This window comes from Eubalaena glacialis, chromosome 19, assembly GCF_028564815.1.
Source record: "Eubalaena glacialis isolate mEubGla1 chromosome 19, mEubGla1.1.hap2.+ XY, whole genome shotgun sequence".
NCBI lineage: Eukaryota > Metazoa > Chordata > Mammalia > Artiodactyla > Balaenidae > Eubalaena > Eubalaena glacialis.
This window is the reverse complement of record NC_083734.1, coordinates 61,410,588-61,698,945: the sequence shown is the minus strand read 5'-3', so window position 1 is coordinate 61,698,945 and position 288,358 is coordinate 61,410,588. Positions and strand designations below refer to the sequence as shown.

The 288,358-nt window shown below is 39.6% G+C and overlaps 3 protein-coding genes, 1 long non-coding RNA gene and 1 pseudogene across 4 annotated transcripts; 1 reads left to right on the top strand and 4 right to left on the bottom strand.

The window, feature by feature from the left end:
• The first annotated feature begins 52,208 nt into the window (after positions 1-52,208).
• LOC133079823 (uncharacterized) lies at positions 52,209-68,891 on the top strand. The gene is made up of 3 exons (XR_009698321.1): positions 52,209-52,357; positions 68,435-68,491; positions 68,745-68,891. It is a non-coding gene; the product is annotated as an uncharacterized LOC133079823 (long non-coding RNA).
• Positions 60,403-118,932, bottom strand: ABCA6 (ATP binding cassette subfamily A member 6). The gene is made up of 39 exons (XM_061175505.1): positions 118,734-118,932; positions 117,497-117,597; positions 115,813-116,017; positions 114,615-114,776; positions 113,320-113,423; positions 112,706-112,932; positions 108,721-108,862; positions 107,775-107,960; positions 104,729-104,876; positions 103,207-103,375; positions 99,657-99,715; positions 96,500-96,610; positions 95,924-96,099; positions 95,614-95,733; positions 93,898-94,036; positions 93,111-93,201; positions 91,746-91,885; positions 87,313-87,429; positions 85,916-86,084; positions 84,945-85,111; positions 82,676-82,809; positions 81,047-81,184; positions 78,097-78,204; positions 77,047-77,220; positions 76,707-76,820; positions 73,887-74,006; positions 73,513-73,590; positions 72,116-72,207; positions 71,319-71,436; positions 70,558-70,675; positions 69,330-69,421; positions 68,910-69,088; positions 68,021-68,096; positions 67,849-67,943; positions 66,659-66,778; positions 66,319-66,459; positions 64,466-64,545; positions 61,113-61,168; positions 60,403-60,980 (listed from the first exon to the last, which is right to left on the bottom strand). The coding sequence occupies exons 2-39, from the start codon at positions 117,590-117,592 to the stop codon at positions 60,879-60,881; spliced, it is 4,863 nt and encodes a 1,620-aa protein (XP_061031488.1). The 5' UTR covers positions 117,593-117,597; positions 118,734-118,932; the 3' UTR covers positions 60,403-60,878.
• Positions 118,933-125,267: 6,335 nt separating this feature from the next.
• LOC133080443 (spindle and kinetochore-associated protein 1-like) lies at positions 125,268-126,032 on the bottom strand (annotated as a pseudogene).
• A 6,326-nt stretch (positions 126,033-132,358) lies between these two features.
• Positions 132,359-149,399, bottom strand: LOC133080883 (ATP-binding cassette sub-family A member 10-like). Its single transcript, XM_061176961.1, is given in 18 exon segments — positions 132,359-132,489; positions 132,608-132,663; positions 133,578-133,674; positions 135,637-135,718; positions 135,912-135,991; positions 135,994-136,033; positions 136,585-136,679; positions 136,748-136,772; positions 136,774-136,821; positions 137,084-137,111; positions 137,114-137,261; positions 138,270-138,360; positions 138,740-138,858; positions 139,518-139,638; positions 140,342-140,430; positions 142,124-142,606; positions 142,809-143,162; positions 149,322-149,399. Coding segments are annotated over 18 exon segments (2,133 nt in total). The 3' UTR covers positions 132,359-132,390.
• A 22,542-nt stretch (positions 149,400-171,941) lies between these two features.
• On the bottom strand, positions 171,942-234,334 carry ABCA5 (ATP binding cassette subfamily A member 5). The gene is made up of 39 exons (XM_061175504.1): positions 234,241-234,334; positions 223,060-223,179; positions 221,790-221,994; positions 219,826-219,987; positions 218,835-218,923; positions 217,071-217,300; positions 215,341-215,482; positions 213,827-214,015; positions 212,248-212,395; positions 209,435-209,603; positions 208,244-208,302; positions 206,922-207,032; positions 205,521-205,696; positions 204,884-205,003; positions 203,685-203,823; positions 202,400-202,490; positions 202,073-202,212; positions 200,981-201,100; positions 198,022-198,223; positions 195,679-195,848; positions 193,229-193,356; positions 192,698-192,835; positions 190,417-190,530; positions 188,887-189,057; positions 187,804-187,917; positions 187,279-187,413; positions 185,702-185,776; positions 184,834-184,925; positions 179,389-179,515; positions 178,969-179,086; positions 178,776-178,867; positions 177,814-177,989; positions 177,362-177,437; positions 176,700-176,794; positions 175,857-175,976; positions 174,612-174,761; positions 174,151-174,230; positions 172,807-172,862; positions 171,942-172,288 (listed from the first exon to the last, which is right to left on the bottom strand). Exons 2-39 carry the CDS (start codon positions 223,159-223,161, stop codon positions 172,181-172,183), a joined length of 4,929 nt encoding a protein of 1,642 aa, XP_061031487.1. The 5' UTR covers positions 223,162-223,179; positions 234,241-234,334; the 3' UTR covers positions 171,942-172,180.
• Positions 234,335-288,358: the final 54,024 nt, after the last annotated feature.

Genomic DNA, 288,358 nt, shown 5'->3' with positions numbered 1-288,358 from the left:
GCAGGATCATATGGCAACTCTATTTTTAGTTTAAAAACTAAACTGATGTGTTTCATCTAGAATAACTAATTCATACTGCTATTTTCCTGTCATTATTTGAAATATTGATGTTTTTCTCAAAAAATCCTAGTCATGTTTGGAAGTGTGTCTTTCTTTTTTTTTTTTAATAATTTTTTTTTTTTTTTGGCTGCGCTGGGTCTTCGTTGCTGTGTACAGGCTTTCTCTAGTTGCGGCGAGCAGGAGCTACTCTTCGTTGCAGTGCGTGGGCTTCTCATTGCGGTGACTTCTCATTGCGGTGGCTTCTCTTGCTATGGAGCATGGGCTCTAGGTGCGCGGGCTTCAGTAGTTGTGGCACATGGGCTTAGTTGCTCCGCGGCATGTGGGATCTTCCCGGACCAGGGATCGAACCCGTGTCCCCTGCATTGGCAGGCGGATTCTTAACCACTGCGCCACCAAGGAAGTCCCTGGAAGCGTGTCTTTCATATCAGCTTTCTGTGTCTAGAATGGAAACTGCCAGATGGGATGTTTCAGTTATCTGAAAGACATCACGTTTCAGCAGCAGCTGTAAGTATGCATGACAAGTCCAACCTATTTCAGATTCCAAAAGTGCTGATGAATATTGTTCTGGTGAAGGCTGCTGGTCCCTTAAGAATGAAGGATATTCAGGGGTCCTGTTCTCCTTTACTCTTTTATCCGGAGGGACGTGGAACAGAAGGAGTTTTCAGGGCATCCCAGCATCCGGAGCTACATTGAGGCTGCTGCTCAAGGATGGGAGCCCTTCATACGGCGTCTTAGGACTCAAGAGTCTCAGGCTCAGCTCCTGAAGATTCTGGTCTTCCGCGAAGCGTAAGTACCTGGCGGATGTGGGCCTGTCTCCCTCCTGTGTAGACCTGCCTTCTTCCTGCTCTGTTCCACGCTGGGAAGGCTGGAATGGATGGTTTCACCTAGATTTTTTTGAGCTCCAGGAAGAAAGTTTGTTATTTTGGTGACTCTTGAACCTGGGTTCATTTTTTCTTGCCTCTTTTCACCCAGATTTTGGCTTAGATTAAGATGTGAGGGCTTCCCTGGTGGCGCAGTGGCTAAGAATCCACTTGCCAATGCAGGGGACATGGGTTCGAGCCCTGGTCCGGGAAGATCCCACACGCCGCAGAGCAACTAAGCCCGTGTGCCACAACTACTGAGCCTGCGCTCTGGAGCCCGCGAGCCACAACTACTGAGCCCATGTGCCACAACTACTGAAGCCCGCACGCCTAGAGCCCGTGCTCCGCAACAAGAGAAGCCACCGCAATGAGAAGCCCGCGCACCACAACGAAGAGCAGCCCCAACTCACCGCAACTAGAGAAAGCCTGAGTGCAGCAACGAAGAGCCAGCGCAACCAAAACTAAATAAATAAAATAAATAAATTTATTAAAACAAAAGATGCGAGTCAGGGAGGTCGTTCCACGTTGTGTCTTTCGGGCTCAGGGCAGAGGCACAAATGGAGTCCTGGGGGCTTATATGTAGAAAGTGGTCCACGCAGGGGCTTGGACCCAAAGCCTGTGTTGATAAGCAATGAGGTTTCTCTCCAGTGACTCCTTCACATGTAGCCTCGGTGAACCTTTGGGCATAATAAACAGATGGGGATTTGAGATCCTGGTTCTCTCTCTCCCTCCTTCTCTCAATCTCTGTTCATCAGAGTCACAGAAGTAGTTTTAAGTGTGTTCAGACAACTAAAAACCCAGTGGCTTATACATCTGATGATGCTGGCAGCTGAGAGCATTTTAGAAAGGCCCGGACTCGAGCCCCCTTTCCCGAGGGTAAACCTACATGACAGCGTAATGAGTAATTGCTCTTCAGTGGAAAGAGGTGCTTCCAAATAAATAAACATTGAACTTTTGAAACTGTCCCATGGTTTAATGTGAATGTAGTTCAAGCTGCCCCCTCCCAAGAGGCCCGGTGTAAATTCTGGGGAGATGGACCTTTCCTATCCTGCTACCCTGATGGCACGGACTCGGTGCCATGCTAAAAGCAAGTAAGGCATCTGCCATGTTGGTGTCCACATTTGACCAGAAGATGGCACAATCCGAAAGCCTATTTCCTCATTTCAGTAGAAGCAAGGCGTTTCTGTTGTTCACATTGAGGTCAAAGATCCAAAGCAGAACTGGAAGAAGACCAAATATTGTAAAAGGCCATAATTCATATCCTGAAGATTCCTGCTGTCCTTGGATGTTTCTTTGGGAGGGCTTGGGGGAAAAAGCAGACAAAAGAAACCTCGTATGTACATTCTGGGAATTTTAAAGACAATTTCCCATGTTCTTTTAGAGAAAGGTACAGAAACAAAGCATTTTTATGTTGTAAAGAACAAGTTGGGGTACAGATGGGGAGAAGAAACTTTTCATTCCTCTTCTAGAAAGAGCTTCATGATTCCAGTTCCATGACCTTTCTTGCTGCCCTGAAGGAATAGAAACTTCCTGGCTTCTACAATCAGACCACTTGACAATTCTTATTCGCATAGAATTTAAGAATTGGAAAGTTGTTTTTTTTTAAATTTATTTATTTATTTATTTATTTTTGCCTGTGTTGGGTCTTCGTTTCTGGGCGAGGGCTTTCTCTAGTTGCGGCAAGCGGGGGCCACTCTTCATCGCGGTGCGCGGGCCTCTCACTATCGCGGCCTCTCTTGTTGCGGAGCACAGGCTCCAGACGCGCAGGCTCAGTAGTTGTGGCTCATGGGCCTAGTCGCTCCGCGGCATGTGGGATCTTCCCAGACCAGGGCTCGAACCCGTGTCCCCTGCATTAGCAGGCAGATTCTCAATCACTGCGCCACCAGGGAAGCCCCCTGGAAAGGAGTTTTGAGAACATTTTGTCCAAGCTTTACCCAGCACAGCAATCGATCTCTTTAGTCGACAGTAGAAACTCTGTCTATTTGCAGACCTCACAAAGGTGGGTAGTACATTCACTCATGTTTCCGGTTCACCCTTGGACCCACTGGTGAGGTTGTTGTCTTAGTTGGGCTGTTGCCATGACTACTACTCCTAGGACTGCCTATTGAGTACTTTTCTCATTCTCAGTCCACTTATTAAATGAATATTCAGTTATTTAATTGGTATTTACCCATGGCTTCATGTGCCAGGCACTGAATGAAACAGGTGGTATATACGGCTTACCTTACTGAACCCTACAGCTAGCACCTGAGACAGATGCTGTTAGCATCTCCCGTTGCAGGGAAGGGAGCTGACACCCAGAAAGATTAAGTAACTTGTCCAAGGAAACAAAGCTAGTAAGTGGAAGTGTTCATGGCAGGGGACTCACTCACAACTGAGTTTTCCTAAACGAGTTCATACCCTGAACTACCACGCTCTTGCATCTCTCAAAGCGCACGTAGTGACCCCTCAGGGGTCCTGTTTTCTCGCTCTGCCACCTGAGCGTCTTCCTTTGAACGTCGACAGACACACGTGCCTTACAGAGCGCCTGGGTCCATCCTGTGGTCTTCGGCTCCCCGCTCTTCCCCATGATAACTCTTCAAATGTTTGAGTGCTAAGAGCGCGTCCTGGTCTTTCTTAAGGCTAAACAGACCCAGTGTCCTAACTGTTCCCTAAGAGACATGGCTTGCGACCTCTATCCTGTTGACTCTCTCTTAAGGTCATCTTTTGTCAAAGTTCCTCTTTAAAAAAGGTGCCCAGGGGGCTTCCCTGGTGGCGCAGTGGTTGAGAATCTGCCTGCCAATGCAGGGGATGCAGGTTTGAGCCGTGGTCTGGGAAGATCCCACATGCCGCGGAGCAACTAGGCCCGTGAGCCACAACTACTGAGCCTGTGCGTCTGGAGCCTGTGCTCTGCAACAAGAGAGGCCGCGATAGTGAGAGGCCCGTGCACCGTGATGAAGAGTGGACCCCGCTCGCCGCAACTAGAGAAAGCCCTCGCACAGAAACGAAGACCCAACATAGCCAAAAATAAATAAATAAATAAATAAAATAAAATAAAATAAAAAAAGGTGCCCACAATGGTGCGACCAGTCTAGAGAACAGTGGGTGTGATTGCTTTCCTTGATCAGCCTAGGGTTCTGTCCAGGGTAAGAGGATATGGGTTCTGGGTTACATTCCCACAACCAAACCAGCTATCATTTGACCCATTAAACCAGTTAATCCCTTTGGGGTTCGGTTCCCTGATGTGTAGGCCTCTTTTGTACCCGTTGTAACCGTTCTGAGGCGTGCTATTCCTCATTTGCTGGGCGTCTGCCGTCCGCATTAGACAGTGCTCTGTGAGGACAGAAGCCAGGGCTGCTCTGTTCACCACTGAACCCCTAGGGCTTGCTCAGGTCCCGGCACCGGGTAGCTGTTTAATTGGTAAAATAATGAATCAACCACATGGGAATACTTATATCTTCTTTTCCTCCTTTACTGGATGGTTGAGCAAACAAATGAAAAAATGCATGTAAAATTTCTCTGTCCTGCTAAAAATGCTGCTGCTACCATTACCAAGAAACTCCATCATATATGCTTTTTAAAGAAGTCCTACTGCTGACTTGTGTGGAATGCAAGTCTCCCCGGCAGTTTATTCCTTAATGTATACAGTTGGTCATTCCTTCTTTATTTATTTTATTTATTAAGAGTGTATGATGTGCTCAGATAATGTACTTTAGTTTAAAGTCCTATTTATAAGTTCAGCAAATTCTTCTCTCTTCAAGTTACACTACTTTCCTGGATCCTAATCTTGGCACTTTTTCTATTGTTCCATCTACTTATATCACTGACATGTGTGCGGTCTCAACATATTACTTTTATTACACATGCAATGAATTAGTTGGGTTTCTCCTTGCCTTAGTTAGATGCATGAAAGCCATGTGTTTGTTTTTGTTTGTTTGCTGGAAAAAATCATGTGGGTGGAAGAGGCTATAGAGCCTGTTTCAAATACAGGAAAGTGTTGACGTGTTTTACTCTGTTTCTACCGATGAAGAAGAAGAAAGCGTGGCTTAAAGTGATTTAATTACGCCAGGGAAAATTTTTTATCATGATTGAAGGTAATCAGTCCCTAGAGGAGTTTGTCCATTTTAGGCTGAAAGGAGCCTAAAAAGTAAAGACTTTAAGAGAAATTGATACTGATGATGATGGTATTCTTTTCAATAGAAGTCTTTTAAAGTAGGTGAAATTCTTTTCAACTTAACTAATGTTTCCTACAAATGTGTTCCATGGAACTTTATCAAATTAGATTCTCCACAAAAGACTTGTCTGTTATGTGCCCTTCTGGGAGATTTATAATGTACTGTCAAGAAGCCAATATAACATTGTTTAACCCATTGTTTTCCAATCTTTTTTTGCTTTTAATTTTATTTTTTTTAATTGAAATATAGTTGATTTACAAAGTTATGTTAGTTTCAGGTGTACAGCAAGGTGATTCAGTTATATATACATATTCTTTTTCAGATTCTTTTCCGTTATAGGTTATTACAAGATATTGACTATAGTTCCCTGTGCTATACAGTAGGTCCTTGTTGATGATCTATTTTTATATATTGTAGTGTGTGTAGGTTAAGCCCAAACTCCTAATTTATCCCTCCCCTCTCTTTCCCCTATGGTAACCATAAGTTTGTTTTCTAAGTCTGTGAGTCTGTTTCTGTTTTGTAAATAAGTTCATTTGTATCATTTTTTTAAAGATTCTACATGTAAGTGATAGCATATGGTATTTATCTTTCTCTTTCTAACTTAACTTCACGCAGTATGACAATCTCTAGGTCCATCCATGTTGCTGCAAATGGCATTATTTCGTTCTTTTTTATGGCTAATATTCCATTGTGTGTATGTACCACATCTTCTTCATCCATTCATCCGTTGATGGACACTTAGGTTGCTTCCATATCTTGGCTATTATAAATAGTGCTGCTATGAACATTGGGGTGTATGTATCTTTTCGAATTAGAGTTTTCATCTTTTCTGGATATATGCCTAGGAGTGGGATTGCTGGATCATATGGCAACTCTGTTTTTAGTTTTTTGAGGAACCTCCATACTGTTTTCTGTAGTGGCTGCACCAATTTACGTTCCCACCAACAGTGTAGGAGGGTTCCCTTTTCTCCACACCCTCTCCAGCATTTGTTATTTATAGACTTTTCAATGATGGCTGTTCCATCTGGCTTGAGGTGGTACCTCGTAGTTTTGATTTGCATTTCTCTAATAATTAACGATGTTGAGCAGTTTTTCATGTGCCTATTGGTGATCTGTACGTCTTCTTTGGAGAAATGTCTGTTTAGCTCTTCTGCCCATTTTTTGATTGGGTTGTTTGCTTTTTGATATTGAGCTGTATGAGCTGTTTGTATATTTTGGAAATTATTCCCTTGTCGGTGGCATCATTTGCAAATATTTTCTCCCATTATATAGGGTGTCTGTTCATTTTGTTTATGGTTTCTTTGCTGTGCATACATTGGTTTCCAATCTTGACGTCTTCATTCTTAGACATATGCTATTTGCAAAATTCTTCAGCAAAAATGAGAGAGGCTAAAAATGTCTCTTTCCTTCCTGTAATCTGTGTCTGAGATGCAGATATTAAATGAGGCCTCAGGATTCTCTATTACAACAATAATCATAAAGGTCACTATAAGCCTTGCCCACTCTCTGAAGATTTTTAGTGCCTTAGATATCTAAAGCACATTCATGGAGTTCTCCCCCAGCCATGGAGGCTCTATCCTTTAAGTTTGGCCAACATAGTCAAGGAAGCTACCTCTTTGGGGAAAGCCACCTGAGCTGAGGGAAGTGTTCCTTCCACCCCAGAAACTCTGCTTTGGTCCCTCTGCAGAAGGTGGGGCTATGACCACCCAAGCTTCAAGCCCCGGGGATCCCACACTCCCCAACACTCATGACATCTTTAACTCACGCACCTGGCCCAGAGTCATGCCAAAGGAAAAGTGGAGTTTCCGTTCCAGTCTGCATCACCTTTGCTATGGCGAACTCTATTGTTTTACTCTGCTTCTCCCTTGAGGGATCCCACCAGGCAGGATCATGTGGTCCTGTGATCTGTCTTTCAGGAAGAGGCAGCTGGAGCAGTGCACTTTGGGAGACTTAGTCTATTTAGGGCGGATCTCTCAGTTTCCCTGGTCTTCACCCCTGCCTACCGTGTCCTAGTCCCAAGACCACAGACTCAGTCCCTGACCCCTCCAGGACCAGAGCCCAGTCCTGCCCATCTGCTGATACGAAAGGTTTTTTTCTTGAGCATTCACACAGTGCTGGACCCAGGTCTCTCTGCTCCTAAACCACGGTCGGGGGCTCTATGCCAGGAACCCTACTGGGCTGAGTCTAATCTCGAACTTAACACTCCACTTAATAGAGAGGAGCTTCCAGGTGCCCCCCCTCAAAATTGGGCAGCCTGGTCCCTGAGTCTTTCCTAAACAGCATCAGTTACTTGACCATGATCTTGCCTGATCTTTTACCCTAGAAGACAGTGACATGCAATTGGACCCACGGAGCACACTCAGGACTTTACGAGATGGTAAAGCATGGAGGTTATTACATGGACCCTGGGACCAGACTGCTTTACTTCTGGTCCCACCTCTGATGCTTAATAGTCAGTGGCCTCTGGTAAGTCACCTAGGCTTCCCAAGCTTGGATGTCCTCATTATGAATACAAAACAGCAAACTCATACGATAGGGTGGTCTATAGGATAGGGTAATTGTGCAGATTAAATTAAATATTACACTTTAGCACAGTACCTAACACAAAACAGGTTCTCAATAAATAAAAAGAGAGGATGCATCAAAGAAAGAGATAGTGGCACCCCAAATTCTAATGCCTGGGGTCTGAGCTCCCTGGAAACAGGTTTCCTGTCAAGAACATTAAGTGCCATCCTATCATTAGACCAGCGTTTCTCCACAGTGGATGTATTGCTGTTTTGACCTGGCTAATTCTTCGGCGTGGTGGCTATTCTGTTTAGGGGTGTCACTGGCCTCTATGTACTAGATGCCAGCAGCACCGCCCTTCCCCAAGTGGTGATAAGAAAAAATATTTCTAGACATTTCCAAATGTTCCCCAGGGGACAAAATCCCTCCCAGTTAGGAACCACTTCATTAGAGCAGAAACAGTTTGCTGAAAGCCAAACAACTCGAAGGCACGACGGTATATTCAGCTGATCATTTGCTTCTAAGCAACACTGTGGTTTGTCATCGTTTTTTGTTTGTCCTTTAACTGCCACGATACTGAAAAACACTCGATCGCATATCAGCATAAGGACCTGTGTTACTAAGAAAACGAAATGTTTATTTAATAATAACAATAAAAGTAAATATTGAGTGAGAATTAAAAAAATGTGTGATAGTGTGAATTGATCCTAGAATTACAAAATAGAGGTAGGGACTTCCCTGGCGGTCCAGTGGTTAAGACTCTGCGCTTCCACTGCAGGGGGCGCGGGTTTGATCCCTGGTCGGGGAACTAAGATCCTGCATGCCACGTGGCCAGAAAATGTAAAAATAAATAAATAAAAAATTTAAAACATACCTAAATGCAATATTGTTTGTAAAAAAATAAAATAAAATAGATGTAGTCATTTATGGAATACTCTATTTTTAAGAAATTTTGTCATTTGTTATTTACATTGAAATCTTTAATGTAACTGATTTTGGTGTAAGATATGGGGTGTGAATTAGCTTTATTGTTTTTTTTTCCAGATGGCTAAACTTTGCCCCAACACTAATTATTGAATAATCTGTATTTTCCTTACTGACCTGAAATGGCATCATATCCTGTAAAAAATTCCCCTCTTTCCCTGGTCTGGTTCTGGACTTTCTGGTGCATTCTGCTGCTGTCTATTTATGGGCCATTTCAGTTGGTGACCCCTGATTTGGAGATTTATTGATCACTACTGTTCTATGTGTTTTTAAAAATTTTTTGCAATTAAAAGAATTAAGATATAATTCATGTAACACCACAGTCACCATTTTTAAGTGCACATTTCAGTGGGTTTTAGTAAATTCAAAATGTACCATTATCACTGTGTAATTCCAGAACATTTCCATCACCCCCGAAGGAAACCCTGTACCTGTTAGCCATCACTTTTAAGTCTACCTTCGTCTCTTCCCCCACCTTTCTCCGGCAACCACTAGTCTACTTTCTGCCTCTAGGGGCTTGCCTATTCTGAACATGTCTTACAAATGGAATCATACAGTTTGTAGCCTTTGTATTTGGATTCTTTCACTTAGCATAATGTGTTCAAGAATCATCCATGTTATAGCATGTATCAATACCTCATTCCTTTTTATGGCTAAAAAACATTCCATTTTATAGATATGCCACATTTTGTTTATCCAGTTGATGGACGTTTGCTTTTTCGCACTTTTTGGCTATTATAAATAATGCTGTTATGCACACTTGTGTTCGAGGTTTTGTTTGAACATACATTTTCAAATCTCTACTCCTGGGAGTGGAATTACTGGGTCCTATGGTAGCTCTATGTGTAACATTTTTGAGGAAATAACAAACTCCCACGACGTTAAACCATTTTGCTTTCTGACCAGGAATGTATGAGGGTTCCAGTATCTCCACATCATCACCAACACTTGTTATTTTGTGTTTTTCTTTCCTCTTTTTTTTTCCTTTTTAATTGCAGACGTCCTAGTGGGTATAAAGTGGTATCTCGTTGTGGTTTTGATTTGCATTTCCCTAATACCTAATAATGTTGAGCATCTTTTTATGTGCTTATAGGCTGTTTATCTTGTTTAGAGAAATGTCTATTCAAATCTTTTCCTATTTTTAAATTGAGTTATTTATCTTTTTAAGTTGAGTGCAAGATTTTTAAAATATATGTTTTGTGTACTGATCCTGGCCGTGTTTGATTTGCAAAAATTTTCTCCTACTCTGTGAGTTATCTTTTTCCTTTCTTGATAGTGTCTTTCGACACACAAATATTTTTAATTTTGAAGTCCAATTTATACATTTTTCCTTGTTTGCTTGTGTTTTGGTGTCATATCTAAGAAACTGTTGCCTAATTCAAGGTCACTAAGAAGTGCGTCTATGTTCCTTTTAAAGCGTTTTATAGTTTTCACTCTTACATTTACTTTTTGGATCCATTTTGAGTTAATTTTTGTATATGGTATGAGGTAGGGGTTCAGTTTCATTCTTTTGCATGTGAATATCATAGAATGTACTCTTGTCTTATACTTTCATGTTGGAAAAGGCCCAGTAAAGTCTTGGCAATTATACACTTTCCAAATCAGGAAACTGACTACTTAATTCCAGTTGCGATTATGTGTAGCTGGAGCCGTGATTTGAATGCCAACTGTTAGGGAGAGAATCGCATTCTAACAAACCCCAAGAGACTCTTAAATGACCATATAGCTTTTCTATATAAAATTCTGAGGCTTCAGATTATGTCCCTTTTTGGGGGGGGGGCATTGACTAAGGTGGAGACATCTTTTAGGCAGAAGGAGATTTTGGCTGTAACAGCACTTGGTTAATGGAATTTTGCTTCCAGGGATCTTGCAACATTGAGTTCTGGGTCTGAAAATGGATAATGTGATGACAGGGTCAGTTCAGGGCCAGTTTCAGGGAGGTCCAATTTCCTCTAGAGAGTGTCTCTCTTTTTTTCCTGTATGCCATAGGCTCAAAAATATGAGACATACCAGACCCCCTGAAATGCTAAAAATTCCATGCTTTCCACAAAGGTGGTTCAAAGATTAAAATGAGAAGCATGGAGAGTTTTTATTCCTACTTGGCAATGGATACACTTTTTTTTTTTTTACCCCCTAATGAAAAGCCAGGTTCTGTAGCGCTTTCACGAGGTGCCTCCTTTTTGGGACCATCTCTCCGCTTTTAGATTTGATTAATATTAAGTGTCCACAGGTTGAATTAGGATCAATATTTGTGACACGCTCCCTTCATCTCTCTTGGCAAAAGAATTGCCATTGGAGAACATTTAAAATGTGAAGCCCCCTTGACCCTGAGGTTTGGGCCAAAAAGTCCCACACAGACAGATCCTTTGAATTAGGTTAAGGGGTTATTTGTTGCTGGGAGTCACTGTGTTTCGTAGGAAACAAGTGTGGATTGTCCTGGCCCGTGTCGACAGTCTGGAATGGAATGTTGTGTCACCCCTCGGGGTGACAGGAGTTGGGTTTCCATGTAATGAAGACTGCCCGTCTGTCACCAAATGCCAGTCCTAAGGATGTAACCTCCTCCGAGAAGGGACTGCTTATTCCCTTGGTGTGGAGAAAGCCGAGGCTGTGTTTGTGTGGCCTTGTGTGCTAGTGTCCAGTGGCACTCGAGCAAACGTATCACTGTAGGACAGTGTCCAGGACACCTGCGGCCAGCCTCTTGTGAGCAGCCCGTGAGCACACTGGCTTGAAACACTGGATGGAAAGGATGCAACAGAATAAAGGGCCAGAGATGTTTTTCAGATAAAGCAAAGGAAGCTCCTGTCACTCTGAGAACTTGTCCCTTTGGCGCGGAGACTTTTTTCCACCCTATTTGTCCCACTCACTTGTTTGTTCACTGCAAGGGGTTGAAAGACAACAAACATCAGCGTGGGATTTATTCTGATTACAGTTCTGGGTTCCTGGTAGAAAACTCAGAATTGCAGCTTCAGGAAACCACCGCTGTGGAATAAGTGTTCATTATCTTTTTTAACAATTTTTAAATTTTATATTGGACTATAGTTGATTTACAGTGTCGTGTAAGTTTCAGGTGTACAGCAAAGTGATTCAGTTATACATATACACGTATCTATTCTTTTTCAAGTTATTCATTATCTTTATTCGAGGTACTGTAAGACAGCCTCTGGTCCTGGATGCCAACATGGAGGCCAGAGGTCGCCCCTGCCATTTGGGGCGTAAAGCAGCAGGAATAACAGTTCCGTTCTTCTCCAGTGGAGGATAAACACAATAGCACTTTGGGCTAAAATGCACATTCACCCCCTAACCCTCTTCCAACAAGTGAGGTTACTGAAGAAAAAGCATGCTCTGAGCATGGAGCACATTATTTAGAAATAGGATACTCATAGACAAAAATGTGAACAGAGACCCATACTATCGCCGAGAGGAAGCGAATCTGAATTTCCGTTTTACCAACCAGCATTTCGTTCCCCCTGGAGCACTCGTAGTACCAAAATCCCCTTTCCAGCCTGTCTGAAAGACAAAGCCCAAGATCTACTCCATGCAGATCAGATTAGATCTTTGACCCCAACTATCTTTTTTTTTTTTAAATACATTAGTCACAGGTAGTTAGGTTATCTTCATACAAGTTTCTTTTATGCTTTGGAATTTTAGATCCTGTGCTACAATTCACTGCTCTCAAGCCGCATGCAGCCAAGTTTAATGTTTACAATTTGTCCACCTGATTACATACAGCTTGAAATGCTTTCCTCACTTTTTCGGGCTCTATTTTCCTCCATTTAACTCTAACAGATTTATTAAATGAAATCAAAATGAACTAAAAACACCTGACAACGAAAAAAATATATCCGAGGCAGTTGGTGAGCAGTAACGTCTTTGCGGTACGTCCGCGGTAATGATGTTTCCAGGGTAAAAGCTTGAAGTGTCTGAACTGCCATGCATTGTTCTTCCAGTGGGTAGCGAAGGTGGCTTCTGGAGACGTTTACTGAGTGCTCCCCAGGGCCAGGTACATGCTTAACAACAGGCTTTCTGGCCCTCATCTCACTGAATCACTGTGACTGAGTTAGAAGGCAGGGACTCTTATTCGTCATCTGTGACTCACGAGAAAACTGAGGCTGGGCCGCCACGGGAACTTGACCCAATTGCCCAGGGAGGAAATGAGCGGGCCAGGGAGTCTGAAGTCAGGGCCTGACCTCTTAAGCACTAGTTCCTCAGGTATTCAACTTACTCTCTAGTTTATAAAGTGCTCTCTTCTTTTATTCCGCCCTTGACAAAGGACGATGTTTGGCCTTGTGTAAGCAAATACTGGTGACCAGAAACCCCATTAAGTATTTACCAATCAAACAAGTACAGAAAAGGAATTGTTCCAATAAGCCATGAGCTGTCTGCCAGCTGAGCTTCATCTGTGCAGGACTCGGGTGATGACCCAGCCCCGCGTCTGCTCCCCTGCAGCACCCTGGAAAAGTGCAGAGGTCCCTGCCAACATTCAGCAGCTGCCTGTGCCCGGATGGCAGGAGACCAAGCCGGACGGAAGTTGGAGAAGGTGAAGGCCACCTCGGCTTGTGAACACTGTCCTGTGGAACTTAAAAGTGGTCTGAAGGACTGAGTGGGCAGGCTAGGCTGGGTTAAGCTTTGTCTCCGTGTTTGGAAGTATGTCCAGGTGTCTAGAGGGGACACTGGTGCCCGTCTCATGGCTCTCATGCATCCTGGGCCATGAACGTCAGTGCGTGAGGAGGATACCTCCACAGCCCTGCCTGGGGATGGAGATCTACCAGCATCTCCTGCAGAGTGCGTGTGGCCAGCGGGTGACGGTCCTTGCCCAGCCCACATTCTTTTTGGGATTCTTTTATCAGCCAAGCCAGGGCAAAATACACAGGCATATAGACTTCGCTTTTTCTCTTCTTTTCTTTCTTTTCCTTTCCTTCCTTTCTTCCTCTCCCTCCCTCCCCACTCCCTTCCCTCCCTCCCTCCCCCTTCCTTCCTTCCTTCCTTCCCTTCTTCCTTCCTTTCCCTCCCTCCTTCCTTCCTTTCCCCTTCCTTCCTTCTTTTCTTCCCTCCTTCCTACCCTCCTTCCTCCCTCCTTTCCTTCTTTCCTTCCTTCCTTCTTCCCTCCTTCCCTCCCCTTTATTTTTTCAAAACACGTAGTCAAAGGATCCCAGACTTTGGAGCCAGCCAGCCCTCTATTCATCTCAAGCTCACACGCTCATGAGCTAACTTTCCTTCTTTGAGCTTTAGTTTCCTTATTTGCAAAATGTGGAATGACTCACCCGCCTCACTAAGGCTTCAAAGAACAGAACAGGACCGTCCCTGGTGCATCAGTCATGTTTCTTCCTTATGCTTTTCCTAAAACGGACTTTCTCGATGACAAATCTAACGTACACAGCAAACCCCTTTCTTTCAAATGAGGACCATTTAGTTCCACGTTCCCTCCACGTCCATGCAGTGAGAGACACTGGCGTTTGCAGGAATCGGAGAGTCAACCGAGAGGGACAGGGAGAAACAGAGTAGCTCAGACCGTCCTCCCGGTGTGTGAAGTGCAGCGGGAGCCCAGAGAACGGGGCCGAACCCCGCCCAAGGAATCAGGGACGCCTCCTTCAGCGCGAATCGCGGAGAATGAGCTGGAGTAGGGGGGAGAATGAGAAGAGGATGAGAAGAAGGGAGAAGGGGCGGCCAGGTGAAGGGGGGCGGCCGGAGGTGTGAAGCAGCAGGTCCTGTGCTGGAGAGAGTCATTACTGTAACACTCCTACGTCACCGTGAAAATGCTACCCCATAGCAAAATACGGCCAAAAGATGGTCATACAGTCCAGACGAGTGGGTAGGCGGCTCCCAAAGGGGAAGACCTTCAGCCGGAAGGGAGCGTGTAGGGGTGAAGACAGACATCATCAGAAAGCAATAAGCAGAGGATATTGGGTTGGGGAGACACAGATTTGCAGGTCACGGGAGGAGGACCCCATTCCAGTAGCCATGACGGTGCCCAGGAAGTCAGGTTTCATCCTCTCAAGTTGTCTAGTTGTTCATGGAATGTTCCAAAGTGGGGATCAGCAATTCTTGGAGCTAAAGCGTCAGCTGTGGAGGCCTGGCTGGAACTCGGCACAAGCAAACAGATCAAAAGTGGACCCATAGGGCTTCCCTGGTGGCGCAGTGGTTGAGAGTCTGCCTGCCAAGGCAGGGGACGTGGGTTCGAGCCCTGGTCTGGGAGGATCCCACGTGCCGCGGAGCAACTAGGCCCGTGAGCCACAACTGCTGAGCCTGCGCGTCTGGAGCCTGTGCTCCGCAACAAGAGAGGCCGCGATGGTGAGAGGCCCGCGCACCGCGATGAGGCGTGGCCCCCACTTGCCGCAGCTGGAGAAAGCCCTCGCACAGAAACGAAGACCCAACACAGCCAAAAATAAAAATAAATAAAATAAAGAATTACAAAAAAAAAAAAAGAGTAAAATATTAAAAAAAAAAAAAAGTGGACCCATAAATACCCTAAACTGCCCCCAAGAGTCCCAACAGACAGCAGAACCAGCCCTACCACTGAACCCCCTCTCTCTCAAGGAGAGGAGGAAGGATGCTGTCATTGGCCAGGTGAGAAATGTAGGCTTTGTGGAGAGGAGCTTCTCCTGTCCCCTCCCCTCATTAAAGCCGAGAATGAAAGAGGGTCCTCAAGAGAGAATCTTTAGTAAAGATGAGCGATGGGGGGCAGCTGCACTCCCATCCCTTTTGTGTCAAATATGCAGTTTCTGTGGGTCATGTGCTGGGGCACCAAGGAAGGAAGCTGGGCTGGCGCCATCTTGGCTCCCAAAAGCTTGCCTTCAGGATGAGGGCTTACCGGCAGCTCGAGGCTGCAGGCTGCACTGCTCATGGCAGACTTGGGATTGGAAGTTATGCCTCTTATGTTAGGGAACTGAACAATGGGGTCGGCCCTCTGGAACGCAGGTCGACAGCCAGCTTTTCAAAACGTGCCTCTCAGACAGCAACAAGGACCAACAATGTTGGCAAGAGATGCTTCGTCCACAGTTGACGGAATGAGGTCTACACAGCAGCTGCTTAAGTAGAGACACTCATGCCCACCCATCTCAGTCAGAATGCTAGTTCAGTCCTGTGTTCGGGTGGGAGGATTTTAAGGCTTGCGGAAGGAAAGGATAAATGACTAGCAGAATTCATATTCAAAGATGGAAATATGTTTGACAAGGATGACAGAATGACCGGAAATGGGACTGTTGTGTCAGACCCAGGGTACAGACTGGGACACTCCCCGTTGACTGAGTCAGGACAGATTTGTCCTGGTGTGCCTGGGACTTTTCCACTTTCAAAACATGAAGTCCTAAGTCCTGGGAACATCCGGCTTGGGGCAGTCCTGGCTGGTGGATCACCCACCCTGTCAGCTTTCCTGGAGTGACCCCCGCCAGAGGTAGGTTTCCCACTCCCCGTGTGACATTTTCTAGGGCTCGAAACGCGCCAGAGACGTCAGCTTATGCAACAATAGCACATGGACCCCTGGACTCTGCACTGCAAAGTGGGTAATTCAGAGGTGAGAGGAAGTCCTTCCTTTTGGTGATTTATCTCTAAAGTCTAAAAATGTATCAACAGCCACAGGAAATCAGCAAGTAATACCAAACATCTACCTAAAATGTCCAGGCTGGAAGAAATGTGCAAAATTCTAAATTCTAAGCTCAACACAGAGATCCCAGTGACCAGGTACAAAGAAAGTGGACTCATGTGCCATTGCTGGGCAGGATCTTGAACTAATCCTCATACTACAAGTAAGGAATTTCATTTGTTATCCGTGATTGATATTTTTGAGACTCAGATGAGGCATCGAAGAAAATACTAAATGTTTTATGGAAACATTTATAGGAAAGTCAACAGCTTCTGCCATGTTTTTTCCCTATCCTTTCTCCCTCATTTCAAAACAAATATGTTAATATCACTCCAAGAGTCAGAGCAGCTGCTTGAGTCATGTGAGGGGGGCGGGCATCGAATAATATTAGGAAAAAATGGATCAGTAATGGCCATACAATGAGGGGCAGAGGGAGTGAGAGAACAGAGAAGGAAGCCTAGCCATCTGGGTGTTTTATAATTTACAAACATTGCTTATCTTTTTCTCACACAGAGTTAGAAGAAGAGAGGGTAGCAAAGTGGGTGAAGAAAAGGTAAAAGCAGAGAGAAAGAGAATAAAATGTCTAGTGCTTCATCTCTGTAGAACTTAAATATATGGCAGTTGAAACACTCAGAATGCAAATGAGAATAAGCGAGCAAAAATGCTTTTCCCATTTGCCCCGGTGTTACAAATAATAGTAAGTGGCTAATTTTGTGTTGTTATTTCCATAAGTGTTGTCAACAAAAGGCTTTCATTTGTAATTAGAAACACAACAGAGGATTGTGTATTCCTCTTTCGTTTTGTGGCTCATAGACCACTGGACAAATTTATCCCTGTGATAAATCTTGAAGGAAAACCCCAAATTTTTAACCATACTCTTTGCCATCGTCTTTCCTCTCATAAAATAGAGTTGACAAAAAAAAAATTGACGATACACATCTTGTTAATTTTTCTGCATTCTTGGGCTTGGGGCACATTGTATGATGAAACCCTGGACTGTTCATTCTTTTTTCTAAATTTAGATTTTTATTTATTTTTTTCTTTTCCATTATGGTTTATTACAGGATATTGAATATAGTTCCCTGTGCTCTACAGTAGGACCTTGTTGTTTATCCTTTCTATATATAATAGTTTGCACCTGCGAACGCCAAACTCCCACTCCATCCCTCGCCCACTTCCCTCCCCATCCCTCGCCCACCCCCCTCCCCCTTGGCAACCACAAGTTTGTTCTCTACGTCTGTGAGTCTGCTTCTGCTTCGTAGGTAGGTTCATTTGTGACCTGGGCTGTTCATTCTATTTCATATTTCCTCCTCCATCAGATTTTACTTAAACCAGCCACGCCAAGAAAAGCATAATAAATGAAAGTTACAAAGGGCAGCTATTCCATGGACCTAGTCCCATTGCTAGGCAGATCATGCTTGCTGGGGAAGCCACATTCAGCATCTTTACCACTATTCGCCAAAACCATAAACATCAGGTCACACCCTTAGATTCCCCAAGCTTTTCGTCAGTAATCTTGACTTATCTCAGGGTTTCTCACAGTGACGATTGGAGTAAAAAGGACATCCAACTAGTATTACTAAATTTAAGAATAAATGATAGATTAAAAGTTTATTTTTTTCTAAAATTAAAAAAAAAGGAAGGCGAATGGGTAACTTCCACAATTGCCTTTTCACAGCAAGACATTAAAATACTGAGTGCTTTTTTAAAAAGCAAAACAAATTTTCCCTCCTTTGAGCATAACATTTAAGCACGTGCAATGTTGGTTTATTTTTTAGAAGACAACAAATGTCCATGCACCAGAGCTGCTTTCTCCCTCACGTGGAAATTCTTTCCCCTGAGTATTTCTCCAGTGCAGTATGGGTCATTATGGATTCTGGCTGCAAAAGGGTACAGAGCATCCCAGTAAGAATATTTTTAAAACATGTGCCAACCACCCTAATAGTTCCCTGTTCCTTGTTCCCAAGTCTCTCAGATGTACCAGAAGGTGGGAGCCTGGACCTTCACCTGACAGGTTATCTGATTCCCGTGTGAGAGCCTAAAGTTGTAAGTCTGCAGTGTGGAGCTCCAAAGCGAAGACGCCAGCTATGTGCTTGGAGATGTCTTGCAAGTAAAAATGCTCCTTGGCCTTTAAAAAAAAAAAAGAAGGGGGAAATGCAACAAAAAAGAGGAAACGTGAATAATCCCATTCTAAGCCACTCGTGTTTGGGTGAGTTTGGGTGAGTTTGGATCAGGGTCATGGAGCCTGTGGGCCCATCCTGCTGTGTTGGAAGGGAAGTTTCAGGGCTTTGCAAACAAGTCGTCACAGAGCTAGGACTCCGTGCACAGTGAATTGTTTGAATCCTTTACAATTAGAGACCCACTCCAGGAAACTGGCCACGTTTGCGACAGACTGGCCTGGCCATCCAAACAGCACAGGACTACAGCAGTCACCAGCACTGTGAGACATTCCATTTTGATACGGGGGTCACTACCCCTGGGCTGTCCTGGATTCTCTCCTAGGGCTCACATCACGCAAACTTCTGCGAGTGACGAACTTCATTCTGCAGCGTTGTTTCATTTAAATCAAGGACCTTTTCCTTGGATGTACAGAGCGGCCAGGAGAGCACATGCTACAGGCTGACAGGAGAGGGAGCGCTTGTAACTCTGTAATGACAAAAACAATGGTTTTCCCTTTATATAATAGGGCTTTGTCTATTTTTAAAAAACAGCTCTTTCTACAGCAGCGCGTAGCACTAAACGTTCTCCTTGTGAGGTTTCGGCACGGAAACCTTTCTGAGGCCCAAGCACATGTTGTTTCCAGAATCCCCACCTACGCTCTGTTTTTCCACATTATTTACCCGGAACAATCCAGTATTCTTACCACCATGCAACCTGGAAGCCTGTGTAATCCCTTAAATGTAGAAAAAATAAACACACGCCAACTAGAAAGAAGAGGATGGAAATAAGGTAAAGAGCTGGTAAATCCAAAAGTAGGGAAGGAAGACATGTCGGAAAAAGCTGGAAACAGGGCGGAGGAAATGTTTACGCCTGGTGAAGATAATTGGCTGAAAAGTAAAAAACAAACAAACAAACGAAAAGCAAATAATGCCTGCAAACCCTAACTACTCATGTATTTTGTTTCCATTATGCAAATCATTAGGCTTGATGGGCTTTAATTTTCCATCCAAACAACTTATTTACATCTTACAGATGCAAGCACAAAGGGGAAAGAAGATGATGGGAAATCCATGTCACAGCTTGTGTGTCTTTACTATTAGATAGAACCACATGAAATTGCCAATATTTGACGGTTTTTGACCTACAGAAATGGCAACTTCATACAGTTCAAACTCATATTCTTGCCAACGAGACAAGGTTGGGTATAGAATGTGTACACACATCACAAACTGATTTTAACCAGTTCGGTTATTACAATGATTAACTTCTTCCTAGGAAATATCATAATGAAGGTGGTGACTTGGCCTGTAAGTCAAATCTGGCCTGTTTTGTGTGCCAGTTAAGAGTGGTTTTTATCTTTTTAAAAGGTTGTAGAAAAAAAAAAAAAGAATATGCGACTGAGACCATGTTTAGCCTGCAACGCCTAGAATATTTATGATCTGACCCTTTAAAGAAAAAAGGTTGTGAACAATAAACTCCCCAGAAGGACCAGAACCCACACGGCTTTATCTCATTTTGTCTTATAATATCTATTTTAGTTTTCTCTTATCATGGTAACCACAACCTAGTAACTATTGCGGACTAACCAACCATGTATCAGGCACCGTTCTAAAAATGTATATGTTAGTCTCTTTAATCCTAACACAGTTCTGCAAATAGGTACTATTATTATCCTCATTTTACACAACTGGGAAGATTTGAAACAGGGATTTGAACCCAAGGACCTGACACTGCCAGTAGAAAATGTAATACGATTTCCTTCTCCTGGTGTGATTTCAGACATGATGACATGTAGTTTCAGACAAACTACAAGCTAGTGGTTTGTAAAGTAGGGGCATAGGAAGGGAGAGAAATTAATTTTCTAAGCAAATGAAGTCTTTTTATTCATTTGAATTTCGGTTGCTGTGCCAGCGTATCTTGCTTAATGTTTAATTCAGCAATTGACCAAATTATTTATTAGTGATTATTTTGTCCTAGGAGTTTGGGAGCTTTAGGTGGTTCTGATAAGGACTGCATAAAAGAAAAAGCAAAAAATGAAAAATCAAGAGCCCAGCAAAGCAGTTACTGTAGGTAAGCCCTTCCCCCCAGAGTACTGTCGGTTGTATGCTCATTAGGTACTCTGGTAATTAATGGTCCATTTAATGCATTTAGGTAGCATTGACCTACATTCAATCTACTTCTGTGCATGATTTCTGAAAAGGATGAAAGAAAGAGCACATGACCCATCCAAAGAACTACTGGATGAAATCAGGTTGGATCAAACACTGATAGTCAGGAGGCTTCTCATGTGCCCTTTGCCGGATCAATAGTCAGCCTGGGACGTGGCCAGTGTGACTTTAAGGTGGAAGGCAATGGTGAAGCTATGTCTGGAACATGATCGAAATGTTAGGTTTTCTCCTAAATATTTTTATAATTCGTGGGGTTTTTGTGGATAGGTTTGTAATCCATGTAGGGCTTTTATTTCTGAAAAATGTGAGGTATAGATCTATATTTCCTTTCCCCAAAATTTTTGAAATGGAACTCTTTCCATTTTTCCAGTACCATTTATTAATCATTCTCTCCTCCACAGAAAAAATACTCCTGTTTGTGCAGAAATATGTGTAAGAGAATGTTCATAACAGTTATTTTTGTCATAATAAAAAGTAGAACTTAATTTAAATGTCTATCACTACGTAGATGTGTTTACATTGTATTTATGCTGCTTTCGCTTCCGGAGGGTCTTGAAAATGTAGTTTGATACTTTCATCAGTTTGGGAAAATTCTCTGCTTGTCTTTCTTCTGATACAGCTTCTGCCCCATTCAGTCTGTCCTTGCCTTCTGGGAATTCCAATTGCATGTATGTTAAACCTTTTGACTACATCACACGTATTTCTTGTGCTCTGTCCCAGCTTTCCTTCCTTTTTTTCTTTTTGTGCTTTAGTTTGGATATTTTCTGATGACTCGTCTGTGAGTTTACTAATCCTGTTTTCTGCTGTGTCTCATCTGTTGTTAAGCCTGCTGAATAATAATCAGTATCAAGGTTGCAAAGAACAAAGAACTTTATTTAGGGTCTTAGGAATTGCAATTTGAGAGACACAGACTCAGGTAAAACTGAAAGAGGTTTTCAGGGAAGAGAAAGTGGCTTATAAAGGTAAAAGTCACAAGGTATTTAAAACTGTCTGGTGAGAATTGTGATCGACTCTGACACAAGAAAGGAAATATTTATCCTTAAGGGACAGGCGACCATGAGTTATTTAGGGTAAGGTTCCAATAAGTATCTTGAGTTTCTGGAACATTATGCAGATGTTCTGGATCCTACGTTAAGACAATAAATGGTCATAATTCAGATTCCATCTGGGCTGAGACATGCATGAGTCTCACTACCTCCAGAGCCTCCAGGCTCCGTTCAGAGAGCTCTTTTTGCAATACAGACTCTGTTTTGATTTTCCTTTCACAAGCCTATGCAATGAGTTACTAATTTCAGATATTATATTTTTATTTATAAAATATTCATTTGATCAAAAAATTCTAGTTCTTTATGTAAATTGTGATTTGTTTATCTGTTCTTTTTTCAAATTTTTATTGGAGTATAGTTGATTTACAATGTTGTGTTAGTTTCTGCTGTACAGCACAGTGAATCAGTTATACATATACATATATCCCCTCTTTTTTAGATTCTTTTCCCATATAGGTCTTTACAGAGTACTGCGTAGAATTCTCTGTGCTCTACAGTAGGTCGTTATTAGTTACCTATTTTATATATAGTCGTGTGGATATGTCAATTCCAATCTCCAATTTACCCCTCCCCCCTTCCCCCCCGGTAACCATAAGATTGTTTTCCTTTTTTTCTTTTAATATTTATTTATTTATTTAGTTGCAGCATGTGGCACCTAGTTCCCTGACCAGGGATAGAACCCAGGCCGCCTGCATTGGGAGTGTGGAGTCTTAACCACTGGACCACCAGGGAAATCCCCATAAGTTTGTTTTCTACATCTGTGACTCTATTTCTGTTTTGTAAATAACTTCATTTGTACAATTTTTTTTTTTTTGGTTTCTGCATATAAGTGATATCATATGATATTTGTCTTTCTCTGACTTACTTCACTCAGCATGACAATCTCTAGGTCCATCCATGTTGCTGCAAATGGCATTATTGCATTCTTTTTCATGGCTGAGTAATATTCCATTATATATACACCACACCTTCTTTATCCATTCCTCTTGCTTGTCTATTCTTTCTTTTTCAGTTCAGGGTGGACATTAAGGTCCTCATCTGCTAACTTCAGTATCTGAAACTCTTGAGGTTCTAGTTCTCTTGTTGGCTGTCTCACTTAGCTGACAGTCAACTGACTCCCTTTTTATCATTGACTGAATGATAAGTTATAGGGGCTCTGGTTTTCCTTCCAGATGGGTTAAGTTTTCTTTTGGCAGCAGACAGAGACCCAGCAGTCCCCCCTTGACCATGAGCTGTGTAAGAGCTTGTCTACTTAAGTTTTGCCTTTCTGTTTTTCAACAGAAAACCCCTCTAACTTGGCAGACTTTGCAAGTATAAGGCAGCTTCTGAAATCTCTGTGAGCAATTTCACCCCCCTCTGCTCCTTTCCACTAGATTTCTTGGAGTTCCAGTCTACACAGAAGCTGTTCAGGTATACACCAACTATTAATATTCCAGGGAAATTTGTGTGTAGAACTTGGGGCTCACATTTTGTGGTTCCCTCCTTTCTAGGATTAATTTCCAGCCACTATGAAAGCCATGAACTCTGCGCTCTGTCTCCTGCATTCAGTATGACTGCTACCTTCCACTTAGGCTGTATTCCCAGAATTGGTAAGTATTGGAAATTTCCCTTAGGAGAAAAGCTGGATACATATGGAGCTTGCCTAGCATGTGTCCCTTTTTTTAAGGATTATATTCTATCCAGTTTTTGTATGCTTTGGTTGTTCTCCACCGCTTTTGAATAATTTCCCTCAAGTTTTGTAATGGTTATCATCAGGAGGTTTACTCTGACATAAAACTATTTTGTCATGGTGGATCTGGCACACTCTTGTATGGATTTAAGTGTACATTGCCCTCAGAAGAGTAAGACAGGACTTTAAAACTTGACGTGATATGGAGGAGGGGTTGGGGGAGAGATGGAGTGGGAGGCTGGTATTAGCAGATGTAAGCTATTATACACGGAATGGATAAACAACAAGGTCCTACTGTAGAGCACAGAGAACTATATTCAGTATCCTATGATATACCGTAATGGAAAAAAATATTTAAAAAAGAATGTATAAATGTATGTATAACTGAATCACTTTGCTGTACAGGAGAAATTAACACAACATTGTAAATCAACTATACTTCAATAAAAAAAGCTGCAAAAGAAAATTTGACGTGATAAATTATTTAGTGACTCAAATAAATAAGAGAAATTACAGTATATTGTGTTGGAATAAGCTTCAGATTCCAGGGTTGATGCCATTTTGAATATGTATGAGAGCTGGAAAATACATGGTGTGTGGACTTTTCGTTCCTTTTGGCAGGAAACAGCACTACGGGGCAGCAAACTGTCCCTGGTGTGGAGACTAACTGTATTTGTAGGACATAATGTTGACACTTAAAAGCGCCTTCAAATCTGCAAGCATTACACTTTTGCAATGCTCATCCTGTAGGAATGCATTTCCAGCCCGTGCTTGTCAAGAAGCTTGGGTCAGATTCTCAGAAGATTTGAGACATTTGATGCCACCCAGGTGGCGGGAAGTAGAAAGCAAATATTTCTCTATTAGTGCAGGGACAATGCATAGTAAGCTTCTAGAAGCATTCCAAAGTGGAAGTCCATGGATATTTAAAAAATCAAACCAGAAGATGGCACCCTTTGAAAATTTAGCTTGGCAAATAAAAGGAAAAAATACAGAAAGGTATTCCATCAATTCCAAGATGTAATGCAAGCTGGGAAAAGAACAGCATTTTATTAATGACCTTAAATGACATCTTAATGATGGTTTGAGGGATTTTTCTTGTTAAATTGTTTTCGGTTTTGAAAAAATTCGCAACAGAATCTCATGTGCTTTCTGGGAAAGTTGCAGACGTTTCACAGTGCTCTAAAGAACGTTTCAAACGAAAGTTTTTTGTTGATGTAAATAACAGGATGGAGTCAGAGGCACCTTTTTTTTCATTCTCTCTTTACTAAGGAAGAATAGCTACTAGCTAAAGAGGCAGGAAGTGAAATAAAGCTGTCAGCCCTGAGACTTCTTGTACTAATGTTACATGTAGGGGTAATTGACTTTCTAGCATCAATACCTAGCATTAAGGTTAATTACTTCTTAGCATCAGGAACCAAGACTGGCCAGTATAAGAACTCAGTTAAAATCCTGCCATGTTTAGAAGCTGTAACACATAGAAATTTCTTTTGCTCTCAGATGGGATTCATATTTTGCATATATCTTGAAAACACGATAAGTCCCAAACACAGGAACACAGAATTTCACATTTACTTGGGTTGCTGCTATAGGAAATTGGAAAATGTTTTCTTTCTTCCACATTTCCATATTCCTAGCCTTAACAGTGCTCTTCGTTGACTTTATTTCTGATGATGGAGTTTCATCTCTTAGGGCACTCTGCCTCATCGACCATTTTTCCGGGACCCAGGAGAAAATTTTAAAAAGTAATATGTTGTTCCCAAATTTTGGGAACCCACCCTCTCAGTTTATAGTCTTCAGATATCCTTCTCTGCTCCAGGGATCCCTCTGGCTTTGCTTGGACATCAGCACATTGGAAAAGAGAATCTTAGTTTCATTATTATTCCTTCTCCAAATAAATCCACGTCCCTTTCACCCAAATACCTACCTTTGTTTGTTGCCAGGGAGCAAAGCGTTATTTGCTGATGGCTCACAGTATGTGTGTTGAAAGCGAAGGGAACAGGATATCTTATGAAGAAACCAGAATAGAAAGCGGGGCACGTAGTCCAACTCGGTCATTGATCCCAAAGGACAAGGATGAGAGGGAAATGCAGCTGAGAAATAAAAGACAGAGTCCAAAGTCAAGAGTGGAAGGCTAGAGCTTGGAGAGATTGTCTGGATGTAGGAACACTTTATAGATTTTATAAGTTGCCTGGACCCTGGCATACAGGCAAGAAGTTCTCAAGGGCGCTTATCTGGCTCAAGGTGGGAAGGTCAGAGTAGGATGATGAGGTCAGTTCATGTCCATATGTTGCCACAGGTTGACTATAAAGATAGGATTTGCCGGGGAATAGGGCGGGGAATACTTTTCTTCTCTCCCATCGATATCAGGCAATTTTCCGAGTCTCTGGTTACTGTCTGTTTCAAACGATTTTTGCTTGGATATCAAAGGAGTTCAGTTTTCCACCCTTGAGACTTACAGTTTACTGCTCACACCACAGTGAGAGGGTCCCTTTCAAAACATGTGCCAGCTTGAGTTAGGGCTCAAACTCTTCTGTGACTCTCCACTCCTCCCCTCTCCAAGTCCAAGTCTAAGCCCTTACAGCCGCCCCTCCTCCTGCATCTTCCCTGACCTTGGTTCCTGCTTCTCTCCATTGCTCCGTCCATTTCAGCCCCCCAGCTGTGTCTTTTGTTCCTTGCATATGCCCGGCATGGTCCCATGACTACATCCTTCCCCCACTCCTGTTTCTCCTCCTGGAAGAGTCCTGCTTGCGATTAATTTCCTCACCACCTTCCAGTCTTGGCCCAGATCGCACATGGTGGTCTAACCACTCTATTTAAAAGGGCGATTCACTTTCTCTTGGCTCTTCATTCTCAATCCCCCTTTCTCTGCCTCCTGTTTTCTCTTCATACTTATCACCATCTAAGGTATCCTTTACTTATTATGCTTATTTAATTGATTGCCTGAAATAATTTAAAAATGATGGCAATCAAGACATGGAAGCAACCTAAATGTCCATTGACAGAGGAATGGATAAAGAAGGTGTGGTACATATATACAATGGAATATTACTCAGCCATAACAAGAATGAAATAATGCCATTTGCAGCAACATGAATGGACCTAGAGATTATCATACTAAGTGAAGTAACTCAGACAGAGAAAGACAAATACCATATGATATCACTTATATGTGGAATCTAAAATATGACACAGGGACTTCCCTGGTGGTCCAGTGATAGAGAATCTGCCTTCCAATGCAGGGGACACAGGTTCGATCCCTGGTCGGGGAACTAAGATCCCACATGCTGTGGGGCAACTAAGCCAGCACGCCGCAACTACTGAGCCTGCACGCCACAACTAGAGAGAAGCCCGCATGCTGCAATGAAGAGCCCGCGTGTCACAACTAAGACCTGACGTGGCTAAAAATAAAAATAAATAAATAAAATTTAAAAATAATAAAAAATAAATAAAATAAAATATGCTTTAAAATATGACACAAATGAACTTATCTATGAAACAGAAACAGACCCACAGACATAGAGAACAGACTTGTAGTTGCCAAGGGGGAGGGGGGAGGGGGATGGATGGAGTGGGAGTTTGGGGTCGGTAGATGCAAACTATTACATTCAGAATGGAGAAGCACCAAGGTCCTACTGTAGAGCACAGGGAACTGGATCCAATCTCCTGGGATAAACCATAATGGAAAAGAATATTAAAAAAGAATGTACATATGTGTGTAACTGAGTCACTTTGCTGTACAGCAGAAATTAGCACAACATTGTAAATCAACTATACTTCAATAAAAAAAATTTAGAAAATGGTGGCAATAATTATTGTTCCATTGGAAGGAATACTTTTAGGCAATGGGATAACTTATCTTGAAGTTTATGTCTTTTTGAATATTTACAAGAGGGTACAGGGACCCAAATTGTTTTGCACAACAGATAAACAGGAAAGACAGTTTCTGAATGGCTAGAATCTGCTTATAGTGAAACACAGAACCTTCCTGTGGGATCTGGAGGGAACAGTGGTTCTCAAGCTCAAGCAAGTGAGTGTATTTTAGCCCAAAATAGAAAATCATCAGTTTTGAACTGAAAATGAGCTTAGAGATAATACTGTTATCTCTTAATTTTAAAAGTCAAGAAATCACCATGCTGCATCCTCTGCAGTCACATGAAGTTGGATGTGTGTTTTGTTCAAAGAGCAGAGGCTCTGGGACCCATCTCCTGGGTTGGAATCCTGGCTCCGCTTTTACAAACTGTGTAATAGACGCTCTTGGTACCTGCCCGGATCTCCTTCTATGAGCTCGTGCTCTCATCTCCCAGCGACGGTGAGTTTTGTCTGCCTCTGGCTCACAGCTACTCTCTTCTCCCAAGAACTATTTTTGGCCAAATGCGAGCCATTCCACTACCCCTTGGGACGGCCAGCAACCACTGGCTAACTGACACGGGGTACAAAAGACCGGCACACTTGTCTCAAACGGCACCAGCTCTGGTGGTGCAATTCATTCTCCAGAACTCCTCCTGGAAGCAGGCTGCATCCATTCTCCAGCCGAGAACAATCCTTGCTTAGTTCTCTCCACTTTTCTGCCCTCTTTCCCTCGCTCTCTGTCAAAATTTTAGCTAAGCCACCCCATGGCATTGCTACCTCAGCATCCATGTTTTTGGCCAAGTGGCTGGCGGGGACCTGAAATTGACACCCCCCCCATGCAAGCACATGCCCCAGATAACAGCTCATATCACATAACAAAGGCCCCCTTTACATCAAGCCACAGGCCCTGTTCCATCCTTCAAACTGTTTATCCTCCTCATCTTCAATCGCCCAGGTTCTGACCTTCATGATCTTTCTTCTATTTTATTCTTTGAATTTAGGTCCCATCTCTCTTTTCCTCTAACTTAGAATTATATATATATAATGATATATAATATATATAATTTTATTATTAATTATATTAAGTATAAACATATACTCCATCTTTATATTTATATGCTATTATATAATATATAAATTATAATTGTATATTATAAATATATACTTCCATACAAATATAAATATATAATTACATATAAATTATACCAAATATATTATAAATAATTACACAAGTATTATTATATATCTTGTAACAGAGATACAATTCTAAATTGTCGCTAGGAAAAAAGAGATGGGTATCTAAGTCCAAAGAATAAAATATAATTTATACATACTATATATAAATATGTATATAAAGAATCTTAACATGATATGCATAAAATAAGGATAACCTTTATCTGCATCTTATAAATATAATATGATTTATCTCTAAAACTATCTGGATCTGGGGATTTGGGGGTGTGAAAGATTCAATTATTATTTCAATATCATTAATTATTATTGTTCTATCCAATTTGTTTTATTGATTCTTATGTGTGTCAATTTTGGTATTTTAGATGATTTTTCCAAGGTTTTATTTACTTAATCCAGGGTTTCATTCTCTTTTGTTTGCTAACAAATTAGCAGTAACTCAATATGACTCAAACATATATTTATTTTTTACTACCAATTAAGCTTGTCATTTCTATGTTCTCTGCTAAAGAAGATAAGCATCTTGACCTACCCCTTCTTGTGTCTGGTCTCCTCCTCCTCCCCCTCCTGCCTCATTGGCACCCTGACTTTAGTTCTGCAATGTTATGAATAAACTTGTTGGGGTGAGGGTGTTATTGCTTATTTAAATTTAAAAAAATCACATGAATTTACTGTTTTTTTCTTACTTCTGATATCTTTTGCTTCATCCTGTATTATTTTTCTCTTCTGGTCTAATCCTTTGTCCAAGAATGTTTCAAGAAACCGTTTGTTGGTAGACTTTCTTGGATGACTAAGAATATCTTTATTTCAGTGTCACATTTAAGTTATAGTTTAGCTGGTATAAAATTCTAGCTTCTGAGTTCTTTATGTTCAACACAATGAAAATATCACCCCATTCTTATTTCATGTCCAATATTCCTATTGAAAAGATCCTTGACAATAGGGTCTTTATACTCTTGTGTTGGATCCGCTTTTCTTCTCATGAAGCTTTAAAATTTTCTTTTTGTATTTGATGTTCTGAAATTTCATGACAATGTGTTTAAATGTGAGTTCATTTTTCATCTCTCTGCTGTTTAATGCTTTATGCACTTTAATTTGAATCTTTCACCTTTCCTTAATTCTAGAAAATTTCAACTAGTATTTCTTCAAATATTTCATCCCATTTATTTTTTCCTTCTTTTGAGGACCCAATTATATTATTTTGACATTTTTCATCTTACAAATCTCCCAAGTTTCATTTTATTTACTTTTATCTGTTTATTCTTTTTTGGGGCTTTGTGAGAGTGTTCCTTCACTTGACTCTCTATTCTTCAGCTGAATTCATTCTGGAGTTCTAGAGCCTGAGGTCTGAGTTCAGGGTACCAGCCTGGTTGGGCTCTAGCTGTTACCGAGTCCAAACGCGTTCTGCTCACTGCACGACAGGCCAACAAATCTGGAGATGAGTTGTTGGGGCAAGGAAGAGCAACTGTATTCAGAAAGCCAGCAGACCGAGAAGATGGTGGACCAGTGTCCCAAAGAACCCTCTTCCCCGAGTTAGAATTCAGGCTTCTTTTATACTAAAAGGGGTGGGGGCATGGTTGGTTGTTGCAGACTTCTTGGTGTCAGAATCCTTTGTTCTTGCAGCTGTCCCCATAGGTCAGGTCACTCCAAAAAGACAAATGTTATTCTCTGTTCTGTAACTCTTTATATGAATGGAAGAGTGTTATACCTTTTAAAGGTCAGAGCCTTGAGAATGGGCTGTTCTGTATATTTCAGGCTCTAGGCAACATTCTTTTACAAAAGGTGCAGTCAGCATGACTAAGCACAGGCACAGAGCACAAAGGTAGAAGTAAAAGAAACAGATACAACATGGAGTCAGATTTGTTCTTCCCTATTATAGGCCACCTGTCCTATCTGATTAGGACCCCACCCTTATGACCTCATTTAACCTTAATTACCTCCTAAAAGCCTTGTCCCCAAATATATCACATTGGGGGTTAGAGATTTCACATAAGAATTTGGGGGGGGCACAATTCAGACCATAGCCCTACCTTTTATAACACATGCAATTGGAGGTAACACAGACAGTAAATACCTTTTAAAAATCACACTATATTAATTCTGTTAACTGCTCTTAAACAGTGGTATAGATGTGCCAAGTGGCATTATTTTGAAATTTGACATTTTGTATTGAGCTGTTGTTGTTTTTTTCCTTAAAGATCACGACTTCGGTTGTTCTTGATGTTCCTTAGGATTTGTAACAGTAAAACTATGTCGTTGGCAGACAGAATACTATTTATCTTCATATTTGCTAGGGCAGAGTTCATGGTTTACAGATTGCAACATCTGTGCAACATCTGTGCATCCCAGGAAACGTGTAGGGATTTGAAATTCAGCTATATACAAGTTTGGTTCTGTCACTTAGCTTTTGACTGTAGGGAAAACTTAAATGAAAACTTTTTAAGCCAAGCCTCAGTCTACTCATTGCTAAAGGAGAATTGCTTATTAGGTGATGTGGGTAATCAAGTAATATACAGACGCTCTTAATAAAATATAAGATATTTTACACATCAGTTGGTAGGAGTAAGGATCCTATTTCCTGTAGTAAGAGAAACTAAAGAAAGTGTTCTAGCTGTGTTGAATTCCGAATTCAAATGCAGAGGCTGCCTGACTCCTTGTGAAAGGTGGTTTAATGAGCTAGATCCTGGGAACAAGGCTACTAGCCTGGTACAGCCTATTGCATCATTTCAGCTTTCTTAGTACTCCCTCAAGGTTTTAGAAGTGAAGAAAAATATCTTTTTAGGTAGAGAATTTAAATTCAATAATTTTATAAAATGAAATGTTCCTTCACTAAAGTTGGGTCTCACAGAATCTCAGCTCTACGGGAAGCTCAGGAGAATGAGTATCAAAATGAGGGGAGAGAGGTAGCAAATAGCTGTCACAGACTAAGCACAGACTGCACGTGTTCCAGACATTTTACATACATGTTAAAACATTTTTTAGAATCGTGGTAAAATATATGTAACATAAAATTTGCCATCACAACCATTTTTAAGTGCACAGTTCAGTGACATTAAGCTCATTCCTATTGTGCAACCATCACCACCATCCATTCCCACGACTCTTTTCATCTTGCAAAACTGAAATTCTGCACCCATTAAATGCTAATTCCCCATCCCTCCTCCTGCATCTTGAAGTCCGGGGAATTTGGATCCCAGACAACCTGAGACTGGCTTTTTTTTAGCGTTGTGATCCTGAGCAAATCCCCCCATCTTGCTAAGCCTTAGTTACCTTCTACATCCTCCTCCCCTGAAGGGTTGCTATGGGACTCAAATCTGCAGTAGGAGCCCTTGGGAATCCTGGCATTCTTTACACACAGCGCCTGTAGAAGCAGAAAGCCATGTGTCGCTGTGTGCAGTGTTTGAAATGGGCTGAACACAGTCTAATAGAACCTAAACTTCACGGTCAAACAGGTCACAGCTCATGAAGTGTTCAAATTCCCACTGTGCAGATTTCAGACATGGATTGACTGATTGATAGATTTTTCCAGAAGAGTAAATCAACATTCAGAGAAGACTAGTAACGTAACCAAGATCATACAACTACTAATTAGCCCAGCCAGGATTAAAAGCCAGGTTGATCTCACATCAAGCCCGTGGTCTCCCCACCACCCCAAGCTTGCTGAGCCCTTGCCAAGCACTGAATAAGAACACAGTGGACCTAGAAAACCCAGTTCTTTCCCTTAATTTCCTCACAATTTTATCAAGAAGACAAATTATAGATACTTAGTGTAAATCAAGGAAGAGGGCAGAACAACACACCATCAAGTGTTTGACTGCCTACTTCCCACAAGTGTGCCATCGGTGAGAATATTAGGAAGAGAACTCCATCATGAGCCAGGCAGAACTGACGAAGATTTTTGCTAGGTAGTTAGACATTAGGGCTCGACTTTGAGGAAAACGTACAATCGGGCGGGGAAAAGACAAAGATAAACTAGTGAAGGAGAAGCCAAAGAGCACAAGAGCTGGTCGTCATTCTGCAGGAATATTAAGGACGATTTTCTCTGAGTCTATAACAAAGCCCAAAACACGATTCTTATGCTAATGAGGTTTTAATCCAGGTAGGGAGAGAAAAAAATGGTCTTTAAGAAACAATTCAGGGCTTCCCTGGTGGCGCAGTGGTTAAGAATCCTCCTGCCAATGCAGGGGACACGGGTTCGAGCCCTGGTCTGGGAAGATCCCACATGCCGTGGAGCAGCTAAGCCCGTGCACCACAACTACTGAGCCTGCGCTCTAGAGCCCACGAGCCACAACTACTGATCCCACGTGCCACAACTACTGAAGCCCACGCGCCTAGAGCCCGTGCTCCGCAACAAGAGAAGCCACCACAATGAGAAGCCCGTGCACCACAATGAAGTGTAGCCCCTGCTCGCCGCAACTAGGGACAGCCCGCGTGCAGCAACGAAGACCCAATGCAGCCAAATAATAATAATAATAAAAAATAAATTCATTAAAAAAAAAAGAAAAGAAACAATTCAGGATCCCATTACATCACTGAATATATTTCTTGGATGAATGAAGTCCAGTTCTTAGTTGTACCATTCTGAAAAAAAAAAAAGCAATTCTGGTCCTAGAACAACCTTCTAAAGATAACTAATATAATAACTATGGCAATGGTACGGTCTCAAAATTTCCCCTAAGATAGATGCCCTCTTTCCTCCATTCTTTGACGACAAGCATTTGGAAGACACACTTTGAGCTTTACATAAAGGAGGACTTTGAAAATACCTCTTTGGCTTACTGAGCTAAGAAGTCCAAAGAGGCTTGATGTGCATAAGAGAAGGGCAGTCAGAGCTGGAGTCTGATCTGGGGTGAGGACCTGAGGGATGAGGATGGAGACCAGAGTTCTGCCCTGGCTGGGGCGACAGTGTGGTTGGATGAGAATCGATCTTGTATAAGATCATTTTCAGGACTCTTTTGGATCAGCTGAGTTCCTTCTTTTACCTCCACGTTTTCAGTGTCCATCCTTCAACACGATTTTGACTGTGTTGTCTGCTCCATCAAGTGTCTTCAACAGTATTTAATCTTCATCAGCAATCGCTTGAGACACACAGACGAACAAGCCCCATCCAGGACCTCAGTGGGGTTATAGTTAAGTGGCACAAGCTTAAGGTGTCAATGAACGAGGTTTATTACTGACAAAAATTCATAATTGCCACGCTTGGAGAACACTTAACTGGCAAAGGTAGGTAGGTGATGGTAAATTCAGAGGATACTGATCCCAGGAACGTTGGTCACATGCATCTTAGAACAAAGACTAACAGCAAATGATAAATGCTTTTCCTTAAGGGCTGTGTCGTCCTAAATTAAAAATAAATCCCAGAAAAGAGTCAATGTTGTCTTAAAGCAAAAGGAGAGCTTTATTGTTTGCAAGGTTTGCAAACTGGGGTTGGGGAGGGGAAGGAGGGAAGGGATTTTTAAAAGCAAAACCACAGAAGTCACCGGTGGGAGACTTGAAAAGGGGACAGAATGACCCTCTCAGCCTGACCACAAGTCCCGGCAGCTTGACCTCAAGTTTTCGATGATTGGCTGTCATCGGAGCTTCTCTTTAGGGGCTTTCCCAGGTAGGATTCTTAGCAGAATTAGAAGTCCTTATAGTTGTCTGTTCGTGGCTTTGCTAAGAACACAGAGTATGTGACGAAACCCCAGATCTGTCATGACTGCCCGGCTCCATTTTATTTTGGAGCCACACTGGCTCCATTTTCTACGTTCTTTCCACAGGGAATTCCTCTTATTTTACTTTTCCTTAGGGGATTTTGTTTTATTTTTACAGATGCTCCAACAAGCCTCGGTCACATGACCTTTAGGCATCACTACGGATGTAACTGCATTACTCCCTTCAGTACCTTTACATTTTATTCTCACATTCCTGATGGTAGAACACAGAGGCCATATTTTCCCGTTCTCCAAGCAAAATTTTTTAAAGTTAATTTTGAAGCAAAATGGGATGATCATTTTGTTCAACTGCCTTGTTAAATTGGAATGACATGAATTTGGATTTGCAAACTTTCAAGTGGCCAAACTGGCTGGAGATGTGGATTTACTTATCACTTCCATGTAGCACTGAGATGCAAACTACTAAGAGGAGGGCCCGACCTCTGATGATTCGAGCCAGTGTTAATGAGAGATTTTTTCGACAGTTGCAGGAAGTCAACAGCTTAATGGGAAACATCACAAGTGTTTAATCTGCCCAGGGTGACCACGGCACTAAATTCCCACACCAAAAGACAGACCAACAAAACGTTTTCCGATTCAAGCATTGTGAATCAAAGCAGTTGCTAGCCTCTGCCTTTCCAAGCAGTTCAGAGATTCAGGACTCCAAGCCAATACGAGGCTCCTCTTGGTTGCATAGCAATTTAGTCGAGTGTCAGAGGCCAAGTTGTTCATTTATTTCTTGCAAGGTGGAGGCAATATTTAACCCTAGTTAGATTTCTGAATCCAATAAGACAACCACAGACTCTTGTGATCTTCTCTAAGCCAGTACTTCATCATACCCCAAAGCTCAAATGTAACTGGATTCACATTTTAACAGAGAATATTAATTGTGAGAGGTAGGTATGTTCTGTGCAAAAAAATATCAGGTGGTGTCAGCTTAGAGATACACAGGAGAAAGAATAAGTTAATAAGAAAGAATGAGTTAACAAAATTGGAATTTACTATTTTATAATAATTGAAGTAACTATACTTTATGGGAGCTGGTAGGTAATTTTTTTAGGCAAAAACTACAGATAAAACTTAAGTATAATCACATCTGGTAGTAAAATTATTTTACTTATTTGCCCCAAATGCTTTGGCGATTTTTAAAAAAATCCTAGGCTATTAGTTCTCAAAGATATTTGTATAAGTAAAAAATAACCTCTAAATTCACTTTTTATTTTAATTTGGGTTGAGTATTATGAGACTGTATTCAATAAGATAGCGTGTAATAAGATTCACACTCTCTTTCGATTGTACAGCCAGTTAGGAGAGAGATGGGGGAGGGGGAGAGGAAAGGCTCCCAGGAAGAACTATTAGCCCTTTCTTCTTTGCTTTCACAACACACTAGACACACATTAATTATCACGTCTATTACATTTTATTGGAGTCATCTAATTTGTCTCTCTCTCCCACTCAGCTGAGTTTCTTGAGGGTAGAGAGTATATTTTATTCATCTTTACATCCCCAGAATTTAGCAGATGTTAGTGACCCAATAAAGATTAATTGAATTAATGAAAGAAGTGGTTGAAACATGGCAGAAGTAGAAATAATGGTAGATGTACATGTAAGCATAGAGAATAGAAGATTTCGTGGAATAAGAAACTTGTAAAAATGCCTTGATGTGTTAGAGAGAGTCTTTTAAAATTGTGCTGTGATTTTGCAAAAATAGGCATAGTTGATACTTATATGTTGTATAAAGACTGGTACTGCTTGTGTGATGTGGTTTCTCACCCCCAGATTTATGATGACCCTCCTGAAAGTTAAGGCTTTGTGTGGGACCTTGGCATTTATCCCAATGATTGCTAATTCTCTGTCTTCCTGGCCTCCATTCTTTCTTTGGATTCTGAAATAAAATTACTGAAAATACAATTGGACTGTTAAAATTGGTAAATATTTTCAAATAACTATAACTATTTGATAAAGTTATGAAAAATTAAACTCTTTGCCATTGTAAAGAAAAAAATCTTTTACTCTTCATCATCTGAAAGATAAAATGATGATAACACTCTTAGGGAGAGACCCAGAAATCTTTGATGGGTTTTAAATACTTAACTAAATAATGGCACTGGATATTTTAATATATAATTTACATTTTACTAAAAACAAAGTTCTTCTATAAACCACACACTAACACGGCCTAAGGCAAATCATTAAAACCTAAAGAACTGGTCTAACATTTGATTATGTAATATAGTCACTTAATATTCCAGAACCCAGATTATTTCAAAATAAGTGAAGGGCCCAAATTCTTGATGAAGCTAATACAATGCTTAATCACAAATCAATTCCCCTTTGATCAGGATCGTTGCTCATGTCCTCAAGAAAACCAGCTTTAAAATTATTCTTTGTCTAATTACATAGTAGTGGAGAGTATATTTATTATGAGCTCTAGACTGCTTTAATTCTAACCTATTTGTTCAATGTCACAATTGACATACTAACGAAAATGACTGCATTTGATCAAAATACCATGTCTGTTAATATTATAGAAATACAGGCACTTCTTTTTTTTTTTTTCCTATTTTATGCATCAATAGTGAAGGGAACATTTTTTTATTAATTTTTATTGGAGTATAGTTGCTTTACAAAGTTATGTTAGTTTCTGCTGTACAGCTGTATTTCTATAATATTAACACACTGAATATTATATTTTTATATATTTTGCCAATATCATGTGCTTAAAAATATTTTCTCTCTTGAAAATTGTAAAGCACTATAGAATTTAAAGACTCTTTCATTCAATAAAAAAATAAAAATTTAAAAATTTAAAAAATAAAATAAATTAAATTTAAAACAAACAAACACAAAAAGTAAAACAAAACAAAACAAAAATACTATGTCTGAATAAGAGATTTTGTTTTAGTACAAACATCTTTCAGATCATACCCATTGCCACAGTTGACAGGAAATATCACACACTGGGTCTTCCTAGCTCATTTCTCTCCTTTCTGTTTATCCCAATAGACACCATGTTTCTATCTGTGTCCTTGTATTACTTGAGCCTGTTAGGCATAAAAAATTCCAATAACAGGGAATTAATTCCGTGGAAATTCACCCTTTTGGAGTAGAAGGCAGTGGCAGACACATGGCCAAGAATGTGAGCCCCTGGGGATGCCAGGGCCAGAGATGTTAGCAGGCAAAATGGTACCATGCCAGGTCAACCTGCCCAGGTCAGGAAGTGATGTGTCGTGAGCAGCTTCTTCAGGGAAATCAAAGCTGGAACATCCCTGATGAATCAAACAACCCTTGATAAATCAGACCTGATTTAGCTAAAAGGAAAGAGGATCAGGCTGGGGAGAGAAAAATTAATGACAAAGTTTAATGACTTCAGTGAGGAAGAATTTATCACTAATGTAGCATAAACAACCCATGATTGTGGAGAACAGATGTGGCTTCATTTAAGTAAATATCAAACGAAGTGCAAAGCTCTCAGGATGATGGATTCAGGACTAATTTATCAGAAACGCAGTTTTGGTGGCAATACAACTTTTCACCTCTTTCTTGTTTTATCACCCATTGCCCTCTTTTCTCTAACCTTTCCCAGCCTTGTTGGATGAACACTACTGGCCCATGGAAGGTGTTATGTAGGGTCAACCTTTGTAAAAAATCATCTGTCATTTGGCCTTGGGCCCCCGTTATTCCTGGTATCCACCCCTGTTAAGTGTGGAGCTCCCACTTTTCCTTACAGGCCGCTATGATCTTCATTTTGGGGTAATTTTGCTTTTTCAATGTACTCTTGGTAGCTTTCAGTTTTTTTCATTTTTTTGTTTTTTTTTTAAGAAATTCTTTACAGTTTCTGGTCCACCAAGGGTCTATTTCTCTCATTTTTTTATACTCATTATACATTTGTTTTTCTCATCTTTTTCACAATCTCTAAGGATTTGGAGTGGGAGGGAAGGATATATTTATTTTGAAACAGAAATCTTCCATTTAAGATTGAGACAACAAGTAACAAAGAAACCAAGCAGCAGCCTCCTTCCGTTCTCTGTTTCTCATTTGTGCAAGACTCACCACTTTCTAGTATATTTGAGAAAGAATGGGCATGTCACTCTACATAAAGTCTTCACTGAGCATTGGGGTAACCAGTGACAGTAGTGTGAGGCTCCATTATCCTGTTGAAGCAAAACCTTGAGTGTGTGGAAGAAGTTCTTCAACTCATCATGGGATGGGGTGGTGAAAACTGGACTTACTCTCACCGAAGTCTCAAGAACAAGCAAAACGATAAAATGCACTTGGTTTTCATTGATTTTTAAAAAGATAACTTATGTAAGGGCCCAAAGGGTTTGTTTTCCTTCCAGCATTTATCAAAGATAAATAGGTTCAGCTCTGAGCCTACTCTACTGACTTGGAAAAGGCACAGAATAAGTCATACTCAGTCCTTAACGACGTGACTACTGAGCTTCCCAGTAAGTTTAAAGCAAACAGTACTGTGAAGATTTTCTTTCATCGGTTTCTCATATTTATCCAAAGTTTGTGAAATTTTGAATTCCCCTCTTGACCTTGAATAGCTGCACTTGGGAAACTACCCAAATTGTAGAAGATCCCTTGTTGAAGAAAATGCGCCATAGTTGACTCAAAAATGTACAGACACTGCAAGTTTGGACTTGACAAAAGAAGAGGGAAAAGCCCCAGGGTACAGCTTAAATAGGACGTTGGAATCCAATAAAATTTTTGGTGATTCTGGAGGGTCTCAGCTCTTATCACTGTATCATGAATGTTGGCTCAGGACCAGAACGAACTGGTCGTCAATCTTGTCGACATACAGGAAGTTATTTGAAATCTCTGGGATGCTTCGAAAGCAAGCAGCAAAGTGGTTTACAGCTACAACAAAGTAGATATAACCAACTATTGACTGAGGTCCCTGGGTCCACGTGCTGGGAACTATCAGTTAACCTAAGGAGTCAACCACTGCCATGATTTTGTAACCCTTCTCTCCATCATTAAAGTAGAAAGGTTTCTGAGATCAAGAGTCTATGTTTAGTAAATTTATTTTGATCCAGGGTATTTTATTTGGATATGGAAGCAACCTTACATGGAGTCTAAATATGTAAAAGATTTAAATTTAAGATAGATATTGACTGGTGAGCATCAAGAAGAGTGTAGACGTCCTGGAGCAGTGGCAAGGAAAAAAAAATCAAACAACAACAAAACCACAAAAAAGACTAGAACAAGAAACTCCTGTGATAAATCTGATTTTTTTTTTTTTTTTTTTTTTTTGGCAGAGTGGTTAAGAGTTTGGGCTTTCTTTCTTTCTTTTTGGCTGTGTTCGGTCTTCGTTTCTGTGCAAGGGCTTTCTCTAGTTGCGGCGAGCGGGGGCCACTCTTCATCGCGGTGCGCGGGCCTCTCACTATTGCGGCCTCTCTTGTTGCGGAGCACAGGCTCCAGACGCGCAGGCTCAGTAGTTGTGGCGCACGGGCCTAGTCGCTCCGCGGCATGTGGGATCTTCCCAGACCAGGGCTCGAACCCGTGTCCCCTGCATTGGCAGGCAGATTCTCAACCACTGCGCCACCAGGGAAGCCCTAAATCTGATTTTTTTTCTGTGTGTCATTGAGTGATCTTTCTCCTTTCATACTTTCACAGCTGCTGATTTTCCAGATGTTCTCTCCTGTGAAGCTTTGTCTTTTAAGGGTACGTGTTCTTTCCAGGATGAATCAGTCTCTTCCATTCCCTGAAGCATTACTTGCATCAGTCAAGCCGTTTTTCTGATCCTCGTGCAACCTTCCTTAAACTGAGTACAACTCTTTCGAACACCGAATTGAGCAACTGATAAAGATTGACCCTGGGCGGAGGCAGAGCTTGGCTGCTCAGTACGGAAGCCAGATGGACCCATCATCCCTCTCGGCCCACCAGCAGGGTGCCCCGGCTTGAGTCTTAGAACCCAGGATAAGTGGGGTAAAGAGGAAGAGATGACAGAGCTAGTCTTCATGGGGCAGTGGCCTGGGACCATGGCCTTTGGCATCAACAATCTTGCAGCAGTGGTGCTGGTCCAGTGAGCCCGACCCAGGTTGTTTCTGACGTGTGACAGCTGCATTTTGCTCTTGCCAAACTCCTTCTGGGTCCTGACCACTTTCTGAGACCAGGTCTTTAGCTTTTCCAGCATTTCTGTGAGTTCCCCAATATCTTTACAATAAAGCCTTTTACAGTTGCCAGATTTGACTGCTCTTGTTTCAGCTAAGACTGGGACATTGTCTTCGAAACAATGCCTTGAGGCTTTGGCTTGTGAGTGGGACCCTTCTTGAGTTCCTGGTGGTGGCACCGAGCTGTGTATGTACTCATCCGTGGGTCGTTATATAGATGTTATTGGAAGATGCTAGAGAAAAGGAGATCAAATGTGTCCGCGTAATTCATTGTCTTAATCTGGGTCCTTTTTCTATGAACGGCACTGTTTTGGTTCAAGGGCATTCAGGAAGGCAGACTCTTGCTGGTATCTGGCTCGAACCAGGAACACTTCAGGTTTAAACACTCCCGTGCCTTTTTCTCCCCAGTAAGTTCATTTCCACGTAAGACACGGTTACAGATTCTTCTCTGTAGGCTGAGAACCATGTTTTGCCTTGTCCTGTGTGTCTCTGGCAAATATATTTTTTATCATGCATGCCCACCACTTGTAACCGCAGCTTCTGCTGCTTAGGCTACGTTGCCATGGTTTATAATAAATGATTCTGTTCCTTGTAGCCAAGTGCCCCAAAGCTACCTGAAAACCAGAATTGCGCTAGGGCAGAGGGAGCAGTGGGTCACGGGACAGGGGAAAGCAGACGTGTAGGCTACGGCTGGCTTCTTAGGGATCTCCCAGCATCTTTGCCTCCAGTAAGACATGTCATAATGATATATTTTAAAGTAATCTTATTTGTAGTAATAGCAAAGCCCAGAATTTGAAAAAAAAAAAATCTAACCTGCTAGTTAGAAATAGAAAAATCTATGAAACATTAAAGGATGAAGATAAAGTGTTTGTGCTTCCCAAGGAATTACTCTTTCCTCTTCTAAATATGAGACATAGACTCCAAACCATACCAACAAGGTCTCTCGTCTCATCCTCCATTTTTTAAGAAAATTCTTGCAGAGAAGCGCCCACATTTGCTGACCTACACTGATGTTCCTTTTCTCATTCCGACCTGTTTATTTTAAAAGGAGAAAGTAAAGGAAGTAAATGTGAAGGTCCGAAATAGAAAACACTGTGCAATCCAACCAAAAAGAAGCATCACAACAGCTGTTTCCAATTGCGTGGGTAGCAAAGAAGGGAGCCAAAGAGCTGAAAAACACATGAAGGGATGTTCGAGCTCGGTACCAAAAGAAATAAAAATTAAAACAATTATGAGATACATGTACTTTATATTGGTTCCTCATCAGACTGAGAAAATCAGAGAATTTAACAGAGCTGGGTATTCAATTTTCTAACGGGGATAAAGGAACTTCATGTACCGCCAGTGGGGGTGACGACACAGCCCTTTTGGTGATTCATCACCAGCTCATTACTACTTGGCAATATCTTGCCGTCAATCAGTTCTGCTCCGGGGTATGTATGCCAAGGAAACTCCCACACGTGTCCATGAGGGGCCCTGTACCAGGATGCTCTTCATAACGTAGAGTACTGTGGCACCGTGTCGTCAAACAAATTTAATAGATACAGTCCATAGGGTACTGGGTAGGATTCAGAAGCAACAGATTGGTACCCACCCATCAACATGAAGAGATCTTAAAACAGTGCCAATTTTAAAAAAAATAAAAGAAGGTTGAGAATGATACCACAATATCATTTATATTAATTAATACTGCATGCAATACACAGTTTTCAAGGACATCCAGGAACTAAAGGATTTCCACCAGGTAAAATGAAAAGGTGACCCATGTCTATCCAACATATATAAATAGCTCCTACAAGCCAACACCAAAAAAGTAAACAACCAGATGAAAAAATAGGCAGAAGAACTGAACAGACGTTTTTCCAAAAAGGAAATGTAGATGGCCAACAGGCACATGAAAAGATGCTCAACATCGCTAATCATCAGGGAAATGCAAATCAAAACCACAGTGAGATATCACCTCACACCTGTCAGAATGGCTATTGTCAAAAAGAACACAAATAGCAAATGCTGGAGAGGGTGTGGAGAAAAGGGAGCCATCATGCACTGTTGGTGGGAATGTAAATTGGTGCAGCCGCTGTGGAAAGCCGTATGAAGGTTTCTCACAAAACTAAAAACAGAACTACCATAGGACCCAGCAATTCCACTCCTGGGTATACATCCAAAAAACCCCACGAAAACACTGATTCGGAAAGATACATGCACCCCAATGTTCATAGCAGCATCATTTACAATTGCCAGGGTATGGAAGCAACCTAAATGTCCATCAACAGATGAATGGATAAAGAAGAGTGGTACATATACAATGGAATACCACTCAGCTATAAAACAAATGAAATTTTGCCATTTGCAGCAACATGGATGGACTTGGAGGGCATTGTGCTAAGTGAAATGAGTCAGACAGAGAAAGACAAATACTGAATGATATCACTTATATGTGGAATCTAAAAAATACAACAAACTAGTGAATAAAACAAAAAAGAAGAAGACTCACAAAGAACAAATTAGTGGTTACCAGTGGGGAGAGGGAAGGGGGCAGGGGCAATATAGGGGTAGGTAGGGGAAAAAAGGGTTGTCATGGGATTATATGAAATCATGTGTGTGAAACTTTTAAAAATTGTAAAGCACTATGGAATTTAAAGAATCTTTCATTCAATTAAAAAAAAATAAAAGGTGACCAGTGGTAGTGGGAATGGGAGTGGAGGTGGAGTATGAAACTCCAGAAAATAAATAACCAAAACAAGACAGGAGCTTTGTTGGAACCAATCATTCCATTTGCCAAGAAATCGAAAGTATGAGTAACTCAATCTTTATCAACCTTTTATACGTAAAGTCCAAAAAAGTCCCAAGTCAACCATTAAAAAGAAAACAAACAATAAGCCCAACAGCAACAAAACCCAAAGGCAAGTAGATAGAAAATCTCATGAAATTTTAGAGAATTTCATATTGTTCATTATGGCTGAAACAGAGATTGGAAGTCCTTTGAATATAGGATATTGGAAAGAAAATAATACTAACTATATTTAATGATGCTTTTCTATGTTCCAGGTAGTTCTAAGTGTTTTATAAAAATTAGTTTAATCCTCCCAATAAACCTTTGGGATATTATTCTCCCCATTTTACAGATGAGGAAATTGAGGCAGAAAGAGGCAAACTCATCAAACACAGCTAATGGTGGCACAACCAGGGGTTTAACCCAGATAGCCACGTTCTGGAGACCTCACGATTAACCAGTGCGCCCAGGGATCAATTCTCTCCTCAGTGCAAGATCAGAGATCCTACCGGCATCCAGCCAGGCAGGGAGGAGACCTAGGAGGGATCCACTCAGCTATTTATTCACAGGCTTCATTTTGTGCAGTTGTTACCAGGAGCCTCCAAATGCTAGAACATAAGGGAAGCTAGATTACCCTCCATAGGTAGAGAAAATACATAATTTTTAAGAGAAAACTTTATTATGGTAAACTGAAGAAAAGTTTTAAAATCTTCCACTTAATGACCATAATAAAATTCAAGAAGAAAAAAAGAAATGAAAAGCAAATAACATGCTTAAAATTCCTACTGAAGTCAGTAAAGAACATAAAATCTTCCATGATACAGAGGACAATTTTGTCATCCTCCAAATATTGAAAGAAAATTAGAAGGCATTTGAAAACAATGAGATAGATAAAAATACATGAAGGGGAGAAAATATATGATCAAAAGTATTTGGTAAAGAGATATTGGAAAAGAAGAAAATATAGTTGCAAGAAAATACATTATAGAAAATACACTGAAGAAAATTCATGGTAAAAAGTACAATGGAGGGGCTTCCCTGGTGGCGCAGTGGTTGGGAATCTGCCTGCCAATGCAGGGGACATGGGTTCGAGCCCTGGTCTGGGAAGATCCCACATGCCACGGAGCGACTAGGCCCGTGAGCCACAATTGCTGAGCCTGCGCGTCTGGAGCCTGTGCTCCGCAACAAGAGAGGCCGTGATAGTGAGAGGCCCGCGCACCGCGATGAAGAGTGACCCCCGCTCGCCGCAACTAGAGAAAGCCCACGCACAGGAACGAAGACCCAACACAGCCATAAATAAATAAATAAATAAATAACAAAAAGAAAAAAAAAAAAAAAAAAGTACAATGGAGGGGCTTCCCTGGTGGAGCAGTGGTTGAGAATCTGCCTGCCGATGCAGGGGACACGGGTTCGAGCCCTGGTCTGGGAAGATCCCACATGCCGCGGAGCAACTAGGCCCGTGCGCCACAACTACTGAGCCTGCGTGTCTGGAGTCTGTGCTCCGCAACAAGAGAGGCCACGATAGTGAGAGGCCCGCGCACCGCGATGAAGAGTGGCCCCCGCTTGCCGCAACTGGAGAAAGCCCTTGCACAGAAACGAAGACCCAACACAGCCAAAAAATAAATAAATAAATAAATAAAAATTAAAAATGAATTAAAAATAAATAAATAAGACTTTAAAAAAAAAAAAGTACAATGGAAATTAATTTTTCAGGGTAGTGGGAAGACATGTATATTTACCAGAAAGGCTCTTCAAGGACCAAATATAATGATAAAAATTCTATGTTTGAAATGAAAGGATAAAGGGAAAGTCTATAAGAATCAAGTTGATGGCGGGGCGGGATAGTTCAGAAGGGGTAAACAGTTTATAACGGGAAAAACTAGCCCGATATCTTAAAAGTGGAAATAAAAAAGTTGATTTTCTCAATTTCCTTTGAAAAATTTACCAAAATGGACAAAAATAAAGAACTCTGAAGAAATATCCATGCGTGATAAAACTAGACTATGATTTAATCTCAAACCACATAAACTTTCCTCTCCACCCCCCCCTCAAATATCAGCCAAATTAGTAAAATTTGCTTCTAATTAAGGAAAATAGACCAAGGAGATTTTCAACTCTCCTGACCAAAATGTGCATATTAATCTAAAATTAACTGAGAACATTAATTTAATCTACAACTATTGAGGAAGCACTGAAACCCACACAATATTCCTTCACTTGAAATGACCTGTAATGTCAAAGGTGAAGACAGACCCATGGGGTCTGATTCTACATCACGGAAAGTCAAGGAGTTTTCGGGGAAACAAACTCTGCATGGAGACAATACCTCTGTTTTCTTCAGTTCCAAGGCTCGGATACAGAAGAATGTGAAACACTTTTACACCAATGGTAAAAGCAACAATAACCCACACAAAATTAAAATCCTATTTCCCATGGCACTGGCTAAAAACAGTGTATGCGAGGAACCCTTGATGAACTGAATTCCCAAGAAAAACAGGCCCATGACAGGTGGAAAGAGAGCCACCTTTGTGGGTTCCAAGCATCTCATCTGGGTGTGCGCAGACAGAGAAGGTGCATCTACTAGGAAGAGTATTTGCAAGAATGACGAGAAAAAAATCAACCCATAGATGCCAGTATGGGCTGGATGGGAAAAGTGGAATCTAAAAGAGTACAAAATGCAAAGAAAAAAAAAAGTAGCCTAAATAATGTTTCCTTCACCCTATAGCCACGTTGGATTCCCTTTCCCCTGAACCCCTCAAAAAGAAGCCACAGTGAAAAAGGGCCTGAAAAATAGAGACTCCTAGAAGCTCTGTGCATCCCTACGATGCCTGGATTCTGAGGTCCAGCCAGAGATGAACTCACATGGAAGAGGATGGAAATCATAGGGCTGCTATTGCCTCTTCCATCATTTGACCAGTGAGGTTACTTGTGGCTACTAGGTCCATGGCCTGAAAGCCTAACCTGACCCGTTGGGGCAGGAGCACAGCCATGGACATGCTGCCCCTGCTGGTGTTCACGAGGCAGCTCAAATGGGAAGCCACACGCTCAGCGGGCAGGGGCACCTCCGGGGTAGAGTCTAAGCATGGTTTATTTCAGGCAACACTGTGCTGCTGCTATTTAAGTCTGAAAGGCAAGGAATAATTGAAGAGGATGTGGTAGGCAGAAAAATGGTCCTGTTCTGATCCTGAAACTTGCAAATATATGACATTACAGGGCAAAGGAGAATTCAGGTAGCAGCTGGTCGTAAGGTTGCTAACCAACTGACTTAACCAGGGAGATAAGCTTGGATTATCTGGGCAGACCAGTGTAATCACAACGGTCCTTCAACATGGAAAAGGGAGCAGGAGGTCAGAGGAAAGCCATGCTATAAGGACTCAGCCCATTGCTGGCTTCAAAGATGGAGAGAGAAGGGCTTGAGCCAAGGAACGCGGATGCCTCTAAAAGCCGTGAAAGGCAAGAAGACAGCATTCTCTCTTACATCCTCCAGAAAGGAGCTCACCCCTGCCAACACCTTAATTTTAGTCCAGTGAGACTCAGGTCCCACTTCTTACCTCCCAAGCTATACGATGATACATCTGTTTTGTGTTAAGCCATTACGTGTGTGGCCGTTTGTTAACAGCAGCAATAAAAAAGCTAACACAAGGAGCAAAAAGAGGGGTCTGACCGCCTGAGGTCGGAGAACAAGACAGAAGAAATCCTAAAGTCGGTCTAGGATGAGGGCTTTGGGACAAAAATAGTTGCTGGAGGCTCCTTTTATGATGTGCCTCATTTCATGGAACACAAGAGGGCATGGATTCAGGTTTAAAAAGTGTCCAGGAATGAAGGGATTCAGAAGCAATGTGGGTGAGTTCCTGATAAGGATGTCATCAGAGCAGACTGTGACAGCTGCAGACCCCGAATGAAACCAAACTGAAACATTTCCAGTTAGGAAATCAATGCCGCTATAAATCATGGTATCTGAAAGGGTTAAACATACTGCCCAGGGTCTACTCTTCTTTCTTTTGTGGATGAATGTGTGTACTGGAAAATATTTATGAATAAACAATAATTAACGTGATCTAATTGCCATGTTTGTGGCTATTTGTTTCTGGCTGTTAAGACTGATTTTTTTTCCCACGGCACGTCCTGAACAGGAAAAAAGATCAGAAAAAAAAAAATACTATTCACTGTAGTCACACAAAACTTCTAATTCGCTGAAATTGCTCTGAATAGGAAGTCATGGGATCTAGAAATAATAACTTGGCTATAAAAAGCCAGTCACTTCCTAGTCAGACAGAATTCCCAGTATACAGAGAATAAATGCATCAACAACAAATTAGATCAAAATTCTTAAAAATTTAGGATGATAAAATCAATACAAATATTGCCTTAAGATTTCTTGATGAAACTATTCTCAAGCCAGTTAAATCAATTAAAAACTCAGAAAATCATGTATGCTCCAATGCTTATAAATCCTCTGGCAGCAAAACTGAAAACAAACAAAAAAAGAATAAGTAATTCCTATAACTTGGGAAATAGCTCATACTTGTAAAGAGGCAACATAAAGTCACCTTCCTTTCAGTTTATCCAATAGTTTATTAGATAAGATATGCTATTTGTCCAAACATGCTTTAGTCATGGGGTAAAAATGAAAAAAAAAACTTAGTTCTCCAACTGGTTATTTAGCCAGACAATATAAAATACTCAGATGGTTTGAAAAATCAAAATGACTTGCTAACAGCGTACTGCATTTAATAGTTTCCATCCAAATGTTTGGCATTCCCTGTATGAAGTCGCATATTATATTCTCATATGCAAAACAACCACAAGTTTAGAGGTTAACTTACTCTCAGGAAAGCTGGAGAAGAATCTAGAAACAGTCCATCCATGGGTCTCTGCATGTCCTGGAGAAGAATTCACATGCCTTTTGGGTCACTACTACATCATGCTTTTAATTTCATGTTTATTGTGAATAGTTCCGTTTAGAATGACTTCTGAAAAGGATTATGGTCTTAATTCAGCCAGGCTGCCAAAAACTCTTTGCTCACATCACATGGCGACTTCTTTACAGTTTTCCATTTCTTTGTCTCCCTGCCAGTTCCTCAGCAGGGAGTTTGTAGTTGCAGATGGCTGGCTGGACACAGCAAAACATTAGGAACTATCAAATCAAGGAGAACCTAGTCTTTGTCAATTAGCTTTTTCATACAAGGCCCTCATGGGAGAGCTGCCCCCCAGCACAGTCTTTTAAAGAGACATAAGTAAAGAAACTGTTCTGAGCAGAGCAGAGAGAAGTAGAAAAGAAAAAAAATTTTTTTAATTACAGTTGCAAATGAACAAACAGGCCAGAAAGTAACTCAAAAGCTTCCACTGAAATTTACTTCTTAAAACCTGGATACAAAAATACAGAAACGCAGTAATGTAATTTGCTTCAGGGTAACAAAATGAACTCTGATTTTCATCTGCATCTCAGTTGCATTGCATGCAAGCTACCTGCAGCATCTTTCTCGGAGTGGAAAATAGGAGAATCCTTAGAGCAAAGTCACCTAAAAATACCTGCAATCCCAAGACCTACAGGCTTGTTATTTTTGCAACAAGTCCCAGAAAACAAACTACTTTCTTCGTAAGCAACCACTGGTTTTTAGTATGTCCTGTTTTCCATATTGTTCAAGAAACATTTTTAACAGGTAAGAGCTGCCATTCTATCTTTTTTGAGCATTTCAGGTAAGTCGAAGACAAGGCAGTTCCAAAACTTCTTGTAATTCATGGAGAAGAAAGGAGAAAAGGTACCAGCGTCTTTTTGCTTGCTGTCAATCAGTCTGTTAAATTCCTCTGCACTATAATTACTTCCTAAATACATGACCGAAGGAGACTTCCCCTGTGACGCAGTGGTTAAGAATCTGCCTGCCAATGCAGGGAACACGGGTTCGAGCCCTGGTCCAGGAAGATCTCACATGCCGCGGAGCAACTAAGCCCGTGCGCCACAACTACTGAGTCTGCGTTCTAGAGCCCGCGAGCCACAACTACTGAGCCCGTGTGCTGCAACTACTGAAGCCCACACACCTAGAGCCCATGCTCTGCAACAAGAGAAGCCACCGCAATGAGAAGCCCACGCACTGCAAGAAAGACTCAACGTAGCCAAAAATAATAAATAAATAGATAAATACATACATACATACTTGACTGAAGGGGAAATGATGTGCTGGTGTGTCATTCTCAAATCAAAGAGACTCATCCGTGTCCTATTGGCCATGATAATTGCGTGAAATCTTCCTCATCTACTTCCCATTTTCTCAATATTTATCCTTTTGCTAATTGTGAGTCCAAAAATTGCTTAACTAGCAAAACAGAGGCAGATCGAACTCATTAATGCATGAGACTGTCAAACTTAAAAAAAAAGACCTCTGATTGTCTCTGTATGTCTGCTGCCTTCTGTAGAAGATACAAAATTATCATATTTAATAACACTGCCAGAGAATATAATGTAGGAAATTTTTTTCAGAAGAGCTTCATATCTAGGAGAGAGCTTATGCCTTCTGGCCCTAGTCAGCTTCTGGACAGTATTCTTTTCTTTCAATATGCTGTTGGCCTCTTTCTTGACCACACAGTAATCTCTGTAACATTGTAACAGAGCAAGCGCGCCCTCATTAATCTTCTTTTTCAACATTTTCTTGATCTAGTCATATGTCTCTACTCTTCTAAATAAGCTTTAGTATCAGCTTGCCAATTAAAAAAAAATAGTCCTATTGGGATTTCAAAAGTGGAATAGCACTGATTTTATAGCATAATGTCCTTACCAAGCAACCACACGTGGTACTCATTACATGCACGGCACACTGAAATATTAACACATTTAATCCATATAATAATCTCATGAGATAGGCATTACTATAACCACTCCCATTTTACAGATGAGAAAAGTGAGTCCCTGAGTTAAAATAACCCGCCCAAATTCGCACAGCTGGTGAATAACAGAATCTGGGTTAAACCCCGCCTTCAGTACATGAGCTCAAATAACAAATGCTGTGCTGTCTGATTTGTGTATGTTTCTGTTCCCTCAGTGATTCTCACTTGAGGTGCACACATTGTGCAATTCTCCTTGACTTTTGCCTCATATATTCTGCAGCAATATTCTCCAGTGCCAGAAGCCTTATAGATGTCAAATGACGTATTGATACTTTGCATGGAGCTAAAACATTCCTCTTGGGTTCTCTCCTGGCTACTTGTACAGAGTACCTGACCCCGTGGGACTTGTGTGCAGCATCATATAAAAGCGTAAGAAGCGGATCTGCAAAAAGAGAACGTAGCAGCCCAGCAGCCTGATACAGAGAGATGGGGAATGTCTGCTCGTTCCCCAGGGTCTTCTCTGTTCTTGCCCTTCATCCTAAATCAGGCCCAGCTGCACTGCCTATGGGATGTCTCTTGGAACAGTATAATTTTATTTTGCTTGCACCTCCTCTGCAAATCTCTTACTTTCCACACGGGATGTAAGTCCCTAGGATGACCGACCATTTGATCCAGTCATCTGATTGTATAGTCTCTAAATTAAGCTTTCCTGTGGTTTTCCATTTCCCCATTCCTACACCGATCATGTTGTTTTCTCTGTTGCTTTTTTAGGTTCCCCTTGCCTTTTTTCCTCCTCTCATCTGGAAAGTTCTGAGTGAGAACTTTCTGGTATTTCGTTCTACTGGTGCTCACCTGTAAATGCTGGTAAATGTATTTGAACCTACGTCACTCTGGCGATGTAAAAAATCAGCCGTATCTCTACCTGTCCTCCCTCCATGGCCTGCTATGGACCAACGTGCTTCCTTCCCACCCCTGACAGGATAAGTCCTTCAGCACATTTGACCTTGAAACCTTAGCTTTACTCCAATGCTGGGCAAGTGATTTACTCTGGAACCCTCACTTTCCTCACCTGTAAGAGACAAAGAATACAGTAGTATCCAACGGGGTCATATAGAATTTTAAAATTTAGGATTTGGGGGGCAGGGTAGCGAAAGACAAATACCGTATGTTATCACTTACATGTGGAATCTAAAAAATAAAACAAACAAATGAATATAACAAAACAGAAATAGACTCACAGATCTAGAGAACAAGCTAGTGGTTACCAGTGGGAGAGGGAAGGCGGGAGGGGCAAGATAAAGGTAGTGGATTAAGAGGTAAAAACTACTATGTATAAAATAAACAAGCTGCAAAGATATATCGACCAGCACCGGGAATATAGCCAATATTTTACAATAACTTTAAATGGAGTATAATCTACTAAAATTTTGAATCATTATGTTGTATACCTGAAACTAATAAATATTGTAAATCAACTATACTTCCATTAAAAGAAGTCAAAGAACTTGCGTCTGTTTTTAAGCTCTAGGAAATTTTCAGCTAACACATTGGTCAAATATTGCCTTCCTTCTAGTCTTTCTATTTGTTTCCTGAAAGTTCACTAGGTATTTGAGATCTATTTTCCTTGTCTTACCTTCTGCCTGTCTACCATCTTGAAACTGGAAAGCAATCCATTTCACACCACACATAAATAACCACCGTACAGTTTGTATAACGTCACTCCCATTGTTCCACTCACAGTGTCTTGGTTTCTCTGCAGGGATACACGAGAATTTTCATCATCTGGTCCCTTCTCTTTGCAGCCTTCCCTTGCCCTAACCTTTCCTTCAACTCCGGTCATACCTAGACATGCTTACTTTTTTTAAGTGAATACACTGCGGAGATACAACACATCGATCTGCCTAATTCTTAGTTGTCTTCGGGTCTCAGGTCTGGCCTCTCCTCCCCGAGGAGGCTTCCTGACCCTCCTCCCGTGTGGCTTAGATGCCCCTCAGAGGTGCTCCTGGAGCATTACCATGGTTACTGTGTACTTCACAATATTTTAAACTAATCATGCTCATCTCTCTCCCATCATAGATTGTAAACCTCTGAAAGGAACCACAGAATCCTCACTGCTGTACACACCACAGAGCCTGGGACATGAAAGTTGTTTAATACTTTTACTTTGGGTTTTAAATGTGTCATGTTGAATGTGAGGTAGGGAAGCAAAAACAAACAAACACACAAAAACTAGCAGTTATTTTTTCCAGAAACCTGGTTATGAAAGAAAAGTTTTTCTTGGGTGGTAGCCAAAAAGAGTTGTTTTGATCAAGCGTAGGTTTCTTAAAAGATGGTATTTAGAAGGGGAGGGGAAAAGGGAAATACTGAAAATACAGAAGTAATCAAGTAACAGAGAGAACATTTCCTTTGGGGGCGGGTAAGAAGGGATTGCATCAGAACCAAGACGAGAAGACAGCCTTGAAAAGGAAAAGAGAGAGTTTCTTTGTCACAAGAAAAAAACGAGGGGAAAGTGAGAACTGAGAGAATTTCTAAATATGACAACATCCAGTAAGGATTTCCCCACTGAGGGTTAAGATATTTTTCTGCAGATTCTAAGCACAGACCAACAGATGTGCTTGGCAACTGAAGAGAGGGTGAGGAGTCTTGAAAAAGCTCTCAGGAGAACGGAAGACATTTACCTTACACGTGATGGGGATTCTTCAGTCACGCCGAGAGCCCTGCCCAGGTAGGTAGAACTCCTCAAAACAAAAGGAAAAAATATGAAGTTTGCCTTTGAACCGATGACTCAAAAGAACATATTTTCAAAAGTCTTCTATTGCTTATTGATACTATGTATAAAACAGATAACTAATGAGAACCTGCTGGATAGCACAGGAAACTCTACTCAATGCTCTGTCGTGACCTAAATGGGAACCTAAATGGGAAGGAAATCTAAAAAAGAGGGGATATGTGTATACATATAACGGATTCACTTTCCTGCACAGCAGAAAGTAACACAACATTGTAAAGCAACTATACTCCAATAAAAATTAATTTTAAAAAAAAAGAATGGGTAAGAAAAAAAATCCTCTATTGCTGACTGAAATCATTGGTGGATCAAGAAAGGCACCAATGGCTATAGAAACTGATAAATCATGAATTACTTGACAAGAAAATGCTTAAAATGGACAAGAAAGAAAAACACATATTTATCAAACAAACTGAGGGACTCAAACTCAGGACACTAGCTTCAGCATTAGTAGCCCAGTGACTAAAGCAGCCATGCAAAAAGTGCATGAATTGACATATTATTGTTACATTTTGCAATGTTTTTTCGCTCTTTCATTCTTTTTACAAAGGGTAACTTGCCAAATGCATAACTAAATGTCATTTAATAGTGTTACTTATATTCACCAACTTTGAATTTATAGAATAAAGTCATTGGATCTACACAGGTTTCTCTCTCTTTGTTTACTTTATATATGCCTAACTGGTAAGCTTGGGCTCCTTGGACCTCACCATCAGCTATAAGTACAAAATTACAAGCTCTAGGTAGATTTAACAAAAGGTGCACACAGCTCACTGGGTTTGAAAGAATCAAGGATACTGCCACTGAATTCTCCTTAACTTTGGCTGACAGTGGGCTAACATCTAACATCTCAGGGCAGAATGCAAAAAGTGATGGTAGATGCCAACCCAGTGCAGGATGCCTGAACAGAGCCTGGGAAATTTCAGCTCCTTCTCCATCAGAGACCAGGAAATCCCAGCCTCATCCCATAACATTTCTGGCTGTTAATCTTTCCTATCTTTGTTTTTCAGATATTTGATTGAATCCATTTATCTTAAATTTTGCATGAGCTATTTTTTCTTCATAGAAATTATTACTGCCCATTATCTTTTTGTATATTCAATGAGAACTTCAAGCAAAAATGTATTCAGTCATCTAAAAGTATTGTTTACAATATACAATCATTACTCCTCTAAAGCCAACCCCAGGAGTCTTTTTTGCAAGTTTTCTGGTTTACTTAGTGTAAAACTTTAAAAAGCTGAAGAAAATGTTGGGCCAGTTGCCTTTGAATTGATCATTTGCACTAAAATATCACACAGTGTAATTTTAAAGACAATAGCAAGATTTCTATCAACGGTCAAACCACTGCTGATGTGTTTTCCTCTGTCCCATTTAAAAAGGATAAATAAAATTATTTCTTGTCTTATTTCTGCCAGACACCGGAAATAAGACAAGAAAACAAAGCTAAAAAAGAGAGTGCAAATTTAAGCAAGCAAGTTTTGAGGTGGTTTGGCAAAGGCTGATTGATAAACCAGCTAAAATATGATTTGTGTGTAAGGATAAAATAGTCACATTTGTCAAACAAAATCTGAGATTTCTCTTTTATAGATCTCTCTGATAATGGATAATATCTCTTATATTGGATCTCCTTCAAGAAGGAAGAAATTGAACCCAAAAGGAAGTAGTTGGATGTTGGAAACTAATAAACACATTGGTAAACTAAATCAATATTGACTGTGCAAAGTAATGATGACAATGACTAATTTGTGTACGGAGTTGCGGGGGGGAGGGTGTTAAACATGATATGGGACTAAAATATCAACCAGCAATTGTCTGGGAGAAGAGAGAGCCATGATCAGGGTTAAATTCCCTGGAGATCTTACAGTTCAGGATAAGGACAGAAATACTGATTAAAAGTGCATTGTCCAACATGGCAGCCACTAGCCCCCAGTGGGTATTTAAATTTAAATGTTATTTCATTAGAAATCAATAAAATTTAAGATTCAGTTCCTTCACCTCTGACATGTGGAGAGCTTGGAAGTCAGCATTCCCATCCTAACGACAAGAAAAAGTTAAGCAAACTGAAAATCAATGATGTGCCTTGGACCCATCAAGAGTGAGGTCTCAGGGCAAACCACAGCCCTGAAATCTGGACTCACAGGGGCCCAAAGGTGTTAAGAGATGAATTGCTTTTTAAAATTCAGACATGGCCTGCTTTTGTTTGGGTCTGCACTCAAATATGGCTTTCTTTAGGGTGGTCTTACGCACAGGACTAGCAATATTCCCAGACGTGGAATATGCATTCCCCAAATCCAGTAAACCAAACGCCACGCTTCTTGTTTGGTCCTAGGGGTGGGGAACGGCAGCAGTTTATTTTTAGTTGCTCGTGGATTATCCTGGTGGCTCCTGCCCAAGTTACTCTTAAGGATTTTACTGTCAGGGCAGGTCCTTGGACTTTTGCTGGATTTATTAATCCAGGCTTGGTTGGCTATATGAGTCACCATTACATTGAACTCATGACATCATTAATATGGTGTCTTCCATTTCCAATATTATCATAACATCATCAGTATGGTGTCTTATTACACTGGAGACCCCCATCAAGTCCAAATCCCTTCTGACCAAATTATGACGGGAAGCTGGTGAGTTTAGATAACCCACGAGAGCACAGCAAACAAGGTGGGATCCTTCTCCTGTGAACCTGAACTACAACGGGCTCTTTGGCACGACTGAAATGGAGAAGAAAGTGTTTGCAAAAACAATTACTAAGTACAAGTCTCCTCTAGCTTGTTGTATTTTGTGTGTGTGTGTGTGTGTGTGGTTGAAACCATGTCCGGAACTGCTGAGGCTATCGCCGTGCAACTTTATTTAGAATGACCTCTGCTGTAAGTCTCCATGAGCCACCAGCCTTTTCACGGGACAGAGAATTCATTGGTCCCAGAACTCCAGCTTCTAGCACGTCATTAGTTAAAGTGGTCACATCTCTTTTTGGCCACCAACTACTCTATATTGTTTTAAATTACCTACCTGTGTGGGTTTGGGCAGTTCTACTGGTTCCCATTCAGTGCATCCAGTTAAGACAGGCCTGAGGGTGGATTTGCGTGCTTTCTGTCTACAATATTAGGTAGATAAAGCAATCTCCAGTCAGATATAATATCCATCCCAATAATACTGATATATTCAGGTAACGGAGACTTGATCACTTCACATGAACTTTGCTTAAAAATTTACTTTTTGCCTACATTTTCACCTTAATCCCATCAACCTTTGCATCTTCTTATCCTATCTAAATTTAGCTGCCATTAAGACTTCACCAACAGGTTTCCAATCACAGTACACTGGGCTCTTGGGTTAAGGAGTCCCAGAAAAGCCTCTCCCCCTTCCTGGCCAGTAACCCACACATGTGCCTGTGGCCTTGGATCCCCACCAGGTAGGACCAGAAGATTCTGGCCTCTCCTTCAATCTTTACACTAATTAATCTGCTTAGCTAATATCCCAGGCCATTCTGGGTGGGGTATCTCATCATAATGTTTGCCTTCTGTTTTTCTTAATTCTTCCAAACTGGGGTAAATGGAGTGAACTTCTTTGGGGCCTTCTGACGTTGGAGTGCCACTGGTCCACCCAACTTTCCGCAGTGCTGCATTGACACCACCCAGGTCCACCACATTCATCCTATTTCTCATTAACCTTCTTGAAAACTTGCCCCCTCCTAGGTCAAGTACCTTGACTCTTCTTTCTGTCTCTCCTCATTTTCTCTTTAGTGACCTTGGTATCAGTAAGATAGATCGTTATGGGGAAAATGAGACAGCAAATCTGATAAAGCTTCTCAAACTGTTGGATTTTGCAAGAGCAATGTCACATGGTGTGCCCATGTAAAAGACACCCCCTTAATCACTGCATTTACCATAACCTGGTAAAAGGCACATTCAGGGGGTGAATGTCCCAGTCCTCATAAACCCAATCTCACTAGCCTTTGAAGCATATCAACTGTTTCATCTGAGATTCCACCAGGCATTTCCTGGGGCAGTTGGGCAGTCACCCTTTTCAGGATAAATGCATTTTATGGTGGCTTTTATCCCATCCACCAGGCTGGCCATTCCCTCAAGAATAACCCTCGGGCTTCCCTGGTGGCGCAGTGGTTGAGAATCTGCCTGCCAATGCAGGGGACGTGGGTTCGAGCCCTGGTCTGGGAAGATCCCACATGCCGCGGAGCAACTAGGCCCGTGCACCACAACTACTGAAGCCTGCGCGCCTAGAGCCCATGCTCCACAACAAGGGAAGCCACCGCAATGAGAAGCCCGCGCACCGTGATGAAGAGTGGACCCCGCTTGCTGCAACTAGAGAAAGCCCGCGCGCAGCAATGAAGACCCAACACAGCCAAAAATAAATAAATAAATAAATTAATTAAAAAAAAAAGAATAACCCTCTGTGTGTCTGGATCACATATAGCCATCTGTGACTGTTCAGTTGTGAGCTGCAGGTCCTGTAAGACCCCACCATGCCCTTCCCCTCTGCAGCCCTCAAAACCAAAGACACAGGGCTTCCCTGGTGGCGCAGTGGTTGAGAATCTGCCTGCTAAAGCAGGGGACACGGGTTCGAGCCCTGGTCTGGGAAGATCCCACTTGCCGCGGAGCAACTGGGCCCGTGAGCCACAACTACTGAGCCTGCGCGTCTGGAGCCTGTGCTCCGCAACAAGAGAGGCCGCGACAGTGAGAGGCCCGCGCACCGCGATGAAGAGTGGCCCCCGCTCGCCGCAGCTGGAGAGAGCCCTCGCACAGAAACGAAGACCCAACACAGCCAGAAATAAATAAATAAATAAAAATTTTTAAAAAACCCCAAAGACACAGCCCCCAAATTAGTCACTCTCACAATCCATTTGAGTCAAGGTTCTTCAGGAAGCTGGTGATAGCAATCCACAAGATGAGACAACCTCACACTATAACCCCTGCCTCGGTAGTTTCTTGTTTTTTTTCCCTCCACCTCACTGACGTCCTTTTTTGGAGACTGGAGGCCAGAGAGGTACTTTCCTGGCATGATTTTTCCCTTTGCAGGCAGCTTTGAGGTTAGCGGCCAAAGCTAAGACTGACCCAAAGCTGAGCTTGGTCCAACATCAAGGTCCAGCTCAGCACTTGCTCTCACCTTAGCTGCTACAGATAATAATAACATAGGGATTGTATGTTTGGCATGCATATTTTTCTGCATTTCCTTGCATGTCCAATGAACCACTGCGTCTACTCTCATCTCTAATTCCACTGGTAAGTGTTACCTTTGGTAGCGGATGTTTATACCGCGGGTGATGGGGGTAGCTATCAGGGACCAAAGGTTCCCCATCCCCCAGCCTTGCATTCTTTCTTTTCCCAACCCACGTATTTCCATGAGCCAGAGCCGTTCTATCAAATTCCACTTCACTGACACCAAATGTCTAGGAAAAATACCGTTTTCTTTTGCCCGCACACGTCACGTCTGGCCACCAAATGTGCGGGTTTTGAGCCATAGTGAGCAACTCTCCACCACCACCTGGGTGTTGCAGAATTCAGTTCAATTCAGTGTAGTTCTAGCACTAGCTCTCTGGTTATTGTCAGATCCCACAGATTAAGCCTCAGTCCCACAAAACTACTCCCACTACAGATGCTAATTACAAGTCCTCAGCTGGTCATCTGTGCTGCAGACCAACTGGCTATAAACTGGGCTTCCTGTGACTTCCCGCCTTGGGTTCAACGATTTGCCAGGACAGCTCACAGAGCTCAAGGAAACTTACTTAGGTTTACAGGTTTATTATATAAAAAGAATGTGATAAAGGATTCAGATAAATAGCCAAATGAAGGGATTCATAGGGTCTGGAAGGGTCCTGAGCACAGGATCTGGGGTGTACCACCCTCCTGGCACGTGGATGTGCTCACCAACCCGAAGTTCTCTGGACCCAGTACTTTTGGGATTTTTATGGAGGCCTCATCAGGTAGGCATGATCAATTATTAACTCAATGTACAACCCCACTCCCCTCTCCAAAGAATGGGAGATGAGGCTGAAAGTACCAAGGTTTTCATCATAGCTTAGTCTTTCTCGTGACTAGCCCCATCCAGGAGCCCACCAAGAATTGCCACGTTAAATAAAAGATGCACTTATCGCCCAGGAAATTCCAAGGAATTTAGGAGCTCTGTGTCAGACACTCCCATTGTTCAGGAAATTATGAAGGTTTAGAAGCTCAGAGTCAAAGACCAAATATTAGCAGAAACCAGGGGCAGAGATCAAGGTATATATTTCTTATTTTTTTACACAAGTGAATACAGAGAATCACAGCCAAGATCAGCTTACGTAGAGCAGAAGCCACTAGAGCCATAAGCTGGTAGGAGCAAACACTTAAATGGTAATTTTGATGAATTGCTGGTGGCTGAGTGTGGACTAGGTGAGAGAGGGGTCCTGGGGTCAACAGTACGGGGAGGGGGAGCAGATGCAAGTGGGTGTAACTGGAGGGGGACAAAGATTATAGGCCTGGAAAGATGCATCTACTGCTTGAGATCTGAAACTACAGCAGCGGGAGGAGGAGAGAGACCCTCTGATCTTTCTCTTCCCGTCTCTTGCTGCTACTTTCTGTTGGGTTGGTCAAACCCAACTGGAAGCCACCCATCAAAGAAGGGAATTGTGATGCAAAGAAGGGGAGGTCAGCTTCCCCTGGAAGGGGATGTTAGAAAAACAGAGAACAAACCCAGTACAAGATCTGTCCACAATAAAATTAGAGATGGTACAAACTCTCTATCCTTTTTTAAAAAAAATCCCTTCCTTTGTTTTGTTCTAATGACCTTCTCTTCTGGAACCCATTCACCTGCTCTTGAACACAATCCCAATAAAAACAAAAGTTAGTATCTTCAAAAACAACTGTATTATGATGGTTTTAGCAAACTACATCCGGATTAATCTTTTAAAATATTCATAGTACTACATCTGATGCTGGTTATTCAGTACTTTGTAAACATATTTCTATAACAGTTAAGAAAATATATCATTTATAAAGAGTGTAAGTAAAGATTTCATCATACTGTTATGTAAAATGATTGTATATGTTGTGATGTTATACAATTGAGCAAGACAGGATTATTTATTGCTTGAGTTTTAGAAATAATTTAAAATCAGATCTCATTGTGATATGGATTTACTTTTGTAGGGTACTAAGGGCTCCTGAATAAACAGTAAACTATAAATCATTTATCATAGATTTGGAAATATAATGTTCCAGATATAATTATGATATACGTAAAATATACAGATAAAATATTTAACCATGTAAAAAGTTTATAAAATGGATAAGAAAAAGATTAAAGTACACTGATAAATGAACAAAGAATACAAATAATTAACACAAAATAAAATGCAAACATATAAAGCTGCAACCTCACCATAAGTTTAAAAGTAAATTAAAACAATTTCAATGTTATATCAGCAAATATGCATATGTATTTAATCAGGAAATTATATGTACTATCATGATTCCAACCATGTAAAAAATGCACTAAAGAAAAAAGGAAATAGTTGATTGGGGGGTATGGAGAAATGGTAGTGACTCTTTTATTCAGTACATTCAATTTCTATATTTTTCTCTATTATACACATTTTCTTCTATGAGCATAACAATTGTTTAAAAAGTTATGTAACATATCACCCTCAGAAAGCAGCAAGAATACTACTTTGTCTTCAAAAAATTTTCTGATGATATTCAAAATGAAATAGCTATTGTTTAAGGAAAAAAATAAAATAATATATAAAGCTGGCACAGACTTTGAGTAATACAAAAGATATGCACACATGTGTGCATATATCTTCTTAAAATAGCAGTAAATACACAGAAAACTATTAATCAGGTGATACAGGAAATCAGTGCCCCCCACAATCATAAGAACATATTCAAATTTTTGAAAATCTGAACAAATATTGCTGTGATTCTCATTGTTTTCAAAAGGTATATTTGAACTACTTTTCCAAAGCACATGCTTGTTCATTTGTGAATACAAGGAACTCCTAATCCTGTGACTTTTAAAACAATTTCTGAAGAGGTTTCAAAGGAAGACCCTGAGTTGTACCTATGTATTAAAGCAAACTCATACATCCAATGTATCACAAACTGGTCTGCAACAATCATGCAGTTTCTAGCTGCTGAACCTTTGTCAGCAAGGGAATTTTAGAAAGTTGTCATACTTCTAAAAAAGTCATATTTCAAAAAATTCCAAATGTGTGGCTTTATTTTCACAACGCCCTATGCATGGCTCTTCAGGTATCTTTACTAATACTTTGTATTGCCTTTATCATAGATCTTCTACCACTCCAAAAGTTAAAGGGAAGAATAATTTTTTAAATTTATTCATTTATTGACTAAATATACAAAATATACCTAATATTGATGTTAATATTTTTTAAATTATACACGCTAATTATTACATATGACATAAGCTTATAAGACATCAACAAAGAATGATTAGGCTTGAGGTTTCAAGGGTCTTCTGAATGAGGAAGGAGTTTCCATCTCATGGTTGTATCAACCTCTTCATCAAAATTTCCCATCTCCTGCTCCTTAGAAAGCTCTAAGGACACCTAAACAGATGCCAAAGAAGCAGCACAAAGAATTAGCAAGCTGTTGATTGTCTTCTAAATAAACAGAAAGCATGCATGCTACTTTCATGTGAAATTTACAGGGATGATACCAAACCATACAGGTTGACTCACCTTTTCCAAGGTGCACTGAGAGAGATTGTATTCTTCCAGGTTAAAGTTATGTTTCACTGAAAAAAAAAGACTAGTAGTAGATGCTTACAATTTATTTATTACCAACCATCTTTTCAAAGTCATCTGAAACAAAACTGCCAATAATTGATATAAATGGAATACAGAGCTGAATGAACAAATGCTTGGTGAAAGAATGTAGTAGTGAAAAGTCATAGCATCAATATAAATACATATTTTTTTGTTTATATTATAATTATTTATTGTTTTTTTTATTGGGGTATAGTTGCTTTACAATGTTGTATTAGTTTCTGCTGTACAACGAAGTGAATCAGCTGTACATATACATATATCCCCTTCCTCTTGGGCCTCCCTCCCCCTGCCACCATCCTTCCCACCTAGGTCACCACAGAGCACTGAGCTGACCTCCCTGTGCTATACAGCAGGTTCCCACTAGCTGACTATTTTACACATGGCAGTGTACATATGTCATTCCCAATAGCCCAATTCATCCCCCCTCCCCCCGGCCCCATGTCCACACGTCTGCATCTCTATTCCTGCCCTCCAAACAGGTTTATCTGTACCACTTTTCTAGATTCCACATATATGCATTAATATATGATATTTGTTTTTCTCTTTCTGACTCACTTCACTCTGTATGACAGTCTCTAGGTCCAACCACATCTCTATAAATGACCCTATTTCGTTCCTTTTTATGGCTGAGTAATATTCCATTGTATCTATGTACCACATCTTCTTTATCCATTCATCTGTCTATGGAAATTTAGGTTGCTTCTGTGTCCTGGCTATTGTAAATAGTGCTGCAATGAACACTGGGGTGCATGTGTCTTTTTGAATTATGGTTTTCTCAGGCTCTATGCCCAGTAGTGGGATTGCTGGGTCGTATGGTAGTTCTGTTTTTAGTTTTTTAAGGAACCTCCATACTGTTCTCCATAGTGGCTGTATCAATTTACATTCCCACCAACAGTGCAAGAGGGTTCCCTTTTCTCCACACCCTCTCCAGCATTTATTGTTTGTAGGTTTTTTGATGATGGCAATTCTGACTGGTGTGAGGTGACACTTCCTTGTAGTTTTTTTTTTTTAACTTTAAAAAATTATTTATTTATTTATTATTATTATTATTATTATTATTTTGGCTGCATTGGGTCTTCATTGCTGTATGCGGGCTTTCTCTAGTTGCGGCGAGCAGGGGCTACTCTTCGTTGCGGTGCGCGGGCTTCTCATTGCGGTGGCTTCTTTTGTTGTGGAGCATGGACTCTAGGCACGCGGGCTTCAGTAGTTGTGGCACGTGGGCTCAGTAGCTGTGGCTCGCGGGCTCTAGAGTGCAGGCTCAGTAGTTGTGGCGCATGGGCTTAGTTGCTCCATGGCATGTGGGATCTTCCCGGACCAGGGCTCAAACCTGTGTCTCCTGCATTGGCAGGTGGATTCTTAACCACTGCACCACCAGGGAAGCCCCTCATTGTAATTTTGATCAGCATTTCTCTAATAATTAGTGATATTGAGCATCTTATCATGTGCCTCTTGGCCATCTGTATGTCTTCTTTGGAGAAATGTCTATTTAGGTCTTCCATCCTTTTTTTTTGATTGCGTTGTTTGTTTTTTTGATATTGAGCTGCATGAGCTGTTTGTATATTTTGGAGATTAATCCCTTGTCAGTTGCTTCATTTGCAAATATTTTCTCCCACTCTGAGGGCTGTCTTTTCATTTCATTTATGGTTTTCTTTGCTGTGCAAAAGCTTTTAAGTTTCATTAGGTCCCATTTGTTTATTTTTGTTTTTATTTTCATTACTCTAGGAGGTGGGTCAAAAAAGATCTTGCTGTGATTTATGTCAAAGAGCGTTCTTCCTATATTTTCCTCTAAGAGTTTTATAGTGTCTGGTCTTACATTAAGGTCTTTAATCCATTTTGAGTTTATTTTTGTATGGTGTTAAGGAGTGTCCTAATTTCATTCTTTCACATGTAGCTGTCCAGTTTTCCCAGCACCACTTATTGAAGAGACTGTCTTTTCTCCATTGTATATCCTTGCCTCCTTTGTCATAGATTAGGTGACCATAGGTGCGTGGGTTTATCTCTGGGTTTTCTATCCTGTTCCATTGATCTATATTTCTGTTTTTGTGCCAGTACCATACTGTCTTGATTACTGTAGCTTTGTAGTATAGTCTGAAGTCAGGGAGCCTGATTCCTCCAGCTCCATTTTTCTTTCTCAAGATTGCTTTGGCTATTTGGGGTCTTTTTGATATGACTGAAAAGGGGTTAAAATCTAAAATATATAAACAGCTCATATAAAACCAATAAACCCCAAACAAACAGCTTGATTAAAAAATAGGCAGAAGACCTGAATAGACATTTTTCCAAAGTAGACATACAGATGGTCACAGGCATATGAAAAGATACTCAACATCACTAATCATCAGAGAAATGCTAATAAGAACTACAATAAGATATCACCTCACACTTGTCAGAATGGGTATCATCAAAAAGACCACAAATAACAAATGCTGGAGAGGGTGTGGAGAAAAGGGAACCCTCTTGCACTGTTGGTGGGAATATAAATTGGTGCAGCCACTATGGAGAACAGTATGGAGGTTCCTCAAAAAACTAAAACTAGAGCTACCATATGATCCAGCAATCCCACTCCTGGGCATATATCCGAAAAAAACAAAAACAGCGATTCGAAAAGATCCATGCACCCCAATGTTCATAACAGCATTATTTACAGTAGCCAAGATATGGAAGCAACCTAGGTGTCCATCTGCAGATGAATGGGTAAAGAAGATGTGGTACATATCTATACAGAATGGAATACTACTCGGCCACAGGAAAAAAAAAAAAAGAAAAGAAATTTTGCCATTTGCAACAACATGGATGGACCTGGAGGGCATTATTCTTAGTAAAGTAAGTCAAAGACAAATACTGTATGTTATCACTTATGTATGGAATCTAAAAAATACAACAAAATGAATATAACGAAACATTTCACAAATAGACTCACAGATTTAGAGAACAATCTAGTGGTTACCAGTCGGGAGAAGGAAGGGGGGTGGAGGCATGATAAAGGTAGGGGATTAGAGGTACAAACTACTATGTATAAAATAAATAAGCTGCAAGGATCTATCGTACAGATCAGGGAATATAGCCAACAGTTTATAATAACTTTAAATGGAGTATAATCTATAAAAATTTTGAATCATTATGTTGTACACCTAAAACTAACATAATATTGTAAATCAACTGTACCTCAATTAAAAAATGAAAAAAATAAAGTTAAATCCAAAAATATTATCTAATTTTGGATTAAATCTTCAAAAGTTTTATTTAAAAACGGTCATTCTTACCTGCTTCTAATTTGTGAAAGGCCTGAGATAGAGGGCGAACATCCTCCATGGGCAGTTTATAGGCCAAGAAGGAGGAATACCTAGAAATAGAAAAATGTCATACTTGACCTTGAGTTTCAAGGGAAAAAAATGACCATCAAAATAAGTGTTGAAATTAATAGCAATTTCCTTTTCAAAATAAAATTAATGCAAATTAATGTATGGCTTCAATCTGAAACAGATAAAATAATTTATCAATGGACATTTCTTACAGTGGCTTTGGTGGCTGGTGGTTGGAAATGATCCAGTATAATTACTTTTATGCTCAGTCTATGCAAACCTTTTTCTTGTGGAACACAGATATTCTGAACGAATCCCTTTGGTTAGTTCAAATTGGGTTGGAACGAATCCCAACTTAATATTTCATCCTTGTCACCAGAAAGTGAAGGAAAGATACAAAGTTGAGACTGAGAGTCATAATAGTGTAGGGATTCAAATCGCTTTAAACAAAACTTTCCTGACATCTGCTGACTTAAAAATGCACACCGTGAAAGTTGTGAGTTAAGTTTTATTTGGGGCAACACGAGGACTCTAGCCCGGGAGACAGCATTTCAGAGAGCTCTGAGAAACTGCTCCAGAGAGGTAGGGGGGGAAGGTCAGTATGTACGTGATTTTGGGGAAGGGGAGTACATGCAATCAAGCACATACTTTTTGCAGGTTTGTGCTAGTCACGAGGAGCAGACGTCACCATGAAGGATTTTAGTGCTTTTCTAGATACGAGGAGATACAAGAATTGGGCTCATAAAACCTTCTGAAAATTTCTATCTCAAGACCTGTTCTGCCAGTTTTCCCCAGAGCACAGAGCACCTCATTCCTGATCTCCACCCTGAATTCCTTTCAGGGGGTGTTGAAAGTCAGCAGCTGCAGCAGTTCATGATTTAACCCTTGTAAAGGCAGACGGCAAGTGCCAATTTGTAGTTGACGCCTCAAAGGAGAGGACGAGCCGGAACTGATTTTTGCCATCGTTTCCTTGTGCTACTCCTGGCTGTATGACCTCAGGCCCCATGCTCCCAGGCAGCCCTAAAGCTGCCAGACCTCCCGGTCGGGCCCTCTTCAGCCCAGCGCCCCCTCTCATGACCTTTCCATCTATTCATCAAAACCGCTTCTTGGATTTGTGACCCTGAAGGTCTGGGAATAGGACTGAATTACGTGCCCTGGCGTATCCCTTAGATAATTCCATTACATTTGAACTGTGCCAAAAGGAAAACAGCCACTGTTACGCCCTGCTTTTTTGCTGTGCTTATCCCTCCAAGGAATTTCAAACTCAGTTCCTGCTTCATCTCCCTGCCCTCCCCTTGAAAAAATGACACCCATATTCCTATGTGCTCACACACATATGCCTTTCTATTCTACATTTTGAGGCATGAAAACTCCATGAAAGGGACATTCTTTGATGGTCTCAATTGCTGTTTCTTTCCTATGAGGATGGTTCATCCTAAACAGTTGCGTCTTTAAAATTGTAACTATTTACATCTTTTAGAGAAGCCTAAGGAAGGTGTCATGGGCCCCGCTGCAGTCTTGTGTAGCTCCAAGTCATCAGAAATCCCTTCCCCCGTTTTTCCCAAGTCCCCCTGCAGAGCTGGGGACCAGCCTTGGATGGCCGAGGAGGCCCAGGTTGGGTGTCCCCAAGTCTCCCTAGGGGGCACAGCTTTCTGGGTAGCTCCCAAATATCATAATCTGGAAGACTTAAATCCATTTTTGAGGTCCCTCACTTGATTGTGAAGTTAAGTAGCCCTGAACTTCTCACAGAGCAGGAAAAAAACCACTGATGGGAAAAGCCAACACGTTCGTCCACAATCAAAAGCTCCTTTCACCTCTCCTGCTGTGCAGCGTGTGGGAAAAGCTTCAGAACCTCAGTGTGGACCAATGGCACTTGAGAAGTTTCCTTCACTGTTAGTTCGAGAATGTACTCCTTGCCAAGGTTGTTTTTCAGGTGTTGGATGGAACCGATGCATCTGTGAGCAAAAAGGAAAACATGCTAGAAAAAATCTTGCCCCTGAAATTTTTTCATGTTATTCTTAAATTTCAAATGCAGGGAAAGGGGGTCCCTGAGGTAGAGGAAAGGAAGGGCTCCAGCAGACCACAGTGATTTTTGCCGTTTTCATAGCAAATCTTGTTCTGAAAGTCAAGTGCAGGCTCTGGAAAGACACCCACCTCAGCCTTCCGGACACCATCATGGCCACACGGTCACACACGGCCTCGGCCTCGGCCAGGTAATGGGTGGTCAGGAGGGCGCCCCTCTCCGTGTTTTTAATGGCTGTCTGGATCGTCTGCCTGAATGAGCCCCAATATTAACATCATTTTTTTTTAAAAGTGTAGGAAAAAAGAGATAGGAGGGAAGTTTTATAGATAAAATACAATTTATGGATCACACTTAAATCCTAATTAAAAAAGAAACAGGGAAATGTGAATACTGAGAAGGTTTTGATAAAAGTTTTAAAATATTTTTAGGTGTGCTAATGGTATTCTGGTTAAGTTAATTAAAAAAACTCCATTTCTTTTGGAGAAACTAACTGAACTGTTTATACATGAAGGATACACTGCCTAGTATTTGCTTCAAAATAACTGGAGAGTAGGGAAAAGAAGTGGCAGAGGGTAAAGATGAAGGAAGATTGGCCTTATACAAATAACTCTTGGTTTAATAGATTCATAAATAATTCTCTATCCATTTGTATAAAATTTCCATAACAAAGTTCTTTTAAAAAGTTGGGCGGGACTTCCCTGGTGGTCCAGTGGTTAGGGCTCCGTGCCTCCACCGCAGGGGGCACGGGTTCAATCCCTGGTCGGGGTACTAAGATCCCGCATGCCGTGCAGCACGGCCAAAAAGATTAAATAAATAAATAAATAAAATTTGATTAAAAAAAAATTGGGGAAAATATTGGACAGTCACAAATATGAAAGTGGACTGGAGAATTTTATAATTCCAAATAGAAAGTCCTACATAGGAAAGTAAAAATTTAAAAACTAAGAAAACCTGGGTCAACAAATTTGACAGATTTGGTGAAAGCCAGAAAGAGAGGAAATGAGGAAAATATATCAGCAAGTTAATAGTTTCTAAGGCAACTGTTATAGACATCTCAATAATTGGCAAAATTAAAATACATTCCAAATTGCAAGACCTAAAACTTCAATAAAATACCGAGAGTTTTTTTTTTTTTCCATGTGAATACCACACGGGTATAATGCACTATTAGAGAATCTACCTGTTAAATATTTGTTTTCCTAATAACATGGATTGTTTCCACTCAGTTAGGAACCAGTGGATTCGCTTTTCCAAGATCAGTTTAAAATGCTACTTGTACATAAGGTTTGTCCTCCTGGCTCTGAGGGTGGTAACTTCTCACCACAGGTGCTGCTGCTCTGTTGGATCCAAGCCTGTAGACGGTTCATCCAGAAGCAGGACAGGCGGATCTCCCAGGATACTCAGCACAAAACACAACTGAAATGCAGAGAAACACCGCTATTTGCTGCCACCAGCCCATCAGCTCTCAGAATAACACCCCGCACCACACAGACCTTTCTAGTGGCTCCTGCTGTTAATTTCTGCACTGGAACATTCAGCTGTTCGTGCAGTTTGAAGGCGTCCACCAACCTGATGGGAAACAGGATGAGACTATGAGATCAAGAGTATCTGGGGAAAGGCAAATCACATGCAAGGGTTACAGCACTGGAGTTCCCTCCTTGGCACTATTATTCTCAAAACTGATGATCAAAGAAAAAAGTTTATTTTGAACATGAGAGATTTTCATCTCATAAAAAAATTTTGAAACTAACTAGAATTCTAACTGAAATAGATGATTATTCATGATTATTCACTCATTTAACATTTTAAAAATGTATTTTATTGAAGTATACTTGATTTACAATGTGTTAATTTCTGCTGTACAGCAAAGTGATTCAGTTCATATACATATATCCGTTCTTTTTCAGATTCTTTTCCATTATGGTTTATCACAGGACATTGAATACAGTTCCCTGTGCTCTACGGTAGGACCTTGTTGTTTATCCATCCTCTATATAATAGTTTGCATCTGCTAACCCCAAACTCCTACTCCTTCCCTCCCCCATCCCCCCTCCCCCTTGGCAACCACCAGCCTGTTCTCTATGTCTGTGAGTCTGCTTCTGTTTCATGGATAAGTTCATTTATGTTGTATTTTATTGATAGATTCCACATATAAGTGATATCATATGGTATCATTTGACATTGACAATTATTCTATGGAATTATTTTTTTTTCAAGATCCCTCGGTCAGGGATGCAGGAAACAAGACCCTGTCCTCCATCCCTGCTCTACCCCTGACGCTCCCTAAAAGGTGCAGACGTCATTCCTACTCTCCACTCTTTATTCGTGATGGTACAGCCTCCCTGCATCTCGGCACAGAGGAACCTCATGACCGCACAGTACCGTGAAATGGCAACGCTGGCGTCCGCTTTACGCAGCCCTTTCACCGCAGCGAACACCTCCAGATGTTCACGCGCTGTCAGGATGGGCCACAGCACGTTCTCCTGGGGACAGTACCCCAGGAACCGGACGCTGCCGTCCCCCTGATGATCCAAAACCGAACCGTATCCGGTCAGTTCCACCTAAGAAAGTGAACTGGTTTTAGAAACGTGCAAGCTTTTCTCCAATCACATGATTACTCAAGAAACTGACTTGTAGCTAATAAACACCCAAATTTTTTGAGAAATATTACAGAAATTACTTCATATATTTATTATAAAAAACTATTTAAACTACTAAAAGTACAGTCTTACAAGGATATAACCTATATATATTATAACATGTCTATTTTGGGAATGGAAACCATTTCTTCATTTTCACTACCTCTCCAGCTGTTGGCTTCATGACCCCAGATATCATTCTAATAGATGAGCTTTTACCAGCGCCATTAGGTCCTAGCAATCCCAAAATTTCACCTGAAAGAGAATCACCCATTATCAATATTGGAAGTAAAAGAATAACATAAACACGTTTCTTCAATAAGTTTGTGAGATATATGTGCATCCCTCAGTACCATTTTGAAATTTATAATGTATTTGTAATCCATGTCACCAAAACATGTTCTTTAACCCCTATAATTATATAAAACATTTTTGAAAAAGCTTAGTGATTGATATTTGCTATCAATACATAGGTCTTTTTTTTTTTTTTTTTCAGATTACGTTTTCAGTGAAAAAACGTGCCCAGATATTTTTTTATAGCAGATGGCTGATGTGCTGAGTACCTAAGTGCATTCCTAAACTTGGGAAGTCGGGGACATTTTCTCCAGCCCAAATTCCACCACTTGTGTCTGTGTCGCTATCATCTTTCATCTGAACTGGTATGAAAGCCTCTTGACTTGTCCACCACCCAAATTCATGAACAAACAAGAACCAGGGTGTAATATTTTTCAAAGTACCAATTAAATGGTGGCAAAAAGCCTCTAAAAACCCTCTGGTGGCATTCCAATAACTTGGTATAAAGTCTAAACTCTGCTGTTTTTCACAAAGCTGCACCTCATCGGGCCCTGCTCACCTCTTTGACTGCATCCCTTCTGTTCACGGAGGCATCCGCTGACCTCCGTTTGTGCCTTAACCATTCCAAAGGCGTGCCTGTGTCTGAGTCCCTGCCCTTGCTGTCTCCTCCGCCTGAGGTTCTCTTATCTCTTCATGCTCACATAGCTGGCACCTCGTTATCACCTAGATCTTGGCTTAAATGTCTCTGCTTAAGAAACATCTCCCCTAACCCTAAGTGGATGCAGCGCAAGTCACTCCCGTCATTTCACATACTTGAATGCTCCACACAGAACTTGCCAGCATGACATCTGAAACTTCTCTGATAAGTCATTTTTGTTTATCGACCCCTCTGAGGATGTAAAATCCATGAGGTCAGGAACTTGCCTGTTTGTTTCATAATTATATTTCCAGATCCTAAAAGAGCCCCTGGCACACTCAAGAAATATATGTTGAATGAATGAATGAATGCTTCAGCAAGTACAATGGTGCCTGTAACCTAGATGTTCAGTGGGCCTTTCTCAAAATAATGGCAAATTTAAAAAGTGACTCTTCCAAACCTTTTTTAACACAGAAGGAGACATTTCTTGCTGCTATTTTCTTCTTCCTCCTTGAAAAGCACCTTTTCTTCTGGCCTGCATATTCTTTGTGTAGACAGCTAGCAATTATGACTGGTTTCTGGAACAGATGACAGCATGATTTTCCTCTTAAACTCCAGAGACTTTACGTTTCTGTGCTCCCCCTGCTGGAAACTTTCCTGCCCTATGTCATGAACCAAACCACATTTTGAGTTGCCTGTCATCCATATTGCTTGTTTCAGATGTAACATGCATTCATGGATGCCGACAATACTTCTCGCTTCTCAATGGACCGAGTAAACAGCATAGCTTCATAGCTTAGATTCTCAATGGACGGAGTAAACAGCACAGCTTCATGCCGCCTCTTTGCCTTCCCCGAGCAGAAGTATCTGAGCCCACGGAAACACCACCACATCGAAATCGAACCGCAGAGTAATCCTTAAAATCTTAGTCTCTACCTGGCATTTTATAACAAATGTCACATAAATTCTTCAACTCATGAAAATTTTGGTTTTGAAATTATAGCTCTACATATCCAAGCCCATTTTTCTCAGAAAAATAAAACCACTGTGATTTGTGTTCTCTGAGCATCCAGGACCCTCAAAAGAGGCGCCTGCGTGTTTAAGAATTACTTGAATGCACCAAACTGCAAACTTTCTAAACGAAACCCAGCATATCAACCCCCATTCTTGACCGCCCTCGAAGAGCTCCGCTAACACCCATTCTGTCGCTTGCTTTTCTACCTCCTCTGTGGAAATGGTTAGGGCGGTTGCCGTTCTTATTCTTTCTGCCTGAACGTCTTCATCTTCATCTACAGGTTCTTCTGGATTTGGACGACCATCTCTACTTTTAGGGGAAATTCTGCAGAGAAAATGAAATACACAACATGTGATTTTTCTAGGTGTCAAAGACGCATCAAAAATCAGCTTCTCGGTGATTTCACCATGGACCTTTCTTTCAATACACTGGTCATGATGATGGCTCTGTGACTATGGCTTCTGCTTTTGCCAAGAAGGTCCGTCCCGGCAGCCAAATCCCTTTCTCAGTGTTGTTGCCATTCTCCTAATAAGCATCTTTGACCCTTTCAAATTTGTCAGCAAGTCCTGCTGCGTCCTTAAAAATCAGGTCACCTGCATTTTCTCTGTAGACTTTGAGCCCACGTTACTCACACCCAGTATCTGCCTAGTACCTTTTACCTGCATTCCCTCCAGCGGTGAAGCACTCTGGGCTATGCTGCTAAACCGACTCCATCCCATCTCTTCTGGTCAAGCATGTGCGGTCCTCTTGGATGGGAGAATGGCGTATTTGAGTCCTCATTAGATTTTTGAGAGGCTGAAGGCTCCCTTCAGCTCATTACTGGCAGAACTCTGCCTGGGTTTCCTACTTCCTGGCAGTTCAGCCAGAAATCCACTGACCATCATGAAAATCATCATGCTGTTTACATTGTCAATATAAATCAGTAATTTGAGGTCAGTGGTGCAGCCACTAACTAGGAATATGAAAATACGATATTAAGTATGAAAGTAAGTTTTATGCCAACCTGAAAACAGGATCCTTTTGCATTATTTTCTTTCCACACTTTATTTCCAAGCATCGTAGAACAAAAATGAAAAGCAAAGCCTGAAAGTAAGGCTAGGAGCAGAGAAACACTGTTACATTTAGGCATAAGTTCACAAATATTATTGAAATAATAATATTATTATTATTATGAAATATTATTGAAACATTCTGTTTCAATCTGTTTTGACCACAGAATCAAATCTGTGGTCTTTCAGTCTTTGGATAAAATAGATGTGAATCATTCTTAAAAATCAGGGGAGGATTCCAGTTATACAGTAACAATCCAGCTTGGTGGAACCTGCCTTCTTTCTTCTTGTACAGCCTACATCCAGTCTGTTAACAAACGTTATCTGCTCCTACTTGCAAAATGATCCAGAACCCAAGGGCCCCTCACCCCTCCTGGCGCTGCTCCCGCCCCGGCCCAGGTCGCTGTGATGGCTCAATATTGATATTACAGCCCCTTGCTACTGGGTCTCCCTCTTCTTCCCTTGCCCCAAACATCTATTCTCAACACAGTAACTACAGCTGTTCTTTTAAAGCATGTCACATCACATCGCTTCATTTGAAACCCTCCGATGACTCCTTGATTATGAGAAGTAAACTCAAGGTCCTTAACGTGACCCAGAATCTCTGTGTAACTCCTCTGTCCACCCCGCACTTGTCTCTGCTACGTCTGTGATCTTCTCTCATACCACTCTCCCCCGTGGTTACTCTGCCCCAACCACACTGGCCTCCTGGCTGACCCTGAAACAAGCCAGGGTCACCCTCTCCCCTCCTACGGGAACGCTCCTCCCGTGATATCCCTGCAGCTTGCTTCCTTGCCTCTTTCAGGTCTTTATTTTCAAAGTTCATCCTTTCCTGAGCACCCATATTACCCAGCATGTGTTATTTATTTAGTTTATTACCTGCCTCCTTCCACCAGAATTTAAGCCCCACGAGGGCAAGGACTTCTATTTTTGCTCTATGCCTAGAAAAGTACTGACACATATGCAAAGGCAGTAGTTTTCTTCAGCCTAAACATACTAGTATAATCATTTTTCCCTTTCATTCTTTTTTTGACTTGCTTTTTTATCTCTAATGCAAAGGATTTAAGTTATAGTGTATGTGTTTTTTTACAAGCTCTCTCAAATTTGGAGGGGGCAGTAGACAGGATAAATAAACATGAAAAACTAATTTTATACTGAATTCTGGACTTACGCAGTCCATTCAGGCATATAAAAATAACTAGGATTTAGAATCGTGTCTGAATGTAATTGCTTTATCTGACTTTCTTAAAAACACTTTCAAAGTTGGCACACTTCAGACGAGAACAAGGAGTTATTACAGTAAATGATAACTATCCAAAAAGTAGGCGATGAGATAGAAAAACCTTCTTACTATTAGGCATACTAGAAGATCAGCTGCATTCAGGTCATAGTTTGGGTCTTGATATTTTATTTGGTATTTGTGGGCTCTCTGCAAAGACAAAAAAAAAAAGGCTTTTTAAATAGCGCTGTTGAGGTTAAATTTTCGTGCCATAAAATTCACTCATTTTAAGTGTACGATTCAAGGATTTTTAGTAAATTTACAGAGTTGTGAGAGCATCACCACAATTCAACTTAAGAACATTTCTATCACCCCAAAGAGATATCGCCCCCCATTCCCACCTCAGCCCCAGGAAAACACTAGCCTCCTTTCTGTCTTTACAGATTTAGGCAAAGCACTTTAATAGGCCACACGTTCAAAATTAATGACACGGTAACATTTCTTACCTCTTCCAAAAAACCTATAAATCCACCCAAGGTCATTGAGGGAACTAATACCATGCAAACCATCAAGACACGGAAGTCGAACTGATTTATTATAATGATGCCAAACGTGATGACTGCAGTCTACAAGGCAAGGTGACATACATTACACGTCATACATACTCAGTCCATTGATATTTGAGAAAATACTTAAGATGTAGGTGTTCTCATCAAACGCATGAGAATTTTTCCATATGCAGATACACCCCTTTCAAAGGGAGAAGGGAAGGGAGGAGCTTTTGTTAATGAGAATACATATGACCTTCAGCTTCCAACAGAAAATCCTTAGATGAAAACTCTGGAGATTAAGGTGAAAGCTAAAATGACCAAATAGACTTCCTGGACCTCAGTTTTATTCCTGAGTCTGTCACTCATTTTTGTGTGACTTTAAATAGGTTTCTTAATTTTTTTCCCTCCATCAAATGAGGTGAATTATACTAGAAAATCTTGACTTTTCTTCCAATCTGACAGTTCAATATTCCATGACTATGTAGCTTCTCTTCAGTGCTATAAAAATGAAATGAACAAGTAAGCTGGAGTAGACAAAGATGAGACAGGAAAAGGGAAAATAATCAGAAATTATAAGTAAGTACTATACTGTAATACTATGGTGTGTTTTTTACATTTTGAACAAAGAAATTTTTATTTTACAAAATTTACTTTGGTTTTGCAATACTGCTTTGTCTTACTTTAATCCATAATAATTCAAAAATAATTAGCAGCAAAGGAAAAAAGGTATCCAATCATCTGTAGATATATTTCGATTTGAAAGAGAGGGTTTTTGAGAGTCAAATGTTCACTCCTCTGCCGTGGTCCTTTATTTGCTAAAGCTTGCTCATATCACAGTAAGAAGATCTTAATCATCACATTAATCCACAAACCTAATAGAAAAGATGTCTGTATTATCATGACTTTCCTTAGAAATAACAAAGTCAAATTTCTTCGTTTGTTCATTTATTCACTGGAAGCTGAGGAATTAATTACATAGGAGGAATTCACGATAAGATAACGCAGATTTGATTCTGCCTTCTACCATGTATTGAAGGAACTTTGCCCTCATTAGTCTTTCATCCCTTATTATGTAAAGAATTAGGGAAAAAAATGGTCTCTGCTCTCTAAGCCAAGAGATGAACGCTACTGCTCTGGCAGACTCTGGTGTATCAAGTTCTGGAAGGTCTGTCATATCCTGTTGGAGGTGATGCACTTTGAAACCTGGCTGAGAAAATTCTTTCCCATTTTTTCCAACCCAAACATCCCTCCAGAGCCTGCACTCATAAGAAAAGCTCCACCCCTACTCTGCTTCTCCACTGAAGCTGAAGGATAAAGGGGTAAGGAAGGTGTGGTTCTACTGGTGATGTTGAGTGTGCCCTCATCTGAGAAATTGTCACATCTGTACAAACCAGGATGAATGGTGAGTGTATGGTAAACCAGGGCTGACTTCTTGCTTGACACGTAGCAAAAAGGCATTAATCTAGACACCCATTTATCTCAGTCTGGAGTGGTTTCTGTTTAAGGAGAGCCCAAACAAAGAGTAGAGAAAAAGGAACCATGACTCCAGGCTGCTGATGACTTAGGACTGAAGACCAATACGCTCAAAGAGTGTCTCTGAGGTCACTCACTAGGATATTTCATCCCTCACTCATCCTGACAGTAACAGACCTGTCAACAGCCGTACTGGCCAATAACACTGACACTGCTTGAACATCGGCTCCAAAAGAGACTTTGTTCAGAATTGAAACTACTAGAATACACAAAGTGTGGACACGAATTCTTCGTCCACCTTTTCTGGACATATACAAGAGTACGGACTGAAAAGAAATCAACTATTATTCAGACTGGTATCTGTTCTGCTTACCCAGAATCTGGGTTTACATTAGGCAAAAGCATTAAGTCTGTTGACTGAACAAAAAAAATTCCCAATGCAAAGCATGAATGCAAAGACTTTGGGTGCACCAAATCTTCATGATTGCCTCAAAGCCAGTCTTCCAAGTAAGGTATCTCTATAGGCACTACCTGCTGGATACCGAGAAATACAATCTAGAGACACCAAATCGGAATACTGTCCACTGAGAAGGGATAAGTCAACAGCTAACTGCTGACCAGAACAGTCCAAGGCTAATTTCTTCTAGAAATCGATGGATGATGTCATACCTATTTTCTTAGCAGATGGGCTTTGGTTGGGTTCCTCTCATGATTTCAGGACTCCCATTCCCAAGAGTTGGGAGCTGTGTTTACAAGAGAGACATTTAACCACCAGCTGGGGATTTCAGCCAAAAAGCACCAGAAATGCTGAGATTAGGCATCTCCACAGTCTTGGTAAACATTTCCATCCAAGTTTTGAGTAATCTTGGACTTTCAGTAACCTTTCATTTATATTTACAAATACTTCCTCTGGCATAGGTATAAAAACCTCTTTGATCTCTGAAATTATTAGAATCTGAGTTTAAGAGAGACTTTCTTAAGACTGTAGAAATGGATTGTACTGTCAAATGCTATAAAGCCAGTTTTGGTTCTAGTGTTGCCAGGAAGCCCTATGTTCTGAAGGATCCAGTAACTCAATGATAGCATCTTGAGCATCAGGTCCTCTGTAAGATTCTCCATCAATTCTAGTCAAGGTTGTACAGGAATTCTCCGGGAACATCTTTGACTCAGTAACATGTTACATCCCCTCCCCTTTCTAGGGTGTAATTTTAAGGTATTAATTTTCCCCATCGCTCAAGGTAAACGTGACTATATTTAATGTAACATTAAAAGTTTAAAAAAGAACTCTGTGTAAATACTTACCATGTAGAAGCAAAATGACCAAAGTCCACTATTTTTTCTCCTCTTCCGAAAAATAAATGATATCACATATGTCAGGAAGACAAGAGAAACTGCGTACCCAAGCGTAATGACAGCCTGAAGATAATACAAATAAATATCAAAGTCAAAAAAATGAAATCTAAACTGAGGGCAAGGTTACAAAATTTTTTATTTTTCTCATTACACATGCACTTTGCATGGTTTTTGTCTGGGTGTATGACAAAATAAAAATGAAAACCTCATGCTTATATGAAATTGCACCAGTATTAAAATTTATTACGAGTTCCCGTATAAGACACCGTCTATGTCACGTACTACTCACCAAAGCAAGCACAGCTCGACTCGCGAGATGAATGTGTACCATGTTTGCTGCGTAGAAAACTGAATACATTAAAAGGAGAATGAAATTGTAGAGGTTAACGTCCACCAGGGCCTGACCGCACCAGTAAGCAGACGGGAAGAGTCCTGAAATCCACAGCTGGGACTTAGTTCTCTTCTAATGGAAAAACACAGCGTATACAGAGATTCAGTTGAAATCCAAATCCAAAGCAAACACATCGGAAGATTTGTAAAGATAAATATAATCTAATATTCGAATACTTAAAAAATTTTAATATAATATTTTAAAACCTATTTTTAAAAATCTAATATTTTTAAATTTTAGTAATTTTAATTCTGTGCACGTTGTTTAGGAAGCTGAGGTCTAAAGAGCCAATTCCATCAAGGTGGGCATTTTGAAACTGAGTATTATTTTATTTGATAGATTTGAGTCACAAAACCACTTCAGCTCATGAAGAACAAATAGAGCAGTAGACCTCCTAATGATCAAGGCATGCGTCTCCTTCAAAAGAAATGGTATTTTGTAATCTGAAGAACAGCAAGTTCTTCATTATCCAAATATGCTCGGGGAGAGTTAATGACTCAGAATTGTAAGAGAGAGATGACTTATCTAAATTCGATGTAATTGTTTTGCCTGGTTAATGAGCATGACCCAATACAAATACAACCAAAAAATTGTATTCTCCACGGTAGAAAGTGGCTTCAAGTCTTAACTGTGGTCCTCAATTACGACATAGATGATTTCTTCCTTGTAGTTAGGAAATAATGTAGTTGAAAGTTTTATAATATTCCCCTTTGAAGGTTTAGATTCATTTGAGTCCCTGCCAGATTATTGCACTTTTCCTGTCATTTTGAAGTAAAAAAGTACTTTGTGTTTTTAGAAGTAAAATTTCTGACTTGATAGAAATAATGTTTAACTACATTATCTAATTTAAACACATGTTAAAAGGTTTTCCTGTGAGACAACACATAGCATTTAAAATACAACTACTGAAGTCCCCGAGTTTCTTTTCTTTTTTCCCCCGTTTCTTACTTTGTAATCGCTGACACTGTTCATGGCGATGTAAGGAGAAATGCTGCACACGACGAAAAATAAGAAAAAGGACCCTTCTGGCAACCCAGTCCAGAACAATGCATAATTCTGCAAGTATAAAAGGTACTCTTTACTTTGTAGGGTACACAGAGGTGAAAATATAATGTCATACTCATAAGACTTATATAATGTTATAAATCAATAAACAACAAAAGTAATTAATTAATTAAAGATATTCAATACATTAAAGTACTTTAAACCAGTGAATATTTTTAAAAGTGAAGAAAGGGACTTCCCTGGTGGCGCAGTGGTTAAGAATCCCCCAGCCAATGCAGGGGACACAGGTTCGATCCCTGGTCCGGGAAGATCCCACATGCCGCAGAGCAACTAAGCCCGTGTGCCACAACTACTGAGCCTGCACTCTAGAGCCCGCGAGCCACAACTACTGAGCCCGTGTGCCTAGAACCCGTGCTCTGCAAGGAGAAGCCACCGCAATGAGAAGCCCGCGCACCGCAACGAAGAGTAGCCCCTGCTCGCCGCAACTAGAGAAAGCCCGCGCGCAGCAACAAAGACCCAACACAGCCAAAAATAAACAAATTAAAAAAATAAACAAATATAAAAAAAATGAAATACTGATCATCATAAAAGTACGTGCTTTTTGAAATATTGAAAAATCAAAAGTGAACATCTAACAACAGAGATTGGCACAACACTGTAAATCAACTACAAAAAAAATAAAATTAAAGTACAAAGTAGAAAAAAAAAGTGTACATCGAGTTTATCAACCTCTGCACATGGAGGTGGGAGGGAAAATAGTTTCTGATCATTTAACGTGAGGCTTCAACGCCTAGGAAAAAAGAGAAGTGAAAAATAACTCAGGACCCATTTCAGGGTGTATATCCAAAAGAAATGAAAGCAGGGTCTCAGAGAGATACCCGCACACACGTGTTCACAGCAGTACTATTCACAAAAGCCAAGAGATGGGAGCAACCACATGTCCATGGACAGAAAAATGGATAAACAAAATGTGGTATGCATATTATTAATCCTTAAAAGGAAGGAAATCTTGTCACACGCTACAACACGGATGAACTGTGGGGACATAAGGGAAATGGGAAATAAGCCAGTCACAAAAAGACAAATGCTAGCATGTGATCCTACTTGTATGAGTCAAATCCACAGAAACAGCAAGTAGAATGGTGGTTGCCAGGGGCCATGAGGAGGGGGTAATGGGGATTTCTTGTTTAATGGGTACAGAGTGTTAATTCTGCAAGACAGAAAAATTCTGGAGCTCTGATTCACAATAATGTGAATACACTTAACACTTCTGAAGTGTACCCTTTAAAATGACTAGACGGTAAGTTTTATGTTATGTGGGTTTTTTTAATCACAATTATAAAAATAATAATTCAGGAATTATGATCCAAGAGAAATAGATTATTCAGGCCTGAGCAACACGTCTTTCTCAGCAAACCTAGTGATGAGGATGTGAAGATACTGGCAGCTGAGTGGATGCTTCTGAAGCACAGGCTTAAAAGGAAAACTCATTACACCAAGCCCATCCTCAAAGAGATGAACTTCAAGTCACTACCCCCAAATCAATGTCTGTCTGCGGCTGGGTTTATGCTCAGATGGGGTACAGAGCTGCCTCTTAGATTTAATTACAGGAGACTAGTGCAGTAGCCTGTCTCAAAATAATTCTCAAACTTCACTTAAGGCTTTGGAGGCTACATTTACAAATTCTAATTTTTCACCAGATGGGAAAATGCATCACTATCTTTATAAGAATGGCTGAAAGAAGAAAGGTGTGTGCCTCTGGGGGTGCCTAAGAGAATAACCATGGGGCCTCGGTCCATTTTGATCCTGAACAAACAGGCAATAAAATGAGGAAACTAAAGGACCGAGAGGGGGTAACATCTACCTCTTTCTACTACCCGCTGGTCCCACTTTCTGGAGCGTTCCTTTCTGGCACCATCCCCGCTCTCATGGTCAGTGCTGGCTGCAGCTCAGGTATATCCCACCCACCTGCTCTCGCATGTACTCCCAGCACCACTAAGGCAGTGAGGCCCCAAAGTGAATTCAACCTCTTTGTCACAATGTGGGCTTCCCTTTCTGATGGCGCCATTTCTAATTGGGTTTCCTGCTCTTCCAACTTCCTGGTTTGGAACAGTTTGGAGTCAGCTTGGAGAGATCCCTCTCGGGCATCAATCAGGGTCTAACCAGAGAATCTTAACTACCTTCCGTACTTAAAATACAGAGAAGTTAACCACGCAATGGTTACATGGGTGGGAAGAGTGGAGGAACCAACAAGGATGATGAAGCCAGAAGCCACTGTCCCTTCTGGGTTAGAAAGAGGAAGGAAGGAGATGATGTGATTGGAGCCCAGGGTGTGGGATGCTTCTGCTGTCCCAGCGCCTATCACTGCTCCCTGTGGTCTAAATCCAGCCTACAGCCAGCTGACAAAGAATCCCGAAAGCTAGCCTGTGGGTACCAGGCACCCTCGCGATGCAGAGCAATGATGGGTAAGTAAAGGAATTAATCAGGTGGCAGATAGCCCAAGAACTGGCAAATTCTCCTTCATTTCAGTCAGTGAAGGGTCCACCAACAAATTACATTGGATTTATGAGATTCTAAAGCCGGGTTACAAGTGCTCCTGATTTCCAATTCACTGTACACACACACACACACACACACACACACTCTCTCTCACTCTCTCCAATACACTTCTGCAATCGAGTATGTATTTTTTCAGACGATTCCCTAGGAGACTATGACAGAATATTGAACAATATTCCCCCATGCAAATTCTCTAATAATTACTTAAGAAAAAAATCATATTTTGTTAGGTATAGTCTGTCTGAAAAGTTAGGACACAGTAATTTTTAGGATTAACAATCCATTATGAATATTTAACAGCTAAAGAGGGAAAATGAGTAAATCCAATACTTACAAAAGGAAATGAGCTTCTCTCGGTTCGAATATACTGTGTATGATTAAGCATTCGAAGTAACCCATTGCTGACAATATTCATGAGAGTAGGAAAACAGTGCAGTCTCTTGGTATTGCATACAACTGAAAATCTATAATCCTTCAAATAAAACAAAGACAGATAAAATACTGTTAATCCTAAATCATTAAAGAACAAAGAAAAAGGTTTTGTGTTTAAGAGCTTAACAATGCCACATTCTAGCTGTGTGGCCATCTTTAAGTTAACTGGCCTTTCTGAGCTTCAGCTTCCTCTTCTGTGAAAGGGGAGAATAAATGGGTTGTTAAACAGTTTAAATGAGATAATGTATATTAGGCCCTAGCACCGTGGATCGCACAGCTGGCAATATGAATTTTTATTAGGATTACTAATTTATTAGTAATTTTCAAATTACTAATTATTATACTAATTATACTAACAATATATTATAGTATAAAATTATTAGTATAAAATTATATTATAGTATAAAGTTATTATAGTTTAAAATTATTATAAAACTACTAATTTTATAATTTTATGAGTAATTTATTTATAATTTGATATTAGGAGTTATTAGTATTACTAATTTTATTAGTATTACTAATTCCTCATTTTGCTTATGAGGAAATCTCATCTAACAAGATTTAAAAGTGGCCCTGAAAAGGAGACACTAGGCCTACAGTGAGCAAGCAAAGGAATCCTGATGTTCTGGGTCGGAGATGAGCATGGGGTTAATAAAACATTCACGGTTACACTGCCAGTAAAGCGTTCTCACACTTTCTAAGAAAATATTTATGATCTTCATGTTTATAAAAATGTTCATGCATTGATCAAGAGGCTCAATATTGTTCAATATTACCAAGAGTTCATGCAAGAAATACCACAGATACGTAACAAGTAAAGCAAATGTCAAGCAACGTAGTTTCCTAGAGTTGGCACAAAGAGATTACGTTTTTTATGATGTACCTACTTTAGGTAGAACTGAATTCAGTGATACATCTTCAAAGCCTTTTGTTTCTGTTTCTACTTCCCTTGTAGCAAGAAACAAACAGGTAGCTTCATTTAATTTGGCCCCCAGCTTTGCATTGGAATTTAAGTAAGACTCGGAGTTTTACTCAAGATTGGGATGTATTTTCAATAGTTTTATTCCTGTGAAAGGATCTCTACTGCTTATACTCTTTTACCCAAATTGAAACATATTAAATAATAAACTGAGAACACTTTTCTCTCAGAGATTTCATCCGGCTCTTATGGTATTTAATGTATTTTCTCAATATATAAAAATATCACTTGGGTAGTCGTTAAATAGGATTTCTTAAATTCATAATTATATGGGTTGGTACTTTTAAGGTCTAATATTTTTTTGAGTATGAATAATGCAATGACATTTAGGTAGTTTCAAATGTAAAAAAATCATCTAATTCAAAATTTAAGATAAAAATGTTTTACAACAACCTATTTAAACTTCACAGTTTATTCAATAACCCCAAATGTTTTTAAGTCAAGTCGCTGTATACTAGCTGGATTAACTTTCTGCAGTTTTTACAACTGTTAAAATGTAGCACTTTAATGTTTTTCATAAAAGCAAAAACAAGAGGTAAGTAGCAAGCATACCCTTTTTTTACCAGATACTATGATAGCTCCATTGTAAGATGGGTCATCAGTGCCATTTCTATTTTCAAAGTCATCTACTTCCAAAAGTATATTTTGATGCTTCAGTGACTGTATAAAATCTTCAATATTTGATTCTAGTATGAAATCAATAACAGAAGGTCATTATATAAAGCAAGAACATATATGACAATTAAAAAAAATAAACATACACAATTTAAAATCAATATTTATAGAATATATATAGAAAAAAGAATATCATGATGCCCAATGTGTCTTTGGGCATCAAAATAATAATATTCGCCCATGAAAGAGAACCCATTATACTATCTTCTGTTTATCAAATCTTATGCTGTGATGAGTTAGCTTTATAATGCTATTTAATGCACGCTAACATGTGACCATTAAAACATGATAACTCTATTTTCTGACTTTCGGTTAAAAAACACATTTGAACTCATTAATTTGTGAAAATATAATAATTGTATGAGAAGTACTTTAGATTAGCCATCCTAAAATGGCCAATAATAAACTCCCCTCTCTCCTTCATTCTCCAAAATAACAGAAAAGCAAATATATGTATGTATATGTATACTAGGTACACATATTTACATATATATGCCATAAATACATTTTTCCTTTGGAGGTGGGACATGAGTGCCACTATCCAATCAAAGCGTTTGATACACCCCTAAAGAAGAAAGCAGATGGGATTGTTTGACAGAAATAAGAGCTGAGAAAACTGTGCAGCCTAGAGCACCCGGAAGCCAACAGCTACAGAGGTAAAACCAATTTCCAGGATATCTAAACCCAGAGTGGACAAATTCAAGGGGCAAATTGGGCTCTGAAGCCATGGTCAGGCTCACTGACCGGTTAACCACACCTGAACAAGGCGACCCCGCCTCGTGTTTCAGAATAGGCAGCGGCTGCCGTGAATTACTTTCTAAGAGACATTATCTGGGGAAGTTACTTTAGGGCAAGACCTAAAGTAACTCCAGACAGTTAGGGATGCCTGGAGGATGGAGGACAGGACAGGATGGAGTGAAAAAGGAAAAAGGAGGACTCGTGTTTCTTTGCTCATTTGAACTTTGAAATGGGAATTCATACTAGGATTGGAAAAATAGGGCCAAGTCCTGGATGACAGGATTCTCACCAGGTGGGAAAGGGACGCACACACACAAAATAACCTTTCCAAGCATCCTGGGGCATCCACACATCCCACTCCATCTCCACAGTCACTTGAGTAGGACACCTTCATGGTGACCCACATTCGCCTAGGCAAACAGGGATGCTCCAATTCAAGAGGAACATCTAACCAATAATCATCAGACTCTGAGAAAAGAGGAAGAAGATGGCACAGAAGCTCCACACTTAGATCACAAAATAGCTAACAGCTGAGTACAGAAAAGAAAAAAGTGAGTAGGTTAACACAAGTACATGGATCTCAGAGTAACTGGAGAGGAAAATACATACATGAGACAACAACAAACTGAAAGGTAAAGGAACAATTCTAGATCTTGGAAATCCAATATACAATTAGCAAGACTTTCAGTTTTAAGGTAGCAGAGTAAATAAAATTGCTTTCTAAAACCCAAATGGAAAACAAGAAGAAGAATGAGAAACAGGAACGAAAAGACCACCTTGGTTTAAAGAGGAGGCATCTAGACCTCTGAATCATGAATTGATATAAAAATTGGAACGCACGGGGGACGTCATCAAGAGAGGACTCGTACTCTGAATCTATTTTTTAACATCTTAGGGAGAAACATAAAAGCTTCTTCTTTACAGCGAAATAAGCAATTAGGCAAAACCAACTGCCCATCATTTAGGAGAACAAGGTCACGGGTTCCAAATGGTCTTAAGGAATCTTCCTAGATCTTGTTGGAGGGGCATAGCGTATAAAAATGCCATCTTTACATATCAATCAGTATGTATAACATTTAGAGCATAGGTTAGGCAGCTGTAACAAAGAGATGTAAAAATAGAGTGGTTCCGTAAATATAGGACTCTATTTCCCTCTCACGTAAGAGCTTAGGATAGTCAGGCAGACAGGCTGATAGGGAGATAGGTTATATAGTGACTCAGCCTCCTCTGTCTTGTCCCACCATCTCCAAAGTCACAGCAAACGGGCATCATTCCTCATAGTTGTTTTCTATAAGTGAGGTTTAAATATACATTTTATTCCCTTATAATTTGCTTTCCCCCACTCTACATGTGCTATTTAACAATAAAAATAACTTATTTCTGGATTTAAATTTTGTTTTTTGTTTACCTGTGTTGTTGATGATCAGTAAGCTGGTACGAGGGTCTTGGGGAAGTTGTCCAGGAGAGAGGAAATACAGTTCGGGTTTAAAGTCCCAATCAGTCTTTTGATTTAATACAGCATAGAGTATGCTTTCCACAATCAGAGGGAACATTGCAATTCCAAATACAAATAATCTATCAATAAAGAAAATTTACCATATGAATCTATAACAATGTTATTTATTCAGCCAGACATTTCACAAATATTTGCTGAGGGCCATCTATAATAGACGCTAAAATTTTGAAAGTTACACCTTTGCACGCCACACAGTACTAAAAGGCATTGCAATAAAACACAAGGCTATCAAACTATGAGAATTAAACAGACCTAACATACAGGTGTTCCCACCTTTGGTAAGATCAAATGCTACATTTATCCAACTCTGGCAGGAATGTTGGTTGGGTATCATGTTCTAGTTTTTTGTTGTTGTTTGTTTTTGCTTTTTTTTTTAGATCCAAGATAACAATTTTCTTTTCTTTTTTTCTTTTTTAAATTCTCTTCCCATATAGGTCATTACAGAGTGTTGAGTAGAGCTCTCTGTGCTATACAATAGGTCCTTATTAGTTATCTATTTTATATATAGTAGTGTGTATATGTCAATCCCAAACTCCCAATTTATCCCTCCTGCCTCTTTCCCCCCTTGCTAACCATAAGATTGTTTCCTACATCTGTGATTCTACTTCTGTTTTATGAATAAGTTCATTTGTACCATTTTTTAAGGTTCCATATATAGCGATATCATATATTTGTCTTTCTGTGTCTGAGTTACTTCACTCAGTATGACAATCTTTAGGTCCATCCATGTTGCTGCAAATGTCATTATTTCGTCCTTTTTTATGGCTGAGTAATATTCCACTGTATTCTAGTTTTTACCTTTCTCCTGGTTTAACCCTCTCTTGTCACTCGCTATCTAACAAACCACGTGCTCTGATACTCACAGGGTCAAAAATGCTTTCTTCCCATGTTTTAACTTTAAGAAACGGAGCCGTGCCATTGCACAGAACTGCAGTCTCCAGAGGCCCATGGCGCTCACAGCCGTCTGCATCTCAGGGAGAGAAGAGCAAGGTGGATCCATTCCAGGCAGGCGTCCTGTGTCCCCCATCATCTCTGCTTGTTCAGAATTTGCACACACACACACACACACAGTACACACACATTGTTAATGCCACCATGGGCATCACAGTTTTCTCTTTTTAGCAATATTATAAATTGTTTTAGAATGTTCGTGGTTACAAAGCAAAGAACATAAGAAAAGAATTATGTGTATGATGCCCACATTCAATAAACTCAGTGGGGAAAATATGCTGAATTCATACCAAAAGTGGAATTCAGGAAAGGATGATCTCACTATGCCCAGTCTTTGAGAAGGCAGAGAAGGTCCCATAAGATAAAATATTCTGAGGGATTTCAAGAAATCTTCTCCATAGGAACAGCCAATCATGGATGCCTAAATATCTACTGTTGAGCTATCAATAATTTAGAAGTATATGTGAAAGATTATCAGCTCTGAAACCATCAGATCTGTACCTGATTCCCAAATATATGCCTTACAAGCAGCATGATTTGGGGCAAATCACTTAACTGTGGTTTGTCCGATTTTCTTATACGTAAAAGCGTGCCAATGGCATTTGTTATAAAGGTTATTATAAGAAGATAATTGCAATATAGCCACACATTGATCAAAGTGTCTGGCACAGAGGCTGCAAAATGACAGTTCTTATTATTATCGCCCATTAAAATACACCTTAGGAAGGACTTCCCTGTCGGTCCAGTGGTTAAGACTCTGCACTTCCACTGCAGGGGGTGCAGGTTCGATCCTTAGTCAGAGAAGTAAGATCCCACATGCCGCATGGTGCGGTCAAAAAAAAAAAAAAAGAATCAGTAAAAATACAGTAAAATGAAATGAAATAAAATAAAATACGCCTTAGGAGATTATTTAATCATTTTCCTCATTAAGACCTTAATGGAAATCTGATATGAACAAGCTAAGGGCGATTTTTATAAGAAACATCTGCTCAGACTTTATGACCCTGATTGAGAGGCTTTGACATCCTCAAAGTATCCAAGAAGCAGTGAGCGTCTGGGGGTAGGAGAAAGCTGCTGAAATAGGAAGCAAATCATTTCCAAAGGGAAATCCGGGATACTCCAAGAAGGGATCTGTGTTCAGTCCTCATAACGATGCTAAGAAACAGTGACAGCCTTTCCCAAACGGCAGAGTCAGATTTGGAAGTTGTCACATTCCTTAGTGTGAATCATGCATAAGACATTATAAATACTAAGTTGATACATGAGCATTTGGAAATTGATCTTCCATGAAGTATACAGACGGATTTACCTTGCTCAGCAGTTGATGTTCCTTCCAGTTTCATGAAGACTTCATTCAGAGTTGACGTGGAAACGTCATAGCCCATCACGCCCAGGCCAGAACGCTTATCGAGATCACTGAAAAGGTCTAGGGCAACAGAGGGGAATAGATACATTTGAAATACCACATCGACAACTAAACCTAGTAAGTAAATACTTATCTAAAAGATGATGCAGAGTATTGTGCAAAAAGTTTATGTCTTTGGAATATCACAGTAAGCAAAAGCAAAATTTCACTAGAATGTTCTCCCTCTCTGAACTGAACATGTCAGGCTTCTCCCTCTGTCCTCAAACCCTCTGCACTCCATCTTCTGTCCACAGCTCATGAACTGCCTGCAAACTTCTTTGAGGAAAGATGAGCAGTCAGAAAGAGCATCCTTTTCTCACACCACATATCAATGTATATGTCTACCCCTATTCCTGGTTTCCCTTCTGTGTGATTTGTAGCTGCTCCCACCAAAGCCCACCTCTTTGACTTGTGTCCTGAATTCCATCCCTTTGGGCATCTTAAGGACTTCCCAAAATAGTCTCTTCTTTTTCTCTCCTGCATCATCAACTTCTCCTACATGTACTGGGTCACCCCAAACCAGAGGCAAAAATGCTGTAAGATCACCCACGGAACAAAGACAAGCAACAGTAGGGACTTCCCTGGTGGCGCAGTGGTTAAGAATCCGCCTGCCAGTGCAGGGGACATGGGTGCGAGCCCTGGTCCGGGAAGATCCCACATGCCGCGGAGCAACTAAGCCCGTGCGCCACAACTACTGAGCCTCTGCTCGCTGCAACTAGAGAAAGCCCGCGCGCAGCAAAGAAGACCCAATGCAGCCAAAAATAAATAAATAAAATATAAATGAATTTTTAAAAAAGACAAGCAACAGCAAAAGCAAAAACAAAACAAAACAAATCTACTCCTTTCCCACACACATACACACATTGCTCCAAAGATTTGTCTCTTTCGTTCTCTTTCATGAGTCGCATCATATTCACACTTAACCTACACAAATCCAAAGGCTACCCTTATGCCTCCACAGAGGGTACTCTCTTCAAGGTCATCAGCGATTCCAGATTTCTTAATTCAATGAATAGGTTTGGGGGGTTTTTGTTTGTTTTTATTCTTTTAACTCGGTATGTCTGTCTGTCTCTTCTTTTTTTTTTTTTTTTTTTTTTTTAACTCAGTGACATTCAAAGCTGCGGACTAGCCCCTTATTCTAGAAACGTTTCCTCCCTTGAGTTGATAAGAACACATCCTCCTGTTTTTCCTTCAGGTTCCTCGGGGGCTCCTGATTTCCACCACCCTCTGACTCTTTCTCATTGGTCCTTCTCATTAACCCAATCCCTTTGCATTAAATCCATCTATGTGCCAATGATTCCCAAACTCAATTGTCACTTTGTTCTCTGATTTCCAGGATCTTATAATCCAACTACATACTTGGCCGTTTGACATCTCCACTTGGGAGTCTAAAAGCATCTCAAAGTAAACATTTCCAAAATAGAACATTAATTCCCTTTTCTGCGTCCTACCCAACTGTACCTGTCATCATTTTACACTAAATGCCACCCTTTCCACCCAGTGATTTAAGCCAGAAGTCCCGCTTGATTTTTCACTTCTTGTGCTCCTCAGACCGGCCATCAGCCAGATTCCTTGGCTTTATCTCCAAATATATTTCAAGTCCAACCACTTCCATTCACCTTTCAGCTGGCACCATGGTAACCGATCACCTTTACCTCTGATACGGCCCCATGACTGGTCTCCTAGGGTCCACTCTTGTTCCTCTCTACCCTGTGTGCTCTTTTATATCCAGAGAATGAAATTATAAGTCACACCACATCAATGCCCCGTTTCATGACATTCAGTGGTTTCTCAATGCATTTAAAATAAAATTCACAGACCACACAGCAGCCCCCAAAGCTCCATATGAGCACGTCTCTATCCTTATGACAGTACCCATATCCGCCAGCCACTCCCTCCCCCCGCTCACTGCAGCCCAGACACCCCTTTTCCCCCTCTGCTTGGAATGCTTTGACCATTTCCTTCTTGTGGCTGTTGGTGACCACTCTCTATAAACCCCAGCCTGACACCAGTCAAACCCATATGTTTATTACTTTATGATACAACTGTAATACAGTCTGGTTTATTGTGTATGTCCACTTCTCCTCGCCCAACGGCCTGTAGGGTAGGGATACATATGTCTTATTTAATCCCTTGAGGGTAGGGACACATATGTCTTATTTAATCCCTTGCACGTTGAGCAGTGCCTTGTGTAAGTCCCTGAGAAACATTGATTGTGCATCTCTTTCATGGTGGGTACTTGGATGAGGATGCAAGCTTTGTTGAGAAGCCTCTCACCTACCACTTTCTACAATGGGTGCGTGACAGGCCAGCAGCATTACTGAGACGAACTAGAGGAGCCCTGAGGTTGGAGAGGCACTGCATTTCCCCATGGCCTGCACATGGCATGCGGGGGACCTGGGAGTCCCCTTATGTCCTACAGGACATAAGTACATCATTGGACTGGCAGAGGCCTGGGGTGTGCACACAAGGCTGCCATGGGCTGACACACCTACACCAGGGAATCTGGCTAAGTGACACATTCTAGCGGTGGTATCAGCATATACCTCACTACTCCCCTTATCCAACTGAAAAAGAAGGTAAGCTAGTTGCACCTCATTGGACATTAGTCCAGGAACAGAAGAGCATCATACAGCCCATGGACCTGAGGGCACCATCTTCCCTGCTACCACAAGGACGTACAGAGCTGCCGTATTTGCACAGTGGGACTAAATCTGAATTCCTGAGTATTCGCCTAAAGAGACGGAATCATCCAAATGAGCCTGTTTAATCAGGCCTGTAGGGAGTTAAACCTTTAATAAACTAAATGTTTTAACAAAAAGAAAGCTGTTTAAATCAGAAAAGACTGAGATTCATTTGCTCATTTGTAAGACAGGGAAAATTACAGCATCAACCTCACAGAACAGCTGTGAGGGATAAATGAGTTATATACATCGGAAACCACCAGAACAGCACCTGACTCGTGGTAAGCACCGTATGAAGAGCGGTGATGATTAGAATGATTATCAAACAAATCCAAGGTGGGCAGTGCTACCCAGCAGACTGCAAACACATGGCTAATACTTCTGTAGGAGAAATAAATTATGTTTTTCTCTGCAAAATAATTACATACACAATTAAACTAAAATAAAAAAGGGAATGTGTAGCAGATGCCTCGATGCCCCACGCCCGTCTTGTCTGCACTGACCTGTACACAGCAAATCTGCTTATTAAGAACACCTGCCTGATATATCCAGACAAAACTCTAATTCAAAACGATACATGCACCCCAATGTTCATAGCAGCACTATGCACAATAGCCAAGACATGGAAGCCACCTAGATGTCCATCGACAGATGAATGGATAAAGAAGATGTGGTACGTATATACAATGGAATACTACTCAGCCATAAAAAAAGAATGAAGTAATGCCATTTGCAGCAACACGGAGGTAACTAGAGATGATCATACTAAGCAAAGTAAGTCAGAAAGAGAAAGACAAACACCATATGATATCACTTACCTGTGGAATCTAAACTATGATACAAATGAACCTACTTACGAAACAGAAACAGACTCACAGACACAGAGAACAGACTTGTGGTTGCCAAGGGGGAGGGGGATGGGGGAGGGATGGAGTGGGAGGTTGGTGTTGGCAGACGTAAGCTATCATATAGAGAATGGATAAACAACAAAGTCCTACTGTAGAGCACAGGGAACTATATTCAATATCGTGTGATAAACCATAATGGAAAAGAATATATTAAAAAGAATGTTTATATATGTATAACTGAATCACCTTGCTGTACAGCAGAAATTAACACAACACTGTAAATCAACTATACTTCAGTAAAAAAAGAGAGAGAGAGAGAGAAAAAAAGAGAACACCTGCCTGAAGGCATTTTTTCTGGGCTCTGCTAAGTCCACAAGGAGCACAAGCCAGAAGGGTCAGAACATTAATGCTCCTGGAAGCATCTCTCAACCAATGACGGATAAGGAGTGGTGAATAAATACCCCAGCTTTCTCACCCTCCGGTGACAACTCTAAACCCTTCTTACTTATTGATTTATTTCTCTCAGTGGTTTCACACCTCAACTGCCTATTGCAATAACCTGCCCGATGATAACACAAACTTTCCTGGCTTCCTCCCCTCCCCCGTCTCATGTCCCCTTTCCCCACTGATGCTTCTAGGCATCAACTACCAAACAGATTACCTGCACTGAACTCCTCATCTCAAGTTCAGCTTTTTAAAAAACCCAACCCCAAAGCAAGATCCAGATCCATTAAACAATGAAAACTGTAATAATAATGTGAACACTTTCCCAAATTTCATTCCATTGTATTCATATTTAAATTACCTGGAAATTTATTCGTCCTTTCCACAGGCAAAGTATACACAAGCTTTTCTTTGCTTTCTGTTTTCAGTTTGGCATCAGGGATGTGATGATTAATGAGGGATGTTATTTTTTCTGGATCACATGTTTCATTTCTGTACAAACTAATACATAAAAGGAAAGACAATTCATTTGTATTTTTCTACTGCTACCACAAAAATAGAGTTTTTATTGGATTTCTAGCCCTTGTGTATTACTTTACCCGGCTTTAGGGAACAGACAAAATGAGTAAATAATAACAATAATAATAATAATGTCATCGGTTTGAAAAATCTTAGGATCTATATAGAGAAGGTATATCAGCTCAAAACAACTACAAATACACAAATAAATATATAACGTAATTAAAACTACATATCAAGTATGAAGATAAACAGAGGGAGTTGAGAATATTAGGCAGAAGAGATTTCTCAGGGAAAATAATTATTACACCAGACTGTGTAGATATCAGAAAATTAGCGTCTAATCGGGAAATCTGCCCTTCATGCATGTTTTGTGTGGCCATCAAGGTTTTCTCATAAAATTCTTTTAGCCTGGACACACTTTCTTTTTTTTAATTTTATTTATTTTTATTTTTGGCTGTGTTGGATCTTCATTGCTGTGCGCGGGCTTTCTCTAGTTGCAGCGACCGGAGGCTACTCTTCGTTGTGGTGCACGGGCTTCTTATTGCAGTGGCTTCTCTTGTTGCGGAGCACAGGCTCTAGGCACGCGGGCTTCAGTAGTTGTGGCACGTGGGCTCAGTAGTTGTGGCTCGCGGGCTCTAGAGCAGAGGCTCAGTCGTTGTGGCATACGGGCTTAGTTGCTCCGCGGCATGTGGGATCTTCCCGGACCAGGGCTCGAACCCGTGTCCCCTGCATTGGCAGGCGGATTCTTAACCACTGTGTCGCCATGGAAGCCCCTGGACACTTTCTTGTTAGACACGGTCCTCTTCACTCTTTGCCACCAGATTTACCTCCTGTTGATAGTAGTTTCTGAAGGTATTTGACTTTGTGCCCTCTGAAAGGATGAAAATCTACTGCAGGATTGCATGGACCAGCTGAGGCGATGGAGGGTGGGAAGAAGGTCGAGGCGTAGGCGGCACGGGGCGGCTGCCTGGAAGGTGGCCCACGAAGCAGCCCTGCTGTCATTAGTCAGCCCGGGCTTCTCTTTTTGAAGTCTGGCCGATCCCTAGAGTTAGTGAAGGTGCAGGAACAGTACTGGGAAACACAGATCAATCCAGCTGAGCGGAGATGAAGCAGAAGGCCAGTTCTCTCTCAGAATGCTCTACCTTTACGATACACCAGTACTGAAGATACAGCAATGTACCCCATCTGTGCCTGAAGGCTTTACCTTAAGTGATACCCAAGACCCCATCTTCTCTTCAGAAAGACAGAGGAGCCCGCACACTTCACCCTCCCGCTGGACAGGATCACTTTTCTATCTGAGGAGAAAGAAGCGAGAGAGGAAAGATGAGAGAAGTCACTTCTTCCTTCTCTAGAAAATACGGAGGAGGCGCCAGAGCTCAGATTTCCAAAGGAGATGTGTCCTATGGGGACATAACTCCATCTAATGGGCATTCACACATTTGAAACATGCATTAAAATGGATGCATTTAAAATGAGCTTACGCGAGACTTCCCTGGCGGTCCAGTGGTTAAGACCCCACGCTTCCACTGCAGGGGGCACGGGTTCAACCCTTAGCTGGGGAACTAAGATCCCACATGCCACGTGGTGTGGCAAAAAAATTTTTTTAAATTTTTTTAAATGAGCTTCTGCATCCCAGTCACTTCCTTGCCCTCCGACACTTGAAAAAAAACACACCATAAATTCCACGGGCATATTTTCTACTCTGGATGCTCAAGGACGAGTGGATATTTTTCAACCAAGTGTACATGAAAGAAGATTGGGATGTTGACATTAATCAAAAGCTGATGTGAAAAAATATCAGTTTTTTATTAGCACTCAGGGTCCAACGTATGTCCCACTGGTGAGGAATTCTACAGTGAGACTAGAGGCCCGTCACCCCCAGATTCCTACGCAGTACAGACACACCAAGGTAACGAGAGCAGGGGTCTTGCCCTGGGAGTAAATACTTCGCACATTCTTCATTGTCCTACTGAGACAAAACCAACAATTACCAGCCAGGATGTCAGCTTCATCCATGAAGTTGGTACTCAAGAGGATCACGCGGTCTGCTTTGTGCTCCTTGAGGAAGCTCCACACTCGATGCCTTGAGAAGGGATCCAATCCCACAGTTGGCTCATCTAATAGCAAAACCTACAGACGATGAAGATACATAAACTGTGCCTCTCTTCCATGTTAATTGTTTCCACACTAGAGCATGGGAAACAATCAAAACCAAGCAAAACAGTAACTATCCAAGCATGTATATCCAATATACTTACACTCGTGGTTAAACATAGGAGGTTCTCTCTTGATACATTATAATGAAAACTCTACTACTTTTAGTGGTAAAAGAAGAGCTTCACTTCTTTGACATTAGTCTTAGCAGTATTTTTTGGATATGTCTCCTCACGCAAGGGAAACAAAAGCAAAAATAAACAAATGGGACTACATCAAACTAAAAAGCTTTTGCGGAGGGAAGGAGACTATCAACAAAACCAAAGGCTGCCTACTGAATGGGATAAGATATTTGCAAATGATATGACCAATGAGTTAATATCCAAAATAAACAAAGAATTCACACGACTCAACATCAAAAAAAAAAAATCTGATTACAAAATGGTCAAGGAATCTGAATAGACATTTTTAAAAGAAGACATACTTACGGCCAACAGACACATGAACAGATACTCAACATCACTAATCACCAGGGAAATGCACATCAAAACCACAATGAGATATCACCTCACACTTGTCAGAATGGTTCTTATCCAAAAGACAACAAATAGCAAGTGTCAGTGAGGATGTGGAGAAAAGGGAGCCCTCGTGCACTGTTGGTGGGAATGTAAATTGGTGCAGCCACCATGGGGAACAGTGTGGAGGTTCCTCAAAAACTTAAATTAAAAATAGAACTACCACACAATCCAGCAATTTTACTTCTGGATATTTTTCCAAAAAAACCCCCAAAACACTAATTCAAAAAGATGCATGCACCCCTACGATCATAGCAGCACTATTTACAATAGACAGGACATGGAAGCCACCTAAGTGTCCATCAGTAGATGAATGGATAAAGAAGATGTGGTGTATATATACAATGGACTACCACTCAGCCATAAAAAAGAATGAACTCTTGCCATTTGTGACAACAGGGATAGACCTAGAGGGTATTACGCTAAGTGAAATAAGACAGAGAAAGACAAATACTATATGATCTCGTTTACATGTGGAATCTAAAGAACAAAACAAACGAACAAACAGAACAAAATGGAAACAGACTCAGATACAGAGAACAAACCAGTGGTTGCCAGAGGGAGGGGGTGGGAGGATGAGAGAAATAGGTGAGGGAGATTAAGAGGGACAAACCTCCAGTTACAAAATAAATGAGTCACGGGGATGAAATGTACAGCTTGGGGAATACAGTGAATAATATTGTAATTACTTTGTACAGTGACAGACAGTAACTAGATTTACCATGGTGATCTTCTGTAATGCACAAAAATATTGAATCAGTATGTTGTGCACCTAGAGCTCACACAGTGTTGTAGGTCAATTGGATTTCAATCATCATCATCATAATAATAAATGGGCATGCAATTTCATCACCTGTGTACACAATAAAACGTTTTTATCACCACACACACACACACACACACACACACACACAAAGAAGAGCTGGACTTTTTCCTGATACTCAGTCTGCATTCCTCCATATGTATAATCACACTTACTTGAGGGTCTCCTAAAATGGCAATCCCAATGGTCAGCTTTCTTTTCTGACCTTCACTTAAATGTGTAGCAATATTATTCTGAATGTTCTGTATGTCCAACTCCAATAAAATTCTTTGTACCTAGACCAGAAAGATACAAAGCTCATAATCCAAGATGATGCATATTATGCAATTTTAACCACCTGTTAAAGCAGTATGCACATTTTAAAGGACCTCATTGCCTAAATTTTATTCATAACAGGGTAGTAAATCACTGATTTAACTTGGCAAATGGTTGGCAGTTCAGTGAACCCCGAGCACACCCGTCTACCTCTTGTTCCACTTCCTGTGGCGGAATCCCTTTTATTTTAGCAAACAGCCTGAGGTTTTCCTTCACAGTGAGCATGTCAAACTGAACATTGAATTGAGGACAAACACCAGTTATCTTTTGGATTTCCTCCAAGTCTTGCATTTCAGAGAGATTTTTATTATAGATGGTAACTGATCCTAAGAATGGAAGTTAAAAATAATTTAACATTGGCAAGATAACACGATTTATTAATGTTTGGAGATCTTATTCAGGAATATATTGGCATATTTTCAGAAGTATCTAATGACTTTATAATTTATTAACAGCTACTAATTAGTCTTAACATACATAGATGCTCAGAATAGTATATACTTCCCTGGAGTATCACACAGCAATGGAATAAAGATAATTATTTTCACGAAAATTTGGGAAATACAAAATACATATAAAACCTTACGGTTCTGATAAACAGCTTTAGATAAACAAACATTATTTCCTCTTAAGCAGTTAAATTTAAACCTTAAAATGAGAAAGGCATACATATGACCTCATTCTATTATCAGACATCTTGCCTTTGGGAAATATCTTTTTGCCCACCTTCTGTTGGAACAGACAATCCATTAAGGATGTTTAGCAACGAAGATTTGCCAGCTCCACTGTGGCCCAGAATTGCTGTGATTTGACCTTCGTATATGTCAAAGAACAAGCCTGTTTTTAGAATAAAATATTAACATTATAAACAAGAGGGCAATAGACAGGGCTGTTTCTAAAAACAGAACAAGACAATTTATTTTAATTGTGTATTCTGAAGCATTTCAATAGTTTAAAATATATAATATTCGATATTTTCCTGGTTGCTATAAAAACATGCTTACTGTAGAATATTTGAGAAATAAATACAATCACTTTAGAAGATAAAATCAAGGATAATTCCAAATATTAACATTGTAATAAACTTACATCCTTGCATTTGCATATATGAATATGTAAATATATATTTATAAACTTTGATCATACTCTATTTTTTCCTAGCCTGCCTTTTCAAATATTAAATCATAAACATTTTCCATGGCATTAATTACCTTCTAAAATATATTCACCAAAAATTTATATTTCTCCCTGAGCCCATTTTTCTATTCTTTTGTTATAAATGTTTTGCATTTACATGTCAATAGAAAAATCATTTAGCTAAGAATCCTTTGAGGTATTATTTTTTGTTCATTTGTCTTACCACCAAGTGAAAAATCAAACTTTGTTATGGAAAGTTGTTGAACAGAGTAAGATGAAATTCTTAAGAATCTTATAATACATTATATCTAAACGATCAAATCCTTTCAATTAAATTAAGTGACCTACTTTCTAATGTTATTGAAATTAATGACTGGGCTGAAATTTCAGTTCATCTATTTTCTATCTGGATGATCTTAGATAAATGAAATGCTATAAGGTTTGGTTTACTCAGCTATTAAATGTGCTAGTAAAGATAATTATAAGTAAGGGGAAAACTCTTCCTGTTGTAATCCAATCCATTAAAACCCTCGTTTACAATTGGACTAAAAGATTCTAAAGATCATTGGAAGAATAAACTCAAATAATTAAGAAAATTTAAAGAACAGCATGAAATCAGTCTTGGCTACAAGATATTAAAATATATTGGAAAACCATGATAATTAAAATATTAGTAACAGTCATAGCAGTGGAGCAAATATAATAATTAAAATAATATATTACTGGTCCAGGATACACTGACCAATAGAACAAAAATAGAAAGCTAAAAGGAACCAAAGTAAAGATAAGAAATAAAGATTAATGAAACAACCTTTCAAATTCATCAAAAAGATGAGTTAATTAATAAACAATATTGGGACAATTTACAAGTTACATTGACAACTTTTATGTTTATTGTTTTTAAATGGGAAACAAAAATGTTTTCAAGGATAAGAGAAAAGTGGCACTAGCTATCTTGGAAATGACATGTATTAACTGAAAAAAGAAATATAAGCCTCAGTTTCCTCATATGCAAAGTGGGAGAGACATTATGGATCTCATAGGATTAAAGGGAAAAAAGGAAAAAAAGTCCATGTATGTCATTTAGCATAGTTCCCAGCATACACTAAGTACTCAATAAACGTTAAACGTTTGTTGCTATTCTTACTGTTGTTAATTACTGCTTATGGGAGTATGAATTTTTATAACCTTGGAAGGAAATAATTTGATATACGAACCAAGAATCTTAAGAATATGGCCCCATTTGAATAATTCTGCTTCTAGAAATTTTTATTCAGCAAATAATTAATGATCTTTACAAAGACTGAGCAAGAAGGTGCATTACAGCGCTTTTTATGAGAGTGAAAAAATTGGAAACAAACGGAATTTCCTTTACCAGAGTGTTAGTTAACTAAATCACGGGGTCCATACAATGGAGTGCTATTTAGCCCTGTTTAGCTAACAGGCCAAAGACGAGGGACTCAAAGGTACATTTTCAAGAATGTTCCAAGTGGCCACAGGCACCAGCTTCACGGGGTGAGGGGGCAGCTCCCGTCCTTACTTTCCAAAGAGACACTCCAGCTGGTTGTTTCACATGTTTTCACATCTACCGATGCTCAATGTTTTTAAAGTTTTTAAGGTTCTGCTACTTTTAAAAATATAAGAAATCCTGCAGAAGTTGAAACTATTTAGACATATTGATGAGGGCAAAAGTAGTTCATAACACGCTCTGGAAACTGAAATGATATATTTAAAAATATTTAACGTATCTTTGGCTAAAATTTAAAAAATGAAACCACAGAGCTAGATGGTATTTGATAAGAATAAACTTAAATTTAAACTGTCAGAAAGAAATACATATGGGAGTCTTTCCACTTATCCATCTTAAATACATAATATAAGGAGACATTTTTAAAAGATGCAGAAGGGAATATGAATAATAATAAAATTTTATCAACTAGGAAAAAACCCAGAAGACCAACTTGCTTACACAAGTACATTAAATTCCCAAAGGAAAGACGTAATCTCAAAGGAATAAGTAAAATTGAGTTAAGGGATCTGTACTTGTTAGAAAATAATTGCAATGTAAGCAAAATGGACCAAAGAACTCTCAACCTTTGAGAGGGTCTATGGCTCCTCCTTTCTTAAATTTTAAGGTTTCTGTCTCTTCTAAAAATACATTACATTCCTCCTAAAAATCATTATTCATAAGAGCAAGCTGTCTTCTATGAAATATAACCACTAACTCTGATGCTTGCTTAAAATGTTTTTAAATAAAAAAACTACATTTGTGAGAATACTCAGTTTCAAATATGTTGGTTCACTAGAAATTATAAACCATGTTTGTCATAGGGTATTGACTTGTGAAATTTAATTCATGGTCAAAGGTGTTACACGTCTTTGTGTTAATCTCACCAGTACACGTAAACTATGTAAATTCCCTGGCTAGTATAAAAAAAATGTATCCATTTTAAGTCTAGACATTCGTTCCTCATAGTGCAAATACAATAAAATATTGCTTATAGCAAATTCTTCTTTAAAAATGAAGAGGCATTTTTCACTGTATGATTCCATTTTTGTAGATTAATAGATCCATGAAACATCTGGAAGGATTTTACATCCAGTTCTTAATCATGGTTAATTTCCAGGTGGTGGAGTTAGGTTGTTTGTGTTTTTTTCTGTTTTGCTTATCCATATTCTCTAATTTTTCACATCGAATTTTCTCCATTTTTTGTAATAAAGAAGTCAATGAAATGTTTTTCTTTACCTTTCAATACTTCCACTTTTCCAGTTTTTTCTTTATATTCTTTTTTAACATTTCTGATTCTGAAATAACAAAATGGGCACTTACTTAGCCAACAGGAAAGTAAGAATAGTACAGCTCGTGAACACCCCGAGTGAGAGAGATGTAGCCAACTTTATGTGAAATAAGGGATGACATATAACAGCCCACTTAGAAAGACCAAGACTCATTTCTAATTAAACGTTTCCCCTGGGGGAGAAAATTAAGAGTCCCTCTAGAAAGTTACAATTAAATTACTAGTGTTTCACTTGGAAAAGTAGAATGCTCTGTAATTACCCTCACTTTCTTCCCCGAGTCTTAGAACATTTGGTGTTTCTTCCCCTGTGCAAGAGGCGCTCATTTATCTGCACTCTTTAAGCATCATCTCCCATCCCCTTCAATCTTGGTCATTAATCAGACCCTCTGTCACCTGCATTTTCCATAGTTTCCTCCCTGAGAGCTTCTCTTTGGCTTCAAACTCTGCTTTAGATAGTCAAATCTCCCGCCTCCCCTTAAGACAATTTTTCAAGCTAAAATGTAAACTTGCCATCTCCTCTCCCTCACGTGTCACTTCCTCCTCGGTCACGCTGGCTTCTGACCCCACTCCCCTGGTTGCTTCAGTGGGAAGCAACCTCTTCCTACTGAAAACATTCGTGTCCTCCTGATGGCCAAATGCAACAAACACTTTTCCATCCTTACTTATTGGAGTAGGGGTCGCTATTGAGGACTCCTAACTTTCCTTGTTGAAAGTGTCTACTTTCAAGGTAACGTTCAACTTTAATTTTTTTCTTCCTATTTTTCCAGAAGTTCCTTCTCTGCTTCCTTGTAGAGTACTCTTCTTTCACCAGACATCACCTTGCTGTTCCACAGGGTTCTCTGTGTATATTATGGGTCTTCTCCTTCTAGACTCTGTCGATGGGCTATTTCATTGGTTCTCACGGTTTCAACACCAACCTAAAACTGACACCATCCTTTTCCCTGGGCTTTAGGCTCACACATCTAAAGGTTTGCTGGATTGCTTCATCCAAACATACACACACACACACACACATACACACACACACACACACACACACCCCTCTAAATCAATGATTACCAAAGTTGAATGCACATTGGAATTTCAAAAGAAACTGATACAGGATGAAGCAGGAACCAGGCTCAGACAGATTAGCGATGTCACAACCATATAAGATCATATACGATGCATCTTCGAGGTCAAAGGGAAACAGAGTTTAGTCACCCTCTTTTCTGAGCCTGAATCAGAATAAAGGTAAGGACATTTATTCAACCAGGATGCAGGCGATGGGCAGGGTTACAGCCAAGGGCCTGGAGATTTAAAAGAAAAAGGCTTCAAAACTGCTAAATCTGACAGGGTATTTTATTTCTGCTTTTCTTTGTGTAGTGAGACGCCGTTGAAGTGAGGTTTTAATATTTTATTTTAAATAATAAACTTCTACCTGGGAGCGGCTGGCTGTTTTTGGATTTCAGAGATGACGGTAGCCATTCATGTTTGGAGCAGACATCCTGCCTATGTTCTGGGCATGTTGCATGAATGGTATAGTTACAGAAATGGACAGATGTGCAAACAAATGCCCCCAGAGAAGAAGGACTGGGTGGGGGTTGTGGGTGAGAGGGAGCAAGTTGTGAATGAAAAATAGATATTTTTTTTTTACAGAATGAAGATCTTGATTCTGGTTAGAACTCTGCAAGCTTTCCTCCACACTTCCAGATACACAGAGCTGAAGGGCTACTCAGGAAAGAGGAAGAGGTCCTTAGTATATAAAGCAGGGACGCCTGGGAAAAAGGGAATCAGTATCTTAGTACCTTCTATATCCGTGCAAAATCAAATTCACGTGTTGGGATAGATTGCAGTAGACTTGACACTTGTCTAGCAAAGGGGAAGGGCAATGATTTTCCTAAGAAAAGGTCTCTGTGAAGAAAGACGTAGTAAGACTTGTGGATTGGGAAGGTCAATTGCAGGCCGTCTTGCAGCCCCGGAACCTGCTTCAGCAGTGACTGAAGATGCAGCACTGGTCACGGAAGAGTTATCCTGTGGGGCACCGAAGCCGACTTTGTTGCTTTGGTGTGGACCTGGGGTGAGGAGCCGCACAACGGAGCCAAAAGCTTGAGTGAACAGGCTTTGGATCAGATGACTTTCCCTTCCTGCCCCAGACCTCCATGTTAGCAAAGAATCCAGCAAACAGACAGGATGTCCAGAATCAACACCACATAGATTGGTCAGGGTTGCGGGGTAAGGGTGAGGACATTATGCTTTGCTCTCCTTCACAGAAGTCGAAGAACAAGCATTTTTTGACCTATGTAAACTAACCTTAAGGCTCTCTTAGGAGACTGAATCTGAAAGTTATTGTCATTTGAATAGTAATATAATTTTATATTTAGTGTTCTCTACTGGTAGAGAGGGACTGATGACACTGCGTCTGGGGAGACTGTCCCTCACTTGGCTCTTCTCTTGGATGGATGCTTTCCATCAAGCCCGGATTGGGAGGGGCTGTAGCCCCGCAGAACACTTAACAAACAATAGGCTCAGAATTAGAAAGATGAAGCTTAGGTACATAGGTTCAACCATGCTCTTAGAAACACTTCACTTCCCAGCCATAGTTCCCTTTTCTTCATCTTCCTTTGCCTCCAGACATCTCCTCAGTAGCTACAGCTTGCGAGTATAGACTCTGGAGCCTGACTGGATTCCAACCTCAGCTCCTCTGTTACGAATGTGTGACATTGGGCAAGAGTCAACCTCTCAGTACTTCACTTCTCTCATTCGTAAAATGGGCAAAATAGAAGTGCCTGCCTTATAAGCTTTTTGTGAGAATTAAACGCGTGTCCAGTACATAGTAAGCACTATGTGAATATCTGCTAAATAAATGCTTAATGTTTAAAACGTTCTCATTCTTTACCTTCAGTGCACATTAGGAAGATCTACAGGGCTCTTTAAAATCCACAGATACTTGGGTTCAAGCCCGCTGTCCCTGAATTAGAATCCCTGGAGGTAGGGTCTGAGAGCAGAGATACGTGAAAAGCTCCTCATATAAGTCTGTTACAAACAACCCTATAAAGTAGATGTTACTCTTGTTTCATAAGGGACACAGAGACTCAGAGAAACTAACTCATTTCTACAAGATTCCACATCAAATGAGAGGGGAGCGTGGTATTAAGATCTAAGAAATGTTGATTCCAAATTTCTTACTTCTTCCATTAGACCATATAAGCCAGACAAAACTATGAAGGAAGGGATTCAGAGAAAGAAAAGAGCAGCAATAAAACAGAGGTGGGGGACAAGAGACAGAAACAGGGAGGAGACAAGACGGAGGGTGATGCGGTAATAGGGAACTATGTTCAATATCCTGGGATAAACCAAAATGGAAAGGAACGTGAAAAATAAGGTATATATATGTAGAAGTGAATCACTTTGCTGTACAGCAGAAATTAACACAACATTGTAAATTAACTAGCTTTCAATAAAGTTTTTGAAAAATTCATTCACCTTGCACCCGTATATTAGTATATGTGTGATTACCTGATGGCTTCTTTTCCTTGGAATTCTGGAGCTACTGGTTCAAAATAATCATCAGAGGGGAACTCAGGATCTACTTCTTTCTCAATGACCTTACTATCAGTCCTTTGGTGTTGGAAACAAGATGATGAGTTCAGGAAAAATAATGGAGAGTAACGGTGCTCATTTCCATCTAATTAATCAAGAGGCAATAAAATGTTCAGTAACATGAAAACAATGAGCAAGGAAGCCTTATTCAGAACAGTATAGAATGTCTTGGACGTTTAAGCATCATAAAGAAATTCTTTGCTTTCTAACTTCCTATTATTGAGAAGAAAGCTTGAGAGCGAAGAAAACAATGAAGATTAAAATTATTACAAAAGTTAAACAATATAATAGAACTTTTGATGAAGTATAAATCAAAGGTTTGAATAAAATGTGTTCTAAAAGGTGTTTAGAATAATGATTAAATCAAACATTGGCCGGGAAAAGCCTTAATATGGCACATAAAAATAATTTTAAATATGTTTGTGAACTTAAGAAATCACTTGACCCAACAATATGATTGAACATAATACTGAAATCTATACGGTATATGAATAAAAAGTACATGGGGAAATTAATTTGTTCAGGATGAACATATGGTCATGCTCTAGATTTTAAAAAATGAAATAGTATTTATCATTAAGGGTCTTCAGATATTAACCAGAAGTGATAAAAAGACAGAAATACATACAAATAAATACATAGGAACGTATATGACAAACTTAAATACAGTCAAAGTGGAAGGAACATAAAAAATATGATATATAAATAAGATTTTGCAAGGAAAAAGCATTCTGATTCTAGTATGTGTGCAGGAATTCTAGGCTTATGTGAAATTTTTAGTTGCTTTCAAGATAAAGAAAATCTAACTGGGTAATATGCTTCTGTAAATATGAGCACTATATGGGAAGTTTAAAGAATAATGATGAAATCATCCTCTGTAATTTTCATTTGTTATCTCCTTAAATGATGCACAAATGGCCCTCTCATAAACAGAGGGGAGTGAGGAAAACACTGATTATTTCCCACCTTAGGTCCTGTCCAGCTACGCTTAGTTTACAATCTACCCTTCTTCTTGTAAGAGGAACAAATACTTACTAGGAAGCAATTTCACCGTACAATGGCCCTACGCTAACCAAAGCCGTCTTAAGAACTAATTTATTTCCACTCGTTCTGATACAAATCCTAAATATCATTCTTTGAAAATACTCTCAGGGATCCTTGAAAAGAGTAACATTATTTAACACTATATAATTATAATAGGCATTAAAATTATCACTACCGTATACCATTACATTACATTCAGAAGAATAATTATTTTTATATAGCAGTTCCTTCAGACCATTAAAACTAAGAAGTAGAAAGAAAGAACTCATTCAGCCTGTGATGGGAAATATTTGTCATTCTTCATTTCTTAAAATATATTTATATAACCTTAACAAAAAAATCTTCAATGTGCTCAATATCTGAGGATGTCAGAGAAAAACCCATTATTACTTACAGGGTAAGATTTTGTCAAAGTATAACGCCAACACCAAGTACAAAAGCGCATCAAAAGCCAATATGGAAAAAGTTGCTATCATTATATATGAGTCCCCTGAAGTGTCAGGAAAAATTACACCATTCATATTATAATCCAGGTGGATAATCTAAGATTCAAACAGAATAATAATAAATATTTAAATTAAATAAAAATAATTCAGTGTAGCAGCAAGAATTATCATTTTATTAAGTAGCTTTTTCAAGAAGCCCTCATAATGAAGCTATTAGTGAAACTATTTCTATTTTGCAGTAATCAAAGGAATATTAGAAGGAAATACTGATTTTTAAAAATACAGTGTTTTAGTAACAGGAATTTAATTTATAATACCTTTGTTTTTTTCATAAAGTCATCACAGTATTGCAAACTATCTACTCCATGCAACAAAGAAATATAAATTTTAGAAAGAATATGAAGAATTCTTTGAAGTTTCTTATTAGGATGATGATAAGAGAACTATCTCTTTTTCTAGTTATTACTATAAATAAAGATTTGTATTTATAATTTTGCCATGTAATAATAGCTACCATGTCCTAGGCACTGTTCTAAGTGCTTTTTATATTATCCCATTTAATCTTCATTATATCGTATAAGATAGGACTTATTATTTCTCATCTGCATTTTACATATGATGAAACTGAGGCACAGAGAAGTTGGGTAGCTTAGCCAGATGAGGTCAAAATCACATAGTAAAGAGTGATAAAGCTGGACTCAGAACACAGGAAGTCCAGCTCCCAAGCCCAGTTCCTCACCCTAGATACTCTACAACTTCTCAGTTTATGTTAAGATTGTTAACATTTCATGACAAAATTGAGTTTATTCTAGGAATGCAAGGGTGGATCAACATTTGAAGATCAATCAATGTAATTCAAAATAAAACAGACTGAAGCAGAAATAATGTAATTAATCTAATAACTGCAGAAAAAGCAACTGACAAAATTCAGTGTCCACTTATAGTAAAGTCTCTTTACAAACTAAGAAGATAAGAGGTCTTCTTTAATCTGGTGAATTCAATGTAGGATGACCAACACCAAAAACCATGCTTAATTGTGAAATGTTGAAATCTTTTTTTCCCCCTGCATTTCTATTCAATGTTGTATATACTGAAGGTCCCAACCTGTTCAGTAAGGCAAGAAAAATAAATAAATGGCATAAGGACAAAATAAACCATCATTATTTGTAGACATCATGATTATGCATAAGGAAATCCCAAGATAAAACCCAGAAAAATACTAGATTTAACAAAAGAACTACGTTATAAAGCAGAAACTAACACACCATTGTAAAGCAATTATACTCCAATAAAGATGTTAAAAAAAAAAAAGAATATAGCAATGATAGTGGACACAACACCAATGAACAGAAATCAATTGCATCTCTCTACATTAGCAACAAACATTTAAAAGTAAGAATTTAAACATAGACGCTATCTATAATGGCATCAGAAGTATCAAAAAACAACCTTTGGAATAAATCAAGCAAAAATGTGCAAGAATCTATACAGAAAACTGAAACAGTTACTAAGGAGAAATGAATGTGAAGATAAAATGTGTTCATGACCAAAAACAAGTGTCAGTTTCCCCAAAGTGATTGAAAAATTCAACTGCACCAAAATCCCAACAGCTTTGAGCACATCTACTGTGTGTGTGTGTGTGTGTGTGTGTGTGTATATAAAACGTGTTAATTCTAAAATTTTCATTTCTAAGAACCTAGAATAGAAGACACTCTCTTGAAAAAGAAAATAAGATTTTCTTTTAAAAAGAAAAGAAAGTAAAATTGTTACCACCAGATATCAAGACATATTATGAAGCAAAACAATTGAGACAATGTGGTATCAGTGCAAGGATAGACAGATGGGTCAGGACATGATTGGTTCAGTTGTGACAAAGGAAATACTGCAGTTCACGCAACTTCATCAACAATCAGGAAAATACAAATTAACACCACAATGATATATCATTACTTATCCAGCAGAATGGCTAAAATTTCAAAGACTAACAATACCAAATGTTGGTGAAGATTTGGAGCAAATGAAACTCTGAAACACTGTTGGTGCGAAAGTAAAGAACTGCAATCACTTTGGAAAAATATTTGATAGTAACTATGAAGATTAAGCTAGCTACTCTAGCGCTAGATATACATACACTGTTCAACTCCCAAACATATACCAAACAGAATTGAATACCCATATTTACTAGGAAATATGTGTAAGAATTTATTGGCAAGTTATTAATAACAGTCAGAAGCTAGAAAATATTTTTGTCCATCAAAAGAAAATAGTATATTCACACAATAGAATACTATAAAAACCATACTACAGCTACACGCAAATTGTATATGACATGTAAAAACATAATGTTGAGTGAAAAAAGCCAGATCTTCAAAAATCACTTTGTACAATATCACCTATATAAAGTTAAAAATAGGCAAAACTAAAAAATTGTATTTAGGAACACATACTTAGATGATAATGAAAAGCAAGGTGGTGATTATCATAAACCTTTTACCATTTAGGAGGAAGGAGTGTTTAGAAATGCTTCTGGGGTTTTGTCCACATTCTATTTCTTGATCTAGTTCATGAGTACTTTGATTCACTTAAATTATTTATTAAACTGTAAATTTATGTCTTGAAAGTTTTTCATATTTGAGGTTTCAAAAAGAGGCTTAAACAACAATTCTTAACAAACTAGCAGAATGCTTTCATTATGTGATAAGAGAAGAAAGGTCAATATTTGCATATAGGAAAAAACACTAGAAGAAAGTACTTCAAAGTGAAAATACATCTGAGAAAGGAAAATCTGGAAGAATTATCTGGAAGAATTTTTTCTTCAAGTTTCCTTGCGAGATGACAATTTTTCTGCAATGTAATAATAACATTTTCAAATTTAGCTTTAGAGTAGAATTGTTTAGAATAAAAGCTCTTAATCTGAAAGTATTGATTATGAAGATCATGAAGTGTCTAGTTCTTTTGCAAATTCAATAATAAACCAATTAACTATGATCTCACCTGGTTAATTCCAGCAGTGAAGGCAAAGGGGCTACAAATACTGAAAATCCATTCCAAAGGTGACGGAAGTTGTCTATAAAATGCAGTGAATCCCACACCCCCCCAAAAGAGAGTGAGGACAAACACAACCAAACTGGTGAGGATAGTTTTCTTTAACAGCACAGTCATCAGGAATGCCAAAGCTATCTGAAAGAGAGAGAAGGCATTACATAGACTGACAGTCATTGGTAGCACCTTAAAATAAGGATCTTCATATCATAACATAAATATTTATCACGGAGACAGTGATGAACAATATTAAGGTATAATTATGCTCAGTCCTTCTCTCAACCTCTTTGTAAAGAGAACCCTTATTTGCCCTACTCAAATGCTGGGTTTTTGTTGCCAAGGAAAGAGTGGGGAAAGCTGCAGGAAGAGCTGAGGAAAGGATAGAAATGCAGACTTGGAAAGACGGACAGAAACTAAATTAATATATTAACAAAGAGCGTCTACATACGCTCTGCAGAAAACACCCTGGAGGGTGGGAGAAATTAGAGGCTCTTGTTCAGAGAAGGAAGAGGGGGTTACATGGGAAGTCAGAGCAGGGTGAACAGGGCAAAGAGGTGTGAAAAACTACCACATGATGGGAAACCACTGGGAAAAAAGATGGGTCCAGCCATTAAGAGCATCCTTATTAATCATCTAGAAAAGTCCTAGATAGTTTTATAGTCAAAATAATTTTTAGATGCATAATTTCATTAATTCAGACCTTGATGCAAAAAATAGGTCCAATTTTATTTAGGTTACATCATTTTCTCATACTCATAAAGACTTTCTCAAGCAAACACACACACACACACACACACACATGAAAGAAGCTGCTATAGTTGCCTGCTGAGACATTAATTTTTGCTACATATAACTAAGACCTAAAGCAGAGAAAATGGTAATAAATGTATGAACTTACCAAAGATAAGCCATATAAGAAAAAGAGGGTAAATATAACCATGAAGCCCGTCATGACGATAATTTGGGTAGATATTATGATAATTGTAATGATTATAGAAGTAATGAAGATGAAACCAGCATAGATTAAACCCCAGGAGAGCCTAAATAAAGACAAATATTATTTCAGTTGTTTTAACTTTATTATGAAATATTTAAAACGTACAAAAATATCTAAAGAATAATACAATGATTACCATCGTACCTGCCACCTAGATTAATAAGTAAAATATTACTAATACTACAATGGCTGTGCTGGTGCCACGGCTAGGTATCAGCTCTGTATTCAAGTATTATATAAATAATGTGAACATGCATAAACAGTACCATCTTGTCTGTATTCTCCTGCAACTTGCCTTTATCCACAACATGTACAATATTATACACTGCAGTATAACATTTCATTGTATAAATATATCTCAATGTTCTCCTGCCCATGGACATTTAGGTTGTTTCCAATTTTTATTTCTAATGCAATGTTGCTAAAAATATTCTTGTATTTGCCTTTTTGGGGAAAGTGCACAAAAAAATTTCTTTAAGGTGAAATTGCTGAAATAAAGGAGCTTAGCATTTTTGTACCTTCAGCTTTATTATACATTACCAAAGTGTTCTAATTATAAAATTGGAAGAAAACTTAACAGCTTCTGATCAATCAAGTAACCATGGATGTACTGGGGGCAGATGATAACTTGACCATTCTTGACGATCTCAGCCAGCAGCACCTCCACCCTCCCTAGCTGCAGAAAATTGAAATTTCATAACTGTACTAAGCTCATCCCAGTCTTGCTATTCCTGTTCATGACTGCTTTATTCAAACCAATATAGCTTAAGTGTTCACACTGTTTTGCTTTAAACGTGCTAGTGTTCCCATTTTTATGAAGTGGTTATTAGAAATAGCAGTCAATCTAAGAGGCCTACAGGGTGTTTTAGTCCAAGCTTCTCATTTTACAGGTGAGTAAACTGCAGTTCGTATTCCTAGTTAATGGGCATACTCAAGGTCAACAACGTAGATCAATAACAAAGCTAAGATAGCAGCTGTAGGCTTTCGTTCAGCCCAGAGCTCTTTCTTCTACATAAAATTGCCTAATAATAATTCAACTGCTGGAGAAAACGGCAAAAGTATTAAACCAGGAACTTGCATTAATATGTTCCAATAGAACATGTTTAATTATTGCTTATTTGACTTCTTTTTAAAACTTCATGTCATTACAATGATTCAGACTGTGTTAGAACATCAGCGTTCTTGGAAAAGCACGCCGCAGTCTGCAGAATTCATTTCGTGAGTAAAGAAGGGAACTGCCATAGGGAGGAACTGAAAAACCATAGGGTAAGGGAACTACAAATGAAGGAAGTTAAAACATTACCTAGAAAAAGGAACTTACTGCAGGGAGTTGAGGGGATGTTAATAAATCTATGAAAATCTTCAGGATAAAACAATTTCAGACATCACATTTATAGAATAAATATTGACTACATTTCACATTTATGGCATTAGTGAAAAACAAAACAACACAAAACCGGGGGTGGTGTGCTGTAAAACTTATTTCCAGTAGACACTCTGTACTTAATAAAAACGTTTCACAAATTTTTTCCTTCTTAGTTTTAAGGACATATATTCATTTTGCTAAATTTTAGGTTACATGCATACTAAGAAGCATTTATGCTGAGAATGAATCCACATCTAAATAACCAGTACTTTCTGATTTTAATCGAGAGTTGGCTTGTGCCTACCTGTTCTAAGGTGGCTGCAGGGATGCTGTCCCACAGGACAAGCCCTGGGCTGAAAGACGGTCATTTTCCCATAGTTCCTCTCTCTCTTCCCTCCTAACAAACTCCATCCATTCCTTTGTATTCCCCAAGCTTCCACCGCAAAAACACTCCTCTCCCTATTTTTTTATTTCAAGACCCAGTTTCCTCTTTTCCTATTTCACAGTTCAGTTATATTAGAACTAAAACTCTCTCTGTTAATAAAATATACTTCATAGAAAATTTTAAATTTCCTAGACCTTAATTTTATTTCAGGGAACATGTATCTTGCAAAGGATTGTTCAATAAATAGTCCCTCATCCATTCCAGATAGTACCACATCCATAAAGAGTATTTTCTTGATATGGGGAGTATACAAGAAATATCTCCCAGGATTCAACATTGGAAAAATGCTAGGTTTCTTTTAGGGTAAAGCAAACAGATTATTTTTCTTTTTTTCTTTTCCTAGACAGTATGAATTTTGTGACTGATGGTATTGCAGAATTCTCTGCCTTGGCCTCTTAGAAGCTTAGAACTTGTATGATTTGCATATTTATCTGTTAACATTACCTATTTATTATTTTGCTAAATCTTTGTTTCTACTCATCACTTATTTATTTTTATTATAATACAAATACATGCATAGATACATACATACATGATAAATATGTTGAAATATATATTTTAAAATCACTTTAAATCATTTGTAAAATGGAGCAAGATATGATATAAATATATCAATATATGAAGCAAATGCTCTTATTAAGTGCTTCTTATATGCCAGCCTATGTGCTGGGCACCTTTATAGGTTATCTCAACTCCAACATATGGTATTTAGTTGCTCCAAAAAATATACCCCAAGTTACCCAATCTTGGAACAGAAGCTAGCCATTATAGGATCATACTTTCTTCAACAAGAAGAAGTGTAGAGAAATCAAGTGATAACTATGGGTAGACCAAGCAGGAGAGTTGACATTAGGGCACCTGAGCACATGAAAATATGTTCCACATCACTAATTATTAGAGAAATGCAAATGAAAACTACAATGAGGTATCACCTCACACCAGTCAGAATTGCCATCACCAAACAATCTACGAACAATAAATGCTGGAGAGGGTGTGGAGAAAAGGGAACCCTCTTGCACTGTTGGTGGGAATGTAAATTGATACAGCTACTATGGAGAACAGCATGGAGGTTCCTTAAAAAACTAAAAATAGAGTTGCCATATGATCCCACAATCCCACTCCTGGGCATATATCCAGAGAAAATCATAGTTCAAAATGATACATGCACCCCAATGTTCACAGCAGCACTAGTTACAATAGCCAGGTCATGGAAGCAACCTAAATGTCCATCGACAGAGGAATGGATAAAGAAGATGTGGTACATATGTACAATGGAATATTACTCAGCCATGAAAAAGAATGAAATAATGCCATTTGCAGCAACATGGATGGACCTAGAGATTGTCATACTGAGTGAAGTAAGTCAGACAGAGGAAGACAAATATCATATGATATCGCTTATATGTGGAATCTAGAAAAATGGTACAAATGAACTTATTTACAAAACAGAAATACAGTCACAGACGTAGAAAACAAACTTATGGTTACCAGGGGGAAAAGCGGGGGTGGGGGGGGATAACCTGGGAGACTGGGACTGACATATCCACACGACTATATATAAAATAGGTAACTCATAAGGACCTACTGTAGAGCACAGGGAACTCTACTCAGTACTCTGTAATGACCTATATGGGAAAAGAATCTAAAAAAGAGTGGATACCCGTATCTGTATAACTGATTCACTTTGCTGCACACCTGAAACTAACACAGCACTGTAAATCAACTACACTCCAATAAAAATTTTTAAAAAAATTAGGGCTCCTGGGTTTGAGTCCCTGCACACAACATCCATTTGACAATGGGCAGCTCTTTTTCATTCTCTGTGATCTTACTGGTACCTCTATCATAGCATTAGCTTAACATGCTTACGGCACAGAAAAAGTGCCCGGCAAATTATAATCACGATCTTGCAGAGCAAAACTTAACAAAGACTAAACTGAAAAGTCGGAACAACGCCAACAGCAAAGTAGGCAATGTATCAAGTTGAAATCATGGTGTTCTGAAACAGTAACACATTTTCACTGCTTCCGAATTTCTCTGTTTACTCATTTGCACTACTTGAGTCAGTCACTCACCAGAACGCTGAATCTTGTAGACCCATCATTTTCATCAAATCCTTATACTTTTTTCTCTCTTTTGTAACATTGAGTGATAAAAAATATATAAATGGGGAGAAGTAAAGCAAGCAGTAAAAAATAAACATCTCATTTTGAAGGTTCTCTTTAAAAATAAAGGGTAATGTCTTCATATTTATAGCAGTAACTGACATCAACTCCTCCATCACATAGTGATTCGTCGTGATCTAAAGAAGGGTTCAAATGAACAAAATCGTTACTTAAAGTATAGAAACTGGTGAAATCTGAATAAGCTATGGGGATTGTACCAATGTACATTTCCTGGTTTTAATACTGTTCTGTGGTTATGCAAGATGTTACTTTCAGGAGACACTAGATGAACGGCACATGGGCCTCCCTGTACATTGTTGTTGAAATTTCCTGCCATTCTATAACTCGTTGAAAATTTAAGGTTAAAAAAAAAAGTAATGTGCTCCTTTGCCTAAAATTCAATTTCACCATTTGGATGCCTGCTTCATTATATAAATACATGAAAACATGAGTAGACACCATCTTTTATCAAAACCTTGATGCCTCTGGAATAAGTTCACATTAGTTATTAGAACTCTTCTTACTTGTATAATAGCAGCATTAATGGCAGTTTGTAAAGTCACGAATCCTCTACTCCAGTATTTAGCCAGTGAACAGGAAAACTCATTATCTGTACCCCAACAATGAGCTATAAGCACAAAGAAAAAAGCAGAACCAACATTATGCGATGAAGGCAATTGGAAAATAAGAAACAAGAATCCAAGAAAGAACGATCTAGAGGAGACTTCACCACATAGATAAAAGAAGCAAATGAAGTCTCTAATATGGCAATTTGATTCATGGAAAACATGGTATGCACAGAAAGTCTTAGAAAATAAAAAGAAGATGAAAGCAAACACTCTGCTTGAACCATCCTGGACTCCTTGCTGTGCCTCAGAACGCCAAACGCACAGCAGTACTAGAACTTCTTTTGTGTTCAAACGCTCTCCTTCCAGACAGATCCATGGCTCACTCCTTCCCTCCATCCTGATCTCTTTTCAAAAGTTAACTCCTCACAGAGGTCTTTCCTGGCCACCACAATTTTAAAAAATCTCCATTCTGGTCTAAGCCACCATCAGCCCACTAGTATGTTTCACTGCATTCTCTGCAATCCGTTCTCTGGGCTAAATCCAGAGCACTCCCTTAGGCTTGGAAACCTAATCATATCTCTGTCCTGATTAAAGTACCTCGATGGCTCTCCATTGCCTTAGGTTTTCAAGACGGCACAGGGTCTAGCCCTCGAGTAACTTCGGCCTCCTTCTCCCATCCCATTCCTTTCTGCGTGCTCTGTCCAGCTATACAGGACTGCTGCTCTCCCATACCAACTAACAGAGGCTCTCTCCCACCCCTGGGCCCCCGCAGCCTCCTCTTCTATCTGGAATGCAGTGTCCTCCACACCCCACACATGCCATTTCCTCTGGTGTTCCTGTAACCATCACTTCTCCAGGCAGAACTTCTCTAGTCGCACAGCTTCTTAGGAACCCCTGGTCTAAGTCCCCCAAGCACCTTTTCTTGCACTGGTCATTAATTGTTCACTGGCTGCCTTTCCTGCTAACCTGGACTCTCACCTGAGTCTGGGACCTATCAGTTTTGGTCACCTCTGCATCCTTTCCAACATGCACTTGGGAATTCACTATGTATCTGTTGGATGACTCAATGGTTTTTTGAGAGCCTTCCTAGAGGGGGAAGATATGATTGACTTTGGAATAAGCTCAGCAATAAAATGTGTTTTGTGTATTTTCTCTTGTGCCATCAAAAGAATCCTTGTTGCCCATCCCATCCTACTGCATGTGTTAAAAACATGAAAAATGCCATAGTGATATTTTATATGGAAAGTCACCTGTGAAAAGATCTTCCTTCAAAATCGGAATATAATATCCCTGATAAAATTTTAACTTATAAGAAAAAGTGTCATTAAAGATGACTCCCACGGTGTATGGGAAATTGTCTAGAAGTATTTTATCCATATATTTTTGATCTGGTGCCCCGATGACTCTTCTTCCTGTGAATTGCATGGTGAAAAACAGACACAGAGGATTGTTAGAGTTTCACCAAAATAGACTGTGACATCCAACTTTGTCGTCACATATTTCCATTGGAATTAACTAAAATCATTTCCCCTTTAAATTAAACTTATCCCAAAAGGCAAAAAGGGAATTTTTTTGTTGTTTTAGATTCTAGAATCAGGAGACATGCATTAGAATTAAATGTTTTCTTAATAATGACAGGTATTAGAGCAAGTTTTAGGTGTATAAAACTATTTTGCCAAGGTAGTATGCCTAAGGGAATTGGGATACAGAAACAGAGGTAACCGTAGCAGTTATTATGTGGTCAGAGGACTCCAGGTTTTAGATTTACCAAAGCAAAGGCACTTCATATGGTCTTTGCCTTATGCAGGAACCAAGGCCACAAAGTGACTCTATTTGTAACAGCCAGCAATTGTACCTGCTGGAAATCGAGGATTAAAGAGTATCTCACCAGACTGCACCCAACTTGCCCATGAGTGAAATGCACATGCTGCTTATATCAGTTACACAGAAACCTCATTTAGAATGAAGACCTTTAAAGATGCTTACAAGTTATACCATATGCAGACAGAGTATCTTTAGATTATCCATCCTTAATCTTCATAGTTCTGAAATTACTGTATAATAACCATGACCTAATTTCTTTTATTTATTTGTTTTTTCCTCAATTATAAATCTTAATCATTATATTTCTATGTTAAAACACCCACACTCCCCAATAGCCTATTCCTCCTAGGTATTATTCTGAAAATCTGAAATTACAAATCTATTGTTTTATTTAGATTCCAGTAGAAATGTAGGCCTACCTAAAGTGGACCCTCATCAAGCTGAAAGGGTTTAAAAGGCTAATTGCTATGAGAGAAAGAAAATACTGACCAAATCTGTGTGCCATATTGATACCTAGATCATTAGCATAATGGATAACTGTGACTTCAAATTAAAAAGGTACACACTTTTTCAAAAAGATCTAAAACAAAATCAGTACTACTTTTTTGCCGTCAGCACACCTACCTTTCAGAAAGGGAGCACATGCCGTCTTATTCATTATCTGCTGGGTTACGTTGGAGATCGGTGTGTACACAACATCCATAGAAGAGCTATTAAATTTATCTACCCTTCCCAGATCCTGAGGGGGCATTTCAGGAAAATGCACATTTTCTTTTAAATATGAAAATATGCCCATATAAAATCCTAAAAGTATTGGGAACCCCCATTCCTATATAAAAAAAAAAGAGAACACATTTAGATTGTATTCTCTGAAGGAGCTCAGTCAACACCAGAGGACAATGGAAGACAAATTCCAGTTTCACCATATAGTTGGCTTCTCTTTGCTCTCACTCTTCAGAGCGAAGGGAACCCAATGAAAGATCTATATCGAGAGAGTTGTCACATATATCATTCTCCAATACTAGAACAAAACTTTGGCATTAAGTCATGAGCTACTGCAGAAGCCAGCCTAGAGCCTGACAGGATGACTAACAGGACTGCAATCCTTACATGCATGGGCAGGTGATTCTAGGGTCTATAAGACACAGAGTATCCCACATAGAGCTCATGATGGCAACGAGAAACATTTTTGTCAACTGTCATATCCTTGTATTGGAAGTCAAAGAGAATGAGAAGGGACAGAGCGGAAGAGACTGTCTAGTGGTCCATCAGTATTAGTCACTTCCCCCTGCTTGGCGCAACGCTGGGCCACATCCCCAGCCTCCGGCGATGAAGTGGGACCAAATGCTTGAGTCCTCGCCAGTGGAATGCGGGCAGAGATGACCTGCACTGTTGCCAGGCCTGGCTAATGGAACCCTGCACAACCTCCCCTATTCTCTCTGTCTCAGTCCTTCTGCTTCCGGATCTGACTGGCCGCAGAGGATCCAGTGAATGTCTCCAAAGTCTAGGGCGATGGCAGACTCGCATGACGAAGGAGCCTGGGTCTCTGAGTGACTGTGGGAGAAGATTCCTCAACCTACCCAACCCACATCACTTTCACTGCCACCCTTATTTAGACTGTGAAAAGAGTGAAAAATAAACCTTTACTGTGTTAAGCATTGAAATTTGGGGCTTTAAGACACACTGACAATCAGTGGTGTTACTTGGTCATAATTCTTGGAAATAATCTCTGTGTAGAAAATTCATGGCCTTGAAAATAGGTCCACCCAATTTACAATAAATTCCTCTATTTCTGCTAGACACTATTTTTAATATTTCTTGACTCTAAATTTATTACCCATGACAGCAGCTTTAATAGTTGCTATAACTTACCATACAATTAGATTTTCAGTTATTCTCCTTTTGAAAACAATATGAGTAATATTGGTCTTTCTAATTCTACATTCAACAAGTATAACTAGAGACAAATTCAAAGTCAATAGATTCAGTCTGCACAGATATAGAGAACAAACTGGTGTTTTCCAGTGGGGAGAGGGAAAGGGGGAGGGACAATATAGGGGTAGGAGAAAAAAAGGGTTATTATAGGATTATATGAAATCATGTGTGGGAAACTTTTGAAAATTGTAAAGCACTACAGAATTTAAAGAGTCTTTCATCCAATAAAAAAATGTACATCCTTACAGCTCCTTAAAACACATAAAATAAAATAGATGCAGTCTGTTACTTAAAATATACAATAAGAGAATCATGAGGCAATGAAATAAAAGCATAATGCTAACTGTGGAAAGAGGTAAATGGTCAAACATACCAATAAGCTCTGTCTTTTCATCCTCCATTTCTTAAGAAGATTCTTGCACAGAAGTGCTTGAGTTTGCTGGTACACACTTTTCTGTTTCATATGCATTTAGCCTGTTCATTAAACAAAGAGAAAGTAAACATGGTGGAGTATCAACTAGAAAAATAAGTGTAATAAGAAAAACCTTGATCATATTTTGGGGGAAAATATTTCCTACCTTTAAGAACTGCAAAATAAAAAAGGATTCAAAATATTATTTCAATAATCATGACTGTAAGATTTGACATCAACTATGCTCACTGTAAACTATTTGGGAGAAGAGTAATGATAGGGAAGTAGAGTGAACTATTACCACAATTTTGCAACAGTTACAATTACAATGGAAAAGATACTTTGATTCAGAACCTGTAAGATACTTCCCATTTTTGACATTTTATACCAGAAATTCAACTATATAAACAGAGCAGTTGCATTGTATCTCATCTGAATAATAATAATCTTGCATTCTTTACATTTGAATAGATATCCCAGAGCTAATCAAATTAACATAAAAATTCTGATTATTTAAACTCATCTAAATAATTATGTCCATTAGAAACAATCCCAAGGAAGTACCTTCTTTTGGTATTTACCTTCCAGATTGAATTGAACAACTTTTATCAAAAGAGTTAGGCCATCAGATAACAATCCAGACTCAAAGGACTTGAAACTTGATTCTGATACACAGGAAGAACAAAACAATTTATGTCAATTTTCTGAATTCAGAAGTCCCTGAATAACTGAGGAAACAAACTACAAAGTAAGGAAAGAAAGAGAGAAAGAAAGAAAGAGAGAGAGAGAGAAAGAAAGAAAGAAAGAAAGAGAAAGAAAGAGAGAGAGAAAGAGAGAAAGAAAGAAGGAAAGAAAGGAAGATCACACAGGAAAGTAATTTTGCCCAAATGTTTGCAAATGAACAGAGAAAATTTTTTTCAGGTTTTATCATCTCAAAATTAAATTCTTTTAGATTTGCATATCAAAATATTCAGACAATTCTCCCTCAGCTAGTACAGGAGCAAATTTTACTATTTTCCTATATTCTACTGTTCTATCTACACAATAAAAGTTGGTTAGGAAAAAACAGAAACATTTTGTCTTCAGGTCTTCAATACAAAACACATAAGTATTTGGAAACACCTGAAAATAGATTGATTTTAGCAGTGTTCACCCGTATGTTTGGCATATAGCACAACAAAACAGAGTTTTTACTTACCATCAGGATAATGAGGAAAAAAAGCACGCTGGAAACACTGTCAAAGCACACCGTCCTTTTGTCTAAGGTAACAATTAAAATTTCTTTATTGCCACTTCTTCATATATTCTTTAAATGAATGCTCACCCCCAGCAGTTCTTACCCAGGCTGGTTCTGAGAAGGGGTGTAGCCAGAGCCATCCGTACATGATGAACTTGTTTTGTTTTCTGTGTTTTCTTCCCTAAGCCAATTATTCTGCAGGGAAATGACTGTTCCGGGGTTGGTTAGGAATAAAACAAACTCTGTGTTTGTTCACTTGGCCTTTCAACCCCAGGGATAAGGGGGGAAATAGTAAACAAGGAAAATGGAATTAGCTCTTCAGACAAGATGAGACTAAGATGGGGTAAAGGGCAATAAATGAGTAACTAACCAAACAAAGTAGTTAAATTTGTATGAGAAATCTTTAGCTGTTTTTTTTTTTTTTCCACTACTAATGCCTAAACACAACTGCCACTGACATATCTGACTAACTTAGGCACACCCCAGAATGCACTGGAGCTGAGTTTTTTGTTTTGTTTTGTGTTTTTGTTTTTGTTTTTGCCTAAAAAAGTTAAGCAATCCATAGCCTGCCTTGGAGAAACACCTACATTGGACAAGTGAAGAATTACGAACAAATGCCTTTCTCCGGCTCCATTCATCATGGATGTAGGATTTCATAAGGCATCTGAACAAAATAAAAGTAAGCAGATCGCTAAGGACTTAAAAAAAAATAAGAAAAGATTCAGGTCAATTTTTATACGTGAAGACTAGGAAAAAACTGAAATGTATTTCAATTCCCATTGCACCGTCTATCTCTGTAAAGAGTTACAAACCTCTTGACCTGCCAAAGTAAATCGCAAAACAAGAAACCAAAGTCCATGAATTGGGAAATCTCAAATATTTGACATGGCTCCCAGTCCACAGATGTTAATAATCATAAAGCTGAGAGATGTTTTGGAGAAAAGAGGTATAATTTTAAAACAAACGTATAAAGTCATGGTATTTTGTAGAGACATTTCTCTCCTTGGTAATTAGTTCTGTTTTTAAAAATAGTTAACAGTGAAATAGTACATGACTTTTACATTAAAAATTGGCAAAAACAAAGTGAAAAGATGTTCTAAATGCCTCTTGGAAGGGGGGTGGGGTGGACAGTCATAAACACTGTTAAAATTTTATATCAATAAAAGGTCAATGGCCCAAACAAAGATTCTAAGTTTCTTTTAAATCACCTGAAATATAGTTCAGGTTTTTATTCATTTTGTTGTTACACTTGTTTTAGACCCTAGAGACTCTATTTTAGGAATCATTTTCACTTTGCCTTTCTTACAACTGCATTAAGATTCACAACTACAATATCAATAATTAGTTAAATATATTTTACTAGTTTCACTTCTTGTCATTGTTTCTTGTATATTCTTTCTATTCCTCTTTCTTGACTCCTTTACTCTGATTTATTTTTATTTTGGCGGCTATTTTCCTTACTTAAACCCAGGAATTTCCCCACAAATATGACCCAATATGATGAGGAAATGCCCGCCCTCCAGCTAGAAGCACATTGGAATACTGAGTAAAATACATCGAACACAGATGTTCAGATGTATAACCAACTTTAAAAAGGAAGAAGAAAAAATAAAGGAAAAAAAGGAAGAATCAATGGAAGAAACAGAGAGAAATGAAGGCACATTGCCAGAGGCTAAAACTGAAAAGAGAAATTAAAGCCAGAACTATGAGTGCTACGTCAGAAATACAATAGTCCAAAGAGGTATTTCAATACCCCGTGACCAGGACTCGGTCCTTGACAGGTGGTAAAGCTGGGCTTCATATCTCTGCATGAATCCAGAAGCTTCACAGGACTGTTCAGTGCTAGAAAGAGAAACTAGAAAAACCTCACCTACTACCCTAAGGAAAAGTAAGGATATGTATTCTTTGCCAATCTCTGGGTTAAAAAAAAACAAGTTTCCTCCATAGAAAATGAGAATCCCGAGTATATGTCGCACATGTCAGGTACGGGAAAGAAATCTGAATTTACTGTCCCTGCACAGCAATGTGTCTGAGAACAATATCATAGCAGTTAGTGTTACATACTCTGGAGCCAAGCTCGGGTTTGAATTCTGGCTCTGCCATAGCTGTGTGACCTTGCATAATCTATTTAACAACCCCCCCTCAGGTTTTCTCATCCATAAAAATGGAGATAACACTGTGTGTGTGTGTGTGTGTGTGTGTACAGTATGTGTGTGTGTATATATACAGTTAATAATATATATAGTTAATTATATATATAGTTAATAATGTATATAGTTAGTAATACAGTTAATAATATAGTTCATATTACATATAGTTCATATTATATATATAGTTCATATTACATACATACATATATATATATATATATATATAGTTTTGGGGGGATTAAACTCATTAGTGTAAGTAAAGTTTATAGAACAAGGCCTGATCCAACAATTCCACTCCTGGGTATACGTTTGAAGAAAACAAAAACACTAATTCAAAAAGATACATGCACCCCAGTGTTCGTAGCAGCATTATTTACAATAGCCAAGACATGGAAGCAATCTAAGTGTCCATCAACAGATAAATGGATATAGAAGATGTGGTATATATATTCAATGGAATATTACTCAGCCATAAAAACGAATGAAATTTTGCCATCTGCAACAACATGGATGGACCTGAAGGATATTATGCTTTGTGAAATAAGTCAAACAGAGAAAGACAAATACTGTATGTTAATCACTTGTATGTAGAATCTAAAAAAATAAAACAAATTAAAAAAAAAGAAGAATGCCTGGAAAATCATAAAAGCTCAAAAAATGTTACTTGTTGTTGCTGATATTCTTTCTCTTCCTCCTCCTCCTATTATCCTGGAGCCCCCCAGAGAAGACACGAATAATTCTATAGAAATATGTCCAGTATTCAGGGCACAAAGCAAGAGAGGTAAAAGTAAATATTCCTCCTGGAAGCTAAACTCACCATCAAAAGTCCACCATGAAAGAGAATCAGCAGACCAAAAAAAAAAAAAAAAAGGGACTATTAGCAATCTCAAGTACTGAAGATAATAAAAATTATGATAGAGACTATAAAATATATAACTAAAAGGTTAAAGAAGTAATATAGGTTAGTTAAAATAGGAGACAATGAAAAGGAAGACTAATAGGAAAATAACCCATTATAATTTAAAGACACTTACAGTGATTAATAACAGTTAAGATTAAAAACTTATGGATAAGTTTTATAGCAGATTACAAACAGCTAAACAGAAAATTAATAAACCAGAAATACCTCTGAAGAAATCATATGAAATTTAGTGCAAAGACAGGACGAGATGGAAAAATATTGAAGAGAGATTAAAAGACATGAAAGACAGAATGAGGGTGTCCAGCACATCTAATAGGCATTTTATAATAAGGAAAATAAAGGGAATAAATAAGAGGAATTGTTCAAAGATCAAATGTACGAGATTTTTGAGGAATTGAAGACATGAGTCCTCAGATTAGAAAATCAATGTATCCTGTGCAGAGTTAAAAACAAACAAAAATCCAACAACTATGTTGCAGTAAGCTTTCAAAACATGGGATAGAAAGAAAGAGAAGGGGAAATATTAAAAAATAATAAAATAGAAAAAGACAGATTATCAACCCAGGATCAACAGCCAAAAGATGTCATAAAACAATGGAATAATACCCTCAAAGAGCTGAGAGAAAATGAACCGTTAACCTCAAATTCTATACCCAGCTAAATGTGCATGAAATAAAGATATCTTTATAGCTCATTTATCCTGTGCAGCAGGCTGAAAGAATACTAAAGGAGATACTGTAGTTTAAAATAAAATCATAGTTTTTTAAAAGTAAATTAAACTCAGACAGAAAAAGCTGAGTGTCAGAGGCTTTGACAGATAAGTTGCCAAAACTAGGTATTCATTTACTGTAAACAATTATGTGGAAGAGGAAGCAGAACCTCCCGTCATCCTACACGTTTCTTCAGTCTCTGCTGATGGAATCTTAGAGATTTCTATGATTTTGTAGAGCTTTAATTGCTAGTTGAGAACACAGATGGACTTGGCATGGGAATGGATAATATTAGGGTTTTCACATGTGTATTATGCCACTGTTTCCCTCAGAGTTTGTTGTAAGGGCCTCAAAGTTATCTGGATTACTGTCTTCATCTATTTGTCACTAGAAATCTCCCATTTCACCTAAAAAGCAGCCCTTGTGAGCCCTTGTGGGAGGGCAGGCGTTTGACAGAGAATACTCTTGAATGGGGTGGGGGTATGGTGGTAGAATCAGGAGCACAGGTGTGGATTTTGGCCTTATAGAGAAGAATGTTATTCATTCACACTAACGGGAATGAAATTCACATCAATGGGAAGAAAGTCAGAGTCTATGGGTCCAATGAAACCTGGCTGGTTGCTGAGGTTGTGAAAGCTTATGAAGACATTCTCTTTTAATTGCTTCAATTTCACAGTCAAGTGGAAAGCAATGTCTTCTCCTGAGAGTGAAAGAAAAGAATGAGGTGTTCAAGTGTGAGAAGCAATATACTTGACTGTCATTTAATTAGTTATCCAATCCAGTGAAAGAGTGAATATATTAGGGGGACATAGTGGAGTTGGCAGGCAGAAAACCATGGCTCCACTTGAAGCCAGTGTTCATTCACGTAAAGTGAGACTTTCCATTCATTTTGTTCATGTGTGTCTTCTACCAGTGTTGATCTTCCTCATACAGGTTTAACGAAAGTTGGGGTCTTCCCAGGCAATTACGATGAAGGGTGAGAGGGTCAAGCATTGAACGTACACATGATGGAGGGGCTCCTGGCTGAGGACCCCTAAGTGGAGATGGTAGATACCTCTTCTTTCTTGCCAACTTGGTTTGGTCCACTGGCTCCTAGATTACGCTTTCAAGTCCATGTTAGAGTGCGTTCTCACTGTGTCTGGAAACATGGTGAACTTTGGGTGGCTTAGCTGTCCAAGGTTATATGCAAGCTTTAATGAGGTAAAACAAAATATGTGGTCATGATTCACCTTCTAAATAATGAAACTTTCAAGTAAACTAGAACTTAGCAGTTTAGCAGCATATCAGAGCTAGCCACAAGTTTCCCGGAATTTTAGCTGCGGCAGGAATTTTAGCCATCTATTTCTTCTCCTTTTGCATGTTTTTCTCTTACAAGCGTCTATATTTTGCTTATCTGCTTTATGAAGAACATATACAGACATCCATCTGTGGCCAGAATGACCAGGCTTAGATATCAGGATTATACCAGCATTGCCCTAGGACAAAATGTCAGCACCAGGGGTTTGCAGATGTCTCTACAGAGCTGCCCCAGCTGCCAGCACGTCAGTGCTCACTCAGACCTCCGGGACAGAGCGCCAACGAGTTCGTCTGGGTTTGGCACTGCTCTGGCTCCAATCTGTTGTTATCCTTAGTTTGGAGGCACATGATGTAGGTACAGCTGTTAGAGGCCCACCCCGTGAGTCTGCCAAAAAGAGATAAAGCTGTCCCCAGAAAAGGGGAAATTGTTGTGAGCTTGGCAAGCACTTCCAAATGTGACTCATACGGAATTCTAAATAGTAGTACTTTTTAAGAATTTCCCTGTTTCTGGAGTTAACTGTGTTACTTTTTTAGAGCACCTTGCTGATTATTCTAAGGTTCAATCTTTCTATAGTTGAATTCTCCTCATCCGGGCAATAATTTTTTCCATTAATGGCCCATATCACAGAGGTCTAGATTGCCCAGCATGATGGTCAGTTGTTGTGGACACTCTTGGCAACTGATTAGGTCAATGTTACTTTTCTTTTTTCTTTCTCTTTTTTTTTGCAGCGTTCGTAATGTACTACGTGGTCATCACCGTGGTGGTGTTATCTGGTGAGACGCTTTTTTCCTCTGCTACAGGGATAAGCCCTGCCAAGCCAATGATGTAGCACAGATAGACCGTAGACAGACCAGTCTCCCGAGGCGCAGAGGAGAAACCTAGCACTTTCATTACAATTCTTTATAGGTTGAAGTTTACAGTCTGGTTTATACTGAATGCATTTCAGGTAAGTTCTTCCCTAATGACGTATGGAAAAGCAGAAAAATCAGATGCATACGCTGCTTCCAGATCCAACTTCTAGGGCTGGTCTGCGGACTGAAACGTCATTGATGGGAGTTAGACACTAATGACCTTTAATTCCAAAGTGCCTGGGTATCCTTGACCTTAACTTTTTGATCTTTTTCTTCCAGTACTACCACTGTACTCATCTTACTGAAGTCTGCGGCGTTGCCCACTAAGCACAAAAACTAGACATGAGCATTTCTAGCTGCATCATGTGCCTAGCACAGAGGCTCATAGGGTAGGTGGTTAAATATATGGTGAAATGAAGTAAATTTTAAAATATATCTGCTTCATCAGAAAGTATTTTATTTTTATAAGAAACAGGAAAAAAATCTTTAAAATTGTATAAAAAAGGAAATTATAGGAACAGCCTCTAAACTCTATTGCTTATCAGTTCAAAAGCTCACAAGGGCTTTAGGTTATAACATAATAGGTAAGTCCCCCCTTCCCCCCTCAGATCTCTGATAGCCTCTTGCAGTGTCATAAAATATTCACTATCAGATGAAACCTCTTGTCAATTTTCAAAGCTGTGAAGTCCTGTATGTCAGCTTCCACTATAAAATAATGACCTTTGGTATCCTTTCTTTATCAGTAAATCTGTGATAGAGATTTCTGGCCACAGAACTCATAGACTTTGTTGGTTGATGTAGGCCCTTATATTTACTAACTACTGCCTTGTTGATTTCTTTACTAACAGCATTAATTTGATAATAGGATAAGCGAGATTTCATATATGCAGGAATACCACTGCAGAAGATATAAATGGCATTCTTTAACATGGTATTCACAGTACTCCTTTGTTCTTTGGGGAACTTCTTTGTGAGTGTAGATTCTTCCATTTTGGTTCTTCTGTGTCAAGATCATGTCCCTAATAAAGCTTTAGGTTACTCTTACTTGAGGCAAACAGGGAGGACTCTTTTCTTTGAGATGTTCCACATCTTTATAATCTTCTGCAAGAGATTCATAGTGGTCCTTGAGTGAACTGTTAGTTTTTCATACTGAATTTCCAATTCTAATTTATTTAGAAGTTCATTTGCTACAATGATCTCATCTCCATATTATTTCATATAGTCTTTAAGGTAGGTTCTTGGCCACAGTTTCTTAATGATAGTTTTTTAAAAAAATATTGCCAATCTTATCATTAATGTGGGAGCATAATTGTTTCAGATCTGAGGTCATCCTTTACACCTCTCATAAAGTCTAGTAGCAAAGGCCAATGTTATTTTTTTAAAAAAGATTTTTCCTTTTTGTTTTTCCTTTCTTCCTTTTTTCGGAGGTTGGTAAGCTAACCCCTCTCTTTGCCTTCCCCTCCCTTTCTCTCTGTAAAATGAGTAAATACAAGATTCCTCAAAACAGAATTAAATTGCACTTCACTTAAATTGCAACCACAGCCTGGGGATGGCTTTAGCTGAGCAACCAAAGTCCTTCCTAGTATTTTTTTTTCACTCCATGTGACCCCCAAGCTGGCTCTGAGGAGGGAAGAATACAACAATATGGTGGTCCCTGGTAGAACGAACATTTTCTTCCTCAGACTAACCTCTGCCATCTCTTCAGTGCTAGATGAGACTTTCCTTTAGCTTGATCGTGCTTCCAGGAACCTCCCCCCCCGCCCCCCCCACTGAGGAGGGAGAACAGAATAGGGGCTTTCAAATTCTGCTTCACTTTTTACTGATCACCTTGCTCATCCATTGGAGAAGTGTGTGTGTGTTGACTCCTGGTATCTTCCTTTTAGTTCAGTAAATGATGTTTGGGTTGCTAACAAAATTATCTGGGGGTTATAATGAGAGTCTGGGACCTTTTGTAGTCCCATTATAGATGTATATTTCTGCCATCTTTTTTGGGTTTTTTTGTTTTTTTCATTTTAGTAAATAGAGTAAGGGTACTCTGGAAATGGGCACTTGACTTGCACTGATGTCCAACAGTCTCTAATTCCTTCCTTTCTTGGGAGATTCCTGCTTTAGAGGAGCTGACTTTCATGCAGAGTCAGGGACCTGGCTGTAGTGTACCGGGAAGCTCCTCGGAGATCCCTGTGTTGAAAGCCTAGGCGTGCACAGGACCTTTGACCCAGGCATTCTAGGAATGTACTCCAAGTGATTAGGTAGATAATTGCCAAAGACCTACGTGCAACATTCTTAGTTGCAGCATTGTTTACAAAAGGGATGTTTAGAAAGAACCTATATATCTTTCAATCAGTTTTCAACTAAAAAATTTTGGGTACATCCAAACACCGAAATAATACACAAGCATCACAAAAAATGACATAGATATATAATCAGCTGGTAAGGTGTGATGTTCACAGTATGCTGTTAAATAAGACAATTACGAAACAGTAGATATGCTATTATCCTGCGTGTATAGGATAGAAAAATGTATTAGCTAAGCAAGAGAATTTTCATACTTTAGACCGGTTTACTTTGTACGATGTTTTACAGCAATCATGCATTATGTCAGAATTATTTTAAATTATATTTTTAAAAGTCAGAAGGATTAAATTTGCCATTGTAACTATTTTTAAGTGTACAATTCAGTGACATTAATTACATTCCCAATATTGTGCAACCATCATCCTATCTGGTTCCAAAACTTTTTCATTATCCAAAACAGGAAATCTGTGACTATGAAGCAATAACTCCCCATTCCCCCCTCCCCCAGCCCATTGTAGCCTCTATTGTTCTTTACACTTCCATGAATTTGCCTACTCTAGATATTTCATATAAGTGTCCCTATTCAGACAACACCTGTGTGTAATTTATTTCAAGAAAATCATGTTATATGTATATTTACAACAATTTTTAAAAATCGAATAGATTGAGACATTGAGAATTTCTGGGCAATAAATGCCCATTGATTTTATTTGTAACCGTGAGTATTTTTAATCCAATCCAGAGCCATCCCGCTAGGTCTTCTGAGGCACTGGCTTCTGTATTCGTCCCATCTGCATCCTGCACTGCTGTGCTTCAAACGCCCACATGGTGCAGGCATTCGGGCATCAGGAACTGCCTTTGGGCTCTGCTTCCAGCCCGGCATTCTCACTGCCGCTTCTCACTCCTTTCAGGGCGGCTTCTGCATCAGTTGGTTCTCCTGCCACGTCGGGAACAAACGACATTTTGCAAAGATCTTGTTGTTTGCCTGAGCTCCTGTTCCTCCTAGGTGCTCCACGGATCACTTTCAGGCTGACTTTTTTCCCAGCTTCATTGTAAGTTTAAGGTATACAAAGTGTTGATCTGATACACTCCTATATGGCAAAATGATTACTGTGTGTTAGCTGACACCTCCACCACGTCAAGTAACCATTTCTTCTCTGTGGTGAGAAGATTTAGGATCTACTCTCCTAGCAACTTTCAAGTATATAATACAGTACTGTTACCTATGATCATCGTGCTGTATATTACATCCCCAGAACTATTCATCCTATAACTTGAAGTGTATACCTACCTCTTGGCCAATATCTCCACATTTCTCCCACCCCCTGGAAACCACCACTCTACTCTGCTTCTATGAGTTCAGCTTTTTTCAACTCTACATTTAAGTGAGGTCATGCAGTTTTTGTCTCTCTCTCTCTGACTTATTTCACTTAGGATAATGCCCTCAAGGTCCATCTATGTTGTCACAAATGGCAGGATTTCCTGCTTTTTCGTGGTTGAAAAATATTCCTGTGTAAGTGAGTATGTGTGTATGTGTGTGTGTGTGTGTGTGCATGACCTTCTTTATCCATTCACTTGCCAAAGGACGCTTAGGTGGTTTCCACATCTTGGCTATTGTGAATAATGCTGCAATGAACATGGAAGGGCAGATATCTCTTCAATATCCTGTTTTCAGTTCCTTTGGATATATATCCCCTAGTAGGGTTGCCGGATCATATGATTATTCTGTTTTTAACTTTTTAAGGAACCTCCATACTGTTTTCCACAGTGGCTGCACCAATTTACACTCCCACCAGCAGTGCACAAGTGTTCCCTTCTCTCCACATCCTAGCCAAAACTTGTTACCTCTTGTCTTTCTGAGGATATAGGCTGACTTTTTCAGTTGGGATTCCTGGACCACATGGATAGTATAAATTCTTGCCCTGCTGCTTAAGCATAGCTCAGACTTTTCTTTTTTACAGCCGGTGTCTGGAACAGCTTCTCCAGGCGGTAGGCACTGCCTCTCATATCCCCTGTCCCAGCCTGGGCAGCCTTTCGTAGAAGCTGGTTTCATGCAGCAATCATTGTTCTAAGTCCTCAACGCTAAACCACGGCTCCTCACGTGGGCACACAAATCCCAGCCTCACTCTTAGTGGTTGATATCCAGGTACAACACAATACTGGGCCACTGCAACACAAGCTGAAGCTTTTTGCTCTCGTGGTATTAAAGTGGCTTTGTCTTATTTTACCCGGAATTTCATGCATTTGCAATGGGAGGAAGGTCTGTGTGAAAGGCTAAAACTCTATGTAGGATTTCAACTCCACATGGGTTTTATTGAATATGACAAGCATGGTGCTTCCCAGTTGCACAGCTGCTTCATGGGAACCTGCCCTCCTGACGGATGAGGCCAGGGTTGTTCTTAATGGAAGGCTGACCGTCATTTGTATCATGGGCCCAAGACCACAGCGCGTTTAGCCTCTATGTTGTTCGTTGTAAAAATCTCAGTTCAAATAGAGGCAAAGGCAGTCACAAACTTTGGCTCTCTGGGATTTGAACTGGGAAATGCAGAGGAAGATTAAAGATGCCCGGAGAGAGGCAAGGAGGCGGGAGGGACAAAGGAGGCCATGGGGTAAGTTAATACTCAAAGTAAACAAAAACTTTAAGTAAGCCGGAGGAGGAGGCTGAGAAAAGACGTACTGAGCAATGCGTGCTGTAGCCAGTTAACTGGGAGAAGAAGTAATCCTGTCACAAAGCACAGCCTGGGTTGAGGCCACCAGTGAGGTTTCACAAAGTCCGGGTCATGGACATTCCTGGTGCATCTTGAATCTACAAGGACCTTCAAGCTGGCTCTTTCAGTCCTGTTCTTATTCTTAGATACGCCTGGGATTACAACAAGCCCCTCCTTCCCTGAGTTGACATGTGTGAGTCTATTCCTTGCAACCGGAGACACCCTGGGAGCCCAGAAAATACTACCAGGAATAGAGATTTGTGAAATATGAAATCACCAAGAATGTGGAGATTTTGTAGTTAGTTAAGACATAATGGCTGAAAGCACTGAGAATGTTCTACCTATTCCAAAACTGTGTCTTCTTGGTAGTCATACCATGACTTCTTTGTGGCCATGGGCAAAAGCTGCAAAGCGACAACTTTAAGGGTGTAAGGAAAGAAACCGAGCAGAGTTACGTGCTTTTCATCTATAGCAGTGGGAAATTTACAAAGTTAAAGTCCAGGGTGCCCCACTCAAAGCAGCTAAAGAAATCTGTTAAAGGAAGTGCTTTTATCCGGCAGCCGACGGTGTTCACTGGCAAATAGCTGCATCAGAAGAAATCACAAAACCTGCTGTACCTTTCTTGGCCATTTCCTGTTTGAAATGGAATGAGAACATTTGTGGAGAGTGGAAGGTGTTTCTTTTCACTGAGCTCCTCATTTTAACCAGTTACGAGAATCCATCACAAGTATGAAGCAAACCCTCCCCCTAGTGTCCTCCCACCCACCTCTGCCCCCATCCACATTAATCTGTGTTAACGTGGAGTTAATTGTAAATGCTAAATGTTTTATTTTCATTTCTGTTCATTGATGTTCTCGGTATATGACTTTGTCCCGTATTTCAAGGGCTACTAAGGACAATGTCTTTGCTCTCTGTATCTTCAAGGACATATTCTATCCATGAGAAAACATACAATGTGTATGAAATAATATATGGCTTGAAATATAAGTCAAATTTTTATGCACATTTTAAGCATTCTTACAAGTTAGGAGGACTTGCGTTTTTAAAGTGGAAGGTGTTGGGACTTCCCTGGTAGAAGAGTGGTTAAGAATCTGCCTGCCAATGCAGGGGACACGGGTTCGAGACCTGGTCCGGGAAGATCCCACATGCCGCGGAGCAACTAAGCCCGTGCGCCGCAACTACTGAGCCTGCACTCTAGAGCCCGTGAGCCACAACTACTGAGCCCGTGAGCCACAACTACTGAGCCCACGTGCCACAACTACTGAAGCCTGTGTGCCTAGAGCCCGTGCTCTGCAACAAGAGAAGCCACCGCAATGAAAAGCCGGCACCTCAACGAAGACTAGCCCCTGCTCGCCACAACCAGAGAAAGCCCGCGCACAGCAGCAAAGACCCAACACAGCCAAAAACAAACAGATAAATAAATAATAAAGTATTAAAAAAGACAAGTGGAAGGTGTTACTTTTCACTGAGCTCCTCTTTTTGACTGATAGTGATAATCCATCACAAATATGAAACAAACCCTCTCCCTGATACCTGTGGAAAGAGTCATTTGTAAGAATCAAGGTAAGGGGCCAAGTCTTACCTTTACATCAATGCCAAGGTGGAGGTAAAGGAACTGACCACAGAGCAGATAACAGAGTTCAGCTGATGAGCAAAGTCAGAGTCAAGAACGAGCCTGAGATGAAAAGTTCCTGGGGGGATTGAGAAGCTTAGGATGGACACTGAATTTTTCTATGGGTCAGAGAACAAAGTTAGCAAAACTTCACAGAGCAGCGAGCCAGTAGTTGATATCCGAGCTACCTACCCTAAGACTATAACAAAGAAGACATAGGAGAGGCTCATCACCGCTTTGTTTATAAGAGATAAATGTGCATGTAACCAAGTGTCAGGCAACAGTAAAAAGGTTAAGCAAAAACCACAGAAGTACATCAGAGGAATGCCATGGGGCCGTTACAGAACACAAAAGGGCTGTAATGACAAGGGAAATGTTCATGAACTATTAAGTGAAAAAATATAAAAAACTACTGTGCTCACTGATGTCAACTTTGAAAAAGTACTCACAAAAAGCACGTTGACTATAGGTCAGCCAAAATATTTACTGTGGTGTTTTACTACAGATTACTGCTATCTTCATCCGTATAATTTCTATATATCCTGAAATTAGCAAAGATTTGTTTTACCATCAGAATACAGAATAATTGTATCTAAAGGTTACACTGTGTAATTTCATCTGTCAGCTCATTAGATCTTCTGTGACAGTCCATGTCACATTAAGTTGGTCTTTAAGCAAATCATGCTTTAAAAAGATGACATACCTAAAGTTGAGGTTTAAAAAAGCCTACAGTGTTTTATTTGTAAAATGTGCTCGGCGGTCAGTCTTACTGATGATAACAAAAAAACTTGTCTAACATTATGCAATTTTTGAATGACTGTTAAGCACAAAATAGGTCTATATTAGTGATTAATATAATGTCTGGTTATGTTAATTTTGTCTGCTACCTTTTCCTATCTTTGCCTCTTCCCTCCATTCTAAAATTTAAAAAACCACTTAAAACCTTAATCACTATGGGATGTTTAAACTACTGAATGTTTTGTTCATTGCAGTAATAACGAAAGATTTTTCTAGAATTATGGGAACTAAGAATGTAGTAAGACCTAAAATCTAGTATTAGGAGACTCAGGGTCTTAAGGCTCTTCCTGCAGGAGGAGTTTCCATCTAACTCTTGTGTCAACTTCATCATCAAAACTTCCCAGCTATTGCTCTTTGGAGAGTTCTAAGAACACCTAAGCAGGAGAAAATAAATAAGGAAAAGAAAATGTCAAGGTGTCTCCGAAAGATGGATGCACCCAGGGGTTCACACAAAGTTTACCTGGATTGATGCTCTCTGGTTTAAAAACTCACCTGTTCCAAAGTAGCCTGAGAGAGGCTGTATTCTTCCAGGTCAAAGGTCCGTTTCACTGCATTTAATGGGACTGACATTAGCGGCTCACAAATTTTTCACCAAAAGTATTCTCAAAGTAGGCAACATAAACAGCAACTTCAAATCCATGAGGTACTTTAAGATATAGGCCAAGTAATTAAATTTTCTTGAAGGATAAATTAGAGTGCTGATACGGATAATCAAAAGATAGCAATGCATTCACGTATAAATGACCTGTAAACTTTCTCGTTAAGGAGTACCTTGTGTCCTATATTTCAGTATTTAGCCTTTTGATTCTCTGCACGTGTATGTTCTGGACTCCAGATCAATTGTTGGGTATTGCTTTAGTCTACCTTTATAAAACCACGGAGTATATACTCCACGCTGGTCCCCTTTTAATGAATCCCATGCTTCTTACATGTCAAGACCTCATAAGTATCTAGTGTGCGCTCTAGTCAATGTCTCTGGAACTAGTTCAGAAGCCCCTTGTCAATCCTGACTTCTCGTCCCTCTGTATTTTCCATGCAGTTCCAGCACTAACATAAACAAAGGATCAATGGGGTAAAAGAGAGTATTGGCAGATTGAGGCCATGGTCCGCAGTCTTGCTCCTTGAGCCTCTGACTTTGACAAACATGGAGATGCCAGAAGCTCACCTTGGTGTTCTTTGGGCTATCACGCTGATAATTATGCTCCAACAGTATGCAGTGGAAGCAGGACAGAATAGTCTGACTTATTTGCCGCTGGGTTTCCTCATTAGCAGAGGGAAAATCAGTTGGAGGAAAGCCAAGTCAAGGGGCACCAATACATTCCCTTCAAAATTTTTAAGACTATTCCAGTGGAAATTTTCCAAGGTTTGAATGATGATATAACTTTTCTGCTTGAAGTTATCTAATATGTATTCCACGTGAAAATAGGCACCGTACGTGAAGTCTTAATATGTCTAAACTTACCTGCCTCTAATTGGGAAAAGGCCTGAGATAGAGGGTGAATAGTCTCCACAGGTAATTTATATGCCATCACGGAGGAATACCTGGGAGGAGGAGAGAGTGAGGGTTACTGTGCTTTAATGTTACAATATTGGAAAGAACTTGACAGCTAAAATAACCAAAGAATTTTTCAAAAAGTTTCCTTTAGGGACTTCCCTGGTGGTCCAGTGGCTAAGACTCCATGCTCCCGATGCAGGGGGCCCGAGTTCGATCCCCGGTCAGGAAACTAGATCCCACATGCTGCAACTAAGAGTTCGCATGCTGCAACTGAAGATCCCGAATGTCACTACGAAGATCCTGCATGCTTCAACTAAGACCCAGCCAAATAAATAAAGTTTCCTTTAAATAAAAAGGTAAATAGTTTAAATTTGATAAAGCATGAATCTGAGCCAAAATATTTGTCTTTAGCCATAAAAATTTGATTACAACAAAAATCTCGTTGTCACAAATTTAATGTTCAAGATAAATTCTTAAAAATAGCTCTGATCATCTTTCTTACTCAGCCTGTGGTATCTTTCTTTTGTGTTATAGTTCTTACTCTCAAAAGCCAATCTTTCCGTGCTCCCTGGGACCTTTTTATCAAATTATTTTCTCTGCATTTAATTTTCAATCTCTTATACAAGAATTAAAACCTGTTGAACTCTCTCCTATTAAAAAAATTCTTTCTTGACCTCTAGCCCTCCCCCCTCCAAATAAGCTCATCCAGGACCTCCATGTTGCACAATTCAATGAACATTCTTTGGTCCTTATTTTTTAGACTTCTCAAAAGAATTAAATAAAATTGTACACACCCTCCTTAAAGCTCTCTCTCTTCCTCTCTCTCTCTCTCTCTCTCAGAGCTTCTTTCATAATTTTCCTTCTAACTCTCTAGACCAGCTCTGCTTAATATGTTAGCTACTAGCTACACATGGCTATTTACATCTAAACTAGCTAAAATAAATAAAATTTAAAATCTGAAGTGCTCAGTAGCCACATGTGGGTATTGGCTGCCACACTGGACAGCACAGATACAGGACATTTCCATCATCACAGAAATTCTCTTGTTCAGGGCTGTTCCAGGCATGCTTTGCACACTTTGGTATTTCTCCTTATGGCTGCTGCTGAGGTGGTGGCAGTTTCCCCCTCAATCCACTCTCAATACTGAGAGTTCCTGGGGTCCATGCTAGACCCTCTCCCCTTTCCATCTCTTTTTGACCTCATCCATTCTCCTAGCTGAATGGGCTTATATCTGTATGTTAAAAATGCCCCACTTTGCTTATTGACAGACCTGATCTCTCAATGACCTTTCCCTTCTCTTCTGAGCTATAGGTCTACATCTTTGTATATTGGCATCTCCATTTGGATATCGCTTTATACATCATGGATATAAGCTTTCTTTCCATCCTATGCACGTAGAGCTCATTCTCGACTTAGATTCTTTACACGTGACGTTTTCTCAAAAGAGTGACTCTTGTCCCCATTCTTCGACTGGCCAAACCCTGCTCAGTCTTAAAGTCCTACCTTAATGTCATTTCCTCATTTGCATCTTCATTTGCTTAACACCCTTGCCTCAAAAAGAAAGCAAGCACCGTAAGAACCTTGTCTATTTACTGACTACTCTATACACAGTCTCCAGCACATGGTAGGTGCTCGATAAATATTATTTTCAAAAATGAGAAGTAGTATATAAGAAAACTGTACATCTTTCAATTAAATTCAACCTTATTCTGCTATTCACGTGGATTTGGTTGGCCTTACTTGTAACTCATAGCTGACCTCATACAACTTTAAAGGAACCATTGGGAGGATCAAATGATTTATAATCAATTAATGTAGGATAGAGTCAATCTTTCTGAAGCATGCGAGGCTGTTTGAACTCTTGGTGCAATTTTATATATGATAAAATGCTATAGGCTGATACAGAATTTTCACTGTCTATTTAAAACGCCATTAAATTGATGGTTATATTTGTTTGTACTTCCTAACTCTGTCATTCCACCATTTACACACACACACACACACACACACACACGAGAGGCCCCACCTGGGTGAGTTCCTTTACTTTTACTTCTAGTAAATAATCTTTACCAAACTTGCTTTTCAGATGTTGAATGGAACTAATACAACTAGTCCAGGGAAGAGAAAGAAGAGCTGAAAGAAAAAAAACATGTGTCTCTTCATTCCTCCCTCAATCGCAGATGCAGAGGAAAGTGTCCGATCACAGATCACGGAGCTAAGGGGCACCAGCTGTCTACAGCGAACAGACCCTCTCTCTGCAGGAACTTGGGGGTCGAGCGCCGGCTCTGCACGGGCGCCCACCTCAGCCCTCCGGATACCAAGACGGCCACGCAGTCACACACGGCCGCGGCCTCGGCCGTGTAGTGGGTGGTCAGGAGGGTGTCCCCCTCTCGGTGTTTTTAACAATGGCTCGAATTGCCAGCCTGAAGATGAAGTAAGGGATTGTTTGAAAGTAATTTGGGAAAAATAGATGAATGGGAATGAAAATGAAGCCTAAACAGAAAATGTCTGATTAGGTTACAAGAAAAAAGAAACCTTTGCTCTAGAGAGAAAGAAGAAAAATTGTAACACATTATGTAATTATATCACCACATCAATACGCTTCACGGAATGAAATGTAGACGCCTGAAAATTGAGTAAAATAGTGTTTGTTAAAAAAAAAAAAAGTTGAAGTACAGAGAAACACCACATTGTAGGATTTTCAATAACTGAAAAATAAAGCAGAAGAAGAAAGAGGCAGGGGGAAGCGCAGCAAGAGAAAGAAAATTCAATCGAATACATTCAAGAGTCCGTGTGATTCTTAAAATGTCTATTTTTCCTCCCCTGAGGAATTCTGAATATGGTATCAAGTTTCACTGAATCAAGTAATAGAGGGTGCGGGCCTCAGAGGTTAACGGAGCAAGAGTAAAAACCAAAGGAGTCATCACTGTAGACTGACGCTATTGACTTGGACACTTCACATGACGCCCCTCACCACACGTGCAGCTGCCCCTCGGGGTCCTTCCCTGTGGATGGCTCGTCCTGAAGCACCACCGCTGGGCTCCCCAGGACACTCTGCGCGAAGCACAGCTGCAACGAGAGGAACTGCGTCTGGCACCGACCTGGGGCTGCGTAGAGGACCCCGAGCCCCGCCCTACCTTTCTCTTCACTCCCTCGGAAAGGCCTTGCGGGGAGCTTCAGCTAGCCCTGCAGCTTCAGTGCGTCCACCAACCTGCAGGAAACACTGATATGTCCCTACCTAAAACACTGTAGGTAACCCTAGCATTTTCAATCTGAAAAGAGTACACTAAGCCCCATTCACATTGTCCCAAATAATAAATCTTATGATTTGGTTCTTATTCAGATTTTCAACCACATTATTTGCATGAAAAGTAAAGACATTGTTCATCAGCTCCTTTCCATATTTAATGAGCGAGTTCTATATCCTCCCTTCCTCCAGCTACAAATAGCGTGAAGGAGGCTTCGCTCTGCACCTTGAAATACTAAGAGCAGCATCCTCTCGCCCAGTCCTTTCACTGCCGAATACAACTCCCGGTGTTCTTTGACCATAAGGTGGGGCCACAAGGAGTTCTCCTGGGGACAGTACCCCAAACACCTGACGACATCATCTTCCTGTTGCTTCCGAGGTGTTCTGCTGCCATTTAAAACCACCTACATCGAACACTGAATGCCAGATTCACATGTGGCTTTCACTCCAATCCTCCTCCTCCTTCTAAAGGAGATAAAAATGGCCATTCAGCTGCAATCTTTTTTGAGCATGCAAGAGATATTTTATAAATTCTTTCATCTGTTTATTCTTCTTATTTAAAAAAAAAATCATTTGATGCTGGAGAGGGTGTGGAGAAAAGGGAAGCCTCCTGCACTGCTGGTGGGGATGCAAGTTGGTGCAGCCATTGTGGAAAACAGTTTGGAGGTTCCTCAGAAAACTAAAAATAGAACTACCATATGATCCAGCAATCCCACTCCTGGGCGTATATCTGGAGAAAACTCTAATTCAAAAAGATACATGTATCCCAGTGTTCACTGCAGCACTATTTACAATAGCCAGGACATGGAAGCAGCCTAAATGTCCATTGACAGATGAAGGGATAAAGAAGGTGTGGTGTATTTATACAAAGGAATATTACTCAGCTATAAAAAGAATGAAATAATGCTATCTGCAGCAACATGGATGGACCTAGAGATTCTCATACTGAGTGCAGTCAGACAGAGAAAGACAAATATCATATGATATTGCTTATATGTGGAATCTACAAAAAGGCTACAAATGAACTTATCTACAAAATAGAAACAGACTCATAGACATAGAGAACAGACATGTAGCTGCCAAGGGGTAGCGGGGGATGGAGAGGGGTGGGCTGGGAGGTTGGGGTTGGTAGATGCAAACTATTACGTTTAGGATGGATAAACAAGGTCCTACTGTAGAGCACAGGGAACTATATCCAATCTCCTGGGATAAACCATAATGGAGAAGAATATTTAAAAAAGAACGTCTGTATGTGTAAAACTGAGTCACTGCTGTACAGCAGAGACCGGCACAACATTGTACATCAACTATACTTCAATAAAAGAAAATCATTTGATTGACTGATAGGAACACTGATATTTAAGAGGACATCTCCCCTGGCCATGAGCTTGGCCCCCTCCCATGCCACGTACCACTCCCGCGGTTGGCTTTGTGTCTCCAGTTATCATTTTAATAGATGTACTTTTCCCAGCTCCATTGTGTCCCAGCAAGCCCAACGCTTCATGTGGGGAAAGGTTCCACATCACTATTTGTACTGTGGAGGTCAACTAACCTAAAATCACTTAGCTCAGGAACGTTTTGAAACAAAATAACATTTCAAACTGCACCTTCGTCATTTTCTATATTACAACATTAATGGAAGGACTTTGGATTTACACCAGAAGAATTTGGTCTTCTGGGTCCAAAATCGGTTGGTTTCCTTGCCATTTGATTTGAGACAGGATTTGGAAGTAAAAACGTTTCTCTGCTGACATGTCAAGTGGTTTTCTAATCACATGTTAACCACAATATATGAACAGACTCAAAGAATGGAAAATTATTTCCTTCATAGTCCTAAATAAAGAGAATAAAGAACATTCTAATAGAGGAAATGTTATCTAAACCTTTGTCAACACAGAAGGAAACATTCCAAATGGCTCTTTTCTTCTTTCTTGTTGAAAAGCAACTTTTCTTTTTCTCTTTATATTCCTTGTGTAAACAGCTTGCCATTATTACTGGTTTCTGAAAAACATGAGAAAGCATGATTTTCCTGTTAAATGTCACATATTTTGTGCAGTCATGTTTTACCTTTCATTTCCTAGGCTATGAATTTAACCAGATTTTGTGCTAATAGTAATTCAGCCTCTTTTTTCAAATAAAACACCCAAATGTATGTTTATGAACGAGGACTTCTTTGTCAACTCCTTCTAAAAGTAATTCCTAATCAAATATATTCCCTTTTTGTTATGCTAACCTTGTCTTTTGCATTAATTCCATGTCTAGCCCATTTCTTATTGATTTTCATACAGTGTAAATTCACTTGTTCTTTTTCATATGCTATTTAGAGTTGTTGACATTACAATTTCAATATATTGCAAAATGAAATTGAAACTCTTGAAAAAGATGTGGGATTTTGTTAAAAGTTGATTTTAAAAAATCAGAATTCTTGAATTGTACTGATGAATGAGGATTAAAACCCACAAAGTAATGGAAGAAGAGAAAATTAAAAGAGTGATGACAGGATAAGTACTCCAAAAGATAATGATTTGAATATGACATACACATGGAAGTATTACAGAAACAAAAGCAAATTTTCACACTAAAAACCAACAGTTTATCCACTCTACAGGACAAACTAACTACTCCATTATTTCATCAGGGGTTGAGTCACTTGTTTTCACCTCATGCAAGCTGGAAGTAGTGAGTGCACTTGCAGTTTTCACTCGTTCAGTTTGCACATCTTCATCTTCTTCTTCTGGCTCTTCTGGATTTGGATAATTTTCGCTTCTTCTTGGAGAGATTCTACAGAGAAAATCAAATAACATTAAAATGAAATTCTGTCTGTACAGCAACTACCAAGAGAATGTTGCTTCAATTATTAAATCATCATTCTTCGCTTTAAGAGACTATAAATGATTAATTTATTACCTACAAGATTCCCCTTGACAGTAATAACCCACGCAAGTAGCCAAGTCCCATGAAATACTCTTTGACCATTTATTCTCTTTAAAATCTTTTATCCCATCGGTCAACCAGCTCTCTAAATTCTCTCAAATACAGACTTATCAGTCTTTTTAGTCTGTTTCCATCCAGATCATCATCACACTACATCATAAATGATCACCATAACTGGCTTCTCTTGCCTTTTCAAAACATTTCACAACAAACTCATTTTTCATTATTGTGTCTTCTACTCAGAGACCTATACCTGCCACAAGCAGGAGAAAAACAAGCTTTGATGCTTAACCACTGCATATACAGTTCACAAGATACTCAACTTGCCTAAAATCAGTAAGATCCATGACTTAGAAACTTATGTATCACTGCATTCAGTGTAATCCTCATTTTTTTGTTTTCATTTTTGTTTTGTTTTTTTCAGAATAACACTGTCCAATGGGCTTAGCCAAGAGCTGGATAGTAAATCCATCCTAATAAAATGGTGTTAAATGTACTGCTGTAAACATTAAATATTTAAATTATATTCAGATGTTAATGTTCTCCCAACCTGAAAACTGGATCTTTCCTCATTGTTTCTTTTCCATACATTTCCAGACACCTTATAACAAAAAGGAAAATGATGCTCTGAAGGTATGGCTAAAGGCAAAGAAAAAAATAGAATTAGCATCGTTATGGGACTCAAACTCCATGGGTAATATATGCCTTCTGCCATAGAAGATTTTATCATTTTCTTATAAATTTGATACAAATCTTATAAAATACTTCTCACATGGAGACGTTTATTCAAACCAACCCATATATATGCTGCCTACAAGAGACTCACTTCAGATCTAAAGACACACACAGACTGTAAGTAAGGGGATGGAAAAAGGTATTCCATGCAAATGGAAATGAAAAGAAAGCTGGGGTAGCACTACTTATATCAGACAAAATAGACTTTAAAACAAAGACTGTAATAGGAGACAAAGAAGGACATTACATCATGATAAACGGACTGATCCAATAAGAAGATATAACAATTGTAAATATATATGCACCCAACATAGGAGCACCTCAATACATAAAGTAAATATTAACAGACATAAAAGGAGAAATTGACAGTAATATAATAATAGTTGGAGGGGGAGACTTCCCTGGTGGCACAGTGGTTAAGACCCCGTCTGCCAATGCAGGGGACACGGGTTCGAGCCCTGGTCCGGGAAGATCCCACATGCCGCGGAGCAACTAAGCCCGTGCACCACAACTACTGAGCTTGAGTTCTAGAGCCCACGAGCCGCAACAATTGAGCCCGAGTGCTACAACTACTGAAGCCCATGTGCCTAGCCTGTGCTCCGCAACAAGAGAAGCCACTGCAATGAGAAGCCCACGCACCGCAACAAAGAGTAAACCACGCTCGCTGCAACTAGGGAAAGCCCGTTCGCTGCAACTAGGGAGAGCCTGCGCGCAGCAATGAAGACCCAACGCAGCCAAAAATAACGAAATAAATTAATTAATTAAAAAATAAATAAATATAATAGTAGGGGAATTTAATGTCACACTTATATCAATGGACAGATCATCCAAGCAGAAAATCAATAAGGAAACACTGGTCTTAAATGACATATTAGACCAGATGGACTTAATAGATATGTGTAAAAAAATTCCATCCCAAAGCAGCAGAATACATTCTTTTCAAGTGCACACGGAACAGTCTCAGAATAGAGCTCATGTCAGGCCAAAAAACTAAGCCTTGGTAAATTTAAGAAAATCATATCAAGCATCTTTTCCAGCCACAACTCTATGAGACTAGAAATCAACTATAAGAAAAAAACTGCAAAAAGCACAAACATGTGAAGGCTAAACAAAATGCTACTAAACAACCAATGGGTTACTGAAGTAATCAAAGAGAAAATGAAAAAATACCTGGAGAAAATCAAAAAAATGAAAACAAAAACACAACAATCCAAAATCTATGGGACACAGCAAAACTAGTTCCAGGAGGTAAGTTTATAGGGATACAAGCTTACCTAAGAAAACAAGAAAGCTCTCAAATAAAAAACTTAGTCGTACACCAAAAGGAGCTACAGAAAGAACAAACAAAACCCCAAATTAGTAGAAGGAGACAGCTCATAAAGATCAGAGTAGAAATAAATGAAATAGAGACTGCTAAAAATAGAAAAAGATCAGTGAGAGTAAGAGCTGGTTCTTAGAACAGACAGATGAAACTGAGAACTCTCTAGCCAGACTCATGAAGAAAAAGCGAGAGTTCACAGCGGCAGAGCATGAGGATGCGGAGCTCCCCCGCCGCACAGACACATCTACCTGGGGGGCGATTCTCATGGAAAACTACCTGGAAACTGGAAGAGGAACTCGTGTACAACCAGAGCTGCAGGGAGGACGTCCACACAGCTGAGCGGGACCGAGGACAGGCGTAAGGTCGGCACCTCCGCCCCGGGAGGGCGAGGCATGCAGAGAAGGTTCGCACCGGGGCCCCTGGCCCGGGGGGGCGAGCGGGGCAAGCCCCAGGCTGGGGTCCTGGGGTCCTCCGCAGAGGAGACAGGCCCCTCGGCTGCTGGGGGAACCGCAGGCACGGACAGCGGGGCGGGGACGCCTGACTGCACCCCCGAGGAGCGCCGCGCGCGGGCCTGCGCACGCCGGGGCCGAGGGAGCTTCGCGCCCGCAGCTGCCGCCTCCCCGCCGCCCTCACTCCCGACGGCTCCGGCCCCGCGGCCCGCGGCGCTGCACACCCCAGCTCGGCCAGCCGGGCCCTCGGAACGCCCCGCGGCTGCCGGCGCAGAGGCAGCCGGGCGCCCGGGCGGCGCAGCAGCGCGCACTCCGGCGGGCAGGCGCGGATCCGGCAGCCGCAGCGGCCCCAGCCCCGGCCCCAGCCCCGGCCCCAGCCGCTCCACGGCCCAGCCTGGCCCCGGACCGGGGGGCGGGGGGGGCGGGGGGGGCGGGGGGGGGAGGACGCAGCCTCGGGCCGCCTCCGAGCAGCGCCGCGGCCCATCAGCCCTCCGCGAGCGCGGGAGCCTCACCTGCCGCGGCGAGCCCCGCTCTGGGGCAGGGGGCGCACCGAAGGGGAGCGGGGCCCGACTGAGCCCACCCTCAGGCCTGCAGCCGCCGCGGCCGGGGGGCAGACCCCACCCCGGGCAGGGTGGCAAGAGCCGCCGAGCAGAGAGGAGGTCGCGCCTCACGTCCTGCACCGGCAGAGCCCCTGACTCCAAGCACAGCCCCCGCGAAGGTGGCAGAGGCCCGGACACCCCAGGAAGACGTGGCTCGTGTCCAAAGCGAAAACAGCCCTCGCACCAGAGGCGCCGGGCGCACGGCCTACACAGGGACGCTCCCACGGCAAAACAGCCCTTCAGGACCGCAACAGGCCAGGGTCTCCCCTAAATTCATAGAGACAGAGGAAGGCAGAGGAACGACTCCCAATCAAAAGAGCAAGAGAAGTCCCCTGAAAGAACACATGATGAAACGGAGCTCCCCGGTCTGCCAGACCCTGGGTTCGAAAAGGTGGTAATAAAAATGCTAACTGAATTAAGAAAGATTCTCTATAGAAACAGAAACCTCTGTAACCAGGAACTAGAAACTATAAGGATGACGCAATCAAAAAATAGATAATTCAATTTCTGAGACAAAAAGCAATCTAGAAGCAATGAATAGCCAACTAAATGACACAGAGAAAGAATAAATGATCTGGAAGATAGAATAATGGAAATCACACGATCATGAACAGCAAGGAGTTTGTCTGTTGTGTTAGCCAGAGTTTTACATTTTAACGAATATCTGTCCCAATCAAACAACTGTATAACTTTAGCGTTTATTAATGGTCAGTAAAAAATGACATATGGAACGTCTTTGCATATATTGACAAAATAGGAAGAACACACATTCAATATACAAACACCACAAACACATGAAAGAATGCTCAACATCATTAATCATTAGAGAAATGCAAATCAAAACTACAATGAGATATCTCACACCGGTCAGAATGGCCATCATCAAAAAATCTAGAAACAATAAATACTGGAGAGGGTGTGGAGAAAAGGGAACACTCTTGCACTGTTGGTGGGAATGTAAATTGATACAGCCACTATGGAGAACAGTATGGAGGTTCCTTAAAAAACTACAAATAGAACTACCATACCACCCAGCAATCCCACTACTGGGCATATACCCTGAGAAAAACATAATTCAAAAGGAGTCATGTACCAAAATGTTCATTGCAGCTCTATTTACAATAGCCAGGACGTGGAAGCAACCTAAGTGTCCATCAACAGATGACTGGATAAAGAAGATGTGGCACATATATACAATGGAATATTACTCAGCCATAAAAAGAAACGAAATTGAGTTATTTGTAGTGAGGTGGATGGACCTAGAGTCTGTCATACGAGTGAAGAAAGTCAGAAAGAGAAAAACAAATACCGTATGCTAACATATATATGGAATCTAAGAAAAAAAAGTCATGAAGAACCTAGGGGCAAGACGGGAATAAAGACACAGACCTACTACAGAATGGACTTGAGGACAAGGGGAGGGGAAGGGTAAGCTGTGACAAAGTGAGAGAGTGGCATGGACATATACACACTACCAAACGTAAAATAGATAGCTAGTGGGAAGCAGCCGCATAGCACAGGGAGATCAGCTCGGTGCTTTGTGACCACCTAGAGGGGTGGGATAGGGAGGGTGGGAGGGAGGGAGATGCAAGAGGGAAGAGATATGGGAACATATGTATATGTATAACTGATTCACTTTGTTATAAAGCAGAAACTAACACACCATTGTAAAGCAATTATACTCCAATAAAGATGTTAAAAAAAAATATTATCAAACATATAAGGTAACAATCCACAGTAACTGTGAATCAGGAAGGGGAAAAACAACAGATTAAAACTATTTGAAGACTTTAGATATTAGAATTGTCAAATAACAAACAAATATTATTTTCAATTAAATGTATAAGTAAATTAAATGTGGAACTAAAGAATACAAGCTAGTGACAAAAGGCTGTGAGGAACAGGTCGGCATATTTGAAACAGGCCAAACAGAGCTTTGGAAAACAAAATCGAGGTTTTTAAAATCAGCCAAAGATTAAAGATAATTTAGACACAGCTGAATGGCTTTTGGTCGTAAAGCCATTATTAGAATAAACAGGATCACTACGTAAAGTTTCTAGACTTAAACACACCCAATAACATAGTCTCAAAATATATAAAGCAAAATTAATTAAAGGGTGAAACTGACAATTCTACCTTTATATTGGGATGTATGAGGAAAAAAAACCCAATTAGATCAAGGACTAATTCCAATGGTTAAGGAGACATTACCTTGTTGTGACATTTAACCATTGTATCACAACCGCCAATAACATTGGCTCAAAATGATATGATTGGGAATACAGGGATGAGGCTTAGAAGCTAAGAAGCAACTTAATAGCCTTTAGGATGTCTACTGCCATACTGAATTCTCCAACTGGTCGTATTTGTGACATTTCTTTTTTTTTTTTTTTAATTTTTAAGTTTCTATGTATTTTTTTTTTTTACACACACACACACTGTATTTTATTTTTACAAGAGATAAATAGACTGACACCAAGCATTGTACATGGATGACCACAACAAAAGCAACAATGATTGCAATTACCAAACATGAAACACACTCATACTATGTCATAATATTGACATTCAGTCCAGTAATCCTCCACTGTAACAGCTCCTTTACTTTGCAGTGAAAATTGATTTGTATATTCTTTGCCTCTGAGTCCTTGTGGGATTTTTTCTTTTTTAAAATTCAAACAGAAAGTCACAAACATTATACTCATCCTCATCAGTTCACTCAGTCCCATGTAATTAATTTTTTTTTTCATCTTGATCTTTTGTTAGCACTTTTATGAGCTCATCAGTTTTTCATTAGAGTTCTGAAAATGCTTATTCATTCAGTTCAGCAGTACAGTCAGGTACCAGAAACCTGTACTTGTCAGAGTCTTTTCCATGAATTTCCTGAAGATGAAACCCTTTTATAGGAACATATTTACAAAAGCATCAGAGTACACCCAGAACTGTCTGTAAACGACAAAAGACTTAAAAATGACCACGGTTAAAGATTTGATGAAAGTTCATAATAATGCAGTTGACAAGAAAATTAGTTATTTCTGAGATATACCTTTTAAAGTAATAACTAGGATTATGACTTATAACATTATACCAGAACATATAAGATTTTTAGATTTTTTTAGATTTATGTGACATTTCTATCCACACTAAAATCCAACCTTCGAATAGTACCCACAATGACCAGCCAGTGTGACTCTAATAGCCTTAAAGAAGTAAGACCTTGGTCTCTTGACCCTAATCCCTCCAACCTGTCCCCATAACATACAGGAGAAAGGAAAGTCCAGAAGAACGAGTAAAGGGGTAGAACTTGCTCCCCTTCTCACCGTTCGTGCTCAAACTAAGGCCATGCCTGAAATGGAGCTGGAGAGAGAGAGTTTCATTGTTTATGAGATTAAAGTTACGTTTTGGACTTGACTGGACTTTTTTTAGTACTTAAAGCAAATCTTAAGTAACAAAACGAGACTAGTTTAACATCCGAAATGGTCAGAAAGCTGTGGTAATCTGCTCAAGATGTCAACAAAGCTTGGAGAAGGGGATACAGCAGACTGTGCCTAAAGTAATAAATAATTTATTTCTTAATAAAACGTTTCCATGTTTATTTGTTTGCTTATGTTATTAGTCAATGTGGCCACCTATCATGATTTTTTTTAAATAAAGAGAATTATTCAGGAGGAAACCTCACTGAGTTGAGAAGCTTGGGCTCAAGTCTAATCCTTTTAAGTTTTTCCCACTCTGTAAAAATGAGGGAATTGATCCAAACGATCTAGTCTTTCAGCTAGGACATGTCAGGATTCCTACAGATATTTTGCCTCTTTCCAAAGAAACAGAAGTGTAAAACAGAAACCTCAAAGAACAGATGGAAAATAGGAAAAAGAAAATGAACAAAAACCTGAAACCATGAACATAGTCCAACAATAACAGAAGTGCAAAAGAAGTAGTTCCATTCTCTTCTAGGTAAAGTATTTGCATTTTTAGGAAGGAACTTTAAGAAAATTCAATATAAATATGCATTTGTGTACACATCCAGATACTTAAAATAAGAAAGCCAAGAGACCAAAAGCCATTATTTTTTCTCCCCGTGGGAAAGAGGAATGAAATCACATCTGTGAGAAGCATAAGACAAGCTCCACAGCCAGCTATGCAAACCACCTGAAAACAATAGGATTAACAGCAAGATTAGAGATGGTGGGTCATGTATGCGGCGGGGCAAGGCGAGAATCAGATCATAAAGCTGTCAAAGGCAATTTTCTTGCATATGCCTTGTGTTAAGGACAAAATGTTAATGAAAATGAACTTTTATTATTATATTTGGCCTGGAGGGAAAATTATCACTTACCAGAGCAAACATGAGTCCTAATGAAACTGTGAATTCAGAAAACATGAAGCAGTAAATTAAATGTATCAAAAGAAGAATCCTGAAATAAAATGGAATGTCTCCCAGAGCCTGTCCACACCAGTATGCTGAAGGAGAGAGGCCTGAAATCCATAACTGAGACTGAGCTTTTTGCTGATAAAGAAACAGAAGGGATACAGAAGAGGTTGAAATCTTGGGCAGAAAAGGTGTTTTGTTTCCATGAAAATATTAATTTTTAGTAAATTTTAGAAACAGTATGCTGTAGCAGCAGCTACTTTTTTTTAGTCTGTGTTATTGTATATAGTGAATCCGACCTTCAGTAATTTTCTAGCCTGGGTTTAGGAAGCAGGCCACAGGACAACTAAGACACTAATTCTATCCCAAAGAAAATAGTGTCTCTGTGACCAGAAAATAGCATCCTGCAAAGAATCTAATGTCCAATATGGGAAGGTATGGCCATTGGCTTAATAGGAAAAGTCTGACCTGTTTGTAAAGCTGATTTACCCTTTGGTGTAGATAGATTAAAATGACTATATCATAAGTTTTTAAAACCCAATTTACAAAAGCATAGTTAAAAGTTTGGAAATGTGATATATCTTATACTTCATACTAAAAAATACAAATTCCCTTTGGAATTGTGAAATAACTACACACAGTCAAAAAGTAGCACATTTTCATCTCAAGTTGATTTAGTATGATTGCCTTTAAAGCCAAGGTTAACTGTTTGCAGATGACATGATACTATACATAGAAAATCCTAAAGATGCCACCAGAAAACTACTAGAGCTAATCAATGAATTTGGTAAAGTAGCAGGATACAAAATTAATGCACATTTCTAATATGGAGGAGGTGAAGTAACAGCCCTATAGTACTATGTTTGAATTGTGTCAGTGTGAATTCATAAGACATCTTTAATGTGTGTGTGTTATTCTATATATAAAATTTAGAATACGCAGTTAGTCTCTGTCTGTCTGCTGAGAAGCCTGGAAACAATGACCAATCTCACAGCAAAGAATATTTCATTCACACAATGGTCTCGAAATATTTTCCAACTATAAGAAACGGGGGCATCTTGTCACACAAAATAGCAAGGAACCTATCAAAATAAAACAAATAAAACAAAACAAACAAACAAAAAAACTCAGAAACCAACCTGAAGTAGCTCCCTTTGGCCAAAGATGGAACAACTGGAGTTTCAATAAGAATAATTACAGTGGATTGAAACCTAATGTTTAAAACTTGTTCATCTTTCAAGGATTTTAGGGAAACAGTTAATTATCTTAAAAACTAATACAGGGAAAAATGGAGCAAAAATTTTGTTTTTAACCCTTGTTTTATCATTTTTTTTTCCCTATTCCACCGTCTTTTTAAAAAAATTAGCTCCAGTAGGAGCTAATCTTAATTCATGTATATTCAAACCAAATTCTCTCAATTGTTAAGGTTCATAGAACTGAAAGTACTAGAATTTCATATAAGAGAAATGTACAGTTGGAAAGGGATTACCATAAATAATTCTATTCACAATGTTTTATACAAGAAATTACTCTCAAGATTCTTTGGGAGTTCTGCATTCTTTGGGTTAAATATATTATAGCAAAATTTATGCCTGATCAGGAAGAATGTGGAAGAAGGTAAAACGTATAAGAATTTTATAAGAAATATATCACGGGACTTCCCTGGTGGCACAGTGGTTAAGAATCCGCCTGCCGATGCAGCGGACACGGGTTCGAGCCCTGGTCCTGGTCCAGGAAGATCCCACATGCCGCGGAGCAACTAAGCTCGTGCGCCACAACTGCTGAGCCTGCGCTCTAGAGCCCGTGAGCCACAACTACTGAGCCCGTGAGCCACGACTACTGATGCCACGCGCCTAGAGCCTGTGCTCCGCAACAAGAGAAGCCACCGCCATGAGAAGCCCATGCACCACAACGAAGAGTAGCCCCCGCTCGCCACAACTAGAGAAAGCCCACATACAGCAACGAAGACCCAACACAGCCATAAATAAATAAATAAATAAATAAATAAATAAATAAATAAACAAACACACACACAAAAGAAAGAAATATATCAGTTTTACCTTAATACCTAGGATGCCTGCATCTGGCAGTGGGGTTCTCTTGGAAGTTAAATTGTCAAAGCCACACTTTTTATGCATATTGCTTATTTTAAAAATCTCTATTTCTTGTCTTTGAAGAGAAAGAGGGGTAAAGAGCATATTTACACAAACAGCCTCCCCAGTAACTAATACAATATTAACTGAATTTTAAACATCTCTAGCCAGTGCAAACCCTGCTACCTTGGACAGTTCTGCATCAGGAAAACTTTCTGCTGCTAACTGATACATGCATCACATTTTTTTTTCCTTCAACTCAGGGAAGCATAAGCACAATCCTTACTTATTTTCTACTGCTGTTAAAATCTAATACAGGGAATTCCCTGGTGGTCCAGTGGTTAAGACTCCACGCCTCCACTGCAGGGGGCACAGGTTCGATCCCTGGTCAGGGAACTAAGATCCCACGTACCACGCGGTGCAGCCAAAATAAACAAATAAATAAATAAATAAAATTTTAAAAAATGAAATAAAATCTTAAACAAGTGAGGTCATTAAATTGAACACATGCAAAAACAACTTGTGAATGCATCTCATTTCTTTATAACCTAATGAGTTTCCCAATGTATTAATGTGTAATACACAGGTAACTTACCAGAAGGCCGACTCTGGGAGACCCATTACTGTCATCTTAAATTTTTTTCATTCCTTTGTAATGTTTAATGATGTATACAAAAGGGGAGAAATAAACTACACACATAAAAATAAACCATTCATTTACAGTTTCTTCCTTAGAAATGAAAGGGGGTGTCCTCATATTTATTCCAATGACTGATGTCAACTCTTCCATCACATAATGATTTGTTGTGACCTAAATTGGGATGTTAACAAACAAATGCATTATGTTAACTATAGAAGAAATACACAAGAAAACCATATTTTGTTTCTTTCCATTTTCATGTAGAAGCATTTACATATTTCTATCAGCTTTTTTAAAAATATGGTGAGATTCATAAAAAGGAATGAAATGGTGACATTTGCAGAGATGTGGATGGACCTAGAGATAGTCATATACAGTGAAGTAAGTCAGAAAGAGAAAAACAAATATCATATAATATTGCTTACATGTGGAATCTAGAAAAATGGTACAGATGAACTTATTTGCAAAGCAGAAATAGAGTCACAGATGTAGAGAACAAACTTATGGTTACCAAGGGGGTAAGGAGAGGTGGGACAAATTGGGAGCTTGGGATTGACATATATCCACTACTATATATAAAATAGATAACTAACAAGAACCTACTGTATAGCACAGGGAGCTCTACTCAGTGCTCTGTGGTGACCTAAATGGGAAGGAAATCCAAAAAAGAGGGGATATATGTATACATATAACTGATTCACTTTGCTGTATAGCAGAAAGTAACACAACATTGTAAAGTAACTAGACTCCAATAAAAAATTAATTTAAAATGTTTAAAAAAATATTTTAAATATGGTGTGTTAGATAGATAGATGATAGATAGATAGATAGATAGATAGATAGATGAGGCTGGAGGAATAAACTACTCTCACAGTTCAGGCAAGAGATGCTAATGTCTTGGACAAGTGCTGGTGGCAGAGTTGAAGAGAAGTACATAGATCTGAGCTTAGAATTAACAGGGCTGGATGAGAGACGGGATGTGATGGGTGAAGCAGAGGAAGTGATCTCTGATAATTCCCCAGTTAAGTGCATGGCTTTGGCATTCACTGAGATAGAGAAAAAAATTTTAAAGACTCAGTCACATTTAGAGAAAAACACCCACATTCAGTTTGGAACAGACTAGTTTGAATTGCTTATGGGGCATCAAAGTAAACAGTCAGCTACTTGGGACTACAGTAGAACAAACCTCATCCACCACCCGTGTTTGGAAATAAAGTTTTATTGGAAACAGTCACGCACATTGGTTTATGGCTGCTTTCACATTACAACAGCAGAGCTGAGTATTTGCAACAGAGACCATCTGGCCCCCAGAGCCTAGAATATTTGCTATCTGGTCCTTTACAGGAAAAGTTTGTTGGTCAACAAGTTGAAGCAGGGTTCTTGGAGTTACCAGCATGTAAACTGTAATTAAATTTATGTAAATGGATGACATTGTGTAGAGAAAGTATATAGGGTGGAGAAATATGCCTTGGATAGAACCTTGTGGAACTGCAGATTGAAAGAGGTGGAAGTGTAACGATGGATAAGATTGCAAGAAGACTGAGAAGGAATGGCTAGAAAAGTGAAAGAAAGCCAGGTGAATGCTGATATTTAGCTAAAAGATCAAGTAAAACAAGGAAAGAAAATGTCACTTGTTGATTGACATGAGAGTTGTTACTGACCTCAGAAAAATTCACTTTGGTGGTGTGGTGGGAATAGAAATTATAATGAGCTGAGTCGAGCCTTAAGTGAAGGCAACCCTTTCAAGAAGTGGAGATGTTACAGGGAAGGAGAGTATTTGCTTGAGGAGGAAACATGGATGAGAGAAGGTTTTGATAATAAGGCAAGAAACTGATAATTTTAAATACTGAAGAGAAGTATCTAGTTGAAAGGGGGAAGTTGAAGAAAGATGACACAGAAGGGAAAAATCCATTGTGCAGCTTTCCTGATAATGTTGAAGGGATAATGTTTCCAGCCTTTGAACTGAGGAAAAGGGTGGGTGTAGAGAGTACGTCCATAGCTTGTCAGGGTTTGTGTTGGGAAGTTTGGGAGTGTTCCCATACTACAGGTTCTATTTCCTCTAAGAATGAGAGGCAAAGCATCATCTCCTAAGAGTGTAGGGGTAGGGTGGAAGAGGAGGGAGAGACTACAAGTGAGGGAAGGATACAGAAGATTTAAAATAGGCAGTTACTTCAATAATTGCAGCATTAATTGCGGTTTGAAAAGCCACAAACCCTCTTTGCCAGTATGTTGTGAAGGAACAAAAAATTTCATCATGCATAGCCCAACAATGTTCTTTAAAGAGGAAGAAAAGCATTCCCAGCATTATGCACTGGAATCAATGAATGGCATTAAAACATTAACTTCGGCTCTAAAGTGAAACATCTGAATGTCTGCTCAAAGTCCACGGTTACACAACCTAAAGCATTCCTAAAGCACGCTGCAAAACTGGAAGAAAGAAGAACATTAGTAAATGGCTGCCACAGTAGTGAGACTCATTCTGTAATAAAAACTTACCATGAAGTTCAGGAACAAAAAGTATATTACTTCTTTTCTTGATTTTATTAATGTTTCTATCAGTCATTCCCAATAGGGGATTTGATGAAGTAGCAAAAAAGACTGGAATCAATTCTCATGTAGTTACCTGAGTATTCAAAGTGTTCTCTCATAACTGGGATCCTATGTCCCCAACTAAACTTCAGCCAATATGAGTATCATTGAACACAATTCCCACCATTTCAGAGTAGTTTTTTGCAAGTACTATGTCCATGGTTTCTTCATCAGGAGTCCCAACGATTGTTCTTCCTGCCATGTGTAAAAAAATATAATCAATCATATAAACTTATTACTAGAGGACACAAAACCAAGTTGCAATTGTTTAGATTTCCCATAAAATTATTGGTGTTATATACTATCCCAAAGAGGTGCCTCTAAGTGAAGGGCTGAAAGTCTTTCCTATTGTTTTAAGTTCAGTGTGAATACGTGAGAAGATGTGAATGATACACCATTGACCCTCAACAGCGGAGGTTTCAACTGCACGGGTCCCCTTATATGTGCATTGTTTTCGAAAGTAACTGCATTACTACACTACCCAGGAATCGGTTGCCTCTGAGGAGGCAGAACGGTGGGTGGAGGAACCTCAGATGCTGAGGAAACACAGATACAGGGGGCCGACTATAAATTGCTTGGATTTTCGACTTCCTGGAGGGTGGGCTCCCCTAAATCCCCTGTTGTTCAAGGGTCAACTGTATTGTTTTTAAAAAACCAACTGGCAGCATATTCTTTAGCGTAATCGTAATCCCCATTTAAGTAAATAAAAACTGAGTTTGTGTGCCTATGTGCATAGAGTAATATATGTCTATATATGTGACCATGTGTATGTTTGTGTGCATACTATCCAAAAAAGATACACACAAGTTTATAGGGAAGGAAATGGTGGCTAGGATGAAGGCAAAAGCTCTCATTTTTTGCTTCATACAAGTTTATATTGCTTAACTTTTTTAGGCTGGCTATTACTTTGGTAATTAAAATAATTTTAAAATTAGAAAGAAAAAGTATTTTAAATAACCAATAAAAATACTTGAGAATTTGGTGGGGTTTTTCCCTGCCAAGATTAGAAACTGATTTCTATCATGTGAAAATAGTATGCCAGTAGAAATAAATTGCATGCAAAGAACCAGAGTACAAAAATCAGAAGTGAAGTTAGAACCCACAGAGATTTTGTTGGAGTCAAGGACACTAACTTAAGAATTAAGCTCACACAACATTTATAATGAATGGGCTTACAATCTGCAGAAGCAATCTGCCCAACAGGTGGTTAATAAGTCCGCTAATAATTTACGAAGTCCAATTTATGGCCTCCTTTTTAATACTTTTTTATATTTGCATGTTTTATGTCCTAACATTTTTATTCCTTTTAGCACAGTGTTTAAATCTCATGCAGGGTGATGTCTACATGAAGAAGAAAAAGATACTCATTTTCATAGGGTGGCTACATCTTCCAAAACTACTCATCCTTCCCAACATAGAGTAAGGCCGTGAAACTTTTAGGAGGACAATGCAAATTTCACTGACTTTTCTCTAGAGGTTATACAAATGCTGTCAAGGTCAGAACAGCAAGAGTTAGAAGAATACAGAACGAGACGGTGAAAGAGGCGCTGTGACCAGGCGGGGCCGGCCTCGTAGCTGGCATTGGGTGTTTCTATAAGAAAAGGAGAGAATCCGATGAGCCCTGAGACGCGGGGCTGGAAGCAGCAGACGGCTTGCTGCGTGCAGCACAGATCAGTCCCCGAGGCTCGTGTAAATGCTTCCGGGGTTACAAAGAGATGAGGTCAGGGACCACACGGAGAATGCACGGAGCGCCAGGTCTGGGCAGGAGAGCCCGTGCCCAGCGTGGGGAAGCGAGGCGTGCAGAAGTCAGAGTTCCAGAAGCTGCAATGAAGGAAAAAAGAACGGTGCAAAGTGGCCAGGGGTAAAGTGTGCAGTCATCTAGCATAGGGTCCAACCTTGTTTTCCTGCTCCAACCCTACTTTTTGGAGCATGCAACATACGCACAATAATAATGACTCACAACACCACAGATTTCCAGGACGAGAGGGTGCAAGGTGTGGATGCTCTTTAAAAGGCCCCCCGGTTAAATCTATTTCCCTTCGAGAGGCGCCCTTACTTGCAGGTCCACAGCAACCCCTCCACCACATATGAAATGAGGATCCTGCCCCAGTTGAAAACCACTAACCCACAGGCTGGGTAAATAAACTCAATTTGCAAAACAAACTTCAATTTAAACATGAATACGTTGCATGAGAGTGAAACGTGGGTCACTGAACAACACGCCTTCCATAAAGGAAGCCAAAGCCATCTTATCCATTATCCTCGGTGTAGGCCACCACCACCAGATCAAAGGCATTAAACTTATCCCCACGCCCCAGGACTTGAGGCGGCTGTTCATGAAAACGAGTAGCTCTGAAGAGCGCCGAAAAGAAGCACCAAGAGAGCCCCAGAAGCGACGCTGTGGTCCACTCCTCCAGCACACAAAAGAAGAAAAGTGAGCCAAGTTATCATGTGGTCCAGAACAGTGGGAAACAGTCAAACACATTTTAAGACAGAAAGTATTGTCACTGAGCATGGTGTCATTTCACCCTCCAACTTTCTTCCTTTCCCAGTTACTATCTATCCTTTAAAGAAAACACCATTTCAAAAAAACACACAACTTTGAGATAATATCAAAAATGTCTACTGATCTTAACCTAGAAATACAGCACCCCTAATAGTAGAACCACTGCTGATTATATGCCCTCATATTGATGTAATATAATTACATAGCATCCCATAGGAGATATTCTTGTCCAAAGGGTTTAACCTGAAGTCAAAATCCAATTTTTTGATCTAAATTCTGTTTGCAAGAAATGTAGGTGGTTGTAAATCAACTATACCTCAATAAAAAAATTGTTTTAATAAAAAATAAATTAAAAAAATAAAAAAGAAACGTAGATGGGAAAGGAATGAGTTAAATCACAGAATGCAGAAGCAATCAGGTAAATACAGAACGTGGGTATTCAACAAGAGAACAGTTTTGGTCTGGTTGGTGCCTGGCTTGAACAAATCAACTTTAAGAGACATTTTGGGGCAATTCTAGGAAATTGAATTTGGACATGGAATTCGATGATGCTATGCAATTATTGCTAACTTTATAAAGTGTACTAGCGGTCATGAAGGAGAATATGCCCTTAATTTTCGTAGATGCTAGCTGAAGCCTTTAGCAGTCCAGTGTCATATATTTTAAGAGGGGAGTTGAGGGGAGATGGGGAGAGGAAGCCAACATGGCAGGATGTTAGCAGGTGGGTGAACAGGATAGGATGTGAGTTCATTGGACCAGCATTTCTGCATTTTGAGATTTTAAACATTATTAATAAGTTTTTTTAAAGGTTACGTTGGGTGATCACTGTAAGTGTACCCTTTATCAACATAGCCACTAAAAGATTAGAATTGAATTGCTTTAGGAGCTAAGTATGACGTGAACTCTGCTAGCTCCCACCCAAATGTTATTGGCAACCTAAATGGGAAGAGAATTTGAAAAAGAATAGATATATGTCTACGTATAACTGAGTCACTTTGCTGTACACCTGAAACGGACACAACAGTGTAAATCAACTATACTTCAGTATAAAATTTAAAAAAAAAAACTTTTTTAAAAAATAAAAAAAAAATTTTTAATAGAAAAAAGAAATGTTATTGGCTATTTTTCAACAGAACACAGCCTCTTTGTGGCCAAGGTGGCCCCAGATAGACCTCATGGGAACATAGAGCAAACCTCTTTGTCCTGACGTGCATGTCCTTGTCCTAGAAACTAAAGAGAGCACAAAGATGCTGACAGTCAGTGATCTGGATCCTGAAACCACTCTTACGTTTCTAAAAGCATAGTCTTCACAACAAATCCCACCAACGTTCCCTAATTGTTGCTCATAATTTTTTCCCCCAGCCCTACCAATTAACAGAATCTTATCAAAATGTCGCCAGTAGAGTGCTATGATTCAACCATTAAAATCGATTTCTTTTTGCCTGGCTTTTTTTTATTTCTTTTTTTCCTACTACCGAAGTTTGCCCAGGGTAAATCGGAATCACTCCACAGATTCAAGTGGATTACTTATTTGGAGAATGGCTAGCTCTATTCAATAAAATGTTACTTTGTTTTTCAGGAACTGACATATGAGCCCATTAGTTAATTTCACCTTTTGACATAAATATTATCCTATTCTGCAACATTTGCAAAATATTATGTTTACAACCCCAAATCAACTAGCCCATAGAATGTGTGAACATCAAAAAGCAATAAAAATGGCATAATATGAAATGATGGATTTTCATTCACTAAATATGGTGAAATATATATTGTGAACCATACCAATAAGCTCTCTTTTCTCATTCTCCATTTTTTAAGAAAATTCTTAGACAGAAGGGCCTGAGTTTGTTGACACACGCGCCTCTCTTTTTTAATCATTTTGTCCTGTTCATCCAGAGAAGAGACAGTAAATATCACACAGCAACAACCAGGCGAGAAAAAGAGGAAAAAAAAAAAAAAAAAAAAAATCCAGTTACCAAAAAAAGCTTCTGAACACTTTGAAGGAATACTCCCAGATGCCCTCGTTGAATGCCTTATTTGACATTACAGTAACACACATTCACTAGTTTTTAAAGAGTATAAAATATTAATGAATGTAAAATATCCTGCCTGTGGGCTTTTCTCTCCAGGCTTTGCTTATGAGCCAGATGAGGCTATGGTGTGTCTTGTCTCAAAAGTAAAGTTTTCTGCCACATCTTGACATTACAACAACCTAGATAAATAACTAACACAACATCGTAAAGCAACTATACCCCAGTAAAAACTTTAAATAAATAAATAAATAAAGATAAAGTAAATCAGAGAATAAGATGTTAGTAATGTTTAGAATCCAAAACACACTTTGCCCTTGACTTAGTTTTTTTAAAAAAAAGGTATAACAGAAATAAAACCGTCTCCAGTTTTCTGTCCGTCAGAGATTTGCCTGCAAGCAGCAGTCTGCACTTTGAAAGGGTCGCTTTTGCATGCTTATTTGATGACATCTAGGAAACCACTGAGTAAAGGAAAGCTGAATCACTTTATAGTCATTCCTAGAATCGCAAAGAGCTCATTTCTCCTCTTTAAACTCATGGGTCTCCCTTTAAGAAGTATGTCAGATACATACAGATGAAAACCAGAAACATTGGTTAGCTAGTATGATTGGAGCATATGATGTGTGTACAGATCATCATGATGGGTAACAGGGATCCTTCTGTGTTTTCAATGTAAAATTCTGGAGATGATCATTTGGTATCACAGCTCTGGTGACTTAAACGCATTCGAATAAATGTTGATGTTATATACAAATTACAATGTTTAGAGAACTTGCTGGATTTCCTTTTTTTTGATAAAAAGAAATGGTAAAGCTACCAAATACCAAAATCATCTCTAAATTCTAACTTGAGAAAGTGTCTAAGGAAAAACACCCATCTTCATGAAAAAGGAAACCACAGGGAGAAGCAACTTGTCCTAACGCATACACATTCCCAAGAAGTTAAACTTTGCAAATTCTCAGACGGCCAACCTGAGAAGTGTAAATCTGACACTCAACAATATTAATTATATTTACACACACTTCTGAGTCTATCTTCCATTTTACTATCATGCTAAAATACTATTTTACTGAGTTTAAAAAATTAAATCACTCATTAGGTCTACAATATAAAATACAGAATAATTTAGAAATATCAGAACAATATAATAATTTAACAATGTCAGTCAAGATGCTTGGCATTGGCTATGTCCTTTGTGCCTTAATTACCCTGTACAGAGTAAAAGGTAAAAACAACAAGTTTGACTTACTGTCAGGAAAACAGGAGAGAGGAACTGAGAAGCACCTTTGATTCACTGGTTTCTTTTTGTCCAGAAGAACAGTTAAGAATCCTTCAAGGACTTTTTCACAAATGTTTGCCTCTTTTAAAGCTGTTTTCCTTCAGTTTGGCTTCTGAAAACAGGCTATTGTCTGTGTGTAAAAAGCCTGCCAAACACATTCTTTACTTGATAAGTTGTTTTTTTCCCAGGTCTTTCTTCTAGTCCAATTGTGCCCCAGGACGGATGCAGCTGTGGATTGGTCACTAAGTGTGTGTCACGTGGTACCTCTTTATTACTCTCTCTTTCTGGCATATGCAAAAAAGTGATCAGATTCAAAAAGGGAGAAACAAAACCCCCAGTTCTGAGTAAGTCTATATTAACTTTGAAAGATTAAAAATTCAAGAGCCACGCCAAGAAAGAGCAGATTCAAAAGAAAGGACGTTGAACAGAGAAAGAAAGTGAGGATCTCAGAAATCAGAGTAATTTACATGAGAAAACTTTACCGAAGACTTCACTGCACTTCAGTTAAGTGGTTCTTTGTACTGGCTGATTCCTATGTGCTAGAAGGTATGCTAAGGGTTTAAAATGAATTATTTTACTTACCCTCAAAGCAAACCTGTGAAGTTGGTACTATATTTGTACACAGTTTACAGATTCAAAATGCGAGACTGAAAGGTGAAGTAATTTGCAGATGCTCAAATAAAGGCAGAGCCAATACGTGAGTCCAGAACAGTGTCTGGACTCCAAACCCACTCACTCTTAACTACCACTGTGAAAATTACGCTAATAAAAACAACGATATCTAACATTCATTTAAATAGCTTAATAGTTTAGACTAGATGGGCAGAATATTTTTTTTTTAGCTACAAATGCTGGACATTCTCAGAATTTAAATAACCCCTGTCTATCAACCCTGAAAATCTCCTTACACGATTTTAACTGTAATCAATACATTTCTTGGGATGTGTACACAAGTTAATAACCGCTCATGAAAGTGAAGGACAGAGAGAGGGTGAAGCACTCGGAGACTATTCAGGTGATCACCGTTTTCATTAAGAATATGGAAATAAATGTTTTCTTTGACTTTAATTGCATTCCCTCCCTGTTGTGAGTCACATTTCTTGTTTTCCCACTCGTTGCTTGAAGTAAAAGTCCATGAACAGGAAAACACCAAATATTTAACCTAGCTCCAATCCCAGACATTATTGACAATATTTAACAGGTGGAAAAAACAACTAAAATTATATCATAATACACACACACTTTCTTAGTAACTAAACCGAAAGGATAATTTTTCTATTTCCATAACTTTAAGGATTGTAATCTCCAGTATGGTGCAGTGAAGCGGTTACAGGGTTGGAAGTCTGAGGCCTATATGCCAAGCTGTCGCTCACCGGCTATGTGCCTTGGACAGGTGACAAAAAATGCACAGGCCTCTGTTCCACGTGTATAACAGGAGCCAACCTTTTCGGTTCCAGGCCTCTGTGCATTGATGACGGTGCAGCACTGCTACAGGGTCACAATGCTTACATCCTCCAAACTTGGATTTACGGATGACCATGCTACGTGACGTTAACCCAGCCCCCTCAGTACACGTCTCAGATATCTAATATTTTTATATTTCTTTTTTTAGTTGAAGTATAGTTGATTTACAATATTGTGTCAGTTTCAGATGTACAGCCAAGTGATTCCATTTTATATATGTATATTTTTCTGATTCTTTTCCATTATAGGTTATTACAAGATATTCAATATAGTTCCCTGTGCTCTACAGTAAATTCTTGTTGCTTATCTATTTTACAAATAGTAATGTGTATCTGTTAATCCCATACTGCTGGGAATTCCCTGGCGGTCCAGTGGTTAGGACTTGGCACTTCCACTGCCGAGGGCCTGGGTTCGATCCTGGTTGGGGAACTAAGATCCCACAAACCACTCATCCAAAACAAACAAACAAACAAACAAACAACTCATAATCCTAATTTCTCCCTCTCCCTCTCCCCCGCCTTCTCCCTTTGGTAATCCTAGGTTTGTTTTCTACGCCTGGGAGTCTGTTTCTGTTTTGTATATAGATTCATTTGTATTAATTTTTGGATTCCACATCTAAGTGACATCATGTAATATTTGTCTTTCTCTGACTTACTGCCCTAGGTATAATATTCTCTAGGTCCACCCATGTTGCTGCAGATGGCAATATTTCATTCTTCTTTACGGCGGAGCGGCATTCCGCCGCATGTATGCGCCACACCTTCTTGACCCAGTCCTCTGTCGATGGACACGTAGGCAGCGTCCCCGTCTCGGCTACTGCGAACAGCACCGCGCGCCATGAACACTGGGGTGCGCGCACCTTTTCGAATTAGAGTCTTCTCCAGAGGTACGCCCGGGAGTGGCACTGCACGATCCCATGGCGGCTCTGTCTTTAGTTTTCAAGGGCCTCCACGCTGGTCTCCACAGCGGCTGCACCCGTCTGCATCCCCACCAACCGTGCAGGAGGCCCCCTTTCCCAGCTCTCTTTTCTCAATCGTCTCCTTAGCCTGCTTCCTCCCTCTGGGTCCTGGGCCCGAGGTCTGCCCCTTTGCTCCCGGCAGGTGCATCTACCGTCTCCCCTGCAAACCCAAGCCCCCGGGGCAGGGGCAGCTCAGCACCCTCCGTCTTGGCTTCACGGAAACGTCCAGAGACCATCGGCCCGTCCATCCTCCCCCGAGTCAGAGACCCAATCTCAGCAGAAAGCACTTGACTGCTGAAACGTGCCAGCCAGCCGCTGAGCCTCTGGGGGGGAGTCGTAACCTTTTGCTGGTCGAGGGTCTGGAATATTCGAGAATCACCAGAGCGCGGGGCGGGGACCGTGGCGCGCGGCTTCCGACCTCCGCTTGTGAACAACGCCGTGTCTGCGAAGCCAGGGAAGCGAGGGCTGCGGGCGAGGGAGTCGCCCTCGGTTCGCCAGCTCCCGGGCTCCCGGGTGGAATCGGAACCGGGCCGAACCTGGGGGGCGGGCAGAGGCCAAGAAAGAGGCAGCCCCTCGGGAGCGGGACGGGGAGGGGGCAAGGGGCGGGGGTCCCGGGAGATGCCGGCCTCCCCGAGGGGCCTCAACGACACACCACGCGTTCTGTTCGCTGGCAGGGCCGCAGCCCTGGGAGTCCCGCCGGGCGGGGCCCGCGGGCACAAGGCGCCCTCGAGGGTGGGGGTGGGGCGGGGCGGGGCGGCTCGCGGGTCAACCAGAGGTCACGCCCTCCCCGTGACCTCCCCCCGACCCTCGCGGCTGTGCCCTCACAGCTGAAGTTGAAGCGAGTTCACTTCTGTATCACGGTGAATCCCGCCCTCCCCGCAGCGTGATGGAACTCGTTTCTTTGGGTCACTTTTAACGTCTTTCAAGAAAAGTCACATGTTTTGCCCTCCAAGTCTTCCGTGTCTTTTGCAAGATGCGTTCCTACGTTAGCACAGAGTTTCCGTTACTAATGTGATAGGATCTATCTTTTAACATTTTCTAATTAATTGTTGCTTGCCTGGAGGAGCAGGGTTCATTTTGCACGTTAGTTTTGAACTCTGCGGAGCTCTCTTGTTCATTCTGATTGGAAAACTTAGGAATTTTCTAAACCATCCGTTAATCTGCTAGATTGACAGTTTTACGATTTCTGTTTTCTAGCAATTCTCACGATTCTCTGAAGTTGAATTCCCGGGATAAATCCCATTGTTCCTGATGTAGTCTCACCCTCTGACTCTTTTATAATATCCGGTTTCTTTTCACGATGCTGTATTAATTGTATCTTTCGTAGTTGGTATTTCCTTCTACAGTCTCTGCTTCCTCCAAATTGCCTTTTTTTCTCCCTGTTTGCTCATTAATTTTAAAAGCACACAGCTAAGCTGTGCTCAGATTTCTGACCTAGAGAAACTGTGAGTTGATTAATGTACGTTGTTTTAAGATGCATCATCATCCAAATCATCATTTGGGGATGATTCGTTATGCAAAAATGGATAAGGAATACACCAGTTACTTCTGTGTAACTCCCGAAACACTCTAAGCCCTGTAAAGTCAAGACTCTGTATCGTTAACCTCTGTTTCCCCAGCTCCTAACCTAGCCTTTGGCCCAATGTAGGAATTTAAGAACAAAAGAAAACGAATTTAATCATTGACAGACTGACCCACTACAAAGCTTGTGACTGAATTTCAGTCCAACCTGGGGGCCGTTCACTATACCCCAGGCACTCAAACACCTCAGAGTGATGTAAAACTCCTCTACCACGGTAAAAGAATCTTCTGATTATGGATTCTTCACAAATGTGTCTTATATCATTGAAGTGACCGAATGGCATTTAAGTCAGGTAGAGTTAATTTTCAGGAGCCTCCCAGGGGAAGTTGCTAAAAACCCCAGAGGACGGTTTCCTTCTTCAGGCCTTTCGCAACTTTTGTCCAGACCCCTGTGGTTTCGCTTGAATCAGGATCTTCTCAAAGCAGGCAATATGGATGCATTCAAGTCTGAAAATCGCCGCTTTAGCTAATGCTGATTCTCATTTTACTGTGCATTTCACAACCGACCACTGCTGACTGATGATCTTCGGCTGACTTGGCAGGAAGACAAGACCAATGGTGGGACTTCAGCCACCACTGGCCACCTCTGGCGACGTGCACCCCACCTGGGTGTGGGAGTGCGTGAACACCCCCGAGAGGTCTACCTGTCACACATGGGGCTCGTACTAGTGAATTCAGCATTCTGCAAGTATCGCAAGACAGAAGCCAGATGCCATGACAGGGCCAAGTGTCACTTTATGGAAGGAAGGGATGGAGAATATAAGCCCTGAAGTCACACTGCCCGGGTTCAAATCCCAGCTCAGCCACTTAGGAACTTAGGGTCACTGGGTAAATCACTTAACTTCTCTGGACTCAGAGTTTCCAGCTGTAAAGTGGAAGGTGAAAATAAACGTCCTTCTTTCTCGGGGTCGATGTAAGGATTAAATGTGATAGTCAACACCAGCGGTTCTCAGACTTGAGCCGCATCAGGATCACCCGGACGGTTTGTTAAAACACAGATGGCTGGATCCCACTCCTGGAGTTTCTGATTCCGTAGATCTGGGGAGGAGCTGAGAATTCACACGCCTAACAAATCCCCAGCTGATTCTGATGCGTCTGGCAGGGAATCATGAGCCTACAGAAGTGCATAGAACAATGCAACAATGCCCTGCACAGAGTAAGTCCTTGATAAATGTCAGCAGTTACTCTTTCTAAATCTTAGTTGTTATACATTGAGCCTGCTTTAAAAATATTCCAATAAAATGACATTTTTGACTCATCTTGATGCTTTCTCCCGCCTGAAAATTATCATGGACATTCTTAAGTCCTCATTTATGTGGGAAAAAGATAAACTGAGTTTTCTCAAATGTGTGGGTATCACTAGTTTTACTATTTGAAGCAAAATAAGGGGGAGCAGTAAAAATCAGACTGTGATTATATCTTTATTGCCAGTGACACCCTGAGAACTTATTTCTGGAGGTTTTGTGTTACCATCTCTGCCCATCCACCTCCCGATCATCCCGGTTATCAATAACATCTACTTTCGGTATAAGAGCTAACAGAGGATTCCTTGCCTGTCTTTTCGAGAGTCCCTGAAAGGTTTACTTTTTTGTGGCTCCTTAAAGGGACCGAAGGAGAGATTTAACACTGCTGATTTAAAACCCAGCCTCAAGCTCTTGCTACACGCAACTCCAGTCCTTTCTAACCTCTGGCTGTCCTGCAGGGACTTCTCTGGATGGCTCCTCATCACTTGTTCTTTGTTCTGACATTCTGAACGCTGCTGTCTCCTGTTTCCCAAATGAACTAGCACAGGGATGACCCTTCTCTCCGTGGAGTTTAGGCTCCGGCTTCCCAGGCTGACTTGCTGGCTCCAACTTGGGCTCTTCTTGGGCCACGGCTTGCGCTGCCTCCATCCACCCCTTTCTGGATGGGGACGGGGCCCCTGCAGCACAGCCCTCTGCTGCCATCTGGTGGCCAGAGGCTTCCCATTTTGCCGTGTCTTCACGAGGCACTTGCAGCCTGTACCGTGCTGCTTTCACACCTGGCAGGATTGGAAACTGTGCGTCTAACCATCTCTGCGGTGGGACCTTAATTATGAAGTTTGAGATAAAACGTTTTTGAATAAAAAACTCCCTGGCACTGCCACATTTCCAGTGTGAGATTCATTCTCCTCCAGCTCTGAATTTAAACTGTAAGCTGTCATTCTAATTTCTTTTGACTTTCAATTATGCTAAAATGACCGAGACACTTGCAGTGGCTTTTGAATACAATTCAGTCCTCAATTTTATTTGCTCAGCGGTCTGCTGGATAGGCTTTGCGTCTCCTACTGCACGAGAACATCCAGGAAGCCCAAGACAAGATCCTGGGGTTTGCATCTTGCAGTAACAATGTATGTGTTGATTTAAATGACTGTTAAGTCAAATAGAGCCAGTAGGATTTTTTTAAGGTTCTTACCTTGAACTTCAAGATGTAAGCAAAGATATACAGACGTGTGGCTCTGTATAGACAGTTATGTTTATCTCGGGCACACATTTCTAATATTCATAATGAAGGCTTGTAAATAGTGATCCCTGCCCCAAAACGAACAGTCCCAAATTGGGAACCTCATTAAGAAATGGCTTAAGAGGAGCAGATAAATATCTTGACACGTAAGAAGAAGATAGGTCACAAAATAACCAAAAGATAATCCAAGATTAACTCAAAACAGCACTAAGAGAAGCCTTCCAATGTGCACACAATGACCTTCAGAATAAGTTTGCAGACGGATTCTATCAAACTCTGATACAACATCTATATTTTAAAAATCAGAATTTAAAAGATGTGTCTTCTACCTCGATCTGAGTGGACCAGAACCAGGAACCCACCGCCCTCAAGCAGAATATGGAACGTTACCTGTGTATGCAAAAACCACAGAAATGTGTCAAAGATAACTTTTCCACGGAAACCTTTGGTAAATGAATCTATTTTCGACTCAAATCTATGCATTAAATCGGCGTTCTCAAAGAGGGATATTTTCTCCCGAGGGGACATGTGACAAAGCAGGTTATGCCAACTCCCAAGTGTGTCTATTCTGATCATAAATTCAGGGACTGCAGACAGAAAGCCCAGAACGTCGCGGACATGAGAACACTGGGTCTCAAATGTGTTCTCAGAATTTCCTTTCTCTGGATGGGATCCTTGGCTTCCGGCATCGTACCTGAATGTTATCCATTTTACTACTGCTAAGACATCCTGCACTTTTTACGCCACTGTGATTCTCAGCTTAGGAGCCCGTGCCGAAACCAACACTGCTTCAGATGTTTATTTCCTTTACCTACTGGACATCTCCACTCAGACGTCTAACGAGCATCTCAAACTTTAAAACTTATTCCCAATCTTTCCCCCACATCCTTAAACCTGAACTTTCATGCTCTTCATCCCATCTGATGTTAATAGAAGATGAGGTCAAAGAGATAATAACTGAGGACAATTCCACCCTTCCAGTAGCTCAGACAAAAAAAAACTTGGGGCCAGTGACTCTCTTTCCCACAGCGCCATCCTAGCTCTACCTTCAAAACGTTGAGAATCCAACCATTTCTTACCACTTCCTGATTCAACTCATCTTAACCTCTTGTCTAATCAGATGTAGTTGCCTCCTACCAGGTCTTTCTTCCTCCCCCTTCCCCTCCCCATCACTGCATCCCTTTTACGTTCAACACAGCAGCTAAGTTGCTCCTGTTCAAATATATCAGATGATGTCCCTCCTCTACTCAAAACCCTCCCGTGACTTCTGGCCGCACACGAAGTCCACACAGTGTCCATCACAGCCCCAGGGATCTCTCTCTGCGCCCGTCTTTTACTAGTGCCCCCAGCTTGATCGGTCCACTCAAGCCTCACAAGTCCCGTTGCTCTCACACACGCCACACGCTCTGCCTCGGAGCCTTGGCACTTGCCGTCCCTCTGTCTACACTGCTCGCTCACCAGCTCACCGCCTCAGTGTGGTGTTACCATCACTCACCTGCAACATTCACTCCACTCCAACACGCCTTGGCTTCTCTTTTCAGCATCTAATGCATTATGTACATATATATTTCTTAGTAGTTTGTCTCATTCTGCTATATTGAAAGTTCTGTGAGGGCAGAGATTTTTTATTTCAGTTATGTATCCCCAGTGTTCGTAAGTGCTGATTCAAAAGAGGCACGCAATAAAATATTTGTGAGTACACGAATGATACATGAAAAGCAATCTTCGCTTAAACCTTAAAGATTTTGGACACCGTCACAGTTCTCAAGGACTACCTAATGCCTTGGTTTGGGGAAGGTAAATTCTGAAGCATGCATACCTAGTGGTTACAACCACCCTTTTAAAGTTGTATTTCTTTAACCAGCCAAATGAAAGCTAGACTTGCCTATATTTGAAGACCAGAACTTCCATTTTTTAGTTTGTAGGAAGATTTATTCTTCCCTTAAAGAGCAAAACAGCAAGGATGACTTACTTTTTTAGTCTTTACTTCTTACTTTTAAATTTTGAACCATGTTGTGTATATTGCCTATTCATTAAAAATTAAAGCAGGGACTTCCCTGGTGGCTCAGTGGTTAAGAATCCGCCTGCCAATGCAGGGGACACGGGTTTGAGTCCTGGTCTGGGAAGATCCCACATGCCGTGGAGCAACTAAGCCCATGCGCCACAACTATTGAGCCTGAGCTCTAGAGCCCGCGAGCCACAACTACTGAAGCCCACACTCCTAGAGCCCGTGCTCCGCAACAAGAGAAGCCGCTGCAATGAGAAGCCCGCGCACCGCAACGAAGAGTGGCCCCCGCTCGCCGCAACTAGAGAAAAGCCCGCACGCAGCAACGAAGACCCAACCCAGCCAAAAATAAATAAATTTATAAACAAAAAAAAAATTAAAGCAAAAATGCCTTTAAACATTAAGAAATATAGTTGACATTAGAATTAAGGGTTTATCAATTTGTAAAGCTGGACCAAGAACACTTTTGATCTCATTCAGTCACAGACTTGATTTCACATACTTTTGATGTGTTTGGATGTAGTCAATGGAAAACAAGTATCAATTACATAATAATTACTTAATAATGTCAATAGTATAATGTGGCCAAAGAAATTACGAGCCAATACATAAACAAGAGAATTAGCATTCAATATCTTTTCCTACAATTATGTGACAATAAGAATTAGATAATGTGAGGCAGAACAATAATGATATCACACTGTTAATAACATGACTACAGTATTGTGGTTAATGAGACATAGAAGAATTACAAATAAAAAGGGAAATAAAATTGCAACCCAGGTGAGGGATTCATTTAGCCAGTCTTCAACTAAGAAGGTTACACTATAGTTACAACACAGAACTTGGAAAATCCTATTACCACGAATTTAGATGCAACCTGACAATAAAACTTAAGTGATATCTTGTCTTAGGAAAAAGCACTGGGTTGCAAAAACCTGAAACTGTTAAGTCACAGCTAGAAGTTCAAAAAGTCAAAGCTTGAACATAAAAAAGCAGTCACCTGAACAGTTGCCAGCTTACTCTTTGAGGGCAGATCCAGGTTTTATGCTTATGTTATTAGCATTTACTATAATTATGCCCTTGAGCAGTTCCAGGCTTTACCTGGGGAACCTCACCAGCATCACCCACCTCTTAGTCTCAAGTTATCAAGAGGTGAACTTCGGTGACCTGAGATGGCCCTTTTATTGGCAACTGTTGTGACCCTGGGAAGGTCTGTGTGTAGACATGGGATGAATTGGGAGATTGGGATTGACATATATACACTACCATGTGTAAAACAGATAGCGAGTGGGAACCTGCTGTAGAGCACAGGGAGGTCAGCTCGGTGCTCTGTGACGACCTAGATGGGTGGGATAGGGGGGTGTGGAGGTGGGAGGGAGGTCCAAGAGGGAGGGGATATATGTATACATATAGCTGGTTCATATGGTTGTACAGCAGAAACTAACACAACATTGTAAAGCAATTATACTCCAATAAAAAAAAAAAGAAATTACTTTAAATTACTGATTTTTTGGAATTCTGTATTTATGCAAGTGTGGTAGCAAGCTTTCTAATCATGTAGTTTTGTGTATGCTATTTTTAAGGTGCTTAAAATTATTAATTTGCTTAATCTGATGAATTAGATTTGCAAGAGCTGCTTTAGGTACTTGAGAAAAATTGGTTCATTAAATTTAAAATCTTATCTAAGTGTTAAGAGAATCAATTTATTCAAATATTCTAAGGAAAATGATAAATATGTATTAAATATTTGGGAATAAGTTAATATGTTAAATGTAATAAAATGTAAGTAAAAATGATTGCTTTGTATTTTCACAAAATAGATTTGAAATAAAAAGATCTACAAGAATATCTAGTTTAAGATTAAAATATGAATGTGAATTAAAACACAAGTAACTGTCAATGTTCCTCCTTGAACATTCTTGTAAACACCCGACAGATACTAAAAATAAATTACTAACAATTCTAGTGCCAGGTTTTTTCTTCATTTTTAATATGAGACACTCATTATTCGTTTATCGACACTAAATAACAAAGAATCCATTTCATACAAAATGAAGGGTTGTCTTAAGTTTTCAGTTCTTAAAGCTTATTACTAATAACATAATCATATTTATTTTTCTTAAATGGTAGCATAGAGAATTACTTACATATAACACATTATGAATGAAAAATAAGTAAACTTTTACCTTATAAGAATAGCTGATATAAAAATTTTTCACCTGAGAATAGATTCTTTCATTTTGTGTAACATGTTCTTTCAGGAAAGAAAATGAAAAATCAATGTTAGCAATATTAAAAATACATGAGGGGTAAGCATTTCTATTTTTAAAAAATTAATGTGTATTTATGTTACATAAAAATACAGCATGAGTTTTCCTCAAATTCAGAGCACATTTAGAAGAAAATGTTGTGTGACCAACAGAATAAAAGCATGACAACACTTACCCTAAATAGAATTGTGCCCCAATAAAATAGTGTTACTACCACTAACAAAGCAACTGTCATATTATATTATATTAAAGTACATAAGTATGTAACCTCCTCCTACTAGACTGTAAGATCTTACACGGCCAAAGTGGATAGTTACTGTTCTATCCAAAGAACCCACTGCTTGAAACTTGATCACTAAGATGTCTGTTGAATAAAATTACTCTAAAAACATTTTAATGATAAAAATATTGGTTTTAGATAGTTTGGGCCAATTTAAAGGAATAAAAGGCTTAAAAGAAAACCCACAGCCTTTTACTGAGAACAAACTGGAAGAAAGATTAAGAGCTCACAAAGAGAAATGTAAAGGACGCTCATCATCGTGTTTTTCAGGCCTCGTTCCTAACGCTGCAGACAGACGTTCGCATTATTAGTCACGAACCACGGTCGCTCCGTGAAGTCCAGGTGTTCACTTTTAAGATTTGATTGTGGGTGGAAAATATAAGGCAGGTAATGCGGCTTTTTCTAATTTTTCCAAATATATGTATTTATATTTATTTGTATTGGTACAGAAAAAAAGTTTTGAGATTATAATTTAAGACATTTTGACCTGTACACTGTCAATAAAGATAAATTTCATATTTGACCTGCTGTGTCCTCTTCTTCCCACCCCACTTACCCTTGTTTTCCTAAGTAGTAGTTAAATTATACTTCTGAATAGAAAAAATTCTCTTACTGTGAAAAAATGGGAACAGAACAGTCCTACATTTTAATTTTAATTAAATTAAAATAATCTAATTCATGACCAAAATATATTCACTCTAAGTATGTAAAAACTTTAAAAAAAAGTCCTTTTTAAAAAAAATGCTTACAAGAGCACAATAATAGTAAAGTAACTGAATGAACTTAATAGATAGGAAACATGATTATGACTGGTCAGCAGAGCTACAAAAACACCCCCCCAAAGAGAAACCCTGGGTATTTACATGAATATTAGACACTAAAAGATATCTCTTTACGGCACTGGTTAGCAATGACTTGCTTAGAAAATACAATGTGCTATTTACTAATTTATCTACAAAGGTAAAGATTTTCTTTCCAAGGTTTCCTGACTTGTCTTCATCGTGTAGTACTACAGTTTAAAAGCTACAACTTTTACTAAAGATGGAAAAGCGAGATTCTCAGGTGAAGACCCAAAAGGTAGGTATCATGAGGCAAGTGCCTTGATAATAAAAGATTAAACATACTAGGCCAACTGAATCCTACGAGGGGAAGTAACTTCGCTGTGGGTTGTGGAATCCGACCAGAGGCTGTAAAACAGCTCATTTAGATTAGTTAGAAGACAGACCTCTGAGACGGCAGGTAACGTGCCTGCAGTGTTAGCAATGTGGCCAAAGCGACAGAGGAAGATGCCAGTCAGGTACCTTGTACCGAGGCTGAGAAAGGTGCACTACTGTACGTCAGCTGCTAGAGCCTAAAAGCACAGCTGTCTTATTACACGGGACAGCGAAAACTTAAGTTTCACCTGCGTTAGTTAGTAGCTTCATTAAAGGGTGTGGATCTTTAGAGTAGCTCAGTACCAAATCCTGCTGTGGCTGCTGTTCTTTAAGACTCTTCGTAACGCAATAAACACATGCCTAATATATTTGTTTTCACAAAGTTAATAACTTTCACTCGTCTGGTTGAAATATAATGTCCACTAGTAGGATTTATATTATAGTATACCTATAGTCCACACGTGGGATCTACAAGGAAATATTTCTAAGACTATCTTAACCATAATCTTACTTCAACTCTGTCAGAGAGTGAAATTCTGGTTTCTTATTAAAGAGAATTATGTATAGTTTACTTATCCTTAATTTAACGCCCAAAAGCTTATTTACATTCCACCACGTTCCAAAGTGAATCTGAGATGAGTAACTAAATAAGTCTACACGGTGATATAGTTAAAGCTCTATAAAGGAGAGTGATATTCAAATAATACAGTTTATTTCTAGAATAAAAGAAAATGTGTCCTTTGGAAGGAAGATGACAAAAAAATTTCTATCTTCCACGAGGGGTGGAGGAGAAGGTATGGCTTAATTCTTGTAGCTCTAGATGTCTGTCATTCTAGCCACAAACAGTCAAAGAATCAGACTATTACATAATAAGATTCTACACATAGTCTTCCACAATAATGGAAACACCTCTGAATTTTACCGTAAGCAAAAGAACTGTAACAAGAGCACCGCACCTGAGTTACTTATGTCTAAAATCACCTAACAGAACAAGGTCTCGTTTCAGTTATTCTGGCTCATGAGTGCCACCCAGTGAATGTCACTTCCTGCAGACCTCTAAGTGCACTGAGACTGTCCAGTGTTCGGGTTTTTAGGACGCCAACTTCCATTCAGTTTCTTTTAGAAATTAAAAAGGAGAAGCAAACTTTTGCTTTATGTCTCTGCTCTATGTGTTATTTATGTATTCGTTTTTTATTTAGATTGGAGTATTACATACTTATGTAACAAGATGGTATAAACTTAAAAGATAACTGTTCAAAATAAAATGATTCTATCACTATTGCTTCAAATCATAAAATCACAAGCACTGTTTCTGAAAAGTGAAAAAGTACGTATTCAACTTCACATACAGACTACAGTGCAGTATACTTCAGATACAAACGTGCAGTTTCACTGCATTATACACAAGGTTTATTTGAAGAAAAGCAAAACACACAACCAACAGCATTTCAATTAACGAAGTCAGGAAAATCCCACGTGCTTTCACGGTTCTCCAATTACCGTTCAAGCAATAAACGTTTAAACCAAAGTTAAAATAAAGTGAAAAAGAAAGAAATGCAGTAAACAGACTGAGTAACACAAATTCAAAATACTACTCTGTCTTCCTGTGTTCTCTGCCACCAAAGTGTGCTGTTCGGAGTACCACAAGTGTTGTCTTCTTCCTCTTGTTCTTTAGTGAGTTCTACAAAAACCTACATGAAAATAAATAAATGCATACAATATTCTGTTGTGAAATTACCTTACAAAAATTTTAACTAAATCAGCAATGGCATAAGGCTATACCTAGTTACATTAACCATTCAAGTATCAAGAGATACACTGCCATTATTTAAACAGAATCATCTCCACTAATCCCACAAAGAGATGAATGTTACTTTAGAGGATTAATAATTATTTGTTTTTTGATTCATATATTAAAGTAGCGTCATAAAAAAATTTATAAATATTTAAGCAATGTAATTTCAGATGTGCTCATCTGAAATACCACCCGTCATGACTCATTTTCTTCAAACTGAAGGAAAATTACTGAGCTATTCAAAATAAGCAGATGGAGAACCTCAAGTTGTTTAAAATTTACAAAGTTTAGGAATATTCTATAGCGATTGGTCTCTGGCTCACAATCTCCTTCCCTGTCCAATATATACCTAAACAGTTAGATACTGGACACTTTCTTCTACAGAAGAACTTTTAAAATTTAACTTTATAGTACCTGTTCCAATGTCGCTTGAGAAAAGCTGTATTCTTCAATGGCAAAAGTATGTTTAGCTGTTAACATATAAAAATAATATTTCACGTATTAATATTTTTAAGTAATAAAATGGCAATAACTTCTGAGTGGTAACAATCTGTTTTTTGTTGTTGTTGTTGTTTTAATCTCTATAATCAACTCACTTCAATGTAAAGCTGCCAATACAGGTCACTTTCCTCTATCCGCTTCCTTTCTCTCCCAGCCGCCCGATTCTCTACGGCCCTAAGCGCAACGTATCTCATGGGACGGCCTTGCCTTATACACCTGTTCCAAGCAGCTCCTCTTTCCCTCCTTTCTTCTTCTTCCTCATTTTACTCCTGTTTTCATGTTTCTTTTGCTCCTGCTCTCTCTCTCCCATCCCCCAGTCCCAGTACAGTCCATTCTGGACTTCTTACACTAGATTCTGGATATTATTGGTCATGTGTCCATATGCTTTTCTATATTTATTTTAGGTCCGTTTGCATTCTGTTCCCATATCAAATTTCTGGTTTTCTATTCATTCCTTTAATTCTCCCTAATTACTTCAAATGTTCTCTTTAATCATGAAGAAAACACTAGGAGGGAATTCCCTGGTGGTCCAGTGGTTAGGACTCTGTGCTCTCACTGTGGAGGGCACGGGTTCAATCCCTGGTCAGGGAACTAAGATCCCACAAGCCGCGAGGCGCAGCCAAAAAGACAAAAAAAGTATATTTAATGAAGGAACACTTTTTTTTTCTTTTAAAAAGAAAGCACCAGGAAGTTTCATAGTTTACAAATGCCGTAAAATAACCTGTACATGAATACGTGCCCCATCCAGGAGACTGCCTCTCTCTGCTGGTGAGGTATCTTTATCCCACCTAACATTTACTTTTAAAATGCCAAGATCCAATAAACTTCTTTAAAGTTTAGATTTAGGAATGCCTACCCTCTTGCACTATGAATTCTCCTCTCCCTTCTCTGCCTGCCACTGGAGTCTTGCTACCATTGCTACCTCTCTGGTCTAATATAAAGTAAGGATTCACGAAATTCAGTGCTCTCACTTCTGGACTGAACTAGTGAGGGCTAATTAGGATGAACTTTCTCAGAGATGCAACGTGAAAAACCGCGGTGATGTCCAGAGTGAAAGGTTTACACTGCAATACAGTTAATCTACAAAATCCCCAGCGTATGAGTTATTTACCTACAGTTTAGATTAAATTAGTAAAAGGTCATCTTCTTACTTACCATAGTTTCTACAGTAAACTTGAGTCCCAACTTCTAAACTTTTTAATAAAATTCTTTAATAATTCGAAAGCTACCTCACAATGTTTTTCAAATATTACTTACCTTCTTCCAGCTTAGAAAAAGATTGTGAAAGGGACTGAACATCTTCCTTAGGAATTTTATAAGCCAAAATAGAAGAAAAACTGAAAGCAAAGATAAAATACAGGTAAATTCAAAATAACTGCTATGCATTCTGAAGCTAAAGTTCAACATTTTGAAAGTTCAAAATATAACTTATTTTGATACTTATTTAGATAAAAAGTATTTTAAATCTTAAAATATTTCCATGCACAATAAAATAACTCTCTCATTACTCCTGGATAAGAACTTTAAAAACTTTAAATACTATTACATGTTGAAAGATCTAACATTAAAAATAAGTTAGCTTCATAAAACTCCATTCATCAAACTACATTAGTCCAATATTGGTTATACTACATTTTTTCATTAATCCTTAATACAATAACCAATTTTTATGATTATTGCTGTACAAAGAAATGTAACTAAATTTTTAAAATCTTTACCTTTCCTGACGGCTTGCATTTGGGAAAATATGCTGAATTTCTCTTTGAAGACGGTCTACTTCTAGGTTTTCTATCCACTCCTTTAATTTGATTTCCAAAAAGTATCCTTTTCCAAATTTACTCTTTAGATGTTGGACTGTCCCAATACATCTGTAGTAATTTTTAAAAGGAAGTACAGATATAAGATAACCTGACAGTTTTGAAGATAATTTCTCACTTAAGAATGCTTTAAATAAAATTCCTACGTTGGAATACTTGTCAATTTATATAAAAGTTGCAAATATAAGAGATAATACAGAGTCTTCATATACCTCTCCCCCAATTTCAGTTTCCCTAATACTGTCATCTTGTATTACCATGACACATTTGTCAAAATTAAGAAACCAACACTGGTATATTATTACTGAGTTTATTGCCTTTACTTGGACTTCACTGGTTTCTCCACTAATGTCTTCCTTCTGCCCCAGGATCCACCCAGGATCCCACTGTGCCGTGTGGTCACACCTCCTCAGTCTCCACTGCTCGGGGACAGTTTCTTATTCTATCCTTCTTGGTCTTGGTCATGACTTGGACAGTTTTGAGAACTGTTTTTGTAGAATGTCCCTCAATTTGGGGTAGTCTGATGTTCTTCTCATGATTAGACTGGGGTGTGGGTTTTTGGAGCAAAGAACACAGAGCTGAAGTACTTTCTCATCACGTCTCAGGGGGCATGTGATGACCACGTGGCCCTGCCTGGTTAGGGTGGTATGTGTCCCATTTCTCTGCTGTAAAGTTACTATCCACCCCTTCCCATACTTTAGGATACAGACTGGCTAAGTCCAGACGATACTTGGGAGATACGACACAATCTGGCATCTTTCTGTAAAGAGATGTGTCTCTACTCCCACATTTATTTACTTACTCCATCGCTTACCTATATGAGTATGAACTCGTATATTTATTTTATACGCTGGGTTACAATCCCATACAATGCCTACCAATTTTTAAAAATAGCAAATATCATGCCTGAAAATAACACTCTCAGTTGTTGAATAATTAAGCCAATTCCAAATGCAGAGTGGGTGGCCAATTTTTGGAAAAAATTAACATATTTCCAAGTGATTCTACAGAAAGCTGACAAAACAAGGCAGCATTTTTTAACATTTAAGCTAATGTGTATTATTATAAGTTTCTGAAATGACGGCGTTCAAAATCCAGATGCGTGCCCCGCCCTGCGCCCCTACCCCCTCCGCGGCAAACAGCCACCTTAGCCGCCCAGACACCAGGATAGCCACTCGGTCACAGACGGCCTCCACCTCCTCCATGCAATGAGTGGCCAGGATAGCTGCCCGCGTTTTGTTGTTAAACGCAGCTCTAATTGCGCTCCTACAAAATATAAATAAAACGAAAAGAAGGGAAGGTGGCACCTGAACGTTCATGAAAATACCTGAGTTTTAAAAATCCAACTATTTGGTTAATTTAAATTTATCAAATATCATTGCTATAATTAGTATATTCTGCCCAACTGTGATTCTTCTATCCCAACTCATTTTACCTTATTTTTGAAAGCTTGTCAAATGGAAAGAAAGTTCACGATTTCAAGCGTTTCTATGCGTTAAAAGTATGCTAACCAACCGATTACAGAAACCGATGGCTTTTCATGTTACAACAAAAATAGCCACAGAATCACAGGGAAACCTTAACATGCATCTGAATCAAACCTCACATTTTATAGACGTGGAAATCTAGGCTCAAAGAGTTGGTCAAACAATTATGAGTACCTAGAAAGAGAGTTCCAATGGACATTTAAGACAATACTTTATGAGATGTTTACTTACATATGTTACTTTATACAGGAAAAAAAACCTTTAAAAAACTATTCAGACAACAGTACTCTCATTTTTGCCCTGGCACACATAATATACTGTTAACAGCTGATGAAAAATATGACCAGGTTTAAAAAGTTTAAGGGGATCTCGAGAAATTTTTAATTATGATTTTTCCTTTTGTGCAGGATTTTTAATCGATACGTGTATGTAACTAACATGAAACCACTCGTGATGATGCTACAGCACAACGGGTCTCAAGCGTCCCTGACGTCATACTTACCACATGTGCTGTTTGGCTTTAGGGTCCATACCTGTGGATGGTTCGTCTAGCAGAGTAACGGGAGGGTTCCCCAGCATACTCAGAGCAAAACACAGCTGGATGGAAAGAAAACGGAGTGCGGGGAGGCTATAAGAAACTCTATCAGGTGGACCTAGAGACTGTCATACAGAGTGAAGTAAGTCAGAAAGAGAAAAACAAATACCGTATGCTAACACATATATACAGAATCGAAAAAAAAAAGAAAAAAAAAAGGTTCTGAAGAACGTAGGGGCAGGACAGGACAGGAATACAGATGCAGACGTAGAGAATGGACTTGAGGACACGGGGAGGGGGAAGGGTAAGCTGGGATGAAGTGAGAGAGTGGCATGGACTTATATACACTACCAAATGTAAAACAGACAGCTAGCAGGAAGCAGCCGCATAGCACAGGGAGGTCAGCTCGGTGCTTTGTGACCACCTAGAGGGGTGGGATAAGGAGGGTGGGAGGGAGACGCAAGAGGGAGGGGATATGGGGATATATGTATATGTATAACTGATTCACTTTGTTATAATACAGATGTTAAAAAAAATAAAAAATAGAATGTGAAAAAAGAAAAGAAGAAAAAAAAAGAAACTCTACCAGCCACCAGACTATACACACACTTGTCATTTAATAAAAGTACCTTTCGCTTGATTCCTGCAGGTAGTTTCTTTACCGTTTTCTGGAGATGTTCTTTTAAATCAAGTGCATTTGTTATTCTGCAAAATACACAATACAAAATGAGTGCACCATGATGCACATAAATACAAATATAAAGTGATCACTGACACTGTTTTTTTCCTAGAACAATTACTCTGTTGAAGCTCACTTGAAATAAATTAATATCTTGATTAAAAGGTTCACTTTAAAATAGGTTTCATGACATTTATAGGTACATTCATTCTGTATTTATAAATAAAAATGTTTCCTTTTCATTTTCATGGCTGTCATAATTTGGTAAAGAATATATGAAAAATTAATGATCTTCTTCTATGAAAATTATGATCCACGGAAATGCCTGTTATGAAATTTTAAAGCCGTGGCATGTAAACCTTTCTCCAGGTAACAAAAGGGTTCTAGAGACAATTATTTTACCGAATTATGACCTCGTTCATGTCACTGGCACTCATTCCTTTCACAGCTCCATAAATTTCAAAATGTTCCTGTAATGTAATCTCTGGCCACAGTGGGTTTATCTGAGGACAGTAGCCCATACACTTTACGGAATCATCATCTCCAGCTGGGTCTGAAGAATAGTCTCCTAGAAATACCTGCAGAAATATAAACCGAGTGTAATGACTATTTTTGCTTAACTTACATCGTAAAGGAAGTGCCAAGTGGGTTAATTCAAACTCCTTCCAAACTCCTGACTTCCTAAAGTCAGGGTCACAGCAGGTCAGATTCTCACCCCTTTCTGATGAAGAAACAACACACATGGCTGCGTCAGAGATGAGTGACATGGCCAGAAAAGGTGGCCAAGGATGCAGGGCTGGGTGGGAAGGCAAGGTCCGTTTTAACCAGGAGGATCAGGGGGCCCCACGGAAAGGTGATTTTTGAGCCAAGGGAACAAGTGAATTTGATCATCTGGTTTTCTATGGGTAAGGAATAGCCAACATAAGGGATACGTAAGGTAAAAGGAAAAGAGTAAAGTGTGCCTGGCATTTTCCAGCAAAGCAATGAGCCAGCGTGGCTGGTGTGAAGGAAGCAGGTTCCTGTAATCAAAGGCTAGCTGACGGCAAGGTCAAGATTAGCTCCTCTATTTCCTGAAGTTAATACAACGGGCTTCTATTAAGTCAGTGGACAAATCACCCATGCTTGTAATCAGCATAAAAGCAGAAATACTGTACCTGTGTGTGTTCTGCATGTGTGTATGCAAATTTGACTATGTACGTTATTCTCACAGATAAGCAAAAAGATCATAATTTGATCAAGCTATCCTAAAAAATTAATACTAAAAACATGAAATTTGAGCATCAACATCCCATTTGTCACTAAGAAATTTATTTTAATTAAAAATATAAATCATATTCAATATATCCCACACCGTTATACCATACCTGGCCTGAAGTTGGTTCTATATCACCAACCAGAATATTAATAATCGTGCTTTTGCCTGCACCATTTGGACCCAATAGTCCCAAGATCTCTCCTAAAGGAATTAAAAGAAAAATTGTCATATGTAAATCAAACTAAAAAATGAAAATTACTCTTCCAGAAAAGTTATTCAAGAAAAAATAATTAAATACCAGCCTTTTTTCACACAGAAGGAGACATATTTATTTGCCACTTTCTTTATTTTTCTTGTAAGAAAAAAATCTTTCTTGTCTTCATATTCTTTATGCAAATTGTTGACCATAATGGCTGGCTTCTAATAAGGGAAATAGGATTTAAAAAAAGAGTTATAAATCAGATATCCATCGTTCAATGAAAGGCCGTACACAGCTCATGGCCATATCGTAAGAACTGTATTTGCTAATAAGGGGTACTGCATAGATAACTGTCCATTTATGACGGGAATAATGGCTTGTTCAAAAGAAAGTGGACATATTTTTTCAAAGACAGGCTTCTTGGTGATCGATTCATATAAAGGGACAATTTTTGAGGCTAACCCTGTGCAGAGGGGCTGCTCACCGCTCATCGCACGCGGCTCAGCAAGAGAGACTGAGTTACCTCCTCGTGGCGCTGGCAGCTCAGCAATTCTTTGACCTTCACCCTTTCAGCTCTGACATCTTCATCTTCATCCTCATTGTTTGGTGGTTCCGGAAACTTCCTACTTTTGGACTTTGTTGTAAGGGTCCTGAAAGTATAAACAGATTTTCAAATAATTAAAATGGTAAGAAATTGAAGCACTACATAGAGAAAAGACTGAAAAAAATATAGCAACATGTGCTCTGTTATCGGAGATCAGTTATCTCTTAAAGGTAGAAATTACAGAGCTATTTTTCACTCACTGACATCATTTGGATGATATTATCTAAATTCATTCATTTATTCAACAATTATTTATAACCAGTATATGTCAAGCACTAGTTCACAGAAAGATAAAAAAGATTAAAAAAAAAACAACACAGGCCCTGCTCTCAAAGAATTTACGTCTTGGGTGTACATGAGATGACCCAGGCAGCATGGACAGAGAGGCTGAAGTCAGCATCTGTAGCAACACCATAAAGGTGGGCAGAGGAAAGAGTGCTTCCAAAGGAAATTCTGAAGTACTATTAAGAGAGATAAAGAGGCAAATAGAAGTTGACATTATGGGGAAAAAAAAAGAAAGAAAGAGGAGAAAAGTTTCAGGGAAGAAGTCAGTCACATTTAAGGCTGTAGATCAGTTAAAGAGGGTGAGCCTACTTTACCAGACAGAGAGGAGCCATTAGTTACCTTACCGCAAACAGGAGCAGTCAAGAGGTGAGGGCAGGAGCCAGATGGCAGGAGTTAGGGAGTGAATGGGATGTGAGAAAGGAGGTGACAAACTGGAGGTGGAAGCTTTCTGGCTATAAAAGGAAAGAGACTGTCTTTTCTCCATTGTATATTCTTGCCTCCTTTATCAAAGATAAGGTGACCATATGTGCGTGGGTTTATCTCTGGGCTTTCTATCCTGTTCCATTGATCTACATTTGTGTTTTTGTGCCAGTACCGTACTGTCTTGATTACTGTAGCTTCGTAGTATAGTCTGAAGTCCGGGAGACTGATTCCTCCAGCTCCGTTTTTCTTTCTCAAGATTGCTTTGGCTATTCGGGGTCTTTTGTGTGTCCATTCAAATTGTGAAATTTTTTGTTCTAGTTCTGTGAAAAATGTCAGTGGTAGTTTGATAGGGGTTGCATTGAATCTGTAGATTGCTTTGGGTAGTAGAGTCATTTTCACAATGTTGATTCTTCCAATCCAAGAACATGGTATATCTCTCCATCTCTTTGCATCATCTTTAATTTCTTTCATCAGTGTCTTATGATTTTCTGCATACAGGTCTTTTGTCTCCTTAGGTAGGTTTATTCCTAGGTATTTTATTCTTTTTGTTGCAATGGTAAATGGGAGTGTTTTCTTAATTTCACTTTCAAATTTTTCATCATTAGTGTATAGGAATGCAAGAGATTTCTGTGCATTAATTTTGTATCCTGCTACTTTACCAAATTCATTGATTAGCTCTAGTAGTTTTCCAGTAGCGTCTTTAGGATTCTCTATGCATAGTATCATGTCATCTGCAAAGAGTGACAGCTTAACTTCTTCTTTTCCAATTTGGATTCCTTTTATTTCTTTTTCTTCTCTGATCGCTGTGGCTAAAACTTCCAAAACTATGTTGAATAATAGTGGTGAGAGTGGGCAACCTTGTCTTGTTCCTGATCTTAGTGGAAATGGTTTCAGTTTTTCACCATTGAGGATGATGTTGGCTGTGGGTTTGTCATATATGGCCTTTATTATGTTGAGGTAAGTTCCCTCTATGCCTACTTTCTGGAGGGTTTTTATCATAAATGGGTGTTGAATTTTGTCAAAAGCTTTTTCTGCATCTATCGAGATGATCATATGGTTTTTCTCCTTCAATTTATTAATACGGTGTATCACATTGATTGATTTGCGTATATTGAATGATCCTTGCATTCCTGGGATAAACCCCACTTGATCATGGTGTATGATCCTTTTAATGTGCTGTTGGATTCTGTCTGCTAGCATTTTGTTGAGGATTTTTGCATCTATGTTCATCAGTGATATTGGTCTGTAGTTTTCTTTTTTTGTGACATCTTTGTCTGGTTTTGGTATCAGGGTGATGGTGGCCTCGTAAAATGAGTTTGGGAGTGTTTTTCCCATATACAATGGAGAAAAGACAGCCTCTTCAATAAGTGGTGCTGGGAAAACTGGACAGCTACATGTAAAAGAATGAAATTAGAACACTCCCTAACATCATACACAAAAATAAACTCAAAATGGATTAAAGACCTAAATGTAAGGCCAGACACTATCAAACTCTTAGAGGAAAACATCGGCAGAACACTCTATGACATAAATCACAGCAAGATCCTTTTTGACCCACCTCCTAGAGAAAGGGAAATAAAAACAAAAATAAACAAATGGGACCTAATGAAACTTAAAAGCTTTTGCACAGCAAAGGAAACCATAAACAAGACCAAAAGACAACCCTCAGAATGGGAGAAAATATTTGCAAATGAAGCAACTGACAAAGGATTAATCTCCAAAATTTACAAGCAGCTCATGCAGCTCAATATCAAAAAAACAAACAACCCAATCCAAAAATGGGCAGAAGACCTAAACAGACATTTCTCCAAAGAAGATATACAGATTGCCAACAAACACATGAAAGAATGCTCAACATCATTAATCATTAGAGAAATGCAAATCAAAACTACAATGCGATATCATCTCACACCGGTCAGAATGGCCATCATCAAAAAATCTACAAACAACAAATGCTGGAGAGGGTGTGGAGAAAAGGGAACCCTCACACACTGTTGGTGGGAATGTAAATTGATACAGCCACTATGGAGAACAGCATGGAGGTACCTTAAAAAACTAAAAATAGAACTATCATACGACCCAGCAATCCCACTACTGGGCATATACCCTGAGAAAACCATAATGCAAAGAGAGTCATGTACCACAATGTTCATTGCAGCTCTATTTACAATAGCCAGGACATGGAAGCAACCTAAGTGTCCATCGACAGAAGAATGGATAAAGAAGATGTGGCACATATATACAATGGAATATTACTCAGCCATAAAAAGAAACGAAATTCAGTTTTTTGTAGAGAGGTGGATGGACCTAGAGTCTGTCATACAGAGTGGAGTAAGTCAGAAAGAGAAAAACAAATACCATATGCTACCACATATATATGGAATCTAAAAAAAAGAAAATGTCATGAAGAACCTAGGGGCAAGACGGGAATAAAGACGCAGACCTACTAGAGAATGGACTTGAGGACACGGGGAGGGGGAAGGGTAAGCTGGCACAAAGTGAGAGAGTGGTAGTGTATATATGGACATATATACACTACCAAATGTAAAATAGATAGCTAGTGGGAAGCAGTCGCATAGCACAGGGAGATCAGCTCGGTGCTTTGTGACCAGTTAGAAGGGTGGGATAGGGAGGGAGGGAGGGAGGGAGGGAGACGCAAGAGGGAAGAGATATGGGGATATATGTATATGTATAACTGATTCCCTTTGTTATAAAGCAGAAACTAACACACCGTTGTAAAGCAATTATACTCCAATAAAAACGTTAAAAAAATAAAAAATATACGTATGATCAAAAAAAAAAAAAAGGAAACAAGGGATAAGAGCCAGAGAGGGACTCAGGTTTCAATGTGATTGATGAGTTCTGACATGTATTACTTTGTTTTATATGGGAGGAAGGCGACCTCCTCCCAAAGGGAAATATACCCTAATAAGATCCAAAAGGGAAAGACACAGAAAGAGAGAGCTGACTGAGCAACATCTTTAAGCAGACAGAACACAGGAAGACTTGGATAACAAGGGGGACACCTTCCTCTGGGGCTGGGAAAAAGCAAAAGTGACGAAAGATGTGGACAAGTGTGTACACATTTTATAATTTATAATCAGGTGCTTCTGTTTCCTGAGACAGATGACAAGATCATCCACTGAGAAGTAAGAAGTGAGGTGAGCTGAGGTGACTCAGAATCTGAGGGATAGAAAGAAGGCCTGCGAGAACTACGGAAAAGAAAAAGATAGGAAGGTGCTGAGTAGGTAAAGGCGTAGGGTTGCCAAACAGCGTTACAACAGAGCTGAGTGTCTATGGGATGAGTACGTGGCATCATCAGTGGCTCTGATGCAAACAGAGCGTGAAGTGGAACAGAGACGAAAGTCACTGGCTTGGAGAAAATCAGAAGCTGAGGGGTTACGGTGTTGGAAGGGTTATCCGTGTGGATGCTGAAATCTCCCCCAAAACGAGAGCAGGAATAAAGGCAAAGACGCAGAAGGAGAGCCAGAAACTCTGCCTCAATGGATGAGAGGCGGGCCCAGTGGCTAGTGAATAACCACTACACATTTACCAATACTTTCCAGTTTTCTCCAGAATGTGAATATTCAGCAAATAAACAAATACGTGAGAAATATAAAAAAGAAATTCAGAACCAATTTAGTACCAATGGCCATATTTCAAGAAATAACTCTTCTTCAAATTTAAAACATCCTTTGAAAAAAAATGCACAGACTTGGAGAAAATATTTTAAAATATATCTGATAAGAGATTTGTATCCAGAATATATTAAAAAAACTCAAAATTCAATCATATAAAGACAACCCAATTTTTTAAATGGGCAAAGGATTCAGACTGGCATATCTCCGAAGTCGATATAAAAATGAACAATAAGCACATGAAAAGACACTCCACATCATGAATCATCAGGGAAGTGCAAATAAAAACCACAATGAGACACTAATGTGCACCCACGAGAATAGCTAAAATCAAAAAGACAGTAACACACATGGGAAACAACGTGAAGAAAACAGAACCCTCATCCACTCCTAGGAGTAAAATGGTGCAGTCACTGTGGAAAACAGTCTGGCCGTTCTTGAAAAGGTTAAACATAAAGCTACCACAATGACTCATCAATTCCACTCCTAGGTATCCTCCCCAGAGAAATGAAAATATATGTCCACACAAATACTTGCACTCAAACGTGCATCGTAGCATGACTCACAATAGCCAAAAAGTGGCAACAGCTCAAATGCCAATCAACCGATAGATAGATCAAGTGTGGTATATCCATACCATGTAATATTACTCAGCAAAAACAAACAAACAAAAAGGTAATGAGGTACTGCTACATGCTACAACGTGGATGAACTTCCAGAACATTATGCCCAAGTAAAAGAAGCCAGACAAGAAAAGACCCCATCTTGCATAATTCCATTTAAATGAATGTGTAAAATACGCAGATCTATGGAGACAGAAGGTAGATTAGTGGTTACACAGGGCTGAGGGCCAGCTGAGGTGGGAAGGATGTGACCAGCGGACACAATGTTTCTTTTTGGGGGTGATGGAAATGACCTACAATCAGATTATGGTGATGGCTGCACAACTCTGTCAATATACTAAAAAAAAAAAACATTAAAATTTTAAAAAATTAAACCTGAAATTAAAAAAACTGACCTGAAAAAGGGATCCTTTCTTAATGATCTGCCTCCATATTTTTTCTCGCAGTACTGCAAGAGGAAAATCCACAGCACACACTGCAGGTAAGGCTAAAAGAAAAACAGGTTACAGCTCGTGACTGAATCATTTGGGGTTCTTTTTTTCCCCTGTGTACCAACAGAACCAAAACCACATACATCAGGTTCCTTACCATCACCGAAAAAATTCATCACAATTTTTTTTTGCATGTCATACAATGAGTTAAGAATAAATGTTAATGGACATATATACACTACCAAATGTAAAATAGATAGCTAGTGGGAAGCAGCTGCATAGCACAGGGAGATCAGCTTGTTGCTTTGTGTCCACCTAGAGGGGTGGGATAGGGAGGGTGGGAAGGAGACGCAAGAGGGAGGAGATATGGGGATATACATATACATATAGCTGATTCATTCTGTTATACAGCAGAAACTAACTCGACATTGTAAAGCAATTATACTCCAATAAAGATGTTGAAAAAAAAAAAAAAGAATAAATGTTAATACAAACCAAGGTAGATTTTTTAGTAAAATGATCCTTCACATACTTTTCTACCTCTGTAAAGTTCATCTGTTGTCAGCTTCATAAATTATAATTTCAAAACAGCTTTGTTTTTGTTTCTATGGAAGCCAGAATTATCATTAAATAGTATTAATGACATGAAAAAAACAAGTACATTAAAGTCGATGTATTCAGTAAGTGAAATGCACATTAGCTAGCATTAACTAACACACTTGACTTCTTATGCACCTTCATTTTTATGCGACAGGATAAAAACTAAAAAGAGAGTTAAAATCACATGACCAAACCACTCATAAGGTAACATGCTAACACAGTTATTTCTTACCGATATAACAGCCACCAAAAGACTATCCCATGGGTTGTAGGTGTCCTCTTCTTTTTGAATATTCTTCCAAGAAATCTAAGACAAAAATTTTTGAAAATTTATATGTGGCTGTGATACTGTGATATAATGAAATGTGGTCTTTGACCACAGTTCCTAGCCCAGAACTTCTAAAACCCTTGGAATTTCCTGAGTGACAGAGGGGATAGGAGTGTCTCGCGCTGTATAAAACAAGCCCCTCTCAACCTCAGCTGAGTCTACGCTAACGAGGGGACTCTCAGAGGAGGATGGAGGCTGACTGACAGAGGACCAGCCAGACTAGAGAGCTGGAACTTCCCGCCCCAGGTGCCACCACCAGAGAGGGGAGAAGAGCGCGGAGACTGATTAGCTCATCTTGCCCAAGTCATGGGACCTCCACAAAGCCTCTAACACGGGGCTCAGAGAGCATGCTCACGCTGGGAGGACGGCTCACTCCCTTCAGGAGCTCTGCCCTTGGGACCCTTCTGGACCCTGCCCTGCGGCCCTCTCCACCTGGCTGTTTATTTGTGCATCCGTCACAATACGCCGGGAAGAGTAAACCAAGTGCTTCCCCGAGTTCTGGGAGCCAGTTCTAGAGCAAAGTACTGACCCCCAAGAAGGGGTCCAAGTCAGACAGAACGTGGGTGGCCTGGGGACCCACGACCCGTGACTGGAATCTGAAGCGGGGGGCCACCTGCGGGACTGTCCCCTGAACCCGTGGGGTCTGCGCTAACTCTGGTCAGTGTCAGAACTGCTGAATGTCAGGCAAAACCCACACGTTTGGTGTTGGAAGCGCTGTGCGCAGAGGAACCAATTTTCTTCTAGCTGCAACGTGTAGAAACGTTCAGATTAAAATGAAAAAAATGCATTTAACAGCAAACATGTCTTCTCTATAAATTAGCTAGCTGTTAATATTTATAGCCATGTTTTGTAGTTAGATTAAAATCTTCCTCACACCAAAATACGCCTATCAGAGCAGGTATAAATTAAATTATAAACTTAAGCCAAAAAAAGGGAAGGGAGAGGGGTAAGGAGGTGTGTCAGTAGAATTAATCAGCAATCGTCCTAAATTAATAATTCATCACTTAATTTTTTTTCTAACCACAGAAATTGTTTTCAATTAACCAGGCTTAATAAAATTAATTTGTTCCTCTATTTTTTTCTTGAAAAAAAATCGCTCAAACTTTATTTTTCCTCATCCCTGTATAGTACAATACACTTGAAAAACTCCCCCAAAACACTCCCACAAAACTCCCCAGTCCAACACATATGGACTGCAGTCAGATCATACTTCTAATTTATGTACATTGTTTTGGGCATGAAAGACCATGTAATGAACACAGTCCTTCTCCTTTGAGAATCTGCAGTTTAGAAACATGCTTGAAAAGATTCCACAGTAATTTTACATTTACTGCTACATTAATAATATTTAAATCAAGTACTAGCAGCCAACCTGAGTTTTTTTTTTTTTTAACTACTTCAGTACAAGAGCTAAGATCCCAAAGATTAGGCAGTAATTATTTACCCTTTTTAAAAAATATTAGAACACGTAACAGACCTACCTTTATGAAACAAATCAGGCAACCCAGAAGCGGATAGATTGGAATGGCTATGCACAAGGCATAATGAAGAATAACCGTAACTGTATATCCCATAAAATAAGTTATTTCGGTGACTGCAATGCAAGCCAATGCTGTCTAAAGAAAAAAATGAGAAAACAAGTGAAAAGATGTTTAGCAATTTCATACAAACTTACTGGGTGCCTCAGCATTAACTATGTCTTTAATCTTCTAATAAAACCTGGAACCACAGTAGATACTTAGCCAGAAAGTGTCAGAGCGCTGACACCAGTTTTTCGTAGCTGGCATCCTTGTCATGCTAGTTGTTAAATGCAACAAAATATCATCCCTTCATGGAGTGGATGGGGCTGAAGACGAATACACACACTAACAGATGCTGCTAGCTAGCTAAGCTCTGCGCTTCGAAAAGACACAGCAACCCTTTCAGTATAATCATGAAAAGAGTTCATGACTTTCAAATAACATGCTAGGAAAAGCTGAGACAAAATAATATAAAATGTGACTTACCACAGAATAGATAAATGACCAAAATTCTTTGGTATTTACAATTTTTTTAAAAGTGAAAGAAGTCATATAGGTGAACAGAATAACTGATGGAACATATCCAATAAGGCAAAAAACCTGCAAGACAGAAATGTGTGTTTTTATGTAAAACTATGAGTAGCTAACCGTCCATATGATGTGAAATACCAGTCACATTAAATCATTAGGGAATAATTATTCTTCAAGTTTTATTGCTCAACAAATCGCTCCAAAAACACGGAAACTGTAGTTCCTTGAGGAGTTACTCCTAAATCAATAAAACTCATGTTTTTAACTGCTAACACAATCTTGAATAAGCCATTTAAACTAAATACTATTTGTAGCTCTTTTTTTATGCCAAGTAAAATACTGTCTCTTACCATTTTATTATGAAAAGCAAGCATAGCTGGTTACGGCTTTATCAATCTCCATCAACTATTAGCTTCTATTTTACTGTACAGCACTTAATGCACTTTGTAAATTTTTAAGAAAAACATTTATTAAGTTATAAGGTGGAAATTAATCTGTAAGGTCAGGATGGCCTCTGGCAAAGCTCCTAAGCTGACTTTCAGCAACCCCAACCTACCAAGCTCTGTTTTTGCTTTTTTCTAATATGATTCATAGGAAAGGATCTAGTGTCAGTCATCGACATACGAATATGAATGCAAATCACACTCTTCCTTAGTATTTTAAGCCATATTTTAAATTATGGAATAAAAGAGCTTCTTCTTTGTGAAATTATTTTCAGGCACAGAGACAAAGAAGACATTTAAAGGAAGGACTGTTTAAGTATTCCTGATTACATACAAGTAGGCAGTCTACATGAAAGACCACCTCAGTTTCAAGGAATTATTTCATAATGGTAAAGTTATTGTTTTTAAAAATCACTTAGGGCAATATAAACTGCACTGATTATAGGTATCGTATACAAAAATTAGATAGATGTCGGTTCTGTTTTCTGGAACATCACAATTACTCAATCAGACAATTACCACATTTATAAAGATCTAGCTTTTTAAAATAGTATTTTATTTATAAATAGCATGAATACAACTGATGTTAACTTACCACAGAAAGGAACTTGACAGCATAAAAATATAATCCATAATGAAATGAAAATAAACTGCCTAACATCAAAGTAAGAACCACAGAGAATAAGGGGACGTCAACAAGAGCCTGTCCAATCCAGTATGCAGAAGGCAGAAGCCCCGAAAGTTTAAGTTGAGTGTAAGCTTTGATCTAAAAAAAAAAAAAGCAAAACTTGATTGTAATTTTAAACATCTTGCAAACGAAAAACTCTAGCAAATGATTGTAGAACTCTTAATTTTACAACAACAAAAAAGGTCACATTCTGTCAATAGGTAATAAAAGCTCTCCTACAGCTAAATATAAATTCCATCTAGACTGTAATCTGGCTCATTATTTCTGAGGTGTAAACATTTCAACAAAATTTTTCAGCATCAGGATACAGCAGTGCTGCTAAGAAACACAAAACTAAAATAAAGTAAAAGGTGTCATGGGGGTTATAGCTGTGCAAACAGTAAGCAGCCAAAACATAACTGCTTTTGAAATTCTGTGGCAATAGAGAGAAAAATAGGTTTAAGAAAAAGGATTCTCACTTTTAAATACTGACCTTTCATGAAAACACTAATAAATGGCCAAGTACCCGCTGATTTACACAGGGCTTTCAGCTTAAGCACTGGTGATGCATTTGAAAGCCTTTTACACACTCCTGTGTATAAAAAATGTTAGCTGTTTCTTATTACCACAAGGGAATAGCATTTGCAAGTGTACAAACAGTAAACTTAAATGATCATTGTTTTCCTAACCCTCTCGTTATTTAATTTGAAATTTTAAGAATCTTTCATAAATCCAAATACCTAACAATCTTATTCAGTTGATTTTTGTCATCTATGAAACATCTGTTCATAATAATTAAATGTGTTACAAGAAAGAGCTAGCCATAGAGAAGGTAAGAGAAGAGTGGGCTATAAATATTAGTTAAGACAAAGAAGAGAAATGATTTAAAAAATGGACAACTTTCGTGTTCAATGAATTAGAAGAAGGAAAATATAAATTTCAATATAAGTATAAAAACATAGACCATGTCAAATGAAATGATTTTGGATAATCCATGCTTTTGTCATTCACACATTGCTGGTAGGAAAGCAAAATGGTTTACCCACCCTGAAAAACAGATCAACAATTTCTTATAAAACTAAACATGCCATCACCATACGACACAGCAAGTATACTCTCGGGCATTTATCCCAGAGAAATGAAAACTTACGTTCACACAAAACCCTGGAGCAAATGTCCAGAGCATCTTAATTCATAATAGTTAAAACTGGAAACAATCCAGATCCACACCATGGAATACGACCCAGCAATAAAACTTTTAAAGCGCATGACGAGTACTCAAATCATAAGTGAGAGTTATTACTATTACCGTAATAAATGTATTTATACTCCATTTACTTATTCTTGAAATAATAATTGCACAGAAGTCTTGCACTCACACAAGGTAGGTTAATTTTTTGTCTAAGATTTCTTATTAGTCAACTGCACCTGTAATTTTTTAACTGAGTTATTCATTACCTTATGATTCTCTGCATTCTCCATGGCAAAGTAAGGTGGCATCGCGGTAACAATAACCCCAAGTAAAGCTGCTTGAAAATACAGCTCAATTTTAAAAACTATGTCTGTAATTTCCTGAAAGACAACCACAGAATAAGAAATAGAACTGAGAATCGCTTTATATCATGTTACTACTTTCTAAAAGACTATCAAAACCTCCGAAGAAACATGTTAGGATACCTACCCTAGACAACAGTCTACATGAAGTAACAGGTGGCAGAGTTAACACAGCGGGCTATAGTACCAATTTGACACATTAAACAGCTATAGGATCCTGAGCAAATTATCGGCCTTCCATTTTCGTATGGAAGTACACAGAATAATACAGCATATTAATTAAGGTTCACCATTTAGTTAAAAACAATATTGTACGTGAAGTGCAGTTAACCTGTCTACCAGCGGTTCTACGCAACGAACGTGACCCTCTCAGGATGACCGTGATGCCGTCCCCGGTGCCTGGACTGCGCTATGAGCCAGCTGGGGCCCAGGAACCCTCCTTTCCTCCACTGGGAAAAGTCACACCCCAGCTCAGCTTCCTATGGAACCAGGAGCTTCTTACTCCCCACGGGGGGAACTGTGACTCCGATGGCCTGTGGCTCCAGGTGCGGACAGCAAACGTCTCCAGACAACCTCGTAAACCGCTGGTGCCCCAGATGCAAACTACCCAGAACCACGCTCAGTGCCACGGGATGATGTGGAAAGAGGCTGCGTCCTGTCGGCCCCGGCCTCCCGTGTTTCTAGCAATAAAGCCAGTTCCTTAACTCATGCCATATGACGTTGTAGAATTTGTCCCAAACTCTGGTACCTTACAGTGGAAGACCCAGACAGAACCAACTAATGTGTAAGCTGAGTAGCACAAGAAGTGGAGATTAATGAGATGACAGTTGGACTCAATTACACAGAATCTCCTCATCGAAGGGGAAAAAATGTGGAACGTGAACAAGATTATATCTGTGAATAGGGAACTTTAAAAAGTCTCACTCTTTCCCTCTGGTTTTAAACAACGGTATGGTTGTATGTCAGTGTTTGATGGAAAATGTTAAGAAGCAAGATCTTTTGTAATAGTTACAGATACACACAAATGTGGTAACATCATAAAGACGTGCACGGGAATTAAACATTTTGAACTGTGGAGGAAAGAAGGAGGAAAGAAGACAAGACTGGGGAGGGGTGCACTGGAGGTTTCACCTGTGTCTGTAACGTTTTAATAAATAAGAAAAAATAAGATACTAACATTTGAAATATGTGGGTACTAGATACACAGTTGTTTACTTTCTGTAGGATTGAAATATTTCACAACAACAGCAACAAAAATCACAGGGGGGGAAAAAAAAATCACAGGGATGATCTACAACTTCGATGATGATTTCTATGTCACCTATGCACTGGTGACTCACAAATATTTATTTCCTGCCCAGAAATCTCTCCAGATTCATACCTTCAAATGCCACCAGGATCAAAGCTGCAATCAATGTCTCCATTCCACCAAAACGAAGCCAAAATCTCTCTTCTGCCTATATTCTCAAAATTGGTGAATGATACTACTACTATGTACCGCCTTACCCCCAAAATGTAAGAAATACGATGCCTCACAAAAGCAAGAGTGATAGAGTATGTCACGTTTTTTAACATAGAGTTGCAAAACTCTATGAACATAACAAAAACCACTGAATTGTACATTCATACGGGTGAATCAGATGGTGTTTGAAGTACATCTCAATAAAGCTTTTGAAAAACAGTATGGCAACAGAAAGCAGAAAATGCTATTACCGAAAGATATTTGTCCATTTATTTTTCAACATATGAAAAACAATACTAGTATTCAGAGAAAAATGTTGACTATTTTCCTGGAGACTTAGGTGGCTTTTCATATCTATAATCCAACTGTCTGGCCTAGAGGAAAAATGACTGGGTGACTTCTCAAGGTTCAATACCCAGCATCTAGATTTCAGATGAACAATATTCATTTTTAATTATCTAAATTTTTCTTCTCTGACTAATATAAAAACTACTCATGCTTTACAAAAATATCAGTACCAAGACAGAACCTCCTTAACCATGAAGCGAACTCATACTAGAGACTACTAAACCCAGGATGTGAACCATCCCCAGCTCAAGTTTTAAGACTAGGAGATGTCACAAGATGAACTTCTACAGATTTCATCTGTTATTATCACTTGGGTTTTAATAGTTATTTTATGCACACACGCACACACGCATAAATATTTTTAAGTTTGCTTACTTGAACGAATGGGGTATTCCAGACCTGGATGCTTTCAGTCACATTTGAATGATAAAGATAGTAGTTACTAATGATATTCATCAATACAGGTAAAGAATAAACCATAGTACTGTTGAAAACAGCAGTAAAAACATAGTCCTACAATTCAAAAAAATAGAGTTATTATATAGTATACATAAATATAAATGAATATATGATTGCTACGTACCAAGCTTTTCTCACCAGCTAAGTTAACTCTCACTAACTGTACTGAAAACTGGTTCAACAAATCACAGAAATAATACTCAATGATAGATAAAAATAACCTGGTTTGGAATCTAGGTATTTTGATATTTTAAACAAAAAAATAACATAAAAATAATTAAATTCTTCAGAGCTTTATTTATTGGTCCTCCATCAGGGCATAAAATATATCCTAAGTAAATACAGCTAGCTATTTCCAAAAGTAAATTTTAATTTCCAACTAATAAGGTCAAATCAGCAAATGATTGATTTTAGAGGAAATATCTTAATCCCACACACTACTCTTACCTTTTCTGACTGCATCACATTTAAAGCTGCGCTGTGCGGAGCGGCAGACACGTAGTCACTGTCATTAAACATTGTCACCATTATGTTCTGGTTGGTGAAAAAGCTAAGAAGATCACTGATATCTGAGTCTGGTATTAGAAGATAAGCAAATAACAAAGAATCAGTTTAAATGAGAAACAGACACAGGCTTTTAGTAACACTTAGAGCTCTCTTTTTGAAGAAATATTTTCTCTCCATTAGCTAAGACATGATTAAGAACATTGGCTCTGGGACCAGTCAGCATGGATTCAAATCCAGGTCCAGACGCGCAGACCTCAGAAGAGAGCCTGACACACAGCAACTGCGCCATTTCAGCTGCCGCTGCTGCTACTGATACTACCCGCATTCAGAGTTTACCTATAATATGTGAGATCTGGTTCAACAGTGAGAGTAAAAATCTATCTGGCAGTTTTATGCAACAAGGTAACCTGCCACGCTCAGAGAGGTAGGAGCCAGGGTGTGGAGTTAGGTAGCATCACTCCCTGCAGGACTGCTGCATGCTCTGAACAGACAAATTGTATAAATGTCAACTGCGTTACTACTTTAAAATAGTAAAACCCATAACCAGGTCTCCATCTATATTCTCTAAATAGCCTGGAGCCAAGGGGGAGATTCTGAATCCTGTCCGAGGTCTAAATCTATACCAACATGCCTGATGAGTGGAAACAGTTCTCTGTCCATCATCACAAAAGCCAGGATTCAAGGACGGACAAGGGTGGCTTTGAGAGAAATCAAAACCAAACAAAGGAAAACACTGGCAGTAACTGAGTAGCATGGCCGGTGGCTCAGACTCAGCAACAAACCTGAGTGTCAGAGAGAAGGGTGCTTTTAGTGATAAGACATCTACTCCCAACCTAGTGCCTTAACTGATCTCTCATTTCCAGATGCCAGAGAGGCTCTGTCCTCTCGAGAAGAGGGCTCTATTATAACTGAAGGAATTGTATCACCTGTGATAACAGAAAGCTTTGCCAGGAGGATAAGACACCAACCAATATATACACACAGAGACCAGTGAAACCTAAAGGAAATGTGCCTTTAGGACCAACAACAAGGTCTAGGAAAATGTGAGATAGATAGATAGACAGACAGATGGATGTAAGCAACTCTAGAAACACTTAAAATTAACAGATGGGACAAAACTTTGAAAATACTATAATTTCTGCAGATCAGTGAGAGTGAACGCCAAGCAGAAATACTTGAGATAATGTACAATTCCCCGAACACACAAAAAAAGTCACGATATCAGAGTGTAAGGCTCCACGTAGTACTATCTTTCAGCAATGTGAAATGTACATTAAAACCAAAATAAGAATTCTAATGGGAGCAATAAATTGAGAAACATAACATTTTCTATTCAAGAGTGCTTTCTATCACTAAATACCTTCTTCCTCCAAAAGAATAAAGGTTACATCACAAACAGAGAGCTAGAATTGAAGAGTGATGATTGTAACGGCCATCTGTAACTGTCCCTAACTATGACTATTATTTTAACACCGGGCAAAGCTTTTCAGTTAATAGTGAATCAAAAAGGAAAGATACTAGAATACAGGTGAAGTGTTGGGAAATGTTAAACTCCAAAGAATTTGTGCGTGTAGAAAGGGTAAACGAAATGCAACTTTCCAACATATTTCAGCAAGATAAGCGAAAGAAGCTGCTTCTGTTTTACTGTAAACTACAGAGTTAGCTCACTTTCCTCTTCAAGAACCTTGGGACTATAAACTATCCACACAGATGGGAGATGGTGTAGAAACATCTAATTCACGTCAAATTCTGAATTAGGTTTTAATATTTTGAAAATCAAAGTCCTATATCAGGTTTTTAAAAATTTATTCTGAGGTTTGCGCAAAGCCGTATGTCTTAAAATTTCTTTCATATTTGATGTAATTATGTAATAAAAAGAATCAATAGCAAGTCCAAAAATATCCATTACAAATTTAATGTATGTGATCATAGAGATTTCTAAGACAATCGTCCTTAGTTCTAGTTTTTCAGATAGTCCTTAAAAATTGTTTAAACACTTCTATTTAGATATATAACTGCATAAATATTACATGCCGTAACTCTTTCTAAAGAGGGTTTTTCAACTTCTGAAGTTTATTTTGCGCATCATAAACTCTGAGATGAAACATGCTGCTCTGAGAATAATGTCGCTACTCTTAAAAAAGGAAATTTTATGATTATAAACAGTATAAATCAGAAAATTTTTTAAACTGTCATCTACACTTAAACCAAAATTTCATTTCTGTAATATATTACTCAGCATCAGTGAGGAATTTTACTTAATTTAGGTTCATGCACGCAGACCACGCCTTTCCCATATATATATTTCTAAAATCCAAATCTCTGACCTATATCTACCCCTCACCCCAGGCCCCACCAACACACATTCACAAACCTGCACATACTCTCACCGGTAGAATTTTGAAGAAGCAGACTTGTTCTGTATTTATCAGGTTTATCTCCAGGTTTTAGGAAGTATAAGTCTGGAGCAAGTTTGATAGGAACAACAGCATTTTTAAAAGAGTGATGCACCAAAAACATAAAAATCTGAACTGAGAAAAAAATTAAAAGCAGAAGCAACCTGAAAGGAAAAAAAATACACAGTTCAAGGCACATTAATATGTAAATCTACAAAACAATCTTCCTTCACATGACAGTTAAAAGGTACTCATTTAAAAAAGGAAAAAAAAAAAAACTTGAAAAATTCTCACTTGGGAGTAGAAATTCTACTCTCCAAAATGGTCTCATGACAATATTGGAAAGAAAGCCAATATTCAATGATAAAATTAAAAGTTATAAAAGTATATTTTAGATCAGAGCCACCCTGAAATTGTTATAGGGCATGTAAACCTGTAGTTATAACTTAAAAACAAAATAGATATTGTGTCACATTTATATCTCTATTCTCCTGAAGGAACTATTCCCTGCCCTACCTCTATCCTATGTACTCTCCAAATATTTTAGAAAATATCTGATACAAAAATATTTTAGATGCAGTGAAGAAAATAAAAATATAGTGAAAACTGAGGATGACTGGTATCTTTGAAATGTCATCCTAACCACATCAATATCCATTTCTCCTCTACAGTGAGTGATAAGGACCATCGTGTGCAGCTGGCCCAGCATGTAATTCTACTACCCACTCAAAACGCCCTTCCACCTGAGAGACAGGTAACTTTTCGTCTCAGCCTGCAAAATATCTCTACAGTGTGTGTGACAGGTGTCACAACAGTGGGTAGAGAGAGCTTAGGTTATCACACATCAGCATTTTATAATTTTCAGAAACCCTATAATTTTAAGTCATTCTTAAATTGTAAGTAGACCTATACTGCGCTAAACTCTAGTTCCATAATAAGTTAATGGGTGTTTTAGGTTAAAAACAAAATTCATGATTAAAAAATATTTGGAAACTCCAAGTTAAACAAAGTTGAAATAATTTCTTTACCATAGAGCGGCTCATGTGTTTTTCTATGCTAATGGACAAATCTTTAAGAGAGGAAATGTAAGTTACAATATTTTCTACATGCATGGTCAATACAGATTTGACCACGGAACACTTCTTGTAGTAGGCTGAATGTCTGTCACCCTCCTCCCAAATTTATACGCAGAAGCCCTAACCCCCAAAGCGATGGCATCTGAAGATGAGTCCTCCGGGAGGTCATCAGGGTCAGATGGGGTCACGAGGGCATGGCCTCATGACGGGATTGGTGCCCTTAGAAGAAGAGGCACCAGAGAGCTTGCTCTCTGGCTCTTTCCCTGTGTGCACACACAGCGAGCGGGGTGCCCAGCTGCAAGCCAGGAAAAGTCCTCAACAGAACCCGACCACGTGGATCCTGACCTCACTCCCAGTCTCGGGAACTGTGGGAAAATAAACTTCTGCTGTTCAAGCCACCCAGTCTTTGTTATTTTGTTATGGTAGCCGGAGCCGAGATTCTTTTACTGTTTTTCAGGGAGTATTTTATGAGAGTAGTATTCAATTAAATAAACGGACACATGCTGATTTAAACAAAGGTTTTTCTCTCACTAATGCTGACACAGGAATAAATCAGTTATGTGATTGACATTTCTTTGATATTGAATAAGTCTGGGCAAAAAGCAAATGAATTCAGCATATTTCAAACATATAACAAAACTCTTATTCTTGATTATTAAGTTTTATTTCTACCGCCATTTTGGATCTAACAAGACAGCATGGTGTATAAAAGTACTTAACGTTACTTCTAAGTAATTCAACGTCTAGCAGCCCGTGGGAACCTAACTGACAGAGACACGGCTAAGTGGAAAAGACGTCATTTTGATCCCAGTTCTACCAGCTATAAGCCCTTTTTTATATTTCCGTTTCTTCACCTGATAAATAAGGATAAAACTTATTCTTCCTGCTGTTTACCAAAAAAATGGTCATAAATATTAGTAATAGAGGCAAAACAATTGTGAAAAATGTAAATGCAAAATAAAATTTAAATACAATGACAGTAATTCAAAAATTACACAATTAGAGAAAATTATTTGTCACTCCCTCATTTTATAGATGAGACCAAAAAAATGCTGGTTTTAAAAAAGAGTTAAGGTTCTCATGATATTCAATGAAATTACTAGAGGTATAATTTTTTTCTCTGACATTGTGAAATTACCGTTTTAATCTTTCAAAACTACACAGATTATTTACATATGTCTACATTTTAAAGACTAAGATGGTAAATCCAGTTTGTATCCTTAAAAAAACAACTCATAGACGGAAGAGCGATTGTACTTACACCGATCTCACTGATTTGCTTTCACGTTTCAAGGTAAGGAAGTGAAACTTCGCGATTTTAAACACCTGCTGTTTCCAAACACTCATGGTGCTCACCAGAGAAGCCTTGGTTTCAGAAAGAATAAGCAAGCTCTGCTCCATTTCATCAAAGGGTTTTGAATGCAATTCTTCCTCTGGTGGCTGCTGAGTAAATACACTATAATCTATTTGCCAAAACAAAACGATAGAAACTTATGTTATATTCCTTAAAAAGATGAAAACCTTTCTGAAGCATGTAAATTTCAAAGCAGCACACACCTGGCAGTGATACAGGACAAAGGGGACAGTCATATACTTTGGCAATATTATCAAAACTGAACATGTGCACAGCTTATGACCCAGGACATTCTCTCTCAGGTATAAATCCAACAGAATTATGTACAGAGCCTCACTGAAACACATGTACAAGAATATCCTTAACTAGTACCCTATCCAATAGCCACATGCTGGAAAGAACCCAATGTCTATCAACAGGTGAAAGAATAAATAAGTCATGAAGTATTCCTGTAATAGAATAGTATAAAACAATGAATGTGAACAAACTATTGTATAACCATAGTAGCTTGATCTTACAAACATTACATTAAGTAAAAGAAACCAGAATAAACATAAGCAAAAGAGACATGCTATATGATTGATTCCATTAGACCAAAACCTGACAAAACTACTGGATGGGGATAGAAATCAAGATGTTATTTTCACAACAGTGATTCAACTTAAAAGAGATGAAAAATAATAAAAAGAGACGAAAACTGGTTTCGGTATGAAGAAGGACTTAGGCTAAGTTTAAGAAATGAGTAAACATTAAAAATTTTAAGAGTGGAGCAGAATAATGCATAAAATAATACTTAAGCACAACCTGGCTGTCTTGGCATCTTACCAGCTCAACAGTCTGAACGGATGACTCAGCAGATGGCCAAGTCCAGTCCCTGTCTTCCCCTGACACAGCGACTAAGCAAACTAGAAGCAGGTCCTGAAATACTGCGTATCACGATCACAGTACTCAGGGAGCTCCAACTGGCCCTCTACAGAATCTGATATATACTAATCTTTAAAAACATAAAACAATTAAAATCGACCAAACTGAAAGCAAGCTGACGTTAGAGGTAAATTTATTTTGCATAATGGGCTTAAAGGTACTATAGAGGAAAGTGAATAATACCTGAACAGAGCTCACCCTTCTCACTTTTATTCCCACTTCCCAGACGTTTCTAGAAACTACCTCGTATGCCTCAAAGTACTGAGCACCACGCACACAAGCATCTTCTCCGCCTACTTCTCTCCGCCATCCTCAGTGTCACAGACATGCTCACCGTTAGCGCATTCTGCGTCCTGACCTCTAGTGCCCTTTCTCTCTTCCATTCCCATGCCTTTGTCTCTACGCAGTTTCATCACACTGACGGATGCACAAATTTAAGGTCTTGCTATCGCTCCAACTGATCCAACATTTTCACGTGAACTTTCCTTCTCTAGCTGCAATCCGCCCCTACGTCCTCATCGTAAACTCGCCGTCCTTCCTCCACGTTTGAGAGAAACGTCCCTTTTCCTTCACTCTCAGGACCCAGCACCACACCAGTCTCGCTACCCTTCAACCTATTCTCAGCTTAAACCGCACGGATCTCGACCGCACCACTGAAATCACTCCTGTCAAGGTCATGACCGGCTCCCACCCTTCCACATTCCCCGTCTTCTAAGCTACCAAACCCCCCTTTCCTGCCGCCATCTTCCTCTTCACAGCAGTCAGCAGAGAACTGCCCTCAAACACCACGCTGCCCCAGCTCCCGCATCTCCTTTCGTGAAGACAGAAGGAGCGCTACTGGTGCCTTCCCGGTCAGCCCTCCCTGGCCCTCACTGCTCACCCTCGGGGCTTCCCTCCACTGCGTCTGCGCTCACCACCGAAGCACCTCATCCAGTCCCACGGGGCCATCGGTACACAGGCGGATCCAGCGTTTGTATCTTGAGCCCAACACCCTCCTTTAGCTCCAAGTGTGTGAATCAAACAGCCCAGAGGCATCATCTCCACTGGGATGTCTACTAAACCTCTCAACAGTGTAACCAAAATTCACACCTGGAGTCCTTCTTTCCACAAACCTGCTGCTCCCCCTTTCTCAGGAAAGGGCAATTCCATTTCCAGTTCTCAGGCCAGAAGCTTAGACACTATTCTTGACCCCTCCCTTTCCTCAACCCCTAATGCTAACCCATCATCAGCAAGTCACCACCAGCGCCTCTAGGAGAACCCCGAGCTCTTCATGTTTCCCTATTTGCACAACCATCCTAGTTCAAACTAAGATGAACTGCAATAGCTTCCTAACTGCTCTTCCTGCTTCCAAACTTCCCTTAAATCCACTCGTCATTCAACAACCGGAATGCAGTTTTTAAAAATGCAAATCAGATCACGTTACCCCTTTGCTTTCAAACTCTCTGGTAGCTTCACACATATCACACTAAGAAAACAAACAAAATGTTTTTCCAGACTAAACACGTTCAAAGACTAAATATGATGTGGCCCCTGGCCTCCAGCTCTGAGCTCACTACGTGCTACCCTCTCCTTGGCTCTCCACGGTGGCCTTTCTTTGTCATCAGAAACATCCAACCCATCCCTCAACCAACACCTCTGCAGTAGCGAGTCCCTTTATCTGGAAGGCTCTGCAATGAAATCTCACTTTTCTTGCCATTCAGGCCTCACTTTAAATATCATCCCAACCCAGTCCCCCCTGAGATGCCATCTAAGCTATCTGCCTCCTGAGACCGCCCCACTAATTCCTTCATAACTCCTATCACTCTCTGTAAATATCTATTTACCTGTTTATTTCTACCCTTTCTTTCCCAAAATATAAATTCCACATGCTTCTACAATTATTTGTCTTGATCACTATCTGTCTGGCTCATTGCCTAAAATGTGCCATTAGTTTTGTTTTTACCTGCTTGGTCAATTTCCGCTTCAACTTCTAGCTTTAAGAATACATCTTCCAAAGTCGTCATGGAAACACCATAAGAAATAACACCCAAATCTGAATGAGTGTCTAGAGCAGCAAATAAACCTAAAGGAGAAAAATGAAAGAGCGTTGTGTCATTAAGCACACTATCATGCATTATTCTAAAATGTCCTTTTAAAATAGTATATGACTGAATTTACTGTGCTGGCACAGTGTTCTCAAACTGTTTGGTCTCAGGACCCCTTCAACATTCTTAGAAATTGCTAAGGACCCCAAGGAATGTTTGTTTAGGGAGATATATATCTATTAGACATGCATCATAATATAAATTAAAACTAAGAAATATTTTATAGACAGAATGATGGGCAGAGTACATTACGTTGACACATGTACTTCAATTCAGTTAATTAATGATTCCTTATTCTCAAAAGGAAACCACAGAAAACTGCATAGAAAATTTCTATCTAATTATAGGAATGCTATGGGAATTCTGCATAACATATCTTCAACAGTAAGAAATATCCTTTTGTTTATTAAGTCATCCGTCAACAGATAAAGGACACTGAGTTTGAGTTCCTCATCAAAAAGCAGAAAACTAAATTTCACAAATAAAATAATTCAAGGGTTTACCGTATAAAAATGTAATTCATTATGAAATCATGAAACTGGAAAAGAGCTTACGACTTATACAAACAACTGTGTGTGTGTGTGTGTGTGTGTATACACATTTGTGTGTGTACGTATGTATATATGTTGTGTATATGTATATTTATATTCTTATTCCCAGGAAAAAAAAAAGGGAACAATTTCTTTCTTTCTTGACAATAAAACAAACAATTATTTACGTAAGTTAACACACTAGTTGGAGTTTCTTGCATGCCGTTTATAAAAAAAAGAAATGTTAGCTTACAGCATTTCTGATTTTCAAAAGCAAAATCAAGCAGAAACGGAATATTAACGCTGGCGACCTGCGAGCGCGTAAATATTATATAGAAAAATAAACCAAGTACATTAAGAAAACTCATCCCCAATGCAAGAACCTGGTTCAGCAGTCAGGAAACTGAAAGTAAGGAATACCTGAAAATTTGTCCATGTCCTTGAAAGGCAAGCTATACACAGGCTGCTGGTCATTCTGTTGTAATAAAGTAGCTGCAGGTATATGTTGTTTAACCAGAGAAGAAAGAGATTCCGTGGCACAGTATCTGTCAATGTACATGCTAGAGAAAACCAAAAACCATAATTTTTTATGATTACTCAGTCAACAGCCAAAAGTAAATTCTGAATGCTGTAAGTTAAAGTTAGTGCCATAAAAAAATGGCCAAAGCACATCATGGCAAACCTTAAACATAGTAACAATAGGTCAAGAATATAATAAGGAACAAGTCAATAAAGAACGAATGATACCTCAGGCGGTAGCCAATCCCCCATTTACTTTTGAGAAAAATTGAAGAACCAACACATTTTAACATTCCTTGTGATATGACAGCTTTCCTATCTGCAAAAAGAGATTTGCGTTTCAATTTCAGAGTTAGTAACAGCATTAATAATTGGCATTTATATTTTCTGGATTATCCTATGAGACACCAGTGTATGAGCTCATTAAATTATCACAACAGCCTTATGAGGAAGGTATAGATTATCATCACCTGCTTTTTCGATGACAACAGGAAGGCAATAAGAACACGTACAGTTTGCCCACGTTTCACGTGGCTATTAAATGACAAAGCCAGGGGTTCCACCCAGGCAGTGTAAGTCTACAGTCTACTCTCCTAATATGCTCCAAATGTCTCGGACTCTTCCTATAAGGTTACAAACAAAAGCGCTTTTACAACTTCCTTAATAGCCAAATGTAAAAACGACAAGAAAGCAACAGAAACAAAACGTCAGGTCATTTTTAAACAAAGATACTACTGCGAAAATGAATGACATGCCCAATTTATTAGATTGTATTATGAACAGAGAGAGGTTGCTCGGGAACCTCAGAGCCTTGGACCCTGTCACAGCTACTCAAGTCATGTGCTGGTTTCAACCTGGGTTCTTCTGTGTGTGAATGTGTTTAGCACTGGCCTGAGGCCGTTAAGCTTAGGAAGGCCTCTTACGAGGCTGGCTCCTGACCCGTGTCTGGAGACCCGGCTTTGAGCAGGTAAGGCTGGCCCCCGGCACCTGCGCTGCACTGGCAACGCAGGTCATGGCTGACACCTGCTTCCTGCTGGGCGGCCGGCAGGTGGCCCGTGTGAGGCAGAGGGTACCACACGGCCAGCCCCAAGAACAAAAAAGAACAACCCTGGGCGAGAGAAAAACCCGCTGCTGGATAGATGCAGCGCGCCCTGGCTGACTCCGTGTGGACGGGACTCCTGGAAGCTTGCCTGTTTCTCCCGGACTTTCTCCCATGTGCCTTTGCCCTTTGCTGACTCTGCCCTGTACCCCTTCCGTTTCACTGTAATAACTCACACCCAGGGGTGTGGCTGTGCGGAGTCCTGTGAGCTTTCGTGGCAGATTATTGGACCTGGGGTGGTCAGGGGGACCGCCCAACACAACACAAAAACAAGTAAGTTTAAAAAACTGTAATACCTTTTTCTGTGAAGAACGCACAGCTTCTTTATTTATTCCTCAGAATTTAGCATTTCTATGTCTAATCTCCCATTTGGCCCCATGACCTTAACCTTTAAAAATAAAGTAAAAATCTCACCAGCAAGAATGTCAGCTTCATCCATGAAATGAGTACTGAACACTGTCACCCGATTAGCTTTTCTGTATTTAAGAAGATTCCAAACAATATGACGAGAACAAGGGTCCATTCCAGCTGTCGGTTCATCCAGCAACAGTACCTGTGTGCAAAGGGGTGGGCAAGGCAGGGAATCCTCAGGAAAACTAAAATATATAAAATTCATGCAGACCCTGCAAACCGTCCCCACTTAAAGTTACTCTATCCAATCAGAAAGGTATTAGGTCTGAGTTTTCCACTCATATGTGAGTTAGCATAAATTTAAAAAACTATCGGTTTGGCATATGAATACCTTCTTTGGTTTAATTTTAAAATACTAATGTCTGTAATGTATAAGACATACGTATAATAACAATCAGATAGACAAACTGAAAAACAAAACACTGACTATTTCGCTTTTACCTGAACAATTAAATTTTGTAGATGTAACAACTGCTCGTTAGAGAATTATGTTCTGTATTAGTTCAGGGAAAGAAATTTGTTTTAAGATTATTTTTAATTTTGAAAATATGGTGGTGGGGATTGGGAGGAAGATAAATTAACACAAAGCCTGAACCACAGTCCTCCCCAAGCTACAGCAGCAGGGCGTGTGGCAGGATGGTGGGGGACCCAGGGGGCTCCTGGCCGCAGGTGTGCACCTGGCAGCTTTCTAACGCTGCGCAAATCAGTGACCAGCTGGTTCTCTGTTTCTGCCGGACAGAGAAGAGCACAAAACAGACAAAAAAATCAAATCAACAGAACAGTGAAAAACGGAACTATTCGTTTGATTTTGTTCTTATTTTTAAATTTTTATTATAACCATTACAAATGTATAGAAAACTGAAGAGAATAATAAATATAACAATACTTTTACAGCCACCACTGAACTTTAACAATGTTATTTTACTTCAGAATTTCTTTTCAGAGAAATAAAACACTGCAGATATAAAGAAAGTCAGTCCTATCCATTCCCCTTCCGAGAGATGAACACTAAATTAAAGATGCTGTATATCTTTCTGACTGCAGTTTTAAAACCTTATTACTATAATTACATCCATAATAACGTATAGTATTTTACGTATGTTTAAAATCTATACAATGCGTGTATGTATATCTTTCTACAACCACTTTTTTATTCAACATAATTTAAAATTATCTCATCAATGACACTAATATCTGCTTACCTTTGGATTCCCAAGAACAGCGATTCCTACAGACAGTTTTCTTTTCTGACCACCACTTAACTTTTTAGCCTGATTATCTTTGATAGCCTGCATGTCTAAATCCAGTAAAACCTTCTGCACCTGTGAAAGTAAAGTGTCAACACACGTTTCTTAAATCACATCATTTACATAATTATCAATATTAGTTTTTAAGTGTTCCAATTTTAATATCAACTTTTAAAATGTTCTTTTAGTCCAGAACTTAATTTTGACATATGTCCATGTACAATTTTGAAATAACAGCTAAAAGGGTTCCTGATGGGAAGGTCTACTGTACTTCTGTGACCCCTGGGTGGGGGGAGGGGATCAGTGCAAAGGCTCCGTGTGTGTCTGTGTGGCAGGGGAACGGGGTGGAGGCGAAAAGAAAAGAAAGCAACATCTATATTGAGAGACCAGAATCCTCCAGATGAAACAAGGACTATTTCCTATGTGCTAAAACTTCGCTCCAAGTTCTAATTCTTTATAATGACTTTCTGTTTACTGGCTCAGAACAGGTTTTATATTTAGATTTTCAAGCATATTTTTATTACAGAAGTTATTGCACAAGGTTACTAATTTACAGCAAATAAAAGTAAAGATTTCTATATAAATAACGTACTTCTTGTATTACATTATTGGCTGGTATTCCTTTGATTGAAGCCAAAATGGATAAATTTTCTTCTACTGTCAAAACATCAAAGTGTATATCTAACTGTGGACAAATGCCAATCATTTTTCTTGCTTCAAACATTTCATCTATTTCTGAGACTCTGTGTCCATATACAGATGCAAACCCTAAAAGCAAAATATATGTATTTACATTAAATATATTAAGTATCAAAAAGTATTTATGTTTTAGTATATACTAATAATTTAGTTATTTGTATGTAATAGACATAAAATAAGAGTCAATATAAATTTGGAGGATACAACACACCCTCATTTCCATACTGGTGGAAATCACCATCATACTGGTGATTTGCTGCCACGTATATTCCAATCTCATTTTCCTTCATTTTCAGGGCATATTACAGAGTGGAAAGAGCAAAGAACCCTAAGTTTAATACTAAACAAAATTATCTATTGGTGCATTAACTAATATTCCAGGAACAATTTTCCCTCATTTCCAGGCATTATGCCACAGTACAGAGAACAAAGAACTTAAAATTTACCCCTAACCAGCTGTGTGGCCTTGAGAAAATCACTTAATCTAAATTCAAGCTTTTTTCTTCTATAAACTGAATACTAGTATATCCCCCTTTACTTAAGAACTATTAAACCAACGTGCTAATGTATGGAGAATCATTAACAAAAATAATAAATCCTTATATGAATGAAAGGTATTACAATTACCATCAAAGAGTGACACAGAGATAAGCAACAAAATCAAACTAATTTTAGAAGTTAAACTACATCTAAAAAGATGCAGAATCAATACACGGAAGTTTGGCCCTTTCTTAAATTAAAATATTTATTGTTCTGCCACTCTATTTGGTTACTGTGGAAAAATGGAGCTGCTGTACTGAATTCTCACCTACAAGGCAGTCACATGTAACAATTATACGTTTGAGGTATTGCTCTTACAAATCTATTTTAGGAGATTGTACTGACACTCGTCATTCTTTCCTTTTGAACTACTGTTGGATACTTAGAAGTCTTTATTTTCTCAACCAAAATGTCTATGGGCCTCATTTCATTTCCAATTAATTACTGATTTATCCTTCCTTGAAAATGAACAGTAAACAAAAACACAAGTAAAATATCTGATAAAATAGGTACAAAATTAGATCCTCTCTATTAAATATGACTGAATCACTTTTATTTTCTATTGAAGAAAAAACAAATGTGTGTAATCAAAAAAAAAAAGAAAAATATCTTTACAGACACAGAAGTTGATCCCAAATCAGTGACAAAAATCAATCGGTACATATCACAAGGATAAATAATTACCATGGTACCTTAGTTAATAACCCTAAAAAAACAAAGTGAGGGATTTTTCTCTTTAAGTCAAAAAACTCACCATCCGAAGGTGGGCACAGTCCGCAAAGAATATTCATCAACGTACTCTTTCCTGTTCCACTGTGGCCAAGTAACGCAGTAATCTGACCCTCATATATGTCAAAGGATAAACCTAGTTCAGGGAAAAAGGAGAAGTTTCAAATGTGATTTTTATTTCTGTTGAGCCATGTAAGATAATACACAATACTTGAGCAACCTTGAAAGAAGTCAATAAATTTAAAGACAGATTTAAAGTTACCAGCATATTTAATAACATAATATTTAATATTATAACACAATAATAATTCTTTGTTATAGTCAATGGTATGAACAATAAGAAAAATGATACAAAATAAGCTTTTTCTTTTTTTAATACACTAACAGATTTAGAGGGGGCACAAAACATGGCGGGGGGGATTTCTGTGTACCCCCTTTGGGGAACTTCCAAGGGAATTAAAACAAAAGGACAAACAAAAATTTGTTCCCAAGGGTATTTAGAGGCATGTTAAATCTACTGGCAAAAAACTAGAAATTAACCAATAGCTTGGAAAAGGCTAAGTAAATGCTTTAAAAGTTCAATTTAAACAGGAGTAAAGTAGAATGAATATCACCGGATGGATGTGTCAGTGTTTGAAAGGAGACAGCAGAAAGGGGGCTGAAAACCCAGCTTCAAATAACTATAACCCCTGATCTGATGAAGGTGATCTCAGGCTGATAGCATCCCAAGACCTGCAGGCCAGACGCAGCTTCAACTCCTGCCTGAGTGTTCAGCCTGCCAGCCCGCCCTACAGATTTCAGACTTGTCAAGCCCCACAGTCGTGTGAACCAATTCCTCAAAAATAATCTCCCCACTTCCCGCCCGCCCCTCCCCTCAGTGTTGTCACTCTCTGTGTATATGTGTGTATATATATTCTAACGATTCTGAAGAAACCTGACGGACACACTGCTAAACATGCCACAACTGTCAGGACAGCTCCCCACGACAAAGAACTATCAGGCCCAAAACGTCAATAGTGCCAAGGCTGCGAAACCCTGTGTTAGGGCAAAAGAAAAAAAAAAAAAAAAAAGGAAGTAACATGTATACACATGCTAATAATAAAATGAAAAAGGACACAGATTTGTTCAAAGAGTTGACTATTTTTCATCTTGATAGATATTACTTTTTTCTTTTACTACTTTGATGTTAAGTTTTATTATGACCATTAATCACATAAATAAGTGGAAGTATCCCTAAAGGAAAGAGAGAAAATTGTGGTAAAGAATTTAAATTTCCCACAAACTACGTACGTTGTTTTTCCATTTGTACTTTAATACTATGGACTGAACACTAGGAAAGCTACTTACTTCTCAAAGCCTCCACATTTTCACCTTTCTTTCTGTATGTCTTCTGAATAGCACTGATTCTGAAAAACACCATTTTCTACTTTGTAAGTATTTAAAGCAATCTATAAGTACGTGTTTCCATGTATAATGTTTTTAATCAAAGCTGTCATATTTAACGGGAATAATCATAAAGTATCTTCCTACTAAAACAATAAACCAAGGAAATCTGACAATGATAATAAAAGTATTTTAAAGAAACTACAAGAGAAAAGTATAGTATTCCTCTCCATTTTAAGTGTTATTCATTCATTTTTCAGGATAAGCCAACTTCTAAAAAGAAACAGAAACATTTGACTCAAGCAATTTATAGATTTATTTCACATTTGATTCTTTTCTGTTTGTAATTAATCAATACTTGTTTATCAGTTAAGGGAGATTAAAAACCAAGTGCTATTTCACATCAGCACTTGTCTATAAATGTGAAGTGATTCTCTCCTTCCACTTTAAATGTTTTACATAATTTTTGAAGGAATGAATGGTCTTGTTCACCAGTTTAAATTTTACTCTTAAGAAGGCAGACCGCCAGCCCACTGACTGCATCTTAAATATCTAACTCTCCCTTGCTTTTATACATTTTTCTTAAATTTAAAAAACACAAATTATACTCCACTTTTTCTTTCACTTTTATTTCTTTTCTCGGTCTCGTTATATTTTTAATTTGGTTTTGACTGAACTAGCAAGGAACAGTAATGAATTTCTTTCATTCTCAGAAATTAAGTTGATGTGACAAGTTAATTATGTCATAATTTCTAAGGGTCTATGAAATTAACAGGGCACAGTTTAGTGTGGTGTATATCTCAGACAATGTAGCCTGAATAAAAATAGAAAGTTAATGTTTATTCTGTTTTAATCTACATAATGAGGAAACTTTAAAATAGCTTAATTTTATAAATACTAGGTTTTATTACTTTCAAAAATTTCTATTCAAACATAAAATTTCAAACCTAGCAGCAACCTTATTCTAAATGGCTGCAAAGAAAATAAAAACTTAAAAGAGAATTAGCCCTTAATACTGTTTTTTAAAAAATCATGAAATGTGCACCAAATCTCCAAAGATACCATACTTACATGCATTATTTAAAAGATAGGATTTAAATGTGGCATGTCCCATGAGCAGTTCTTAGACCTAAACTGCCAAAGATTAAATCATACCTTATGGCTTCTTTTCCTATAAATTCTGAAGAAACAGGTTCAACAATTTCACTAAAACTAATATTCCCACTAACACTGCCCTCTGATAACTCCTTGTAATTTCTTTTGCTCTTTGACCAATATGATGGCTTCAAAAAATAAAACGATGATCTCCGTAAACCAAATTCTCCTGAAAAAAAAAAAAAACTGAGTTATCCTAACAAATTATTTCTGAAAACTAGTTATTAAATCATAAAGGCAGTCTGTGACACCTAAGACAATCTAGATCTAAAGTTTAGACATAAAATACTAAATCAATAGTGTGTGAAAAATAAAAGTTTTACTGACAAATAACTCTTGTCCATAAATAGTTTCAGAGTTGCTGAGAGTCTAGGGAACGTAAATGTAAGCAGAGTACATTTTCTGCCCTACAGAAACTTATATCATTATGAGTACATGTACATACTAAACGGCTAAAACACAACGTACAGCACGAGGCATGCCACGCACAGTGCTAATAAGAGTTCAGAAGAGGAAAAGTTTACATCTGGATAGTCTGAAGGCTTGAATGAGTATCATCTTAGTCTTTGAAAACAGACAGTATTCAGAAAAGTTGATATCGTTCGTAAAGAAGACTTTTGAATGAGTATCATCTTAGTCTTTGAAAACAAACAGTATTCAGAAAAGTTGATATCGTTCATAAAGAAGACTTTTTAGAACTAGGAGAATAACACAGCCACCAGGACCGACATAGGAGACTTAGATCTGACTGCCCACACGGCATGCATGTATTTTCTCCCTTTCTCCCCAAGGAACCGACACTCCCCGTCCTTTCTAACATCCACTCCTCCTCTAGATGACTGCATGTTTCAAAGGGATCTGATCCCAACTACAGAGAGAGCCCAGTGGACCTAATGAGCCCCTGGCAGGCTCTGGTGACTGCTACCACTCCAGCCACAAGCAGGTGCCAACCAGACAGGAGCAAAGGGTTTACTGGGGGAAAGGCTCCCTCTCCCTCTCCTTCTCCCTCTCCCTCTGGACGGGAACAAAGAAGCATAACGCCGTGCAGCCATGAGGAGAGCCAACCTGCCAGCCTGAGACAAAGAGGCAAGAACACGGAGAAAGTGGGCCCTGATGACACAGCTGAGCAAGTCCAGCTGGCCTGGAGTCCATCCTATCTCTGGACTTTAAATAAAACGCTTGATTTCCTTCTTGTTTAAGACAATTAAAGAGGTTCTCTGTTATGGGTAGCTAAAAATAATGTAACGGATACACTGCAGATGTGTTTAAATAGATAAATAGGACCGTGTGGATGGACGTAAAATACAGTACAGAGGGGGACAGTGGTTAAGAAGTGACTAAATACATGAAAGCAGGTGTGGAGGAAATCAACATATAACACGTCTCTCCTTCGTTCACCAGGCTGTGCCCGCCCGGCAAGGTGTCTGAGCAGGTGACTAGCCTGATTAGAGGGAATGGCGAGGCTCTTAGACAGCCGCGAGGGAGGCAGCTAAAGGGAAGCTGCCACACGGTCTAGCCTAGCAGAGCCCACCGTGCCTTCCTGCAACGACAGAAACGTCCCCACCTGTGCTCCGCAGCGTGCTGACTAACAGCCAGGCACGGCTACCAAGCCCTTGGCATGTGGCCTGCGCTACTGAGAAGGAACTGTTAGTTTATTTAGTTCTAAGTAATCCAAGTTTTAAAAGCCACACGCGTCTTTCCATATAAGACTGCAGGTCTAGCACACAGACAAAATGAATGAGGAACTCAGGGGAAAAAGAAAAGGGGGTGTTGGTTATTTAGTAATATTTTGAATCTGCACAAGTTTGCTATAGGTACAGCATAAGGGATGCGGGGAATGGGAGGAGTTACCAGATTACCCCATGGGGTTGGACCTTATAGGGTAAAATAACAAAACACTGTAGCCAAAAAGATGGACGTGGGGAAGCACTGAGTTAAGAAGTTCAATTAGGGACTTAAGGCTTTCAAAGCAAACTGATCTCTTTTCACCCACAATCTCCTTACATTCACTAGCAGTTAATGCATAAGGTACAAAATATACTTATTTAAAACTAAATTAAAAGTTGTAAGCCTGGAGATTCAGCTACTCCACCACGGAAGAAAAAGAAGACAGTGGTTGAACCTTCAGCAAAGGAAATAGAGAATGTAGTAGAGATCCCACATAAACCGCAAAAAGATGAAGATCTGACACAGGATTATGAACAGTGGAAAAGGAAAATTTTGGAAAATGCTGCCAAAGCATAAAAGGCTACAACAGAGTGATTTCAGCTTCCAGACTACCTGTACTGCAAACCAGCAGTGCACCTGCCACCTCAAGGAAGATGTGAGGGCTTTGGAAATTTGTTTGAACTTTTATAACAAGGATCCTATCCTTAATAGCAAAGAAACCAGCATTGGGGCTGAGCAGGGTGGCTCTCACATGGGCAGCAAATTCATTAGATTAGCCACAGTGCCTGGTTGGCTCAGCCTTGGCTCCCCACAGGTCTGCACTCTCCTACAAAATGTCATTGAAGCTATTTTGCTCTCTTGTTTTGTTTTAAGCAAAAGACAGTCTCCTGTCCTATCCAGAATATGAAATTCAAGCTGAATGGAGTCTAAAGATTTTACTTAAGTTTTTGTGTTAATCTCTTGGTTTGACTAAATCAATATATAGTACAACCTAAGTTAATAAATATTATTTTTATATGCAAAAAAAAAAAAGTTGTAACAGTGAATACGACTTAGTTAGAAAAAAAAATTTTAATTAAGTTAACCTTATGTGGGCAAAGAAACCTAAATATCTTTACTGTAAAATCCAATAACTACCTGCATACCTGGAATGACTTGATCAAGATAGACAGCCAGAAGGACATAGAATATGCTGTTAAGGGCCAGCATGATAATAGTAATAATTAGAGGATATGGCCCTTCAGTCAAATTGGAAAATAAAGCACCTTCATTAAAATCTTCTAAATGCATGACCTGAAAAACAGAAACACCAACTTTATTATATAAAAATGATAAAATATTTTACCATTTTATAAAATAGCTAACACTATTTAGAGTTTCTCATAATATCCAGAGTCAGTAAACTGGGCCTTTTAACAGATTAAACAGTCTACCAAATTAGTAACATGAATTTATAAAGAAAACAATAAACTCGACCAAACCATGAGTTTATTACAGCAACCCCTTTCAACCATGTTTTCAATGCTGTCCTTCTAAAACTAGTATACATCTATTCTTGGGGCATGTACAATAATTCTAATGCTATGATTATCAAATGAAATAAAAACTAATGCAAACAAAAGGGTTATGGTCCACAGAGAAGTCAGACAAATTAAGTATTAGAGGATAAACTTATGGTCAGCACCTTTCAACACTGAAAAGGGAGAAGGTGCTATAATTAATTAACACAGCTATTAAATTATTCGTAGTAGATACATGTGATAGAGCAGACGGAAAGCAACAGAGACTGAGGCCTTGTTTAGGTCTCAGCCCTGCCATCAAGTAAGTAAACTTTAATTATGCTGTTCTGGATTTCAGTCTCCTCACCTGTGAAATGAAGGTGAATTAAATGGCATTCAAAGTCCCTCCCACTCAACAAAAACCTATGAATCTATAATTCTCCTTCCTAAGGAGACTCAGGGGACTCTCAAAACATGTAATAACAGCTCTTGGGTCTCAAATAATTAAAATTCGTTTAACTCAATATTCATAAACAAGCAAAGTCTCACAAATCAGAAGTCTATCCAGCCAACATGAATAATCTCTTGTATTAAGTAATTACATTTTTTTCTTTACCCATTAACCAAATTTGTGTTCGAATACATAAAGCAGTTTCTTATAAGAATTTTCCCCTTAGAAGCAGAGTGCCCCGTAAAGACTAATAAAAATCAAATTTATAAATCTAAATACTATTTAGGTAAAGATAATCTCATGAATGCTGGACCTGTAAAATCCACAAGGTACTACTTTCACTACTACAGTCAAGAAAAATTTGTTCTGCTTCACACACAATTTTCTCCCAGGCGCACATGTGAGATAAATTTACAATAGGGAGCGATAAAACCAGGCCACAGAGCAATCTAGATTACCTGACGCATAAACCAATGACTTCTAACAAACTGAGTTACTGCAGTGAAGCAGATTATTGAGATACACTAAAGTGAAAAGTGGAGAACTTATTTGTAAACAGGTCATATAAATAAAAAACTTCAAAAATGGAGAAAATATAAATGAAACCAATACAAAATGTACTCCAATATTCAAATATCATTCCTTTTTCATGTTGAAAATTTTAAATAATTTTTTTTGCAAACTAAGGGCAGTATTCATGGTAGTATAATATGCTGCATGGAAGTGGAGAGAAAAGAAAATATTTAGTGAAAGCAAGATATGTATATTACCTACCTGTGCAATACCAATCAAAAAAGTACACTGACAGAAGGGACTTAAAAGCCACACTAAAGATTTGGGAAAACTTTCCATGAGGACTATCAAAAGGCCAACAAATCCAAAAGCCACAGTGACTAAAAATTCAACTATTCCCACATGTTTTGATTTTTTAAAAAGAGGTGTCAGCATTAAAGCAAAAAATACCTGTAAGATATAAATATTAAGGTTAAAGCATTGTTCATATACACTGGTATGAAAACAAAATTAAATTTTCCTTGTGAAAGAACAAGTTATTTTCATTAGAAAATACATTCATTAAAATACAATTAATTTCTAAAGGCCATGGTGAGATATTTAATTTTCATACAAATAGTGCTCTACATTAAAAATTTAAACCGACAAATATTAAAAACTGCATTTTATCTATGTAATAGGCAAACATGATCACCTCAGCACTGTAGAAACCATAAACCACCGTGTGTTTCTGCAGTTAGATACAGACAAATATGATCAAAACAGTATGTCAACAAGGTTTTACACAGAGCCCATCTTTTCAACTTCACGTGTTGACAAGAAACAGAGCCAGTTAAAAACCAGGCAATTATACAGAGGAGGATATCAGTTATTTGTAAGTTATCATGTTAAAGAGCAGGAATGGGACTTCCCTGGTGGCGCAGTGGTTAAGAATCCGCCTGCCAATCCAGGGGACATGGGTTCGGGCCCTGGTCCAGGAAGATCCCACATGCCGCGGAACAGCTAAGCCCGTGCGCCACAACTACTGAGCCTGTGCTCCAGAGCCCACACACCACAGCTACTGAAGCCCGCGCACCTAGAGCCCGTGCTCTGCAACAAGAGAAGCAACCGCAGTGAGAAGCCTGCGCACCACAACGAAGAGTAGCCCCCGCTTGCCGCAACTAGAGAAAGCCCATGCGCAGCAACGAAGACCCAACGCAGCCAAAAATAAATAAATGTTAAAAAAAAAGAGCAGGGGTGATAGTCAAAATATTTAACAACGGATACAGCATGGGCACATACGCCAATCAGAATGGAAACTGGGACCACTTAAAACAAAAGCTTGTCATGAACATCCAACATTCAACCAAACTACCGAATGGAAATCAACACTGTCAAAGAGCTACACTTACAAACATATATCTTTACACGACATCATCCTGTAACATAAATTAACTTGAAACAGTCAGGATCTCATAAAAACAAAGGAATAAAAAGTCTAGTACCAGACAATCTTAATGGTGTATAATAAGCACAATTAAATGAAGACAGTGAAAGACAGACACAGAGGAACTGTATGTGGAATACATCATATGAAAACAAGTTAAATTTAAACTTGAGAATATTCTGTAACTTTTCTAAAAATATGGAGGCACAATGATACAACTCATGTATCAGTAGCCTAGTAACAATCTTGTCTTTCATGGGAAATCGACTGTAAGTAAACCAAACAGTAAGACTTTATTAATCAAATATTTTGACAGTTCTTTATTCCCATTTCAAATGCAAGTACTTACAGATGATAAGCCATACAGGAAAAAAAGTAGAAATATCACAAAGCAGCTACTTTGAGGGAATAAGGAAGAAGCTGTTGCAATGACTGCCATGAGAAGGGACATGAGGAAAATCAAACTTGTATACAGAAGGACCCAGGAGAGCCTGCAATGGGAACACAGATACATTTATGGCTAAAGACATAGGCTTTAACAATTAAAAAAATAGAAAAAACATTTTAAACAAAACTTCAGCTTTATTTTAGCCATTTTATTCTTAAAATTAAGCCAATCTCTTCATTTCTTTGTATGCTCATCTATTGAAAATTAAAGCTCTCATACGTAATTAAAAATACAGTATTGGTTAAGTTGTCGGTAAAAGTATCATCTGATACAGAGATAAAATGGTGACTATCTTTCTAAGAGTCAAAAAAAAAACTGTACAGATTTATAGCAATTCATGATTAAATCTAAAACCCTCAAAAGTTCAACAATGCACAATACTTCTGATTTTCTTAAAATACGAAAGAGTTTAATGACTGACAATTTTCTTTATGGTACATGCGACAAACTGATGGCTTTTGGTACTTTAGACAGTAGAGGTTACCTTGCTAATCGACAACATAATTACTACAGGAACACAATGTGAGATCAGGAAGATTAACAATGGATTCACTACAGGACTCAAAATTTCTCCTCAAAATCAGAGCTCAGTGAAATCACCACAGTATTTAGTTTCATTTTATTTTCATTTTTCAAGTTAGCAGATAATTTAATGTATGCTATCATAAAATCACCAAAATAGGGCTAAAAGATATCTGAACTACCAAAACTAAAACCATTACTTTACAGAGGCAAAACTGAGGCACTGAGAAGCTGATTTGCCTACATTCTCCCAGCTACTGTTTCCTCACAGAATACTTTAATAACCAATGCATCTCAAAAACCAATCACTAGTAAAAGGACAGGAGAAAAAAAATGAGCAAAGATGCTACGTCATACAGAATGACCCCATTATGTAAAGTGTTTTAACTGTTGCACTGAGCTAAATGGAATAAAATGGTCTACAATAACAACTCACATGCAACAGTATTAACTTTCCCCCCCAAAATGAGGTCAAAATAATGTTGTTATTACATAATGGAAAAAGTAAGAAAAATACACTTAGAATTATTTATAAAAATGCATGCCTCTATAAAATTATCATTGTATAAAAATGCTAATGTGCTCATTTGTGAACTTTTTTCATTTGTTTCTCTAGAAATTATTTGCATATTATCATCTTAAAAAATTCACAAAAATAACTTTTTCCAGGGGAAAGAAAGCCCATATACTACATACACAAACTTCTGTCATTTTGATTACATTTTAATAACATGTATATGCTACGACACCTGAGGAGGAGTGTAACAGGCAATTAATTTCTAACTTTCCAAAATCTCCTATTTTCTATACACTGAAATATACACTGAAATACATGGAGCACGCCTCATCAATTCAAACAAAATATGAAATAAAATTTAAGTATATAATATCCACATGAGCTTTCCAAAGCTCACCTCCCTTATGTTAAAACAAGCCAATCAATTGCTGAAGCATTTTGATTGGTCTCATACTCCAAGACAAAGGCAATAACTGTGAGAAAACAGGATCAGACCTCATCAAGTCAGGTGAACAACGAAATTACAATTCTGAAGATTTGTATACTTATACGATTATTAATCACACTGAATAACAAAGTTTTAATAACACACCAAAAGGCAGTGTCATGCAGTCCCATTATCTTTAAAAACTCTTTTAACTTCTTCTCTTTTTCCGCTACGATATGAATTGCCAAAAAGTATCCAAAAGGTGAAAATGCTATAACTAGGTATATTAAAATTACTCCTCGGGGAAAGGTATCTATTTCCACAACAGCAGTTTCTCCCATAAGGACAGCCTTAGTTGGCTCCAGCTCCTTCCAAAAAGAAACATTGGTCTTCAACTGTAATTAGAAAACGTAAATACATTCAATTAATTTAGTTCTGATAGTAGCCCCTAAAATAATGTGACAGTTATACCCCCAAATTTAATCAATAACCTCGTACAAATACCATCCTCAAAAAGCTACACACCAGAAATGAAGTGATTGACCCCAGCATCATGATACGTATAGAAAACTGCTTTTACTCATTCTGGAAGCATGTCATAAAGTTTAAAGTCTGAAGTTGGGAAGTATATAAATTTTTATTAAATAATTTGTCAAAGAAAATAAAACTGCACAATTATCATCTTTAGCTGACAAGTATATGCATCTTAATAAAAACATGCATTTATAAAATTGAGGAATTAAGGAATGATTACTAGTACTATGAAAGAATGACTCTTTTTAAAATGTTCTTGTAGATAGTAAGTCCTTCTATTGTTTTAAAATCTATATATGCAGCACGCATATAGACAGAATAATAAAACTAGTTATGCCATACGATACACTTCTACTTAACATTCAAATGAATGGCTAAAATGAGATCTGCTCTACCTGTTCATCCAGTATGGTCTGGGTTGTGGACGGCTAAGGTCTTTGGCCAAAACACAAATAAGTACTTTAACACTGTCAATGTGATATGCCCTATATTTCACTGTCATTACCTTAATCTTCTGTGTTACTGAATACTGTACCTACAATACATTTATACCATGTTGTGAGAGTTTATAAGACAATTCTATATATATCATCTCATATGGTTCTAACAACAACGCAGTCAAGTAAAGCATTATTTTTGTAGTCATTTTACTACACAGCAGTCTAACAACTAACAGAGACAGGTCTCCTATTCAAGGTCTCCTGTTCATTTCTGCTAAAATGTGAAACACTGGATCAGGTCTAAGCATGTCTTTAGAACGTAAATGCAACATTTATACACAATCTCAGTGGCAGTACAGTATTAAAATACAGAACTGGGACCCAAAAGTGATCTGAATTAGCTTTGCCACTAATTAACTGAGTTTTGGAAAGTCACTTATAACCTTCCTGTGCTTCAGGTGCACATATAAAATGCAGACAATAACAGCACCCTTTCACACAGGGGTGTTAAAGATTAAACGGGTTGAATCTTAGTACATAACTTAGAAATAACGTTTGGCAAACAAGTGATAAATGTTTGTTAAATAAGAAATAAAATCTACCACTGTGATTAAGATAAAGATACTCACCTTCCTTAAACTAAGTTATTCTTATTCAAGGGAAAAAGTCTGCAAATGTAGACCTTTCATAAATATGATCTACAGTCAACACAGATATGATAATACTGGTATACAGAATGCTGAATCACATGCTTAGAAACCATCAAATAAGGTGGGTTTCAAAAAAATTAAATCAGAAAATATGACTTCTCCCTTATCTTTTTCCATAAAGGAGTTGTATTAAGTTATGTATTTTGTACATTTGACAGCAGTCAAATGAAATCCTGTGGTAAAGACTTAGGGGATGATTGGTAAAATACAGTTTGACTCTATTTTTCTTCCTTTTTCATATTTACCTGTATAATGGCAGCATCTATCGAGGCCTGTAAAACCGTGAACCCTGAGGACCAGTACTGAACAGCCTCACATGATTTTGAACAGCCAGCTATGGAGAAAAAAATGTGAGACATAAGATTCTGCAATATACAAGTGTCTTCTTTAAAGGCAGCACATATGGGGTTACCAAAGTAACATAATTAATCAATTTCTACAGGACCAAAGAAAATAAGCAATGGCCCTCCAAAGGCAAACAAAGTCTATCACGTTTCTTATTGTTTACTTCAAATTTTTGAAATTAAAGAGTTACATGTGTTAGGATACTGAATCGTAAATGAATACAAATGGAAAGAAAGAAATTAATGGTAAACATAGTTATTTAAAATAAGTCAGTTTTCTGTTTTAAGGCAAGCCATTCTACAATGACTTATCAGCTTTAAAGACCTTCCAGATGCAAGGACAAGTCCAGGTGAACAGCACAGAAAAAAAGAAAAATTCTATAAGGGCTTTGCAGAATCAAGTCACAAATACAGTACTTAACAGTGACTTTAACATTAGTCAATAAATGTTTGTGGTTGGTAATTATCTTTTCAGAGGTTTAGGCACTGAAGGCTGTTTTCCACGTTTCCAACATAAAACTAATAAAGTTTATTGGTGGAAGACCTTGAGATTTTAAAGGTATGTGCCATACCACATATGAAAACAATTACATGGAGAAAAGAACAGACTTAGAATGTCATATATTTCAAGATAAAATTTTGTTTTGTTACTGTAAACAATATAAATGTATTAAAATTAAAGTGGATGTTACATAAATTATACTTCATATTATATATACAGAAGTAGATAGATAAATATACACATATTTTTATGCTACAGTTGACAGTCTTCTTATCTGAATAACTATTATTTAAAATGCCAATGGTGGACACCATCAAATTTTGCATATGAACTAAGAGCAGCAAAAATGGGAATTTAATTCATTTTCATTGATTATTTAGGGCCATTTACCTCTTGAATCCATATAAACAGAAGATACTGGAATCATATCAGGAAAAAAACGGAGTTCATAGGACATGAAGTCTTTGAAAACCACACCTACAAAGTTGCTGGACTTAGAAAGACTGGATGCTAGCAATTCTTTTTCACTTGTATATTCTTCAATAATTATGACTATAAAATATTATAACAATTTAGTTAGCTCACAAATTTGAATAGTTTATTGTAATACAATACACCAAATTTAACATTATATTTGATGAATGTAATATTTTATAAGCACTTGTTTGATGCTCTAACTTCTTAGAAAATGAATACAGCTCTTCTAAAAAAAAACTAAATAATGAATATTAAAATAGTGCAATTTTACAGACACTATTTCTTAGCTGTCATTTGATTACATAAATTATGCATGTGTCATGTAACACATAAGTTATTAACATAATAAAATAGATCATATACTTTATATGCAATATATGTAGTTCACTTATCTATCTCAAAGTAAAACCATACAAATAACTCCTTGATAAATGAATGGATATTTTATTTTCAAATATTCCTTCTTATGAAGAAAATTCCATAATCCTTCCTCAGAAACTAAATATGTATTTTAGTAACTATGACACATTCTTCTTTGAATAAAAATTGCCATTTAAACCCAATACTGCTTGTTCCTTTCTTAGAAGATACATGAAAAAATACTGTAATCATCGTTCAGCTCTTTTCACATCAATAATCTTAATTTTTAAACATTTTCTTGAAGTTTTATTTACAAGCAAGCAGTCTTCACTACAGGAGGTTCAGAACATGTCATGAAATGGGAAAAAAAACCGTAGGCTCAGTACTTAACTTTACTACTTATTAGCTGTGTGAGGACAGGTAAGCAATTTAACTTCCGGAACTTTAGTATCCTCACCCACAATACCTAGCTGATCCCAAGGGTCTGTTAAGATCAAATGTAGTTACAGACATGAAAATGCTTTGTAAATTATACAGTATTACTTAAATGTTAATTCTCATGATTTTCCAGACCTAGAAGGTGTACATGGAGCTCCAGGATTGATCTGAAGAAAGAGGGTGTTAATTCAACATCCTACCAGTTAAGTTACCATGTATGTATGTACAGTCTCACGTTCAGAGTTCTGCCATTAAAAAGACAGAACTTTAAAAAAAAAAAATCTACATACATTTCTACTGTTCTGGCATCTAAGTTAATACACACTGACTTGGATTTCGTTAGCGTATATACTTTTGTCCTACTCAGAATTACCAACGAATTTCATTCTCAACATTTCTGATGAGTTCTTCTTAGCTGACATGCTAAATTCTTACGGCTATCATGCTGCTTATGCTTAATATGACAAACCAACAAATATATTCTATACTAGTAAGATAAAAATATTAAATAGTGATACACCAGAAAGAAATCACTGGGGAAAAAGCTATTTGGCTCATGGTTGTATAAACAACTTCTATTCAGTGACACATTATCCAATAATGTGTGACACACACTAGAAGTCAATTACAACTAACAATCCTATATGATGGAAGATAACAGGTTATTTTCTTATTTTCTACAATTCAGCATTTCATTAAATCAATTATCCTGGCATCAGCATTACTGTCTTTACCATGTGTTTCTAGTTTCTTAATAGTTACGTGAGTCAGAATCAAAATGAAATATTCCTTCAAATCTTTTATACTATACAAATATGTTTATTTTATAAATGGTCTATGAATTAAATATAAAATATTAAAACATAAAATATGCTTCCTATTACCAAGACTACAAATTAAAGTTTCACAAGAATCATAAGGCAGCAGAATTAAATGATGTTAGGATTTCTATAAAACTATGTTTTGGTGAAAGGACATATATCTAAATGTTAAGAATGGTATTTACTCAATAAAGCAAACAGCAAAATACTGAAGAGGCTTTCTGTAAGAGACAGAATACACATGTAAGCTCACAATACCGCTAGGAAGGTGATCAGTAGAAACCTTCTGCATGACGTCTCTTGTAATATTAGTCACTGGTGTAAATCCAAGAATTAAGTTAGAGAGGATAGATTTGTCCATGGGGTTAAGTTCCGTGTCAGGCACTTCTTCATATTTCTTATTTGGATGCATCATGCTAATTAGTATCAACCAAAATAAAAAAAATAGTGGAAAAAGAATTTCCTGTAATAAAGGAAACAAACAAAATGATTACAAAGTATAACAGTGGCAGCAAAAATCATCAAGATTTCTATGAATATAACTAATACTAACAAAAAACATGAGGAACTTGGGTCTCCTTTCTTAAGTACAAAAACTAAAAGCAATTCTATCCTAAAAGAAATACTGTGCTGAACCTAACCCAATAGCATATGAATTTTTCCTTTACATTCAATTTTACTAAAATATTTTAAAATTCAAGTCACCATAATACATTTAAATGACATAAAAGCTAACATTTAAACATCTTAGATTACTAATATAAAATATAATAATAAATTTACTCATACATGACTTTATTTAAAGTAACTTACCAAACATCTGTAATAGGGATCACCATAAAAATGTCTTTATTCAAGTCTGAATTAAAACTCATGCTTTAATTACAGCTAAGTTTCTACTACTAAAACTATACTCAATTGTATTCAATAGTCAACTTTAATAGGGATGAACTCTTTATTGTTTCATCTTGCTGTTTAATTGTTCTGCTGGCTTCGGGAGAAGATCAACAATACCATTCCATCCTTTAAAATCACTATTAACTGGTTAGCCAGAGTTCTTACTTTCTTCCACCTTTTAAAGTAATGTATGCTAAATAAATAAATAATAAAGTAATGTATGCTTGTGGGAACAAATATGTGACATAATTTTAGTAATTATGGGCAGTTCAATCCAGAGTCCAAAAGATGGGCGGCCGTAAGGAATAAACTGTGGAATAATGTTCCATGAAGTTATCTGCAGAATTTATTTTTCATTCCATGAAACGTGAAATGCATGCCTCAAGGTTCAAAATCGAGCACTGATATTAGAAATTAACTAAATTTAGACATCGTTATTAAAATTTTTGACATTCAGAAAACATGGGATAATTTAGGTATTTTTCTGAGGCCAACACAAGTTTTTACAAGCAAATTAAAGGGACCTAAGAATATAAAATTATAATAAAAATATATCCAGCAAAACAAATCGTCTAAAGATGGAACATATGCAAAATAAACTGCAATAAGACATAATGGTCATTTAACTTACCTGAACGCTACTTTTTTTAGTCCTGCATTTAACTAGGTAATTCTTCAGTAGGAGTGTTCTGGTCTGTCTCCAAACTCCAACTTCACTAATTGCAGTAGCCATGTTTTCTGGATTAGTTTACTAAAGAAAGGAGATTGGAAAAAAAGAAATTGGAACCACACAGTCAAGTATATGCCATTTCGAATGTCAGAGACAGACAGATGTTTCAGCCTCAGGCTAGACAGTTAAGCATACCCCACACTGTCTCTCCCACCCGGACGGAATGCATGCAACGGCTACGTGAAGATTCTGAAAGTACACAGTAGCATGTGAAACAAGGGGGAACCGGAATTCCACTTTTTCTCTTGCAGTGTCCTCTAAACTGGGCGCACGGGAAGCGGGCACCGGGGCGCACAGAAAGCTCCGGAGGAAGCTCTCGAGTTCTGGCTCGCTAGGAAACGGAAGTCTTCCGCTCACGGAGGGCGGGGAAACACCCAGTCTTTTATCCTTTTCTACATTCTCCTGTGCCCTTGTCCCCAAGCAACCCCGCTTACAGCAGTGTCAGACTGCAGTGATGAAAGGTGAACCCAGCTAAACTCTCTCCTCTGAGTGGAGCTTCTTCCACAAGGGTTGGGGGACAAACCCTGCCACTTTCTGTTCTGCCGCCTTCCAGCCACAGGGCCCTGCATGCGGCACATGCAGTCGCCGAAGTGCGTGGCCCGGTGGTGCAGGAAAACCCTAGCTTGGCGGCTGGAAGATGGGAAAGAGGAACCACAGGGAATCAAAAAGCAGCAGGGAGAGCAAATGAAAAGAGGAGCTCAGGGGAGCAACGCAGTGAAGTTGTTTATGAGCTCCTGGACTAACCCCCAATCTGGGCAAATGTGGATCTAATCCTGCTCTGTGCACCAAACACTTGAGGAACTGAATTCACAGACAGACCACTGACCAGATCCAGATGGGTCACTGGGCGGCACACACGGACAGATCCAAACTGCCCTGCAAAGGCTTCTGAAAACTAAACCGAAATTAGAACCACAGTTCAGAGAATGTGGGCAGAAACTGAAGACCTGAACCTAACCAGGTGGACAGCACGCTAAAAGAAGACATCAGTGCTCTCTACGGGATGGAAACAAAACCCGCAGTCTCACACAACCCAAAATGACTCCGGTAATGAAGCATGTGAAAAATGTCAACTCTACCCACAGGTGCCACTGCCAAGATGACACAGATTTTGAAATTATCTGACGAAAACTTTAAAGCAGCTATTTAAAAAGTGCTCCAGCAAACAATGGCAAGAAAACATTCATTTCATTCTTGAAAACAATGAAAGTGTCGGCAAAGAAACAAGACATCAAGCAGCACCAAATAGTAATTTCAGAACAGAAAAACACAGCAACAAATAAACAAAATCCATAGAATGGGTTCAAAAACAGAATGGAGACAACAGAAAAACAGTCAGTAAACTTGATAGATCAAGAGAAGCTACTCAATCTGAACAAAAGAGAGAAAAAAGGTTTTGTTGTTGTTGTTGTTGTTTTAACAATTAACAGTACCTCAGAGAACTGTGAGACGGTAACAAACGGTCTAACATTCAAACGATCAGAGACCCAGGAAGACAGAAGTGTGTTAGTGCTGCAAAACATATTTACAGAATTATTGGCTGAAAACTTCCCAGATTTGGCCAGAGATGAAACACCTAAGAGTTTCAAGAAGCTTGATGAAACCCAAACAGGATAAATCGAAGGAAAGCCACACTCAAACACATCGTGATTAAACTGCTAAAAATTAAAGACAGTGAAAAATCTTGAAAGCAGCCAGAGAATAACCACTGCATCACCTACAGGAATACTGCTTTGAATGAGAGCAAATTTCTCATAAGAAACTCCGTGGCTAAACTGGGTACTCATACACGGCTGGCGGGACTGCAAAGTGGTTTAGCTGCCGAGGAAAACAGTTTGGCAGTTCCCCAAAAGTTAAAGAGTTCCTACATGATCCCACTATTCCATGGGGACTCAAACAAGTGCACGTTCACGCAGGGTCATAACTGCCAAGACGCAGAAACAGCCCAAATGTCTACCAACAGACGAAGGGAAAAACAAATTGTGGTGTACACACCCAATGATTTACTATTTACCGTAAAGAGGAATGCAGTACTGATACATGCTACAACATGGATGAACCTCCAAAACATTACGTTAAGTGAAAGAAGCCAGACACAAAAGGTCAAATAGGATTCCATTTATATGAAATCTCCAGAATACACAAATCCACAGAAATGGAATGCAGACTGGTAGTTGCCAGAGGAGAAGGGGACAAAGTGCTTAATGAGTACAGGGTCTCACTTTGGAGTGACGGAAACAAATTTCACCTCAGTATACTTTTTGGGCTGTATGACCTAAATCACTGCATCACAGGCCCAGTAGCTCTCTTCCAGACTAAGCTGACCCTCTGGAGGCCCCTGGGGCCCCTTCTGCGAGTGGACCTCTGCTGGAGCCACGTCGCAGTTCTTCAAAGAGGTTATATGCAAGCAGAAGCCAGCCTGGCCGGGCTCCCGAGTGCACTCTCCGTGGTCCCTGCTCCAATTGGCTCGGCCCCGTCACCTAAAAAGGTATCGAGAGGGCAGCTTGGAGGAGACACCAAAAAAGTCCCGCTAAGCCTTCTTCAGAGAGATATTTGTTCCTTGTTTTATATAAACCTATTTGATGGCAGCCACTGGTGTGACCCCCTCTACAACAAGAACAGTCTGTTCCAAGCTGGCTGACCGTCTCCACCTGGATAAAAAAGCAGGCAACTTTTTAGAGGCAGCTTGTCTTACCCCCCAAAAGGCAATATACATAATTAAAGTTTGGATCAAATAAACATCCTCTTTATATGTACAGAAGAGAGCTTTTTCTTAAATTTAATGATGAGATTTAGACAACTTTCATTCCCTTTGTGCTTTTTTCTATTTTCTCAATTTTCCCATCAATGTGTGTTCCTTATATGGTGGGGAAAAAAGTAATTACACAATTAGACATACTGTAAAAATATTAGATGAGTAAATTAAAAAGAGCAAAATTGCAGCAGCCAAGAAAGGAGGATACACTCAAAATAAATTCTTCCAACAGCCTCATTCCTGTTATATCAGATCCTGCAATGAGTTGGTGATCATCTCTAGGCCGATGAAAGAAAGGAAGAAAGGAAGGAGGGAAGGAGGGAGGGTGGAAGGGAGAGACGCAGACGGATCACTCTCATTCGAGGATGATTTACTACGAAACAGAGAAACACTAACCAATTTAACAGCAAGAACATTCTCAAGTTATCTGCCAAAACACATTGATTCAGCGGGAGCCACTGAATTATTCATTCAGATTGAACGCTGCACGCTTGATGCTTCATTTTTAGAAAAAAGGCCCCTCCTAAAGCAGCTGATGGACTCACAGTATTCTTCCTTCTTTTGAGAACTGCTCCCTGAACTCAGGGTTGAGTCTTTAACAGCCTTGCCTGAAGCCCATGAACCTGTGCACCCACCCCGCCATCCCAACAGACACACCACGACTACCATCACCACGACTACCTCTGAGCGGTAGCATTTAAGTTTTCTCCGGGCAGAGTGGAATTTTTAACTAAGAGACCCAGAGACTGGGAGCCATGGAAACAGTTAGATTAATAGAAACATTTAAGAAAGTTCATACATTCTCGGTACTAAGCTTTCCCCTAAGGTTCGATACCTACTGTGCCCAAAACCTGATTCTTCTTCCTTGGACTATGTGAAATGCCCTATTATCTACCCAGTATATTTTATTTTCACTTAAGCTGACCACATCAGTTTCTATTTCTCGCATCAAAGGACTCAACCAGTGTAACAGTATAATGTGTTCTTAACTCCATGGTTAGAAAACTCTGAAGGATCGGTTTTCAAAGTGAAGTGTGTCAGGAACAAAGGGAAATGTTAAAGACCCACATGCCTCCCTGCCTACTAAGTGTACAATTCCACTGACGCTAATGGGAGTGAGTGTGCAGGGCCCGATAAAAAGTGGAGAACCACTGATGTAGTTTTTAAAGTAGCTTTAAAGTAATATTAACAGGGAAATGTCTCTGCAGAAGATGACATACAATGACTAATCAAAGGAGTCACTTCAGTGTCTATTCAGCCTCAGTTTTGTCCTTTCTTCCAAAGCACAAAATCCCTTCTGAAGCAAAAGGTGTTTTCATGCTGTTTTCCTTTTGCCCCTGAGCTCTAGTCTAGGTAGATTTTTCATCCTCATCATTTTTCCTCAGCCAGAATGTCTTCTGTCTCAGCGCAGAAAGAATTCAGGGAGAGGCAGAGTGAGAGGGAAGGAAGAGGTTGTCAGTACAGGACGCTTGTGAGAGATACAAGCCCCCAGGCAAGGGAGTGCCGCCCCGAGAACTCAGCGGGCTACATTTTTATAAGCAAAGGAAAAGTGGGGAGGGGGGAAAAGACCACTTTCTTTTTCATTCTTCAAGTCTTCCACTATTAACTCCTCCTACATGGTGGGCGGGGGAGTTTTTGACCCCATATGGCCCAACCGGGATTGTCGCGGCGCTATGGAAATGAGCAAAACGGCGGTACTGTTACACATACTATGATACTGTAAATTATTTCAGGTTTTGGTATAATGTCACCTTTCCCTGATATCTCTGCTCTTAGTGCATGCAGACATGTAAGCCCCTTCTCAAGGATCATTAACTTGCGGACTTCACTGGGCAGGATGTGGGTCTCATGCCACCATTGTTTTATTGTTTGGGGGCATGTCTCGTGCTTCTGCTGCTTGGTTCTGTTGTTAAGCAAACCTGCTTTCTTGAGTGATTGTTAACTTACAGGGTCTCCCATACTTTTTCTTTATTTATGATCCCCTAGTGGGATTAACTATTTAATTACCTACTCTGTCTCCCTACTCTGTCCCTGTCAGAATGACCAAAAGAATAAATACACATAAAGCTGAAAATGGTGCCTGGAACATGGCAAGTAATTACACATGTTGATCACTACTGTCTATAAAAGTAGTACAACTAATATCCTCAAGGGATATCATACTCATGAAACAAGGACAAAGCAATTAAGAGAAAGCTGCTAGAGAATTTGGAAATGGAACAGACAGATAGAAATAAAATTCTTGCTAGCTGGGGTGAATGCCAAATCGGTGAGTTAGAATGAAGACTGAGTCAAGGAAATTCCCCCAGAATGGACGGCCAAAGGACAAAGGGAAGAAAATGATGACCAGAAAGTATGAACTCTGTTATGAAGTGTATAGATGAGTCAGTGTTATGACTCACCTGAACAAACTGATGTTTCTTATATTCATAAGCTCCAGTCTAATCATGTGAAAAATGTTCAATTACAATAACCTCGAACTTCTATCTACTCAAATTATTAAAACAAAACATCTTAAAGAAGAAAAATCAATTGCTTGTTTTCTTCAAGAAAGTAAACACCTGGTTTGGGTGTTTGAAAACTAAAATGAAACATTCTTAACATCGATTCTTCATTAACTTTTAGTTTAATGTTCGTCTAACCAGTAACTTCAAAGCTGTAGACAGGTTTTTATAAACTGACAACAATGAACCTATTTGCCCACCTGGGCACCCACAACCCACATAGTCTAAGCAGGTGCAATTTGAAAAGGGCCGTGGGGAATAAATCAGGCGAGGATGGCTGTGCATCATGATGTGAAGCACTAACTACTGTAAAAGGCTCCTTGCAAACCACAGGTGCTGAGGGAAACACTGTGCTGCTTCTTCAAGTGTTGAGACCACAGTGTCTCTGAGAATTAATGGTTGTCCTTTGGGAGAAGACAGAAGGAAAAAGAAAAGAGGGGAGCCTACACCTCCCACTGGTGGGGTGATCATAAAGTCCCCTCTGCTCCCCCCGCCCCACACTGCTTTGCAGGGTAGGGAGGGGGGATTTGGGATGGAGGAAGGATATGGGAAGGCAGTGCTTTCTATACTGAAGACCTCTGCCGAAGATAAAAAGATAAAGAGACGGTGTCTGAGCTGAAACCAAGCCCTATGGGCGGGGCAGTGAGGTTTCCTGAAAGAAAGGTGGAAATCCACCCCGCAGAGGTGACATGAAAGTGGCTCTTCTGACTCAAGTGCACAGCTGAAAACAGGGCTGAAAAGTTAGAAACGAGGCATGGCCAGCAAGGGGACATCTGTAAAAAGTTTAACTTGTCCTGTGCCTTTTCCTGGACCAAAAGAAAACCCATATTTAGCATAAAGCTCTAAATTTCCTCTTTCTACACTATAATTCCCCTTAATTATCCCAAACGTTATAGCCTTATGTGGCGAGATTCAAAAGGACAAAAGGAAAAGGCAGTAAAGGATGCTTGGCCTGCCCCGCATTTAACATTGTCTGTAAGTGGGAAGAGAATCATACAGTCAACGTCCAGGGGGAGTTTACGCACAAGTAACAGAGTTCACACAAGCCCAGGGCGCTGTAAATAGAGACGACCAGACAACCGTAAAAAAGCAGCTTTTTGAGTAGACAACACATGTATGACCTTCTCTTTTGCAACGTATGTTAGAAGATGACCCTTGAAAGCACAAGTTAACAACTTAAGTACAATAAAACTTCTAATGGCATATTTTTAACAAATCGTACTTTTTGGAAAACTTATAATACTTGATACAGTTCCAAAGTCTCACCAAGGCAGTACCTTTAAAACTCTTTAACAAAGCCAATTCTTAACTGCTCAAGAACTATGACAAAGACATAGAAATAAGGATACAAAGTTATTTTTAAGAATCTTTAAAGTTTCTTTCCATTGCTCCACAGCATATCTGGGGAATGTGTTAAGTTTGTTATAGAGCTTTAAATAATAATTAGTTTTATACACCTAGTATCACTAAAGGGTTAATTAAATATTTAACTTTCTCCTGGAGGGAGGGAACGAAAAGTGCTCACTGAACTGAGAAAGCACCTTGCGACCGAAAAACAAAACGAGGCAGGCAGCCCCATGTAATCAATGGATCAGTTTATCACAGGGTAACTTACTCACAGGGTGGGCTCGGGATCGGGCGACAACGACCTGCACGCGTTAGCAGCTGCACTCCACACCGGCGGGGGCCACTGGGACGACTTTATAGCTAACCTAGAGTATGGAGGCAGGTGCTTGGAAACAGGACGTGCACTCCTAAGTCAAAATTCATGAATGGGTCACTAGTCTCGTGGGCGCCGGGAATATACATCATCATTGTTTGGGGACTAACGGAGCATAGAGGCCACCTGATCCTAATGATTATTAAAACAGTTTCTATTAACTGCAAAGCCTTGACAACAGAGAAGTGACTTACTGCACAGTTCAGTCCTGGGTAGGGTGGGTGAAAGGACAGGATAAACTGTAAGAGCCCAAGATGGCGTCAGTGATGCTAACAGCCATATATCCATACTTTTCCTAGATAAAAATAATTCACATTAAATCTAATAAATTGCAAGAAAACTGAAAGCCCACTAAAGCCCATCTTCCTTTTCTAATGCATTAATAGTTGACTTAAAGACTAAATTTACATAACCCAAAATTCAGTATCAGACATTCACTACTGTATTAAAGAAACATTACTATATTATATGTGCCATGAAATATATTTCACCTTTCTTAAAGCAGTAAAAATGTGCATGACCTTTAGAAATAACTGTCAGAAAATATTATCTAGAATGTATTAATTTTAGTTCTGAGAGGAACAAATTAAGATTATATCCTATAAAACAAAGGAATTGAGCCATCCGAATGTTCACAGCCATCCTGGCAAAAGATGTGGTCAGTCACCTTAGCAAGTTTGAAAAGATTCTTGGAAAGGATCTCAGCTGAACGTGTCCCCAACAGACGACTATTAGAGGTGACCTCTGATCCACTCAAGCAGAGCTGATTATTACTCCTTTGTTCCAATAAATAAACTGTAATTGCAGTTACCATACTGTGTCATCACGATTTGTTTACATCTTAATCTTGAACTTGACCATGAAATCCGTGACAAAAAAGACTGCCTTCTTTATCTTTGCTTCTCTACGACCCATGGTAATACTAAAACCAGTATCATCTTACCGCAAGTTCCTTTATCCAGATTTGCTGAGAGTCTTTATAGATCAAAGGTCTGTAACGGAGGCCAAGGGGCTTAAATCCAGCCCACAGCCTGTTTTGTACAGCCCAGTAGCTAGGAATGTTTTTCACATTTTTAAATGGGGGGGAAAAACTCAAAGAATAACAATATTTTGTGACATGTAAAAATTATAGGAAGCTCAACTCTCGAGACCAGAAATAAAGTGTTCTTGGAGCAGAGCCACGCTCAGTTGTTTCTGTGCTGCCTGTGACTGCTTTGTGCTACGACGGCAGAGTTCAGTAATCAAGACAGAGAATCCACAAATCTACAAAATCTAAAACATTTACTATCTGGCTCTTCACAGGAAAAGCTTGCTGACCACCGTTACAGACAAAAGGAGGAAGAAAGAAGAAAAGCGGCATAGTCATTAAACACTTACTGAGGGATTTATGCACCAAACTTTTTTTTAAAAAAAACAAAATGGAGTTAGACACTGTCACTGACTTTGCAGATAGATAAAATTTAATATAATGTGATAAGTGCAACTGGGGGAAAGAGTCTGGGAAAGAGTGGAATGCAAATTCCAGTCAGGGAAAAAGAATGGAAGAACTAGACTCCCCAAAGGGGCTTGACTTGTGTAAAGAACAGGGAAACCTGCAATGAGGCAGAGGCTCGGGCAAAGTGAATTGGGGCAAAAAGGGCAGGTGTACCCTCTAGATGACACTGTTAGGACAGGCCCTGGGAACAGGTTGTCAAATACCTTGTATGCAAAATTAGACTAGACATCTTTATTTTGTGTACCCATACTTCCTTGACTGCACTTTTCATACCTAAGAATAATTGTTTAATTGCCTGGCAATCCCATATTTCACTAGTCCTTTCACTCTCCTAATCCCCAAACCCCCAAAGCTTCCACCCACAGCATCGCTCTCAAATGATGACCTTGATCCCCACTTCATTGAGAAACTGAAGCCATCAGGAGAAATTTCCAAAACGTTCCACTACCCCTTCTATCCACCTACCTACAGCCGCATCAGAGGTAATGTTATACATTTCAACAAGATGCCATTTCGGCCTAAACCGAAGATTTTGTTTCCACTAGAACTCTGAGCGATAAAAGCTAAATGGAATCTGGTATCAACGATACCTTTAATTTAAGATTTATTTTTTAGAAGAAGAGGTTAAGAACATTTTGGCAGATGACTTGAAAGAAGTTCCTGCCCAGCTACACACATCACTGGCTTCTCAACTAATAAAACAAAAGCATTATTGGGACTTCCCTGGTGGCGCAGTGGTTAAGAAGCCACCTCCCAATGCAGGGGATGCGGGTTCAATCCCTGGTCAGGGAACTAGATCCAACATGCATGCCACAACTAAGAGTTCGCATGTCACAACTAAGGAGCAAGTGAGCTGCAACTAAGGAGCCTGCCTACCTCAACTAAGACCCAGCACAACCAGAAATAAATTAAAAAAAAAAAAAGGCACTATTAAAATCAAGCCTTTTACAGGAATTCCATGGTGGTCCAGTAGTTAGGACTCAGCACTCTCACTGCTGAGGGCCAGGTTCAATCCCTGGTCGGGGAACTAAGATCTCACAAGCAGTGCAGCACAGTCAAAAAAAGAAATCAAGCCTTTTAACTTAACAGGGGATAAATTATAAATGTTCTCTTCTTCTCTAGTGTTTTAAAATTTACTGAAGGTAGTATAATAATAAAAGAAAATAATAACTGTCAGTATGATTTAACCTAAATTTTATGACAGTATTTCTTGCTGAATGGGAAAATAATGCAACGGTACCCACATGACAAGTTATCCAATACCTTTTCTTATATATAACAGGTTCCTAAAAACTTGTGCTTAAAACTATTCTAGTCCGATTAATTCACACACTAGCAAAGATTCCAATTTATGAGAATACTACGAAATTCTTTTATGCAATCATCTTCTCAAGCTCAAGGGCAGAGATTACAAATCGTATTCATCTTGGCATTCTTGGCACATAGCTTAGCATCTAGAATATAAAAGACACTCAGATAAACCTGTAATGTATTAATAAACTTGCTTTGACCCTGAATGCAAGATTTCCCTATACTGAATCCTGTTTGAAGGAAAATACACTTAAACAGCACATATTCCAGGATTAATGCCTTACTAGTTAGCTTTTAACCCAAATACCCCCAAGAGCCCTAACTGCCCTAATAATGTTGTCTTGTACGGAATCTTCCCTAAAAATATGTAACATCGCTCTCTGGATAGAAGCAAAATATCGTGCATCAAGGACGAGTCTGGCATCCCTGGGTTGGAATCTCAGCCCTTTTGGCTAGTTGGGACCGCAATAAGTGACTTAACTTTTTTGGGAAGCGTTTTCCACATCTGCCCAATAGAATAAGACCCCTCCGACCTCCAAAGGATGCTGGCAAGACTGAATGAGATAATACTGAACCTGGCTCACGGTTCGGAGTCCAACATACACTCCTTTTCTCCCCTTCTGTTCCTGCACAACGTCCTCGACGGAAAGTAAACGTGATTGCCTTTATTCTTTCAGACTTATTATTTTAGAAACGTCTGTCCAAGCCTTGGGAGCCCAGGAGCAACCCTCCTGCAGCTACTAGCGCCGACAGCCTCCCGAGCTTTCGCGTCTGCTGTAGTAGCAATACTTCCACGCCTGGAGCCTTGCGTTTCAGGAATCAGGGCATTTCCCCCCAAACCGTGCCCCGAGCTCTGCGCATCTCTCCCAAACTCCTCCTAAAGCGCAGAGTGAGGGGCAGCCCGAAGCCCCCAAGGGAACCCGCGCTCGGGGCCAGGTGTTCAGAGGGAATTTCCTTCCCAACATCTCCGCCCTCCGCAACGGCACCCTGAGCATGGAGACCACCCCGGCCAACCCAAGGCGGGGGTCCCGCGGCGACCCCGGCATCCGCACCCCGACACCCCGGGGGCGAACAGCATCCTCCTCCACAGGACGCGCCGCAACCTCGGGGACCCTCCTGCCCCCCAGCCGCCGGCTCGGCCCCCTCCGAGCCCCGCTGCACTCCGCGCCCCAGACCCCCCGGCCGCACCCACCGCCCCTCCCCCGCCGGCCGCCCCTCCTCGACCCCTCGCCCCCTCCCAGGGGTGACAGCCACCCCGGCGGGCCTCACACCCCGCAGCCCTGGGCGACGGCGTCACCTCAGGGTCGGGCCGCAGCGCCGACAGGCCGGGACGCGCGGAGTCTGCGGGGACCACAGCTCGGAACTGTGTCCCAGAGGGCGGCCGCGCGCGCGCCCCCGACGCCGCAGGACCGCGAGGGGAGGGGCGGAGAGGGGAGGGCGCGGCGCCGGAAGCCGCGCTCCGCCCCGCGCAGGACGCACCTGGGGGCGGGGCACCCCGAGGACGCAGCCCGCGGACGGGCGCGCTCCCGCTGCTCGGCCCCGCGCATCCCGGCGCAGGCGCGGCGAGCGACCCTGGGGGCGGGGCAGCGAGGGGCGGGGCAGCGAGGGGCGGGGCAGCGAGGGGCGGGGCAGCGAGGGGCGGGGCAGCGAGGGGCGGGGCAGCGAGGGGCGGGGCAGCGAGGGGCGGGGCAGCGAGGCCCGGGACCCCTGTGTCCGCCTGGCCGCCCGTCTCTGCAGCGCGGCCTCGTGGCTCAGCCCCGGGGCCCCCGGCGCTTCGGATCTGCCTCCTTCGTGGGGACCTCGCCCTTCTCCCCCCCCCCGGGACACAGGCAGAAACAACGGGCTTGAAGTCAGGGACTCCGGTTTGAGTCCAAACTCTGCAGTATCCTGGCGTGTGACCTTGGTCTGCCGCCCCATCCTTATCTGCCTCCTGCGTCATACCCACTAAGAATCCTTTCCTCTCTGCCTGTCGGCTTTTGAGCGGTCCCCTCCCAGGTCTGCATTCCGCAGCCCCTTCTCCTTCCCGCCGCCCCGTGTGGGGTGCAGTGCCCTCGTGCCATCAGACCCTGACCTAGGACATGTGGACATTAAGGATGCTTTAGATTCCGAAATGTCCTCCTGAGAGTCTGGGATGTGGCAGATCCTGAATCTTCCAAATGGCCTGAGACATACCGCATCTGTGGGAGATTCTATACCGCACTTATTTTTGCTAAAAATGTAAACTGGTGTTTTGAGTTTTATTGCCCAAAGTGACCTAAATGGTGGTCAGAGTTATTGCAAAGGAAGAATAGCTCACAACAGATTTTTACTCTCCAGATTTCTGTATGGTCACATTTCTTTGCACAGTTTTTTTACTTTTGGGGAATTTAACTATTTTAAGACCTTAAAAATTCCGTTGATCCTGTATACATTGTGTATTTTTTTTTTACTTATCTTAGTTTTTCTGCTTCTTAAATTTAAACCAAATCTCTCCAACAGTCACTCTCAGTTCTACCAAAAAAAAAACAAGGAAACGTGTTATTTCTCCTACTGAATATGGATTAAACAGGAAATTCAAAGAGCTTTAGCGGAATCCATGATTAAAAATCTGGCAGTGAGGGCTTCCCTGGTGGTGCAGTGGTTGAGAATCTGCCTGCCAATGCAGGGGACACGGGTTCGAGCCCTGGTCTGGGAAGATCCCACATGCCGCGGAGCAACTGGGCCCGTGAGCCACAATGACTGAGCCTGCGCGTCTGGAGCCTGTGCTCCGCAACAAGAGAGGCCGCGATAGTGAGAGGCCCGCGCACCGCGATGAAGAGCGGCCCCCGCTTGCCACAACTGGAGAAAGCCCTCGCACAGAAACGAAGACCCAACACAGCCATAAATAAATAAATAGAAATTAAAAAAAAAAAAATCTGGCAGTGAGAGTCAGGGGAAGGGAGACAGAATGTTCTAGGAATTACATCAGAAAACTGAAGCAGGCAAATAGTGAAAACTATACATGATGTATTTTTTTCTCTTTTGGAATATCTAAGACATTTTAGTTACAAGTTCAGAAGAATGCATTCTTAATGGCCTAGGATTTGTGGGCACGTAAATAAATGGAGGTCAAAAATAAATCTACTTGTGAAAATGTGTTACTGAAATATACATTCACCCCAATTCTCCGATTGTACTTCTCACTAGTTGCCTCAACCGCTTTAACTTCAGAAGTCTATGCATCATTTCTACCACTATTCTAGACATTTGTTTCCTGAGTTTCTTATCCTTGCAATGTTCTCTGTCATTCAGTCTGCCTATACTTCTGCTCTTGCTTCAGGATAACATGACCAAAACCAAAAAAAAACTCATCACCCCAGACAAAATGATCTCACTTTCCTCTCAACTGCACACATGCTACCATCTTGTTCACGTCATTTTACTTACATACTCTCTTCAATCATATTGTAAGTAGTCTGAGATTAAGAGCTTTTTCTTATACCAATTTAAATTTCCAGGTCTTGTGCATCATAATGGTGTACAGTAAATGCTGTGGATAACACTGCTGATGAGAAAACACATGTACAGCAGTACGTAAACACTGTCATTATTATCCCCCCAAAAGGTCACCATGCACTGAACAAAATCTACCTAATAAAAGAAAGATATTAAATTCTTCTTATGGATGGATGACAAAGTTATGAAAATATGGTTTGTGGAATCATATTAACAGAGAGAATACTAAATAAGACCTTTTTAATAAAAAGACTGCGGCAAAGTGATGAACTGGCCATGACATGTTTTACTGTATCTTTGAGCCAGCTACTTAGCAGACTGCATGTACCTTGTGAACAATTTAGCCACATAATCTCGATCTAAATTTCCATAGTTACCAGGTCCCGGTACTAAATAAGCAGCTGCAGGAAAGATGTTCCTTTCCAAGCTTCTGTATCTAGGAAAAAGCAAACAAGCTATACTGCTTGGTTGTCATGGTGGCAACCCAAATCCCCATATCCAATTAATAGATTTCTAGACAAATAAATCACATGGGAACACACAGACCATAGAAGTCGTAGATCGAGATGTAACAAGTTGCCTAGTCGAACAAAATAAACGAGGATGCACCAGAATTTTCACAGTATTTAACGTAGAGAAAGAGAATTTGTCTTGCTTGCTACTCTAAACGCCAACCTACATCCTAACCTCCTGCTGGCGAACAATGGATTCTATTTGTGTTGCTTTTTTACTTCCTAGAGATCAAAGCCTTACTTCATGGCTTTCTGATGCTATTTTATCCAAAATTAAGAGCAAAATTGCTAAGTTGTTAGGGCATGGTTTTTCTGCAGCCAAATCAGTACATTATTTTGCATGATTATCAATACACTGAAAATTACATAAACCACTTTTTAAATCTGTAACTATTAAACACTATTTATTATTATTTGTTTTTCAGCATTTACCATTTCTACAAGCTGAAAACATGTGCCAAGACAGTGATGTGGTCCCTAAATTTAGTGTTTAAATGAGGTGTAACTTCAAAGAAGTTCAATTGGCAACTTGTTCCAGGATAAGGCGAGACAAATCAAGCAACGCAGCCTCGACTGGCAAAGCTGAAAGAGAATCTCATGTCTTTAACGATAGATTTCCAAGCTACCATCTCAAGTGTGGCTGAGATTGTTAATACATGGCTTGGGGAAATGATTAATAATTGGTGGAAGGTTGGAGAAGGGAATGACTTCCAAAGGTACTTTTAGTTTGTTTGGCGTTTAACACTGCTACTACTACTAATTATTACTACTGTTTTCATTACCCTAAAAAGAATTTCAAGTATTATATTCTTTCTTTGTGTTTCCCCAAATGGAAAAATTACTCAAGGAGATTAATATTTGAAGAATGTCTAGCCAAATTTGATATTTAAAAACTCAACCAACCAACAAATGTCTATGGAGTTCCTAGTAGTCTTGCTTAGCAAGAAGCCCCACTGTGCAGGGGAACCAAAAAAAGGTCAAGAAATCAACAATTATTCTAAGACCACAAAATAATAATAATAATTAAAGAGCATCTAATGGAAGATAATACCGGTTCCACTGTTAAACTATGCGCTGCAAACTATAAAGTACCACAGAGAATGCATTGAGGTCTAGAGTTACCAGGTACCTTCAAGAGGGAAAGACAGGGAGGGTGCTTTAACCAGAGTGGAGAATGTATCAGAGAGCCCAGAGAAATAAGCCTGCATGGGTTTTTATAAACACAGGATTATCAATTTGCCTAAGAGAATAATAGATTGGCTAAAAAAGAGACGCCTTAATCTGTGTGTTCTTTCCTTCTTCACTAAGGAACACGAACTTGAAAGTGGTAAAGGCAAAACAACATAGGAGGAGAGCTGAAACTCGAGATGGCTGAGGAGACGGTATGCAAACACCTATCTATTTCAAATAAGTTCATGTTTCTCGGCACAGATTACATCCCACAGCTGTTTACACGTAACCTAAGACCTACTGCATTGCTGGTAAGTTCAGAGAAACTGTAAAAAATGAAAAAGATAATAGATCACCTGTTTTTTTAAAAAAATGGTTAAAAGACACTGAAGACTTTAGAACAGAAAAGTGAAACTCCAGAGTCCATCATTCCATATATTTTATGAACGTTTAGAAGAGAGGTTGGTGGTCACTAAGAACCAGAATCACTAAACTAAGGATGTCATGCTATATACTATACTTCTTTTTTAATCTTTGAATTAAAAATGGGAATTATATAGTCATGATAGAAATTAATTTTAGCAAAGCATTTAATCTGGCCCTTCATGATGTTTGTGGATGAGACTCTAAAATAAGGGCTTGACATAATAATAATTAGGTATACTCAAAGCTGGGTAACTGTAGCCAAATTTTTGTTGATAATCTTTCATAACTTACATAGGTTAGGATATAGAAATCATTTTCTGGTCAAAGCAGAGTATGAAACAAAACCTATATAGCATAGAAAATATGACTGAAGACAGAACCAGGAAACAAAATTCATTTTAACAATTTGAACTCTGAGCTAAGACCTAAAAGATACAATTTAACAGAAATATATAACAATCCCTACATGTGTTCAAGTTGGAAAGAAAACTGCAGAAATACAGAATAGGCTAGGTCCTGGTGGTAGCCATGTAAACAGCGTCCAGAGGTTTTAGTGTCTGCCCAGATCAACAGGAGTTAATAGTCCACTCAGGTAGCTGACGGTCATACCTCTAACACTTCCATTTGAAAACACTATGCCCACAAGCACCTACCCCTTGCTTTCCTTTGGGGATCCCTTTGCCAGGATTCCCCTTAGAATTCACTGTTCCTCTGGAATAGGCAGAATAATGCCACCGTGCACCCAAAGATATCCACGTCCTGATCCCCGGAACCTGTGAATATGTTACTTTACACGGAAAAAGAGGATTACGTTTGCTAATCAGCTGGCCTTAAGACAGGGAGATTCTCCTGGATCATCCGGGTGGGCCCAGAGTAATCCCAAGGACCCTTAAAAGTAGAAGAGGAGGGCAAAGAGGTCGTCAGCAGGTTGTGCCCTGAGGTCTGCCCACCACTGCTGGCTGTGAAGCGGCAGGAAGGAATGGAAAAGGTCAGGACGCTGATTCTCCCCAAGAGCCTCCGGAAGGGATCGCAGCCTTGCCAACACCGTGGTTTTATCCCAGAGTGAACTCTGTGTTGGACTGCTGACCTACAAGGACTATAACATAATACATTTGTGTTGTTCTAAGTCACTAAGTTTGTGCAATTTGTTAGAGCAGCAATAAAAAAATAATACACCCCTTACAAGTTAGTTTCATCCTCTGCAAGGTGGCCCTGTGATTATGTAGCATCCAAACATCCTTTATTTTCTTCTCTCCCTCTAGGTAAGCAACATGGTGACAAAGAAGGGACGATGAATATTACTTAGTGCGGATTCAAAAACGTAGTAACTGATGTAACTCCGTAATATGGCTAGCCTCTATAATCACGAGTTTTCTCATTTGTAAAAAAGACTTTTGAAATACCTGCCTCCTTTGACGCTCTGGGTGGCTTCAAGGAGTTTATGAGATGAGGTGGTGAAAGAACACACGTGATGTGCTACACACTGGTCCACAGGCTTTATATGCAGCCTTTTGTTTAATCTCTACAGTAACACCATGAGCTATTTTCCTCTATTTAAAACTATTTATTAAAAAAAAAAAAAAAACTATTTAGTGCTTAACTATTTTTAAAATACTTAAGTATTTACTATTTCAAGTAGTATCTTAAAAACTATTTTTCCCCCACCAAGGTAGAGAGTAGCTAAGAACTCTGAAAATGATAAAGCACCAGAGATGACAAGTAAATGGACTTCATGCGCAGAATCAACATACAATGAAGAAAAAAAGTTTTTCTTCTACTAGTAATTTTCCTGAAAATATTTTTTTTCGTTTAATCTTTACTGATATTAACTTTCAATATGTGTTCCTTGGACATTTCTATCACAGTTATTCTCTTCATTTATCTGTCCCTTAATTTTGTAAATAATATATGTGGGGTGCCTGTTAGATGGCAGGTATTACCCTAAGCATTACGGATAGAAAAGTAAACACCAATAGCATGGTACCAGCTGTTGAGGAGTTTAAACTGTAATGAGGTCTAGAGACAAAAACGGGAAGTGACAGTGCAGTGTGGTCACGGCATCGTGGAGATGGCGGTCGCTGGGAGGACATTAAGTGATTCATCTAATCCAGACCTGAGAAGTCAAGGAACACTGTCCAGAGGAAGTCACATCTAAATTAAGATCTGAAGGCAAAGTAGGAGTTAGGCACGGGGGAGAAGAGAATATTCTGGTCGAATACCGTTACCTCCAGTGTTTCAGCCTCTTCATTTACGTGGACTTGCCTTTTCTTGACTCTCTCTAGAAACTCAACTAGATCCTGCTTTAAGGTTCATTCCAAAATACAATTTGATGTTAAGTCCCTGATATGAAATTTTCAAAGGTTTCATGTTTAAGAAGTCCTTGGTCTATAATCCATTTTTATCTGATCCAATATTCTCTTAAATCAATGATAAAAGTTGCTTGAGACTACTTGATTTCCCTGTCCAGTTAGAGTATGGCCCACTTTTATTAGCTAATCATTATATAAACAACAAGTGAAAAATAAATGTTTTCTATATCGATTTTCATTCCAGTGCTTACCTTCTTTGGCCACTAGATGGAGCTTGTATGCCTGAGAGACAAAAATGCTGATTCAGTTTACCTCGGAAACTAGTGAAACTAAGCTATCAGGACATTGAGAAGAGGAAACCACTCAAACTAAATTTTAAGTGATCCTGGTTCTTAAGTTTATCCTTAAAAGGTAAAACCAACATCTGCCTTTCCTTTTAGATAAATAGGACAGTAAGAAACTTTAAATTAAATTAAATTAGTGCCCATCTTGTACCACCTCATCCTGACCCAAGCTTTATTTCCATTTCTTTTATTTTGACATTCTAATAATACTGTCTTCTAACATCCTAACCTGGCAAATTGCACTACTTGCTGTTCCTTATTTATGCCCTCCACTCTCCCATCTCCTTATCTAAACGGATGCTTTTCTCTCAACCTGGAAGACTCACTTCCTCTCTTCCAATACTTCCCCCTCCATTATTATTGATACTTTTAGAAATCCCACTCATTACTCAAGACACATTTCAACTAGCACCTCCCCCATGAAACTCTTCCTGTCACTACTGCAAGAAAATGCTTTCTTTCCATTCCCTTTTCCTTCTTTTAACGAGCTTACTATTTTGTTTAATAATAAATGTAGCATGCATTATTGCAAAGCGATATGCATCTCTCTAGCACGTAAAGATTTTCTGCCTTATGATTATTTATGAACATTTCTTCATCTCTGTACTGTATAATGTTTGCCTCTTGAGTGCAGAGACTATCTTAGTCATCTTTATGTTTCCTGAAATATTTAGCACAATATTATTTATTGCGTTGATTTGAATAATATCCATACGTTGTTGCCAAAAACTCTAAGAATCAGAAGTGAGATGATGATTCTTCGTGATAGTCTCTTGAATAAATTGGATGAAGTTCGTTTAGCAAGACCTGTGGAACCAAATCGTCTTTCTACCTAGAAATGACCGTCGTGGCATGAGACTCCAAATTTATAGAAATGACAGGTACAGTGTAACTATTTTAAAATATAAAACTGATCTCAAAATAGAGAAAGCAAAAGCTTCAGATGGCAGAAATAAAGGTGAAATTCAAAGTTACAGTAGTAAGATCCAGGAATTGAGGTTTTAACCCAGTGAAGATGTAGCCCTAGAGCCACTTAATGAGAAGCTGAACTGAAATACCTGTGTAAATTAGGACCCTGAAGAGATTTTCACTTTCTGAAGGCTCAGGAAGTTGCCAAGCTTATCCTCTGCTCAGCAGTCTCAGCTGAGTAGGAAAGGTAATGGTTCCCATGGAAATTCAAAGTCCTAGTCTGTGAGAGTGCAATTTTACATGTTGGGGGAAACTAAATGAGTATTGGTTGTAATAATAATGCATTCTAACCAAGAAAATTAAAACATCGTAACATGAAAGAAGGAGAGGTTACAGTTGAAACATTTTGTGTTCCTAAATTATGGTTTTTCTGAGAGGAGGCTACAATCAATCATTGATTAATTTCGGACATGGTAAAATCAAGTATGCATGTTAAAAATTTGTAATCACCTGTCATGTGTGTTTGCTGCAACATTTAAGAACATTCAATTCTGTAATAGAAAATGAAAGAAAGAAACAATGAACAGATACACAGATATGTTGCTATAGATAAAGAAAGTAGACTATATGGATACTGAACATACAGACAGAAAGGGATGGGAGGACCAGGTTAGCACATTCATGAGACACACAAGACACCAAAAATTCATGAGGATTTACTTTGGCCCCGTGTGCCCTCTGCTCAAGCCAGTTAGATAAAGTCCATGGACGCTCAGCAAGTTACCAGGGTTGAGTTACAGCTCTAGCCAGGCATCCCAGTCCCTGAGTCTGGTAGAGAAAGTATGAACTGGCTCCAGACACCTTCCATCTGTTCACCCTCAATGCTGGTCCTCACAGCCACAACGTCAGAGGAGAAGGCTGGCGCAGAAACATAGGGGTCGGGACACACGAACATTTCCCTCTACAGGCTTCAGGTAGCTCGGTCCTTCCATCTCAACTGCAGCCTTTCCTAAGAACACGATTAACCTTACTCCCTCTCTTTTCCCTTGCCTCTTGCTATTGGCTTTACATGGAGTCAACAAACCGTGTGATTTCAGCATCTTAATTTGTTCTGTGAGCCTTTCCAAGTTAACCCCTTGGTAGTGGCCTTGGAAGCTACCATTGCATCACAATAATTCCCCACTGACATACCACTAAGAAGTAGAGATAAACATATAACTCATAAATAAAGAAGGGAGGAAAAGGGAAAGAAAAAAATCACTCAAACAGAAGGCAAGAAAGGACTAAAGGAAATTAAGAAATGATATTTATAAAATTAGATTTGATTACCTTCTCCTCTATTTCAAGAATGGACAACCAATTTTTCATTCACATGCTGACTCACATGGCTCAGTAGTGGCTGAAGAGGATACCAGGTTAAGAAGGAGTCTAAAGCCGATCCTCTTAGTGAAGAAAGAGGACCCTCAACTATTAGCAGTCTGCTAAAAGGCGCTGGAAATGAGAAGGAATAATATGAGGAGCACATATTTGCCTTTCCTGGTCCAGGTTCTTGAAGCTTAAAAATATCACCACCAGTTCCTAGGGCTTTCAACAACTCAATTATATTTTCTTTTAGTGTTTTTTTTTTTTTCCAGGTGGTGCTCTTACACTCAATTCTTGTACCTATCTAGGAGAAAAGTGAACTTATATACTATTAACTTAAATATGAATATTTATAATACCCACAACCTCATCAAAATCATAAGGTAACACATATATATGTACGTATGTATAGTGCTACAGCACATATATATGTACGTATGTATAGTGCTACAGCACATATATATGTACGTATGTATAGTGCTACAGCACATATATATGTACGTATGTATAGTGCTACAGCACATATATATGTACGTATGTATAGTGCTACAGCATGGAAAGAAGGTACAGTGATATGCTTATACCTGGCAAGAGATTTCAGCCATTATTCAATTTAATTCTACAAATGGTCATTGAGTTCTTACTCTGACATGTGCACGGCGCTCTACTATAGCAAAGCATAGTTCCTGCCCTCAAGAAACTTAATTATAGTGAAGAAGAAATCCACGCACAGAACCAACTGTAAAACAGAGTATGATGTCAGTAGATGCTAAATCTAACTTGGCATCATGGTCATCCAAAAACCTGTTTTTTAAATCGAAATATATTTAACATACTGTGTAAGCTTAAAGTGTATAGCATGTTGATTTGGTACATTTATATATTGCAGTATAATTGCCATTGCAGCATTAGCTAGCACCTCTTTCACTTCGCATCCCATCCCATAATTATCATTTCTTTTTTTCTGGTGGGAATAATTAAGATCTAGTCTCTTAGCAAGTTTGATGCTTATAATGCAATATTGTTGCCTTAACAAATGAATCATAATTTAGCTGGGCACAGAATTCTTGGGTAGCACTCTTTCCCCCTCAAAACTCTGTAGATACACACATCGTTGTTATCATCCAAACCATCTGAGAGTAAGTTGCATACATCAAACCCCTTTACCCCTAAATATGGTGTGTGTTACCTAAGAACAAGGATAGTCTCCTGTACATACATACATATCAATTTGCTGACTTGCAGCCTTTCTTCTAAGAATATGAGCCCCACAGGGGCAGGAACTACTTCTTTCTTGGTCCCCGCAATATCCCCAGGGGCTAGAATAGTACCTGTCAATTAAAGAACAGGGATAGGCAAACTTTTTCTTCAAAGGGCTAGAGGTATGTATTTTAGGCTTTGCAGGCCAAGAGGCAAAATCTAGGATATTATATAGACTCTTCTATAACAGGGAGAAAACACATTTTCACAATTTTTTAATTGATGGAATTCAAAATATAAGAATACTAATTGAATACAATGTTTTAGTAATACTACAGGCTGGATTAGGAGGCAGCAGCGGGCAGGCAGCAAAGGTTTGGCCAGCAGAGGATCAGTGAAGCAGAGACAGTTCTTTGGGGGAGGAGAAAGCAAGGGAACGCAACAGACAGCAGCGGACGCTGGGAGCCTCGTCTACACCCGCAGCCCGAAAGGGGCTCTCAAGGGTTCCACGGTACTCAGAGAACTAAGGTGACGTCGGAATCCTTTCAGTCACTGGGAGTCTGGTTGGGGAGGGGCGGGGGTGGCGGCCAGGAACGTGCCGCGATGAGATACAGCAACGAGAAGGAAGGTGGTAGAGGGCAAGAAGGTTAGATCAGGTCTCTAGCAACTGAGCAACTGTTGTAGCAGGAAGGCAGCCATAGACAATATATAAACTAATGAGCGTGGCTGTGCTCCAATCAAACTTTATTTATGGATGCTAAAATTTGAATTTTGCACAATCTTCCCATGCCCCGAAATATTATTTTTCTTTTTTCTTTTTTAAATTGCTAAAAATGTGAACATCATTCTTGGCTAGTAGGCTATACAAAAACAGGATTGGGGTTAGATTTGGCCCCTGTAATAGATGCTCAAATAGAAGGAAGAAATAAAGTGTTAAAGAAAAAAAATTTAATGGTGAAGTCATGAGTCCTATACAAATACAACGTGAACGTACATCAAAGATTTTATTTAACTCATTAAATTATGGGGGAAGTCAGTCAGATGTTACAACTGGTTCAAGGAAGAATTCAAACACACACACACAATTAGGAATGCTGAAGTAAATTTCCTCATGGATGCAAAATTGGGCGGTATCTACAGGGCGATGATCCTTTGTATTCCTCTGCACAAAATTCATCTGCATTACTCCAGCTTTGAGTTGTAAACTAGCTCAAAGACAATGAGAGGCCCTGGGCCCTTCCATTCAGGGCTACATTTGGGAAAATGAGACCACTTACCAATTAAAAAATCAAGTATTGTGAAATCTTAAGCATGTACTGGTTTCAAAATATCAAATGTGTACTTTGTGCTGCTTTACAGGCAATGCTAAAAATTTATTTGTAGCCAGTTTGTTCATAAACTATCATAACAGTTTAAGAATATGGTAGTTGCAGAAACATTTTATTCCAAATCCTCCATCCCAAGCATACCGCCTGTAGCCTACAAGACTTTATGTAGGATCAGGGGCTTCCGGGCTTCCCTGGTGGCGCAGTGGTTAAGAATCCGCCTGCCAATGCAGGGGACAGGGGTTCGAGCCCTGGTCCAGGAAGATCCCACATGCCGCGGAACAACTAAGCCCGTGCGCCACAGCTACGAGCCTGTGCTCTAGAGCCCGTGAGCCACAACTACTGAAGCCACGTGCTGCAACTACTGAAGCCCGCGTGCCTAGAGCCCGTGCTCCACAACAAGAGAAGCCACCGCAGTGAGAAGCCGGCGCACCACAACGAAGAGTAGCCCGTGCTCGCCGCAACTAGAGAAAGCCCGTGCGCAGCAACGAAGACCCAATGCAGCCAAAAATTAATTAATTAATTAATTAAAAGAAAGACTTTGTGTAGGATCAGGAGCAACAGAGTAAAGTAACTTTCAAAATGTAGATTCTGATCACAGGTCCAGCACGTACTGTCTGTGAGATCTTGGGGGAATAAGTTTGACATGTCTCAGTCTCAGTTTCTTCATCTGTTACTTGGAAAGAATAATAGTAACTATTTCAGAGGGCTGTTACGAGAATTACATGATATAATACAAGTGACACACTTAGCATACAGAGTAATCACACTACATGGTTATTCTTTTTCTTTGGGATCAGGGCTTGATAACTTCTAATTTGTCTAAAATTTGTCTAGGACCACATAACCATTTTGGGGCAGTCTTGATAAAGCCGTGAGTTACTATTTTATGGCATGTTTGAATATTATGAGACAAAGTTCCCTTTTCTGGGGGAATACCAATACACTTAAAACTCTGGATCTTAACTGAACTGTAGTGATGTGGGATTGCTGAGCTCTCCTGGTCACCCCACCTCTCAGAGGCATGCAGGTCAACAGAAAGAGGAGAAACACTACCTGATTTTCTGCAAAAATCAAAATGTTCTTTGAATTAGACACAAGTCTTTTCTAAAAGTCTCCATTGAAACTATGTATTATTCTCCAGCATGCATTCAATTATATTAGATCCTAATACTAAAAAGTCATCTTTTTCTATATGACTGTTAAAAAACTGGCATCTCCCACACTACAGTGGGCACAGAAGAAGAATTAAATTTGAGCCTAATTTCATTCCAAGTACATTACACACTTAATTACATCTTTTTCTGTTCAATTTAAAGAGCATTTGACATTTAAGAAATTAGAATTGCTATACCTGCACTTCTAAATTGAACAAAACAAGCGTCACTGAAATGGCTTTTTTAAAGAACCACAAGGTGTTTTTTTTTTTTCTGAAATAGAACATTTTTCTATATGAAGAACTGGCATTTTTACTCCATACCCTACCCATTCATCACTCTGCTCAAATTATCATTTCGATTCCTCAACTCAGTGGTTTGTTGTTATTGTTGTTGTTGTTTCTATTTATGGTAGATGAAAACCAGTACTGATGCTATAAAAATAACATTAAGATGCAAACTCAAACCTCATAAGAAAAACTTTCTGAGCTGAGGGCATTTCTGGCTGGGTTTTCCATAAAATGAAAGTCCCTTAAGATTGACTCTTGAAATATCCTTTGTTTGACCTTGGATTGCTCTCTTTTGCCCACTTGGTCAACCCAGGAGAATTTAATTTTCTCTCTTCTCTGTGCCATTATCAACTCTGCAGGCAGCCCTTGCATGGAAATCCAAACCGCTGTAAGAGGACCCAGTAGGGCAGAACTGCCCTTGAAACGCTACAATGGGGAAAACAGCTTGAGAATGTTATGAGGCAAGACAGACTGACGTGAAAGATATTTTCATCTCCACTCACTTGGTGCCAGCTCAGGGCAAAGTTAGGAAAACAGTGCACAGTGTACTGTAAAGTCATACTGTATGCAACAGGTGCGTGAAGAATGGAGAATGGAAAAGTGAGTCAGACACAAGTCACACCATTGTGAATTTATCCTCAGGATAAACTGTCAGTGGCAATAACTGGCAAATTTCTGTTACTATTTAATAGTAAACTAATTTATGCTATGAACATCTGCATTCTGCACAGAGCACGGTACGATGTTCTTAGTATAAAAGTAGACGAAAAGTGGAATTTAGTTCTCAGATCCAAGCTGTCTCTTAAGTTACTGATTTCTATTGCAAGCCGAAGGAAAGAACATTATCGTTCAGGAAACATAAACAGTCTAGGGTGCATAGTGAGGAAAGGAGAATGCTCTGCTAGCCAGGGCTTTATTTAAGAGCATGATAAAAAGCTACTGAGGGAGAGTATGGTTTCTGTGCATGTGACAATTTTTCTACATTACTGTTTTCTAACAAAAATGACGTCTTTGGGGACTTCCCTGGTGGTCCAGTGGTTAGGACTCCGTGCTTCCACTGCAGGGGCAAGGGTTTGATCTCTTGGCCGGGGAACTAAGATCGCACATGCCCCACGGCGCGGCCAAAAAGAAAAAAAAAATGACATCTTTCATTGCAAAATAGATGAGGGCTTCATATTGAAGAAAGCCTATATCACAGGTCTTTGATTGTCAATCCTATTAACAAATTGCCTTGAAACCATCTCAGGTTCCTAGTTCTTAGCTTTTCCTTTCCATGAATATAAAATGGAGATGATGAAATAATGGAAATTTAAAAAAAGTTTTTTTTTTTTTTTCTTATGTGTTTGCTTTAGGATTCCTGAGTGGCCATTTTTACCTCTATGAAATAATACTAACACTGAGAACTTCAAAATATAGTGGTACATCCATGGGCAACGCCATAGAAGCTAAGTCTATTCGGATGAAATAAACCTTTAAAAGAACAAGCTTCAAAAAACTTTAAAAGAGGGAATTCCCTGGAGGTCCAGTGGTTAGGACTCTGCTCTTTCACTGCCAAGGGCACGGGTTTGATCCCTGGTTGGGAAAATAAGATCCCTCAAGCCCCGAGGCGTGGCCAAAAAAAAAAAAAAAAAAAAAATCTTTAAAAGAATAGATAAGAGAGATAGATGACTGATACATAGATACATCTTGAAAGAATAAAATTAAAAAATGTTTTGAATGTGCCAGTGAGAGTACAGGGCAACAGGACTCCTTACGTACTGCTGGAGAAATGTATATTGGTAACAACCTTCTGGAAAGTAATTTATCAGTATGTATCAATAGCTTTTAAAATGTGTTAGTCTGCTCAGCCTGCCATAACAAAATACCATAGTCTGGGTGACTTAAATAACAGAACCTTATATTGCACAGTCCAGAGATTACAAGTCCAAGATCAAGGTACAGCAGGTCATTTCTGGTAAGAGCTCTCTTCCTGGCCTGCAGACAGCTGCCCTCTCTCCCTATGTGCACACGTGGTGGAGAGAGAGAAAGATGTCTCTCACTTTCGCTTCTTATAAAGCCATAATCCAGTGGGGTTAGACTTACTCCAGGACCCTATCCTGCGTGTGAGGTGAGGGTGTGGATCAGGGAACGGTAACTGGAATGTAGCCCTATATGAAAACTTAAAAACAGTCCTTGTATTGTTTATAATGTTAGACTAGGAAAACAAACACACTGTTCAAAAAATATGAATAGTTGAGTATGTTGTGATACAACATAAGACAGAAAATTAATCAATCAATGAAAGGGTTAAAGTTTTTTTCCTAACCATGGAAAATACTTATTTTACAAAGTACAGGATGAAAAATTATTTAGGTACTATGAAAATAAATGTATAGATGCATAGAGAAAATCCTTAAGGAATATATAACAAAATATTAAAAGTTATTATGTCTGGGTAGCAAGATTATGCCGATTCTTTTCAAATTTTCTACAATAAGCACATATTACTGCTGATAATATAACAATCTTCTTTCAAAGTCAACAGATATGTAAATGTAGGGTAAAGCAAAGACAGGAGAGCTAAATGTGTATTATCTAGGAAGCCCACCAACTATCTTAATAAGAGTAATTAAAGAATTTTATAATGAAATCTTATGTAAATAACTTGGGGTATTATTATTATTTGGTCTATCCTTTTTTGTAAGCCCAAAAGGGGCATTTTCTTCCTCATTTGCCCATGTATACATGTTGCAGATAGGAAAATAAGGGAGAACTGCTTCTCTATCTGATGTATTCCCTCACATTGGACTATTTAAATTACAGTACATAAATCTAATTTATGTTCCTCTCAGATGGGGCTGCTGAGTGGAACACGCAAACATTTATTTTTTTGTTTTGCATCTAACACTTTATGCTTTGCCTTATTTCCAACATTGGGATGCTGAAATTTTCTAAACACAGTTGAATTTCAAGCTTCAGTGGAAATAAAAACGCGTCTGACCTTACGCTACTGAAGAAAGCTCTTTCCTGCTCCCTATCCTTCAGTTGGATGTGGTCCCTTCCGAAATTAAACTTTCATTAGTATTACAAACACTTCAGCCGGACACTAAAAATACAACTCTTGCTCTTGTGGATCGGTTGCCTTTGCCCCTAACCTCCTCGAGTCTTTCTAGAGGAGCACATTCAAAAACAATTTATAGGGCTTCCCTGGTGGCATAGTGGTTGGGAATCCGCCTGCCAATTCAGGGGTCATGGGTTCGAGCCCTGGTCCAGGAGGATCCCACATGCCGCGGAGCAACTAAGCCCGTGCCTGCAGCTGCTGAGCCTGTGCTCTAGAGCCTGTGAGCCACAACTACTAAGCCCACGTGCCACAACTACTAAAGCCCACGCACCTAGAGCCCGTGGTCTGCAACAAAGAGAAGCCACCGCAATGAGAAGCCCGCGCACCGCAAGGAAGAGTGGCCCCCGCTCACCACAACTAGAGAAAGCCCGTGCGCAGCAACGAAGACCCAACGCAGACAAAAGTAAATAAATAAAATAATTTTTAAAACAATTTATAAGTATTTGCATCTCTAAGTGATAAATGCACATACCTCAAAACTATTTTATGTTTTACCCTTATAAGATTTAAGAAGTCTTGCTACTTTGTTACTTAGTTGTAAGTCGTCTGGTAACCAAGTAGGTACATGGGCTCACTCTTAAAGAAATACACATATTAGGAAGAGCACAGAGGAGAGAGCCCCAAACGCAGGTGTTTGTAATGATAATTTATTTTTCTGAATACTTAATCCCTATAGAGTCCCCATTTTGTCTGCTGGCTGAGAAGGCAATCACCTAATACCTGCTAAATAAAGTCAAAGACTTCAGTCGTTTATCCCTGCATTCAGGTTTAACACCGTCAGTCCCTTCAGGATGTGGCATCTTACCGCCAGCACAGATTCAGGGCCCAGGGTATAATGATGTGGCAGGCTAGCGGGGATCCTACAGCAGGGGAAGAGTTCGGGTCTGCTCTCACCCTCTCTCTTCCACTGGCCTCTACAGAGAGGCAATTTGTCAATTCAGGTCATCGATTTGGGCTGCACCCCTGCTATCACCTCATCACATAGTCTGGCCCATCACTTACGGACTTCAAGTTCATGAAGTTCATCCCATGTTATCTTCATCCCAAACAGCCCCACGACCTTTCTTCCCTTTGCCATTTTGATGACCTTCAATGAGAATGGAAAATTTTAGTCTACGCCCCCTGGGCTATGTCAGAGTCAAGTAAGACTTAGGCAGCCACCTTGGACCTTCTCTATCCAGAGATGCCACGACACCACTCCTCCTTGACTGCCACTGAACTTTGCTGGGTGGAGATTCTTCTTTCATGGACTTGCCACAACCTTGGGCTTTCTTGGGAAGCAGGCCACATAGGTCCTTTCTACTCCCAGATGTTCAAGCCCAGAACTGCACCATTCATAACCTACTCTGGGACCAGTTACGAGGAGACAAGGTAAAGGACCTTAGAGTTCACTCAAACCAGACCCTCCTCCTCCCCCAACCCAAAGAGACTCCTTCCACAGTTTGGGCAAACGTGGTCAAGTTGAAGATGGGGACAAGCATACCTTGGCTCTTTATCTGTTCTCTCCCTCTCCCATTTATTATTCTTAAATTTTAAATCTCCATATGTTTGAAACTCAAAACACTATCGTCTTTCCAAAACCCAGCTCTGAAGATGAAAAGTCTAGAGTTCCAAGAATATTTTCTCATGTGTGTTTCAAGGGCTTATCTTCGAGGTCAAATGCCACGCATTTTATGGTTCCATCTCTACCCCCAGCATAATGAGTAGTTCAAATTTCACAGTGCAACTTACAGGGGATGAGAACCACCTCAGTAAATAACTCAAACTTACCTAACTACCTATCCAAGACCCCCACCCATTTATTCAACATTTATTTATTGAGCACCTATTGTGTACCACGCACTGTCCTAAATACTGATGTGTATATTGCAAAAGGTAGAAATACAATTGGTTTTCATAACATAATTTTGTAATGTTTATAAATTTCCTGAAACATTTTGAAAAGATAGTGGTGACCGAGCCACAAGCTATACTAGATTTACCATGAGTTGAAAACCAGGCAGTTGTGCTCTGGGCACCTAGGCAAGGTGGGCGTATCACCTCCTGAATAAAAACCATGAGCTAGTTGCAAAAGCAGAATCCCATTAGATTTCCAGGTTGGCATCAAGGTAAACCAGAACAGTGCTGCAAAATTCAAGTCAGGCACAACAAGAAATTAATGAGCTAAAAATTCATGTAAGTCACAAATCAAAGGGAAACCAACGCAGAAGGAAGTTCCAAGTAGGGAAAAGGAAGGTGAAACTGGCATAATTCTCTGAGTCTCCTTGAAGTGTTCATCAAAACTTTTTTTTTTAAATTGTGTTGGTGACCTCAAGCCTGAACGTGCTATGGTGTAACCTCTTTTGGCTTTTGCACTTTCAAAACAGTTATAAGCAACACTATTTCAGGAACAAAACAAGTAATAGTTAGGCACAGAGTAACAATTAAATTCTGAAACAAATTTCTCTTTGGCTATTTCGTCTATTTGCATGACCTCAATGAAGACAATTCACAAATCTGTTACCCTGAAGACCCAGAGCAAATGAATGCCCTGACACATCTTGCGAATCTAGTGATGAATGGCCAAATGCTTGATGCTCATTTCCCTCTGATTGTTTTGGCATCTCAAACTCATTTCATCTCAAACAGAAATCATCTCTTTCAGAGAAAGGTGCTTACTACCCTGAGATCTTTATCTCTCTTCATCGCATTCCTGCCCCTGGAGCCACCCAAATTCAGAACCTCCAAGCTGTCTTTGATTGTTATGTCTTATCCACCCGTCTTCCTCCAGCTCACATTTCCCATCCAGCCTCGGGCTGACATTAAATTGAGTTAAACAACAGATGATCATTATATACTTTGGCTTTTTATTTTTCTGTGCTACAGAGAAGCTATAGCTTTGGGTCATATTAATCAATGTATTCTTTTTTTTTTTGCCATTTTAAGACCATGTAAGAGATGTATGTGTGTCTTAGCCTGTTCAGGCTGATATAACAAAAATACCATGGACTCGATGGGTTACACAACATTTATTTCTCACAGTTTTGGAGACTAGGAAGCCTAGGATCAAGGTGCTGGCAGATTTGGTGTCTGGAGAGAGCCTGCTTCCTGGCTCATAGATGGGCATTTTCTCTCTGTGTCCTCACATGAGTGACATGTCCTCACATGGGTGATGGGGTGAGACAGCTCTCTGGGATCTCTTTTATAAGGGCACTAATCCCATTCATGAGGGCTCCACCCTCATGACCTAATCACCTCCCAAAGGTACCATCTCCTAATATCATCACATTGGGGGTTAGGATTTCAATATGTGGATTGGGGTGGCAGGACACAACTATTCAGTCCATAATAATACAGCTGCAGAAAGTTATGTGTATTCATGGGTGCTGCTAGTCTGCTAAGAAAGGCTTGTGTCTGATAGCTCTCAACTGTCCACTCCCTGCTTTTCTCTGTGAGATAGAAGCTCATCACTTTCATGAAAGGTTATAAACAAGAGGTTGAAACTATACCAAGAAAAAGAGTGACAGAGAAATACCACTGTTCTTTCACTTTTCAAGGAACACTAGTTTTGTTCTGAGCAACAATCTTTAGACTTTTTAGTCTCTGAGTTACTTTATACTTTTAGGACCTGTTGAGTATCCTAAAGAACTTTTGTCTATGTGAGTTATAAATATCAAGACTTAATGTTTTGGAAATTGAAAAACTGAAAAGTTATTTGATTGGTTTGAAGATAGGAATAATGAACACACTGCATATTTACGTTAATGTCATCCTAGTATTAATATTAGTATTATTTTGACATCATACGCTAAGAAACTACTGTCCTAAAATGTCAGTTTGTTCCAGAATATGAAAGAGCATAATTAAGCACAAAACTCTGAAACTGAATTTATCTGCTTTGATTTATTATACCTGAGTCTCAATAAAAGCTATGAAATGTTAAAAATTATAACAAAATTTTCTCAATTCTGATGGGCTGGCTTCCTTGGTTTACCAATTATTGCCTTCACCTATGATATCAAAGTTTATTGTTTACCTGATGTGTAATCTGCCTACAAAGCAGAGGGTCTGTGTCTTAAATAATTTTCTTCATTTTATATTGACTTTATTATGAACTCGATTATTCAAGAAAAAGAAAAGCAAAGATCCTCGCTTATGAAAGAGCTAAGTTCTGTACAATAATGCTATTCCTATGCTTTTAAAAAATTTAATTATTTAATAAACCACAGAAACTTATTTCTCACAGTTCTGGGGACTTGGATCTGAAGCCCATGTTCAGAGTGCTGGCAGATTCTGGGTTTGGTGAGGGACCACTTCCTGGTTCATAGATGGACATTTATTTTCTATTTTTATTTTTATTTTTGTTTTTTTTCAGCCACACTGTGTGGCATGTGGGATTTTAGTTCCCCAACCAGGGATTAAACCCATGCTCCCTGCAGTGGAAGTGCCAAGTCCTAACCACTGGACTGCCAGGGAATTCCCATCTATGCTTATTTTTAAGTGTTATACTGTCACTTTGATTAAATAGTTTCTCAGGCACCCATTATCCTACCTTAATCAAGTCCCCCAATTTCCTTTGACAACAATTTTTATATAGAATTTTAAAAAAAATTTCAGACTATCTTTTATAATAAAACCATCTTTGAGATTTCCTAGAGGGCCTCTGGAAAAGCACCAAGGTTTGTGCTTTTATTTTATGAAAAGAGAGATGCTAGAAATAATTGGGTTAAGTTTGTTTGATGTGTTACAATAGTAAGAGCTGCATAGGAATATTTTTCAAAGTAGAAAGTGCACACAGCCTAGCCTAGGTTAAATATGTCTAGGTAAACCGTTATCAGTATAAATATTTCAGAAATCAAATATGGTAGAAAAGCCTGGAGATTCGTTAATGCCTTTGCTGATAACGTTTTACACTCAGAGTGAACACAGACAATCAAAATTCTTTTTTTAAAAAATAAATTTATTTATTTACTTATGTTTGGCTGCGTTGGGTCTTCATTGCTGTGTGCGGGCTTTCTCTAGTTGCGGCGAGCGGGGGCTACTCTTTATTGTGGTGCGCGGGCTTCTCATTGCGGTGGCTTCTCTTGTTGCGGAGCACGGGCTCTAGGCGCATGGGCTTCAGTAGTTGTGGCACACGGGCTCAGTAGTTGTAGCTTGCAGGCTCTAGAGTGCAGGCTCAGTAGTTGTGGCACACGGGCTTAGTTGCTCCGCGGCATGTGGGATCTTCCTGGACCAGGGCTGCATTGGCGGGGGATTCTTAACCACTGCGCCACCAGGGAAGTCCCAAAATTCTTAAGAAATAGTAATTTAATGTTCCCTGATAAATTCAGTATCTTCCATTATGATATCACTGGTTATAGTAATAAATTAGTGGGACAATGGCTTGGACCAAGGTGAGGTGGAGGTGACAACAAAAGTCCATTTCTAGATAAATGTTGAAGGTGGAGCCTACAGATTTATTCATAAATTGGATCTGCATTTGTGAGAAAAAGAGAGGCTGTATGGTCTACGTCAACTAAACATGGAACTCAGGCGGTCTCTGCATTTACTGAATCAGTAACTCAGGATTAAAAATAATTTTTCTCTTCTCTAGATTAAATCCCAGTTTCATTTAACCTCTATAGTCTGTATACTCAAATCCCAATTTGCAATTTTAATAAAGTTTTCGACAGACCCAAAGTGCTCAATATGACATTCAGATGGTGGTGTCTAAAACTCGTCGTGGTGCTGGAAGGAGAACCAATTAAAATTGCAAGCACAGTGAAGAGATTTCACAGCAGTCCCTCCAACATTTTTGATTTTTCCAAATGCAAGATGTACCTGAAGAGAAAATCTCATTATGTTGGGAATGTTTATGCCTTTGCCAGCACAAGTAATTTTTTTAGCCAAGCATGTACTAGCCCAGGACAGATGATCTCTATTCCAAACAAGAGATTGCAACACTTTTTCCTTGTTCACCAGATGTGCTCCAGCCTTTAGGTCATAAAAGACCTAAACAATCTTTCTCCAACACTAATGTTGACTGATTAGTTGCTACTTTGGTCAGAGGATTGCTTTCTCAAAGTCAGAGTGAATGGTTTTGGAAAACGGACATGGATTAAGTAGAAAAAACAGTTATGTGATTCAGTCCCATGCAGGAGCCTTTGCTTATTTCCCACAACAGTAAGTTATGGTATCTGTTTACTTACTGTTATACAGGCAGAGCTTGTTTTATTGTGCTATGCTTTATTGCGCTTCACAGATACCGTATTTTTTAACAAACTGAAGGTTTGTGGCAACCCTTCATCAATCAAATCTGTTGGTGCCATTTTTCCAATGGCAATATTTTTAAATTGTTATCCACATTATTTTTTTAGACATAATTTTATTGCATACTTAACAGACTATAGTATAGTGTAAACATAACTTTTATATGTACTTATTTTTTCATTTTTTCACATGAAAAAATTCATGTGACTCGTTTTATTCCAATATTCGCTTTATTTTAGTGCAACTGAACATGCAATATATCTGAGGGTCTGCCTGTCTTGACAACTACAATATGAATAAGCAGACCAATGGATCTCCAGGACTTTCCCACTTGTGAAAGTATGTTAAATCAAGCTGCATTGACTACCTATACGTGCATTTCAGTAGCTTAAGTAGCAAAGAAACACTGTAACAAACTGATTTGTTTATATAGACATATACTTATATATATATATGTACATATATATGAATCAAATCTGAACATGACTTGATTTTTAATTTAAATATTGTAGCTCTCAGGTTGCTTTTCTGTTGGATTAAATGTCAAGTACATCCTTAATTTACTAAAGCAGTGTTCAAGTCTGTAACTGAAGTAATCTCTTTGATAATGTGTCCATAAGGCAGGGGAATCCTTTGACTTAATTAAAAAGAGACTGTCAGTTGATGAGCATGCCTTTTCAGAGAATGTCTCCTGGCAGATATATTGAATCAAAGAAATAATACTCAGTTCAGTGAAACCTTACAGTTAAAGAAGATATTTGTAATCTTAAAATGAATATACCATTTGTGTCATTAGGCAATGTGAGTTTGTCACTTTTGCCCTGATGGGAGAAAATAGGTTTTCTGATACCAACACAGTCCCTGATCTTATCCTGAACTATGATCTTAGGGAACTTTCCTAACTGATATTTGCTTCAGTTCATTTTTATCATAGTGAAACTGAGTCCCCCTAAAACCGAGTTCCCCTGCCAAGTTTATGATTAACTTCTCTATCCAAAACTGTATTCCTTTTCTTGTCCCACCCCTGGTCCCCCTAGGACTGAGGAATATCAGACAAAAGGGGGGATTAAAACTGACCAGGACCCTGCAGGGCCTCCCTGGGTACAAAAGGTCCTCCATGTCCCCTGTTTCTTGTTTGGAGAAAGAGGCTTAATCTTCTAGGCCTTCCCTGAGTTCCACAGAGCAGACCCAAGCAGTTACTAATTAGGCAAGTGAGGGAATGCAGAAACAAAGGAAAAGCAGCCAAGCAAGAAAAGGAGTGATGGTTTAAACAACAGTTCAGTGATGAAGCAGAGCTCTACTTCCCCCTCAAGGTCTATACATAACAATCTGACACTTATCTTTGAGTTGTTCTGCAGAAGTTAGCCCCCTACCCAGGTGGAGGGTGGTGACTGCATGCTGACCACAAGCACATGGACCCCAGCCTGGCTGGAACCAGAAGGTTGATGATTAAGATTCCAGAAGCATCACCCTGTTACCTCACCACCCACCAATCAGAAGAAAGTCATGCACCCTGCAACCCTCACTGAAAACATGGCCTTTAAAAACCCTTCTGTGAAAGCCATCAGGGAGTTGGGGTCTTTTGAGCATGAGCTGCCTGTTCTCCTTTCTGGGTGCCCTGCTGTAAATGCTGGACTTTCCTTCACCACTGCCCAGTGTCAGTAGACTGGCTCTGCTGTGCCATGGGCAAGTAGACCCCAGTTCATCTTGGTAACGATAGAGGGGTAATTTTTTTTTTTCGGCCATGTGGTGCAGCATGTGGGATCTTAGTTCCCCGACCAGGGATCGAACCCGGGCCCCCTGCAGAGGAAGTGTGGAGTCTTAACCAGTGCACCACCAGGGAAGTCCTGAGGGGTAATTTGTTAAATGTAATATATCTAAAGGTAATTCTAACACACAAGGTTTTAAAATTTTTTTGTTTCTCTTTATTTTAATAATACTCTAGGAGAAAGTCCTGGTTTCTCTGTTCTTCTCTTGACCTGCCAACACCCAGCTTTATGACTTTAGGCAAATTATTTAACCTCAGATTCTCTCACGTATAAAATGTGAAGTTTTATCTGCAACGTTTGATCCAGATCTAATATTCTGTGATTACTTGCTTTATTTAAAGATCATCTTTTGTTTACCAAAAATTTGAAGATTTTATTTATAGTAAACTGATCTTTTATTCCTATGCACTGAGTTCTAAAACCTCCAAAGTTGGAATCATACTGTCAGGAAAACACTGAAACAACAATAGTAAAAGACTTTGAAATGGATGAAGAGTATTGGGTGACCTGTCTAGCACAACCTTCTGGGTTATCTCTACCTTTCATTGTCCTTGAGCTATTTTTTTAAATTTAATTTTTATTTTTTATGGAGTATAGTTGATTTACAATGTTGTGTTAGTTTCAGGTGTACAGCAAAGTGAATCAGTTATACACATACATATATCCATTCTTTTTCAGACTCTTTTCCCATATAGGTTATTTCCTTGAGCTATTTTGTAACTCCACAAGATGTAAAATACTGATAGTAATTCAAATGAGTCTTGTCCATATGCAAATTGTGTCTACTGAAATGTAATTGACCATTGTCTTTGGATATTAACCTGTTTTACATTTATTTGTAAGTTCATTTCAGTTTTCCTAATTGACTACATGTGTGTAGTTCTTTGAACTGTTCTTTGAATCAGTTATAACACCTTATTGGTTTCCTCGTTTATTAATAAGTTATCATTAAATAAAATACGTTAAATAAATAAATGGACATGTGTGCATTTTATATTTGTATTAGGGTTATGATTTTAACCTTTAAAAAATTACCCTTCTAATTACCTAAATAGGTTTCTGGGGGGGTTAAGTGAGATGACACATGTGAAGTACTTGGCATATAGCACCTGAGACACAATGATGATGATTTTTCATGTTCAGTCTAATGATCAAGTGAGCTTTGATTCTAGTGAACAAGTGTCTTCAGAGTTAACTGGTAAGAGTTCAAAATAACATAAAGGATTTAGCTGAGGTGGTTTGAAGCTAATAAGACTACAGAGTTCTTGAGAGACAAACCTATGTATCATTAAACTACATATATTTTGGTTATGAATCTTCAAAATCAATATCTCACTTAAAATTGTGTTTTGATTTCATATTAAATACCTTCAAAATCTGCCAAGGGGCTAGCAGAGATTTAGTTATCACCGGAAGTGCCTAAGGATGCAGAGGCTCAAGAAAAAACACCTGGAAAAACATGTAGTGGAGTCTGAAGGGAACCCCCTCCTCACTGCTCATAATTCTGCCACCCACAGAAGTCACCCACTTGCCAAAGAGGCATTAATAATGTGGGGGAAATAAAAGAAGGAATGGCAAATAAATGAATCAAAACAAGGGAGTTAAAATAAACTTCCGGGGCGTCCCTGGTGGCCTGCCAGTGCAGGGGACACGGGTTCGAGCCCTGGTCTGGGAAGATCCCACATGCCGTGGAGCAGCTAAGCCCGTGTGCCACAACTACTGAAGCCCACGCATCTTAGAGCCCATGCTCCACAACAAGAGAAGCCACCACAGTGAGAAGCCCGCGCACCACAACGAAGAGTAGCCCCTGCTCGCCGCAACTAGAGAAAGCCCGCGCGCAGCAGCAAAGACCCAAGGCAGCCAAAAATAAATAAATAAAATAAAATTTAAAATAAATAAACAAAATAAACTTCCAACTGCCCTATCTTTCTCCTCCTAGACTACCTTACCACCAAAATAGATAGACCTTGCAATGCAGAGAGTGAAGGATATTTATTTACGTATGTATTTCTATGTTACCCCATTGAACAAAGACACTTAGAGTGAAGGATATTTTATTTCGGTATGTATTTCTACGTTACTCCATTGAACAAAGAAACCTGAGCTGAGATGCTTAAAGATGTAGTTGGATAAACTGCTCTACAAGGAAGGAATCCTGCTTAAGAGCTTATTACACCCTGGAACAGGTTGACTGCAAGCTTATTACACCCTGGAACAGGTTTTCTAGGAACAAGACTGCCTTTCATCAAGATATATGAAATAGGTTGTTGGAGAAGACTGAGTGAGAAGGACGGAAGGGGCAGGAGAAACATCCTCAAAGAACTTCTCTCCCTCGATGTCATGAGCAAAATAAAACAAACAAAACAAACAAACAAATTCAACCAACATTTATGAAATGCTGTGTGCCAGGTGCTATTTTAGAAAACCTCTGCCCTCGTGACGCGTATCTTGGGAGGGAGAAGAGCACAAGGACGATCTGTACATAAAATGAAGAAGGAAACGATGCCGCGTATTAGAAAGTGACAGGTGCTATGGAGGAAAACGAAAACAAGCAGGGACGGAGCTGAGGGCTGTAGTTTCCATGAGCTCGGTCAGAGGTCACTTTGAGGGGATATTTTAGCAAAGATTTAAAGAAAGAAAAGAAGCAAGCCCTGAGGATATAGGAAGGGGTGGAAGGAGGGAAGAATGTTCCAGGTAGGAGACCCTGAGGCAGGTAAACACCCGGTGAGCTTGAGGACTAACAGGGAGGCCAGCGGGTCTCAGCAGAAAGAAGAAAGAGGAGAGAACTGGACCAGGTTAGGGAGGTACTGGGAGCGAGGATGCAGGCAGAGCCTTACGAGCCCAGAGAGCCAGTGAGAGACTTCAGCTTTCACTCTCAAAGAGGTGGGGGGGGGGGCACTGGAGAATTTTAAATGGAGTGATATGACCTGACTTAGATTTTAAAAGGACCACCAGGAAAAAAAAGAAAATTCAAGAGTCAACACGAAATAGAAGTGTCTACAGAGGGAAGTACTGAGTCTAAACTGGCTCCTGTGCTTTCCCCACCCAACCCCCTACAGCCAAAAAGCCATATTGAAAGATTTCCTTCCCCCCAAACCTGGAGACAATCAAGTCGAGCTGGTTCACTTCACTTTTTTCTCTGAGGATTAGTAAAACAGTTTATTTTGGGTTCTGGACCCAATTCCAATGTGCGGAGGGGGGCGTTTCCCCTACGCCACCAATCAACGCTCAGGATACTAGCTGGGTGTACTACAGTTCAACCCAATTCTGACACTACAGGCATACCTGCTTTTATTATACTTTGATTTATTACCTTTTTTAAAAAATACATATATAAATTGAAGGTTGTTGGCAATCCTCCATCCAGCAAGTCCATCAGCACCATTCTTCCGACAGCATTTGCTCACTTCGTGTCTTTGTCACATTTTGGTCATTCTCACAATATTTCAAACTTTTTCATTATTATTATATTTGTTATGGTGATCTGTGATGAGTGATCTTTGATGTTAATGTTGTAAAAAGGTTATGACTTGCTGAAGGCTCAGATGATGGATCGCAATATTTAACAATAAAGTATGTTTTATAAGGTATGTACTTTTTGTAAGACATAATGCTATTGCACACTTAGTAAACTACGGTAGTATAGTGTAAACATAATCTTTATATGCACTGGGAAACCAAAAAATTCGTGTGGCTCACTTTCTTGCGATAATCGATATACTGCGGTGGTCTGGAACCGAACCTGCAGTATCTCTGTGGTCTGCCTGTATCTACCTGGAGATAGCCTGAGATTCCATGAGATTCTACAGATAAAGGACTCAGTCCCACAAGACTGTCCTCCACTTCAGGTGCCAATTGCAAGCCCAGCTTGTTACTTGTGCTTCTGACCCACTGGCTACAGATTTGAGGTTTCCAAGACCCCCTCCTTGGGTTCAATTAATTTGCTAGAGCGGCTCACAGAACTCAGAAAACCCATTGACTCACTAGATTACTAGTTTATTCCAAAGGATATTAAAGGATTTGAGTCAACAGCCAGATGAAGAGAGAGATACACACGGCAAGGTCCTGAGCAAAGGAGCGTCTGTCCTCCTGGAGCTTGGGGCCTGGTGGCACGTGAAAGCATTCTGGTTCCCCCACCTGGAAGCTCTCTGAACCCCCTCCTTTTTTGGGTTTTTATGGAGGCTTCATTACATAGGCATGATTGATTGGATCACTGGCCATTGGTGATTGATTCCTCCAGCTCCTCTCCCCTCCCCGGAAATCAGGGAGTGGGCTGATTGGTTTCCCTGGCAACCAGCCCCCATCCTTAGGTGCTTTCCAAAAGTCACCTTCTTAACATAAACCCAGTTGTGGTGGAAAGAGGCTTGCTATGAAAAACAAGACACCGATTCCACTTTTATGACTCTGAAGATTTGCAGGAACTGAGGACAAGACACCAAACATTATAACAAAAATGCTCCCATTTCTCTTATCACTTAGGATGCTAAGTCCAAGGATTTGGGGAGTTGTGAGCCAGGAATTGTGGACAAAGAACAAATATATATGAGAAATATATTTTGGTCATCTGAATGATCAAAAAAATATATTTTCCATAAATCACAATATTGCACTGCTGCTGGGGGCGAGGAGTGAGATCAGAGAAATGAACAATGAGCCTCACTCTGGCTGATGGATACAAAGGTTCTAGGGCTATACTGTGAATTAAGGGAAGTGGTTCAAGTGTTGAATAAACAGCTGTAATGCACGGTGGGAAAAAGTCAAGAGGTTACTTCATTATATCAGGTGAGACAGAGGTACCCAGGCCTTCAAAAGCAACCGCCTCCTAACTATGCAAATATCCTGTAAGGGGAGAGGAATGTAGCTTGCAAGAGGCACGGCGCCGCCTTAGAGGAAACGTAGCTCAAGAACAGACCAAAAAGGGGTATTATTGACCTAAGGAAACCCATCACAAGCTTCAGTACAATGTAATTAGAGAACTAAGTTAAAAAATTTAGAAGTAACAATTAATAGAATAGACACTACTGAAAATTGAAGTACTGACATAGAGGAGCTTCAAATAATCAGAGTGAATGCATATAAGAAATACAGAGAATAAAGCAATAAACAAAGCTAGAGATCCAGTTACTGGGGGCGTCGGGGGATAAGGATAAACTGGGAGATTGGGATTGACATCTACACACTACTATATACAAAATAGGTAACTAATAAGGACCTACTGTATAGCACAGGGAACTCTACTCAATACTCTGTAATGGCCTATATAGGAAAAGAATCTAAAAAAGATTGGATATATGTATATGTACAACTGATTCACTTTGCTGTACACCTGAATCTAACACGACATTGTAAATCAACTCTACTCCTTAAAAAACAAAAAAAGCTAAGAGGTCCAGAACGTAGACCAAGGTCATTCAATAAGAATAATTTCTCCCCATGAAATAGATGGACCCCATCAGATGGTACAGAAGATGTATTTTAAATTATAATTCAAGAAGCATATCCCATAAATGAAGAAAAAATTGCGTCTCCAAATTTAAAACCACATTTTTTTTCCTACTTAAGTCTGATAGGGAATGCTCAAATCCAATGTGATGACTGAATCTCAGGATAGACGAATTCTTCAGGCATCCAGGCAGAAGAAGCAAATCATTTTTAAGAGGGGAGAAGTAAAGCAGGTGTTAAGACTTCTCTGTACCAGCATTTGGGATCCAGAGATAACGAAGCAAAATCCACAAACGTGGTAGCATGAACAATAATACCTGGGTGCCTGTTAGAAATGCAGAATCTCAGGCCCAAAGTCAGGCCTACAGAATCTGCATTTGTAACAAGTTCCCAGGTAATTTCGATTGCAGATTAAAGTCTGAGAATTAGTAATCTACAAAGATCTCACAGAGAGAAGGTGCTGTCAGGAATATCCTATTGCAGTTAGTATGTCATTCTATTATAAGGTCGTATTTTCAAATATGAAATTATTTAGCGAAATAGCACCCAGGAGCCTTTCTGAAGTCTTGATAACAAAATTCAGATGTCTCAAAGAATTCAGGAACAGAGAAGCAAGAAGTGAAAGCCCGGTGTTAACTTTGAATCCATTTGAACAAAGAGCAAAACAACCACGAGAATTATGGTAAAGAACTGAGTTTCAATGCAGTAACCTGGATAATGTAAAAACAATATAACTCACAATGGGGAAAATGGGAGGAAGAATACCCTATCTTGCATATCTTTCACAGCAGACAGGCTATAAAGACTTTCTAAATTTGAAGCATGTAATGTTTTAAAAAAGCATAATGACTCATATCTTAATGTTTACATCTCCGCTTTTTTTTTCTTTTAAATTAACCTAAGAGACATATTTTAGGAAATGAGGTTCCTTGTGGTAAAGAGACATGTGAAGTTCAACAATTCCCTCAATTTCACTTCCTTTTATTTTTCTTACACTAAATTCAAGAAAATCTAATATTTTAATTACAATAACATTTATAGTTATCATCTTTACAAAAGTAATTTTATCTTTCTATCTACCCATCCATCATCAATATTTTCTCTTATCCTTATGCAGAAAAAAGTTGCATATGCGTTAGCGGTGTCTAGAATGTTGGTGAAGGTTGACAACACAAGTTTTAAAATGCTCATATATTTACATTTCTTTGTTGTCTAAATTACTTCAAAATAGCATGAATAATTTTTAAAAAAAGTAATATAGCGAAACAAATATGAGAGGATATAAATAGTAATTAATTGTAGGTGGTGGAAATGAAGTTGATTATTTTTTTCTTTGGATTTTTATGTATTTTTTACTTCAAAGAAAATTTTTAGCTAACCTTTACATTAGAGCATCAAAGACATTTTTGATCTAAAGAAGATATTTGCTGATCCCTCGTACTTGGGCTTTAGTTCCTTTGCCTTAAGTGGAGTAAAGGTAGATGCCAATGACCAAAGTACATCTAAAGTAGAGTGCTTTAGAAAGAACCCTCTCTCACTATATGAGCTGGGACCCCCATAAGGGTACATTCTCAGGGTAAAGATAAACTACAACTGATCTCCCCAGGGCCCCAACTTTAGGGCTGCCCTGGCATAAAGGCTGCCCTGGCATGTCATGGGGACAAAACTACTATTCTCGCCACAGACCAGCCTCACGCAGATCTGCACCCTGGACATGCAGAGCTGGGATGGGCCAGGGAATCCCAAGCCTTTAAGTCAGTTTGAGGTGGTCCTCAGTTGGTAAAATACACTCAGGTATTTTGGCAGATGTGAATGGCAAATCTCTTTAGAAGGAGGCCACCATCATTAGAGGCACTGGAGAATCCCCACCAAGTTTTTCAAAGACAATGACCAGTATTCCATCAATGATGACCAAGACACAAGGTAACAGGGAGACATGAATGATGACCAGCAGAAACAAGAGACAGCAGAAACAGCCCCACAAACAGCCAGACACAGATTATAAGACAAACATCCTCAGTGTTTAAAGGAATAAATGACAAGCTTGGAAAATATCTGCAGTCAGCAGGAAACTAAAAGCATGACCTTGCAGTTTTGAAAAAGAACCAAGTGGCATGTCTCAAAATAAAAAATATATATAATAGCTAGAATTAAAAGCTCAATAGGGAATTCCCTGGTGGTCCAGTGGTTAAGACTCCACACTTTCATTGCCGAGGGCCCGGGTTGAATCTCTGGTCAGGGAACTAAGATCCCACAAGCTGCAAGGCACAGCCAATAAAAATTTAAAATAAACTAAAAGCTCAATAAATGTGTGAAGAAGCAGACAACACAAAGTAGAAGAATTAGTTAATGGGAAGATTGAAGTATTTACCCAGAATTTTAATACAGAGTAAAAAAAAAATGTGGAAAATTACAGAAAAGAGCTTAAGAGAGGCAGAGAATTCTAACATATGTTTGATTAGTTATAGAAGGAGAGGGAAGACACAGAGGCCATATTTGAAGAGATAATGGCTGAGAATTATCCAGAACTAATGAGGTCACTAATCCATAGACTTAAGTGGCTCAGTAAATCCAAAGAAGGGAAAATAAGAAGCTAAATATACTCATATGCATTTGAGTGTGTAAACCACAAGGCAGCTGGGGTAGTCAGATTGATATAAAAAAAATGTAGATGTTAAGATAAAAAGCGTTACTAGGGATAAAGTGGACCACCTCATAAGGATAAAACATTTAATAAAAGGAAGGTAACCATTTTACATTTTGTGTATACCTAATAACACAGCTTAAAAATATATAAGGAAGAATGAAGAACCACAGAAGAAAGAAAAAGATCCATAGATCATATTGTGGGACCAAAAAAACCACTTTTAGTAATTGATGCAACCAAAAAATTAAAATGTCAGGACAGATAGAAGATTTAAACAACATGATTAACAAAACTTGAACTAACAGATATTTGCAGAACAGTGCTCGAAACAACCATGGGATGCGCATCCTTTTCAAGAGTATAGCACTCCTTCAGAGTGTTGATATTTGCATTTCAGCAAGCAATTAACCGGGTTTTCCTCAAACTGCAGACTGTCAGCCTGTGTTAGGTGTTGCCTCGGCCCTCAGTCCACACTGACCCAAGTTTGTCCTGCTCATGTGTGATCCCAGGCTGAGCCCTGGACGTGGCAGGTGTTCACACAGACGGTGGGGTCCTGCATCTCTCACCCTCTCCTTTCTGGGATTCCCTCCCCACTCTCTGAAAGCTCTGACTGCCCTGAGTCCCTTCCCTGGTTCCCCTGACCAGAAAGAGGAGGAAACTTCTATGAGCATTTCAGCCTTCCTGTACTTCCAATGGGACTGCCCATGCCCTCAGGGTACAGCGACAAAAAAAAAAAAAAAAAAAAAAAAAAAACCCAAACAAACAAACAAAAAAATGGGAGCCTTCCACCAAGCCATACACTACCTCCAAGTATTGACTCTCTTCCAAAATCTGCCTGCCTTGGCTTGTTGACATTTTTTTGTATTTTGCTCAGAGTTTATCTAAAGGAAGTCTGGGTGGGCTGTTAACGCCACCATGTTCAAAGCAGAAATTCCCTGGAGGGGAACTTTGGTGTGCTAGTTTTACATAAGTTTATGTAGGCTTGATTCGTCAAGTATCATTCGACATCCTTAGAGCTTATCCTATCACGGACTCTTGCACACACTCATGAATTGAATCCAGTAGAATCCCTGCCAGTTTGGGCTGCTGTTCTCAGTGAGTACCTGTTCATGATTGGCGGTTCTCCTGTTACCAAGGTCATTAGATGCTACATTGCTTCCCTTGCTTCATCCCACACGGATGGTGATTCCATCTGAATCTCGCAGGTTTCTGTGACGTAACACCCAGTGTAGGACTGTTGTAACAAATGACCACAGACTGGCTTCAAAACAACAGAAATTTATTCCTTCATGGTTCTGGAAGCCATAAATCTGAAATCGAGGTATTGTTAGGGCCATGCTCTTACTGAAGGCTTCCTTGCTTCTTCTTTACTTCTGATGGTTGCTGGAAATCCTTGGCATTCCTTGGTTTATAGATAGATGCATCACTCCAAACTCTGCCTCTGTCATCATATGGCCTTCTCCCTGTGTGTCTTCTGTGTGCCCCAATTTCCCGTGCTTTACAAGGATACCACTCATTGGATTATGGCCCACATTAATCCAATATGACCTCGTCTTAACTTGACTGCATCTGCCAAGACCCTATTTTCAAGTAGGTCAACTTCACAGGGGTTAGGACTTGAGCGTATCTTTTGGGGAACACAATTCAACCCACAATAGGTGATCTGCCCCCAGTGGATCCTACTGGGAGTAGAAAGAGTGGGGATAATTTGTAATCTAGTTTTTTTATAGAGGTCATCCATGGATCTTTGGTCTGCTTTTCTAGTTTTTTTTTGTCTGTTTTGGTCAGGAAATTTAGAGAGATTCCAAAAAGGTGAAAATGTCAGATATCGAAGTAAGAGAGTGAGTTGCATGGGTTTTGTAAGTGGGAGGAGGGGTGTTGTTACAAGAGGACAAATGATAAAGAACAAGATGGCAGGACTATAAACAGTTTCCCTTCAGCATAAGTATCACCCAAGACACGAATTATAGTCTGACTTCAAACAGGCTAGAAAATGCCTATTTTAAAATTAATGAAAGATTGAGGTGAAAACATTTAAAATATATATCTTGGGATCCAAATTTCTAAATTAGGGTATTTATTTCATACATAGTAAAAATACTCTAAATGTACAGAATGAAGTGACTTGTGTAACACCACATAGACAGTAAATAGTGAGAATCCAACCCACTGTGTTCTTCTATGAATGAAATAGTAAGTTTCACTTACTTTACATTTGTTTCTTTTAAAAATGGGAAACCACTAAAACAATACTGAAAATTTGAAAAAAGGGGAAAAATCATCCTGGCTCCCCTGCTCTCCTAAGACCAAAAATATTGTCTTTTTTTTTTTGATCTATCACCTTCCAGCCCTTTTCCACGTGCACCAATATTTTTACATATTTGCGAGAAATCAGTTAACCTTTAAATAAAAATAAATAAACAGCAGAAAGCATGTATAATTAAGGAATTCAGTTACAAGAAAATTAATTGCCTTGCAGTTTCACTTAAAATTAAATCCATAATACCCAGGGGAATTTTCAAAGTCTTGTCAGTTGCTTCTTGGAATCATCCTTCAGGAACTGCTGATACTGGTCTTCCAACTGTTCAGTCTCATAAAGGCACATGATGTGATTAAATATCAAGGCTCCAGTACACCTGCCCAAGCTAACAATTAGGCCGCCATTATTACCAGCCATTTCATTCATTTCAATGAGTTTAGGGTGTAACGATTACAAACTGAATAAATAATTTCTGTGACTAACCATGATTCATGACACATAGATTACCATCAAACGCTGCATGCACTTGATGCAAAAGATGATCCTCAATTCAGAAACCAATGCCCTGAAATGAAATCACCCAGAGATGCAGCACAGAGGCAGATGTGCATCGTAGCTAAGAATGAGCTTTGACTTTGGAACAAATGGGGTGCGGGTCTTGAGACCTCTTCTTGCTGGCTGGTGAAGGTGCTTGAACCTCCCTAAGTGTCAGCTTTGTTATCCTTAAGTGGAGAAAATACAACTTAATTCATAGGTTCTTGAGAATGTTACAAGAGCAGAACAATGCCTGACACTTGGGCCTTCAGTTACTGAATTATTCAACTGAATGTCGATTGAATATTGAATTATTTAATTATTGAATAAACAGTCAAGAGTAACAGGTACTACAGAGATGCCATTTTATTTTTTAATAAATTTATTTATTTATTTATTTTTGGCTGCGATGGGTCTTCGTTGCTGCCCATGGGCTTTCTCTAGTTGTGGCGAGCAGGGGCTACTCTTCGTTGCGGTGCGCGGGCTTCTCATTGCGGTGGCTTCTCTTGTTGCAGAGCGTGGGCTCTAGGCGCGCGGGCTTCAGTAGTTGTGGCACACGGGCTTCAGTAGTTGTGGCTCGCGGGCTCTAGAGCACAGGCTCAGTAGTTGTGGTGCACAGGCTTAGTTGCCCCGCCGCACGTGGGATCTTCCCGGACCAGGGCTCGAACCTGTGTTCCCTGCATTGGCAGGCGGATTCTTAACCACTGCACCACCAGGGAAGTCCCCTAGAGATACCATTTTATAAAGCATGCTGCTCACCCAACTGGTTCGACTCTGGTCACTGGAATCTTGATTGTAATCACCGCTCTGGTCTGCCTGATTGAGGTATTTACCTTTAAAAATACTCAGCGGGGCACTTTCTATCCACGATTTTATCACGATAATAGGAATAAGTAGTTATAGATTAAAAACTCAAAACATGAAATAAACTTTATATAGTTTACTAAGATAAATATATAAATTGTATATATACACAATTAACATGTAGTCATAAGCATATTATAGTCCAGAACTTAATTCGCAGATTAAACTTCAGGCCGAAGAGAGATATGTTTTGATCTGGTACCAACCTTCCTCTTCTTTTATTGTCCGGGCTCTGGTCCTGTTCTGTCTCCTTGTTTACACTGATCTATGACAGGTCTGTCACGTCTTTGCTCCAGGAATGGGGATCTCAGACTACAATTACTCCAAGTTGACGCACAGTCTTGACTGATGGCATTTATTTTTTGGTACCGTTTTCCAAACCTCCAGACTAGGTTCACACTCTTCAGAAATGCCTACTCTTCCCAGCTGTCTGACGCAGCTGCCCTTGGCCTTGGGTGTGATAATTTGCCCAGATGGAAGATAACATCCAGGAAGGCTTCATAGAGGCTATTCCATTTCAGCGGAATCTTTTTTTTTTTTTTTTTTGCTATTTTTAATAAATTTTTAAGTTAATTTTTATTGGAGTCTGGTTGCTTTACAATGTTGTGTTAGCCTCCACTGCACAACAAAAAGAATCAGCCACACACGTACAGATATCCCCTCCCTTTCGGACTTCCCTCCCGTTTAGGTCACCACAGTGCATTAGGTAGAGTTCCCTGTGCTATGCAGTGTGTTCCCAGCAGCTGTCTATTTTATACAGAGTATCAATAGCGTGTGTGTGTCAATCCCAGTCTCCCAATTCCGCCCACCCCACCACCTTCCCCTTTGGCATCCATACATTTGTTCTCTACCATTTCAGTGGAATCTTGAACCATGTCAGGTGCAGCAGGCGGGGCTCGGAGGGCATTCCAGGAGCAAGGAAAAGCCTCAAAGTGTTGAGAACACACCTTGTTCTCACCCGTCTGGTTAGCAGGAAGGGCTGTTTGGAGGGCAGTGCGACAGAGAAGTGTGGGCAGGTGAGCCATTTGACGACGAGCCTCACACACCACGCTCAAGAGCAAGCGTTCCAGCCGGCAGGGGAAGGTGTGCAGCGACGAGGAGCCGCTGGTAGAGCGGTGGCTTAACGTTGCAATTCCCGCTCTGTTTGCTTGGCAGCAGCTACACAGATAACGGAGTGAAACCGACTGGGAAGAAGGAACGTCTTAAGTATGAGCCCTTCACTCCCCCAACTTCCTCCTCAACACACTGCAGCCCTTCATGCTCTACCACCGGCTCCTCTCGGCCGCACGCCCGCGTCCCGTCCCTCTCGGCCGCATCCCTGCGTCCCGTCCCTCCCGGCCGCATCCCTGCGTCCCGTCTCTCTCGGCCGCATCCCTGCATCCTGTCTCTCTCGGCCGCATCCCTGCGTCCCGTCCCTCTCGGCTGCATCCCTGCATCCTGTTATCTCTATTGCATCCGTGCATTCTTCTCTTTACCGCAGGCCTCTCACTCTGCTGCTGTGATTTATTTACACGCATGTGTCCTCTACGAGATCGTAAGCTTCTCTCTTTTTTTTCCCCCTCACAGCTGAAAGGTTTTATTAATCCATTCTTTGAAAAGGCAGCTATACCCACTGCAGACCTACCAAATGAGAGGATGTTAACCTATTCAGTGGGTTGTACGTTGGGGGCTGTGGCTGGAATTTCAAGCTCACGTTAGGGGCTTGGCTCGTGGTTGCAATTTACACCGTTCATCAGTACGACTGCTGAAGTGCTAAGGAGACCGTAAGCTTCTCAAGGGCAGGGGCAGGGCTGCACTCACTTTCCTATACTCAGTATTCAGCCTGATGCCTAGAGGAAAGTAAGTAGTGAATACATTCATCATCACATTCCTTGAGTATTTATTGTGTGCCTACTACGTGCTTCCTAGGAAAACTGCTAAAAGCACTGAGTGCAGGACAGTGAACAAAACAGAAAAATCCCTGCCCTCGTGGAGTCTGCGAAAGATTTCTGAGAGACACGCAACAAATCAGGAAGTGAGTCAATAAATAAATGGGTAAATTTTTAGTATGTCAGATAGCGATAAAGGCGATGGTAAAAAATAAATCAGAGGAGATGAACTAGGGTGTGATTTGAAATAGGGTGGTCAGAGAAGGCTTCACTGTGAAGCGGATCTTAGAACGTAGACTTGGGAAATGAGGGAGGAGGCTGGGTGGATACCTGAGTGGGGCGAGGAGGGAGGTTGCAGGCACACGGACTGACAGCAAGGCCCTGAATCAGGACATGCCGGGTGTTCAAGGCGCAGCAGAGGCCAGTGTAGCTGCAACAGCGAAGGGACAGTCAGAGAGGCCAGCCAGAGCGGACGGTGGGGAGAAGAGCAGGGTGGGGGAGGCGGACCTTGAGAGGCTACGTTGAGGCCACGGTAAGGACTCTGGCTTTTACTCTGAGTGGCACGGGGAGCCACTGAAGGATTCCGAGCAGAGGAGAGGCATGACTGGACTTGCTAATTAAACAGGACAGCTTTAGCAGATTGACGAGGGACACGTACTTTTGGGTGACAGAGAAGGTAGCCAGGACCAGTGTGGTATCAGTGGATGTGGAAAGAAGGGCCGGATCCTGTTTGAAGGTGGCTTTCTTCAACTGGATTTGCTAACGGTGGACCGGGGTTATGAGAGGGTGGGCAGAGCTAAGGATGCCTCCAGAGGTTTGGCGTGAGCAACTGGGAAGGTGGAGCTGCTGTTTACAGAGACATGCTGAGTAACAATTTAATTCCCTGTCCAAATTAGGACACTTCTGAGAGAGAAAGCGATGCTATATATTTGGGAAAACATGTAAACTTGGATTATCTTGGAGCATCTGTTCACCCTAGAGCAGTGGTTCTCAATCAGGGGTGAGTTTGCCCCCAAAAGGGGCATTTGGCAGTGTTGGAAGACACGTTTGGTCGTCACAACGAGGAGGCTGCTGCCAGCACCCAGTGAGAAGAGGTCAGGGATGCAAAGGACAGCACCCCGTGACAAAGAACTACCTGGTCCAAAATGTCAATAGTGCCAGGGTAGAGAAACCCTGCCCTAGAGATGGAGAAAAGAATGAGAAGAATGAGAATGAGAATGCTGATGTGAACTGAGATGAAGATCGATGCAATCGAAGAGATAAACTATGAGGATGCTTATTTCTTCATTTGTTTATCATTTCTATCCAGCCTACTTCTACAAAATGTATAAGGTCCTTTACCAAAAAAACCCAAAAAACAAAAAAACCCCAGGCATATACCCTTGAACACAGCAGTGTAAGAAATTGCACAACTGAAAGAATCTACGGAACTCATTAGCCTTAACATTAAAGAAGGCTTGAAAAACAGTACAAAGAAATAAACACCATCAATTACTATTATGATCAGGGTTTTACTGGGACCCTCACCCACTCCCCGGCTACCCTTTCCTTTATCCAAGGCTCAGTTCAGCCACAGCATCATTGTTGGCTTCTTGGATTTCCAAAGTAGATATATAAGGAAAGGAAGTTTGAACGCAACCTTAAGAAAAATGATCGCCGTGATCACCACCCATCTGAATACGGTTCGCTGACACTAATTTTACCAGCAAAGTTCTTCCTGTTCGCCACAGACGGGTAAATCTCTCAGGAAGATGATCAAGGGAGATAGCCAGGCTCGTTCTCATCCTCACTCCATCTTCCCTCCAAAGCTGAACGAATGAATGAAAACACCATTAAAACGAGTGGCCGACTGCCAGATCTCTGTAGCCATCCTTTCTCCCCTTCCTCTGTTTGGACCATCTGTGAAGTTATAACGAAAACTTCACACTAGCTGACCTAAAAGCATCCTTTTAGTCCCAGTTTAGGTTCTTGCATTTTTATTCTCCCCTTCTCTTTTTTTGCCCAGTTAAATGTAGTCATAGAATGAGGTGACTCCGATAGTTGGATATATCTGAATAAGCCTGCTGGCTTCTGAGCAGCCAGAAACGAAGAGTAGCATCTCAACCATTAAGCTAATGAAAGAAATGAAAACTTTCAAACCACCCCTCATTTTCTGCACTCAGGTCTAACAGACAAGGGTTTAGGATCTCAAACCCTTTCCTGTCTCATTTTCCTCTGTGATCTTATAATGGGGTCCCAAGCTTTAGCAAAAGGAGCAAAAGCACCTTTCTGCCTAAAATACTGAGACCACAATGTTTTGTTTCTGGCGGAAATTGTATCAGGGCTTAGTTCGGCACCAGCCCCTTTCTCCTGGTGGTTCACATGCAGGCACACAAGAGCATTTACAGCTATTACATAATGTGACCAGTGGGCAAGGGTTTGTGCGTACACATTTGAGAACTCTGCCCTCGGTCTGGAATGTGACAGAAACAAGTTGAAGCAGGACTGTGCCCCCGAAGACAGGGGCACCTGAGGGGGGGCACGTGGAGACCGTCAGCAACCAGTCTCTGTGTTCTGTTCACTCAGGTGAGATGTCGCGAAAAGGCAGGAAAGCTGAAAAGGATCTGTGTTTCTTGCAATCTGTGGATTTCCACATTTGATTATCTGTCAGGTAGCTATGAACGTGTTAAACACAAACACTGTTTCTACCTACGTCGTGAGGGAAATAGTTTGCCCATAAGGCACCCTTGGTGCCTAGAAGAATAAACAAACCCAGTAAACATTCAAGGAAAAAACAGACAAGCAAAGATACAGGCCTGCTTTTGAACTTTAGAGGCTCCTGTCTGGCTACCATAGGCTCAGAGGCCACAGTCACGGGTAGAATCACATGAGGGGGTCCAAAGAGGTGGCATTTCTACTCTCAGCCCTACACATCTCCCCAAAGTACAACAGAACAAGCAGCCCGGCTAGGAGGTGCCAGAAGGATTAATACATTGTCCTTACTTGACCTTTTCCTCACTTCCATTTGAAGAGAACAGGTGGTTCAGTCCAGCGACACAGAGATTCAAGACCCGATCCGGAAACCTAGACTGAGGATCCTCACAGATCAGCTGGATGCCTGTTTTCTCAAGAATAAAAGACACTCCTGTTCTGAATGATGCCAAACCCTTCCTCTATCTTCCACAGCACTCACTGTTAATCACCACTTGTCAATGCTTATTAAGAACTGCCTGCATCCACTTTCTGAATCTCGGAATAAAATAGATGCACAGCGGGCATACTTCCTGAGGCTCCTCGTGCACGAACCCAGCACACTTCATCATCTCAACGTGACAACATGAAAATATATATATATATTTTTTGGCATTTGTAAAATCCAAGAGTGCTCATACCCTTCAGGGAAATTGGTCTTTGTTCTTGGAGTCTCACAAGTGCACTGCATAAATTGCCCGTTCCAAGGAATACGGAAATAGAATGAAGAGGGCGCACATATAGTCTCCTGAAAAGTGATTTCACGTTACTTGCTATTCCGCTTCCAAAGCATGATACAAAATTGACTGCAGAGACAGCTGGAGCAGCATCCATCACGGCTCGGCTCTTCATCTCCCTTAAGACTTATTTTAAAAATACTGCTTTTTAAGATACAAGGCTCAATTCACTTTTTGGAAGGTGTTCTGATATAGATGTTTGCTCAGCTCTTGCTGCAGAAACTTTTTTCTCTGAAGGAATCTCAGTCACTGTGAACATGGGATCTTAAAAATACTTTATTTTCTTCACTTTCTATCTACTCAAAAGCAGCACTGACCATAAATGGCTAAAATAATTCACCCATATCAATTAAAGTTAAAAGGTTAAATGTATACTCTCTTAGTAAGGTCAAAAATTTAGCTTTATGATTCATAATACCTGGAGAAAATAGTAATAATATTATGGAAAGAAAGCAATAGCACATCCTACTTACAAGTCAGACTTTTAAATTTTTCTGAACTCTGAAAACTTCAATATAATCCTAGGTATCCTTTTGAAATTCTGCAGATTCTTACAGGATGATTTTCATGTCTGGACCTCTCTTAACACTGATAAAGGAAGAATATGCACTTATTTTCTATGTTCGTTTTTTTAATTCACTATGACGGAAAAGAAAATATTTCAGCTAATAAAAAAATTAATTTGTCTTTGTTTTCTGGTTCTTTTCTTTTACCCCTGCCTAATTCCAAACTATCCACATGGATCACTTTGGATAGATAGTATTGAACAGTTATTTTAAACATAGACTCAACTAATAAATGAGAATTAAAATAGACTCAATAAATGAGAATTTCTCCATTTTAAAATTATAAAATATCTCCAATACATGCTTAAAATCCTCTACTATTTAGTTATTAGGTAACTAGGCCACCACAGAAAATGTATTTTGGTGGTTTAAAAAATATGCTTAAGGTAAATTTTTAAATTGAGCTAATCAGTTAATTAGTAAAAAGGTAGCAACCAGTAGTAACGGTCACAAGAAAAACGTTAGTACAAAAGCAATGAATAAGAAGTATGCAGATGGAATAAATAAAATGGAAGGACTTAGAATAGTAAGGTCCTAATGCGTTCAAATGATTGGAAAGAACCAAAATGTTATCAGTCTATTTCTTTCATAAGGAAAACCATATCATAAAAGCTGATCACTGAAGTCTGACAACCATTTCCACCTCTCATTAACTACCACTCTGCCCCCTGCCGTTTGCTTTCCAAGGCTGTGACACGCTATGGTCAAAAGCCTACATCATTCATGCCCTAGCTATTCAGCCGTCCTTCGATCCAGTCCACACAGTGGAGTGGAATTGTTTTCTCCAGATGGTCTCCGTTCCTCTTCACAAGCATCCAACAGAGTTCTGATTTGCCACAATAATAAAATATGTCTTCTCCCTTTCTCTTTCATTAAACTAAGCATTTCTGTTCGTATGTCCTTAGGTCGGTGGAAACATTCCTCTAAGATCATAGCTTTCTTATCTCCTGTCTTAAAAGGTTTTTTTATTACCATTCGGTAGGACACATGTTCTTACATCTCAGTGTTCTTCTATTTCAACTACAGTATCTTCATTCTCAAGACAGGGACCAATGCTTGGAAATGTAATAGCCATAATAGTAAGAAAAGCTCCAGTAGCTAATAGCCGCTGAGCATCTATCATGGATCAGATACTCTTCTTAGAGCTTTAAGTGTATTAATTCAGTTAGTCTTCTCAACGACCCCATGAGGTAGGTACTACTATCATTGCCTTTGTACAGGTAGGAAACTGAGGCATAGAAAAGTGATCTGTTTAGCCTGTCACAGAACTAGTAATTGGTAACTAGTAATTAGTAACAAGTCACAGAACTAGTAACTACAGCTGGGAGTCCAACCCAGGCAGTCTGGCTCCAGAGTCTGTGGCCAAACTACGTAGGTATAGCATAGTCAAGTTACACCTACGAACAACTAGAAGAAGATAATGGAAACTGGAATTGATCATAGAAGCAAGGACTAGAGTTGTCAATTTATCTGCTTCTATGGAATACTGTACAGAAAAATATATATTCCAATGGTATATTCTTGGCATTTGACACTTTACTATTTCTACCAAAGTCTTCAGAACGTAAAACCGGGGTCCAAAATTCACATTTACTTGAATGTTTATTGCACCTAATTCTTCACAATATTTACAGCCTAAATCACAACGAATGGTATCCCATCAGCTGAACTGTCTTTAAGTCCTCAATCAGCAACTGTTCAGTTGAATGAAAACAATGTCGATTATAAGTGAGATAACAGAGAAGCTTATATACTTTTCCACCATATATACCTGAAATAATTTATTTAATCTAAAATTGATGACACTGCTTTTTCTGTGTATTAATTTAGTGTTTGAGGTATGTTATAAATAGATCAAATACACTCCAAATTATCCGATTCCCTTTCATTTTTCTCAGAGTCTGACCATATTTACTAATTCTCATGAAATACTTATATTGTAATATAACATGTGAACATTCTGAATCTTTCTATCTCTTCCAAACTAAACTGGTTTCAACAGAACACTTGAATTTAAGAAACAGTCATCATATTTGACTCTTCCATTAACATAACTTTTAAAAACAGGTAGGATAGGTATTAATTTACTTACTCAAATTCCCGTCCCAATTTAAATGTGAATGGCTGAGAAAAGAGCTAGCAGGAATCCTCAGAATGATTTTTTTTTAAATGTAATATCTGTTGATACACTATCAAAAATGGGTATGGGACAGAACACATGAAACATAGAATGAGAAGGACACTTGAATGGCATCACTGGCCAGTAAATTCCATATTTCAGAGTCATCACTGCCCTTGAAAAACAGTCCATGGCTACTGGTTATAAAAAGACTTGAACGTGAAATAATTAAACAACTTTATAGAGCACAAGCTTTATGTATCTGAGTTGGGAGGTGTATTGATATGTCGGTAACATCCAAATAAGTGTAATCTTGTTTTAATCATATTTTGGAAACCTCTGCTTCTCTGGTACTTAATTTTAAATATAACAGCGAAAATAGCTAGTAATGGTTTCAGTTTCACCTTGGTATTGCTCCCAGGTCAACATCATATAAATTAGGTCACTTAAAACTGTGACAATGAGGGTTCTCAGTCTGCAAACTAACACAGTGCCTTCAGCTCACCAAACTAAAATCTGAATTGACTTGACTCCTCCAATGTTGAGGAAAAAAGAAACAGGCATTAACAGACACAGGAATACCCAGAGCAATGCATTTTACATTTGAGGCGCCTTTTTACTCACTTCCTGTGAGTTATAATGTTTTTTATCCTAGCTTAGTAGTTAGATGTCATAAGCATGTGTAGAAGTGTCCTGCTTCCTTTCCTGATTATACCTGTAACATCACAAACAAACACATATTATGGATGTACTTCAGTTTCCCTAACTTCAAACTGAGAGGCGCTTTGCTTTGCTACCTCATTAAGATAAGAACTAAAATTATGATGTAGCATATGCTCTATTTTACACAAAATTAATGAGTCATTAAAAGCTAAGAGCCAAGCATTATATTTTTCACAAAGCACTATCTGGGTGTTAAAAAAAAAAAAAAAAATCATTGAAATGTCTGTTGAAACCCTACAGAATGAGTTTCCTAAATCATGGGTCTCCTGGAAATACGTTTAAGAAAATTATACACAAAATCTCCTAAATTTTCCTTTGAAGTTTCCACAGCATTCCAAAACTCACTCACAGTGCCAGATGGTGTGACCATAATCCACAGTTTCCACGTACAGTAGCATCCGATTTGGCAACATGTCCCCAACACGTTTAATAAATGCATTTTGATATTTATCTGGATTAAAAAAAAAAACAGCAACAAAAGGAGAAATAAGGCCCTGTGAAATGGAAACCTCTAGTCTTTAGCGGATGAGCAGGCTTTGGGGTTCACTTCAATTCCCATCTAGGTAAATTCCCAGTAGGTAAGGCTGCTGGAAAGGGCTCTAGAATAATTTCCAAAGACTTCCAGTGGCAGTAGACTACTGTCTCATGTATCTCTGCTGTTTCACTCCTTATACTGTAGGAAACAAAGTTACGGACAGGTTTGAGGCATGTAACTCACGCCAGTGCCCAATCCATAAAATACCATCAGGTGTTCATTATAGCCTCAGATAGCTAACTTCTAATATTATACAATTTCATAATACTTATACTATTCAGTTATGCAATATATTAATTTAAAGAATACATTGAACCCACTGTTTTTAGGAGTTTGGTTGACAAATAAAATGATTAGTCTACCCATCTCAAAAAGAGAGTAAATATGAAAAATCGGTAATATTTTCCATGATCCTGCCATAGGCTGTTACTAATAAAACAATCCCTTTGGACACTAATCCAAATGGAATAATTTAAGAACAAGCTGATTTATTATATTGACTATAATTATTTCTACACCACTGTAGTTCAGACAGTTTCTTAATTTTCTGTGGACTTCTGAACTTTTTCTATAACTTGCATATATCACCCATCTAAAATATTTCCCAGAATATTTTATAGTTTTTTAAAGCAGTGCAGCAGGTCAGTTTGACCTGAATTATTCAGGCCTGTGACTGAAGCCCAGAACCATCTATTAATATCAATGTAAACAGATCAAGGAGCCTTGAAGGGCACAACACTGCCTTATATCAGTGTTTCTAACTCATCCTCAAATAGTCCAGCATTTACCGAATTTTCAGTGTATCGGCTAAGGTGCAGCGTGTAAAGGAGATATACTGATGTACTAGGGACTTCGTAAGTCCTGAACTGTGCTTGTCCCGTTAATAACGCATACAAAATGAGGCAAAATGTTACCAGACTACACTTAGCCTGAGGAAGGCACATATCTAGGGCATTTATTAAAAGTCACTTAGCTTAAGACAAGACCGGACCGCTTAAAGGAAGGAACTAGGGATCAGAAGACAAGTTTTTACGTCTGCAGTCAGGACAGTTTTAAATCACGTTCTTCCATCTTGGCCAAAGGAAGCAACGACATGAGGTGATCAGGATAAACTGAGATGTTGGGACAATGCATTTCACAGTGTCATTGTAAGGATAAAATGATGTAGAGAGGACGGAAAGAGCCTGTAAACCTTAAAATATTACAAAAATGTTATTAAAATGAGCCACAGGATTTTAAGCTTCTCAGACCAGGGATCATACTTTGTCCATTTTCTTTTCTTTCTTTTTATAAAATTTTTAAAAATTACTTTCGCATGTTTTTTACTTATTTATTTTTATTTTTTGGCCACGCCACGTGGCATGTGGGATCTTAGTGTCCGGACCAGGGATCGAACCTGAGCCCCCTGCAGTGGAAGCGCAGAGTCTTAACCACTGGACCACCAGGGAGGCCCCACTTTGTCCCTTTTCTTCACGCATACTATACCTGTCATAACTGTAGGCGTTAATAAAAGTCTATTACTTCTTAAAATGAGACATGATAAACTGGGGTGCTTCCCTCTTCTGTTTTCCTTTGGTCCTGGGGATAAAAAGATTTGTGAGGTGTGGGTTTTATAGCTGGCATTGCCTGTATTTTATATTTTGACTTTTCCTAATCCTTCTCTAGTACATAGACCTAGCATTTAAAAATGTTAGGACTTGGAACATTCTGAGAGATATGTAGGGAAAGCAAAATAGGTGGAAAGTCGGATACATGCAAAGAAAACTGAGAGCTAATTTTTTCTTATGTTACAAGATACAGAATTCTTACAATAAATGTTCAATTTAATCAATCTATCAAGAAATATTTATAACAGCCTTGCTATGCACCCACTGCTGTGCTCTATAGGATTTCCGGGGTATACGAGAGTATTCTCAAGGATTTTGCCGTATAATTATGGAGTTAAAACTGTTGTATTAGAAACAGTTAAGTACAGGGTGATTCCAAACGAACTGAATGCCAACAAAAATGCACTAATCAGTACCTGGGGTTTACAGGAATACGGAGAAAAGACCAATTTGTAAAGCTGGGTCTGCACACTTATTCTGTAAAGGGACAGACAGTCGCTGTTGCAATATTTAAGTCTGATGTAGTATAAAAGCAGCCATACACAATACATATGAGAATGTGTGTAGCTGTGTTGCAATAAAACTTTATTTACAAAAAACAGCAGACCAATGGATTTGGAGCAGGGGCCATAATTTGACAACCCCTATTGTAAAGAAATTCTCCCAGGTGTCTCTATAATAAATGGTCAATATACCCCTTTCATGTCACTAGGGCATGCGTCAATCACCTTTGACCCCTTTGTAATACATCACCTTTGACAAATCAAATGGCAGCGGCAACAAGATTCTCATTTCTTTAAGGTTAAAACAATGAGGGTGCCGTACAAACACGAAGTGCTGGAGATATCTTCCCTGGAAGAAGTTTCAAAGTGAGATATCTGGGGATCTGGGTGGCCAAGGTGCAATTCTTTTTGAATCTTCAGACTTTCAGAAGCCAGATGAGGCAGGACCAGAGAAGAAAATGAGTGAGTGTTGTATGAGAGAAAAAAACCATATAGGCACACACAGACACATACACATACACATACACATGTGTGTGTGTGTGTGTGTGTGTGTGTGTGTGTGTGTATGGAAAAAGAGATTGACTGATTTGCTTACGGTAGAAGGCGGAGGAAAGTATACAATTGGCACTCCATATCGATGGGTTCCACCCACATCCTCAGGTTCAACCAACCTCAGATGGGAAATTTTTTTTTTTTAATTCCAGAAAGTTCCAAAAAGCAAAACTTGAATTTGCCACACACCCCAGCAATTATTTACATAACATTTACATTGTATTTACAACTGTTTACATAGCAATTACAATGTATGAGGTATTATAAGTCATCTGGAGACGATTTAAAGTATATGGGAGGATGTGCACAGCACCATTTTATATAAGGGACTTGAGCATCAGAGGCTTTGGGTATCTGTGGGGAAATGGGGCAGGGGAGGGGGTCCTGGAACCAATCCCTGACAACTGTATGCATAAGTGAGATTAGACAATATTCCAATTTCCTCTCTTGATTTAGCAGGATTTGAAATCTTTTTTCTTCCCTGTATTACTTATATCTAATGATCTAAAGTAGTTACTACTTGCCAGTGCTTTAATGCACCATCCAGATAATCACTAACACCGTTATTCGGTTAATGCTAGGCTGGAATCATTTCTAGTCTTGCTTTCCTAGAACCTACACTTTTTTTGTCAGTCAGCTCATGCTAATAGGTCTGGCCAAGAGTCAACACTGCTTGGGGCAAAGGTTGAAGCAGCTTCCCACTGGGGCTCTATATGTCCCTTCCTTGCTCAGAAACAGTGAACATTCATATTACTTATTTTTTATTCAATGAGAATGCAGTCCAGTAAGGATTCTGGATAGTTGGTTGGCATTTCCATAAGATATATCAGACACTATTAATTTTATTTTTATTATTTTTTTAATTTTTATAGATGTATAGTCAATTTACAATGTTGTGTTAGTTTCAGGTGTACAGCAAAGTCAATCAGTGATACATATATATATATATCCACTCTCTTTTTTTTTTTAAGACTCTTTTCCTGTATAGGCCATTACAGAGTACTGAGTGGAGCTCCCTGTGTTACACAGCAGGTTCTTATTAGTTATCTATTTTATATATAGTAGACTCTATTAATTTTAAAGGGTATTCATATGGTTTGAAAATCTAGAATCTTAATAGGAGTCTTAGTAAAGTATTAGCCAAAACAGTTTTTAGATAATTAGATATCATAGTTAAATAAAAATTCTTCTTCCTAGAAAATCCCTATGCCAGTATTTCTTTAACTTTCAACAAAGAACTCTAAGATAAGCTAATTAACCTGTTCTAGATGAACTCATTCATCAGTAATAAATCCATCCATCAGATAAACAGGTATTGACTGAGCACATATCATGTGCAGGACATATAGTAGACCTGGGGCTACAGGATGAAGATGAAACTGTCCTGCCCAAGCTTAGATTCAAGGGCCAAACACAGATGAGCACATGGGGTCTGCTCAAGGGGAGTGGGTTAGGAATGTGCAGGGGACAAGAGACTTAGCAGAAGAGGTAAGATTGGTACTCAAGTAATAGTACTGCAAGTTATATTGGACATACGGCTCATAAGAGCAAACAGACGCCTTCAGAACTTAAGGGGAGGGATGCTCTTTGACAAGACAGGAGGAGGTGATCAAAGACAACTTCAGGGCAGAGATGACCTGGAACCCTCGAAAGGTAGAATTTGGAAAAACGAAGGCTCAGGTGGGGACCAGAGAAGGGTGAAAACAGAGAATAGCACAAGTTAACAAACAGGAATGGTAACATGTAAACTCATGTCTCCAGTAAGATAAGTAATCCTGTTTTGACCAGACTGTTTAAACAAACGAAGCGCAGAGTAGATGAGAGAGAGAGAAAGAGAAGGCTGAACAGGTATGGTTGCGCCATACTGGGGAGGACAATGGAAGCCAAGCTGAATCTATTTTGGGATTTCTAGAATTTCTGCCAGTAGTCATAATTCATTGTGATATTTTGATACAGTAAAAAAAACGTACTTAAAGATACTGTAGGGCTTCCCTGGTGGCAGAGTGGTTAAGAATCTGCCTGCCAATGCAGGGGATACGGGTTTGAGCCCTGGTCCAGGAAGATCCCACATGCCGTGGAGCAACTAAGCCCGTGAGCCACAACTACTGAACACGTGCACCACAACTACTGAAGCCCACGCACCTAGAGCCCACGCTTCGCAACAAGAGAAGCCACTGCAATGAGAAGCCCGCGCACCGCAACGAAGAGTAGCCCCCGCTCGCCACAACTAGAGAAAGCCCACACGCAGCAACAAAGACCCAACACAGTCAAAAATAAATAAAAAAAATAAATAAATTGTTTTAAAAATTAAAAATAAATAAATAAATAAAAAGATACTGTATAAGCACAACTCATCATCCAGTCCCCTAAACCAATCCCCCATGCGGGGAGATCCTCAACAGACTTCATTATATATTATACATAACACACCTATTTGTACCACAATTTTCTAAAATCTAGAAAAGCAGATATTCAGACCTGAACTCTTAGCTTTACCTTTGGTGCCTTCCTTTCCCTTGTTCCTGAGACCTAGTGGACACTGTTGGAAAACATTCATGAATGTCACATGCAGGTGAGCATTGCGACCTGAGCGGCAATGTTTCAAACTGTAATAGGAGTATTTCCTGTCTCACCTCCGAAGTGATATCGTCATGGTGCTCACTGGCTGTCTTGCTAGAGCAGGGGATCAGGAACCCTTCTAGTTCCTGAACAGAAGGACATGTAGCCAATGTGAGAAACGGGATGTGTGATCACGACTCTCTTCAAATCGTGAGTGGCCTTAACCAGACATGGGAGCTGGGTTCACAGATATGAACTGTTAGAACAGGAAGGGGCCTTAGTCTGACCCCCGTTATTTTAGTGGAACGAGAAGCGGTCCAGAAAGGTGAAGTGCTTGCCTGAGAAGGCACAGCTAACTTTTCTACAGCCAGGACTCGAATTCACATCTCCTACATTCTAGGTTTCTTACGTCAAAAGTTACACCTTGGGAATTCCCTGGCGGTCCAGTGGTTAGGACTCAAAAGTTACACCTTGGGAATTCCCTGGCGGTCCAGTGGTTAGGACTCCATGCTTTCATCACCAAGGGCCCGGGTTCAATCCTTGGTCAGGGAGCTAAGATCCCATAAGCCGTGTGGCTTGGCCAAAAAAAAAAAAAAAAAAGTTACACCTTACCAAATCTCATTAGCTTTAAATTAACTTTAAAAAGTAGAGCATAGTAACTTCTCATGGTACTACTACCCAGCAGGGTTTCTCAAATGCAGTACCAGATGATTTGGACCGGACGATTCTTTGTTGGTGGAGGCTTCCCATGTACTGCAGTATAACTGCCAGCATCCCTCATCTCTACCCACTAGATGCCACAATCACCACTAGCCCTTGGTTGTGACAACCAAAACCATCTCCAGACATTGTCAAATATTCCCTGGGGGTCAAAAGTCACCCTCGGTTGAGACATTCTACCCCCACCCTCCGCCTTCTCCAGCTCACATAACCCTCTAGAGCAACTCCTTCACAGCCAGTCGGACCTAACCTAAGGGCCTCCTTCCAAGCGTCTCGTACCTCTAACCTGACAGCAAAGGGCTCTTCCCAGGTGTTCCAGTTTCCCCTGCAGGTGTTAACTCTGTCGCTGGAATCTAGTTAGTCCAGGTCATTGAGGCGACAGGCCCTCTTCCATCTACTCCATTCCCTACTTCAGCATGCATTTGAGTGAGCATTGTATGCTAGATGCTGGGCATGGGGAACACAGAGATTAGTCTCTGATCTCCAGCAGTGCAGTCTCCTGGGGGAGACACATACGAAAGTGAACACCTGCCTGCCTTAGGGTGAGTGTTGAGAGACAGCTGTGGGCAGGGTGCTACAGAATTAGGGAATACTCTCATTCACACTGAAGGTGGCCACAGGGTGATGCATCCCAGGAGGTGGCCAAAAGGAAGTGCCTGCTAAGCAGAGTCTTCAAGGACAAATCCGAAGGAGCTAAGAAGAGAGTGGATAAGGCTTGCCAGGCAGAGGGAGCAGTGCATCTAGAAGCAAGGAGGGAGCAAACCTGGCTTCTGGCTGTAGCATCAGCACAGGGTGAGAACGAAGCGGCACAGTAAGCAGGAACCAGGTCTTGAGGAGCCAATTATACCAAGCCCGAGAGTTTGGGAGTGATCTCAAAGGTAACTAGAAGCTGGGGGGAGAGCGCATCAAACTTGCATTTTAGAAAGATGGGAAGTACAGACTTCAAAGATGAGGGATTCGAAGTAGGAGCACAGGTCACCTCAAGATAAACACCTAATGTGCTGCAGATTTGGCTCTTGCCATTCCCACTGTGGGAGGGATTCTCTTCCTAGGAGCATTGCCACAAACGGGCAAGAAGAAGAAAGGCTCACGTCTGTAGGGAGGTACAACCTCTTCTTCCACCTAGGAATGAGGTGGAGGAAACCTTTTACCACCAAGGCAAGAAGAAGAACAACTTTTTCTCTGGGAATCTAAGACTTTACAGAGAGGTTGAGTTCCCTGGGGAAATTCAAAATATGTTTTTCCCAGAAAGAAAAATGATACATGTTGCAATTTTTAAATGTATGGTTCAATTTATGGGCAAAGGTATTTTGCATAGATGTGGGTGTGTGAGCGTAGATGTGCACTGGCTATTAAACATATCACTGTTTCTATGGGAAAATGAATTACAGACTCACTTGCAGGACACAAGCCATTTGCCAGCTGTGAACCGTGCACGCCTGTGCAGAGAAACTACACTAACAATGGCGGCAAAATGCACCGGACATGATGTGATTAGAGCTCTTCCACAGATGGGAGCCTAGGGCGATTTAAGAGCAATGCTGCCGAGCACATAAAATGCAAATGGAAACGAGTTGTAGGCGGCTGTTCAGGCCTTGCCTGGGCTGAGTCTCCGAGCAGCTCCAGGAGCTGACCCAGGGCCCGCGCACAGCAGCGGCTCCGTCGATGCTTAGGAAAGTGACCTGGATGCATTAAAATGGATCTCCATGCCCACATGTCTCTTGCTTAAATGAGACTTAGAGGAACAAATACTGGTTCGATGAGGCTGAGATTGTGTGTGTAAGAAAGGGAGGAACAGACAGCATGGATTCGCCCAGAAGGAGAGAGAAAGAAAGTGAAGTAGCAAGTCTTCCCGTCTGAGCTCAAGGAACAGAGATCTCTGCCTTTCTGAGGCAGAAGCTAGTATGCACATGAGGTGACCTTGATTAATTCTCATTAATGTCAGCAGAGGGGATCAACTTAAGTAAATTAATGTTAGTTCCATGACCTATTGCATATTTGTTTTAAGAGCTGATTTGCTGATTTGTAGCTGAAACATGGTAGCCTTCTTCCCTCTGATTCATCCATTACTCAGAAGGCCCTGGCTTCTTAGAATTCTTAATAAAATTCCAACAGTGTTCATCAGCAGTCATCAAATACAGCCGAACCCTCTTTCAAAGTGCGTCTTTTTGCCTTTTGCTACTGACCTGACCTATCTCCAGCCTCTCCCAGTTTCAACTCACCTTGATCGCTGAGGGCAAATTTACCTTCTTAAAACAATGCTTTGATTCAGGTACACCCCTTTTCAAAGCCCTTTCACCGCCTTGCAAGTATCTGCAGAATAAAGTCCAAACCTCTGGCCTGACTTTAAGGCCCTGTTCAGTCCCCACTGGTAAATTCCACCCACTCCCACTTCTGCATACAATGCAGCAGGCAGCCTTGCCGGCCCCTGAAGAGGTGCTCTGCAGACTTCCACTGTGCTTATTCACAGCTCAGCAGCTCCACACCCTCAATTCCTCCCTCTGTACCTGAAAAGCACATTTCTGAGTCCGGTCCACTCGATGAAGTAGAAGTCTGAGCTCATTTCAGCCCAGGTCCCCTCACTAATGGAATATTCTATGCCTCTCTGCTTCCCTGAGAAGGGGTGACCCTATTCTCCGCCAGGATGGTGCCCAGGCCCTAGCTGTGAGCAATACATGACAGTGGGATGACCCAAGGTCCGAGAAAGGTGCCTGGCACACCCTGGGAGCTCAACAAAAGTCTGTAAATTTTGTTGAATAAATTCAAGATATTTGATTTTGTTAATTTAAGATGACCACCCACTTTCTCCCTGAGGCCAGGGACTTTCCTCCCACCCAGGTGAGAGAAAAACATGGAAACATTTGAACTCTGATA

What these genes read in the sequence shown, in the direction of transcription:
- ABCA6 (XM_061175505.1), bottom strand. Translation starts at nt 117,592, where the DNA reads ATGCATATGAAACAGAAAAGTGTGTACCAGCAAACTCAAGCACTTCTG. An exon ending in CCATTTTAGGAGACCCTCAA is followed by an intron (nt 94,037 to 95,613) that starts GTAAGTGTGATT and finishes CATCGTCTGTAG; the next exon opens with GTTTTGCTATTAGATGAGCC. An exon ending in ATCTTCTAGTATGCCTAATA is followed by an intron (nt 72,208 to 73,512) that starts GTAAGAAGGTTT and finishes CTCTGCTCCTAG; the next exon opens with CCTTACTTTCAGGCTTTGCT.
- ABCA5 (XM_061175504.1), bottom strand. Translation starts at nt 223,161, where the DNA reads ATGGCTACTGCAATTAGTGAAGTTGGAGTTTGGAGACAGACCAGAACA. An exon ending in TTTTGATTGGTATTGCACAG is followed by an intron (nt 212,396 to 213,826) that starts GTAGGTAATATA and finishes TCTGTTTTTCAG; the next exon opens with GTCATGCATTTAGAAGATTT. An exon ending in ATGTGATGCAGTCAGAAAAG is followed by an intron (nt 192,836 to 193,228) that starts GTAAGAGTAGTG and finishes TTTGAATTGTAG; the next exon opens with GACTATGTTTTTACTGCTGT.